At 40.0% G+C, this 257,881-nt stretch overlaps 5 protein-coding genes across 10 annotated transcripts; 4 read left to right on the top strand and 1 right to left on the bottom strand.

The window, feature by feature from the left end:
• Nucleotides 1–3,786: 3,786 nt before the first annotated feature.
• FLVCR1 (FLVCR choline and heme transporter 1) lies at nucleotides 3,787–18,526 on the top strand. Its single transcript, XM_083350806.1, has 10 exons — nucleotides 3,787–5,008; nucleotides 6,757–6,901; nucleotides 8,597–8,737; nucleotides 10,227–10,294; nucleotides 11,238–11,341; nucleotides 12,663–12,773; nucleotides 13,048–13,153; nucleotides 13,777–13,888; nucleotides 15,811–15,878; nucleotides 17,311–18,526. The coding sequence occupies exons 1-10, from the start codon at nucleotides 4,307–4,309 to the stop codon at nucleotides 17,380–17,382; spliced, it is 1,629 nt and encodes a 542-aa protein (XP_083206932.1). The 5' UTR covers nucleotides 3,787–4,306; the 3' UTR covers nucleotides 17,383–18,526.
• Nucleotides 18,527–29,071: 10,545 nt separating this feature from the next.
• VASH2 (vasohibin 2) lies at nucleotides 29,072–66,827 on the top strand. Its single transcript, XM_083379920.1, has 9 exons — nucleotides 29,072–29,158; nucleotides 30,430–30,871; nucleotides 35,552–35,640; nucleotides 38,116–38,172; nucleotides 45,456–45,530; nucleotides 50,060–50,441; nucleotides 54,150–54,265; nucleotides 56,259–56,297; nucleotides 64,101–66,827. The coding sequence occupies exons 2-9, from the start codon at nucleotides 30,596–30,598 to the stop codon at nucleotides 64,171–64,173; spliced, it is 1,107 nt and encodes a 368-aa protein (XP_083236046.1). The 5' UTR covers nucleotides 29,072–29,158; nucleotides 30,430–30,595; the 3' UTR covers nucleotides 64,174–66,827.
• A 5,426-nt stretch (nucleotides 66,828–72,253) lies between these two features.
• ANGEL2 (angel homolog 2) lies at nucleotides 72,254–85,907 on the bottom strand. 5 transcript variants are annotated; one of them, XM_083359266.1, is made up of 10 exons: nucleotides 85,723–85,907; nucleotides 81,392–81,798; nucleotides 79,762–80,018; nucleotides 78,797–78,866; nucleotides 77,777–78,198; nucleotides 76,905–77,031; nucleotides 74,660–74,723; nucleotides 73,902–74,065; nucleotides 73,451–73,524; nucleotides 72,254–72,658 (listed from the first exon to the last, which is right to left on the bottom strand). In XM_083359266.1, the coding sequence occupies exons 2-10, from the start codon at nucleotides 81,789–81,791 to the stop codon at nucleotides 72,629–72,631; spliced, it is 1,608 nt and encodes a 535-aa protein (XP_083215392.1). In that variant the 5' UTR covers nucleotides 81,792–81,798; nucleotides 85,723–85,907; the 3' UTR covers nucleotides 72,254–72,628. The 5 variants fall into 5 exon arrangements, 3 of the variants coding, with proteins under 3 accessions (XP_083215392.1, XP_083215391.1, XP_083215390.1); XR_014492082.1 differs by having other exon boundaries at nucleotides 72,495–72,658; nucleotides 73,451–73,741; XR_014492083.1 differs by lacking the exon at nucleotides 72,254–72,658 and adding an exon at nucleotides 73,657–73,741 and having other exon boundaries at nucleotides 73,468–73,524.
• A 602-nt stretch (nucleotides 85,908–86,509) lies between these two features.
• Nucleotides 86,510–88,283, top strand: KTI12 (KTI12 chromatin associated homolog). The gene has a single exon (XM_083350379.1). The coding sequence runs from the start codon at nucleotides 86,573–86,575 to the stop codon at nucleotides 87,338–87,340; it is 768 nt and encodes a 255-aa protein (XP_083206505.1). The 5' UTR covers nucleotides 86,510–86,572; the 3' UTR covers nucleotides 87,341–88,283.
• Nucleotides 88,284–94,098: 5,815 nt separating this feature from the next.
• Nucleotides 94,099–192,280, top strand: RPS6KC1 (ribosomal protein S6 kinase C1). Of its 2 annotated transcripts, XM_083349501.1 has the most exons (17): nucleotides 94,099–94,283; nucleotides 103,231–103,266; nucleotides 108,819–108,939; nucleotides 115,232–115,347; nucleotides 117,611–117,704; nucleotides 118,776–118,832; nucleotides 120,915–121,277; nucleotides 137,994–138,115; nucleotides 142,967–143,059; nucleotides 152,778–152,825; nucleotides 154,451–154,583; nucleotides 161,893–163,422; nucleotides 163,694–163,783; nucleotides 177,739–177,821; nucleotides 180,006–180,101; nucleotides 188,267–190,960; nucleotides 191,813–192,280. In XM_083349501.1, exons 1-16 carry the CDS (start codon nucleotides 94,179–94,181, stop codon nucleotides 188,375–188,377), a joined length of 3,198 nt encoding a protein of 1,065 aa, XP_083205627.1. In that variant the 5' UTR covers nucleotides 94,099–94,178; the 3' UTR covers nucleotides 188,378–190,960; nucleotides 191,813–192,280. The 2 variants fall into 2 exon arrangements, with proteins under 2 accessions (XP_083205627.1, XP_083205628.1); XM_083349502.1 differs by lacking the exon at nucleotides 163,694–163,783.
• The last annotated feature ends 65,601 nt before the right edge of the window (nucleotides 192,281–257,881 follow it).

The following is a 257,881-nucleotide window of genomic DNA, read 5'->3' as shown; positions in this document are numbered from 1 at the left end:
GATGCCTGTCAACAATGTAATTAATTTTTTCTTTGAGGATTGTTGAAAAAATTGTGCAAGAATAATCTGATCTGGAATATATATTGTATAGACTACTGCTTTAATTCTAGAGACATTGACAGTTATGAGATTTTGATTATAAACCTCTTGCCTGGAAATGCAAGTCTTGACCTTTTTCCTGGTCAAGGAATAAGTGTGATAATTCTGTTTTTTCCCTCTTGCAAAAGAGAATTCACACCACTGTAATTTTTTACATGAGCAAATTATAATAAAAGCTCTTTAACAGTCTTTCATACTCCAACATATTGAAGGACTATAGGGAAATGATCAGACATTAATTTAAAATGTAATTGATTACATTATAAAGTTTAGAGGGGCATTTTTAATACAATAGGTGCAAACCCCTCATCCTCAACTTCAGAAGTTGTAAGGTATCATTTTATAATATAAATCCAATGGCTTAAAATATTTGTGTAATTTTAAGCTATTTTGTGTCTGAGGTTGCCATCTCTGGAACTATAGGCTGTTACAAAAGTACAAAGGACTTGAAAAGTAAAGAACTAAAAAACATGGCTTCTGCCTAGACATGCCAGAAGTAACTAATGCCCCCTTTAGAGATGGAAGTACTTTCAGACTTGCAAGATTCTGTTAACTTTACAATAAAGGTAGAACTAGTACAACTCATTGTGCTTCTTGTTGGATACCTTGCAAGGCCAACATCAATCTTGCCAATCTCAAAGTAGCCCTCCCTTTCACTCTCCAGAAAACTAGGAACTAGTACAACTCATTGTGCTTCTTGTTTGGATACCTTGCAAGGCCAACATCAATCTTGCCAATCTCAAAGTAGCCCTCCCTTTCACTCTCCAGAAAACTAGGAATGCTTTCACCACCCCTCTTCCTTCAGACTTATTTTGTTAACTGATCCCTGTTGGGGGCTCTTCCTCCTGGTCTCTCAAGATCATTATCACATATCCTTGTTACTTATGGTTTTATGGGCAACACTATTGCAGCTTGTTTACTCTAATATTGATTGAAACTACTGATCAACTGTAAGTTAGAAACACTGTAATTACTGGTGCCTCCCCTAGCAACTCATATTAGCATCATGACTACTAGCCATTACAGTAATAATCCCATCCTTCATGAATCTGTCTACTGTCTTTTTAAAGTATAAGCCAGTGTCTTTTATACACCTGGCAGCACTGCATTTAATAGTTTAACCATTTAAACTACAGTATTTACATTATTTAAAGTGTTCAAACTGCTGAAGAATTTTTTGTTGGTCCTCATTATCTAGAGCTCATACTAACTTCAGCTCATTAACCAGTAATTTAACATATTGTACATTGGCCAAGTCGGTTCCCACTATTTGCATAGTTCTATCCATTGAAATAACATTTTTTTACTTTCAGACTTTTGTTCTTTAACAAGAGGAAGTTTGCTTAGAAGTCTTTGATGAGAGATATTAGCCTTTTGAAATACAAATAAACAGTGATTCCTTGATCTTTCTAATCCACATGCTCACTGACACGTACCTATGCTCTGCAGAACTGTAATTTTTGCTGAAATGAAGTTCTCAAGTTTTAATAACTGTTGAGAAATGGCCACTCTTGACTAAGAACCTTAGAAGATTCCAGAAGTGCTTAGCAACTGGCAATTCAAACCACAGCTAAACCAGTACACAGGGATCTAACTATTTTAATCAATTGTTGGTAAGTTGAATTATACGTTGCACAATAAAGCAAATAACCTACCGTATGTTATCACAAGACAGACAAACTTCAGCAGACAAATGAAATAACATCAGGGAGATCATTTGCAACTAGCCAAGAAATGAATATGTATGTCCTGGCAAAATCTTTATTCAGCCATGTCCCTGTGATATTGCCTTTATCTCATTCTTAGCTCATGATTGGAAAAAAAACTTGTCAGTTGCTCTGGTTTTAAATAAGTGTCCCCACCCAAAACAAAACAAAACTAGCAGAAACTCACAGCAGATCAGTTTATGGAATATTCTCAACTGAGCTTTGGGGAAGGGGATCATTCCACTCCTATTGGCTGCTTCAGGCACATCCTTTTCCATAAGTAGTGCACCCACTTCTTTACTGCCATACTTATTTTGCTCCAGATAAGGGGAGCTAACAAAACAACCAGCTGTGGCTGCACCCTGTAGCTCCCTACAGTCTGCCAAACAGCATTTGGTTAGCCTGGGGGAGCCACACAAGCAAAGCTTTCCCACTTGTCATGCAGGTCCTGCAATACCAATACTGCTAACAATAGGGAAACAGGGAGCTGCTGAGTTTTGAGATAGGCAGCTTTCCTGCCTTATTTTTACCACTTCTGCTCTATCTTTGTACAAGTCCTGTACAAAGTAACAGAGGTGTGAATCATCATCTATGAAAACTTGCACATAATTGCTTCTCTGTTCTCCATAGTGTTCCCGTTGGTTGGTGATATTTAGAAAGTGGGAGGGCAATATAGCCAAGGAATTTAACCAATGACTTTACTCTATACACAACATACACCCCAGCTGGCAGGAAAGCAGGACTTTGCTATAGTTTTGGGATCAGCAAATCAGACTGGAACTTATATACGTTTTCTGCCATCTCAAGAACTGATGGCTAGTACTTTAAGGTGACAGTGCAAAAATGCCTTAAGTAGTTGCAATTCTTTAACGTTTAACCTAGTAGAGGTGATTGCATACATTAGTGGTGGTCTCTTATCAATAGATCATAAGAAATTTGCATTGGGTTAATGGATGGCCAATATGTATGTCTACATATAAACACCGACAGAAGAGACTGTGGGGTTCGTGGTGCTCTCTGAGCTCAGCCAACAAACCCCTCTCCTTAGCAGTGACGTTACCTAGCCAGGTAATGAAACGTCTGCAGAAAGCAAGGAAGCTCAGAGAGGTGCAAGAACCCATTCACTATCAATTCCTTCTTACCCCATTGTCTCTACTGAAGGCTATAAAACTGTTTATCGGCTCCTAAAAATGATTCCCAACCCGATGAGCGTTTTCTCAACCTGAAGCATTCCAATCCAGACGTGTTAGTAGCTTTCAGATGCTCTTCTGTGGCGTGCTGTCTCTATAAATCGGACATTCCCTCCCAGTGTCTGCAATACCCTGACCTGGTTTAGATTGCAATTAGAAATTGTAGTCCAACCATTTTTCTCTGATAAATCGGGGGAAGGTGGCTGCAAGAAACAGCTGTTTCTACACGAGGCAAGAGAAGCCTAACCGTAACGTGGGAGAAAACTGGGTGTGGCTCTCCATCAGTCCTTCCCCAATCCAACTATTTATTTATTTTTTATTTTATTTTATCGAATTTATATACCGCCCTTTCCCGATAGAACTACCCTCCTCTTAAATTTTTCAGAAGCAGTTTAGGAACCTTTTTAAAAAGAGCAATCCGCCATCGAAATCTCGGAAGGCTGCTACGAATGAGAGGCGCATCTATAGCTACTCCTGCCGCTCTCCCCCCCCCACCCCAACACCCCACGAGTTCCGTCTGAGGATTAGAAGCACGATGGAGCAATCTGTAAAAGGTGAGTCTCCCAAACCTGGACCAGCTGCCACGCCGATCCTTTCCACGTGGCCGCAGGGCGAACGAGACGCAACCGCTCCCCAACCGCCCCTCCACCGCCCCTCCCCCCCCTCCGGTTCCTTAACCAGGGCCGGGAAACGAGGGAGCGTTTTGGCGCAGGACCCAGCCCCGCCTCATTTCTCCAGGATTGGCGGAGCCGGCGGTAGCGCAAATACCTCTCCGTCCCCCTCATTGGCTTAGAAACCTTTCCTTGGCCCGTCTCCCGATCAAAGAGGAAACGTAAGTGCGCATGCGGAAGCCGGTACCGCATCTTCGCTGACTCCAGGCGCGCGAGCGGAGATTGCGGTTTTTATTCAATCTCTGCCTGGAGTTTCTGGGATGACCGTTGGCGGGCGGGGAGGGGGGGGAGGAGGAGGAGGAGGAGGAGGCCGGGTTGGAGGAAACGAGGCCGGAGCTCAGCCAGTCTCGGGGTTGGAGGCAGAGATGAGAAGTGAGAGCTAAAGGCGAGGCGCGCGGAGGAGAGCGAGCGAAGCATCCCCACGGCGAAGGCCGGGCGGGAAGCGCTTAGCCAGCACCCGAGAAGGCAGGCTGGGAGTGGCCGCCTGCACCCTTGCCTGGGGAGGCGGAAAGAAAACGGGAGGGGGGGGGAAAGCGCGCGCGTAGCTGTTCTGCTTCTGCTTAGACGGGGAGATTCCTAGCCGAGGTCCGCCCGACAGGTAGGCTTGGGCGGGCCGAAGGCCTCGAGTCAGGCAGGGAGAATGGGCGGGGAGGGAACGGAGATGGCCGAGCCCGGGGAAAGCAGCGAGGCCAGCGGCGAGGTTGGGGAGGAAGCCACGGTGCCTGCCTTCCAGTGCAATGGCTACCTGGCCGGCAAAGAGCCGGCCAACGGCGGCAGCTGCTTGCCTTTGGTAACCGAGAAGGATGCGGAGTTTGGAAGGAGCGCCGCTTCCTTGGCGGATCTCGAGAAGTACCCAGAGGCAGAAGCTATGCTGTCTGACTGTACCGTGGGGTTGAAGCTGACCCCTCGGCTTTCCAAACGCAGGATTGTGGTGCTGGCCGTGTTCAGCTGCTATTCGCTAGTAAATGCCTTCCAGTGGATCCAGTACAGTATATTGACCAGTGTCTTCACTGGCTACTATAATGTTACTTATTCTGAAATTGACTGGCTCTCCATGTCGTATATGGTGACGTACATTCCTCTCATATTTCCTGCCACTTGGTTTCTGGACACGAGTGGCCTCCGTCTCACTGCCCTGCTGGGATCGGGACTGAATTGCTTGGGGGCCTGGGTTAAATGTGCCAGCGTCCAGCCAAATCTGTATCTGGTCACCCTGCTGGCTCAGATTGTGTGTTCCATAGCCCAAGTCTTCATTTTGGGGTTGCCCTCCCGCATTGCTTCTGTTTGGTTTGGGCCCAAGGAAGTGTCCACTGCTTGTGCTGTAGCTGTTCTGGGCAATCAGGTGAGTGGAAAAAGGAGAAAGTTTGCTGGAAGAGATGCATGAGATAGGGATGTTGACGGATAACTTTGGTGAGAAAAAATAAAGTATATTTGGATTTAAGAAAAAAAAATCTAGCTTCCGTTCTTAATAGATGAGCACTGATCACACACAACTGTGTTGGCATTGGTGATTGAAGCAATTAACTGGAATAACCAAGGACATTTACAACTGACTAATTAGCCTTCATATATTTAATTCAAATCCTTGCTAATTAGACCTGTACCTTTTGTATGGTGCTCTGATGTCAGTAAGGCATTATAATCTAAGTTTTCATTCTTCAGTGATAGCCTTCTAATGATTACTGAACTAATAATCTAGAAATAGCATATTTAAAAGAAAATATTTTCTGCCATTTTGATATTTCAATATTCAGAGAATCAGCAGTTAGGAAAACATGATTATAAAAAGTATTGTAACATTTGTGCATTCTAAATATAGTTCTTTAATCCAGAAAAATTACGTCATTTAAATAGAACTATTACTGACTGTTGACTTCCTGATGAGAAAGCATTGTTTTTTTCCATTTTCTTTGCTTGTGATAGAAACTTTCAGGTTGATAATTACTAATACTGTTACTAAGTATCACCAAATGTGCTGATAGAAATCCAACAGAAAATATATATTTGGATTTCCTTTCATGCAATCCTTTACTGAACACTCCTGAACAACTATAACAGCCATACCATAGGAGTATTAATTCAACTTTTCAAGAACTGGTTATTGATTAAAAGATAAGGAAGCAGAGAGAATAGACAATTTTCATGTTGAAATGTGCAAATCAGTCTCTGGGATATTTCAATGGGGTGCCTGCTATACTATAATAGAAATGAATAGGAAGGATAATTATTTTATAACGTGACTGCTGTGTATCATAAAAGGAGTAACTGAAATGATTAGGGGATTATATTATTTTTTCTGTTATATGATACCACAATATGTGTGGGTGCGCCAGACCTGTGGAACCGCTTCCCGGTCGAGCTCCGGATGGCCCCCGACCTTCGCTCCTTCCGGCGGGATCTAAAAATTTATTTATTTGAGCAATCCGGCCTGGTTTGATGGGTTTGGGGGTTGGGGTTTTAACATGGTTTTTAATTACTCTATATATTGGGCATAATATTTAATTGTTTTTTAACTTTTGTACTTTGTTTTTAATATTTATTGCCCTGTACACAGCCCTGAGTCCTTCGGGAGAAGGGCGGTATAAAAATTTAATAAATATAAATATATAAATATTTAAAGCTTTTTTTTCTTAAAGGCAGAGAAAGAAGGTTTGTAAAGAGGTGTAAAACATGTATGAAGGAAAATGTGGGCAATAAAGTTTTCTTCCTCTCAGTGTCAGAACTTTCAGTCATTCATTATAAAACAAAAATGCTAAAGAAAACATGTCATGTAATGCATAATTAGATATGGTGATGGTTGCAAATCTAGGTTGTTTTAAAGGGGAATTAGTTGCGGAGAGTTGATCTGTTCATGTCTTTAATTTTTAATGGTTGCACATACTTCCCACTCCCAGAGGCTTAGGTGTGTGTTTAAATAGAAGCTCTTGGGGAGAAACAGTGAATAAAGGCCTTACTGTTTATGATTATGCATTTGAATGCATTTTAGACTGTTGTATGATACAGTGTTGGCTAGATTGGCCCTATCCTAATCTAATAAGTTTTCTATATTTTCAGGTATATTGTAACACAATTTTCTTTTTATTTTAATAGCTAGGCACAGCAATTGGCTTTTTACTGCCTCCAGTTTTAGTTCCAAACACATATGATGACCTGGATCTTATGGGACATAATATCAGCATAATGTTCTATGGCACAGCAGCAGTATCTACTTTCCTCTTTTTTTTAACAGTGGTTGGTATGTAAAACATTTCAGTATAATAATAATTTGCAAAGTGAAGTTGAGTGATTATGAAGAAATCAATGGTTAATACCAATAGTAGTAGGAGTCCTTAGAGCAGTAACCAAAGGGCTGCCTAGATACATGGACATTTTGAACTTATTAGATCTGGATATCTTGACTTTGCAAAAAACCACTTTACTCAGAACTATATACTCAGACGCTACCTTAACAGCTCTTACATCATTGCTTAGGGCTTGCATTGTTAAATTTTTATCAGTCTCAGACTGGGAATCGAATTGAAGATTAACCATAATAATACCAAAACTATATTGATCTATATTATACATAACTTTTTAGTTTATTTTTCCTAGAAATAGCTGTAATTACAAATTATAGCTTACCTGTGAGAAGATAGTAAGGAAACGTATAATGGGATGTCTACATTTTAGGTTAAGAGGACTAAGAAGCAAACTGAAGGAAAAGTAAAAGAAGAATTACCAGAATTGTGCTAAAAACAATGACTAGAAGAAGTTAATATAAACAGGAAAATATTACAGTAACCAAGGAAGGATTGCAAAATCAGACATCCTATGAATATAAGAAATTGCAACACTTGATAAGGAAGGAGGAAATCTCAAGCAAAAAAAAAAGATTGTACCTGACAGTAATGAAGAAAAAAAACTGGTCCTAGCTGCGGAAAGACAGTAGTACTATCAGTAGAAATATAGAATAATATAACAACTATGGTGTGCTGTTCCTTTGCCAAGCTTTGGCAAATTGAGGACAATGAAGTGACACGTTATATTCTCAGGTTTCAAATGATCATTAGAATGCATGGTATGTGAGCATCTGACAATCAAAATTGGAAAAATAAATGACTGTTAAATTCTAGTAAGTAAACTTCTTCATAAAAGGTTGCTTGCTGCAGCTTCTGTCTTTATTATAAAATCTTTTTTGTCTTAAAAGGGTTAAGTTCTACTTTCAAGGAGGGGAGTAGTTCAGTACTCTTTGTTGCCTTTTTTCTCATACTCAAGATGAAGAGGATGACCATGTGCATGAGAGAGTTTTAGGAACCTTAGTTGGAAAAGGAATCTTTGTGGATAAAGATCCTTTGCTCATTACACAGGAAAAAGTGGAATTAGTTCTGTGATACCTACAGATAGTCCTCAATTTACAACCACAATTGAGCCCAAAATTTCAGTTGCTAATTGAGACAGTTGTTAAGTGAGTTTTGCCCCATTTTATGACTGCTTGTTAAATGAATTGCTGCAGTTCTTAATAATATGGTTATTAAGTGACTCTGGCTTCACTATTGATTTTGCTTGTCAGAAGGTCTCAGTAGGTGATCACATGACCCCAGGACACTGCAACCACCATAAATATGGGTCAGTTGCCAAGCAGACGAAATTTGATCACATGACCATGGGGATGCTGCAACAGTCGTGTGAAAAACTCGTCACTTTTTTCAGTGCTGTTGTAACTGGTCATTAAGCTATTGTAAGTCAAGGACTACCTGTACTTCTCCTAACTTACACATCGGCTTTCAGGTTTTATAGTGACTGAAGTTCTAGTTATCCCAGTATCTGCCTTTATGGAAACATGATTATGCTTCCTTATTAGATTGATAATTTATTATATATGAAGGTGCATGTAAAACCATTCCATCAAAGAGAAAATGTTATATATTTAATGTTTTTGTTTTCTTCTTAGTGTTTAAGGAAAAACCAAAATATCCTCCAAGTCAGTCTCAGGCTGTTCTCCTGAATCCATCTCCAAAAGATCACTCCTATAGACAATCAATACTCAATTTGTTCAGGAATGTTCCTTTTATTCTTTTATTGATAAGCTATGGTAAGCATTTATTTAACTTACTTAAAGATGTGTGTACTAAATATTGTATTGTTTTTATAACCTGGCTCTCTTCTTGTACTTATTTATTTCCTAAGAGATATTTGTTAAATTGATATGCCATCTACAGTATTTCCCTATTGAGTTATGTAATTACTTTTATAAATTCTTATATAAAATTTAAATTAATATTCATGATAGAAACATGAAGATTAAATATGCACATATAGTTCATTCTGTTATTCAACTATTATTCAATGTAAACATGTACACTGCTATACATTCTATTCTGAACTTGTATTAATATTGTTGAACCTTACAATTCTGTGGTGTATGTTTCATTGTTCCAAAATAAGATAATGGATTTTGAAATATAATGTCTATAATTACCTAAATATTTCTGGCACTAAAAGACACAAGTAGCAAAATTACTTCCTCTATGACAGGGGTCAGCAACCTGAAACAGTGAAAGAGCCACTCGGAACCGGTTCCCTCACAAAAGGAAAAACTGGGAGCCGCAAAAAATGCGTGCGCATGCGTGTACATGCGCGCATGTGCAGAACAGGGTTTGACTGAAGAGTGGAGACAAGGCGAGATATGCACCTACCCTGCATATTTGAATTGATTGGTTGAACTTTTTTAGTCCCACTTTTTTTTTTTTTTTTGGACTGCACATGGCAGAGGACTGGGAGCTGCAGGAGACGGCTGAAAGAGCCGCGGGTTGCAGACCTGTGCTCTATGATGGTTTGTAGCATTTTCCAAGAAACTTCAATAGGTTGTTGTGATTCTGCCATTCATACGGAGACAGCAGTAGCATTTGCAGCTTAGAACATAATGTAAATTCTGAGGTTTGTCCAGATACCTTTGGGCTTTTGCTGGTGAAGGAGCAAGTGGGCCATAAGAATGATCCATAAATGTGCAATGATGGAGATGTATACAGTCCTCTCGTATGAAAATGGGGGCTGTCACTATTCTGTAGAATTTGGAATATTGTAGTAGATCTTTTGACAGTCATTCCATGCCTTCTCTCTTTTGACCCTGTGATTCATAGCACCCCAGGCAAAGATTTACAGAGGAGCTGGTGGGTAGTGTGAAACTACAGATAACAAAAGTGTTGGGGCATTAGACTCTTGAGCCTAATGCCATGTAGCCATAAGGCCATTTGAAGCCTACTTTTTTCAGTGATGTTTTTTCACAGATTTTGCCTATGACAAAAATGATAAACGGAATTTAGATTTCATGTCTTCTTGTTCACAGCCCTTCCCATAGTTCATTAATTCTTTGGGTACCACCCTTTCAATGTGCTGTGCAGTGCTTCTATGCCAGCCTTAATGGCAAATAGGAGATGAGCCCATGCAGGGCAAAAAGATATTCTGGCCTCCCAGTTTTCATTTCCTTTTCTGGTAACTCAGTCTGCTGAAGGGTAACTTGTTCTTTGTTTTATGAGTTTGGCTTCATTAAATTTCTGTAACAATGGCAATAATTTTTATAGGAATTATGACTGGGGCCTTTTATTCAATCTCAACTCTACTAAACCAAATGATATTGGCTCACTATAAGGTAAGTTTCTATAGAATTTCTTGTTAAACCAAAATCAGTGCCCTGTTTGTTTAATAATAACAATAAAAATAATAAAAATTGGAAGGAACCTTGGAGATCATCTAGTCCAACCCCCTGCTTAGGCAAGAAACTCTATACCATTTCAGACAAATGGCTGTCCAGTCTCTTCTTAAAAACTTCCAGTGTTGGAGCATTCACCACTTCTGGAGGCAGGTTGTTCCACTGATTAATTGTTCTAACTGTCAGGAAATTTCTTCTTAGTTCTAGGTTGCTTCTCTCTTTGGTTAGTTTCCATCCGTTGCTTCTTGTCCTGCCTTCAGGTGCTTTGGAGAATAGCTTGACTCCCTCTTCTTTGTGGTTTTGTCATTGCCAATTCTGATTTGTACAGTAGTTAGGCATATAGGATGTGGGAGATCTGTCATTAGGTAAAAGAATAATAGATTGATACACTATCTGATTATGGATTATTTCATTATCTCAGATAAAAAGAAGGAAGAAATTTGTGAAAGGAACAAAAGATGGGCTTATCAAACAGAATCATAAAAAAAATGAGCATTTCATCTTCAGGTCTTTGAAAGTACTATCTAAAAATGCTGCAGTTTTGTAGATTTAGGTTGCATCTTTCCTTATTTTTTTTATAAATTCTTGTTTTTATCAAAAATTGGTAATAGAATAATCTTTGTTTAGTATTGTATTTCTTTTACAATTGGAAGACATTCCTATTTACATTGCTTGAAAATGGGCTATAAACTAAGCATACATAGTGTCCCAAACTACAATATTTCTTTTATTATTGTTCTTTTATTTATTGGTGTTTGCCTACAGAAATGATTGATATACTTTACTAATTTTTTATAGATGGACTTTTTTTAAAAAAGTGAATTAGTGTGAACTTGCTTATTCATTGCATAATTATGTAATTTCATAATTATATTACATAAAGGGAGAAGAAATAAATGCAGGTAGGATTGGCCTCACACTTGTGGTAGCTGGAATGGTTGGCTCTATTATCTGCGGCTTGTGGCTGGATCATACCAAGACATACAAGTAAGTATATGAATAGGAGTAGCAAATATTTTAATTCATATACAGTAGAGCATAATTCTGTCTTTTGTTAATTAGCCAAGCATGTTTGTGTATGTGCCAGAGAGAATTGTGTTTAACTATTTTTTGGGAAGCTTCTGGCTAAAATTCATAGCTCATTTTTTGTTTTTTGGCAAAGGACCAGAATTTCTTGGTTTAGTTCTAAATGGAATCTCTGGTTTTATCAGTGCCAGAATCTTTGTGCAAAAAAGCATGCAACAGGAGAAATGGAAAAGATGAGAGAAAATTGCTTGATAGTCCCATTGATAATGTCAGAGTTATAGACATTTTGCTACATAGAATATTTTAAAGCATTTTGTCTTAGATGGCAATGGTCTGCGTGTCCTAAAGTCCATACTACATATCTGTACTGCCTGTGTTTCTCCAGGTTGTTATAGTTTTAAAGTAATAAGCACCTTTTGAGTCTTGAAATCTGAGAAAGCTGTTTTCACAAATTTTAAAATAGATGATAAAGTTAGTCCTCAGGTTACAACTTCAATGACTTTTTAAAGTTATGATGGAGTTAAATGAGGTGTGTGTGATGACCAGTCATGAAAGTTGTGGCATTGCAGTGTTCCTACAACCACATAATTGTGATTTGGATGCTTGTTGTCAGCTGGCTTTCATTTATGATGGTTGCAGTATCCCATCACCATTAGTGAGCTTTCCTGCCTGCAAGGTCAATGGGGAAACCAGCAGGTGGTCACTGTTTGCTCCTGCTTTTAGTCCCAGGGTGCCCTTAGGTGGCAGGGCAAGTGATGCCTGCTTAAACTCATGCCAGACTGTAAAATCCCCCTTCCTTACCTGTACTCACACCATGCCTCTATCTCCCATCTGCATTGGAGCTTGTCCATACTCCATACAACTCACTGGCCTGCCAGCCTGCTTGCTAGCTACCTAAAGAAAGGCTTGTTGTGATCAGGACTTGCAATTTCCTGCTGGCTTCCCATTGATTTTGCTTGTTAGAAGCCAGTGAGCAGTTGCAAGCTGTGGTCACATGAGGTCCTTCTTTAACAATCTGCAATCTTCACTTAATGATGGCACAGGGATTGTCAGGATTGCTGTTGCTAAGCAGTGCAATTACACAGTGTCATGCTTTAGGCCACGTCATAAATGTTTACAATAGAAATTCCAGTCCCAATTACTATTGTAATCCAAGGACTACATCTACTCTGTTACGTGGCAAAAGAAAGCAGAGACAGATTGCCACTGAAAATGTACATTTTTATTTAAGCTCTGTGTTACGAAATAATAGCAAAAATAATTTGTGATTTTTTTTCTATAGACAGACTACATTAGTTGTATACATCCTCTCTTTTGTTGGGATGGTCGTATTTACATTCACCTTGAACTGTGGATACCTTATAGTTATATTTGTGACTGCTGGAGTACTTGGGTAAGGATTTTTGCAATAAAATATACTGCAATGCTAATTCAGGAACATTAAATTTATTTTTTGTTATGTGTTTAAACTGGTAAGAAACTGCTAACTTTCTAGTGGGATATGTTTCCATCAGAGGTGGACTTTTGTAACTGGATGTTCAAATTATTGGAGTAAGCTAGAAAATCCATTGTAGGTTGCCCTAACAGTAATAAAAACTGAAGAACAATTAATGTTGATATAAATAGTAGGAATTATTACTAATTTGAACTTTGGCTTTTTATGTCAGTTTCTTTATGACAGGTTATCTGCCTCTTGGTTTTGAATTTGCTGTGGAAATTACATACCCGGAGTCAGAAGGCACCTCATCAGGGCTTTTGAATGCTTCAGCACAGGTAATGAGGAACGTTGTACTAGAGTCTTGGAGTTTTGAGCTCAGATAACTATCACATCAGTAATACTGTTTTGATAAATAGATAAGTAGCAAAGATTAAGGAAACTTTTAGGACTTTTAGAAAGCTTTGCAGATCATAGTGATTATACAGTGCTTTCCTAAACCTTGCAGCATCTCTATTGAAAATATAGAAAATATACATTGTAAAAATTGCATTACAATAATCTCAGAAAAACTCCTTGTCCTTTGCTGAATTTACATTGGCACTGTGGAACAAATAACTTGTGCAGAAATGTAATCGTGGCTACCCAGTCCATTCTAACTATTTTTTTCTCATAGCTCAGTCTATGCTTGGAATCTGAAACAATGCTTTTCTTGAATAAGCTATTTTCCATTGGAATGGCCGGGTAATTCTGGGGTGGGTTTATTTCCCCCCCACAATTAAACAAATTTTCAGGCCATGAGCAGTACATTTTTGAGAACATGCTGTTCCTTTCTGAAAGTAGTGTGTAAACAAAGCCCTACTTATGGGACATAGTAGGAAATAAAACTAGCAGAGTTCAGGCAACTTGAGCAGAACTGGCAGAGTTAAATTCTGAAATATGTTTTTATAAACAATTACAGATATTTGGGATCATCTTTACATTGATTCAAGGGAAGCTTACAACAGATTACAGTGCTCGTGCTGGAAATATTTTTCTCTTTGTGTGGATGTTTATAGGTATCATTTTAACAGGTAACCACTTAACATTGTCTTATGTTTTTGTTCTTAATAGAAAAATAGTGAATATGAAATCTGTCCAAAGGCTCAAGTCATCTTTGTTTATTTGAAACTGTAAAACTCCTTTTATTACCAAAAACATACCACATATCTTAACAAGAATAAAAACACAATGTAACGTAAGAGTAAAACAAATAAAAAAATTAAACATTTTAAATACGTCAACAGCAGAGGAACAGCGGTAGGAAACAAGAATGGTTAAACAGGCTGTGGGCTTTTGCCTATTGTTTTGTTTATAGAGCTTCTCTATTCAGATAGTCCTCGACTTACAAGGATTTGTTTAGTGACCCTTCAAAGTTACAATGGCACTAAAATAAGTGACTTATGACAATTTTTCACATGATCATTGCAGCAACCCTGTGGTCACTTGATCAAAATTCAGAAGTTTGGCAACTGGCATGTATTTATGAAGATTGCAATGTCCAAGGGTTATGTGATCACTTTTTGCGATCTTCTGACAAGCAAAGTCAATGGGGAATTCAAATACACTTAATAATCGTGTTACTAACTTAAGAACCATGTGATTTATTTAAACATTGGTAAGCAAGTCGTAAAATGGAGCAAAATTCACTTAACTGTTTTGTGTGATCATTTTAACCCGGATTAAAGCCTAAACTGAAAAGTTGATTAGCATGTGGGCCAGTCATAAGATTTTCCTCAATAATTTATGAATAGTATCTAAAAATATCTGTAGCGTAGGTGTAGGATGAGGGTGGAGGTTCGTTCTCTGAGCTTTGTGGGTTGGTTTCCGAACATTTCGTTACCTGCTAGGTAACTTCTTCAGCAGAGTTTAGGGATCCCCTAAAGATGTTATCTAGCCTGGTAACGAAACGTTCGGAAACCAACCCACAAGCTCGGAGAACAAACCTCCACCTCACATATGTTATTGTATTGTGATACATTTTAAGAAATATCTAAACTCAGATATTGCTAGGCTCTGAAAAATCATTAAAGGCACAGTTACTCCTAAGCAGTTCCCTTTATTGTTCCCTCATCTATAGACAGAAATCTTGCCCAAATAAAGCAACTACTACCTCATTAAAGATAATACTCCGAGAACTTCTAGGGAGGAGCTATTTTGATTGTCTTTCTCCTAACCAAAATGTCTAAACTTCACTGTCTCTTGGTCCTCTGGGATGTAGCTTCTCCCTTCTGGGAATTCAGATTATATTCCACCACAGATATTTGTTGAATCTGTAGGAATCGTACTGTATCTCAAGGGCAATAAATCAGATTTATTAGTATAATAGAATATAAAAGCCATATTGCTGCATACTTTCAACAAGCTTTGGTCATAATATTACATATCAGATAGATAGCGTTCATTGGAAAGAATAAAGTTATATTGAATAAGAATAAAGCAACTTACTGTGATAATTGCCTTTAAATTGTTTTCTTCTGTGAAGTTAGCAATAATTGATTTTTCACCCAAACTCCAAGAGGATCAAACAGTGGAGGTATCTGGAGTATCTTCTACAAATGAAAAGTTGTGGAGTAGAAAGTATTCTCATCATAACATAAATTCCAGAAAATATTTTCATTTAGTTGTTCAATCACTTTGAATATTTATCTGCATTGCATTTGCTTTCATTGCATTGCACTGGCTGCTGTTCAGTCCTCATGTCACTATAGCCATCACCTCCTCTTCCTGATCTCTAGGTTTGCAATTTTGATTAATGTGTTTTAGTATTTATTCATATAACTATTTCTCCATTCAGAAATAGCTGAAAAACATTGCAATAAAGCAAGTATTAGATATTCTGCAGAAGACTGCTGACATTAATGTGTTGGATTCTGTAGCACAATTAATAAAGCAAACTTAAAAAATTCACTACAGTAAATGTATTTAAATTAATATTTAATACTATTTCTTTTAGCTTTAATTAAATCTGATTTGCGAAGGCACAATATAAATTCAGGGATTGTAACTGTGGACATTAAATCTGTAAGTAATCTTTACATTTATTACTTGATTGTAGGTTTGTTTAACTGAGTATCATTCTATTTTCAGTTCTTTTGAGTAAATTTCAGAAAATATTTTTGTGAAGTTTGCATCTTTATTAGAAGTTTCAGAACCTAATTATTTGCCATTTCTGAAGAATCTTCCAGTTTATCCAATTTTCCCCCCAAATCAGTCTGCAGCATGTGAGGAAGAGGGACCACTGAGAAATTGAAGGAGTGCAAGATAATAGAACTCTATAGAAAGCACTCTCTTCCATCTGAATTGGAACTTAACCAGTATTCCATTTCCTCCTGGAAATTCAGTAGTTGTCATGTTGCATGTTTTAAAATGACATCAACAGTATTGTAATATTTCCTGAAGTTATTTCCTATTCTTTCATGGCTATGTATATATTTAAACTGCAATTACATAATTATTTGTGGGTTATGTCCAATGGGCAAGGGACATAACCCACTAATAATTTCTTACTCCGTTTCTATAATTATTTATATTGGGGTACATAGTTGTCCCCAAAGCCAATAATTATTAGATTGTTTAATTAATGTAGAAAACAGTTGCAAGTAATATGTTTTCAAATTCAGTATGATACATTTATTTTATTTATTTATTTATTTATTTAATTTATATACCGCCCTTCTCCCGGAGGACTCAGGGCGGTGAACAGGGCAATACATAAAAACTAGATACAAAAATTAAAAATTATTAAAACGTGATTAAACAATGCCCATAATAAATTAATACAGATTAAAAATTGAAGTTCATTTATAAAAATCCCACCAATTTATGGAAGGCAAATGTTCATTGGTACATCAAATGAATGTGTATTCATCATTTGTGTACGAATATTAGGTCTAATATGCTAATATTTAAATGGTAAGACATGACTTGGAAATTTCTCAATATAGATGAAAATATGACACATTTGTATTTAATACATATTCCTACCAATTGAACTTTTTACTAATTAATGCTGGTGTGCCTCATGTTCAAAAGGATTTGGACAAAACATAGTACAGTGGAAACTTGGTACTCGACTGCTTTGAAACTTGTCGAACTTGGCACTCAATGCATTTTGACTTGAAAATTTTATCCCAGAATTGTCCTTAGTCTGGTATTTGACGTGCAAGCTAGAATGTGTTGATATCGGTTGCCTCATGACTAATACATTATTCCTTATGGGAAAATTTTGTTTGGTACATGTCATTTTTGGTATTAATTGCACCTCCCCTCCCTGGAGACAATTAACGATGAGTACTAAGGTATCGCTGTATATACTTCCATTCTTCTGAATGCTTCATTGGAATCTAGGGAAAACCCTCCTATTTTTTACTCTGATAATATTCCATGCTAGCTTCTCACTAAATCTGTTTTCTAAATCTTATATGTTCTGAATTGCCTTTTATTTCCTTGACAGATACCCCCTGACAGTCCTGTCGAAGATGAACAAAATAAAACATCAAATAACAAGTCAGAATCAAAAATTTAAAATGGGGAAAAAATACTAGACTCACAATTGGCAGCTTTTATAATAAAAGCAACTTAATGGAGAATCATAAGAACTGTAAGCCTAAAAATTGTGTTGAATGGCAGCAGTTAGCAGTGATTTGAAAACTGGATAAGGCACAGATTTGTATACACTTAATGAACACATGTTAACTTCAAAATGGTAATTTTCAACAAATGTTTTAAGTTTCAGTGATAAAATTCCCAGGAATCTTCCATTTCTTATTTGGAAGTTGTGGACTTTCATAAAATATATTATGCTGTGATAAATTAGAAACTCTTATCAAAAACTGTGCCACTAGCTTATCCACAGTTGGAATTCTCATATAGAATGTGTGTACTGAGCAGTTTGATTAAATATGTGCTTTAACTTGTGCTTTTATTTGAAATGTTCAAAACTGCCCTTCCTATAGGAGGGCATTGTCTTTAGCACAATAGACAGTATAAGAAATTCATTTTTGAATGTGTTATACTGTACATCCTGGATTTTGCCATTTTTTTGGCTTTGAAAGAATTGTGGCTTCTGAAATTTCTTTGTTTTGAAACACAAATAAGAGAATGGTATAAATCCCTGATTTCCAAGAAGTATTTTATATTCTAAGTTATTGAAGATAAAGGCATTCTGATCACAAAACTATATATTCATGGTTCCTGCATTTTTTTTTTACATTCTGAAAATGAAAGTACATCTTTTTGTATTATGTGAGTCATAAGAAAGTATTGCCAGGTCATACAAAGGCAAATGCATGCCATTGTGTTCTTTGCATCAATTTTGTGTATTTGTGAAAAGTAAATGTGGAAAATGATTTCTGGCAAATAAAATATAATAAAATAAGGCAGAGCTCACAATGGATTCCTTACGTTCCTTACGTTTCATTAGTTAGGAATAATTGCTTAACAAAAAGTAGATTTAGATGATGTGGAAAATTGCCAATGCATGTTTTCATCCTATTTATTTGACAGAAGTATAATAATTTTATGTATATATTTAAGAAAAATTACCATACGTTTCTTAAATGTTCTCATCATGTCCTTTGACTTACCTGGAAGTAAATCAAGATAAACCTTTAGATCTTTTTCATGTTTAGAAGAAGGGTGAAAGTGAATAGCTTGCTGCTTTGCTGACCCTACTTTATTTTATTTTTTATTTATTTTAATCCCATTTATATCCCGCCCTTCTCCAAAGACTCAGGGCGGCTTACAATCTAAGGACAAATCAATGTCCCGATGTTCTTGTTTTACAAACAAGTAGGCATGGTACTAATAAGAGTTTTCATTTTCACATGAGGAATAAATGTTGCTTGAAGGCTAACATAGTATGCATACATCTGTGCCTAATAATTTAAAAGGAAAAGCATGATCAAACCACATTTCTATCCTAGAGGTCAGAAAAAAACGCTAAGCCTATCCTTTTCTTTCTTTAAAATGTGTAGGATGTAAAAGTACTTAAATTTGATTAGATCACACCAATATTTGCAAAAATCAGTATTGATCAAAATGGCCAACATATGGTAGCATTAGAAATATTTACTGAAATAATTCCATGATGTTTTCTGCATTCTTCTTTAGTGAGACAAAAGGAACAATAATTCCAAACTCCTCAACCAGTGGTGCCCAATCAGTTCTTTGGAGAGAGGTTTTTCCGCAGACCAAAGGGTGCGTGGTTTTGTGTGCTGCCTGCATCCCGTGGATGAGGCTTTGCTTGTTTGTGTGGCCCGGTTTCTAGCATGCTACAGATCCGGACTGGCTTGGACTCTGACTGGGCGGAATCCGGTGGAGTGGAGAGGGCAGGTCTTGGTCATACCATTTGGGATGAGTTTGACCCTGTGACTTTGGATGATGTGGACAGGATTATGCATAAACTGAGCGCTATAACTTGTTTATTGGACCCATGTCCCTCCTGGCTGGTGTCGGCCGCCGGGGAGGTGACGGGGCCGGCTGCAGGCAGTTGTCAACGCTTCATTGATAGAGGGTGTCTTCCCCTCCGCCTTAAAAGAAGCGGTGGTGAGGCCCCTCCTCAAGAAGCCTGCCCTGGACCCGGCCTCGTTGAATAACTTATCTCCTGTTTCCAACCTTGTGTCGGTTCCTGCAATTCCTGGATGAAGCGGACTATCTGGACCCGTACCAGTCCGGTTTCAGGCCCGGCTACAGCACAGAAATGGCATTGGTTGCACTGGTAGATGATCTCTGGCGGGCCTGGGACAGGGGTTGCTCCTCTGTCCTGGTCCTACTTGACCTCTCAGCGGCTTTTGATACCATCGACCATGGTATCTTGCTGCGACGGCTCGAGGGGTTGGGAGTGGGAGGCACTGTTTTACGGTGGTTCTCCTCCTGCCTCTCGGGCCTCTCGCAGTTTGTATTTGCAGGGGGGCAGAGATCTACCCCGAGGCCCCTTTCTTGTGGGGTGCCTCAGGGGTCGGTTCTCTCCCTCCTCCTGTTTAACATCTATATGAAGCCGCTGGGTGAGATCATTTGTGGCTTTGGGGTGAGGTATCACCAATATGCGAATGATACCCAGCTTTTCATCTCCACCCCAAGCCAACCCAGTGATGCTCTTGACATGATTTCCCGGTGCCTGGAGGCAATGCGGGTCTGGATGAGAACAGGCTCAGGCTTAACCCCTCCAAGACCGAGTGGCTGTGGATACCGGCATCTCGTATTGTCCAACAAGTTCCATCTCTTTTGATGGGGGGGAGGTACTGCCCCCCTCAGAAAGGGCCCGCAACTTGGGTGTCCTCCTGGGTTCACGGCTTAACTTGGAAGATCATCTAACAGCCGTGACCAGGGGGGGCCTTCGCACAGGTTCGCCTAGTGTGCCAGTTGCGCCCCTTTTTGGACCGAGATGCCCTATGCACGGTTTCCCACGCCCTCATCACTTCTCGCCTGGATTGCTGCAATGCTCTCTACATGGGGCTGCCCTTGAAGTGCACCCGGAGGCTTCAACTGGTGCAAAATGCGGCCGCACGGGTGCTTATGGAAGTATCTTGATACTCCCATGTTACACCACTCCTGTGCGAGCTGCATTGGCTTCCGGTTACCCTCTGGGTGCGATTCAAGGTGCTGGTAATAACCTTTAAAACCCTACATGGCTTAGGCCCAGGGTATTTGCGAGACCACCTGCTGCCATTATCAACCTCCCATCGTCCGGTTTGCTCCCACAGAGTTGGCCTCCTCAGAGTGCCGTCAGCCAGGCAATGCTGGCTGGCGACCCCTAGGGGGAGAGCCTTCTCTGTGGGCATGCCAACTCTCTGGAATGAACTGCCTCCGGAGTTGCGGACGGCCCCTGACCTTCAGTCCTTCCGCAGTGACCTGAAGACCTGGTTATTTCAACAAGCGGGTCTGGACTGATTATGGTTTAAATTGGGCTTTTATTGGGTTAAATTGTCATGTATTTATCATATTTATTGTTTAATGTTTTTAATTTTTGTACTTTATGTTTCTTAATTTTTTATTGTTGTGAGCCGCCCTGAGTCCTTAGGGAGAAGGGCGGCATATAAATTTAATCAATCAATCAATAATAAGTACCTGATTTGTGATTACATTTCCAACATCTATAAGTTTTCTTTCTAAGAAGTTGACATTGTCAATTTATAATTACTTTCCCATAAGTTTTGCCATTTCTGTATCCAAAATTCTTTGCCCATGTTATCATTCTTTTATTTGTTCATTTTCCATTTTCAAATTCAATAAAAAGTTATACATTTTCTTAATTAATTTCTCATCAGAGGTTAATAATGTCTGATCAAACAAGGTCTGCTCTTTATAAAATCCATAGAGTTTAACATCTTTGTCATATCTCACTTGCATTTGTAAATATGCCCACGATAGATCAATACCCTAATTTTCCATCTCTTCTTTAGATTTTAAATTCCCTTCAGAGTTTAGAATATCTTTATATGTCCATATTTTCTCAAGACTGACTAAACTTGGATGTACAAATGCTTCCATTGTTGAGAGCCATTCTGAAATTTTCAAGTATATTTTACATTTTATTTTTTCTGTGTTAATAATAATGCATTTCTAATACAGTGGTTTTGAAAATATTTATGAATTTTATTTTTCCCATACCATAAGAAAGCATGTCAACTGAGAAGTCATGTCCCTCCAAGTACAACAACCTTTTATTTCTAAGAGTTATCAATTCTTTTACCCATATTAGTACTGATGCTTTATAATATAAAACTCACTCTGGCAAGCGAAAACCTCCATTTTTCTTAGTTTCTTGTAACATTTTCAATTTAATTCTAACTTTCTTTCCTTGCCAAATAACTTTTAAAATTATTTATTTATTTATTATTTATTAATTTAATTTATATACCGCCCTTCTCCCGAAGGACTCAGGGCGGTGAACAGGGCAATACATAAAAACTAGATACAAAAATTAAAAATTATTAAAAAGTAATTAAACAATGCCCATAATAAATTAATACTAAAAATTGAAGTCCATTTATAAAAATCCCACCCCGTCCCATCAGGCCAGGCCAGCTTGTTTAAAGAGATGGGTTTTAAGATCGCGCCGGAAGGAGCGGAGATCGGGCGCCATCCGGAGCTCGACCGGAAGATGGTTCCATAAATCCGGTGCACCCACAGAGAACGCCCTCCCCCTGGGGGCCACCAGTTGGCATTCTTTGACCGGTGGCACCCTGAGGAGGCCCTCTCTGTGGGAGCGTACTGGGCAGAGGGAAGTTGACGCCGGCTGCAGGTGCTCCCCAAGGTATTCCGGACCCATGCCATGTAGGGCTTTGTAGGTCATTACTAACACCTTGAACCTCACTCGGAAGACAACTGGAAGCCAATGCAGCTCGCGGAGCAAAGGTGTGACATGGGAGTATCGGGAAACTCCCAATACAACTCTCGCGGCTGCATTCTGTACCAGTTGGAGCCTCCGAGTGGTCTTCAAGGGTAGCCCCATGTAGAGAGCGTTGCAGTAGTCAAGACGAGAGGTCACGAGCGCATGAGTGACCGTACGTAAGGCATCTCGGTCTAGATAGGGCCGCAACTGGCGCACCAGGCGAACCTGGGCGAAGGCCCCCCTAGTCACAGCTACTATATGGTCTTCTAGGGAGAGCTGTGAATCTAGGAGGACTCCCAAGTTGCGAGCCCTATCTACAGGAGGTAATAACTCACCCCCCATAGTGAGGGGTGGGATATCCTGAATATCCCGAGATGCCGGTACGCACAGCCACTCAGTCTTGCCAGGGTTGAGTCGAAGCCTGTTCCTCCCCATCCAGACCCGGACCGCCTCCAGGCATCGGGACATCACGTCGAGGGCATCACTGGGGTGGTTTGGGGTCGAAATGAAAAGTTGGGTATCATCAGCATACTGATGATACCCAACTCCAAAACCACGAATGATCTCACCCAGCGGTTTCATGTAGATGTTGAACAGGAGAGGCGAGAGGACCGACCCCTGAGGGACTCCACAAACGAGAGGCCTCGCGGTCGACCTCTGCCCCCCTGCCAACACCGACTGCAAGCGTCCCAGGAGATAGGAGGAGAACCACTGAAGAACCATGCCTCCCACTCCCAATCCCCTGAGACGCCGCAGCAGGATACCATGGTCGATGGTATCGAAAGCCACTGAGAGGTCTAATAGGACTAGGACAGAGGAATATCCCCTGTCCCGAGCCCTCCAGAGATCATTCACCAGCGCGACCAATGCCGTCTCCGTGCTGTACCCGGGCCTGAAGCCCGATTGGTACGGGTCTAGATAATCCGCTTCATCCAGGACCAGAGGGAGCTGATGCGCCACCACACTCTCGACAACCTTCGCAAGAAAGCGAAGGTTGGAGACCGGACGAAAGTTATTCAACACAGCCGGGTCCAAGGCAGGCTTCTTGAGGAGAGGTCTTACCACCGCCTCTTTCAAGGCGGCGGGAAAACTACCCTCTCAAAGAGGCAGATATAACCGCCTGGAACCAGCGTCGTGTCCCCTCCTGGGCTGCATAAACCAGCCAGGAAGGGCACGGGTCCAATAAACGTGGTGGAGCTCAGCCTCCCCATAATCCTGTCCACTTCCTAAATTAGAGAATTTAGGTCATCAAAGAATTTTTTCTCCAGTTTTATAGGTATTTTGAAATAAAAATAATATTTTTAGTAATATATTCATTTTCATCGTAGCAATCAATAGTTGCAGGCTTTTCCATTTTTCCAAGTCATTTTGATTCAGTAATTTTATATAGTTATCTTCTTTTATTGTTGAACATCTTGCTGTCAGGTATATTCCCAAGTATTTAACCTTTTTTTGACCTTTTGTAATTCTATTTTTTCTTTCATTTTTTTTATCTGTAAGATTTTTAACTATCACTTTGGTTTTTTCCTCTGTTTATCTTCAGTCCTGCTATCTCTCAAACTCTTCTATTTTTTCCTAACAATATAGGAATCATTGCTAAAGGTTCCTCTAGAATGAATACCAAGTCATCTGCAAATGCTTGCAATTTATAAGTTCCACCTTTTATTTCTAGTCCTTTAATATGTACCAAACAATAAACAAGAATTCTATCAAAATTTTCATAGAAAAATAGCAGAAATGGAATATCAAAACATTTGCCTAGTAGGGGATTTTAATGCAATAGTAGACGGGACATTAGACTATAAAAGTAACAAAACAGGAAAACAAGGAAGAAAAAGACTACCTAAGACTTTTTAAAACATGATAGAGGAAATTGATGTACAAGATACTTGAACAGAACTTAATCCAGAAAAACTACAGTATACATTTTACTCAATTAGCCATAAATCTTGGTCCAGAATTGACATGACTTGGATGACGCCTGAAGTAAGAACCAATATGGCAGGAGACTGAGATAGAATTAGGCCCTTGGGCAGACCATAATCTTTTAAAAATGTGGAAAGGAATTCAAAAACAAAAACAAAAAACTAAGATGGACTTTGAACCAATCCAGATTAAAAGAGAAAAAATTTATAGAATTAGCAACAAAAAAATGGAGCTCTTTTTTAAAGAAAATAAGGTGGGATGCATGGGATGTATGGGATGCATCCAAAGCATACTTTAGAGAAGGAGTCTCCCAACTCCTGGTCCGTGGACCAGTACCAGGCCATGGCATGCCAACAACCGGTCCTCACAAACAAGCAAAACCCCATCTGTGGGATGCAGGCAGCACACAAAACCATGCACCCTCTGGTCTGCGGAAAAAACCTCTCTCCACGGAACCGGTCCCTGGTGCCGAAAACGTTGGAGACCTCTGCTTTAGAGGTATAGCTATAACATACATGGCGGGGGGAAACCCCAAAAAAAGACAACAATATATATACTGTTAAGGGAAGAATTTAAAAAACTAGAATTAAAATTACAAATATATCCACAAAAGAAAATACTAAAAAGACAAATGGAAGTAATAAAACATAAATTTAATAGAATCAGAAAAATTAGCGCAGCAAATGAAAAGAGCAAAACAAAACTTTTTTGAAAATGCAAACAAACCAGGAAGATGGCTTGCTTACAAACTTAAAAAACAAGAGAAAAAAATGATAATAGATGAAAAGGGCTGTTTACAATTTAAAAATGAAGCAATAAAATGATAAGGAATATTATGAGAAACTCTTATGATATAAAAGAAATTTCATGAGAGAAAATGATTCAATATATGGAAAAAAATAATTTACCAAAAATTCCAGAAAACTTTAAAACTATGTTAAATGAGAAAATAACAAATGATGGAACTGACAAGAGGCTATAAGAAAACAAAAAAAAAGAAAAACAAAAAAACACTTGGACCAGATGGGCTCCGGGCACAGTTGTACAAATGTACATTAAGTGTACTGCTGAAAGATGTGTGTAATGAACTTTTTTTGGAGGCTAAACTCCGAAACACATGTATAGAAGCAAATATTACTTTGATACCAAAAGAGGACTCAGACCTGACACAGATAAAAAGTTACAAACTGATATCATTACTAAGTGTGGACTATAAAATCTTTACTTCAATAATAGTGGTGAGACTGAAAAGATTTCTATCTGAATTTATACATCCAGATCAAAATGGATTTCTACAAATAAAAAATAATTTAAGAGTTATAAAGGACATATTGGAATATTATGAAATACATCCAGGGAAACAATTGGCATTAGTATTTCTAGATGCTCAAAAGGCATTTGATAATGTTTCCTGGCAATTTATGACTCAACAACTAAAAACAATGGACTTGGACAAAACTTTATAAATATAATTACAGCAATATATCACAAACAAACAGCAAAAATGATTGTAAATGGAGATTATACAGAGAATTTCAACATAAGAAAAGGAAAAAGACAAGGATGTCCACTATCTCCATCGTTATTTATTTTAACTTTGGAAGTTTTAAATAGAAATATTAGATAAGACTAAGGCTGATAGTTCTATCTTTTGTCATTAATTTGATTTTTTGTGTAATTTTAATCCCATATTTTTCACTTTATATTGACATTTAAAAAAATGTCTTCCTCAGGATGTATTGCAAGAAATGGCATCTAGGTGATGCTGTGCTGAAATTGGCTTGCAATTGCTTAAAAGTTTTCTTCCCCTTTCTTGTTAGCGATATCTTAGAGCAAGGGTCCTCAACCTTGGCAACTTTAAGACTTGTGGACTTCAACTCCCAGAATTCCTCAGCCAGCAAAGTCCACAAGTCTTAAAGTTGCCAAGGTTGAGGACCCCTGTCTTAGAGTACTAGCAGGAACAGATAAGCAGATAATAGGTCAACAGTTCAACTTAGTTGGTGGTTTCCTGTGGGAAAGATAGTTGGATGACAGTTCAAAATGTTGCCAGCTACTCCATGACCTATGACTTGCTTACCTCTGGAGTAAAAGCAGAACTTAATTTTTTAATGGGTGCCTTTTTCTGCCCTTTGTGTAATAATATGAATTCCATGTTTATATCTAGCAATATCTTTCCTTTTTTCTTAGCGTGAAACCTCCAGTACAGAGCACATTTGTGCATTGAGACCATGGTGAATTACAAACACGTAACAGCTGAATGTCTAGTAGTTTATTCCTGCAAGCAAGTTGGTATTTTACTTATAGCTGTACATAACAACACTATGGAAAATTAAGTTTGTTTAGAGATTGGGTTGTACATTTGCTACTAATCAATTTTATCTTCATACACAGATGTCTTCCCTTCCTTAAAGCTGAACATATTATGGGACTGAAACGTAACATAAAAAGATTTTTAGTGAAAATGAACACTAGTTCAAGTTATTTCTGGAATGTTAGCTCTTCTGAGCTATAGGTGAAAGGATTAGTGCACTTATATTACCAAAAATATGCCTACTAAAAATGCTGAGCACAACAGGATTTACTCTCAAGGTGCTTTAAAAAGAACAAGTTCTAATGCTACCTCCCCCCAAAATATTCCACCTTTCCTTCTTATGGATTAAGATGGCTAGAAAACAGAAGAAGCAGATGATACACAGTATAACTAGAGTTGTAGCTACCACATATAATGCTCTCTCTCCTTTCAGCAGTTCCAAGAAGGCACCATACCCATGTGCACTACTCAGGTGATCCTGAGGACACAGACAAACCCCCAAGTAGCCTCAATGACTCTCTAAAAGAATGCAAATGATCAGCTGGCTGCAAGGAATATAAATCCTTCCATTCCCTACCATCCAGTCAGACCTGAAGAAGCTTCTTGGATGAGAAACGAAATATCTTCAAAGAAAAACAAAGTCCAGTTGACTTGAAAAAGCACCTTTGGGACAACCATGACCCGGATGACTGAGAATCTCCATAGACACACTCTCACACACACTTTCTACACACACATATACTGTGGATATAAAAAGTCCACACACCCTGTTAAAATGCCAGGTTTTTGAGATGTAAAAATAAACCAGACCAAGATAAATCACTTCAGATTCCCCCCCCACATGCACCCCTTTAATATAACATATAAACTATACAATTAAATTGAAGAACAAACTGAAATTGTTTAGAGTGATTGTTATGGAAAGGTCAGATTTCTCTTTATCTTCAGCATTTTAGCAGAGTCCTTAACGTTTTGCACCAAAATTGACTAATATATGGAACTATTCCTAATTCCCTTCACCGTGACTAAAGCCCCAGTTCCAGCTAAAGAAAAGCAGTCCCAAAGTATAATGCTGTTGCTACCATGCTTCATTGCGGGTATTGTGTGCTTTTGGTGATGTGCAGTGCTCTTTTTGCACCAAGCATACTTTTATGGCCCAAAAGTTCAACTTTGGTCTCATCAGACCATAAGACATTTTCCAACATCCCTTTGTCAGACTTGATGTAGGTTTTTACAAAATGTAGCTGGCCTTGGAGGTTCTTCTTTGTAAGAAAAAGCTTATATCGTGCCACCCTACCCCACAGTCCAGATATATTTCTGCAGCGCCTTTAATGTTGCTGTAGGGCCCTTGGTAGCCTCTCGGACTAGCTTTCTTCTTTTTTCATCAATTGTAAGACCATGCCTTCAATGTCCTTGGAAAACCATGGCTTTTGATGTAAGAGGCAAGTGAGTAAATGTCAGAAAGATCCTACTACTGGTAGAGTAGCTAAACTTGAGGTGAGCTTGATCAGACTCACTTTAATTGAGGGCAGGTGTATACTGGCTATTATTTAACATCAGTTTGAACACAGTCATATCCCTATTTATAAGAGGGTATGCACACACTTACCAGTATGCAGCCACATTATTCTAGTATTTTATTTTCCCCCCTTAAAGATTTCAGTTTCTTTTTCAACTCAATTGTACAGCTCATGTTATATTAAAGGTGAAAAACATTTTGAAATAATTTTTCTCGGTCTGATTTTTTTTTTACATCTCAAAAAACAAAACAAAACACAACTGGCATTTTAACAGGGATGTGTTAAAATATCCACTGCATGCAAATCTATGTATATATAAACCATATTTAGAAACTGCTGGTCTCCGAGAGCTACTCCGGAAGCGTACAAGACGTTAAAACAAAAGCTGTATATAAATGCTACATCCGGAGGCGTTTGAAACAAGAATACAGTAATTAAAATTAAAAAGGCGGGAAGAATCTTTAAGGCTCTAACGAGCCCCGTGACAGCCTGCTCCTCTATGGCCCCAAGGGAGTCAGCAGAGCTAGGTCTTCAGGCACTTCCAAAAGGCCGAGAGAGCGCCCCCCCCCCGCTTCATCTCTGGGGGAAGAATATATACTGAAGGATTCAGATGAATTATCCATAAAAGAATAAAGTGGGATATACAATAGTTTACTTAACTATTGATGTACGTCATGGGGTGCAACATCATATATAAATTCTTACTTCCTGAGGAGAGCCCCCTGTCCAAGCTCGTATTGGCAGGGCTGAGGGGTTTGAGATGCTAACCCAGGGGTAGGCAACCTTGGCTCTTTTATGACTCGTGGACTTCAACTCCCAGAATTCCTGAGCCAGCATGGCTGGCTCAGGAATTCTGGGAGTTGAAGTCCACGAGTCATGAAAGAGCCAAGGTTGCCTACCCCTATCCTATGCTAACCGATTAGATTTCCCGGGCTGGCCTTGTTAGCCTGCCGAGCTTCCGACCAATCAGAAGTGTGCAACGCCTCTATGAGCTGCTTCCCGACTCCCTTAAGCCCGCCCCTCTTTGTTGCGGCGCCCAATGGGCGCGCTCCGAATGTCGGCAGCTGCCGGGTAACATGGTTACATGTCAGAGAGTAACATTTGATCATGGAACATGGACTAAGGCGAAGGCGTCCGAGTCAGCTGCAGGAGCAGCATCAGCCGCAGCCGCCTGGAGAGGCTCCGGTGCAATGAATCCTCTGGCGATCGGGTAAGACTAGCGGCCGCGCAGCGGGAACGGGAGAATGGGTGGGGTCCTCCTAGCCGAGAGAGCGATGGAGGGGAGAATTTTTTTTTCCTTGAGAAAAAGAGAAGGCTTGCAGTGGCTGGGCCAGCCAGCCAGCCCACCACCACCACCCCACACAAACACTTGGCTTCGTTTCACACGCGTGTATTCCAGAACCCAAACCGTCCCGCCTGGAGGTTGTCAAAACGATATCGGAAGCGTGCTTGCGTTTTTTTTTTTACAGCAATCCGACCCTGGTTGCTGCACGCCATTGAGCTTTCCAGCTTTCCAGTCTCTGAACAATAAGGAGTAGGGTGATGAACGTGGGAATGCGCACGGAGCTATTGGAATCTCCTCTCAGGACTCTCTCCGTGTATGTGTATATATATATGTGTGTGTGTTTTCTTTTGTGGGTCCCAACCAAAAGCTGAGCCGGGATGTGGCGGCAGTGTCCTCTCTGCGTGGCCGATTCGCATTAAGCGAGGCTCCGATCTTCGAAATCTAAGCGCTAGCCCGCAATAGCGAGGCGTCCCGTTCCTTTTGTGAGACATTTCTCAGACTGAAAAGAGAGGCTTTTTGGCTGGCTGCTGTCGCCCCCTGCTGAGAGGCAGCCTGAGGATTGCTGTAGAAGAGCGAGCTCTTCTAGTATCCTTTTGTTTGGCAAGTGAATAGAGTAAAATGGGGCTTTGAGAAAGGCCCTTCTATCGCTTGCTGTTTCCAGCTGATAACAGGATACCCGGTGGCTGGGTTCACACCACCCGCTTCATCGGGTCAAAGACCTCAGCTGCAAGTCCACAGCGTGCAGCATCCATCCTAAGCTTTGGTTACTATTAACCTTGCTGGGAGTTGGGAGTGGAGTGGCGGCGGGTGGGGGGGGGGGGTTCGAGGCTTGCCGTATTTTGTTCCTGGTAGCATGCAAACCAAACGAGGTTTATGAGGGAGATGGGTGGTTTTAAAATGTTGGTAAATGAAATAAAAAAACACGCTAAGGAGGGAATGTGATCATCCCTGCAAAGTCTCTGAAAATGGATTGTTTTATCTAACCCTGTGTCTTCTCCAACCTGATGCTCTCCATATGTCTTTGATTGCAGTGCTCATCATCCCCAGCCACCCTGGATTGTACCACTACACAGTACTGCCTGGGGATAATAGAAGTTGTAGTTTGGCATGGCTGGAAGGCACTTGGTGGGAAGGTTGAGCTTGGCTGCTTGATGCTGCTGATACCATGTTGTTCTCCACTCCTTGTGTTTTTGTAGATTCTGCTTGTATAAGGAACAAGCTCTCTACCACCTGCTAGCAAGCAATTTCATGCCAGCCTCATTCATTCGGCAGGAGCAGGGGGCAGAATGGAGCAGGCTTGCTTGACGGGACACTGACCAGCGTCTGTCTTCTGTCGGACTGCTGGTTCCTTTAGAGCTCACAATGACTGGCTCCGGCTCCAAAGCTGCTCACAATTCCCACCCCAAGGGAGACAAAGGAGGCCGTTCCAGAAGCTCCCACACTCGGACGCTCAGTACTGCCAACAATGGGGGCTCGGAAGAGGAGGATAAAGATGGAGGAGCAGTATTCCTTGTCAACAAGAGCGGTTTTCCAATTGATGGGCAGACCTGGGAGAGAATGTGGGGACATGTGGCGAAGGTCCACCCTTCGGGCAGAGAGATGGTGGAGGCTATAAGGAGTGCTGCTTTCCTTACAAAAGTAAGTTATGGCTTCCCCCCCCCACCCCGAGTCTTTGTTTTCTACAACCATCTGGCCGAGGTGCATGAAGGTTTCTTTTCTTGTTTATGTGACTATTTCTACTTTTCTACTTTTTACTACTACTACTTTCCGCAGGGGTAGATGGGGTAGATAGGTATTACTGCTAGAACTTATCTTCTCTGCTTCTTTTTGCAAGATAATAATAATAATAATAATAATAATAATAATAATAATAATAATAATAATAATAATAATAACAACAACAATAATAACAATAATAATAACAATAAGTTGGAAGGGACCTTGGAGGTCATCTAGTCCAACCCCCTGCTCAGGCAGGAAACCCTATACCAGTTCAGACAAATGGCTGGCCAGTCTCTTCTTAAAAACTTCCAGTGTTGGAGCATTCACCACTTCTGGAGGCAGGTTGTTCTATAATGGTGTATGCTGGGAATTTTATCAGCAATGGGTTAACTTTGGTGAAACTTGGAAAAAGGCAGAAATAGTCAGACCTGGTTGACTTGGGAAGTAGACTGTGAAGTCAAAAATTATCCCAGAGGATAATTGAGGGCGGGGAGAATAGATCACTGCCAAATTATTACTGAGAAAATTATATAGAAGTGTATATGGAGTTTACTGGTAGTGAGCTCAACTGGGCTTGGAGGGGGGAGCTACCTATAGGAATGAGCTAAATAGAAATAAAAAAGTGTCTAGTAACTACTGAAATCTCGTTCTGGATTCTGAAAGCTATTGACATGTTTCAGATTTCTCTGTTCAGCCTCAAAGGTAGAAAGTTGCCTGAAAAATAACTGAGCCCTACTTATTCAAGATTCAGAATCCTTTTATTTGTGGAGGGCTAATTGTCTCTCAGCCTTGGCTGTACTTGCTTTCATAAACCCTTGAGGCATATAGGAATACAGTGCAACAGCTGCTCATTTTTTCCCCTGGAGGAAATATTTGTAGTTGCAACCAAAAGTGCTAACAGTTAATTGTCACCTGGGCATTTCTATACCAAGGGCTTATTTTGAGCAGCTATTCGCGTTTTGAAAATGTGCAGTCTAGTTCCTTATTGCCAGGAACATTTGTGAAAGTTTGCAGCTCTGTGATAAACAAGATGGAATGAAATCACAAGTGGCACAGCAGCTGAATTTGGCAGGAAAAGCACCACTTTGCTGAGAAGTGTCAAGATGTTGGATTTAACAGGATGGAATTAGAAGCTTATACTAACTTACAAATAGGTGGTTTTCTCACTCTGAACATCTGCATTACTCACCTGTTACACTAGTCACTGCTTCATACCAAGGCAGATTAACTTTGTCTACACCAGGAGTGCACAACTTTGGCACTTTAGAATTGGCAAAGCTACAGTTCTCAACATCTCTTGCCATTGGACAAGCGGGCAAGATTAATGGAGATTTGGCTCAGCAGTATTTATCAGTCAACAGGTTCCTTGCCTCTAGAAACTGTTTATTGCTGCTGGATCTTCAAGGTCCTGTGAGTCATCAAGTTGCTTTCAAATAGATTTTCTCCATGACAATCTATTCCTAACCTACTGAGGTCTTTCAGTTTATTTCTTGATTCTCTAGGGAGAACTAAAGTCCTATTGACTGGGTGTGAGGGCAGGCAGAGTGAGGCAGAGTGACAAATGCAGTGTTATGATGCCAGCCCTGCCCGCCTTCTATATATTTCACAATGCCACTCATATTCAAAATGGTGGAGATTATGGCATTACACTGTTTTCATCATTCTGGCAAAAGCAGGGAGAGCCTGTGGATGTTGCTGAGGTTGAACCTACCCTTTCCAGCGCAAGTTAACACCTAACACCTAATTACTGTGCTTTGGTACTGAACATAAAACAAGTACCAAATTGCAGGGTCTCTGGTATATGTCATCTGAAAGAAAAAGTCATTAGTGACATTTTCTAATTAGAGTATTATGGGGCAAGGTTCTTGCAGCTAGGTTTCCCTTTGGCTATGAAGGGATAAGAATCTGGCTTAAGTAAGTGAAAGCTATCCAAGCAGGTGCTGCCTTTATGTGTCATCTCCTTTCCATTTGCCATCCTGATTCTGTATCACGTGACCTGTGACTGGAGAGTCCTGATGATTGATAAAACAGCTGGCAATCAAAGGATGGAAACACTTGCAATGGATACCCTTCAGAGACAGCATCCCTTCCAGCCACCTGTTCTGTCTGTAAGCCCAAATGCTGAAGAAGAGCCTTGGGTGGGGGTTCTTCATTACTTCCTCTTGTGTCTTAGCAGCTATAGGCAAGGACAGCATTGCTGGGAACAGTCTGCTGGATTATGTTTTCTTCCTGTGGCATTGCTCTGGTGATGGGAACCAGACTTGGAAAATCTTGCTGTGTTATAGGAAGCATATATTATACCAGTGGAGAAACTGACAAGTGGCCAAATCAGGATCTTGGCATTTTTGAAAATTCATTTGTCTGGGCAATAGAAGCATGCTTTTCTCTGCTTTACTTGTAGGAGCAAATTAAAGGGAAAATGGGGGACTCAGTTTATGGATGGCATGTCGTCTTTTTCTTTTAACAAAGTCTCTATTGTAAGCAGCAAGTACAAGAACTGTGATAAAGAGATACAGAATGATGTTGCAGCAAACACAACTAATCTTCTAGTTGCAATACATCTGCTACATGGAGATCTCGAGCAAGACAAAGCCATCTTTGTGAGTCGGTGGATCTGACAATAAGGCCTCACAGCATGGTTGCATGACGGTGGGCTTGTTCATAAAATGGATGTCATGTTGGGCACAACCAGTTTCACAATACCAATTTAATGTAAGGCAAACTGGTGGGATTATTTCTTAGCATCCTTGTCAGCTTCGCAGGATACTCTTACCATGCCAGTTTAGCTTGTTGTCTTTCCTAGGTACCTGGGAACAGGCCACAGGACCATTGGGTTCCAGAGACACTCTTGAAAATGAAGATAATAAGACAGGATGGTTTATACTGCTAAGCTTGTAAGCCACCCTGAGTCTTTGGAGAAGGGTGGGATATAAATGGAATTAAAATAAAATAAATAAATATTATATAATTAATATATTCTAAACCCAATTAAAGCAAGTGGGGTAGGAGAGATCTGTAGAGAGATCCAATGGCCTCAGTAATTCATTTCAGTATTGGCTCTTCAGTGCTTATCCTAAATTAGTGAAGATGGTCTGCTTTTGTTCAGGTTTTGTTTGTGTGATACTTTGTTTTTAAATGTATTAAGCTGCATCTAAGTGATTTATTGTGCTTTTTGCTTAATTGGCAACAACTGCTAATTTTTGGCAGATACCTCTCCCCCCCCATATAGTTGGGGTCTGCAAAAAAGGGACATGAGGGGAATCAGAGAGACACAGGGCAGAACCTATCCACCCTTGAATTAAAAGACTAAGGGAAAATACTGGTCTACTTATAAGCCACGCTGCTGGGATAGTGACTGGCAGTCAGCAAGTACATCTACGTCATTTACATTGATTACTATATGTGACTACTAAAGGAAGAAAGTCACCAGCAACTTTTATCAGTATAAAGCAGACTCTCGATATTTGCCTTTCTTGCCCCACCAGCCAAAGTACTTGTATCGCTGTGATGAATATAATACAGCCGTCCCAACTTGATAATATCCTAGTATATTTGTACCATTCCCATCACCCTCAGCCAATATGGTCAGTGGTGGACCGTGTATCTAGGAATGATGTGAACTGTACTATAACACATCTGAAGGATCATGACATGTATAGCAACGAGTACTGTACATTGAATAGAAAAAGGCTTGCATTATAGTTACACTGATAGTTGCTGTCTACAGCCCATCATTGAGCCAAAAATACTACTGTATGTTTGAAAATGAGAAATATGAGCAAGTCTTCCTGAAAGCCCTCCTGAACAAAGCCTTGTGCAGTGGGAGAAGAGGATTGGATAATAAGGGACAATGCATACAAGAAGCGGAAACACATTGTAAATATTTGGAGGTTAGCATCACATTTAAAGGAACAGGCTTGTCCAGACAGATAAAACTATTAAGCTTTGTATACCTATATGAAATTATGAGTCTGTACAGATACAATCTTAATTATTGTATTTTGCAGATACAATAATTGTTTCTAAGTTGCTCTTTAAAGATTCACTCTTCATTCTTGCCCGATATTTTTATGCCAAAGAAATTGGACTGCTTGCTTCTGCTTTAGATGCTCAACACACTATTTGTTAATAGACAATGTCCCTTTGTTTCTCTTCTCTTGTCAATTGCTAGCACAGAATTATGACATACGAATCTCAGAAGGAGCTTCTTTCTTTAGTTGGATGAACAGCTGTATGGATATTCTGAGGTTTGGAGCCGGGAGGATGTTGAAAGATGGCAAATAGTCTTCTCTGGGTTATGCCTTAATTTGGCAAAGCTGGCTTGAAACTAAAGAAAGACAAATCCTTAGCAAGTTAGGTCTTTTTTTCAGACAATGCTCATGCTGCACATTTGCACACCTACCTGGGAATAAATCCCACTTTGCTCAGTGGGTCTTAATCTGATAAAATACAGGGACAGGATCTCCATTAGCAGAGGTTCATTTTAGCTCTTTCACATTACAGTTCAGCTCTTCTTCTCTATTCAACTAAAACAGTTTTGGCTGTCTCCCTCAAATAATGATCTCTCCCAACTTGTCTCTGTCTCATTTTACGCAGCCTTCTGTGCCGTCGGTGCCAAATTACAAGGCTTCCATGATGATCCCAGACTGGCTTCAGGCAATACAGAATTACATGAAGATGCTGCAGTATCCTTTATTTTTGCTTTTTTTTTTTTTAAAAAAAAAAAGAACTATTAATCTTATTGGTTAAGGAAAATGGGAGAGAGTGGATAATTTAGTAGATAATCAAGAGGACTTGAGGAATAACAAGGAATGAAAAGTGTTGTTGCTGTATTTTCCAACACTTCTGTAGCTTTATGAGATTACTCAAGTGTGAGATGTTGCCCATAGCCTTTGGAATGCCAAGTGGGTAGCTCTAAAAAGCACATAAGAGATTGTAACTGATGCTGGAGATTGAACAGCTATTAGACTTTTTTTTGCGATCATGGTACATAGAATGTCAGACCTCAGGCAGGCAATATCTACCTTTGATGAACCCAACCCTTCCTTCAGGAACTAGATAGCAACAGTGCTAAGGACTCAGTACTGCAAGATAAGTTGCCTTATTGCAGACAAGAAAGAATTCTTATGTATAAAGATAATCTGGCTACAACAGAACACACAGGTTAAGCCCTTTATATATACAAAATAAAGCTTTTAAATTTTAAGCTTTGTTCTTCTGTTCTACTCAGTCAATGGACTATACCTATTGTTTTCTCATACTTGAGATTAGAATGCTCCTACTCCCTATCTGGCCTGAACAGAATTGGTTCCAATCTGATCAGCTTGGCTCTTTGGGGTAACAATGCAGCAGCATCAAGGGCAATATATTGTAGCAGTAGAAATAGGTGATATGTAGTCTTATACCAAGGGACGCGGTGGCTCAGTGGGTTAGGATGCTGAGCTTGTCGATCAGAGGGTCGGCAGTTTGGCGGGTCGAATCCCGAATGCTGCGTAACAGAGTGAGTGCCTGTTACTCGTCCCAGCTTCTGCCAGCCTAGCAGTTCGAAAGCACATAAAAATGCAAGTAGAAAAATAGGGACCACTACGGTGGGAAGGTAACAGCGTTCCGTGCACCTTTGGCCGGCCACATGACCACGGAGACGTCCTTGGACAAGCGCTGGCTCTTTGGCTTTGAAATGGAGATGAGCACGGACCCCTAGAGTTGGAAACGACTAGCACGCATGTGCGGGGGAACCTTTACCTTTACCTTTATTCTTATACCATGAGATGTGGTTGATGAACCAATTCATGGAAGCCATGGGGATCAATGGCTATTAGCCTTGATGCCAGTGTTTCTGTCTCTGAAGGTCATTGCCTGGAGATTTCCGTGGGTAGTAGATTGGGCACTGTGAAAACACGCTGCTGGACTGGATGGGCCAGGGGTCCAATCAGCACGATACTGCTTATATTCTTATGTTTACTGCACTGTTACAGTAATAATACTACAATAATACTTGCAGAAAAGGTTTTAGAATAATGATTAATTGCAAACTAAATACGTCAGCAATGTGATTTGGCTAAGGCAAAGACACTTTTAGGCTGCATAAATACTAGTTTCCAAATCACAGAATGTAATGATTCTACTCTAATTTACTTTCATCAGAACCCTGCTCAAATACCTACTCAAATCCTCAACACCATAATTTAAATAGGATTCTGAGAAGTCGGAACAGATTCAGGAAAAGGCAACAAAGACATGTCAGAAAGCACATTCATGTAGAAAAAGGTCTGTTTGTTCTCATTGCAGAGTGCAAGACACAAAACAGTGGATTTAAGTTATAGGAAGATAGATTTTGAGTATTAGATAAAACTTCTGAACAGTTCAAACCGCAATCTAATTGACTCAGATTGTAGTACCTACTTCATTGGATATAATCAAGGGGAGGCCTAGCAGCCATCTGGCTGAGATGCTTTGATTTGGATTCCAGCTCTGAGCAGAAAGTTGAACTTAATGGCCTAAATAGCCCCTTACGGTATCCACTTTGGATTTAGACTGGAGACAAATTATGATTTTCAATAATTGTAGCAATTTGGATAGCACTTCCAAAGATGCTGTTAGAAAAGCATCTATATGTGAACAAAGCATTCAGAGACAATCTGAGTAACTCTCAAAAGTTTCATAATGCCTTCTGAAAGGTGAAAGGGTTATTTTTTTAGTATTTGCAGGAGTAATACTTTGCTTATAACATTATTCTTTGGAAGGGAAGACATTTTGAATGATTTTATAGCCCTAGATTATTCCTTAGGCCCATCAGGAAGAAAGTTATGGCCAAAAGTCTTAAGTCAAGAACCAAGGTGAAAGAAAATTTTGAAACATACCTTATCAAGGAAGACAATACAACTGAAGCAAAGTACTAGCCCCAAACAGTGTGTGTTTGTGTGTGTGCATTCCATGGATAGTTGCATTTAATACTGAAGATTGTGGTATAAAGGTATGGACAAAGAATGAGTTGGTGGTGCCTAGTGACTGCTTCAAGTGAATTAAATTATTTTTCCTAGTTATATTCAATGGTTTGTATTTCTTGAAAAGATTATGACAAATTCATTTGTTTGAATCTTACACATGTACTGTTACTTTCTTCATTTTGCAATCACTTTGTCTTAATAAATGAAATCCAGATATAACCACACGGGAACTCAGTTCTTCGAAATTAGGAAATCAAGACCTCTAAGTGGGTATGTAACATTGTGCAGAAAGAATGATTTTCTAACTGACTTGTGATTTTTACACAGGGGCTTGCAAACCCAATAACTGGCCCCAACAGATAAAATAGTGCAATGCTTGTTGACAGCATGTATCGCAGACTCTTCTTGAATATTTCATCATCTCTCAAATTACACATCCAACCTGTCTCTATTCTTAGTCTTCAATGATGCATCACCATCAAACCACAAAGACAACAGTTTATGCTCCTTTTGTTGCATGCATTGTCTGCGGTTTTCCTTCTAACTGCACAAGAACTAAGGAAGACTCCATCATCTAATATAAACATAGCTAACCCATGGCCATGTGTGGCCCCAGAAAGGGCAGATCCTAAATTTTAGATCTCTTTTTTCATTTGGAGTGGTAGTGGGTGTGAAAGGCTAAGAATGAAATGAATGCCTTAAAACTTGGGAATTCTTAAAAAAACCCTACAAAGTCCCCCAAATGGGGGGAAATGGTTCTGAAAATGTTACTTCTCTCATTCCTCTGGTGATGTAATAATGACACAACATGCTCCTGCGCCTCTATGGCAGGACAGAAGGGAGAACTGCAGCCCTGTGTGAAAAAAGTTTTCCTGTTTGGGGTCTAGAGGAAAACCTAGGTAGCCTTTCTCAACCTTTCAGATGTTTTGACTGTAACTCCTATAAAACTTGGTCATCGTGTTAACTCCTATAATACTTGGCCATCGTGTTAACTCCTATAATACTTGGCCATCGTGTTAACTCCTATAATACTCAACCATCATGTTAACTCCTATAATACTCAGCCATCATGTTAACACAGAAGACCCCATGTACAGGTATCTGTACTAGAGACATAGAAAACCAATTAATATGGAATCCTGCTATTGGCTTGCCTCATTGGCTGTGGTGGTAGCTTCCCAACATCTTTGATAGACTTGTTTCTCTCGCTTAAGAGCTGTGAAGATGGGACTAGGACAGTGTTTCTCAAACTGGCCAGCATGGCTGGCTTGGGATTTCTGGGAGATGAAGTCCACATATCTTGAAGTTGCCAGGTGGAGAAACACTGGATTAGGATCTTTGTCCACAGTAGGTGTGTATGAGTGTGTGTATTCATTCTGAAAAGAAAGGGAAAAAAAGAAAACAAAGATTATTTGTACAAGCAACATTTGCACAGAAACTTCATGGCTGTCTTCGCTGAAAAATGTACCCATTGTTACTGAATGCTTTGCTTACCCATCTGTGATGAGAAGCATATTAAAGTTTACATGCTGCTTTTTCTATTGACAGTGAAAATGTCCCTGGTACAAACTATCCAACTTGGTCAAAAAGCTTTTTATTATGGTTTGTCGCACAGTCAGTCAGATGTTTAAACTGGATTTGGCATTTTTATTTACCTATCAAGTCATTATGGTTGGTCACAAAGTCAGCCAGCTGTTTAGACTGGAACTGGCATTTTTATCCACTTACTGCGTCTTTCTCAAGGATGTGGGATCAGCAGATGATGTGGTTTGACGTTAAATATATCATTGCAGGATGTACTGTAAAGTTATTCCAAGTAAAGCTGCCTTTTGCAATTGACTGATAGTGATTTTTTTCTGTGCTGATGGTGTTCAAGTGGTACTCTAGTTGTTGTTTTTTTGATATTATTAAAAAAACTTTGTAAAGTGCCCTCCCCTCCTTAAAAATAAATCACATAATGAAATTATTTCACACATAATGAAATGACACAAAATGAAACTATTTCTTTGCTTGCAATTTTCATGTGGAAGAACCAGCAACGCTTAATGACATACAACAGAGATAGCTAGTTTCTTTTCAGTCTTTCGATACTGAGCAGGAAGAGTTTAGCTTTCATTTATCCCACAAATGATAAATGTAAAACTAAATAATTCTTAACTTTAAGAAGGATGATGTAGGATTATTGTAATTAGGAAAGGATAGAAATTTGCAGTCACATTTGAATGAGAACATACACTCTGAATGTATCCTAAAATATGTCCAAGAGAACTCATGCTACTGTCTTGCCCTTGGAAATAATTCAAAGGGTTCTGGGTTCCAATATTTGCAGCCTGTAAGATGTTTTTGCAAATATGGAAGGGTCCTCTTAATGCAGCCCTATATATTTAATAATATAAAGAGCCTTGGTGGAGCAGTGGGCTAATGCCTCCTTAAGTAACACCAGCTGCCTGCAATTAGTGCAGGTTCGAGTCCCACCAGGCTCAAGGTTGACTCAGCCTTCCATCCTTCCGAGGTAGGTAAAATGAGGACCCAGATTGTTGGGGTCAATAAGCTGACTTTGTAATAATGCCGCTTGGGGGGGGGGCAAAAGCCCTAATAAGCAGGCATATACATAGAATAAAGGGACGTGGTGGCTCAGTGGGTTAGGATGCTGAGCTTGTCGATCAGAAGGTCGGCAGTTTGGCAGCTCGAATCCCGAGTGCCGCGTAACAGAGTGAGCGCCTGTTACTCGTCCCAGCTTCTGCCAACCTAGCAGTTCGAAAGCACGTAAAAATGCAAGTAGAAAAATAGGGACCACTACGGTGGGAAGGTAACAGCGTTCCGTGCGCCTTTGGCGTCTAGTCATGCCGGTCACATGACCACGGAGACGTCCTCGGACAAGCGCTGGCTCTTCGGCTTTGAAACGGAGATGAGCACCGGCCCCTAGAGTCGGAAACAACTAGCAGGCATGTGCGGGGGAACCTTTACCTTTACCTTTTATACATAGAATGAAGGCTATTGCTAAGCACATTGATTTGTGCTTTAGATTGTAAGCTGCCCTGAGTCTTCGGAGAAGGGCGGGATATAAATGGGATTAAAATATATATATAGAGAGAGATAAGGATAAGATGACCTGATTCTGCCCCCAAGTAGGTTACCACAAAGGTACAGCAAGAGAAGCATTTATACTTGTATCGGAGGGGAACAAGATGTTAGTTTATTCATTGATTTCTGGGTAGGTTTCTGGTAAGTTTCCATGTACAATTTCAAGTGCCGGACGTAGCTTATAACCCCCTACGTGGCTTAATTCCAGATATCATCAAGACAATTTCTTCCAAGAAAGAATGGCTCATTTGATATGTTTCTCTTAACAAGGATTGTTAAATATCCCCTTTGCTGAGGTTGCTAGGGAGAGGGCCTAGAAATCAAGTTTCTTAGTGGCAGCTCCTTCCCTTTTTCTCCTTCAGAGATTTACTCAATATTCACCTGATACAATTCAGGAAGGCTGTGAAAATGCTCTTGTTTTATCTATAGAGCCTGCAGGAGAGGAGCAAACTGAGCTGGAAGGTGGGGTTAAATGGGATCTTTGTGTTGCTGCAAGACACCTCTGTGAATTCTGGAAAAGTGTGTGTGTATGTATATGTATACATACACACAGAGACATAGATACTACCGTGTTTTCCCGAAAATAAGACCCGGTGTTTTTTGTTGTTTTTTTTACCTCCAAAAGAGGCATTAGCTCTTATTTTGGGGGGGATGTCCCCCACACACCTGTCTTGCCTTACGGCAGCGGCCCGCATGGCCACCACCCTACTTCTGCTACAGCTGCTTTCGCCCACTTGCAGCAGGACAGTACTGCTGCCGTGAAGCTTGGCAGGTGAGCAGGGATCTGCCCCTCGCGTCCCGCTTACCGTGCCATAGGCTTCTGTATTCAGGCCTCTCACGCCGCCCCACTTGTTCTGTGGCTGCTTTTGGCTGCTCACGTGCACCAATGCCGCTGCCATGAGACTTGGCAGATTCCCCCCCCCCCCGATCTGCCCCACGTGGTACCTGCTTTCCAGTTCCATCGTATTTCTCTGCCACTCTGGAACTGGATAGCTTGCCGCACCACCGCCCATATGCCCTCACTTCCCCCAAGCATTTCTTCGATTTCTAGCTCCACTGCGTTTCTCTGTCATGTTTTTCCATCGCCGGATGCAGGGAAACAAAAGTTTGTGCAACTAAAAAGGTTCAATCAGACCTTCCAACCTTGCGAGATCTTTTTGTTTTTGTTTTTGTGAGAAGTTGGAAGGTCTGATTGAAGTTATTTTTTTAGTCCCACAAACTTCTTTTGTTTCCCTGCATGCAGTGGCAGAGAAACGCGATGGAGAAATGCAACGGAGCTGGAAATCAGGTTAGCGAAGAAATGCTTGGGGGAAGTGAGGGCATCTGGGCGGTGGTGTGGCAAGGTCTCCAGCTCTGCAGTGGTGGAGAAATGTGGCGGAGCTGGAAAGCAGGTGGCAAGGCAACCACCCCCCCCCCCCGCCAAGGGCGCCAGGCACTGAATGGGCCCATCTCTCTCCAGCAGCTGCCCAGGCCTGCTGGAGGGAAGGTCGGCATCTACTGAAACGTGGCAGCATTCTGGCTCTAGTGGGGAAACAGCAGCTGGCATGGGTGCTACAGGCAGGACACCTGCTCGCTTCAGCACCCTCCTCAACCCTTGCGGTTCTGGCTGCCACTTTGGTGGCTATGTGGGCAGAGCTGCGAAGAGGGCCAGGTGGCTGAGAGCGCCAGCAGTCTGGCTCGGAAGTGGAGTGAAAGGGAAGAGGCAGGCGGGTGGGCAGGGTCTTAACTGGGGCTTATTTTTGCGGTAGGGCTTATATTTTTAGGGGAACCCGGTAATACGTGTATATATAGACACAGAACTATATATACAAGTATGCGTTTACACAAACATATATATAAAACATATATATATATAAAACATATATATATAACAACCATCCATCATAAAGAGACAGACATTTTGGCTTCTTCCTTTTTGAAGTTTGTATTTAGAGGTTTGTGCGCGCGCACACCCCCCCCCCCCCAGATCTTTTATTACTACACATATTTCAGATCACTTGGATGCCATGGTCAGCTCATGGTTTATCTTGAACCATTTGTTTAGTGATCCCAGGCAGAATATGGAAAGATGTTTGAAAGTAATATATGCATTGTTTGGGGGATTTGGCTGGGGCAGCAATTTTTAGCACAGCAGCCTGTGTGTCTGCATTTTTACAGTTGTATTTCTTTAGTGAGAATTGGAATGGTGGCGAGGCTTACAATTTAAAGTGTATCACATGAATAACATCAGAGAGAGAGGAAGCAGAATGGAATAGAAAACCAGCATGTTAACCTTTAACATACGTACTTAACCTTAGCTCATCTAGAATGTATAAAGGTATTTCAAATGAATGTTGGAAATGTATATGTAAAGAAGGGACTGTTTATCATTTATGGTGGACATGTGGTAAGACAAAAGAAATATTGGAGGAGGATTCTTACATTAATGCAGAAAATTCTTAAAGTGAACGTAAAGATTAAATCAAAAACTTTCCTTCTGGGTATAACAGAAAGAGAACTGGAAAAAAAATTGGTGATGGCTGCAAAATTGCTCTATGCACAAAAGTGGAAGGATGCCTCGATTCCTACCATGGATGAATGGTTACAAAAGCTGATGGAATTAGCAGAGATGGCCAAGTTGACTGTGCTGATAAAAGAAAAGAACACACAAGTACTTTTGATTCCACTTGAAAACCGCTTCTGGACTTTGTGCTCGAGGTGGAAAAAAAATGATGTTATGATTTTGGGTTTTACTGATTAGACTGATTTGCCGATACAGAAATGGTTAGTGCATACTACTACAGAAATGTAAAAAGTTGAGATCTGATTTCAATGTCTGATTTTACTGCAAAAGAGAGAGTCGGAAGTCAAGCCCTTTTATTTCTTCCTCTCCCCTTCTTGACACCTTTTTTGTTTTCCCTTTTTCTAGTGTTGTCCCCTAGTATTTGCTTTTGTATTTTCACTTTTTATGTTATAAATGAATAAAACTAACCTTAGCTGCAGTAAAGTTATGTGCATGAACAGCTTGAACCGAAAACGTCAAGGAAAACAAGGATTTTAAAGCAATTTTAAAGGAAGGTTAAAAATTAAAGTCTGCACATGCTACATAGTTATGATATCATGTATTTTGAGACTAGTGGTCTCTCTGAAAAAAATGCTAATATACTTGTTGCATTTATTTAAATATATATATTTAAAATATATATTTTGGTAGGCTGTGCTCCTTGACATTAGGTCTTCAAGATACCCAGAAAAATGTTGGCACTATTTTAAATGTTACTATTTCCCTTTTAATTTAGAAAAGGATGCTCCGTATTTATCTGTAGGAGTTTTCATGTACTTCTGAAAAAAGGGGATCAATAATGAAAGCTTTTTTAATGGAAGGGCATGAACAAGATTAAGAAGCTGCAGCAGCCAAACTAATTTACCGGTAGTCCTTTTCATAATCTCAGTTCCTTGAATGAAGATATTCTCAGACAAATGTATCCTGTTGCTAGGCAGGTAATTTTTTTTTTTCTGGTGAAAAGAGAAAGAAAACCATGCATTAGGAAAAAAAAATAGGGGAATTGCAAATACTGTAGAAGATAGTGGCTATTTCCAGAATTTTGATAGTGATCTAAACTCTTGGCCAAGTGGTTAACCCAGGGGTAGGCAACCCCGGCTCTTTTATGACTCATGGACTTCAACTCCCAGAATTCCTGAGTCAACTCTGACTCAGGAATTCTGGGAGTTGAAGTCCATGAGTCATAAAAAAGCCGAGGTTGCCTACCCCTGGGTTAACCCAACGAATGGGCATATTCCGATGCACCAACTCCTTTTGCTGCTGCTCCCATGAGGTTTATTTATTTATATATATTTTGTAAGCAGAAATTTCCTATTTGCACAAAATCTGGCAATGAAGAAAAAAGCCAAGAGGCTGATGCATTTGCATAACACCATACTATTTCAGCATGAGGAAGCTGGAAGCTGGAAGCTGGTATGATACACTGTACCTGGCCAAGCTGTCAACTAGTTTGACAACTGCATAATAAAAGATTTATCTGGAAGCGTTCTAAGATTTGGGAAGTTACAATAAAGAATGGAGAGAGGAAATGGTCTGAACAGACTTATCCACTGAAAGGCTTCTTTGTGCTGGACCTCATAATTGTAACTTAAATGATTTTAGATTCTGGATTTAAGATTGCATAAATTTTCAGTGGTAAAATATATTATTTAATTTCCTGTAAAAGGTGATAAATTGGCCCTGCTGCCTTTGGAAGCTGTTCTACTCATTCCAATGAACAGGACCCTGGAATGTTGCCCTGAGATCATCCCCTCCTGGAAGAAGGGCAGAACATAGGAAAGGAAGCTTTCTTCCTAAATAAATGGGGAAGGAGAATTCAATTTCCATATGTAAACAAGGCTACAGAATATGAAAACCATTTTCAGACATACCATAATTAGTTTAAACCATGTTATGTTTAACTTTTTTTTTCTTTATCACTTTTTAGGCTAATGGAATCAGCAAAAGAAATGACCAGGGAGTCTTTGCCAATCAAATGCCTTGAAGCAGTTATCCTAGGGATGTATCCTTTTGTTTTTAATCTCTTTGTCTGATCTTTTAAAATTAAAGAAGCAATAGAATTGCTAGCTTCCTTGGCTGCTTTGTCAACATCAACATTAGGTGAGTCACTTCCCTTCCTTATTAAGCTCAAGGAGTAGCGGGGGAAGAAAATACATTTGAGATTCCTTTTGCAGGATACTTGATCAAAACAAATAATATTGGACTTAAGTGCTGGGTGTATTGGATAAATAAAAGAAAAAGAAAGGAAAAGGGGAAAAGGTGTTACTTGGGATTCTTCTAGAACAGGGGTGTCAAACTGCCGGCCCCTGGGCCAGATGTGTCATGCAGAAGCCGTGCCCACCCCATTGCCGGCAATGGCAACACCGTCCTGATACGTTGTGCGATGTGACGTCGCGAGTTTGATATGTCTGTTCTAGAACAATTCAAGGAGTGCGATTAACCAAAAAAATTACTTTTGTTCTGAAAAAATTATCTGCTCAAACTGAAAGCTAGAGAAATCAAATACAGGTAGTCCTCAATTTACAACAGTACATTTAGTGGCTGTTCAAAGTTACAACGGTACTGAAAAAAGTGACTTATTATGACCATTTTTCACACTTATGACCGTTGCAGCATCCACATGGTCACATGGTCAAAATTCAGATGCTCGGTAAGTGGTTCGTGCTTATGACAGTTGCAATGTGCTGGAGTCATGTGATCAGCTTTTCTGACCTTCTGATAAGTAAATGGTGAATCCAGATTCAATTAACAACCATATTACTAAAGTAACAAATGCAATGATTCACTTAACTGTGGCAGGAAAAACTGTAAAATGGGGCCAATTTAATACATTTTTTCACTTAGCAACATAAATTTTGGACACCATTGTGGTCATAACTCAAGGACTACCTTTATAGATACATTTTCTGAACAACACCAAAGAAGCAAAGTTGAACAAATGCTTAAAATGATTTTGGGTAGGAGTTTTTGCCATATAGTTATGCTTTTAAACAAATATAAAATAAAATTTGGTCTTCCTCAATAGACAATATCAGGGAAAGTTTTGTGTATTATTATTACAAATATGTTTCCAAATTTGGTCACTTCCATATGGGACATTTGTGACAGTTTGGAGTCAGCTCCAGATCCATTCTCACTATCAGAGTCAGTGAATGGAGTCAACATATTACTAAATCTGCTGTGGCTTATATGAAACAACAAAGCTAAATGAAGATTATCTATAGTCTTCTCCAGCATTTCTTTCCTGCATTATATCATTTGAAATTAGTTGATGTGGTGAACAGTTCACAAATGAGATGAGTCTGTTGGCCAAAGGAACAGCTGCTACTTACATTTAGATGCGTTTTAAATTGTTTGTGAAGAAAGCAGAGGAAAATATATAAGTTATCTCCTGTGACAAAGACTTGTGGCTTCAATCTGTTTCTGTGCAAAGTTTTTTATGCAAATTATTCAACATTTGAATATGATTTCTTAAATCCTCACCATTAGGGATTCTCTACAAAAAATTGTATGGTGTTGGATTCAAAAAGATTGATGAACCTTTTTTGATATATGTAGGGTTCTGCACGTTCTGCTTATGGCAAATGTGTAAGATGGTATGAAGAGTTTTGTAAAAGCAGTATACATTGTCACCTCAATGTCCTGGCAACTCCAATGGTAATTGTGTAGTAAGTTCGTTGCGCAGGAGTGGAGACGAAGCAAGTGAGTTCAGCAATGGTCATGCTTATTTGCTTGCAGGATCTGAACTGAGAACTGGGCTGCAGCCTGCAGCAATTTATAGCCTGCCCCCTAGGCAGCAGCCAATAGGTTTAAAGCAACCCATTGCTGCCTTGGGGCAGCCAACAGCAGCACTGGAGACGGGGACTCTGAGTTGCTGGAGAGCCGTTAGCTAGCTCCAGCTTACCATGTGGTGTTACAATTGAGCCCAATACATAACACCCCTCCCCTCTTAGAACAGACAACATCATAGCAACAATTAGCAAAGCAATACAAGTTACACGATTTAACATCATAGCAACAGTTAGGCAAGTTACACAATTTTAACACCAGAATGAATAGGCTTCCAGTATTGTTTCAGTACAGCAACAAGTCAACAGTAATCTGCTAGATAAGTAGGAGGCTTATGTGCCCTTCTGGAACACCTCAGGGTTCCAGTCACTTTCCGGTCTACCAGCTTACCCATCAGGTCAGGCAGACCAGTGTCCCTTAATGCACTTGAGTCAAAAGAATTAGATGCTCTCTGGCTGGCCTCTCCGGGTTGGCCCACCCCAGAGTCAGATTGTTCAGCAGAGTTGGCACAGCAGTTGTTAAAATCTGGTTGGCTTGCTCCGTCAGGGGAGGGGAGAGGCAGCGCACGCCTGGAGGGAAAAGGCATTTCCCCCCCCTACGGTCGGCTAGCCAGACACGCTAGCGGCCACGCGCTCAGTGGATCAGTCCCTGGGCATCGGAGAAGCAGGATCAGAAGATGCAGGAACCAGCTGAGAAGACCTGAAGGATGCCTAAGGTCGGAAGACTGCAAGAGTTCGATATCAAGCGTCTGGAGGGATGGCCATCTTACTTGTCCCAGGTAGAAAACTACCTCCGGGCAAATCAGGTTGCAGAAGATGGGCTGAAGGCTGCCATGCTGCTCTGTGTGTGCGGCCCAGCCACATTCGACCTGGCCGAAAATCTGTTCGCCCCAACGCCGCTGGAGTCAGTCTCCTACGCTGAGCTTAAGAAGAAGCTAGGAGAACATTTTCAGCCAAAGATGTCGGTGATTGCTTGGCATTACAAATTCGAACAGCGAATGCAGCAGCCCGGTGAGACCGCGTCAGAATACATCACGGCCTTGAGGCAGGCCACACACCTGTGTAAATTTGCGGACGTTGAAGAGCGACTGCGAGACCGGCTCATCTGCAGCCTATGAAACCGAATGCTGCAGCAAAGACTTTTTGCTAGACTGAATTTAACCTTCACTGAAGCCCAGGATGAAGTCATGGCAGACAAAGCTGCCGGGTGTGCAGTCCAAACAGTCCAGCCCACCAAAACGACGTGATGTCGCACAACATATTGGGACTGTTTTGCCATTGCCGGCAATGGGGTGGGTGCGGCTTCAGTGTGATGTGTCCGGCCCACGGGCCGGCATTTTGACACCCGTGGTATAAAGATATTTAAAATGAATGTTGTAAATGCAGGGACTTTTAAAGTCTTTTTAAAAAGGGACTTTTTATCATTTATGGTGGACATGTGATAAAGCAAAGAAATATTGGAATAGGATTCATATTCTAATTCAGAAGATTCTTAAAATGAATATAAAAACAAAACCAGAAACTTTTATTTTGGGTTTAATGGAAAAAGACTTGGAATTGTTTTGGGAGCTTTGAAGTTATATATATTGATGTCAGCAAGATTACTTTATACACAAAAACAGAAGGATGCTTCAATCCCCATAATGGTTGCAAAAGCTTTTGGAGTTAGCAGAGATGGCTAAATTTACTGTTTTGATAAAAGAAAAAAAACCACAATTACTTTTTTTTGTACTTGGAAACTGCTTCTGGACTTTGTGCTTGAGGTGGGGAAAAAATGAAACTTTGATTTCGGGTTTTACTGATTAGATAGATCTGTTGTTATAGAAATGGCTAGTTTATACTATTATGTAAAAGTAAAAAGTTGAGGTTTGATGTTACTATCTTATTCAACTGCACCAAAGCCAGTTGGAAGTCAATGCTTTTTCTTTCTTTTTCCCTTCTTTTTTACACTTTTCCCTTTTCCCTCCCCTATTTTTCCTATTGTTTGCTTCTGTATTTTTGTATTTTATATTATAAACTAATAAAAAGGCAATATTTCAAAAGAAATAAAAAGAAATGAAAAGAAGAAAGTACCTTTGGCTTTATAGATGTGGATGAACTGCATCTCCAGTCAGCATTTCCAATGATATGATTGTAGTGAAGCTATTTCTGGAAGTATACAGGTTTCCCAACTCTACAGTGGAAACAGTCTAGTGATTTTGGATGGGTGCAGCTCCATGGCAGTTCGTGGAGACATCACATGCAGAAGATACCAGGATCAGTCTTTGACATATTTAATTAAATGATCTAAGATAATACAGCTAGGGATAGTTTTGCATAAAATTCCCATATGCTAAGTAATATAGAGGCACATTTGGAAATCATTGCTAGAATTTAAATGAAAGTACAAAACATTGTGATGGTCAGAACTGTAATCAGTTCAACAGTAACTGGCTTAATTTGCTGTCCATGTGTTATGGGCAGAAGCAGCCTGAAGATCTTGATATTCCATTCATTATTTTTGAACTGGACTTGAGTAGATTTTGCACAAAATATATCTTCAAGGACTTCTTTCTTTTAAGCAAATGGCCACACTAGAAAGACCTCTTTATCTGTTCTTGGTTGGACAACAAACAGAGGGTTAGATGGAGGAACAATGAGAATCAGTGGAAAAGAGCATCAAATCAGAGGTAGTGACACTGGAAAACATTTTCTATTATTTTGAATCTTTGCTTTGTTGTTGCCTTGACATGGCCCTTGCCAGATACTTAACCAATGGGCAGCCTTCTGTGGAACGATTCCCAATCAGCTTTAAATCCCACTTCTCAGGGAGCAATTTTCATCATGTGGTGCTTGGAATTTATTTCAATGGCCGATATGGATCACTGGGCATGAGCCGAAGGTCAGAGTTGATGGACAAGCCCTTAATCTACCGAACTCTGAGTGACCTCATCTTTGAATTTGAAGAGTCCTATAAAAAGTACTTACACTCGGTTAAAAAAGTGAAGATTGGATTGTATGTCCCTCATGAGCCTCACAGTTTTCAGCCCATCGAATGGAAGCAGTTGGTGCTTAATATGTCAAAGATGGTGCGGACAGAGATAAGGAAGGAGTTGGAGAAATATGCCAGGGACATGAGGATGAAGGTATGTACTGTTTTTGTGACATTTGGAAAGTGGCAGAAGCTTAGTTCTCACAAATAGTTCTTGGTAAGGTGAGCTTAAAGGGACGCGGTGGCTCAGTGGGTTAGGACGCTGAGCTTGTCGATCAGAAGGTCGGCAGTTTGGTGGGTCGAATCCCGAGTGCTGCGTAACAGAGTGAGTGCCTGTTACTTGTCCCAGCTTCTGCCAACCTAGCAGTTCGAAAGCACGTAAAAATGCAAGTAGAAAAATAGGGACCACTAGGGTGGGAAGGTAACAGCGTTCTGTGCGCCTTTGGCGTCTAGTCATGCTGGCCACATGACCATGGAGACGTCCTCGGACAAGCGTTGGCTCTTCGGCTTTGAAACGGAGATGAGCACCGGCCCCTAGAGTTGGAAACGACTAGCACGCGTGTGTGGGGGCACCTTTACCTTTACCTAAGGTGATGAGCTTATGAAAGTTGTAAATGAGACAAGTTCCTGTGTCATTTGGCTGATTTCATCTAAGATCAGTGATGGTAAAAAGCAAATCCAGAATATGGCCTGATCTACAGTACATGGCTACTTTGCTATACTCCCATCCCATCCTGGAGCTGGCAGTACCCTTATTGTATGCCTGGAATAGATCTGTGCTGTTCTGCTGTCCATTCAGCACTCACACACAAGGTCCAAAGGAGGTCAGGCAGTTTTCTTCACTGAAATTCCAGCCCTGACCATTGTCATCCAATATGTAGGGGGGGGAAACCCTCCAGCTGGCTCTGCTTACTCCATGCCTTACATTTTTTTCTCCACTTCCATTGATTCTCACCTGAAATTCTCTTTTTTTCTTTTTAAGAACACTATTGATTGACCAACTGTAACAGCAAAGGGCTTTTTTTTAACCTGTTGGTTGCCCCAGTAAAAGTTGTCCAGATTTATACAACTAGGATGCAGCCAGTAGATAAATACTGCTGAACCGTTGGATTTTGAAACAAGGGTTACCTGTGGGCAACACTTTCAATTGTATGTATATAAGCCCAGCATGGCTTTGTCAGTCTGAAAGCTCCAGCTTTCTGGAGAGAATAATGCCAGATATTTTGACTTTATAACTATTGCTTTCCCATGGAAGATTGTATGTGTGAGATCTGCAGTAGTCCCTGAGTTTGCTCAATTCTTGTTGAGTTATTTTGAGTTTTCCTTTTTATTCATGCTTGATTTTTGCAATCTTAAGAGTACTGTAAAGCTTTGCTTTGTGGTATTGATGGTGCTTCATAGACTAACTTCATTATTAGTCATTCTTGTGTATGGGTATGTATCTAAATTTAATGCTGGAGAAGATTTCTCTGTATAGGTTGATTTCCTCCAATATTTTTATATCTTTGACAGCAAAGCAGTGGTGTTATTGCTTAGATGTCTTACCCTATGCAGTCGTTTCCAACTCTAGGGGCCGGTGCTCATCTCCGTTTCAAAGCCGAAGAGCCAGCGCTTGTCCGAGGACGTCTCCGTGGTCATGTGGCCAGCATGACTAGACGCCAAAGGCGCACGGAACGCTGTTACCTTCCCACCGGAGTGGTCCCTATTTTTCTACTTGCATTTTTATGTGCTTTCGAACTGCTAGGTTGGCAGAAGCTGGGACGAATAACAGGCGCTCACTCTGTTACGCGGCACTTGGGATTCGACCCGCCAAACTGCCGACCTTCTGATCGACAAGCTCAGTGTCCTAACCCACTGAGCCGCCGCGTCCCTTGCAGTATTTAGGTTTCTTCTAATCTACATGTTTATGCTTAGGGGGATCATGCAGTTCCTTGCATATGTCCACTCTTTTCTCTGTTTGGGGTCTAATTCCCTACCATGACCCTGTCTTCCAGCCCATAGAATGCAGACTGTAGCAATTGAGAATGACTTAGGTCAGGGGTAGGCAATCTCGGCTCTTTTATGACTCATGGACTTCAACTCCCAGAATTCCTGAATCAGATATGCTGATTCAGGAATTCTGGGAGTTGAAGTCCATGAGTCATAAAAGAGCTGAGGTTGCCTACCCCTGACTTAGGTGATCAGCTGAGCACATTCACCTTCTTTATAGGCAACTTTTAAATCCAGTGGGTTGTGGGATGGCGGATCTATGTCTAGGTGTGGGTCTACTGTATATGTATATTCTCTTCAAGAATATTTGTTTGCCTAAACAAATTATTCCTTAGTAATTCTATATTATATTTAGCACGTGGCTCCCGTAAATATTTTCTTCTGACAGTCAGCTATTCAATGTAAACTTGAACTTGTGGCTTTGACACTTTACTGAATTTTTGCTTGTATCTCTGGGACAATGATACTGCTGCATACAGATTGTAGATTTAAGTAACAGTCTTTCTAATTCATTGAAGATCAACTTTCTCTAATTTTTACACTTCTGTTCCCAAGTACAAGTAGTTCTTCACTTACAATCTTTCATTTAGTGACTATCCAAAGTTACAATGGCACTAAAAAAGTGACTTGGAACCAGTCCTCACACTTACAACTATTGCAGTATTCCCATGGTCATGTGATTAAAATGTGAGTTTTGGGCCACTGGGATGCATTTATGACAGTTGCAGTGTCCCAGGGGCATGTGACTGCCATTTGCAACAACCTTCCCAGCTGTCTTCTGGCAAGCAATCAGCAGGGAAGCTGAATTTGCTTAACAATCATGTGATTAATTTAACAACAGCAGTGATTTGCTTAACAACCATGGCAAAAAAAGCCATAAAATGGGACACACCTCACTTAAAAACCACAATGCTTAACAACAGAATTTCTGGTTCTGGTTGTGCTCATAAGTCACGGACTACTTATGGAATAATATGGAATAAAAATTATATGAGAAAAATGATTTTTCTAGGAATGATGGATAACTGAGAGGTTATTTTAGGAACAGTTTCCAGGAGAAATATATATTACTGACATCATTTCCCAACATTTTCAGGAGATAATGAAAAGAAATTCCTGGTGGCTCATAGATACTGGGTTTCTATTCCTTTTTTATTTTATTTTCAGTCAATGCTTTGAACATGAAAGATCTCAGGAACAATCCCCTGATGCTTCAAGCTAGACAGGAAAACAGGCACAGAAGCCCTAGACAAGAACTATAACAAGTTATTGTGGGCCAGAGACGGGCAATGTGGTAACCTCAAATTATATGCCCACCAATCTGTGTCAATCTGCAGCCAAAAAAGGTCATCAGCATGAGAATGTAGGAGTGTATTTCAGAAAGCAAGCAAACAAAAAAGATTTGAAGGGGAGCTTTCCCTCCAACATATAAACAATTCTGAGCCATCTAGATCAGGGTTAGGCAACCTTGGCTCTTTTATGACTGGCTCAGGAATTCTGGGAGTTGAAGTCCACGAGTCATAAAAGAGCCAAGGTTGCCTACCCCTGATCTAGACCAACCACTGGACATGATCAAAAGCATGTGTTTTCAACCTTGGCTACTTCAAAATATCTAGAATTCCCCAGCATGCTGGCCAGGAATTCTGGGAATTTAAGTTCAACATGTCTTAAAGCTACTATGGTTGAGAAATCCTGGTCTAAGGATGTTCTCCATGTATCTGTCATAAAACAGTGAAAAACGTAATACAAACTCTACATATTTGTATCAGAGAAGTCATTACATATCTTTTATGACATTAAAATATAAAAGCATAGTGAAAGCCAGCTATTATGAATAAACACATCCTGAAATAAATCATTTTTCTCTTTCAAGATCTTGAAACCTGCAAGTGCCCATTCTCCAGTCAAGCAGAGATCCCGAGGAAAGTCCTTGTCCCCTCGACGAAGACAAGCCAGCCCTCAGAGGCGGACCTGTCGAAGAGACAAATCGTGAGTGTTGCTATTCTGAGTGTATCTGTGACATGATGACACATGGGTAGTATGCTCTAGGACAGGGGTAGGCAACCTAGGCTCTTTTATGACTCGTGAACTTCGACTCCCAGAATTCCTGAGCCAGCTATGCTATGTTGGCTCAGGAATTCTGGGAGTTGAAGTCCACGAGTCTTAAAAGAGCCAAGGTTGCCTACCCCTGCTCTAGGACTCCAGAATCTGTGTTTGCGCTAGGAAATATCAGAGTTCCTTGGAAATCTGCATTTTTTAAAATAATCAAGATCAGTAGTGCTGGAACTGCCTTCTTGGGAGAACAATGTGTTTACCATAATTAATTTTATTTCTTTTATTTTTAGTTTATCTGCCATGATAGAATTCATGCTAGCACATATAGATTTCTCAGATACTTTATGTGTGTATGCACGTATGCTTATTTGTGTATGTATTTCATAGAGATGATAGAGATAGGATAGATGGTTTCTAGATGAAACAGTTTAAGTTATTATAGGGTGCACTTTCTACCAAACCTCCTCTCTATAATCTACAGCTGTGAGAGTGGAAAACTGGGTGGGAGGTAGTTATGTATTTCCTGGAGTGATGTTTGGGCAGTTTGCTGCAGATCAAGAGGGGTTTCTGGCTCTCAGACATTTCTTGCTGCTTCCAGTGTTGAAACGGCTCCATGCACTTAAAAGAAGGTTATATAAACAGGCTGGGGATTATTACAAAGTTTGCTAGTCTATGTAGAAAAGCATCCTTGTGGAAAGAAATTGTTTAAGTTGCCCAGCGAAGACCAAGGGCATCAGTGGCCATGGGTTGTTGACAAATGATTGGAGAGGAAACTGAAAACCCTATTGAGGAGGAATGGAATGAAGTAAACTGGATCCCAAACAGCCATGATCTCCCTCTTGTAACGAGAAACTTACATATTCTCTGATGGCAATAAAATGAAGCTACAGGTTGACAAATCTTAAAGCAGAAGATATTAACAAAGTTGGGAGAATAAACAGAATAAGGGAATCAACCTCCTTGGTGTCTGTTGGGAATAAGGAATGGCGAATAGTATCCAGAAGTATCCAGAAGGCTGGCTGATAGAATGCCGATCACAAGTCTTTCCCTGCTCTACAAAACAGGCTGCTGGAGTTATGAAAGACTGGGCCAAGACTAAGATGGACTTTTGTATGAAAGAATTGTGTATTTGGTCCTCGTGCCGAAAACAAGCCACTCGTGAGCTCAAGAGATCTGCTTCTCTAATTTTAAGAGCACGCTTTCGCAACTCCCAAGAGCTGTTATTTATACCAATCACTTGCTGATGAGTGTTAGGCTTCCAGTAAAAAAGTTAAATTTATAAACAAAAGCTTGGCCATCTTGTTCTAAAATGCACACTTAGTGAGTAGATAAAAATCTGAGAGACCAAGCAAGCTCCAGTGGAAATGGAGTGAATGCTTTGGGTTTTTGGTCAGATTTGCAAGAGCTGCATTTTATTTTTCAGCCCCTTCAACTATAAGATGTGTAGCTTCAATTTCCAGAATTCCCTGAGCTAGCTAGGGAATTTTGGGACTTGAAGTCCACACATCATAAAGTTGATGAGTAGAAAAAGTGGCCTAGAGACCCAGTGATTTCAGAACAAATTATTTAGGAAAGTTATCATCAACCAGGTATCCTCCAGCTAAAATTCCCATTATTCTCAGATAGCATGACCTTTTCCCTGACTGGGGAAGTCCACTTTTAGATTCATCAGCAAACAGATGAATAAGGAAAGTGGTCCCTGAAGACAGAAATGTAGAAATAATGATCAGCCGTAGACTTATTTTTTAATATATTTGCAATGGAAAGTGTAGTTAAATTGCCTAAATAAGTCGACATTAGTGCTGTAATGCTAAGTAATTTTAATGAATCATGCAAAAGAAGGATAACTGAAGAAGAGAATTGTTGAAATGTAGTAGATATTCTAAAGTATATATCTTAGCAGATTTTGCTTTCTCAATCTTTTTAGGCAGAAACTGAGTCCTATTCGGCTATCAGGAGTCTTCAGGTATCAATTGAATATTCTTTCATAGTGATAGTATTCTGAACTTTGGAAATTAGATTAATTATAAGTTAATTGACCACACTTTATTTCTAAATGAAAAATGTCAGATGTGTCTGGAAATTGCAGTGCTGGATTGGATAATACTGATCACAATAATTTCCTTTAAGGATTCTTTTTCTCCCATGAACTCCCCTTTGGACATTATGGGAAATACATGTTTGACTATTACATCTGGCAAATATTTCTTGAGGCATCATCACTGTACTATAGATAAATAGTTATACAGATATCATTGGAATATATTAGGTGAAGGTTTGCATGAAGATTCTTAAATTTCAGCTGGGGTGGGCAAAAGTGTGTCCATGCTGATGGACCTTAGGGCCTGCCAATATTTCTGCAGCCAAACGTTTTCAGGTAAAACCTTTTTTGCAAATAAAAGAATTTAATGGGAACAAGATCTGTTGCAAAGCAAAATGCCATTCCTAGGAATGCCCTAGGATCACATAGATATTCTTTAAAAATGTTAATGGTGAATGGCTATAGTTGGTCCCTTTTGGGAAATGGACCCATCTGTCCAGGGAAAAAAAGAAAAGACAAGAGTAAACTGGTGTGACAGAGAGCAGAGCAGAGGCTATAAAAAAGGCAGGAAGCAATTTCTGTTGTTTGGCTTCTTAAACATCATTCACCATTGGCAGCCAGTGTTGTCAGTAGACAAGCCCTTGTATGGCAGCCATTTTATGTGAATATCCAGAAGACATTTCCTGAATTCCAAATCTGTCCACCAAACCAAATAGAGTGGCCAGTCTCTGGAATAAAACATCAGTGAAAAGTTAATGACAACATCCACAAGAACTCCATGCAAGTTAATGATAACATCCTCTTGAACGATTGTGAACTATTGTGAAGGCTTTTTATTTGTTCCTTAAACAGCCAAACATTTCTCTAAGCTCCTTCTCTAAATATAATTTGGCATTCACAGCAGCTGCTCAGTTAACTGCAGGTTGCTATTTTACACATGGATTCATAGTGTAACATTCTTGGGAGCCACTTGGTTGGAATTCTCCATGTTTAGTGTCTGGATAATTATAGTTATCAGAGGTTACCAATCTCTGTTCAATCTTCTTTCTGCCTTTTTAGGGGGTATTTTCAGCCTCATGTATCTGGGGGCTGTTTCACAGGTGCTAGGATGACACATATGCCTGGGGGGGGATGGTTATCTCTTTGACTAAGTTGTCAGCTGAACAAGCAGCCTCTTTTAGAGTGTAACTGCAGCTTCCCTGTTGTTTGGAATTGTCAATTGGCATCTTGAATTTTTCCAAAAGGCTCTGAATAGACCCTCCCTAGTTTCTTGGGGTGTAAAGGAAATAAGGGAAGAACTGTACTTTCAGACTTGCATGGTTATGTCATCCTAGCTTTACGATAAAATAAAATTAGCTCATCTGGTTGTGATTCCTATCTTGTTGATTCCAATGAGGGTTCTGCAGATTGGATCCTTTAATTTTTTAGCACATTATTTGAAAGGAAGAGATTTGAGTTTCTCTATCAGGACTGAATGCCCACAAGCCATTGGCTTAGAGTGTGTAATGGTCTGTGGGAAAGACTGAGGGATTTGGCAAGGAGACACTGCCAAGGGAAAGATCAGATAAGAGACTGTCAGATTAATAGTGGATGGGGTAAGTGGTTCAGAAGGGACCATTTTCTAGTTTGTTGGGCTGTAAAGAAAATGAGGTGGGTGTATGGAAAATGTACTGTACTGGGATTCCTATCTGGTTTACCCCATGAGGCTGATATCAATCTTGCAAGCACACAGTTACAATCCCTTCTCTTCATCTCCTTTAGAAAGTCTTCCTTGATAGTCTGTTTTAGAGAGAGGGATTATTCTACATGGCCTCCTTGATACTGATCTCATTGGAATCAACAAGATAGGAATCACAACCAGATGAGCTAATTTTATTTTATCATAAAGCTAGGTTGACATAACCATGCAAGTCTGAAAGTACAGTTCTTCCCTTATTTCCTTTACATCCCAAGAAACTAGGGAGGATCTATTCAGAGCCTTTTGCTCTTCCCACTAGCCATTGGTGGGCTGTGCTGTCTCTCGTCCGACTGTTCCCTTAGTAACATCTCTTTGCCCAGTCTCCAAAGGTCTTTCTCACATACTATTACAGAGTATGTGGTTTTCATAATATGGTACTGCTATAATCTGTTAATAGAGATGCAGAACAATAACCCTCTACATATTGCTGATCTATATATGACCCTGGATTTTCATCTCAGCTTAGACAGAGTGATCCAGTTCATTGATGGTTGGAAGCTTCAATGATGTTTCTTTAAACAAATGTCTATTTAAAATTACTTACCGTATATACTTGAGTATAAGCCGACTCGAGTATAAGCCGAGACCCCCAATTTCACCCCCAAAAACTGGAAAAAGTTGGTGACTTGAGTATAAGCCGATCCGCCGTTCTGCAAGCCTCCGCCGCCGGCTGCTTCGTTCCGCAGCGGAAAGAAGCAGGCAGGCTGCTTCGTTCCGCAGTGGAAAGAAGCAGCCTGCTTCGTTCAGGCTGCTTCGTTCCACAGCGGAAAGAAGCAGGCAGGCAGGGGGCGGAGGAACGGAGACCCGGCGACGTTTGGGGAGGTTTGGGCGCCTCTCCAAATATCCCCAAACGTCGCCGGGTCTCCGTTCCTCTGTGCCCTGCCTGCCTGCTTCTTTCCACAGCGGAAAGAAGCAGGCAGGCAGGGGGCGGAGGAACGGAGACCCGGCGACGTTTGGGGAGGTTTGGGCGCCTCTCCAAATATCCCCAAACGTCGCCGGGTCTCCGTTCCTCTGTGCCCTGCCTGCCTGCTTCTTTCCACAGCGGAAAGAAGCAGGCAGGCAGGGGGCGGAGGAACGGAGACCCGGCGACGTTTGGGGAGGTTTGGGCGCCTCTCCAAATATCCCCAAACGTCGCCGGGTCTCCGTTCCTCTGTGCCCTGCCTGCCTGCTTCTTTCCACAGCGGAAAGAAGCAGGCAGGCAGGGGGCGGAGGAACGGAGACCCGGCGACGTTTGGGGAGGTTTGGGCGCCTCTCCAAATATCCCCAAACGTCGCCGGGTCTCCGTTCCTCTGTGCCCTGCCTGCCTGCTTCTTTCCACAGCGGAAAGAAGCAGGCAGGCAGGGGGCGGAGGAACGGAGACCCGGCGACGTTTGGGGAGGTTTGGGCGCCTCTCCAAATATCCCCAAACGTCGCCGGGTCTCCGTTCCTCTGTGCCCTGCCTGCCTGCTTCTTTCCACAGCGGAAAGAAGCAGGCAGGCAGGGGGCGGAGGAACGGAGACCCGGCGACGTTTGGGGAGGTTTGGGCGCCTCTCCAAATATCCCCAAACGTCGCCGGGTCTCCGTTCCTCTGTGCCCTGCCTGCCTGCTTCTTTCCACAGCGGAAAGAAGCAGGCAGGCAGGGGGCGGAGGAACGGAGACCCGGCGACGTTTGGGGAGGTTTGGGCGCCTCTCCAAATATCCCCAAACGTCGCCGGGTCTCCGTTCCTCTGTGCCCTGCCTGCCTGCTTCTTTCCACAGCGGAAAGAAGCAGGCAGGCAGGGGGCAGAGGAACGGAGACCCGGCGACGTTTGGGGAGGTTTGGGCGCCTCTCCAAATATCCCCAAACGTCGCCGGGTCTCCGTTCCTCTGTGCCCTGCCTGCCTGCTTCTTTCCACAGCGGAAAGAAGCAGGCAGGCAGGGGGCGGAGGAACGGAGACCCGGCGACGTTTGGGGAGGTTTGGGCGCCTCTCCAAATATCCCCAAACGTCGCCGGGTCTCCGTTCCTCTGTGCCCTGCCTGCCTGCTTCTTTCCACAGCGGAAAGAAGCAGGCAGGCAGGGGGCAGAGGAACGGAGACCCGGCGACGTTTGGGGAGGTTTGGGCGCCTCTCCAAATATCCCCAAACGTCGCCGGGTCTCCGTTCCTCCGAGCCCTGCCTGCCTGCTTCTTTCCGCTGTGGAAAGAAGCAGGCAGGCAGGGCGCAGAGGAACGGAGACCCGGCTTCGTTTGGGGAGGTTTGGGGAGGTGCGCGCGCACCTCCCCAAACCTCCCCAAACTTCGGCAGGTCTCCGGACGGCGGTGGCTTGGGAGAGGTGAGCGCGATCCCGGAAGCTCCAAAGCCTCGGCCGCGCACAAGTCCTCGGTAAGTTTTTTTGTTGACTGGAGTATAAGCCGAAGTGGAATTTTTCAGCCCAAAAAGTGGGCTGAAAAATTCGGCTTATACTCAAGTATATACGGTACAAATTATGATTCTTAAAATATGGTGCTAGTTTTGATTAATGTGCTGATGCTGAAGAAGAAAAACATTCTTAAAGCATTGGTTATGTATGTGCTTTGATTTGTAGCACATTGACTAAAAAAATTCTTAAATTGTCTTCTGAACTCAGTAAATTTCAAACAGTTTTTAGGAGACAAAAGGTCTTCCAAAGCCACTGAAAGACTGGTGATTATCATTTTTCAGCTGTAATTCAGAATAAACCCCTTACATGCAATAGGATTATTTTAGTAAAGTAAGTAGAGGGTTGCAACTTATATTCCGGAGCAATTCCTTCACCTTCCTCCTCTGCTTGCTGAAGTAACTTCTGCCAAAGGTGCTTTTACTTGTTGTTTATACATTTTTGATTTGAGCAAGGTGAATGTAGCTGCTGAAGTGGCAGGGTATGAAACAAGCCCTCACTTAGTCTACCCCTGGGCTGCACAGTTGGTCTGGCAAGGACTGAATACGCAACTGGGTATACACAGCTGGGGAAACTTCACCTCCTCCATAGCAAGCTGTGATCATTTTTTTTTCAGCCAGCTATGAGATTCGATAAGCTTCTCTCAGGCCCAAAGTTCACATTAGATTTCATTTTACTCAAATACAGCATTACAAGCTACTTTCAGAATGCATGGGGTTGTGTGTGTATGCATGTGTAACGAGCACAGGGTGAGCTGCATTGGTTACCGGTTGTCCTCTGGGTGAGATTTAAGGTGCTGGTACTTACTTTTAAAGCCCTACATGGCTTAGGCCCGGGATATTTGCAAGACCGTCTGCTGCCGGGAACGATCTCCCATCGCCCAGTACGCTCACACAGAGAGGGCCTCCTCAGGGTGCCGTCGGCTAGACAATGTCGGCTGGCGACCCCCAGGGGGAGGGCCTTCTCTGTGGGAGCGCCAGCCCTGTGGAACCAACTTCCCCTTGAGCTCTGGATGGCCCCGGATCTCCGGTCCTTTTGCCGCAGCCTTAAAACACTTCTTTTCCATCAGGCTGACCTGGACTGACGACAGGGATTTTAAAATGTTTTTTAATTTTTAACTTCAATTTATTCTATTGGGGCTGTTAATTTAATTCTTTTTAACTTTTGTATCGTTGTATTTTATTGTTGTTAGCCGCCCTGAGTCCTACGGGAGATAGGGCAGCATATAAGTCCCAATAATAAATAAATAAATAAATAAATACCCTATTTATGTAAATGTGATTAAAAAGTACACACACTAAATCACAAATAACTATAGAATAGAAACTACGGTGCCAGAGATAAATAACATTCTAGTTTAAACTCCAAGTTACAGAAGGGAGCACCTGGTTTTGGTGGCCTTTCTGAAATCCAGCAGAGGAAGGGTATAATTGCAGAAAGCATTTTTCTGCTGACAGAGTAGCAGCAGCAGCAGGGCAACAGTTTCCAAAGTGTCAGGGAGCTGTCCTTCCTGAATTTTAGATGTTAAAAAAAGCTGTAAGATGTTACGGTGCAAAAATCCATTAAATAAACTACTTGGGACATATTTTTGGTTTTGGTGCAGATTCTGGCTCTTATTCTGGCTTTACTTCCTGATTTTAAATCAGGCATTTTTTTTTAAATATTCTGAGATCCGAGAGTAGTTAAAAATAATAGTAACTTGCAATATCAAGTGTTGCTTCAAAAATCTGACAAATCAAATATCACCACATTTCCCAATTTGTTTTAAAATGATAACTTTGTGAGTGCCAGAACAAAAGGCTTTAAATGGATTTATTGAGACGTTGGATGTCAAATAAGATGTTTTCCCCATTTTGGCGGGAAAAATGCTTAACTGAAGGTAACTAGTAAGCAGTAGCTGATCTTGACAAATTAAGCAGGGTTGGACTTAGTTATTTACTTGACTAGGAGATTATCAGGAAATCTCCAGAAAAATCTGTGAAATATCCAGGAAAAAGCAATACCAAACTACTTCTGTGATATTTTAATAAAATTATAGGGCTTATCCATGAAGCCATCAGGAGATGAATTGAAGATTTTACCAACTCTAAAATCCTTGGGAGGCCTCATCTGGTGCCATTTGCTGAAATTAAAATTACAGTCTGTCCAGTGTAGTGTGGGACTGTCCAAAGAAAATGGCTCAAAGGTCTTTCAGTCATTAAAGCTGTGGTTAAAGCTAGTTGGGAAGGATGAAAGTTATACAGGAAGTCCTTGACTTACAACCATAACTAAACCCAAAATTTCCATGCTGAGCAAAACAGTTAAGTGAGCTTATCCCCATTTTGTGACCTTACTTACCACAGTTGTTAAATCACTGTTAAGTTAGTTACATGATTGTAAAGTGAATCTGGCTTCCCATTGATTTTGCTTGTCAGAAGGTTGCAGATGATGTTCACATGGCCCCTGGCACTGCAACCATCATAAATATGAGTCAGTTGCCAAGTGTCCAAATTTTGATTATGTGACCATGCGGATGCTGCAACGATTGTAAATGTGGTAAAATGGTCATAAGTCACTTTTTTCAGTGCTGTTGTAACTTCAAACGGTCACTAAATGCATTGTTGTAAGTCAAGGACTATCCATAGTTCAAACCTTCAAATGGTGAAATGTGGTAGTAGTGGAAGCAGTTCATCTTCATTTTGTAAAGCTGCTGAGGCTGATGTCAATAGTCACACAGATCAGTGGAAACTAATTGCTATGTGTTGCGTGAGGGAGGAAAAGATTAAACGAGTCATGGTGAAATTATCTCTTCATGCAGAGTATCTTGTGTTTAAAAATCCAAGCATGATGGATAATCACAGGCTACAAGGATATCTACTTTGAAGCTTAATTTTCGAGTACTTCTTAATTTTCTTAGAGTATTTTTTGAACAGTTTTTATGTGAAAAACAGGATGTCCACGGTGAGAGGCAAGATGGCAGTGAGAATATCCAGTCAAAGTCCTACCCCTTTTTTACACATACATGTGGCATATAATAAACAAGGGCTAGGGCCTCCATTGATTGAGGCCATTATCTTAACTTTTTCACTCCTACCTGGATGCCTCTGAAAGTGGTTACATTGATCTAAACCAGGAGTAGGCAACCTTGGCTCTTTTATGACTCGTGGACTTCAACTTCCAGAATTCCTGAGCCAATAGCTGGCTTAGGAATTCTGGGAGTTGAAGTCCACGAGTCATAAAAGAGCCAAGGTTGTCTACCCCTCGTTTAGACCAATGTTTTTCAAATGTGGCAATTTTAAGTTGCTAGTTCTGGCTGGGAAATTCTGGGAGTTGAAGTCCACGAGTCATAAAAGAGCCAAGGTTGTCTACCCCTGGTTTAGACCAATGTTTTTCAAATGTGGCAATTTTAAGATGCTAGTTCTGGCTGGGAAATTCTGGGAGTTGAACTCCACACATCTTAAAGTTGTCAAGTTTGAAAAACACTGTTTTAGACTATATGGTTTAGCGAATATTAACATGAATGATGCATTACAGGCAAATCCCTAATATAGATGCAATTGTTGGTAGTGATCCCATTCTGATGTTTCATGTTATTTAGTTCTAAACTTTAAATTTTGTTTCTCTCTCTTGATTTCAGGCCAGCTGTTTTGGACAAAAACGTGGGTGACCTTTCTACGTTGAATGAAGTCGGTTACCAGCTACGCATCTGAGAAAACCAGAGGCCCAACCAGATGGCTTCTGGAGTGTTTCTTGCCGCACTTTACCCTGTGATATGTGGGGGCAGGGGTGGGGAGCTGTGACTATTTATTATGAACATGTAAGGTTTTTATTTATGATCTCACCAAGAAAGTAGGAATCCTAGAAGTGACTATGGTGGTATTTTTGTTTTTTTTTTATTTTTCAGTTCAGGAAGTGGAATCAAGGAAAAGAGAAATTAGAAATCGTCTTCAGCTGTGATAATACTATTACTCTCCATCAAGTTGAAAAATATGTGTGTGTTGGGGATACTAGTGTGGTTTGATTTTCTTTTGGACGGAAATTACTGTTTCTGTGGTGGCTCTCTTTTCTGTTGGCTTGGAGCATCGTGTGTTGTTGTAGGAATTAGGAAAGACAATGCTGGAAGTATTTTTCTCCATGGTATTTAGAAAGGCTGGGAGGGGGGTGGTAAACTGCAGTCAGAAAAAGACATGGCCTGGCATCAACTTTGCTTGTCTGAGTCCCATTGAAAAGAATGAAGTTTGCAACCCTATGATCCCTTTTAGTGGAGCTTGACAAAACAGAAATTGCTGCCGGACCTCATTTAATGTGACATTCAGCAATAAAATATCGAGTTTATGTGATTGGGGTTTCTTTTTATTTCCTTCTTCAAAATATCAACATTACCTCAAGAATCTTTACTACAAATATGCAAAACTAACAGTATTTTGATTTTGTAATGGATTTGTACTGTGTTCCCAGTTTTTTCTGGTAGCAGAGCCCACCCCTTTTGCCTTATGTGCATGTGTACAGTGAAGGAATTTCAAGTATTATGATAAGGAGGTGCCTCTTTAAAAGCACTTAAGTCTTCTGTTTAAGATTGAACAAACTGTGGAAGTTAATTGCCTACCTTAAAAAAATAATCCCTGATTCAATAATGATTTCACAAGAAGCAAATAGCCAATCTTTTGCAGTATTTTTTGTCACATATTCTTAACCTCTATGGTCAAAGCACAAATGGTTCTGGTGTGAATCCATGTGGTCTTGTATACAAAACAAGCCCAGAATCTGCCAGTACTAATCCTGTTCTCTGTACGTTACCAGTGCTTCACATGTATAATAGGCATTTTCCATTTTGCTTTGAGAATAGAAAAAAGGGGGAAACTTTGAATCATGCTGAAGACTAGAGTTCATTGTTTTGTACAGATGACCAATGTAGTAAGTCAGTTTTGTGTTTAATCCTTTAAAACAATACCAGAATCTTAAGAATATACTATTCTTTGTGTTATGCTGATGTCTTGACATCTTCTATCACGATCAAACATTCCACTTGAAGTTATGGTCAGTGTGCTTGGAGAAAACAACCATCTATAGACCTTGAATTCAAATCAAAATGAATAAATAAATCCATGCCCAAAGAAAAGTATCTTCACAATGCAGCAAGGATATGTTATTTTGGATAAAAGATAAATAAACTAGTTTGTTCACTGGGGATGGGGGAAGCTGCTGGATAACTGTGAAGTGATGCAGATCTAACACTAGTTACCATATCTGGATTGCAAAACCTGGATGGCCATCACATGGCTTCAAATTGATGTTCTTTGATGCCATCTAATGGTCATCTAGAATTCTGTAACCCAGATATAATAATCCTATCTTATTATAATCATGTAAATAAGTGAAGAGGCAAGAGCAAAGTAGCTCAACACTAGTTTTGTTACATGTATCCCAAAGCAGTTTTAATTTAATGCAACCAGATTCATTCAAAACATATAACTTCCTATCTAGAGCCTAACCATAATATAAGTTACTAGTATACAAGTTAAGAGATCAGAGTGGTATGTGACTGCATTTCTCAACTAGCAACTCATAGTATCTTCTGGAATCAGCCATTCCTTGTGCCAAAGTAACAGCAATAAGGACAAGTTTTTCTATTATTTCTGTGATGGTTGCTATGAAGACAAAGTGGTGAGCAACTACCATGGAAATAAGTAGGTCTGTGTGAGAATGGTGGGACTTCATATTCATAGACAAAGAAAGCTACATCCAGTGCATGATACTACCCTGCTAAAAGTGAATGGAGGAAAAGAATAGTTTTCATGTAGTAGAAGAGATGGATCTTATATTTCAGCTTTTGAGATTGGGTTCCTGGTAAATTCTAACTTACTGATAACCTAAAGCAATTTCTTAAAGTAAGTTTTTGGAATCAATTGAAGAAAAAAATGCTAATTTAAAAAATAGCATTTTTAATGCCTATCTATTATGAAACCCCAAATGGTGATTTTGCTTTTTTAAATTGATATTTCTTATATATTTGAACTGTTTGAGGCATAATCCTTTATGGAATTCGCTTGCACCAGTTTTCTCAAGATTAATGGGCATGATGCAGGAAAAATATGACCAGATTTTAGCTATCTTTCCAAACCCTTTTCATCCTTTGTCTGCAGGACTATGGTTTTCCTTCTGTACACATACATTCTAGAGCAACATATACCTATCTTTTTTAAAAATCTTAAAAATTGTGAGTTTGGTGACTAAGCTTGTATTGTCATTACTTTGTCAAATGGGATTCTGTTTCAAATATGAAGCATGCATGATTTTTTTCTTTTCTTATCACATGTATGTTTTGTGCAGCATGAAACTTTAATAAAATGTCTTAGAAGACTTTTTTTAAAAAACAGTCTTTGCAAATGTTTTATTTAAGGTAAATATAGCTATAGAGTTTACGGTATATAACTAATGCAAAATGATTCAATAGTGTGTGTGTGTGTGTCTGTATGTCTATCAACTAGAGCTTCATGTGAGGAATTCCATATAGAACGGGTAAGTTTACTAGAAGGTACAGAAAAACAAAGTAAATCTATTTTTTCACACTTAGAATCTAATTTTTCTTCACTTATGAAGAAGTGGCTTTGAGGCTTTCCTATCTTCCCCTTCATTCTCAACAAATCCTCTGTGCCCCTCATTTCTTCCTGGAAACTCGGGATTATTCAGAATTAGGGGAGGGAACGTTGCAGATCTAAACAGCACTTTATTTATTTATTTATTTATTTATTTATTTATTTATTTATTTATTTATTTATTAATGGGATTTATATCCCGCCCTATCTCCCAAAGGACTCAAGGCGGCTAACAACAAAACATATAATAAGTACAGAAATTAAAATAAAAATAAAATTAAAATCATCTGTGCAATAAATTAAAATTAAAAATTAAAAAAAATTAAAAAATTGTAAATATAATTAAAATGCCTGTCAGTCCAGGTCAGCCTGGTGGAATAGGAGTGTTTTGAGGCCGCGGCGAAAGGATTGGAGATTTTGGGCCATCCGAAGCTCAGGGGGGAGCTGATTCCATAGGACTGGCGCTCCCACAGAGAAGGCCCTCCCCCTGGGGGTCGCCAGCTGACATTGCCTAGCTGATGGTACCCTGAGGAGGCCTTCTCTGTGTGAGCGTACTGGGCAATGGGAATTCGTTCCCGGCAGCAGATGGTCCTGCAAGTATCCCAGGCCTAAGCCATGTAGGGCTTTAAAGGTAAGTACCAGCACCTTAAATCTCACCCGGAGGGCAACCGGTAGCCAATGCAGCTCACGCAGGAGGGGTGTAATATGGGAGTATTGGGGTGCTCCCATCACTACCCGTGCAGCTGTACTCTGCACCAGCTGAAGCCTCCGGGTGGTCTTCAAGGGCAGCCCCATGTAGAGAGCATTATAGTAGTCTATACGGGAGGTAACAAGTGCGTGGGTGACTGTACGTAGGGCATCTCGGTCCAGAAAGGGGCGCAATTGGTATATTAGGCGAATCTGGGCAAATGCCCCCCTAGCCACGACTCCAATATGATCTTCAAAACTGAGTCGTGAATCTAGGAGGACGCCCAGATTGCGTGCTCTATCAATGGGAGGTAACATCTCTCCTCCTATAGTCAAAGATGGAACCTCTTGGACTAAACGAGATGACGGTATGTAGAGCCACTCAGTCTTGGCCGGGTTGAGTCGAAGCCTGTTCTTTCCCATCCAAATCTGTACCGCTTCCAGGCAACGGGACATCACATCGAAGGCATCACTGGGTTGGTTCGGGGTGGAGATGAATAGCTGGGTATCATCAGCATATTGATGATATTTCACCCCGAAGCCACGGATGATCTCTCCCAGCGGCTTCATATAGATGTTGAACAGGAGGGGCGAGAGCACTGATCCCTGAGGCACTCCACAACTAAGGGGCCTAGGGCTTGACCTCTGCCCCCCTGCTAACACCGTCTGTGAACAGTCCGAGAGGTAGGAGGAGAACCACTGCAGAACGGTGCCTCCCACTCCCAACCCCTCAAGACGACGCAGTAAGATACCGTGGTCGATGGTATCAAAAGCCGCTGAGAGATCTAATAGGACCAGGACAGAGGAATAACCTCTATCTCGGGCCCGCCAGAGATCATTCACCAGTGCGACCAATGCCATCTCCGTGCTATACCCGGGTCTGAAACCCGATTGGTATGGATCCAGATACTCAGCTTCCTCCAGGATCAAAGGGAGCTGTCGTGCCACCACGCGCTCAACGACCTTCGCAAGAAAGCGAAGGTTGGAGACTGGACGGAAGTTGTTTAAAATAGCTGGATCCAATGCAGGTTTCTTAAGGAGGGGCCTTACCACCGCCTCTTTCAAGGCGGCAGGGAAGTACCCTTCACTCAGTGAGGCATTGATAACTGCTAGGAGCCAGCCTCGTGTAACCTCCCGAGATGCATAGACTAGCCAGGAGGGACACGGGTCCAACAAACATGTGGCGGCACTTAGTTTCCCCATGATCTTGTCCACTTCATCCGGAGTCACAGGATCAAACTCTTCCCAAATGTTCTCGGCCAAATTCATCGTTTTCCTCTTGTCAGATACTGCCCAGTCAGAGTCCAGACCAGCCCAAATCTGAGCAATTTTGTCCACCAGATATTTACTAAATTCCTCAGCCCGTCCATGTAGGGGGTCCTCTCCCGTCCCTTGATTTAAAAGGGAGTGGACCACTCTAAATAGGGCGGCCGGGCGGTTATCTGCGGACGCAATGAGGGTGGTGAAGTAAGCACGCTTTGCCACCCTTATTGCCACAAGATAAGATCTAGAAAAGGATCTTAACTGTGTTCGGTCAGACTTGGACCGACTGGTTCTCCAAATGCTCTCTAGGCCCCTTCTCTGGCGTTTCATCTCCCGCAGGTCCTTGGAGAACCAAGGAGCGAGTCGGGACTTGCGCCGGGTCAGAGGCCGCAAAGGGACAACGCGGTCGAGAGCCTCCGAAGCAGCCTGTTGCCAGGCATTAACTAAGGACTCGACCGGGCTGTGGGAGAGAGAGGTGGGAATCAGTCCAAGCGCCATCTGGAATTTATCTGGGTCCATCAGGCGCCTGGGGCGGAACCATCTGGTCGGTTCCACCTCCTGACAGTGGGGGGTGACATGACGGAGGCCCAACTGCAGGAGATAATGGTCTGTCCATGAAAGGGGTTGCGATGTTGGAGTAACCCCACCCAGTCCATTAAGCCATTGCCCAGAGATAAAAATAAGATCAGGCATGTTTCCTCCCTCCTCCCTCCCAAGAGACATGACCCATCTTTATATAACCTGCAGCTATTTAGACTTTGCTATTTGATGAGGCAAGATCTGACATGTAGGAAGTCACATGCATAGAGGATAGCTCCATAATTCTTGCAACAACATTGCCTTATCTTTGTTACTCCATTTTGTTCCGCTCAAATAAGAATTAATAATATTCAAAGCTATTTGAAAAGGCTACAGCAAAAGTACTTTATTTGAAATGTATACCTTCCATTCAGGGGACACCGTGGCTCAGTGGGTTAGGACGCTGAGCTTGTAGATCAGAAGATCGGCAGTTTGGCGGGTTGAATCCCGAGTGCCGCGTAACACAGTGAGCGCCTGTTACTCGTCCCAGCTTCTGCCAACCTAGCAGTTTGAAAGCACGTAAAAATGCAAGAAGAAAAATAGGGACCACTACAGTGGGAAGGTAACAGAATTCCGTGCGCCTTTGGCGTCTAGTCATGCCGGCCACATGACCACGGAGACGTCCTCGGACAAGCGCTGGCTCTTCGGCTTTGAAACGGAGATGAGCACCGGCCCCTAGAGTCGGAAACGACTAGCACACATGTGCGGGGGAACCTTTACCTTTTTTTTTATAATCCTATAAAAAGGATCAAGAATTTATAGGACTTTCTCCAGGAAAGTGGGAATATGATTCAACATAAACTCTTACAGTACTACCTTGCTGTTTTAAACACTCTTGAAAGACACACAGGGAACATGGATGGGTCATAAAGTAGCATTTTGCAAAAAATGTTTTTTTGTAAAATAGTAAATCTTAAAATGAGAGCCAGTTTGATATAGTGGTTAAGTCACTAGACTAGAAGAAACGAGGAATCTGTGAATCCTAGCCTCACCTTAGGCAAAAAGCTAACTGGGTGATTTGCGGCTAGTTACTCTTTCTCAGCCTAAGGAGGAGGCAATAGCAAAAAAATATTGCCAAGAAAACTGCAAAAATTAGTCCAGGGAGTCATCAGGCACCAAAACTGAGCTGAAGGCGTGCACACACACACACATACACGCTTAAAACCCCCAATTTTATGTACTAAAATTAAAATCCCCAATTTTATGTACTAAAATTTTAAAGCTTCCTTCAAAACAAGACTATAACTGCGCTATTGACGTTCCACACCAACATGTTCATAGGATTGCTTCAGCAGTCAAAATAGTCTTTAAAATTCTACCGTAAGGGTAGGGAGTAAAGTGTAGGTTACAACCCAAAACAGTAACAGCACGAGGGTACATTCAATACAAATAGGTTCTGCTGAAAACATGCTGACTTTTATTAGTGAGCTATACAATCCAAAGCATATTTGCATATGTTACATGTGACATATTAAGCCACTAGCAAGCATCTTCCCCCCCAAGGTGCTTTCAGGGTGCAGAGCGATAATTATATTAGGATGATTAAACTAATGAATTGCATTTCCATCTGTTCAATCAAATCTCTATAGGGAGGAACTGAGTCTGGATTTTATTTTTAATGTAGCAACCTTCATAACAAAGACATCAGGTACATCCTTCTCATTGCTTTATGTATTGAAATGCAGTTAGCTCTGCTCTTTTTAAAAGAAAATATGTAAATATCATCATAATTTGTCGAACTCTTGTTGAGCAGAAATACTGAAGCTTGGCATCTAAGAGCCCACTTTATCACAGAATATGTCAGGAGAACTGCCTTTTTGATAAAGATTTTGTCTAAGACCTCCAGTACTTAGCAATATTTTATTTGTATGTAACTATAAAGGTAAAAGGTAAAGGTTCCCCCGCACATGTGTGCTAGTCGTTTCCGACTCTAGGGGCTGGTGCTCATCTCCATTTCAAAGCTAAAGAGCCAGTGCCTGTCTGAGGACGTCTCCGTGGTCATGTGGCCGGCATGACTAGACGCCAAAGGTGCACGGAACGCTGTTACCTTCCCACCATAGTGGTCCCTATTTTTCTACTTGCATTTTTACGTGCTTTCGAACTGCTAGGTTGGCAGAAGCTGGGATGAGTAACAGGTGCTCACTGTGTTACGCGGCACTCGGGATTCAACCCAAATTGGCGACCTTCTGATCAACAGGCTCAGCGTCCTAACCCACTGAGCCACCGCGTCCCTCTCATGTAACTATAATGCCTTTTAAATGAGCAGAGCTTCCAAAGTTGTCTTCCTACTTTCTAAGAGTGTCCAACAGCTATCTCATTTGCAGGGTTTGTAAACCATCCCTCAAGTGATGTGACCAACAATTGGATTTATGAAACAAGGCCAGGCCGGGATGCTATTATAGTAATGATGTCAATAAAAGTAGTCCCGGTCATATCTGTAACGCTAATTATCCACATAAATGGTGATGGTGTAGTTTGCTGCATTTCCTTATCAAGGAAAGCTGTACCACTTTTGTTCCAACCTGCAAGATCTATGGCTTCTCCATAGACCAAATTAAAGATATCTTGAGATCTGTTTCCATGGAAGAATATAGGGATATGTGTTCTTATATTATTTGCTTTGAAATTTAAAATAAAAAATGTGCTAATAAAACCCCAGCACAGCAATAATATTTTTATTTTATAAAGTAATTTATACCACTTCTGTGAAAACATATACATTTGCATATACATTTTTAAATACAGCACAAATATTTTCATTGATTAAAAAAGAAATGTAAAAGTAGTTTGCTTTTCTTATGTGAGTGATATCGATAATTTACAGCAGATCTTTTAAAAATACCTTCAGTCATTTTTGCTGGATTTGATAAAAATTAAGATGAGAGAAGAAGAGAGGACATCAATTATTTTCATCCAAGTTATTCTTCCAGCCTGAACTTAGCCAGGAGAGGGAGATGGTCAGAGGAATTGCTTTCATTAGGAAGTCCATTGACTCCCCACAGATCTTGCTCAGTTACCAATGACAGTCTACCCAGAAGACTCAGGCCTCCACTGAAAAGAACCTTAGCTCCTAGAATAATAATAATAATAATAATAATAATAATAATAATAATAATAATAATATAATAATAATAATAATAATAATAATAATAATAAGAAGAAGAAGAAGAAGAAGAAGAAGAGGAGGAGGAGGAGGAAAAAGAAGAAAAAGAAAGAAAGAAAGAAAGAAAAGAAAGGAAAAGAAAAGAAAAGAAAGAAAGAGAAAGAAAGAAAGAAAGAAAGAAAGAAAGAAAGAAAGAAAGAAAGAAAGAAAGAAAGAGAAAGAAAGACTTTTCAGATATATACAATGTGAATACAGAAACTGCTTGACAGGCAATTCCATTTCTGGCCAAATCTGGATATATTATGGTGCTATCAATGAGTCTGACATTAGTAAGAACTACCTTTCTTCAATGTGGGCATCCAGATGTGAGGACCTCAATTGCTAGAATTTCTAGCCATATCCTTATTGGCTAAGAATTTTGGCAGTTGGAAAGCTGTACACTTTGAAAATGCCTTGTTAAAGAAGGTTACCTTCTGTTCTGCTAACTACATATGAGAGTGTGTGATAACATGAGAAAGACTTTCTAATGAAAGTGTGATGCACCAGTTGGAATATACACAAACAGCAGCAAAGAGTTTTAGCATGCTTACATTTTAGCACCATTTAGTGAATGATTTCCAGACTTTCTACTGCTAGATTAAATATTTACATAAGTTTTCTGAAGTAGCAAAACCAGGCCATATTTTATGGAACATATTATTTGCTAAAAGATATGAGCATGCAGGATTCATAACATTACTTCAAAGCAAAAACACTCACGATTAAAATAGGACATGGGTGCATTTTTTCAAGCCATAATAATTTCTTCTGTCCCTCTAATGGCAACCTGAGTTCTGCAGAAATCAACAATTTTAGGTGTTCATATCTGCAGCTTAAACTTGAGTGAAATAAATATACGAATCAGCTAGATTTACTTTTGATCACTACCATTCTAAGGATGGAATTTATGCAAAGAGGGAACTCACCACAGCAAAGATAAGGGAAAAAAATGTTACTTGTTGATGGCAAGTTGCAAATATTCATGCTAGGCTAGGATGTGGACTAAGCCATCTGTTGGATGTGGACTAAGCCATCTGTATGTAAACAGACTTTCTTTGATGTTTGTAGGATACTGTAAGCTGTAGGGAACCAAAGATATTACTTTCTACTTGGTTGTGCCATGGGTGAAAATGTACCAAATTGGCCATAGGTCTGGTACAGATTTGGTTACCTGGTTCCTGAGTAACACTGTCCCTTGCTGCAGAATAGAAGATGTAATCTACAGTCATTGCACTTCTGGAGTGGCAGGTTGTTACTTCTGGAACTCCACTGTCATGCAGATAATGAGAATAGACTGAAGACAATTGAAAGCTGTGATGTATATCTGTGGGTAATCTAAAATGGAAGAGGTGATTAAAAACCTGAATATTCCCCATACCACAAACCCACCTTTCTAAATCTACATTATCAACATGTAAAGATAACTATGCAGACACTCAGGAACATAGACTACCTCCCTCTACTCCAGCATTTAAAGGTTCATCTGCTAATCATCTTTTTTTCCACTATCAAGTCATCACAGAATAAACTAACCTAGACTAACCTAGGTTTTATAAGATACATAAGGTTTTATATATCCCTGGGTAGAAATCTGAAATACTTTTAAGTGAAAACCTTCACCATACAGTTTAGTTAGGGTTTAATAAACTTGAAACAGAGAAAGCCTGTCTTTTTAACTCTTCCCTTCACTGCAGTTTTACTCTAATAATATTGACGATACTTACACAATCTCTTAAATCACCCTTGCTAATTAAAGTGAATGAATATGCTACTTTCCCTCCCCTTCCCACAAATTCTTGTCCATGTTTGATGATACTTCTAGGATTGTTTTTGCTTTAATTTAAGCTTGCATTTATAAAAATCCAGCTAAAGCTGGGTACTTCAAGTATTGATAACTGAAAAGCACATTAATAAAAATTGTCGAGTTACCTTTTTGCTACTATTAGGATCTCTTCTGACTGTTCCAAATTTGTGTCTTTAGTCTCTTTGCTCTCTAGAAAAAAAAGACACTGATGATAGGAACCTGACATTAGAATCACTTAGTTTAGTGTACCTATTTGATTGAAAATTCAGGTTTTCAGAACCTCAGGTAGAATTTTTTTTCACATAACTTGCTGCTTGATTATTTTAATTGGAAAGGGTCAGTTTCTATAAAAAAATACTTGTCCTCCATTTGAGTTTTTTTCAGTCTCAAAAAGAACAGCTTCAAGATAGATTAACTATGTACACAGTATTGGGCATGAGCTAACTAACTAACTAACTAACTAACTAACTAACTGTCTATCATCTCTCTCTTTCATAGCTGTCCACCTCACAAGTGCGACTCTTTTGTATATAAAATGTCAGTGATACAGATGCAAGCAATTATGTTGGCTCTTAAAGGTTTTTATAAATATTTTTTGCTGCCAAAATGGCAGGAGTAATAAGATCTGCTGAACTACTTTCATGCTGCACAGAACAGATCTAAATAATCTATGTGTTCCAGAGACAGTAATTTCCAAATATAATTCTTTGGAATAATTCTTATATCGCTACCTTTTAGGGAAATGAATGGCATCTGAATTCAGTCCTGAACACCGGAACATAGGAAGCCACTTCTGTTGCACCTTAAAAACAATCTGCACCTTTAATACACTGCAGCAGAAGCCACCTCTAATCATGATTGTTTAGCACTAAAAGTGAAGTTTCCTGAAGTTCCTGATTAGGCACAGTTGGCATGATCAAGGTCTGATCCATGAAAGTGTGTCTAATGGGGCCTTGAATGTATGTCTTCTCTGCCCTCTGGGACAAAATCCCCCAGATATTTGTTTGCCTCCACCCCAGACATTGTTTAAAAGATCCCTTAAAGGCTGGGTCTTCTCCCATGCCTTGGGCTGGAGTGGGTGTCACTCCCCTTGTGTATTCTATGGCTCTTTTCAGAGATTGGCATTTTTCTTCTGGATGCCTGGGTTTTTTGTTTTGTATTTATAATTGTTTAATGTTGCATGCTATTCAGAGTCACAACAGATTTGGCTGGCCTTAATAAATATAATAAATGGGATGAAATGTGAATGAAATGTTAAGATAAACGTTATGTCGATCTGGTAATGACCTATAAAGCTCTAAATGGCTTGGGTCTGGATTATCTAAGGGAACACCTGCTGCCGGCATCAACTTCCCATTGTCCTGTGTGCTCCCACAGGGAGGGCCTTCTTAGGGTACCGCCGGTCAAGGAATGCCGGTGAGTTATTCCCAGGTGAAGGGCGTTCTCTGTGGGCGCGCCGGCCCTTTGGAACCAACTTCCCACGGAGCTTAGGACTGCCCCCGACCTTCGCTCATTTCGCAGGGACTTGAAAACTTGGTTTTTGAGCTGGCCCAGACTGAGGGGTTTTAATTATTTATTAATGGGGTTTTAGTTTAAATTCAGGGACCTAATTTAATCTTAGTTTTAATCGATTTTAACTTTGTATGTTATGTATTTTTAATTTTTCCCTGTAAACCGCCCTGAGTCCTACGGGAATAGGGCGGTATACAAGTTTAAATAATAAATAAATAATAAATAAATAAATGTGTAAACTGCATTACAAGACTACAGGAAAGCATAAGTATGTGAGTGAGACTGTATAAAAACACATCTATTACTTGCATGTTTCACTAAGCATTATTACAGTTAAAAAACAAGAGCATCTCCAAAATTCACAAAAAATCATTCTTGCCCACCTACTCTGTGGCCCTCAGACCCCCTCAAAATATTAAGTGAGCTCCTGTTCCCCAAACTCTATCCAGTTCTGATCAACCCAATATTTCGCTTCTGCAGCAGTGGCTCTCCAAAGTCTCAGGTAGATTCCCCCCCCCTAATTTCATCTGCTACTTATATAAAAAAAGAATGCATCAAAAATTCATATAGTGGCCTTCAGTAAATAAAGCAGATACTCTATCACAAAGCTACAGATTTAGTGTATATGTTCAGGGACACTCACATAATTTTAAGTGCCTTCATTCCCATCCTTTACAAAAGTTGCTTATACCTACAGTCGAGCACTTGGAATAAGTATCAAAAACGGCAATCCTGGTTCTATTACATTTGCTTTCTCGGCTCCTGTACAAACATTCAGTCTCTAATACTTAACAATCATCTTTGAGAGAAACAGTGTGTTCAGAAAGACACTCCCTGGTCTCCAAAAAAAAAAGGTACCTCTTTCTTGTACTAGGCGTTTCTGCTGTTCCTCATACATGCAGTCCTGAGAAATGCCAAGGCTTTGAGGCCAAATGGGAATGTTAAGTATCCTATTGCCCCTTGGGGACTGTTCCTGGCCAGACACCTTAAAACAAAACAAGATATGTTCTTAGAAATGAGAATGTATGTCTGCTCTCCCAAAACAACCCTTCATGGCTTTTGTGTTCCACCCACTAGAATAACTAGTGTCACATATAAACTTAGCAGGGTTACTATTCATTCTTGGCTATTATTTCAAGATTTTAGAATGTAAAAACGCTTTGTCTATTTCAAAGTATAGCGTAAATAGTCTTAAACTTGTGTTAACACAGCTTTCCTCCAAGAACTCACAACAGCGTTCACACAACTAAGATCTGTAGGCAGGCTTTACTGGGCCAACCCCTTAATACACTGTTGTCATTTTCATGTTCTGCTTTCAAATGATCCATCGTGCATGTCGCCCTCTTAACTGTGGCAGTCCTGTCACAGATCAGGATGAGCTGAGGCACGGTATACAAACTTTAATGTATGCCTGCTTATTCTCCATTCGAGAGAGGAAGACATAGGGGAGGAGGGAGTGACAAGTTCAGAAACATTGGAAGAAACCAATTCCAGGGGCTTTTTAGTCACATACTGTGGGTGAGGGTGGGTGGGTGGAGAGAGGAGAGGTTTCCCATTTTCCCCCCTGAATTTTTCCATTTCATCACAAGGCTTTCAATTCGCGCAGGCCTTAGTGCGATCTTTACTCTTACAGTTGCTTATTGCAAGAAACTAATAATTGTTGCTGACTAATTTTCAGGGACACTAGTTTTGTCTTTGTTTTCACAACAGCTTCACAAAGAGGTACTTACTTTTCCTATTGCCAGACCTTCATAATTCAGCTTCCCTTCTGTCAAGAAATTGTACAGAGGAGAATGAGGGACAGAATTGAAGTCACCACAGATGACAAGGGGACAAAAACACCCATCTTCACGAATGGCAACATTGGTAATTTCTGCCAAGAGCATGGCTAGCTGGGTTAGTTTAATGTCTCCCCGCCTTGGATTATACAGGAGATGTGTATTGGCCACACAGATGGCTGTGGGAGCTTTGTAGGAAAACCGAGGCTGCAGGAGCAGAACCAGGCCCACATTATCTCTATCCAAAAGTGGGATATTGTGACGGAAGAATTCCACAGGATTAGAGGAAAGAAGACTAAATTTGGAGGTCTTGAAGCATATGGCACAGCCATCAGGCTTTCTTCCGGTCCTCATTTTGTATTCACAGTGATAGCCTACAAAAACCAGAAAAGGACAAGTTTCATGATTTCCAAGAACTACAGCATAGAATAAGAGCAAGAATTATGCCTTATGCTAATCTGTAATGCAGTTTACTTTAGGTTTAGAGCACCAGGTGAACCTGCTCATTACAGTTGATTTAACAAAGCAGGGATCAAGAAATCAGGGATTAGCACAATGTGCAAATTCAGCATTTATGATTTAACAAAACATAATTAGGCAAAACAATTTAGCGCCATGATTAGGTAGGAACGATTGGGCAAAATAAAGGTTTCACAATGAGCAACTTCTGAAGAATTAAGGGCATATAAAATAATCCATTATACAGTATATGTTCACATATTTAAAAATCATTTGTTGGTTTGGTAATAGGATTATTTATTAGAGTGGGATAGGAAAGAGAGCAAACCTATTAGTTGCCGCTGTTTTCTTACAAATTGCTCACTTTTCAGTACTGAAACAGGGCTGGGGGTAAATAGAACGCAGGGGTGTAAACTAAGGAAGAGTACTCCATATAGTTTTATAACTAAGTAAATAAGCTCCCTGTTTTTACCATGTAGGGTTTTTTGGTTACATATAACTGAAGTATAGTACCTAGGGCTTCCAAGCTTGGCTTGATCTCTACTACATACTGGTCTTCTTGGACTTCCTGCAAACACAGTACCTGTGGGTAGGGAAGCAAGTGAGCAACAGTGAAAGATCCATGTCATCCCCTAGCATTATTATTTTAGAAGTGATTTGAATTCTAATTAATACAGAAATAAAAAATTAACACAGATAATTTAACATTAAATAAAGGATTGGTGATAAGAATTGGATGCAATCGAAGCAAAGTTAAGAATTTCCAAGTCTTAATGATTTCAGAGAGACAGAGTTAATATATGTATAGCTTTTTCAGCAAAAGCAACAGGATTTTTAGGTGATCATGATGCTATGCAGATTTATGTAAATACTCTTAGGCTCAGGGTAGCTTATAATGCTAAAAGTAACAGATTTTCTGTGAAAGTGTTGGCTTTCTCAATGTTTTTCCACCTGAAAATGACCCATTCCTAAGAAAACATATGTAACATTGTATTGCAAGAAAGTAAATCAAGACTCATGAAGAAAACTTTTGATGTCAGATTTGCCAGAGGTAAGTGTCCTTTGAAACATCATACCTCCTGAGATTAGATTGGCCCTGACCCTACTGGCTTTCTGAAAAGCCTTGGAAGGCCTGGATTTGTTCCTAGACACAGGAGTTGAGAGATTAGTTGGAGGACAATGGGTATTCTTATTTATTGCATTTATTTTTATTCTACTGGTCATTGTAGATTTTATATATTGGTTGTTATTTTATATGGTGTTTTTAACTTTTAAGTCAACAAGGGTCATTATGGCAAGTCAGGGGGGCAGGTAGATCTAAATTAATTGAATAAAAAAGAGTAAATAAATTATATCACATATATGTTCAATTTTATTTAAATTTGTAATATGTCTAATGCACCTGTGTACATTTATTATCAGTAAGAACGATACCATGTATCCATGATCAGTTTTCTTACTGGCAGCTTTCTACTTACATCTGCGTCAAGCTGTTTGATGTCTGCAAGAATGTTGGGAAAGCGATAATTCCAAGCTAGTATTTGCTGCTGGCAATGCTTATAGAGGTGGGGGTTGTATTCTAATAAATCCTGGGAAAGAATGTTGTATGACATTACAGTAAAATCAAATTTTGTCTGTGGGTCTTTATCATCTTGGTTGACCTGCATCTTGTCTCCAACAACTGTTGTTTTTGTATTTTGATGGCAAAAGTATTCCCAATGTCTCTTGATCAAACCTGGCAAAACACAATAAATCAAGGGATGGAAATAAGGTTTAAATAAATATATTTTTGAATTTAATTAGTTATAGATCTTAGTATGTTAATGTAAATCTACTCCAATTTGGATCTATTTACCAGATGCATAGCAGGAACAATGTATAAACAATAATCAAGAAGAAAACTAATGTCAAATTATTTTTTTCTTATTGCATAATACTGCTATTTTCCTTTAACACTGACTCCCACTTACAAATTGTGGGGGCATCTTTGCTCTCAGAAATGTTTATTCATAGCATAGCATAGCATAGCATATCAAGATTACCTAAAAGATTCCTGAGGGTATCTTTAAGAAGAAATTATTTCATTTACTGAGGACCCAAAAAGTGTGCTCTGGGATATCTACATACACCTCTGGTAATTATGAAGTTTTTAAGTATATGAATAAATGCCAGGCAGTGTAGTTGAAGACGAGAGGTACTAAAATCAGTTGATATCCTGTTGTTCCTCCAAAGAACTTACACCGTGCATTGGGCAACAACTTATCTTTTTCAATGTGTCACTCAATGTCTTGGATTAGGGAGCTGTTTACTTAGGTTAATCAGGGACGCTGAGCTTGTCGATCAGAAGGTTGGCAGTTTGGCGGGTCGAATCCCGAGTGCCGCGTAACAGAGTGAGCACCTGTTACTTGTCCCAGCTTCTGCCAACCTAGCAGTTCGAAAGCATGTAAAAATGCAAGTAGAAAAATAGGGACCACTATGGTGGGAAGGTAACAGCGTTCCGTGCACCTTTGGTGTCTAGTCATGCCGGCCACATGACCACGAAGACGTCCTCGGACAAGCGCTGGTTCTTTGGCTTTGAAACAGAGATGAGCACCCCTAGAGTCGGAAACGACTAGCATGCATGTGCGGGGGAACCTTTACCTTACTTAGGTTACTTGTGGGACTGCTGATTCCCACTGATCTCTGCTCATCCCATTAGATCTGGCCGTGGGGATGCTCTGGATTTTTTTTGATGGAGCAATGTCACCTGATGGGTCCCAGGAAGTGTACCTTTCCTCTTAGGTGCACCTGCACCTGCTCTATGAAACAACCTCTCCGCCCCCCTCCCCGAGATGCATATTATCCATCCCAATTTGTCTTTAGGAAGGCTGTGAAGACTTAGTTCTTTGCTCAAGAATGTTAGTTATGGGGTCTCTGGTATATCTGTATGACATTTGTGGAGCTCTTTTCTTGGTTTGGGGGAGGTTTCTGGGATATGTTTTTATTCTGTTTGTCACCCAAAGTTGGGCAATCATAAAAATTAGACAGATTATCCAAATTCTCTATGCTCCAGCTAATTTTCCATATCCTATTAAGACCAACAATCAACATAATAAAATGCCATATTACTTTTTGGTTTTGGAGTGCTTCCTTCTTTAAGCTGAGATGATGATTTTTCATGTAAAGAAGATACATTTATATTTTTTTCAACACTGCAACTAATGTCCTGAACCTCAGTATGTCTTCTTTTTTTAAAAACTGGTTCACAGTCCTCAGATTTCATTTTTGCAGTACGAAAATGAATGGAATAGTTTTGGCAGAGATTGGGAGAAAGCTGCAAGTTCCAGAACAGGGGAAGTCTCCAACTCTCCCCAAAATTCTGAAGGTTCAAGTGTGGGTAGCAAGCCCAAGAATAGTACTCCACACAATTCAGGCACTGAAAAGCTTGAGCATTCTGGAGGTGTCTTTGAAGATGATTCCGGTAAAAGCCCCAATCTCTAACCAGCCTGTGAACATGGCGGGACAGCATGGGATATCTAGAAAAAAAGCAACAGTGGTTAGATTTCTGTAATAGAAAACTTAAGATGGAAAGGAGGAAGAATAAATGGAGAAGGAACAGAGGGAAAAGGTTACAATTACCTAAAAATTTAGACTGGCAACATTTGCACAATGTTTAAGATAGCTGTCCAGAAAAGTGTATAATCATCACTTACTGGCATCAATATTTCAGTAACAGAAAGTATAGGTAAAAGCCAGTTGCTGGGGTCATGAGTGGGAAGATATTTCTGCTTTCATATACTTTTTGTGCTACAGGTACTCTTTGACTTACAACCATTTGTTGTTTGTTTAGGGATTGGTCAAAATTACAACAGCATTGAAAAAAAGTGACTTACTACCAGTTCTTGCACTTTTTTTAAAAATCCCATTTATATCCCGCCCTTCTCCGAAGACTCAGGGCGGCTTACAATTTTAAGCACAAACCAATGTGCTTAGCAATAGCCTTCATTCTATGTATATGCCTGCTTATTAGGGCTCCCCCCCCGCCAGCGGCATTATTACAAAGTCAGCTTATTGCCCCCAACAATCTGGGTCCTCATTTTACCTACCTTGGAAGGATGGAAGGCTGAGTCAACCTTGAGCCTGGTGGGACTCGAACCTGCACTAATTGCAGGCAGCTGGTGTTACTTAAGGAGGCATTAGCCCACTGCTCCACCAAGGCTCTTACTTACAAACACTGCATGATCTTTACAGTCATGTAATCAAAATCCAGCCATTTGGCAACTGGCACATATTTATGATGGTTGAGCATTTCAGGGCCACGTGATTCGCCATTTGCAATTTTTCCAGCCAGCTTCCTACAAGCTAAGTTAATAGAGGAAGCTGGATTTGCTTAACAACACAATTCACTTAACACCTGCAGTGATTCACTTAATAACCATGGCAAAAAAGGTCATAAAATCAGGTACAGGTCACTTAACAAACTCCATGATTAGCAACCAAAATTCCCAATTGTGGTTGTAAGTCGAGGACTACCTGTATCCTGTTTTCTAGTTGGGTGCAGAAGGTACAGAATGCTGGACATTTTGGTCTCCTGCTAGGTTTGTATCAGGTCTTTTCATTTACATTTTGAGTATCTTTTATATTCAAGTTCCTTTTCAGGACTAAAGTACAGTAGACATGATGGTAACGGTATGAATACAGTTTTGCAAATCTTTTTATCTTAATACCACTTCTTTTTTGGCCCTGACGTGATGGGCAAGGCTTTGTGCCAACTACAAGTGTGTGAATAAACAGTTAGTAAGGCCTGATTAAAATTTCTGAAGCTATTCTAAGAATAATGTATGCAACTACTCCTTGCCCCCTTTTGGCAACTTTTTAATCCATAACTAAATGGACGTGTTATTATTTAATAAAAATATTTTTAAAAAGAAATTACATGAACATGAGAACCTGTGAATTGTAATGGTTAAGGAGTTAGATTTGGAGCAGACAGGCCCAGCTTCTAGTCCATTCTCAGTAACTGGACAGTCTTGGGCCAGTTGTTATTTCTCAGCACAACTGATTCACAGAGCTGCTATTTTGAGGACAAATACGAGGATGGAGTACTATGTAAGCTGCCTCAAACTCCTGTACAAAAAGCAGGATATAAATCTAATAAACAGGTTCTATCCAGATCTTCTCTTGCAATGGAACACAAGTTACAAATAAAAATCGGCAGCAAAACCCTTTTTAGTCCTGTTGAACCTTTGCAAATGTCGGAATAGTGATTAAATACATTACAGTCTTTAAAAGTTAATTGCATATTTCTCAAGATTCCTCCATGAGGCAGTCATTCTGAAATTATATTTGTGTTCAGTTTGAAGGGTCTGTAATAATCACCAAAAGTTTTTCAGGAAGCGAAGCTTTTGAAAAAAACTTTTCTTATCCAATGTTATGTGATTTTAACTGTGCCCGAGTGTTTTATAACCAACTCATTTTTTTTAAAAAAAGACTTGGGGTATCCACAAAGTCTTTTATGTCATAAAATAATGTCTTTGTTAAATTCCTTTTAAGATGAAGGTTACACTAAGTATTTCCATATAAATATGATCCAAGCCACAACCTTCATCAAAAGTGTTTTGCTGATTTTTATTTGTATTCAGTGTCTGATGCAACTCGCTGCAGTGTCATCAGCCAACTTTGATGGATTCCAGTTATCTTGATACTATTTTTCCATTGTGGCAATGTTCTGCTGAAACTTTTCACCATATTCATCACTGACTGCACCTAGATTTTTGGAGAAAAAATCCAACTCAATGCAGAAAATGAATCTTCAGCGACATATTACACTTTATGGTCTTGTATGCTGTAAGAGGTTTGTGAACCACTGAATATACAGTAGTTTGGTGCTCTGCAGTTATCAATAAAATTCTCAGTGACATCTTCAAATGCTTTCCAAGTTATTTTCACTGGCCCCATTATCAGATCTTTGAACTACTTGTCATTGATGATGTATCTGATCTGCGAACCAACAAAAATACTTTCCTTAAGCTTGGCATCAGTTATTTTTGGAAACACCTGTCTCAAACAACAAAAACATTCACCTTCCTTGTTCATTATTTTCACAGTTGCCCCTGAAAATTCAGGAGGATCTTCAGCCAATAAAACATACATGCACATTTTAAACCAAAGAATACACTAAGGCAGAAGTTTGTCTACCCCGAGGGTAAAACACCCAGACACAAACAGAGCAATGTGGTACATGCAATGCAATGCAGTGAGCCATGTGCAGATCTGTACACTGGGGAAACAAAACAACCACTTCATAAACGTATGGCACAACTTAGGAGAACAAACCCATCAGCAGTCCGTCTGCATTTAAAAGACAGAGGCCATTTTTTCAAAGACAGCATTTTGGAATGAGAGGACTGCTGATTTGAAAGAGGGGTCAAAGAGACCATCTATGTCAAAATTAAACAGCCCTCTCTCAATAGAGGGGAAGGGATATGATATCATCTATCTCCAGTCTACAACATAGTCCTTTCAGCAGTTCCAAGAAGGCTCCACACCCATTTGCACTATTCAGGTCATCCTGAGGACACAGACAAACCCCCAAGTAGCCTCAACAACTCTGTAAAAGAATGCAAATGACCAGCTGTCTGCCAGGAATATAAATCCTTCTATTCCCCACCACCCAGTCACAGCTGAAGAAGCTTCTGGATTGAGAAGTGAAACATCTTCAAAGAAAAACAAGAAAGTCCAGTTGCCTCTTGAAAAAGCACCTTTGAGATGCCCTAAACTAAGCTTCACAAACAGGATGGCTGGATTGATACAATGTATTAGCCTTCAGCCAAATCACCCCGTTTAAGTCTATGGCTTAAGGTGATGAATTAACCCAGCCTGTATACAGTATAGCAGCGTTTCCCAACCTTAGGAACTTGAAGATGCGTGGACTTCAACTCCCAGAATTCCCCAGCCAGCTATGCTGGCTGGGGAATTCTGGGAGTTGAAGTCCACACATCTTCAAGTTCCTAAGGTTGGGAAACGCTGCAGTATAGGGAAGTGCTGCTTGGTTACTGATTGTCTGTTTCACTATCAATAAAGGAGAATAACTGTTGAAATGAAGGGGTCCTTGGTGCTCTCTGAGCTTGCTTGTTTTCTTGCCGACGTTTCATGACCCAAAATAGGTAATATTGCTAGCACCGATGATGTTACCTACCTAGTTCGGGTCATGAAACGTCTGCAGGAAAACAAGCAAGCTTAAGAGAGCACCAAGGACTCCTTTGTTTCACGATCCTCCACATCCTATCCCGAGCAGGTTATATCAGAAAGGGCCGCTCTTATCCCTCTATCCAGCGTTCTCCGGTGATGCTCGACTACAGTGGCCGTCTTAAGGGAGCGATGTGAGTTGTAGTCCAACATATCCGACGGCACTAGGCTTTGGAGAGTCTGACCTAGGCCACGAGGGTCCAGATCGTTACCTCCGAGTGGGCGACTTCCGCTCTCCGGGTCAGGCCTCTGCTCTCCACCGTCACTCGCCCGAGGGGTCATTTCAGGCCGCCGCCGCTTCTTTCATTTACCGCGCGCGATCAGGACTCGGCCCCTCGCGTGCTCCAAACCGGCGACTCCTCCTCCGGAACAAAGTCCACCTGTTTCTCCGACCCTCTTCCCGACCCCCGCCACGCTTTCGCTTCGGCGCATGGGACTTGTAGTTTTATTTTTTTTTCCCCCACGGGCGTCACTTTCTATCACGTTTCTTATAGAGTCACGAAAAACAAGCTGTTGAGAAACTCTCTTTGGGTTCTTTAAAACCCTCCTAATTTTCTCCCTTTAGGAAACTCAACTGTGCGCTAAAGCAGCCTTTCCCAACCTTAGGAAGTTGAAGATGCGTGGACTTCAACTCCCAGAATTCCCCAGCCAGCTATGCTGGCTGGGGAATTCTGGGAGTTGAAGTCCACGCATCTTCAAGTTCCTAAGGTTGGGAAACGCTGCGCTAAAGATCAAAGAGGTGGCTAGTTTTTAACCCTGAATTCTTTTTTAGACGATTATTTCGTGGCGGGCGGATTGATTCATCGAAGGGTTTACTGTGGAGCCAGGTAGTTCGAACTGGAAACTGCTCTTCGTTATTTTTATCTCTTTCGTATTTCCCGAAATCCAAAATATCGAACTGATTGGCGGGGTGGTGGTGGTGGTGGTGGTTGGGGTGGAACCGGAAGCGGAAAGGGCGCTCGAAAACTCTCTTGGTTAACGGAAACGTCGCTGCCGCCATCTCAGCGTTGGGCGGAAGCAGGAATGGTACGCCGGGAGGTTTCCGCGGGAGAGTGAGGAGCGATGCCGCTGGCCTTGCTGTGCGGGCTGCCGGGCAGCGGCAAGAGCCGGCGCGCCGAAGAGCTGCGCGCCGCTTTGGTCTCTGAAGGCGAACGACGCGTCTTCGTTGTGTCCGAAGCGGATGTGGCCGGAGGCCGGGCTGCCCTGCGAGCGGCGGCCGAACGGCTGCTGAACCAGCGGGACGTGGTGATCGTCGACGCGGGCAGCGAGCTGAAGAGCTTCCGCTACGAGCTCTACTGCCTCAGCAAGCACGCGGGGACCCCGCACTGCCTGGTGCTTTGCCCGGGAGGTGGAGCGCGGCCCGACCGCCCTCCTTTGGAGGTGCCGGACTCGCAGAACCGCTGGGACTGGCCTCTCTTTCTGGCGCCCGAGGACCCCGCCGAGCCCTTGCCGCTGCCCGAGATCCGCGCCGCTCTCTTGGAGCGGCGCCCGCCTCCTCCCAACCAGTCCACGCGTTCCCAGCCGCTCCAAGCCGCCGGCTTCCTTCACCAGCTCGACCGCCTGACCCAAGAGGTGCTGGCCGCCGTCATGGCTGCTCAGAGGGACGGCGCCCAGGCCGGACAGTTCATCCCTGTGGCGGTGGATGGGCTAGCAGGAGGCGGCCGAGAGCCTCCGCGCTTGCTGCTTAACAGGCCGGTCAGCTTGGCTGAACTGAGCCGCCTGCGAAGGCAGTTCCTCAGTTACGCTAAGATGCACCCGGGAGAAGGCGAAGAAAATTTGCCCCAGCTGGGCAGCATGTTTCTTCAGTACCTGAGTCAAAACCTGCAGTGAGCGCAGCAGCTTCCTCTGAGTAGCAGCAGCTTCCTCTGAGTAGCCGTTGCCGGCCCTGCTCCGTGGAGGATGGACTTAGGACGCCTCGTTTAGACTGCTTTTTTGCTATTTAATTATGGATAGGAACTTATCCATTTTTGTCAGTTGCCAAACTTATAGACAGACTGCTTTTCAAAACTATTTGATGAAGAGCGATGAAGGCATTTTTAAAATAATGTTTTTCAGTATACATCTGTCTATATTTGAATTGCAACTGTCATTTTCATACTGTGCTTTGTGTAAGGGAGTTCATTAGTAGATTTCAACATTCATAGTGATTCCCATGAGGTGAATTTGGCAGAAATACAGTGACTGAATTGAAGTTCGTAAATTCAGCTTTCTAATCAAAGATTCAGTGCAATCCTGAAAAGTGTGTTTATCAAATACATTTGGATTAATATGCCTAAAAATAGTTTACATAAAGAACATTACATTGTGCTTATAATATTTGTTTCTCTCTCTGTGATTAAGTTATTAAAGAGAAAGCTGCAAGTCTGGATTGGTCTTCTTGACTGAGAAGGCACACACAAAGCTGCATCCATGACTGCATTTTGCTGGATAAGTCCAGTGTTCAAGTCTGTCAGGATCTTTCTGGATCTTATTTCTAAAGGGTGGGCTATTCCCACCCCCCAATCTTAGTCATTTACTATTGACTAGATTATGTTTTGATGATTTTATAGATTATAAAGAGTTTTTGTGTTGCTTTGTATTTTTTTCTATTTTGCTTAAATCTTTTAGCTTTCTGATTTTTCTTATATTGATTTGAATTTTTATCTTCCCTTTAAAAACTTTTTACAAAATTATATATGTATGTGTGTACATAGCTTCAATATCAGCACTAAATTGGCATTTAGTTCTACTAGGTTTTATAACCTTATTCATGCTATTTTCATGTGCAGAGCTGGCTGTGACACAGTAAAAACAGAACTATGTTAATGTTCACTTCTCAGTAAAGAGAATTGGTCCTTTGGTACATGGCAGTTAAATGAGTGTTAAATATCTTAACAAATTCATATATTACAAACCTTATTGTCATGATGCCACTCCTCATTTAGTTTTAACTGAATGAAGCAGAAGTCACTGAACAATCAAAATAGATTCTATCCTTTTAAAACCAAATACAGTAAGAATGCTCATTAAAATCTATGCAGTACTGTAGTAAAGTTGCCATGGAAATACTGGTTCTATACCTAGAACTTAGAAGCATTGTGGTGATCTCACAATAAAAAATGAGAATCTCAAGTCGTGCAGTTGAGTGTAGTAGACAAATTCCAAGTGTTCTGTACAAGCAGCCTTCAGAGAAAATCATCAGATGTATATTCTGTATTAAATTCGGCAGCAATACAACCACAATGTGACAACATTCTCAAAAAATCATGCCCATTTTCTTACCAAAATTATACATTGCAGTAGTTTTATTTTTTTAAAAAAAATATTTGTTTAAGTTGTACAGTAAAGCCTGCCCAAATTTATAGATTTCAACTGTGCAGATTACAGCATGACAACACATTAATGAAGAAAGGTTTTGATTTGTATTTGGCCCTAGATGTATAATGAACAAGACTCAGAAACTAATGTGGTAACAAATTTGTTAGCTTTTACAATCCTATACTTCTATTTTTATTTATTTTGCCATCATAATGTAACAATTTTCAGAGATCCAGCTGTCAGTAAATTACAGAGGCTATCTTAATTGTATTAATTTTATAATGACTTATATGTACCTTGTGTATGATTCTGCAGCATGTTGTAGAAAATCCACACATGAAACAATATATAGTGAGATGGTATAACACAACAGTTGAGATTAAACAACAATCAGAAGGTTTAAAGTCTTCATTTTCTAATCATGAAGTTATATGTTCTAAAATTGATTTCTTAAAAAATCTGAACAGAAGATTGATTCCATCTTCAGACTGTAATTTCCCAAACATACAGAAAACATCACAAATTATTGCAGTACTTTGAATAATAGAAAAATATGGAGATATGATAAAGCAGGCATGTCATCTTACAAAAAGACTCAGCTGCATTAAAGTGTTGCAGATAAGATATTGTGTTCACATCCCTTTATACTGAAACATATTTTCCAAATCCTGCTTAATTCAGTATTTGTGTATGCAAATAAAGTTCTTATATTGGGTGCTATGTAACAAAATGAAATTCAGTGATGAAAAATGTAAGGTTCTACATTTAGGCAAGAAAAACCAAACGCACAGGTATATATAGATGGTACCTTGCTAAATACCATGTTTCCCTGGAAACAAGACCAGGTCTTTTTTTTTTGCCTCCAAAAGAGGCACCAGGTCTTATTTTCAGGGGATGTCTCTTATACTCACCTCCGGCACCGACAGCCCCGCCCAGCAGCTTCATTCTGCAGCTTCATTCCAGCCTGCAATTTCGTAATTAGGCCTTTCCAGAAGGCCTCTGCAGCCGAGTACAGAGCTATGGATTTAATCCATAGCTCGGTTCTTGGCTGGAGTGGCCTTCTGGAAAGGCCTGTGACTGAGAAATGCAGGCCTGGCTGCAGAAGACCACAGAAGAAGTGGGCCACCGAGGAGAGGCCTGGCTGCAAGGTAAGTGGGTGTGGGGCTCATGGGGCAGCTCCATACCCCTACCCCTGCCCTAGCTTATTTTTAGGTGTATGCCTCACTCCAAAACTAGGGCTTATTTTTGTGGAAGGACTTATATTAGGCCCATACCCCAAAATCAAGCTAGGGCTTACTTTCGGAGCAACATGGTGGTAACTGAGAGGGATCTTGGAGTCCTAGTGGACAATCACTTAAATATGAACCAGGAGTGTGCTGCAGTTGCCAAAAGAGCCAACACAGTGCTAGGCTGCATTAACAGAGGGATAGAATCAAGATCACGTGAAATGTTAATACCACTTTACAATGCCTTGGTAAGGCCACACTTGGAATACTGCATCCAGTTTTGGTTGCCACGATGTAAAAAAGATGTTGAGACTCAAGAAAGTACAGAGAAGAGCAACAAAGATGATTAGAGAACTGGAAGCTAAAACATATAAGAAACGGTTGCTGGAATTGGGTATGTCTACAGGGAGTGCAGAATTATTAGGCAAATGAGTATTTTGACCACATCATCCTCTTTATGCATGTTGTCTTACTCCAAGCTGTATAGGCTCGAAAGCCTACTACCAATTAAGCATATTAGGTGATGTGCATCTCTGTAATGAGAAGGGGTGTGGTCTAATGACATCAACACCCTGTATCAGGTGTGCATAATTATTAGGCAACTTCCTTTCCTTTGGCAAAATGGGTCAAAAGAAGGACTTGACAGGCTCAGAAAAGTAAAAAATAGTGAGATATCTTGCAGAGGGATGCAGCACTCTTAAAATTGGAAAGCTTCTGAAGCGTGATCATCGAACAATCAAGCGTTTCATTCAAAATAGTCAACAGGGTCGCAAGAAGCGTGTGGAGAAACCAAGGCGCAAAATAACTGCCCATGAACTGAGAAAAGTCAAGCGTGCAGCTGCCAAGATGCCACTTGCCACCAGTTTGGCCATATTTCAGAGCTGCAACATCACTGGAGTGCCCAAAAGCACAAGGTGTGCAATACTCAGAGACATGGCCAAGGTAAGAAAGGCTGAAAGACGACCACCACTGAACAAGACACACAAGCTGAAACGTCAAGACTGGGCCAAGAAATATCTCAAGACTGATTTTTCTAAGGTTTTATGGACTGATGAAATGAGAGTGAGTCTTGATGGGCCAGATGGATGGGCCCGTGGCTGGATTGGTAAAGGGCAGAGAGCTCCAGTCCGACTCAGACGCCAGCAAGGTGGAGGTGGAGTACTGGTTTGGGCTGGTATCATCAAAGATGAGCTTGTGGGGCCTTTTCGGGTTGAGGATGGAGTCAAGCTCAACTCCCAGTCCTACTGCCAGTTTCTGGAAGACACCTTCTTCAAGCAGTGGTACAGGAAGAAGTCTGCATCCTTCAAGAAAAACATGATTTTCATGCAGGACAATGCTCCATCACACGCGTCCAAGTACTCCACAGCGTGGCTGGCAAGAAAGGGTATAAAAGAAGGAAATCTAATGACATGGCCTCCTTGTTCACCTGATCTGAACCCCATTGAGAACCTGTGGTCCATCATCAAATGTGAGATTTACAAGGAGGGAAAACAGTACACCTCTCTGAACAGTGTCTGGGAGGCTGTGGTTGCTGCTGCACGCAATGTTGATGGTGAACAGATCAAAACACTGACAGAATCCATGGATGGCAGGCTTTTGAGTGTCCTTGCAAAGAAAGGTGGCTATATTGGTCACTAATTTGTTTTTGTTATGTTTTTGAATGTCAGAAATGTATATTTGTGAATGTTGAGATGTTATATTGGTTTCACTGGTAAAAATAAATAATTGAAATGGGTATATATTTGTTTTTTGTTAAGTTGCCTAATAATTATGCACAGTAATAGTCACCTGCACACACAGATATCCCCCTAAAATAGCTATAACTAAAAACAAACTAAAAACTACTTCCAAAAATATTCAGCTTTGATATTAATGAGTTTTTTGGGTTCATTGAGAACATGGTTGTTGTTCAATAATAAAATTAATCCTCAAAAATACAACTTGCCTAATAATTCTGCACTCCCTGTAGTTTAATGAAGAGAAGGACTAGGGGTCATTATAGCAGTGTTCCAATATCTCGGGTTGCTACAAAGAAGAGGGAGTCAAGCTATTCTCCAAAGCTCCTGAAGGCAGAACAAGAAGCAATGGATGGAAATTAAAGAGAGAAGCAACCTAGAACTAAGAAGAAATTTCCTGACAGAACAATTAATCAGTGGAACAACCTGCCTCCATGAAGTTGTGAATGCTCCAACACTGGAAGTTTTTAAGAGACTGGACAATGGTTTGTCTGAAATGGTATAGCGTTTCCTGCCTGAGTAGAGGGTTGGACTAGAAGACCTCCAAGGTCCCTTTCAACTCTATTATTATTGTTGTTATATGTTTTAGTTACTGTCTGGAAAGGCAGTATATATAATTTATAAATGACATACCGGTATATTCAATATTCAGTGTAACTATGCTTAAACTTTCTATAGTGATATAGTTAATTAGTTGTCATCAAATTCTTTCTGATCTCTGATGATTGTATGAACAAATTCTAAACATTTTAACCTAAATGGAAAAGTCCCCAGCTCTTCCAAAAACCTTTTAGGGATGATCATGATGCTATCCTATATTTTCCCCCTTGTTCTACTTCCTTCAATCTTATTAAACTCGATATTTTCAGTTGTAGGACAATCCTGTCATATAGGAAATAAAAATAGATTTTAACAAGATCCTGTAAATTCCAGAAAGGAATGGTAGTAATTTGGTAATTTGGTAATTTCAATAGTGGATATGTTACAGAGAAATAACTATTTTAAGAAAAACCAGTTAGACCAAAGCAGATCTTTTTAGAATTCTAGTTCTCTAGCTAATTTAAGTAACTATAGGATAAAAAGACCTTGAAGCTAAGAGAACCAATATTTCCTTATGAATCGTATTTCACTATTTGTTCTGTGCAAAAATATTATCGTCTGGAATGTTTGATTTACTGCCAACCAACTTCATCACTCTATACTTAATTAGAAGACCCTGAAGAAAAATAAACAAAATGAACAAGAAGTCCTTTCCTACCTGTCCTGGTTATATTTCTGTATACTCAACATGGTTTGGAAAGTCCACTTCCCCATTATCCAAATTTATCAGTTGTGTTGAACAAAAACCCTTCAGAACTCAAAACTAGGTTACTTTGAAGAGTTGAATTTCTTTTTAATCAGGATCCTCTAGTAATGCCAGGAATTTGGTTGGCTGAATTGGTAGTGGAACATGGTTCCTGGGGAAAATTTTAGCTTATTTTGCATTTCACTGTAGTTTGGTGAATGTAGTTAAACTGACATTCTGGCAATTCTGCCATTATTTCTACAATAGTCCAGCGTTCACCAAAGTTCCCTAATCAGTGCTCATTTCTTATTTTTATATTACCTTATTTCAAGTGTTTTGTATAAAAGTGCAACTTCCTTACACATGCCACTGAAACTATTACCCAATTTGGCATAATCAGTTAAACTGCAATAATATTTTTTTGGTTCAATCTGCATATCTGTCTGGAAATTGCTAGGTGGGTTTAAGAAAAAACCTCTCTCTCACACATACACACAACAAGGACTAGGATGAAAACAAATCTTAACGAGTCCAAACCCCACTGAATTCAACTCTTGAATGCCCTACCAGAACGGTGGGTGATGCCAGACAAAATCGAGCGGTTTTCCATTTTTTTCCATACCAAAAAAGCTCCAGAGTTGTTTATGCCCCCAACATTTATTGCTCGTTTTTAACATCGTAGCGAGGATCCTTCCGGGTCCTTTTATTCGTCTCCAGCCCTTAAGGGCGGGTAAGGAGACGGATCGACCCGCTAGCGCAGGGGTCTTCAAACTTGGCCCTTTTATGACTTGTGGACTTCAACTCCCAGAATTCCTCAGCCAGGCAAGCTGGCTGAGGAATTCTGGGAGTTGAAGTCCACAAGTCATAAAAGGGCCAAGTTTGAATATCCTTGCGCTAGCGGGAAAACGTACCAACAACCCTCGCGGCTGGCTGAATGACTACGAAAGAAATGGTACCGCCACAGTACTTCCGCAGCTGCTCCTGCCTGGAGTCCGGGCCTGACCCGGGAGTGAATCGATTGAGTGACAGCTCTGGGAGGCGGCGCCCACCCGGCGCCGGGGAAGCGGCGGCGGCCTCGGCAGCTCCGGCGGGCCACTGCACCACCAGCAGCCGCGGCGGCCAGGATGATCTCGCCGCGGAATCGAGGCGGGGAGGTGGCCCGATTCTACACGGTCACTGAGCCCCAGCGCCATCCTCGGGGACACACGGTATATAAGGTCACCGCGAGGGTGAGTTGCCTTTGGAGAGGTCAGGAAAGCGAGAGAGGGGCTCTCGCCTCCCCGATGATTTTCGGTGGCCGATCATCGGGGCCGATTTCCCCCCCCCCTCCAGCGCTCCCGAAGCTTGTTCTGGGTTTCCGTGAGGCTGCAGGTGAGATCTTGAGTAGCAAGGCGGGGGCAAGCGCAGCTGTCTGGGACTATGCACCCGTGAGCCCCGCGCGGCACATCCAGGAAACGTGAAGCTGTTTCTTTCGCCCTAGACCAGCGTTTCCCAACCTTAGGAACTTGAAGATGCGTGGACTTCAACTCCCAGAATTCCCCAGCCAGCTATGCTGGCTGGGGAATTCTGGGAGTTGAAGTCCACGCAACTTCAAGTTCCTAAGGTTGGGAAACGCTGCCCTAGACATCTACGCGTGTAATCGAACTGGTCCCTCCTCTGGCATCTTTCCCTGTATCTATTATCCGTAGTCTTTGAAAGCAGCGGGGTTTGGACCTGGGGCTCTTTGCAGTCAGAGGATGCGCTTTGTTACTGAGCTAAGATGTTTCACTTCTTTCCCTCCGCAGATTTTTAGAATCCATCATCCAAGTCTAAGGGAGAAAGAGCACTGGATCTCCATCTCTTTCTGTAAAAATTTCCCTTCGGATAAAATTTACTTGTTGTTTGTATTCTTAAAACTTCCTGGATGATGAGATTCTGCAGTGCCCCTTGATCTCCTATCTCCCTTGGATAAAAAAAATGGAAGAAGCGTGCAGTAATTCACGGCCCACATCTATCCACCCTTCCCTCCTTTGTGGGGTGGGGAAAGAAGAGGAAAGAATATGTGCAGAAGTGATATTGCTTGTCATAGGTAAACCACACTGAATATAACAGGTCTTACTTTTGAGTTAAAGCCACAAAAGATTGTCACAATTGTTGAACGGCAGGTAAAAATGTGTTGGGAGAAGAGCAATCAAAATTTGCACTGTATAAGACTAGATTGGATGGAGCAGCTGTCATCATATGTCCAAATAGGGTGAAAGAACCAGAGCAACAGCCAGTGTATACTTGATTTGTGTTTGCAAAGGGCAGCAGAAGGTTATGGATTGTTCTGGATGTCTACCTTGAAAGACAAAAGGCGATTAAATTGTAAAGCATATGTTTCCTTGAGCTCAGTGCAAGCATCATATTAAGGGAGGAACATTTTGTTCTGTGCACAAATCAAACCAGTCCCATTTATACTTTAAATAGCAGATATTTATTTGGATTCCCAGTCTGGATTAACCCCCCCCACAAAAAAAAAACCCACAAAAACAAAAACTGCTGTGTTAATCACTACACAGATATTTTGAATATTGGTAGAAACACATTGAACTTTACAGGGGATCTTATCTCAGAGAGTAGAACCTCTTTCAGTTTCTAAGCTCTGTCCATAATTAAGAGATATTACCTAAATATTGCATCTTTTAAATATTTTGGACCCTCAGAGGAAAGATCTGTAATTAAAGATCCTTAATGTACCTCTATGTCATATAGCCGCTTAATTTCTCCATCTTTTCTTAGAAAAAGTGCAGACATTCAATAGTGATGACAAAGCAACAGAGAAGTAGCCAAATAACACTGTACCAGGTTAGTTTCTGTTGATGATAAGTGGGAGAGTACTCTCAATACTTTTTTTAAATTTGAGATTTTTTCAGGTAAATAAAAGATCATAGTACCTGAAACAGAAAACTATCTTGAATTGTTTTCATTTACCTGACACCTCTGAGGAGAAAACAAATACTTTGTGCTTTCTTGGAAGAAAGATACAAGCAGCCTTCTCTGTGATTTTAATTCAAGGATATATACCTTGCCTGAACCATCCTGTATTTGTTCTATAGAATACTCCTTTGCAGATGTTAGTGGTAGTAATAATAGCATTGATACAGCATTATAGAATGTCCAGAAAGCTTCACATACGTTCTTTAAAAGAGTCTTCTCCAAATGTACTGGCCTGTAGCTTTCACTACTTCTTAGTATTAACCATGCTGGTTGAGCACAATGAGAAATGAAGTCCAGATTTTCTCAAGCAGGTTTTTCAAATTTTTTCCAGTTGTGAAATCTATTGGTTAAAAAAAATCTTAATTAAGAGGTAAAGCTTTTCAAGGATAGAAATCTGAAAATAAAATGAAACAGGTGCATAATATACTTCATTTACGCAAATTTATATACAGTATTAGAGTTATTTAATATTTTTGCGCTTAGTTTTTTGTGGAATCCCATCAAGTGCTCATGGAACGTCTGGTTCTATGGAACCTGATTTGAAAAACTCTGCCCTTGTTTTCATTCTTGCTCTAGTAATGCTAATTGAAAATCTAACTATATTGCTCTGATCGTGTTTGTTACATGGGGGAAAGATGCCTCATAGAAGACTGCTGCTAGGTGGCAAGCTAGAAATCTGCACTAAAATAACTGGGAGGAAAGAGAAAGCAATGAAAATTTCTACTCCTTCCCAATGATTGTGTTCAGGGTTATATAGTTGAAAAGATGTGGTGTGGAACCTGGGTACGTCTAAACAATTGATAATATATGCCTTTGAGGTTGAAAATGTTCTCCATTCTTAACCAAAGTTGGGTAATTTCAATATGGAGAAGAACAAATTGCAATACTTTTATCGCCATGATTACAAAGTTGGCTTAACTTGATATAATCTTTCTCATGAGTTCTTTGGGTGTTACAAAATAATTTGAAGGCATAGAAGGGGTGAAAACAAGAAAACAGGTTAGCCATATATTTACACAGAGATAGTGCAAATCATGTGTCATAAAACAGTGAAGTGGAACTATTTCGCAGTTGAAAGTTAAATCCTTATAAATATACAGTACGGTAGAAGGCATATAGAATGTATAAATACCTTTACCAGTTACAAAGTACAAAGAAAACAGAAAAAAGGGTTGAATTCTTTTTTCCGACTTGCAGAATCTAATGCACATTGCATCATGCTCTCTTGGCATTACTTGGTTCCTATGTGATTAACGCTTCAAGCTTGCAATGCCGTCGGGAAAAGAAGTCTTACAGGAAAGATGTAACAATATTATCTACACACATACTTCTTACTCTTCAGAGCAGAGCTACTGTAAATAGTGCATTTGATGTTCATCCTTGTGAATTTATAATCATTAATTTAGCATGTACATGAACACTTAATAACAGATTTTAACACTTTTTTACCCAGAAAGAAATTGAGTTTCCATCAGATGTGTACACCCTACTGGTTGTCATGTTCAGCAGTAAATGGGAATCATTATTGGTAGAGTCATTCTAATGATATAGATCAAATAAATCAATAACAAGTAGATGCACAAGTTAATAAATTTTATTATAATAAATAATAAATTATATATATATATATATAATATAATATATATAACATGTAAGTCTCTAATAGTCTTAAAAACTCGAATCTCAGGTACATTCATGCTAAAAGTACAACAAAGTCACTGAGCTCCGGGATAAATATAAAAATAAACTATTTAATACTAATCTTTTGTCGGTCCTCTGCTGACGTCATCAGAGTGAAAGCCGGTGGCTGGAAGGTTTGCTTATATAGCTAGCTGTTTCAACGATCTGCTCATAGAGCACGTAACTGGTCTACCCACCCTTTCTTCTCCCTCCCCCCCCCCGTTGGTCCTATTTTACTCCTAATTGCATCGCATCTACCTGTTTATGTTTGAGCCTTGGCTCTTTCCCTCCCCCCCCCATCTTCATTCCCTCTGTCCGCTCTGCTCACGTGTGGCTGTTCAACGTCATTGCAAGGACTTAGAGCAAATGCAACGAATACCACCCATATACAGGAGGAAGGGGGACAAGAAAGACCCAGGATGCCTATCTGTAGAACAACATGAAATCACAGCAAGTGGAAAGAGGGAGATGCCAACACGACCCACCCGAGAATCGGGAGAGAGACAACAAGCTAACGAGAGCAGGACAATGCACACGACAGGAGGAATGCCACCAGATGCGATCACACAACAACTTACTGACAGCGTGGGATGAGGCAACTTAGAGGATGATCTGGCAATGACATTGAACAGAAACCCTTGAGGAAATGGATTATCTAAACTTGTTTCAATGGAATATCAGGCTGAGATTTAGCTTGGAGATAGCCTTGGTTACCTGTATAGATGACCTGTGGTGTAGCTTGGATAGCTACCATAAAAAGATGCCCCTAATTCCCAATCTCTGGAACTGTGATGCACCAGCTCCAGAGATTGGGAATTAGGGGCATCTTTTTATGGTGGTTCTGTTCCTTCCTTAAGGTGATTCTGGTTGGGGGAGAGAGGTCATTCCCTGAGACACCTCTCTGTGGGGTGCCTTGGAACTTGACTGTCTTTTCTGTCCTACTAAACATCTGCATGGAGTGCATGGAGTTGCTGGTTGACACCATCCACTTATCTGCAGCTCAATATTATAAATACATTTGCTTTATTGGCAACCAACTCCTAGCATTCGAATTCTGATCTATTGCAATTCAAAGACTGTTTTTACATGTACTACCATTAAGCTAAAACTCTTGCATCACCTTTTTGTTTTTAAGATGTTTATATATTGAATTTATCATCTGCTGTAGAATTTTTCCTGGATATCAACACCAGAGTGCCTGAATCCTTCTTTTTCCTGTCTTTTAAAAAATGGTCAATGTTGCCTGTTCTTTAAAATTTTGCCTAGTTTTTGAATAGAAATTCAATATCAGTCTGGCCATGGAGATCTAACTCATTCAAGGTCAGGAGATAATCCTTATTTGTGTTGGATAGAAACTCAACCTGACATTTTGTTCCTTCTGTCTGCTATTCACAAACTGTCTGGTGAAAAACATATCCCCTTTTTGGACTAATAGGAGTAGAGTAGTTCATCTTCTTTAATACTTGCAATTCTTTGGTTGCCTTTATTCAGCAGGCAGGTATTATTAGTATGATTTCTTTTAAAATAGCTTCCATCAACAGAAGTTGTCCTTGAAAAATCATCATTCTGTATATATTTAGAAGTCAGATATTAAATTTAAACTCCACTATTTTCAATGTAAGGGACGCGGTGGCTCAGTGGGTTAGGACGCTGAGCTTGTCGATCAGATGGTCAGCAGTTTGGCAGGTCGAATCCTGAGTGCCGCGTAACAGAGTGAGCGCCTGTTACTCGTCCCAGCTTCTGCCAACCTAGCAGTTCGAAAGCACGTAAAAATGTAAGTAGAAAAATAGGGACCACTACGGTGGGAAGGTAACAGCGTACCGTGTGCCTCTGGCGTCTAGTCATGCCGGCCACATGACCATGGAGACGTCCTCGGACAAGCACTGGCTCTTCGGCTTTGAAACGGAGATGAGCACTGGCCCCTAGAGTTGGAAACGAGCACGCAAGTGCGGGGGAACCTTTACCTTTACCTTATTTCCAATGTAGACAGGAAAAGAGAAAGAATGAATGGCAAATTCATTTATTTATTTAAAACATTTATATAGCTGCCTATCTTATAACTAACTCTGGGCAGTTCCCAATCAGATATACAGATTTATATATAAACTATGTATAGTTTTTATACCAATACAGTATATGGCATTAGTATATGAGGATCCACCTTACACTCTTTCCTTGTCTGTGGCCCTGCTTTTGCTAATATATGACCTAGATGCCCAGAATTAATTTAACTAAATCCAAAAATACTATAAAATTCCTGGAAGCTTGACACTCAGACAAATCAGCCAACAATAGATACATAGAAATAAATCATATTTACACAACATTAAAAAGAGACAATAAAAAAGCTTAGAAGGGAACAAAGCAACCAGAACACATCCTGTCTACCAGCCAACATCCTGATAAGCAGAGATTTAACACCAGGCAAACAATCAAGCAGAAATCAGTGCCTTAATCAAGGAACTACCAAGAAGGAAACTACATAATCTGCTCCCAAACACTGGCAGGACAAGCTACTGTATTTAAACAGAGAACAAACTCCTGTAAGACTAGGAGAAAGATGAAGCAGGAACCAAAGCAAGTGGACGAAAGCCAGGAATCTAAATCTGAAAGATCCCTTTGGGAGGTATTTAAGAAGGAATTAAGTCATGAAGAAAACAAAGGGGAAAAAAAAGTTTGCCTAGTCTTTGGATCCGGACTTGATGTTTTCCCTAGTTGAAAACAATGTGGGTAAGTGTATATGAGTGTGTATTTGTATATCTGCATGTTTGTCTGAGAAAGAGAAAATGTACAATGAAACCAGTAAAGTTTTGATGTTACTTTAAATTCACATAGTCTTTTGTGTATTCCAAAGAGCCTGCTGTGCCTCAGTGCTTGACTGAAAGTGTTTTGAGCATGACCCTAATTGTTTCCTGGCTGCTGAACACAGGGGCTGTGAGTTTGTGACCATAAGATGATCCTGGGAGCATATGTAACATTTTTATTGGTTTTGAGGTGGGAGGCATGGATTTGACCCTCTGAATTTTTTTTTTATTCGAGTGATTAGTTATGCCTTTGTGGAAGTCTGGGTATGATCAATAAATGGATGCTTTGTCACCTGCCTGGGCTCCCAGGTGACAGCTCTGCTGGAGAATCTTGATGGGGAAATGGGTTTGGCAGCCCTGGGATCACCATGGAAGGAACCACACACAGTTGAAATAATTTCACCCCCACCTAGTGTACCTGGGCATAAATGGATAGTAATAACACTGTCAAGTTAAGTCTATATAAATGCTTGATTACTTTTGTCTTCCACTCCCTCCTTTGTTTCCCCACCCCCCTATTGCATAGGGTGACTTTTTACAATGGGAAGGTCACATCCCTCTGCTTTTTTGGTATACCCTCAAGCCTAAAAGACATTACTGCTTTAAAAGATTTTACTAATGAGTCACAGGAGGAAATATTTTTTTTTCCATTTTGGCTCATCTCCAGAACCAAAGCCATGGACAAATCAAAAGAGAGTCAACCTAAACCTTTTAGATGCAACCCACAGGGCTCAATATTTCATTAACTTTGGGGATCACAAATATCCACCGCCCTCCAATTCTCCTGTTTTTATCTGTGGAAAAGTCTACAATATCTGCTGTGCTTCCATCTCTTTATTTTTACCTAAAGGTTTCTTTTTGTTATGTGGGCATTGGGAGGGGAGGGTTTCTGCCATTGGGTGTATGATCTCTGTATATGCCCTGTCTCCTGCACAGGTAAGCCTATCGCCTCAACTTAAATGAGAACTATCATAAACTTGCTATTAGTATTGTTTTCCTTTGTATTAATTTCCTTATTTTTTTCCCCAATGTGCTAAACCTGTTTTTCTGAAATATTTTATGTCTATGCCAATTGGATAGCAAACCTATTGTCAAGAATACATTAAAGAACTTGTAATGCTCTGGGTGATGAGTGAGCCCCATTTGGTGGCATCTCCTGTTTAACTCAATGGCAAAGGGAGGAGCAGGCAGGCACAGCCACACCTCTCTGTGCTTTAATGATTCACCTGTGGAGATGGTAACCAGCATCAAATCCCTGGGTGTGCAGTTAACAAGTAGGCTGGCTTGGTCGCTCAACAGCGAAACACTGGTGAAGCGGGCACAGCAGCGCCTGCATTTTCTGCGTCGCATGAGAAAAGCACATCTTCCTTCCCCTGTCCTTACTGCTTTCTACAGAGGAATGATGGAGAGAATCCTGTCATACAGCAGTACAGTCTGGTTTGGAAGCATCACTGCTTCAGACAGGAAGGCGGTGCAGAGAGTGGTGAGGATGGCTGAAAAGATTATTGTCAGTTCCCTCCCTTCCATCCGGGACATAGCACATAAGCGTTGCTTGAGCAGGGTCCGTAAAATTGCCTGAGACACTACACATCCTCTTCACGACCTGTTTTCCTTGTTACCTTCTGGGAGGAGGCTTCGTGGTATCTGAAGCAGAACATCCAGATTCAGTCACAGTTTTGTTCCATACAGTATTAACCTTCCGTTATGTATTCAAGATTGACAGTGATTAATATTTATATGTTGCTTATATGTAAGGGTGTAAATCTATACATATGTTGTATATAGTATGTTTAAATGTTTGTTATGTGTGTGTACTGTTTGAGAACAAGCAAATAAATTACGTTTTTAATGTGTGCCATTGTGCCCAAAGTAAAAAATGACAGTAAAGGTTATCTGTCTGTCAGTCGTGAGACTAGGCTGAAATTGCCATATCTAAATATGAAGTGTCTAAAGGTTTCATTGAGAAGGCAATTAAGAAGGAAGCTAGTCCTTAGGAAAACAAAGGAAAAATGTGACCTACATCAGACAAAAGAAATTGGGCTTGAGTACATGGAAATCACTTTCCCATTTCCTTCCTTCTTTCCTTCCATCCTTCCTTCCTTCCCTTCTCCTCCTCCTCCTCTCATAAATGAACAAGGACAAAGTAGCTGCGAGTCTTGTGAATCAATAAAGCAAAGACTTTGAGGGATACAAGGGTTTTTAAAGTCTGCCCTAAAGTATTTGAATTGTTTTGGATCCAGGCTTGGCGGCTTCTATCCCAATATCTAGTGCTTGGTAGTCTAGTTGTGAAGGACCTGGAGGGTTTGTGTATATGATGTGAGAAAAAGCAAATGTACATTGTAACCAGTAAAGTTTTGCTGTTATTTTAAATTCACTGGATCACTTGTGAATTCTAAAGAAGCTGTCATGCCTCAGTGTTTGGCTGAAAGTGATCTGAGGTAATTGTTCGATTGTTTCCTGGTTATTGACCAGGGCTGTCAATGTGTGTGTGAGTGAGTGACCATAAATCGGATCTGTGAGTGCATATAACACCCACACTCTCTCACAGTGATGATGTAATCTAATTGGTTAATGAAATGTCTGCAAACACACAACTAAACTCTCAGAGCACCAAGGATTTCACAATAAAGCAGGTTTCCCAGTCCAGTCTGGGTTAACAAGTCTAATTTCATTTGTTATTTTTTATCCTTTTAAAAGCCTTGAAAACTAAAAAGGCCTTGCTTTTGTTTTTCAGATTGTTTCACGAAAAAATCCAGAAGATGTCCAAGAGGTAATGAAGGCTCTTTTGTTTACATTTTTTTGTTACTTTGTCCTTTTAAAAGCATCATTGACTCTTATCAGGAGATATATAAGTCTCAGCATCTGCATGACAATGTCATCATCCCTCTCCCCATTAGAAAGTCCCAGTAGCTGCCTGCAAGTGATAAATATGCATTGTCAAGTTGAGATATACATTTTTAAATAAGTACAGAAATATGATTTGATAGACTGCAGAGTGTCAGGAATCACACAGATTTTAAATGTGATTCAGCCAATTAGAAGATGAGAGGAAAGGAATGCAAAATAGATTTGATAAAGAATGAAGGAAATTTAAGAAAGTTCCTTATTCTAGACCAGGGGTCCTCAACCTTGGCAACTTTAAGACTTATGGATTTCAACGCTCAGTTGGCTGAGGAATTCTGGGAGTTGAAGTCCACAAGTCTTAAAGTTGCCAAGGTTGAGGACCCCTGTTCCAGACCATATTCTGAGATCATTCACTCCAGTATTTGTCTTCTCTGGCGTTAGACCCTCAGGTAGAGGTTATTCTCATCCTCTGTTTCCTGATCTTTTTAACTGACCAGAAGGCATTGATTTTGGCCCCTTTTAATGCAAATATGCAATGTGCTTATTGCTGAACCAGTATGTGTTCCTAAGAATAACGTAAGAAGGGGTTGATAGCAAACAAAGCAGAATGCTCAAGGCAATTATGATAATAACTCTGAAAATGTTCATTAAAAGAACAGAGTTCTGCAGCCCAGAGCAGTTTCTTTGGTTCCATAGCTAAATGTTGGTGAAATTGGTGATATATATTCCTGAGGGCTTTCAGTAGTGGCGGTGGTAGGAGGAGGGAATGGAGAGCTAGAATGTTAATCATATCTCAGATTCTCCCTGAAAGCCCAACAGGTTGACCAGTTCTCTTATCTCTGATGATCATTCTGATCACTGGTCAAATTAAAAAAAATTATGGTGAAAGACCAGCACACTATAGAGATAGTGTTTTGACAGAGAGATTGATTTTGTAGAATACTGAGAAAGTTCAGAAAGTTCTTCTAGGCTTTGGCTCATGAACAAAATGACAAAAATTCCTTCTGCAGTTCTATCTGGGTGGAAGAGAGACTTTCATCCTGTCACGTGAATAATGTGCCCACCAGACAGGTTTCCTGAATTGTCTGGACACATTCTTCAGGTATACAGTTTCAGCAGATGTCACAGAAAAGAGGAAATCAACCTATTCTCCAAAGCAAGTGAGGGTAAGACAAGAAGTAACAGATGGAAACTTATCAAGGAGAGATCAAACCTAGAACTAAGGAGACATTTCCTGACAGTGAGAACAGTTAATCAGTGAAACGGCATGCCTCCAGAAATTGTGATAGCTCCATCACTGGAGGTTTTTAAGAAGACATTGGGTAGCCATTTGCATGGAGTATTATAGGGTCTCCTGCCTGTGCAGGTGGTTGGACTAAAACTTCCAAGGTCCCTTCCAATTCTGTTATTCTGTATTCTAATCTGTATTCCTGTACAGTTGGCTTTGTCAGACACAAAGAATCATGACCGTATATTAAGTTCCATTTAAGAAGAAGATGAGTTGATTAGCAGACAAGGAATTAGAAATCAAGCAAAGGAAGAATTTGGAGTCCATATGAAAAAAGACAGTCAATTTTATTTATTTATTTATTTATTTATTTATTTATTTATTTATTTATTTATTTATATTTTTATACCGCCCTTCTCCCGAAGGACTCAGGGCGGTGTACAGGGCAATAAATACAAAAACAGGATACAAAAGTAATAAGCTTGGATGGAATATGATAAGGCAATCTTATTTTGTTTTTAAATAATATTAAGGGTAGGGAGACCATTAATTGTGTATGTAGTGTGGAGACTGAAAAAATAAAGTCTCTTTTATACACATATATTTTATATGTAGTTTACTTGGTAGTAGTATGGACATAGCATGTATTGCTTCTTATAGGATGACTTCAACTTCTCATTTTAGACTACAGCCTTGGTATTCCTTATCAAACCAGTTTAGCTTCTAATCTTTCTGCTTGCTTGCTTGCTTGCTTGTTTACTTATTTATTTAAAGTGCTTTTATGTAATCAGTCCTTCCAACTCTAAAAATATAATATGTAAAATATTGTCAAAAATATATCAATGCCATAACCTTTAGCCTCTCAAATTAATGTAACTTAGTGGGTTAGGACGCTGAGCTTGTCAGTCAGAAAGTCGGCAGTTTGGCGGGTCGAATCCCGAGTGCCGCGTAACAGAGTGAGCGCCTGTTACTCGTCCCAGCTTCTGCCAACCTAGCAGTTCGAAAGCATGTAATGCAAGTAGAAAAATAGGGACCACTATGGTGGGAAGGTAACAGCGTTCCGTGCGCCTTTGGCGTCTAGTCATGCCGGCCACAAGACCTCAGAGACATCCTCGGACAAGTGCTGGCTCTTCGGCTTTGAAACGGAGATGAGCACCGGCCCCTAAAGTTGGAAACGACTAGCACGCATGTGCGGGGGAACATTTACCTTTACCTTTTATCTGCATTATATAATGCTACTTCATCTAGATTTTTAAAATGATTTGCTTTGTTAGATCTAGTTGGCTCATATATTCATGTTGAATTTGGTAGTGTTTTTAAAAATATATATTCAAAAACACTTAAAACAACTTATTGGCTTGTTATTCAGTGGAGGCATTTCATTTAGCTTGGCAAATATGACAATTGGTTGATATCACCTGATACTGGCAAACAGATAATTTGTAGACTCTGTGTAAGGCCAAAACTGAAACTTATGAAGTCTTCTGCCTGCTTACTTAGTTTAACTTTAAAAAATTTTTTTTTTCATGTTTTCAACTGAAAACAGCACTTCGGTGTTATTATAAAAATATAGCCTAGCCAAAAAGCATTAAATTATCTTATAAATCTATTTGTTCTGGTTATATATGTACATAACAAGTTCTGAGGCTAGGAAAATGTTTTATACAGTAGTAAAATACATGATATACAATCATGCTTTTTTAGCATTTTAACATTTGGAGTTGGAAACAACATCAGAGAATTAGAAGACAGGCAGAATTAGCAACAGAGTTTCTTATTCTTTCTGATCTGTATTTTTATCTGGAAGATTCAGATTAGAGCTGCACACTTCTAAATCTGTACTGAATAAAATCCTTGACCACCGATATCTGGAATAATGTTTAATTTTTAAATGAACTCTAGAAATAATAAAAACAGTTTAATACCAAGTGGTGGACAACAAGGGCACTATGTTAAGATAGAGAAACATTAAAATGTGCAAAATGCTTGTAGAAGGATAATGAGTAGTTGTGGTCTGCTGTTCAGAATAAATATTTGTGAAAAGAAAAGAAAAAGTTGGAAGATTGTACTTCTGTCCACTCTGCTTTAGGGAAGAGAGACTTCAGTACACCAGGGCAATAAGTAGGTTGAATGCAGTAAGAATCAGGTACTTAACACAACATGTAAATAGTAATGTGGGTGCTGAATGAATGTGGATTGAATGCACAAGTGAGTGACCAGAATAAAAAAAATACAGAGTTGTTTTGATCATATACAGGTAGTCCTTGTTTAATGGCCACAATTGGAAGTGGCAACTTAGTCATTAAGCTAAGCAGTCATTAAGTGAAACTGTGACTGTGCTTGTGATCTTATTTCAGTTTTCCTTTGTTTTATAGATATGCAAAAGTTATAAATGGGAGGATTGGTTGTAATGTTATTTTTTATCACCACAATAGCTGAGAATGGTTGTTAAACAGAATTATCTGAATGGGGAAAAAAGAATTGAATGGGGTTAAATTACAAGACAAGTGTAAAAGAAGAGTGATTTAGGCAAGAAGAAGGGGGAGACCAAGAAAGTAAGGGTTTAATGGAGTTGATGAGATGTCCAAGAATAGAGGGATGAGAAATTTAAGGGACAAAATGTAGTGTGTGAAGTGGTGGTAGAAACAAGGATGATTTCAAGGCTAGAAAGGTATGCAGAAGTATAATGAGAGAATGGTGTTGTTGTATACTAATTTTAACCATGATACCTTTCTTTTTCTTATTTCATAACTTTAATTTCTTTGGTTTCCTATTTCCTACTTTTTTCTGCATTCTGTGTTACTTATTCCAAAAGGGTGGGATGGCCAAATATGCATGTGAATTTATGAAATCTGAATAATGTTATCTTTTTAATAACTTGTGTTTGTGCAAATGTATGCATATAATATGGAGTATGTGGGATCTTGGTGCCCCTAACAAGAAAAAGCAACTGGATTTTTGCAACAAATAAATCCATTGGAAAAATGTAAGGATAGGTTGCAGAAAAGGGATAGGGTTATGTAAGTAGCTTTACGAAAGAGAGAGACAGAAAGAGGGAGAGAGAGAGAGAGAGAGAGAGAGACTGAGAATAAATATGCGAATACACAAAGCCAGTACCTTATTTTGTATTATCTATTTTTTTTAAAAAAAGATGGTCTAGGCAGGGGTAGGCAACCTCGGCTCTTTTATGACTCATGGACTTCAACTCCCAGAATTCCTGAGCCAGCTTGGTTGGCTCAGGAATTCTGGGAGTTGAAGTCCATGAGTCATAAAAGAGCCGAGGTTGCCTACCCCTGGTCTAGGAGGTAAATAGTTACAACCCTAATTTAGATTATCTTGGTGAATTTAATAATTATTTGAGTCTTCATCGTTGCTTTCCACTTTTGGACAATTGGTAGAATTTTAATGGATGTTTTAATCATATTTTTTTTAAAAAAAATTCATCAAAGAAGCTACATTCCTTAGTTGAAGACTTACATTGAAGACTTACAGTTGCATGCAAATGTTTAGCTACCCTTGGTATGTTTCAGTGAATGCTTCAATAAACAAAAGCTGCCCAACCTCTAACAGGTAGGAAGTTACACAACATCTTTTTGCAAATATGGATGCATACTTACTGCATAATGGGTGAGCTCCCATTCTTGCTCCCGCTCCCACCAACCTAGCAGTTCCAAAGCATGCAAATGCAAGTAGATAAGTAGGTACCACTTTGGTGAGAAGATAACAGCATTCCGTGTGCTTCGACATATAGTTATGATAGCCACATGACCACAGAAGTGTCTTTGGACAATGCTGGCTCCCTCGGCTAGGAAGACAGCGATGAGCATCGCCCCCTTAAGTCAGACACAACTTTTTTTTTACTATTTCTGTGCAGTTATTCACAGATTTAAAATGGACTGAAACAGAACATTAGAAAGATACCTTAGATGACTACACTGAATTTAAATACATTATTAGGGAAAAATTCAATTAGATTTCTCTCCAATAGTTTATGATCAAAACTGAGTACTAAGCGATTGCTTAGATTAAAATCCTTACTTGATATGTCTTAGTAAATCTGTTCTTCGGGTAGAAAAAGAGAAGGAAGAAAAAATGATATCACAGCAAAATCTAGGTTCATACTGTTAGCTAATATTTTTGGTGACTGTATTGGTTTCTGCTTTTTTATTTTTATAAATGCTTTATTAGAAGGATTAATTGCCTCATGGGTGTGTTTGTTTTCTGTTTTGTTTTCTTTTGTTTTGCTTCAGATAGTCGTTTGGAAGAGATACAGTGACTTTAAGAAATTGCACAAAGAACTCTGGCAGATTCATAAGCACTTACTCAGGCATACAGAATTGTTTCCTCCTTTTGCTAAAGCAATAGTGTTTGGTAAGCATCTTTTAAAAATCATTAAATAATTTGGGAATACATTTTTGTTCACTGTGAAATAGAATAATTGGATTGCCAAGCAATGGCAAACCACGTCTTAAAAATGTTCCCAAGAAAATTGCAGGGACTTGTCCACATTGTTGCCAAGGATCAAAAATCAGACTGACACAGGCACAAAGTAATAATGTATCCTATATGTATTACATATCCATTGTATATCTCATTATAGATTCTAATTACAATTAGAACATCAAGATAACTTGTTACTGCATAAACCTCACTCGTACAGGGTTCCACTCCTGATTCTGGATCTAATTGTGGGCCAGTGTTAATTTATACATAGATCATTTTGCTGGCCATGATCAGTTCCAAATCATAATTTGTCTTGTGTTCATGACATAAATAGAATAAACTGTTGAAAACAAGCAGTTGGGTCAAAGTGAGATGTCTACAGTTATCACAGCTGAAAAAAACATGACTGCCTCTGAAGATAAGCCTGAAGATTAGCCATCCTCTGAGAAGGACTGCTTGACTAGTTAAATTGACTTGTGAACTGTAATGCCTAAGCAGAGGTTGTATTCTTTTGTTTTGTTCTCCCTTCAGCTAATTTTTCCTTGTGTAGCATCTCCATCCACTTTCTCCTTCGTCTTCATTCTCTTCCTGCTGCAGCCACCTTTTCCTTTTGCTCTATCTTCACTCTGTTTTTTTTCTTCTTTTTTGCTGTTTCTATTGGAAGGGGGAAGAAGTGGGGTTTGTGTGCCTGTAAAATGTATTTTGTTGTGGGAGTGATTCTGTGTGGAGAATGAATGGTTACTTCTTTGACATTAATCACCCCAGAAAAATGCAGAATATTTTATTTATTTGCCATACTTATGTAGTTTGTTCTTTTCAAATATTTTCTTATGGCTGAATGATAGAAGAAAACATGCCTTTTAATGTTTATGTTGAATTCCTTCAGTACAATTTCTTATAATTCTTCAGAGACGTCCGTAAGCTCCAATTATGCTCTGCTGATTAAAATTTATTTTAAAAGGATTTTGATCAGTGAAATTATGAGGTAGTACAGGTAATACTGACTTAACAATCACTTTTGGGACTGGCAACTCTGTCATTTCCCCCTGTGGCCAGTAAGTGACTCATTGCAGTAATTATAGTTAGACATCACGTGGCCACAATTTGTGATTTTACTGCTGGCTTCTCTGTTGACGTTGGAAATGGGATATGAAGTACGCAAATGGTGATCATGTGGCCATGGGATGCTACAATGATCACAAATGCTCACTGGTTGCCAAGTGCTCACATTTGCCAAGAGAGTAGGGGTTCCTTTGATTTCCAGTTGGAGGCTGTTCCAAAAGATGTGGGGTGACCACCGATAAGGCACGCCTCTGAGGTCCCATAGGATGGAAACATTTAAGGGAGGGGATCTGGAGTGTATCCAGGAGGTATATCCTTAGGGAGATGCAGTCCCATGTGTAAACTGTTGGATGTCCCAATAGCATATTTTTATTATTTGGATAGAAACTTTTTTTGTTCTTGAATTTTTTGATATTTATAGGCATGCTGATATTGAAAAACGCCTTAAAATACATGTCTGATATAACTTTGGATAAGGTGTCCTCTTCTGAGATGATCAAGTGCTGTTGTTCTTTCTGATAGTGGAAAAATTGAAGAGGGTTCAAACTGTAAACTATTACAGTGCAGTGCTTACAATAGTGCCTAAACCTGTGGGCTCACATGGCCCAGTCTGCTGCCCCCCCGCCCCCCCCCCCCGGGTGAGAGCAGAGGCTGAATGGGAGAAGTGTGCCCTGCTCAGCTTCACTGACTCACTGAGGCTGCCTGCACAGGACACCCGATTCACTTTTGGTGTGTCGGGCAGCCTCGGTGAGTCTGAAGGAGTATGAGACCATGTTCCCAAAGGCTTCTCTTCTCTCTTGCATGAGTGGAACTGCGCGGCCTGGTTCCCCTCTCCCCTCCCCAGCCGAGCCGCCAAGCCACAAAGGTTGGGGACCGCTGGCTTAGAACATTCAATTGGGATTAGAGAGACTCTGCATGAAATGTCGATTTGCTCAAGAAGTTGACTGGCTGAGTTTTTACCTGTCATTGTCTTTCAGCTTAACTTGCCTTTTGGGATTGTTGTGAGATAGTGTAAATGTGTGTGTGTGTGTGCATAGTTTCCATGTTTTTCAAGAGATATTCATGCACACACTACACTGAGTTCCTTGGAAGAAGAGATGGTGGTAAATGTAATGGATAAATGTTGGGTAATAAAAGGAGGACATTCATGTCTGTCTCTTCATTGTCATCCCATGCCGATATGCTGAGATTGGCTCCATGATTCAATCATTGAAATATGTAATCTTTCTGAAAGGACAACAGTTCCCTCAGTTTTATAATGCAGTGGTGATTGTCTTCATTCTTGATCCTAATTTTATTCATATCTCTCCTTTTTTTAAAAAAATGCACACCTCTAAAAAGCAAAAAATAATTTTTTTTTCCTGGATAGGATTTGATAGTTGTTCTGATGGCAGTGGTGCTGTATAATAATTCTTGGATAAAGTAAAAATGTCTTCATTTGATTTCTGGTGACTGAGTTCTTGTAGTTTTCTTGGCAGTATTATGGAATAGATTTGCCATTACTTTTTCTGGAATGTTTTTCAGCTTCAACTTCTGAGTCTCACCTGCCAACTGGAATTCTCAGGCAGCTTCCATTTACCTCACCAAGGCTGATTTTGCTTACCTTCTGTGATCAGCCATAATCTAGTAATAATGCCTTTTCTTGAGGCACTGTTCTTGGGTACACAGCCAGACATTCAGCATAATTTATCTACTTCAAGAAGCCATTGTATCATGGATGCAATGGTAAAGTCAAACATTTACGAAGCTGAATATTGAGTAAATGCGAAACATCAAGCAGCTTTAAAACCATTTCAGATACATGGCTGTCTAGTCTTTTCTTAAAAACCTCCAGTGATGAAGCCCCTACAACTTTTGAAGGAAAGTTGTTCCACTGGTTAATTGTCCTCACTGTTAGGAAGTTTCTCCTTAATTCTAGGTTGTAGTGTCATCTTATTTTACAATTGGTCCAAACCATAGTTAACAATGCCCAAACTGAACTGGTAATCCAATATTGGACACAATAAAAATAGATGTAGTCAAGGTAGTCAAGTCAAGGTTGTTTATTTAAAATATGTATATACTGTCTTTTCCTGGCTTTGTTCAAGGCAATTAACAAAAGTGAAATAAACTGATAAAATAGTAGTAAAACACTAAAGTAGCAAAACAAAAAAGAAATAAATACAGTGAGTCTTTAAACGGGTCTTCAAACTTGGCCCTTTTATGACTTGTGGACTTCAACTCCCAGAATTCCTCAGCCAGGCATGCTGGCTGAGGAATTCTGGGAGTTGAAGTCCACAAGTCATAAAAGGGCCAAGTTTGAAGACCCCTGCTTTAAAAGAACAATGTAATGAAGTAGAGTGTGCTAAGCTATAGTGTAGCTGATTTGAGCTTCATAAGATGTGTGAACCCAACCAATTGTGGCTTACATACCTTATCTCGATCTCTGTGTCAAGTTTGATTAAAAATGATTTTTAGTTTCAAAGCCTTCCTGTGAAAACACACTTTAATAACCAGCAAAATGAGAAGGACAAGAGACAACTTCCTTTGGATAGTGTTTTAGAGTCAGCATTTACAAAGACAGAGTAAAAAACAAACCAAGGGACAGATAAAACAATGTAATTGAACTCTTGCTTCCTGCCTCTTTTTAAATGAACATTGCATTTGCCAGGCTAGCTGATCTTCCCTTTTTGAGGTGGCTCAGTGGGTTAGGACGCTGAACTTGTCGATCGGAAGGTCAGCAGTTTGGCGGGTCGAATCCCGAGTGCCGCGTAACAGAGTGAGCGCCTGTTATTCGTCCCAGCTTCTGTCAACCTAGCAGTTCGAAAGCACGTAAAAATGCAAGTAGAAAAATAGGGACCACTACGGTGGGAAGGTAACAGCGTTCCGTGCGCCTTTGGCGTCTAGTCATGCCGGCCACATGACCACGGAGACGTCCTCGGACAAGCGCTGGCTCTTCGGCTATGAAACGGAGATGAGCACCGGCCCCTAGAGTCGGAAACGACTACCACGCATGTGCGGGGGAACCTTTACCTTTACCTTTTATAGGAGAGAAGGAAATCAGCTGCCAATAGACTGATGAAGACCAGCCTGCTTTTCCCTTTTGCTTCACTCATTGGATAAAGCAGCTGGATGAATTGGCCTTTATCACTGCCCAGCTGAAATGACATTCTCTCTCTCTTAAATAGAAATATTGCCAGAAAACATCAGATTTGACCAGTCTGTTAAGTGTCTAGTTTAGCACCCGTTGAAGCACCAAGTAACATTTAAAGGTCCTAAGTCAGGGGTGTCAAACTCAATTTAATTGAGGGCTGCATCAGCATTGTGGTTGCCCTCAAGGGGCCGGGTGGGTATGGCCAGGGTGGGCGTGGCTGGAGTGTGTATGGTCTATTGGGTGGGCATGGCCAGCTCTACATCGTTGGCATCAAGGGTGCCTATGGGGGCCTGGGCAGGAGTGGGACATATCTGAGGGTCTCTGGCAGAAGGAGGGTCTCTGAGCCAGGGCCAAGGCAGTGGGGGCCGTTCCCTCACTGTTTCCAGGATGGCTTCGCGGGCCACATGAAACCACTTTGCAGGCCGGATCCGGCCCCCGGGCCTTGTGTTTGACATGTCTGTCCTAAGTCATTTGGGACACAATACAGTCCATGCCTCTCTCCCTGTGATAAAAGCCCTCTTACAAAACTCACATCTTGGCTACTTTTCTAACTGAAGAAAATGAAGTGACATATATTCTCTGCCAGTGCACAGTTTTTTTTAATACCCTGCCAACTGTCCCATTGGTAAATGCAGCAAAAGAAACTCCTCTGACATTATTTTACCAAGAGTATAACTTTACTGATAATTCCATATAGGCATAGAAGTTGCTCAGCTAGTACTAAAGTTTTCGCACGAAAGCCAGCATAGGTAAAATCCCCTTTTTCCCCTGGACCTCCCCATGGTTCATTGTCCACCGATCAGTTGTATTCATTTTGTTATGGGAACATTCTGAACAGCGCCGAGTTTTCCCAGCGTTTGACCTTGGGGTGCTGGAACTGTCCCAGATTGCATTGGCTCATTTTTTACTCTGAGCATACTAGTCCACATTAAAAATGAAATTTTGTTGCCTGCTCTCAAAAGAAAGTATACATCTACCCATACACATACATAACACACAATACACATGCTATAGACACACACACACACACACACACACACACACACACACACACACACACACACACGACTGAATCTGGATGTTCTGCTTCGGATACCACGAAGCCTCCCAGAAGGTAACAAAGAAAACAGGTCATGAAGAGAATGTGTGGCATCCCACACAATTCTGTGGACCTTGCTCAAGGATTGCTTATATGCTTGATCAGTGCAGATTATTGATGTCACTTCCACCAATTTTAAAACCATGCTCGTCTTCTTCCAATCCACCTTCCCTTAATTCGACATATTAATGTAATACGAATAATTATTTTCCCTTATTCTGCAGATAGGTTGATTAAATAAGGTGAGAGTATGCAGCCTTGTTGCACTCTTTTGCCAACCTGGACCCAGTCTGTATCATCATGCTTTATCTGTATTATGGCTTCCTGAATCCCACGTGTCCTTTTTTTTGGGGGGGGGTTCCATTGATAATACAATGATGGAATAGTCTTTTTCTGATGAAAGTTGTAATCCTTCTGCACTCCCCATTGAATCTAAAGAGAACAGACCTTTGGGAGGAAGGAAGAAAACTTGCTTTTTTAATTCCAGTAGCAAGACTGTCCTGTGTGTGGTGTTCAGTGAAGAAAAATTCAAAATCCAAGTCTTTGTTTTTAGTATAAACCAAATAACTGAAGTCTGCAACCATAAGGGATTAAGGTTGACAAGGGCACAGTACAGAGTAGATATCTATAATGTGACTAGCTCTATCTCATTTATTGTTTGATATTGATGGTATATATTTAGTGTTTTATTGGCTAATCAATGTGTTCTCATAAAAGGGAGCTTTACATTCCATTAGGGCTGCCAAATTATATATATCATTAATAGACGGTAAAACATTCTGGAACAGTTGAGCTCAAATATTTGACCCTGTCTCCTGAAGCAGTTGTGTGACTTCATAGATGCAAGGCTTTTTTTTCCTCATAAAGTTTTTTTGTCAGAAAAAAATGATTTGTTTCTCATAATGTTGATTTTGTTCATGTTTCAGGGCGATTTGAAGAAGGTGTGATTGAAGAGAGAAGACAGTGTGCAGAAGATTTGCTTCAGTTTTCTGCCAACATCCCCGTGCTCTACAATAGCAAGCAGCTTGAAGATTTCTTTAAGGTTAATCTTTCTCAGCTAGCCCATCTAATACATTATTTCATTTCACTGTGTGAGTGAAATACTTGTTCATAGTGCTATTGCTCTGTAAAAATCAGTATAGATGCAGTTTACCATAAATCTCAGGAAAACATAAGCAATCTCTGTGTATTATTACATTTGCTGAAAGGCAGCTAGCTGTCCATAGCCTCAATTTCCTATCTACACAGTGAAGTTGCAAATGATGAGATCTCAGGATTGGTCTAAGGTTGAAACAGATTCTCTATAGTATGCCAATCAATCAATCAATCAATCAATCAATCAGTCAGGCTAAATTAGTAGTTACTATTGCAAATCATTCTCTATATATGATATAAAACAAAAAGGTACTTTATTAGAATGAAGAGCACCCAGAGAATTTTGTTGTGAAACAAATGAATAAAGTACCATATAGATTATAGTAGCTTCTGCTTTGCTACTGTTTTCTGCCTTAAATACGCTATTGGTACACATTGGAAGGAAAGAAAGTGTCTAATAGTTAGCAATCAGATTAGTAACTGCACACTGCTGATGTTCTATTAAGTGGTCTCTTCAGCAAACGGCAATGATGTGAGTGTGGCAATGCACATGCAATAAAGTGATTAAATCACGATAATGTGAAAATGTAAATTGTGTCTTTCTGTAACATTAAGCACATGTCATTTGTTTCTCCTTAGTCTTCCCTGCAGACACCCAAACGCCTACATAATAGGCATATACCGCCAGATACGGCTGCAAACATCCAGGAATCACTAAAATGGCAGCAAAGCATAAAAGTATTCTGTAACTCTTTGCTATTATTTATAGCCATGCAGATTTTTGCAGCCCAGATCTCATCCATTTGGCATTCGCTACCTTCACACTGTGAAGTGTGCTGAGGGAAGCTTGTTTCTGTGTATCCAGTATTTCTTCTGTGAGTTCTTAGGGAGCCAAGCACGGAGAACCCAGGCTTTGCCTAGGCCAGGGGTAGGCAACCTCGGCTCTTTTATGACTCATGGACTTCAACTCCCAGAATTCCTGAGCCAGCTGGCTCAGGAATTCTGGGAGTTGAAGTCCATGAGTCATAAAAGAGCAGAGGTTGCCTACCCCTGGCCTAGGCACTAAACAGATCCAGAGTTGCATAAGCTCAGCTGTATCATATACATTCCAATTGTGTTGGGAAGCCAAAATATCTTTTCTATGAACCTGACTGAGAAACCACAACCTTTGTGTGACTGGTAAACATTATGTTTATGGCAGGTTTACAGTCGGGTTAATTATGATATATAATTTATAATTATGGTGTAACAATTAAATCGGTACAACAAGAATAAGGCTGCTAAGCTGATATAAAAACCAGCAGAGATATTTTTTAAAGAGGAACCATTTTAGTTTGAGAGGTATCAAACTAAAACGTGGTGAAAGTTAATTTAAGATAAGATAGCTTTCTTTTGTTTCTAGCAGCTGGGGCAGGGGATATGGTGGGTTATGAACTATTTGATGTATCCATGCAGATTGGAAATTGATGTATCCATGCAGATAAGGAAATTCTAATCCTCTTTGAGGAATTTTGTGTATAGCTAGAATGTCTCTCGGGTTTAAAAATCTCTTTTATCCTAAAAGCTAATATTGCTGTTTTAAAATAATATCTTCTTGAAAACAGATGACAGTGTTCAATATCATTTTTCTAGGATGGAAATATATGTCAGCTGGAACATGTTGCAAATCAGTTAATTTGATTTAGGAATACTTTTGATATTTATTGACTATTCTGTCTTTCAGTGTATACTTAGATTGAATCTGGAAAAAATATAAAACTAGTCTTTACCAACTTGGGATATGGATTTCAACTTCCAGAATTGGAGGTTTTTAAGAAGAGACTGGACAGCCATTTGCCTGAAATGGTATAGGGTTTCCTGCCTGAGCAGGGGGTTGGACTAGATGACCTCCAAGGTCCCTTCCAACAACTACTACTTCTTCTTCTTCTTCTTCTTCTTCTTCTTCTTCTTCTTCTTCTTCTTCTTCTTCTTCTTCTTCTTCTTCTTCTTCTTCTTCTTCTTCTTCTTCTTATTATTATTATTATTATTATTATTATTATTATTATTATTTCTCAACTGTACTTGTTTCTGGCCAAGTTGGGGAACAGTGTTTTAGATCATATTGCTATTTTTTGTGTAACTTGTTCCCTCTGGGTTAAAGTTACATTGATTCATAGGGAAAAATAGCTGCATATATATATATATATATATTGTTTTCTGTCTGTTTTAAGGATGGAGAGGTGCATGATGGATCTGAATTGATTGGTCCTGCAGAACCTCTGGTGGACTCTCTGACAGACAGTTTATCTACCTGCAGTTCTGAAGGTTGGCTCTCTTTTCTTTTTGTAATCTAGTTCCAGGTTTTTAAAACTGTAGTTTCTTGAAAAACACACACATAGTAATCTTACTTTTGGGAAAGGCAGTTGAGGAATTTTATATGGTATTCTTTGGGCACTTGATCTCCTCGATGCGCTGAAATTGAAACAATCCTGATTTAGTATAGTATGCAATTGTTTTCTTGGCTTTTGAGTGGCATGCTGGACACCTATTTCTCCAAAATAGGATTCAATCTAAATTGGAATTTTATCTATTTTGATATATTGTTTCTTTATTTTTCCCCCCTAGGTGACCAGTGGACAGAAAGAAGGGATCTGTAAGAAGAAAACAATAAAATATGTCAATACTTTTCAGTCATGCCTTAACATTTCCCATCTTTCTGTCACATTCAAATTAGATTTCGTAGCAACTTCTTATGGCCTCTTAATCTTCATCTCCTCTAGATGGCAGCATTATATTTAAATTCTAATTTTCTCGATTGTGCAAGTGGTACATTTTTCCTGCTTTGGTTTTCTCTCTTATGCAGAAACCATGATCGAATAATACCTATTGTAGCAATAACTGTTCAGATAATTTCTAATCTAATGTTCTGACTGTGAACTATGAAATCCTTTTTATGATCAGTTTTTTGGTGTATTTCTAGATCATCCAATAGCCAGTGCCCTTTAGGGAGATTCACCCAATGAGGTTTCAGGTGTAAAATTCACAAATGTGGTAGAACATAATATAAAATCTTAAAAGAATTAGAGACCAGATGAAAACAAGAACACCAGGGGAAAATGCAGGTCAGTTACCTGAACGCTTTTATGGAGTTGTGGTGCATCTTCAATACAGGCTGTTGGTCAGGTTAGTTGGGGATCCTACATATTTGAAGGGTGAATGATTGAGAGAAGCTGACTCAGGCTTTTAAAATAAAACAGTTAATATTTTTCTAGATCACATTTACCCAACAAACTGTGCCCTTCCCCCATCATTTTTTTAGAATTTCCAACTGCAGTGAGTCTGTCCTATTTCAAACTTATGCGTAATTAAAATTGGTATTCATTTTTGTTTCTACAGCTCGGAAGGATATTGGTGTCCTTGATGAAGTGACACTTAGCCAGACAGAATATGGAGGTAAGAAAGAATGGAGTAAATTGAGCAGTTTTAGATTAATTGTTTATTTAATTTCAAAAAAAGAGGTCACCCATAATGCACCGACCCCTTTAGGGTGGACTCCACTTGCATCATGCAGTTTTGAACGTTACCAGATTCCAAGCTCAATAGGGCTTTTTAAGGAGCACCAACACAATGGATTGCATTTGGATCTTATTGATAATCAAGGCAGCTCCCGCAGTAACAGTATCACATGGAGAACAAGGCAGAACCCATCGACATACAGGCTAATAATTTCTGAATAGTCCTCAAGGGCAGCCCCATGTAAAGCAAACTGTAGCAACATAGATGAGAGTTACAAGGGCATGAATGACCACAAATAATTGATCCTGATTTGTTGCAGTTTCAGAGAGAGAGTGAGCAAGCTGCTATAACCTGAGACATTTTATGTGCAAAACATTGGCCTTTCTGTTAAACTATTGCTCATCTCTTCCAGCTTAAGATCACCAAATGTATTTTTGGCAGAAGTAAGACTTGAACTGGAGGATTATCAGATTTTTGACTTCAGTCTCAAGCTGTGCCACTTCACTGGTTCTTTTGATCTGATTTATGCATGATGCTCATCTGGTTTGCACTTTCAGTATGAGAATTTTTGGAATGCTCTAATATTACACCAGTTCTACTCTATAGCAATACAATAAGTTGTCCACTGAATATGAATTGATATACAAATCAGCATCTTATTCAAATCCTCAATGCCATTTTGAATGTATTCCACTGATTTATTTACAAATGAGCTGTAAATAGCTCTAAACAGGAATGAAAATTATAAATCTCCAAGCAATGGTGACTATTTTAGTGTTATTCACCTGCTTGCTACATTTTATCTTCTTGGTTAAAAAAGATGAGTTATTAAATGTCGTTATGTACTTTGAGAAAATTATGTTACTCAACAACCTAGGAGCCAAATCTCTTGGAGAAACATTGAAGAAGAAGAAATATGAGGTATGGGTTGGTTCAACACTCTGGTATACAGTATTATCAAAACAACCTGGACAGCTAATATAGATAGATAAAGTATATTTGTACCAACTGTACTTTAATTGTTCAGAAAGAAATTGTAATAAAACAAATCTAGCACTCCTTTATGAGGAAATATTACACTGAGACCTATCCCAAAGGTGCTGTTCAAAAGTCAACTGGATTTTCTTGGTTTATTTTCTCTTGAATATGTTTCATTTCTCATCCAAGAAGCTTCTTCAATTCAAGGGAACACCCCTCCCCTTCCAAGAAAGTTCAGTTGCCTTTTGAACAGTGCCTTTGGGACAACCATGACCTGGGTGATTAAGAACCTTCATAGATATTTACACTGAGACTTATTAGATTAGGTTAAAAAAGGATTCATCAGAAAATGTATACTCTGCATGGAAATGGATAAAGAAGATAGTATTCCTTTCCCATTGAATTGGAACTTGGATTCATCCAATAAATCCAATGTCAGGAGGTTTGGGACAGATAAAAAAAAGCATTTCCTCACATGGAACTATAGAAGTTGCATCCCAAGTTTTTTTTATATAATAATCACTGACCTAGAATGATTTGGAAGGAAATTAAATAAATTCTAACAGGAAAAATTGTGGCTGATTAAAAGACATGCTGCCTGTATATTACCTCTACCTCTGGAGCCATACGTTTCTCAAAATTAATTGCTGGGCAGCTTGAGTGACGGTCTCCAGTGGGCTGTTCTTGAGCCAAAGTATGAATTAAAAATTCAACTAGATTGACTTTTAGTTTAACCTGGCAGAGTACTTGTTTATTTACTCACCAGTGGAATAGGTTGTTATAAATTGTATGATCTTCATCAACATTCTTCATCATCATTAGCGTTTATGATACACTTTACTGAGGGCTCAAAGTACATCACATCTATTATCCTAATCACCACGTAAAAGAAAGACCACTCTCTTTTTCAGAGGCAGTGATCTGTGGCTAAAATAGTTAATACCTTTCATGGATACTTCTTTTACTTACCTTCTAAATCAAGACTTTCCAGTAGGGCTTCTTTAGAGGATTAATGCTCTCCATCTTTTTGTTTCCCTACAGGTTTATCCAGTGACAGTGACTTGATTTCCTTGACCATTGATGCAGATTCTCTTGTTGAGTTAGATGATGGAATGGCATCTAACCAGGATTCCCCCAGCACATCGCTTGGTCTCAGCTTTGCTGCTGAACATCCAGTATTGTCATCTGCCATTTTAGATCAGGAATGGACCAAATCTGAGAATGAGAGGGAGAGCCGGGGTTTATTCACTGGGAGCTTGAAGGCCAAGCTTGGCAGAAGAGATTACTTGGACAAAGCTGGAGAACTGATAAAGCTGGCCTTGAAGAAGGAGGAAGAGGAAGATTATGAAGCTGCGTTTGGCTTTTACAGAAAAGGAGTTGATTTGCTTTTAGAAGGAGTTCAAGGTATGATCTCATTTATTTTAACACTTATTTTAGTTTACTTAAGCCTTTATCCTCTCTGCAGCAAGTTTGAATTGTAATTAAATAATTGGATATTAAAGGAAATAGAAAACCAATCCTGGGGCCATTTTATATTTCTTTCTTTATTGAAATAGAAAAGCTTATAAAGAACAGAAATTGTACTTATAGGCTTACAGTCCAAAAGTCAGCATGCAAAAGGAAAAGAGAAAGCAAGTAAGGCATTAAAAGGAGGTTTCTTAGTTACAAAATTTAACAGGTTGAAGTTCAGACTTCTCCCTCTGTTAAGTTTGGCAGTACCGGCTGATAGGGGAAAAAAGTGGTCTCTACTTAGAGTGAAATAATCCCTGATTGCTGTTTGCTCTGAGGCAGGTTTAGCAGATGAGGCTTCTGATAGAATTAATTTTCCCCCCAAATCAGTCCTGTGACTTTTGCTAGCAGCAAGGAACTTCCGACCCACAAGTTTAACTACCATAACTTCAATAGGTAAAATTCTAGCTCCCCGAGTGCCACGTAACAGAGTGAGCGCCTGTTACTCGTCCCAGCTTCTGCCAACCAAGCAGTTCGAAAGCACGTAAAAATGCAAGTAGAAAAATAGGGACCACTACGGTGGGAAGGTAACAGCGTTCCGTGCGCCTTTGGAGTCTAGTCATGCCGGCCACATGACCACGGAGATGTCCTCGGACAAGCGCTGGCTCTTCGGCTTTGAAACGGAGATGAGCACCGGCCCCTAGAGTCGGAAACGACTAGCATGCACGTGCGGGGGAACCTTTACCTTTACCTTTAAAAACTCTTGCTCACATATGATTCAGCAGGAACTTTATTTTCTGCATTTGGGTATTACAATGAGAGTTTCAATTTCCAATTTTATTTAACCACAACTTAGCAATAGTATAGGAGCGTATAGTATTGTTTCTTTTTGGTTTGTAGAAAAAAAACCACCCCCACCTTATAAATCATAAGTTGAAGTCACTTTATTTCATATAATGATTATTTCACCTGATGAAGAACAAATCTCCAGTATGAATAATCAGAAATAGAAGTAAAGCTTAAGATAAGAAGTGCACAACCTAGACAAGAGGCAAGCTACATCGTTCCCAGCATATAAAGTAAGATTTATTATGACACAATGTAAAGAACCCTTTCTTGAAGTTCTAATCCGAGCCCACATGGGGGTGCTCAAGGCAAAGTCTTCTATTTTTCTCTAGGGGATAAGAGAATCCATTCCACTGAATATGAATTGATAACTGAAAGGTAATATTTTTGGGTGTCTCAAGTTTCTCAACAAACTAATTGTGCAAAAATAGTTCCCATCTACCAGCAGAAAGAGAGCGGAAGAGCTATCCAACTACATAAAGTTATGAACCAGTATAATAAAAGTGATAGGAGATGCTTTAATGCTTTTTTTAAAGGCTAGTAAGGTTAACATCGTAGAAACATCTAAGGGCATATTGTTCCAGAGGACATATTTGTATTTGCTCATATTCTGGAAGTGTATAGTAACAGTATATTCAATTTGTTGATACTACCTAGGAAAATACTATGCTATACTAACAGTCGTCCTCTTACTTGTTTGCCCTGTGTGATTGTAGGGCCTGCTTTTTTAAGACTGTTCTCACCTAGATTTTGCGGTGAAGCTATTAATCCATGACATAATGAGAGGGTTTGTTTATCAGTTGCTTATTGCAGAGCTTGGCATTGATTTAAACTGAGAGGAAATGGCTGGATCAAGGTCAACTTGATTCTGTAGCTTGCTTCCATGCCCAAGGGGGTACTAGAACTTGAATCTTTCCAGTCCTACTCCAGTATCTAATCCGTTCTAGCTTTTGTAACATTGTGTAGCAGTGTCCCAAAAATGCCTTTTCAAGAGGCAATTGGACTTTCTTGGTTTTTTTTGAGGACATTTCACTTCTCATCCAAGAAGCTTCTTCAGCTCCGCCTGAATGGTGAGGAATGGAAGGATTTACTGTATATTCCTTGCAGACAGCTGGTCATTTGCATTCTTTTAGAGAGTCGTTGACGCCACTTGGAGGTTTGTCTGTATCCTCAGGGTCACCTAAGTAGTACAAATGGGTGTGGAGCCTTTTTGTAACTGCTGCCAGGACTGTGTTGTGGAACTGCCTTCTGCAGGATGTTTTCTGCCTTGTGTACCTTCACTGTTGAACACAGGGGCAGGCTGTTGGGGATAAGCCTGTGTTGTCTGCATCTCAAACTGAAGTGCAAATGGTTCCTGTAGATTTTCTGGAAATCCATTCATACTCTTTCACTATTTGAAGGGTGTTCATTCCAAAGTGCATAGCTAAATGGAGATTCTCAGTCATCCAGATCATGGTTGTCTCAAAGGTGCTTTTTCAAGAGGAAAATGGACTTTCTTGTTTTTCTTGGAAGGTGTTTTGCTTCTCATCCAAGAAGCTTCTTCAGCTTTGACTGGAGGGTGAGAATCTCCATAGACCTTATGTAGCAATATAATTACAATTAATAATGCTGCCTTAATAATGAGTCCTTCGGGAGAAGGGCGGTATATAAATATTATTAAATAAATAAATTAAATAAATAAATAATAATGAGGGCTAACATAGTGTGTTAGTTATAGTGTGTATCTGGATTGGAGATTCCCTGTTCAAGTCCACTGTCAGCTGAGAAATCTCACTGGGTGACTTTGCGTCAGTAATTTTCTTATTTCAGCTTTTTCCCAGAGTTGTACTAAAAACTGGAAGAAGAGCTGAGACCTCAAGTGACTTTCTCCATTCTTGTTGCCTTTTGTTGTGAGAAAACTACCTTCTGATACCTCTCTCCTGCATCTTTTAAAAATTCTTCCCCCCCCCCCCCAGTCTCTCCTTTTAAATTCTAGCCGTGATGCTATTTTACAGTTCAGCCTAATTTGGGAATCGCAAGCATTACATAGAACTGTGTGCTGATGTCTTTAAAAAGAAATAGGGTGTAATTTTCTACTAAAGACACAAATACAAATACTAGCTATTGCCACATGGTGGCATGAAGCATGTACAATAGGTATATCACAAACTTTATCTGATATCTAGTGAGCATAAAATACTCCCTATCCTCCCTCTCCTTGTTTTTTTTTACAATGTGTCATATTTTAACATGTCATGTTGTTTCACTTTGCTGGGCATAGTCTACACCAGGGGTAGGCAACCTTGGCTCTTTTATGACTCGTGGACTTCAACTCCCAGAATTCCTGAACCAGCATGGCTCAGCATGGAAAGCTCTCCCTTTCCCCTCAGCGTGGCTGGCTCAGGAATTCTGGGAGTTGAAGTCCATCAGTCATAAAAGAGCCAAGGTTGCCTACCCCTGGTTTAGTGTATAGGCCAAGGTACCTGTTTCTCACCCTCTTATACAGGCAGCAGTGAAAGAATGTGAGGGGAATCGCTACTACTATAGGTAGCCCTTGACTTACAACAGTTCATTTAGTGACCGTTCAAAGTTACCACAGCACTTTGGAAAAGTGACTTATGACCGTTTTTCACACTTAATGACCATTGCAGCATCCCCAGGGGGTCACTTGATCATAATTTGGACCCTTAGCCACCGGCTCATATTTATGATGGTTTCAGCGTCCCAAAGCCACGTCATCACCTTTTGCCACCTTCTGACGAGCAAAGTCAATGTGGAAGCCAGATTCACGTAACAACTGCAGTGTTGTTATGCGGCAAGAAAGGTCATAAAATGGGGCAAAACTCACTTAACGAAATGTCTTGCTTGGCAACAGAAATGTTGGACTCAATTGTGGTCCTAAGTTGAGAGTTGAAGTCCACAAGTCATCAAGGGGCCGTCATACCCCACCTCTGGCCCACTGGCTGTACCCCTTTCTGTACTGGTTTGGGGGGCCCTCCCCTGCCCCCCTTTGTTCTGCAACCTTCACTGTTTTCTGCAGGCTTGTTCACGCTCATGAAGAAGGATCGCACAACCACTGGTGTTAAAAGAATTAATCGGGGATTTATTGAAGTATCAAAGGTGGTTAAAAGGCAGACATAGATATTTACATATATATTAACTTTCGGGCATGGGGGAAAGAGTCTTGGGCTGCAGAGGAATAAGCCCCTCTATACACATCCCAACCCCCAGTTACATATTAATTATTATATTTTTCCTTTTTTTTAATCTCCCCTTCTTCCAAGACACAAACAATATAAAATAAAAACTGCAAGCCGGAGACGGACACAGAATCACAGGGTTGGTTTCTTCTTCTGTTTTGTTTGCATGTTTTCTCCCCAGACAAGAAACAAAGGGGAAGGGGTGGGGAGGGGGAGATTTGCAAGAGGACGGCAGGGAAGAGGGGAGGGGTGGGCATTTACTGGCACAAATGAGAAAAGTCGGCAAAACTGGAAGGAATCATCGGGAATCACCAGGCATAGGGACTGTTGTCAGTAGTTGAGAGGATGTGTTGGAAATGCCCCTTGGAGGGTTCAGGGCAAAGCAGTGGAAGAGGGCAGAGGAGCAGGGGGTTGGACTAGATGACCTCCAAGGTCCCTTCCAACTTACTACTACTACTACCACCACTACTACTACTACTACTTCTTCTTCTGCTAAGTTTGTAAGCCGCCCTGAGTCTTTGGAGAAGGGCGGGATATAAATGGAATTAAAATTAAAATTAAATTAAAATTAATTCTTCTTCTTCTTCTTCTTCTTCTTCTTCTTCTTCTTCTTCTTCTTCTTCTTTTTCTTTTTCTTCTTCTTATTCTCTTCCTTCTTCTTCTTCTTCTTCTTCTTCTTCTTCTTCTTCTTCTTCTTCTTCTTCTTATTATTATTATTATTATTATTATTATTATTATTATTATTATGAGCAGCAGTTGCCTTGGGAATGGTGAGATAGGAAATGCGTTCCAGTGGGAAGTTCCCAAAAATTCAGCTATTCCAGGCGGGTATTTTTTTTAGATCCATAGCAATCCGGTGCAATTGTCCCTAGGGCAAAACAGACGTTTTTTAACAGTGGCTCCTGAACCCGTTTTCTACCACAGCTGCGTCTCAAAAAGTGAAGTTCATTGAAACAGGATCAAATCCTGGGGCTGAGGGGGTCTCTACGTTCTGGTTCTGGTTTGTTTGTTGGTTGGTTTTAGTTTTGTTTCATTTTGCAGAGCGGCAAAGATTATTAGTAGCTTTCTTGTAAGGAATATCTTGGATATTTGTGGCAGCCAAATGTAAACACAAGTGTCTTTACCACTCAAAATTCAGGGGAGAAATATGTCCTGATCACTCCTTTCTTTAAAGACTGCTTTGTAGAGTTTCTGGTAAAAAATATCAGATTTATTTGGGAGTGTTGTGAGGAAAATCAGTCAGTGATTGAGATTAACAGAGATTTTGAAGTCTGTATATTGTATTTTGTAATAAAATTTTATTTAAAAAAAGAAAACAGCAAGAATGTATACAGGTAATATTTTCATGAAGGAGAATGATTTGATGAAACAAAACAATGCACATCTGTGGCCAAAGTAAATGTGCTGCATGCACATTTATTAAAGGAGGCCAGCTGTGATCAGCATTTCCTCATCACATAACAACACTGCCCGTTGATAGACTCCTGTGTTTTTATTTTCCTCTCTTTGTATAAAACATTCTTTCAATAACATTTTGCGCCTAGTCCAACAAGAGAAACAGAAAAGCAAAGAAGTACGGTATTTCCTTGAGTTGTAACCTTTCAACAAGGCCTGTGCTCTACCAGGAAATCATGGTCATGAAGCTAGCTAGTTGAAGATTGTCAGAACTGTCTCTCAGGACCCAAGAAATTTACTCTGAGTTATTTGAAAACCATAACTATGTTTTGTAGATGTTGCTTACTCTCCCTTGTCACTTTTTCACTTATAAGCATTTCCAAGAAAAGTGATTGGTCTTTCACTTCAGGGTGAAATGCATCATATATGAAGCTTTGGTTGGAGTCTGAGAAGCTGTTGTCTGAATCCTAACCTCTTCACCCAAATTCTTCTCATTAGGGATGCTCTAGAAAAAAGGAGCTATGTGTATTGGTAAAATTAGTAAGAAGGTTCAGTCTGATTAATTTCTTTTTATTTTGTCATGACAATAATTCTGTTCTGTTCCTTTAATATATCAGATGTGTCCTAATTTTAAATCATAGGAAGTGTGTGTATGTGTGTGTGTGTGTGATATGGACTAGGTGATATGATAGCAGTTTTCCAATAATTGAGGGGCTGTCACAGAGACGAGTGGGTCAACCTATTCTCCAAAGCACTTGAGGGCAACCCAAGAAGTCACTGATGGAAGCTTAACAAAGAGAAAGAAAAAAAGAAAGCTGTCTATAGAGTGGCCTCACAGCGAGATAGGCAACAAATAAATTTAACAAACAAACAAGAGAGATCCAACCTACAGTAGCACTAAGGTGAAATTTCCTGTCAGTGAGAACAATCAATCAGTAGAACAGCTTGCCTCCAGAAATTGTGGGTATTCCGTCACTGGAGGTTTTTAAGAAGAGATTGGAGAGCCACTTATCTGGAATAGTATAGGGTCTCCTGCCTGAGCAGGGTTTGCACTAGAAGACCTCCAAGGCCCTTTCCAAATCTGTTATTCTGTGTTGTGTATTTTAGCACAAAGTTACACATGCTACAATCTTAAATGCATAAACATAATTTTCAAGCTAAGACCAAAGTTTATTTTGTCTTCTTCCATGAGTATATAGATGTCTTTGGAATGCTCCCAAGGATGCCAGAAATGCAAGATTCACAAGACTGACGTTAATACATTTTACAAATAAATAAATTCAGAGAGGAACTATCCTGGGAGATTTATGAGGTTATCTCGAAGGAAGCAAAGAAAGAAAAATCTAATTCAGACAGATGGATGGATGGATGGAAAACTTTTTGTACATTCCTATATCAATAGATAGAAAGGGACGTGGTGGCTCAGTGGGTTAGGACGTTGAGCTTGTCAATCAGATGGTCGGCAGTTTGGCGGGTCAAATGCCGAGTGCCGCGTAGCAGAATGAGCATCTGTTACTCGTCCCAGCTTTTGCCAACCTAGCAGTTCAAAAGCACGTAAAATGCAAGTAGAAAAATAGGGACCACTACGGTGGGAAGGTAACAGCGTTCCATGCGCCTTTGGTGTCTAGTCATGCCGGCCACATGACCACGGAGACGTCCTCGGACAAGCGCTGGCTCTTCGGCTTTGAAACGGAGATGAGCACCGGTCCCTAGAGTTGGAAATGACTAGCACACATGTGCGGGGGAACCTTTACCTTTACCTTTATATCAATAGAAGTTTATGATTATTTTCAAAATACTTCTGCTTAAAACTTCAGTATCAAAACACTTTTCCCTTTATAAGTTAGAATGTTAAGATCTACCAAAGAATTATTATCTGCATCCTCCCATTGGGAATAGTACATTTTATGGGGACGTAGCAGGATTTCTTGGCTGAAGCACCCCAATTATGGAACGCTCCCCCTGCTCAGAAATCAAAGTGTTGGTTTGGCAAGGCCTAGCTTTTCATCTGGAGTTTTGCATTTTGCTGACAGAAAGGTTAAAGTTTAATCAAGGACACACAGTAATCCTTCAGGCTAGTGCAGGGCTCCTCAACCTTGGCAACTTTAAGATTTGTGGACTTCAACTCCCAGAATTCCTCAGTCAGCTTTGAAGACTTGTGGAGTTGAAGTCCACAAGTCTTAAAGTTGCCAAGGTTGAGGACCCCTGGGCTAGTGAAAGAACCTAGTTTTGGTGTTCCCAGAATCTATGCTGCTTCTGGCTCTCTTTCTCTTTTTTTTGATTCTGTAATAGGAGTGGGGAGCCTTTGTGCTACATGTACGTGCTGCATGTATCTTTCTTGGCTCCACTCAGATTTGGCAGCAACATGAGAAAATTTTCAGCAATGTTGTGTTTTGGGGTTTGTTTCTTGTTTCCGGAACCAAGTGGAGAGTAATTATGTGAACTGTATTTAAATAATTTAATTTTAATTAAGCTTAAATTCAATATTTCAGCAGGAGTACAGTCTCTAGCACGGTATTAAAAAGGTAATGTGATGTCTCCTCCCTCAAAAGTCCCCCTCCCAAACTAGCAGGTAAATGAAATTCTGGTGTGCAGTACTCAAAGTTAATTAGCTAACATAATTTTTAGCATCAAATCTTATTCAGGCCTCTGTGTTTCTACAGAATGGTTTTCTAGATGCCTGCATGCCTCCTTCAAACTGATGCCATGAATCAACCGTCACCAACTTGATGCCTTCAATGTATTTGGATGTCACCTCCCCCCCTCCCCCAATGCTTACCCATGCTGTCTAAGAATTCTGGAGATTAAAATCCTAGCACATCCAGAGGGCATCAGAATAGGGAAGACTGCTATAAAACATCCTGGATTCTGGCTGACATTTGCTACACCAGTTGTAGAGAAGGACATGATCTAGACCATCTGTAAAACTGATGCTGGAGTTTATTAATATGAAAAGCAGCCTAAGGTTGGTACGCCCCTCCAGGCCCATTTATTGCCTTCTGATTTAGCAAATACCCTTTTTGTTAATTGATTCTTTCTAGTAAGTCCTCAAATGAACTGTGCATCAGATCAATCTGTCCCTACTTTTATAGATGGGTTGGAAAGGAAGCCAGAAGCCAGAAGCAGACTTTGAAAATTCTTTCCAATGAAAGAAATACCGTTGGTATTTTCTTACTATTTTCTAAAGAGTAAAGCTGTCTGTGTGGATGTTTTTTAATTTATTTTTATTTATTTATCAATTGCCTTGTGTATTGTCATGCAAACCTAGGAGGCAAATGTTTTTATTAAAAGATCGGAAGACCCTTGCTTCCCACAGAGCATTCTAGGGTACATCCACTCTACGGATTACAGTTATGGCTTGTGAAGCGCACACATGATTTTCTTGCAATAGGTCTCCTTTTATTTCTTACATAAAAGTGCTTTGCATCAAGCTGTATCTAGGTGGTAACTATAGTTATTTAAAGTGGTCGTAGAAGAGGAGGAAAAAACCACAGGCTTTGCAGATACAAATAAATAAATAAAATAAAATAAAAAAATCAGGCACTGCAATATCTTCCAGGAAATGTGTAATGCAAATATTTTTCCTGCAGTCCCTGAATTGAATGTGCATTCCCTCTTCAAGCTGGTTTCCCAGGATCAGGCGTCTGCTAGGTTCCACTTTGTTGTCTAACAAGTTCCTCTTACGCTACTCCGTTTCTTGGCCATCTTTTCTGAACTGGGCTGAAAGCTCTTCTTCCAGAACAGAATGCAAAGGGGACGGGAATCTTTTCCACTCTTCTCACTTGTTCTCTGCTGCTGTGATTGGGGTCTGGCTGAGCAGCCTTGGAACATGGCTTTGAAAATAACCTTCTCCTGTTTACCCCAGAACTTGTGCTGGAAGTAGAAGAGGTTTGACACATTTTAATTTTTTTTAAAAATCAAAATCAAAATAGAGAAGCTATTTCTGAGGAGGGCTTTTCTTTCTGTTGATTAAAATCCCAGGGACTGAAATTCAACAAAAACTGCAGGCAGCCTTTATAAATTTATCTCATGCCAGTTTAACGGTGTTTGTTAAATAACAGTCCACGTAAGAAAGCCTTATGGTTTCAGAAAGCTAATTTTACTTGTATCTTGACAGATGCGAAATGAAAGGAAGAAGCCCCTGTGACACACATTTCCTGATCTGGGTTATGGCCACTCACCAATTAGCCACACACAGAAATCACTTTCAACCAAACATGGAAACACATTAGGTTGTTGTGGAATACATGGAGATCCAATGAATTTAAAAGTAGCTGCAAAACATTACTGGTCATAATGAACATTTGCGTGCTATCCGTCTCTGTCTCTCTCTTCCACACACACACAGGCACATCCCTGTTTACCTAGTTTCTTCTCAACTGAGCTGCCAAGCTCTAGTTAGGGCAGGGGTTCTTAACCTTTTTACCACTAGTCCTCTTGTTAATAAACACTTCCCCTAAAAATCCAGTACCAAAATGAACAATGAAAACAATACAAAGAAGTTTTGGGAAAGGTGGATTGCAGGAACTGTGTATGTCTAGTCTACCAAATAGAAGGACTGAGGGAGACACGATAGCAGTCTTTCAATATTTGAGAGGCTGTCACAAAATACAGATGGTTGACTTATTCTCCAAAGCACCAGTGGGCAGGATAAGAAGCAACAGATGGAAACTTATCAAAGAGATCCAACCTACAACTCAGAAATTTTCTTAGTGAGAAGTGAGAAGAGTTAATCAGTGAAATGAGTTGCTTCCAGAAATTGTGGCTGCTCCAACACTGGAGATTTTAAAGAAGAGATTGGACCGGAATTTGTCCGGAATGGTATAGAGTTTCCTGCTTGGGCAAGGGTTTGGACTAGAAGACCTCCAAGGCTCTTTCAGTTATTCTGTATTCTGTATACAGTAACAATGTAACTCAAAGCTTCTTCCTGGGTCTCTATTTGCACCTCCCCAAGGAAGGGGAAACCCTGAGTAAGGGTGACAGAAGCCATCAAGTGCTGGATTCAGAATAACTCAAGAGAGTGGGTAGGCTTCAAGACTTGAAGCAACCTCTACAGGAGAATGTCAAAGAAGTCAAAGCTACCATTGGTTTCTACTTGACCTCTGAGCGCAGTTCAACATGCTGGTTATCTTCTATAAAGCTATATATGGCGTGGTTGTTCAGTTGCTAAGTCACGTCTGACTCTTGGCAACCCCTTGGACCATAGCACATCAGTCTCCCCTGCCCTCCATTTTTCTCCTGGAGTTTGCCCAAATTCATGTTCATTGCACTGATGACACTATCTGATCATCTCATCCTCTGCCGTCCCCTTCTCCTTCAGTCTTTCCCAGTGTCAGGGTATTTTTCAATGAGTTCTTTCTTCTCAATAGGTGACCAGTATTTGACTTTCGGCATTACTATCTGTCCTTCTTAAAAACAGCCAGGATTGATTTCCTTTAGGATTGACTCATTTAATCTTCTTGCAGTCGAAGAGACTCTCAAGAGTCTTCTCCAGCACCACAATTCAAAAACATCAAGGCTTCCTTATGGTCCAACTTTCAGAGCCATACATTACTACTGGGAAAAATATAGCTTTGGCTATACAGACCTTAGTTAGCAAGGTCATGTCTCTGCTTTTTAATATACTGTCTACATTTGCCATAGTATATAGAAGGGTAGGCAACCTTGGCTCGTTAATGACTCGTGGACTTCAACTCCCAGAATTCCTGAGCCAGCCATGCTGAGCAATGCTGGCTCAGGAATTCTGGGAGTTGAAGTCCACGAGTCATAAAAGAGCCAAGGTTGCCTACCCCTGGTATATGGCATGACACCAGGCTGTATCAAGGACTACTTTACTAAATATGGTTCTGCCCCTCCTGTCCCACCAAACGGAGAAGGCCTGCTTGAAGTCCCACCCCCATAGCAAGGATGTGGACCAGAAGAAAGGCCTCTTCAGTAATGGCCTCCATCTAATGGGGATATACTTTGCTGTTGTTCCCTTGACATTTGAAAGGCACAAAGACATTTCAGTGAGCATAATTTTATAATTTTTGTCTCTGTTTTTAATTTATAATGTTATGTTATTATATATAAATCATATCATAAAATTATATTATAATCTTGTCCATGGCCTAAAGTGTTTTAGATTGGAAAGGTAAGGTAAAAATAAAATATAAAATAAAATAAAATAAAATAAAATAAAATAAAATAAAATAAAATAAAATAAAAAAGTTAAAATGTTTTGTGTCATCTGCTTAGAGAAACAACAATCCCCAGCACTTTATTATCTCATTGACACTTATTGATGATCAAATTAACCTTGGTCCCTCCTGAATTAATGAACTTCTGCACTGAGGATTCCTGGCCCCATACTTGCCATTGTTGAGCCCTGAAGCTTCTGCTGTGAAATTAACAAGCAGAGACCTTCGCTGATAAAACAAACAGTTTTTCCGATTTTCCATTGGCTTTGAAGCCTACTGAGGAAAGTCATTTGACACATACAGACCCAAAAAAATAAAATCAAATCTCATTTAGGTTTCAATTGTCTTGTCGCTTTTTTTTTGCTGGCTGTATAATCATTTTAAAAATTAATAGCTCTATTGGTAGGATGAAGGTGCAAAGCATTAAATTGACAGTGGTTGTAAAATATATATTAACAATTCTAAGTAAGTGAGCATTTCATATTTAGGTTTACGCATCTCTTAAATTTTTTAAGCTACTCCATAAATAATATATTACGGACCAAGTATATGAATGTGACAAGAATGCATTGTTGACGTATATTGTCTGACAACCTAAAGCTATATTGCCAGATAAAATATCATAATGGATATTCATTAGTTTCTCTAAAAGTGGAACTACTCTTAGCTTGTTGAGCTTCATATATGGTGAGCATGTCCTTGTGTTAGATTATTATTTTTCTGAGTTGTATGAGTGGTACACTATATCAGGGTGGGTGATCTGCACCTACAAGAACCACACTTAACCCCGTCTTGCAACCTTCAAAGTATTCTCAATTTGGGGGGGGGTGAAATTTAGGAGCAAGAATGCTCATATTTGGTGGTTTTTTCCTATGTTTTGCTAAAATAATATGCAAATAAGTGAATTAATTCCTTGTTTGCTCCGTAAACTTACCTTTTCATCAGATGGGCTCCACATTTCAGTCCCTCTCCCGGTGAGTCCAAAGCATTCTTGCCTTTGCTGCTGATAGCACTTGGGGCCTGATTTTAATAAGCAGCTGTAGAAAGTTTGCTTGCTCCACTTTACAAATTTAGTAAGTACCATAAATTTGGGGTTTAATGACATAACTTTTTATTCTATATTTTAATTTAGTTGCTCTAAATAGTTAACTAGCTAAACTAATTTTATACATTGGTATTAATTTTCTGTAATGTCTACCGTATGCTGTGTTCAGTTTGGTTAAAAATCAACATATCTTTATATAAAACAATGGGAATTTAAGACATGATGCTATGTCTTAATTTAATTCTCCCCTCCTTTTTCATTGGTGGATTTTATTAATAATATTAATGTTGTTACTATTCATAATTGATTTAATGGTAATAATGTTAATCCCCAGTAAATGTCACCAGAACAAATCTAGACAAACTTTAGATTTGCACGTTCTCCCTACCTTCTTCAATACAGCAACAAGCCAAACAATTCCATAACCTTTATTTTATATTTCAGATTAATTGCAGCTTGCTGTGCTTTCTGACCTTGGAGGAACAATATAACTCTTAACTTGGATAAATGGAAAGAAGCCAACTTCATTTAAGAGTTTATGACTTTGTTTTATTTTGATTAACCATAATTACAATCAACCATAGCTTACAGTTTGGACAACAAGCTAAACTAGAGATAAACTAAAAGACACATGAGCCACATGAGAAGTATATTCATTAAGTAAAAGAAGACAGAGCTATGAATTCAATGTTTTTGTTTTTCATGACATAGACTGGCATTTGATAACTTCAGGCGTGATGGTGGTTACCCATTTAGACAATTTTAAAGGAGAATTGGACAGATTCATGGAGGATCAGTTTAATAGTGGCTACTAGGCTTAATGACTATGATTTCAGAATCCTAGGCAGCAAGCCTGGAAAACCAGGTGCTGGGGAAAAAACATGGAAGGGGATTATAACTTTTCTGTATCTCTTTGTAAGTTTCTCAGATACCCCTGGTTGGGTCCATTCTGGACTAGACATGACTTTGGCCTAGTCCACAAGACCCTTCTTATATTTTTAGAAATGGCAATTAGCCCCAGATATTCAGAATACTTTTGCTATTATCATTGCACGTATTCACCGATACCCACTGAGAAGACTGTGGGGCCCTTTCACACTTGAAACTGGCTCAAGTGCCAGGGAAGCAGCCTATATTTATCTTTTCCACGCTGCGAGCGTACTAACATAGTTGCAGCAAATATAAGCCCACTCAGCTGCTGATGCAAATAAAAGAAAATGCTCTCCCCTCCCCCCCTTTTTTAAACATACAGAATGATTTGCAATGGAAGCAGCAAATAATTAAAAATGGCTAGAAGCCTATATGTGTTGCTTGGTAGCAGTATAGTTATTTTTCATCTTTTCTTTTTTAATATTCTGTTTGCAGGAATGGTGAACAGAGCATCTAAAATAACCACTTTCACATTGCAACAAACACATCATCATTTGCTTAAAAAGAGTTATAATTACAGTTGACGAAGCATGCCCACCATAAAAATGCATTAGTTTAGCTTGACACATTAATTACCTGTTTTTGCAGATGTTTTTATATATTGTTGTGCGAACAGATTACAAAATAATTACAGGAAAGTCATATGGAAAACAAGCTAAGGGGGTGGTTTCTCGCCTAAATATTTTCATTCATGTGAATTTGTGCGAAGCACAGCTGCAGTATAGCAAATGGGGAGAGAGAGAGAGAGAGAGAGAAGCAGGAGGAATCTCGAAGTGTTTTTATTTGAAGGTCTCTGTCATCAGCATTATCACACTTTATATATTTCTTCAGAGGAGGATCTTTTAAAAAAATAAAAATAAATCAACATTACCTTATTTATAAAAGTCTGATTCAGGTAAAAACCCTCTGATCCTCATCAAATGAAACACAAATATCTGCTGGTATCAAGGAAGACATCTAAATAGAAAATGAATATTTTGTTTGAAGAAAGATGACCTTGCTTGATTGTGTTATAAAGACTAATTAAAAGCTTTAATATACCTAACATATATTCCTGATGTTTTTTAATATATTTTTTTTAAAAAATCAAAAAGCATAAAAATCTCAAGGATTATTCAGAAGTAATGTGACTTCATGCTCTGTTGAAAATCTCAGGACACATGAAGGCAATGAGAACTCGACTATTTAAGAATCATTAATTGCAACTTTGGCATTTAATTTTTTAGCAATACAGTTAGAGGTATTATTTTTTTTAGCAGGGATGTTATTTCAGGGCCAAACATTGATTGTTATAAATAATTGATATTGTAATTCTTTCATTTAAGGAGAAACAAGACATAACTGAAAAATAACACATTAAAAATATTTACATTATGAGATATTAAGTAATTACCGGTAATTATATTATATAACATTCAACCCATGTAATAGTAAAATGAAAATCTAAAATTTGGCATATCTGAAAATTTTAAGACAATTCTAAGTCCAGTGAGTGAGTATCTGAGAATAATAGGAGGAACAAAAGAGGATAGAAATTCACTAATTTGGTACTGTCATAACCTATTAAACATTATATAGCTAATCCCTAGATTGTGTAGTGTCTTTTTTGTTTCTTTCTGGGTATATGAGTGTCTAGGAGTTTTAAGATAAAAAATAAGTGTGCCATAGGAATTTGAAGGTTTAAGCCTCCCATTACAACATCATAAAATCCTAAAAAAATGAGAATATACTTTTTATTGGCCATATCTATGTGAGGAAGGAGGTGCTTCACCCCCCTGCTCCCTGCTAGGCAGCTAAGTTTTGTGAAAATTTGTTCTTGTATAGGAGTGTGTGTTTGCTGTGATTGATTTTATATATTACAGGCAAGATTTTATGAAAACAATGGGAAAACATTATCTCATGGGGATATGTTTGTACTGACATTGGAATAGAGAGGAAAATAAATTGCAGTAGCTCAAGGCAAGACCCCCCACTCTCCAATGCTTTTGGAAGAGTGTGAAGGCTTGGCTCTGTTGACTTGCATGGGGATCTCAGAGGAACACACAATCTTGGGGTTGGTTAATGCCTTGAGAGTCCTCCCCCTGCCCTTTTAACTTTGATTATTCTATCCTTATTTTAATGGCCTCCTTTTATTGAAATACAGGTAGTCCTTGACTTACGATCACAATCGAGCCACAAATTTTTGTTGTTAAGTGAGACATTTGTTAAGGGAATTTTGCTCCATTTTACAACCTTCCTTGCCACAGTTGTTAAGTGAATCACTGCAGTTGTTAAATTAGTAATACGGTTGTTAAGTGAATGTAGTTTTCCCATTGACTTTGCTTGTCAGAAGATTGCAAAAGGTGATCACTTGACACTGGGACACTACAACAATCATAAATGTGAGTCAGTTTGCAAGCATCTTAATTATGATCGGGATCATGGGGATGCTGCAACAATGTTAAAAACAGTCGTAAGTCAATTTTTTCAGTGCTGTTGTAACTTTGAACAGTCACTAAATGAACTGTTGTAAGTCAAGGATTACTTGTAATGGAATTTTACATATTTTTTATATAAAATTTAAAGACATATATCAAATTTACATCTCTGTGAGATGTGAGCAATCTGACAGATCTGAGTGAGATGGGCAGTTTCAAAATTTAAACAGGATCTAGGATTGGAAGGACTACACATTACCGTGGATCATATTAGGGAATCTGTAGAACAGTTATATGGAAAAAAGTGAAGGCTGGGATAAGTAGATCTTACATGTTTGGAGTGGAGGGTGAAAGAGTTTCCATAAACTTTTTGTGAAATAGGATTCTGTTACAGAAAAAATGGGTTCAGTAGCATTGTTCTGTGTTTTTGATGTTCAGACATTGTCATAGACGTTTGCACATGGGTGTCTAGTGATATAATATCTTAACTATAGTAGCCAATTTTTGATGAACATCCTGTGGTAGCCATTTGGTGATAGGAGCAACAATGCATTTAAATTTCTATTGTGATTACTTTTCCAGAAAAAAGATTTGTGTCTTGAAATTTCTTGGACTATAACTGAAAAAGAAATTGTTGCAGAGTGTTCAGGCTTATAAATATATTCCTTTATGGTACACAGGAGAATCAAGTCCAACTCGTCGTGAAGCAGTGAAGAGGAAGACTTCAGAATATCTGATGAGAGCAGAAAAAATTTCCAGTCTTTACTGTAGACCCTCATCAGAAGATGCCTCAGTACTTGGCGTAGGTTTTTTTTTATTTCTAAAATACTTTAATTTTTTGTATTTATGTACACATATGTACATATGTTGTGTCTATTTCACAACTGATTGAATTTCTTTATGATTAACAGTACCAAAAAATATAAATGTGATAACAAATAAATATAGTTTATGCTAGATAAATAAATGTATATCATCAGAGTTGGTAATTGGTGGTTAGAGAAAACTGCTTATAAAGTTAGATGGCTGTTTAACTGTCAAGCCACGAAGCACGCGGGCATTCCATCCACCCTTCCCCCCCTCACAGATGGCCATCATATTTCTAATTGTGTCATATTGGCCGGTGCTCACCTCAATCTTGACATACCACTTCCCCCGCCCGTCTCGCTCGCCAGCTGCATTCCTCCTGCTGCGCGCGGCTGCTCAGTGTTGTTGCTGGATCTTCCCCCCTCCCCCCTTTCTCCCCCCCATTGTCTTGTCCGGCGTTCTCGTCAGATTGGCATGCAGTCACGTCCGGTAGAGATCCTCTCGTCGCGCGTCCTGTCTCGATTGTCTTGGTCTGAAGTACTTCCTTCGATACTGCAAAAGGGTGTGTTAATGTCCCCCTTACTTTACTCACTATGCCCTCTTGCCTTTCTGTGAGTAAATGCCCTGAATTTTTAGAATTTCTATTCCTGTGGTGCAGAGGTGATAAGAAGTTCACTTGTTTTGCCGCCCTGCACAGCTGTTCCTCCGTAGCTCCTCCAACGCCTCTTTTTCTGACTGACTAATGAACATACCTCGATACTGCAACGAGACACCGGCCTGAATCTAACGTGCAGCCCATTGACTTTGCTGCCTTAGAGTCTACCATCCATCATGTCAAGGCCCATGATGAAATCAAGAACTCCATCAGGCAGCGTGTAACAGGGCTTCTCATTAACCACAGACAATGTCATATACTATCGACAACAGAAAAAGAGGTGTTGGAGGAGCTACGGAGGGACAACTTGATCATCATCCTGCCAACTGACAAAGGCAGAGCAACCATAGTTATGGACAGGCCTGAGTATGACTCCAAGATTCATGCCTTTCTTAACGACGAGGGCGCGTATCGGATCGTCAATAAAGACCCGATGATGTCACTCAAAAATCAGCTTAGCAAGGCAGCAGACAAACTTAGGAGACAAGGTAAAATCCATGAGGAAGATCTGAAAGCAATTCAACCCAAGGACTACCCAAAATCTACAAACAAGGGGTTCCTGCTACGACCCATTGTGTTGTTTAGGGGCACCCCAATTTTTGGTCTGGCTAGATGGCTGAGTAGACAACTCCAGCACATAGTTGAGGACAATGCAACCACAATAAAGTCCTCAGAGGATTTCCTGGAAAGATTGTAACCGCTAAGGGTGGAAGATGATGAAATTATGATATCTTTTGATGTGACATCTCTGTTCACCTCCATCCCACAAAACTTGCTAGTCTCCGTGATAAGTGACTTATAACAACATGAAAAACCACGACATCACAAGGCACCTAACACAGAAGATCTCATCCAACTGGTGAATTTGTGCTTTAAAATGTACTTCACATATCAGGGCACTATATACGTACAAACTAAAGGCACACCTATGGGATCCCCCATCTTGGGGATCATTGCAGAGTCAGTTTGTCAAAACAAAAAATGCTGCATTCAGAATGCAAACAGTGCAGAAATACATTATTTGAGATAAAGTGAAATGATAGTGAGGTCAGATTTGGAGAAAAAGCAGATTGGGAACATTGAAGAAGAGAAGGTGTCCTGTGGTGTTTTTTTTATAAAAAAAAACTCCTTTAAAAGAAAGAGATAGCACTAATACGGCATTTGTAGTATTGGAATTGCTGTATTTGTTCTTGAACTCCAAGCCTAAGAGCTTTTTGACAAATCTTTTCTTTACCTCAGTAACAGCAACAATAATAAAATAATAAAATGAACTTCCCTGGGACCTTTTTGTTCATACTCTGGGAATCTTTTCTACAGCTCTGGTGTGATTGTTGATGATTGCACTGGTGTAGTAGAAATGTTAAAAATTCAGATTCCCACTTGGATCACAAAATGGCCACAGAGTCCTTGGTTTTACTTTAAACAATCCTGATAATATTCAAGGCAGATCTTCAGTGGAGATAGAGGAATGGTGCAGTGTTGAGCATACAGAGGAATAATCTATTGAACTGGACAGCAATTACTCTGTTTTTTAAGCCTGTTTTAATACAGAGGAAAAAAACTGGGGGAAATCTCTTCTGTAATAGAAGTCTTCATGTAAGCTTTGAAGGATTCCTCGGTTCCCCCTCCTATTGTGGACTACTTAATTTTAACTTAATTTGTAGATATGCATAGGTGAAGGGGGACCCAGCCATAGCAGAGACTGAAGTTAAAATTCCCTTAGAGTTCTTTCCAGCATTATAATACTGATCTGCTTAATGAAAGACAAATTTCTTTATATGACAGTGAATTCTATGTGCAAATTTGCGTAATTACCAGAGGTAATCTGTCTATTTTGTCACTACTATGTGTGACCTGAAGGAGATTCCACCTATTTATGCAGAATTGTGTAGTGAAAGAATCCAGGATATAAAAAGGATGGATGTGAGAGGCCCAGGCTCAAATAATAATTTTGGTGTAGATCCTAGCTTCAGCCTTGCATTTTCAAAATCCAGTTTTCCCAGTATCCCTTTTTGCATACTCTGGGATAAATTGAACCAAGTGCAAGCTGGAATAAAGTGGAAAAGGTACGTGTTTGAAATTTACCAAAAGCAATCTATAGCAAATTTGGGGCATTCTTATTCCCAATACTACATAGGTTAGTTTTGGCAATCCAGCCAGAGTGGAACAAACTTCTTGCAGTGCCTATCAGTGTTTATTAAGTGAAAAAGTTAGGGAAAAAAAGAGAAAACTATAGCAGTGTTTTTCTGTCTTTTAAAACATCTCAAGTCCTAGCCATTACTGCTGTATAACAGGATGGAATAAGGAAAACTAGTGGAGAAGTAACCTTTTTTTCTTCTAATTCTTTCAGTAATTCTACCTGGGTAATAAAATAGGCTAAAGGCCTATATTCATTCATTCCATTCCATTCCATTCCATTCCATTCCATTCCATTCTTACCCCCCTCCCCTCGAAGTTGCTCCTGAAGATTTGTGAAAATGTTAAGATTTCATCAAGCTATTTCTTCTTCTTTTAACTCGCAGACTAATATAGTTCAGCCTTTAGACTGTCCTCCATATAAGAATTCATACTTTGCTTTTAAGCTGCCATATCAGAAGGAATGTTGCTATTGTAATTAATTTCATATTTACAGGCAGCCTTACTTTATATTAGTTTTCTTCATCCAGATTTTACCTCATTTTCTCATGAAATATAATGCTGTGTTCAGAATGGCTTGTGATAGTAGGACAAAAATAGAGTAATTTAAGTATGAAAAACATCAAACCTAGGTTTTCTCTGATAATTGCCCTGAATTAGAAAATACTTGTAAAGCATATTATCTGCCTTAAACATAATTTTAAGAATTGTAAACAGTTCTATATTAGATTAGATTAGATTAGATTAGATTTATTGAATTTATATGCCGCCCTTCTCCCTAAGGACTCAGGGCGGCTCACAACAAAAAAATTAAGAAACATGGAATACAAAATTTAAAAAAGAATTAAACAATAAATGTAATAGATACATGACAATTTGGCTCAATAAAAGCCAAATTTAAAAAACATAATCAGTCCAGACCTGCTTGTTGGAATAACCAAGTCTTCAGGTCACGGCGGAAAGACCGAAGGTCAGGGGCCGTCCGCAGCTCCAGAGGCAGTTCATTCCAGAGGGTCGGCGCGCCCACAGAGAAGGCTCTTCCCCTGGGGGTTGCCAGACGGCATTGCCTGGCCGACGGTACCCTGAGGAGGCCGACTCTGTGGGAGCGAACCGGGTGATGGGAGGTTGCAAATTAATAACAGAGTTCTGCTATACAAAATAAAATAACACAAGTCTTTCTGTGATTTCACTGGAGAAGTTCCCTAGTGTGTTCCCTCAATACTATACCTAGATTTAGGACACGTAATAAACTCTTGCGACTTAATGAGAGTCTGCAAATTCTTGCCTACAGAAGTTAACTGGAAACTGGTTAACTTATGTAGAGGACCGAGATGGCAGAACCCGGAAGTGCAAAGTGGCCTATTCCATTTCAGATTGCAGTTTTGAGTGGCATGTATTGCCATCAGGTTGGTGATTATAAAGATGATAGGCAACTGAAGATGACAAGGAGAATGAATGCTTCCATGTAGACGAGGAAAATGATTAATATTCAGTTGTGTGTCTTTATTTATGGGTCATTTGTTGTATTCTTAGTGTAATACATTCCTTGAAATTCTGTAGTAATCTCATCAAGGTTGAAAACTTTTTAAAAAAATAAATTTATTCATTTAGCAACAAAACGTATTTGTCCTCAAGCTTTCTTTCAAGTGAAGGCATCGCACACAATATTATTTATGAATATGCTTTATTTTATGGCTCCATTTCTGTTCCTTTATAATTTGAGTAATTAATGTGTATGAATAAGGTCTCCAGCATTGTACCCAAGTTTTCCTGCTTGCATAAAGTACTAGGGAACTCTGTGAATTGTGAATATTTAAAAAACATTAATATTCCTTTTTACCCTATATGCATTTTCATCTCTTTGCAAATTATTTACTATCAACTTATTTTTTTCCCCCTCTTTGCATTAAGGACAAACAGAAAACTTCTTTCATCTGCCTTCCCTCTGATTTATGATAAATTTAGTTTCCTTCAGCCTGGCATTTTGCTTCAGCAGGCAACCTTCCTTCAAGTACCACCCTGATTGATGTTGTAATCTTTGATATCTTCCATTAGCCTCCAGGATCACTAAGTTCAAGGCCTTCTTGGAACCTAAGGAGCCCTGCCGAGGAACTGAAGGCCTTTCGAGTCCTTGGGGTGATTGACAAGGTAATTCTTCAGTGTCTCTTCAAGAGTTCAGTCATAAATCGACTGCATGCTGACATTCTGTCTTTGAAGCTGCTGTTCTTAAGGATATGAAACAAAGGAGGAAAATGACTCTGAATGCATCTGCACTTTAAAATAACAAAAGTAGAAGGAAAAGGAAGGCTTTTATCTAAGCAATTCATGTAAGGTCATGCAAAATATATTTGAGTAAAAGAATTATGTTTGGTTCCATTCTGTGAGAAGGGCCTTGTTTTTTTTAAAAAAAGAATTGCTCTGCGCGCTTTCAGAAAGTTGCCAAGATGGTACCAGGGGACAAACAACTTTGAAACTTGGCAAATTCGACAGCCATAACTCAAAAACTGAGTTCAAATACCAGCAAAGTTTTTCTTCAGCATTGTTTATTACATTTTTGTTAGAGCCAATTATTTATTCTTTTTTCTAGATCTGCTGGTTCTTCTTTCCTCAAATCTCCCAGTGATACAAATAATGAATGAGATTTGGCTAACTGAAATACCTAAAATAAAGCTGCTATGAGTTTGGTCTAGTGCAGGGGTACCTCAGCTCTTTTATGACTCATGGACTTCAACTGCCAGAATTCCTGAGTCAGCTGACTCAGGAATTCTGGCAGTTGAAGTCCATGAGTCATAAAAGAGCCGAGGTTGCCTACCCGTGGTCTAGTGGTTAAAGCACCAGGTTAGAAACCAGCAGACTGTGAGACTTGTCTTTGACATGAAAGCCACGAAAGCCACCTGGGTGACTTTGGGCCAGTCATTTTCTTTCAGCCTATGAAACAACCACCACAGTCACCATCTTGGCTTATTTATAAAAATAATAAAGGCAAGATATGAAAGTCTAAAAATGGTTGTTGATGTTTAATGATGCTAGATATTGTATTATCAAATGAAACTGGGTTAATAGGTTATAAAGAAAGATACTGATGGCAAATAGTTGGTATAGCCAACATTTTGAGCTAAATGTTGAAAATCCTTGGTTCCAGTGTCAATTCATTCAAAGCTTTTATTAGTATTTGATAGACAATTAGACCTTAGGATTGTTTGAATTCTTGAAATAGATTTGCAAAATTCCTAGGACAAATATAAACAACAACAACAACAACAACAATAATAATAGGTTGGAAGGGACCTTGGAGGTCATCTAGTCCAACCCTGAAGCAGCTACAAGGACTTTAAAGTTTTTTTTGATGATGATGATAATGATGATGATGATGGAAGGGACCTTGGAGATCATCTAGACTAACCCTCTCCTCAGACAGGAAACCCTATACCATTTCAGACAAATGGCTATCCAGGCTCTTCTTAAAAACTTCCATTCACTGCTTCTGGAGGCAGGTTGTTCCACTGGTTAATTGTTCTAACTGTCAGGAAGTTTCTCCTTAGTTCTAGGTTGCTTCTCTCCTTGATTAGTTTCCATCTGTTGCTTCTTGTCCTGCCTTCAAGTGCTTTGGAAATAGCTTGACTCCCTCTTCTTTGTGGCACTTAGATATTGGAACACTGCTATCATGTCACCCCTAGTCCTTCTCTTCATTAAACTAGACATACCCAATTCCAGCAACCGTTCCTTATATGTTTTAGCCTCCAGTCGTCTAATCATATGGAAGATACTATAGCAATATTAAAGTATAGAAAACCAAGGAATAAATATACAATGTTTATGTGTTCCTATGATTTTCCGTGAGTTCCTTGAGAGAGTTAAAATGCCTTTTAAAGGCTGTTGTAGAAAAATATATTTAGTTGGATACTAAACATTGTTAGTCTTCTTAAAAATATACGTCCCATGGTATGTGAACTAGTATCAGAGACTAAATTCTAGTGGAAGCTGAAGTTGGTACACATTTGCTAGAAGTGAGAAGTGAGCAGGATGGATTAGAGTGACTAGGATAGAACCAACCACTTTACAGTATATTTGTTTTTTTCTTGTTAAAGTGAAAAAATAAAAATGCAGCAGGCCTATGGGATTTTGGCTGACTCAAGGTAATCCTTGTAGCAAATGGGCTAATCAAATCAGGAATGGCCAATTGGTTACTGAAGGTGAACCAGTTTAATCTAAACTGTAGCAAATTTATTATATTATAATCTATATGTGGCAAATAGGAAGGGCTTTCCAGTTTGGGTATGTATGTGGATCTGAGAGAGTAAGTCTGCCTTTTATGTTAAAACTGGTTTTAGATTTATGACGGTGGCCATAATGTCCATGAAAAGAATGATTTGTGTGGCAACAATTTATATATAGCCAAGTGTCTGGGGGAATAAGATGTCCCTCAGAATAAATGGATACATACCTCTACTATTGTTTATATTACATTTCTGCACTGTTATCCTTGTGATTAATTATCATATTAATCAATCATTGTCTATAGGCCAGTAGCACTCAACCTTTTGTGGGGCCTTGAGCTGTACCTGACCACTGAATAGCATGCAAGGGCTATAGTCCAAAACTGGCACCACCAGGGTTGGTGGAGGCAGGAGAAAAGTGAGGTTTGATTTTAATATTGTATACGAAATATGTTTAGTATGATCACTTGTTATAAATATAGCAATTTCCCCTTTCTTCTGTTATAGTCATTTTACAATTTGATAGAAATCTCTGGATCAGTGTTTCTCAACCTTGGCAATGTGAAGATGTGTGAACCTTAACAATTAGTGATTAGGGAATTCTGGGAGTTGAAGGTCACACTGCTTCAAGCTGCCAAGGTTGAGAAATGCTGGTCCAGAGTGGAAGTTGCACTAGGTTTGCACCTTTGTTACAGGTGGTTTAGAACCCCAGAATCTAGACTGTTTAAAAAATTAAAATAGCTGAAGCCATTATGTCCAATTAAGACATCCTTTAAAACATAAAGATGGAATTGTGCTCATTTTTAAAAATCTTAATAAGGTCCCATGACTTAGTAACAAGGGCTTACACTTGTATTTAGAATTTCTTTCACTAAGAATTGGATAAAGCTCACCCAGTGCTGTAAAGCTTGTCAATGCAATAGCTGAAAAGCAGTTAACAAGCAACTTCCAAAGTGATTAGAAAAGGACGTAGGCAAACTCAGTATCCTTTTGAAGGTACCAATTGTAGTTTGAGCAAGATTTTCATTTTCTCATCTCCTAGAGTGCTAAACTCACCAGACACCACCGTGTTGCGGTCTCCTCGTGACAATTAATTGTATGGAGCACTTGTGGATAATCTCAGGTCCTCTCCTTGTCTGGAGAGGCTTTACAGAGAGTCTATTGGCTCTTCATTCTGGTGTGTTCATTGGGGCCATCTTCAGTTTGCCATTTTTTCCACAACTTTTCAAGTTCCTCACCATCCTGTGGAAAGAAAAAGAAGCCATCCCCCCCCCAAAAAAATCAGTCTGTTGTTTAAGTAGCAACTTTTCTTTCCTAGCCAGGAGCCTGTTCTTCCTAGCCAAATGCAACACTGATAATTTAAAACTAAAAAGAACCTTTCCATAATTTGAAAGAGGAATTGGAAAAAGTTATCTTCTGGGAAAAAAACAAGGAAACAACACAGGGTAGTGTGGTGAGATGATAAAGCAGTTGCCCCAATTAGTAGGCCCGTTCAGTTTACTTTAACAACCTGTGGAGATGGAAGCTTTTATTCTAGATTCTTAATTCATCCAGTTATGTCCTTGTGACCTTGGCAAGGAGTTGAATAAGGTGACTAATGGCTCGCCATATTCTTTGCTTCTGGTGGCTTGCCTGTTGCCTGCCTCTGGGCCTATGGCTCCCCTTCTGCCAACTTCTGTATTCCTTCGGCCTCTAATCTTGGCACTTTGATGCATATGTTCTGAAGGTGGCCACCATGACTTGGGGTGGCAGCAGATGGTAACCCTTCAGGCTTCCACCAGCTATGCGGGTGTTAAGTTGGAAACTTTGCTTTTGATGAAGAGTCAGCAGTGCATATGAAAGAGCTCTTGCTGCAGAAGTATCTTTTAATTAAAAAATTAGCATACTGAAACAGTTGCTAATGTTTATGTGTTTAAAGGCATCTAAAACCAACTATTTTCTTTAGGCTAAAGATTGATTATTTACCAACATTTTGCTCCCCTATTTTTTCTTTTTCCCCCAGTGCATTTATTTATAAACATTTTTTTTTCTTTATAGCAGATTGAACTGCTGGATCCCAATCAAAACACTCAAAAATTTATGTGTAATTTTGTGAAGTGGGATAAAAGTAATGTTGACTTCACCTCTCCCCACATAAGCCCTATGTAGGGAAACAAGGTTGCAATCTGTGTAATACTTAACTGACAACAAATTCAGTGGGAATAACTGTGGCGTAAACTACTATGTAACTGCACATTTGTGTTTCCTATTAGCATGTATCTTTGCTCATCAGGACTAGAATCACAGTATGTTTAAGTTTTGAAATTCAGAAACTAAAGAACTCTTCATCTTTTTGGAGCCTTCCCTTCTTTTAAACTTACTCAGTGCTCTCATATATTCTGTTCCATATATATAGCAATTTGTCCTAATTTACATACATTTTTGTACCTTTAATATGGCTCTTGGAAACTGAAAGTACTGTCAAAGCACAAAGACTCCTTTGAAGGGGCTTATGTGGTGTTTCTAGTTGTTTAAAAAAACATGATCTGCATATTTGTCTTTAATGCATTTTTCAGGCATTTGCTGTCATTATTTTGAAAAATAGTAGACAGGTACTACTTTGGCTTTAATATCATTTAAAATGAGCTAGAGGAAACTGGACCCATTTGGACCCATTTGCTTTGCATTTTAAAAAAAATATCAGACGGGTTGTAGCATCTTCATTTAAAAGAATCTGTTATTTTATAATGTGAAAGATGTTTGCCCAAGATTGTGGAGAGTTACTCACAGAAAGAGTAGGCATTAATAGAACGGATGGACAAATTGTTTGTCCTGATGTAAAGAAACTTCCTCTGTCATTATTTTGATACATGTAGCACTATAATAGATAAAGAATCTGTGCCATCCAGATGTTGTAAGTCTGTAGTTACTTTGGTTGTGCATGCTGGGTGGATGGATGGGAATTCAGAGTGCAAAATCTTGGGGGTAGGGGGAGAGCTACAGATTTTCCACTGCTGGAATATGTGTGAAGACACCTAATAATACATGTAAAAATATGTTTTACACTTCTTTGGTAAAGAGTGTATTCATTCATTAAAAAATGAAATAAGGAAAAGATGAGCAATCTACTCAGTTCACTTTTTCTCATTTGCTTTCTCTCACAAGGGCATCTTGTTGGCATCCTATTTTTTTACAACGTGGCATCAACTGTCACAGAGAAATTGTATCAAACCATAGATTGGCAAACCTACCATAAAGGGTAATTCCACATTTGACGAGAATAGAAGTGTGAGCTACACTCAAGGTTATTCATAGAGATTCTGAAGCAACTAAGAAAAATTATCCTGATATACGGTAGTTTATGATCTGTTTGTGAGTGATTCTTGCTTAGACAACATATTCAATTAAAGCTTTGCTGCACAGTAGGTAACTGTAGATAAACAAATATGTGGAATTAAAAGAAGCTTTCTTTTAATTGTAACCATCCCAATAACAATATGCTTATCAAAGGTAATTATTTCATATTGGCTTGGTTATAGCAGTTGTTTTATCCTGAAATGAAAGTTTGCGTTGGGTGCTTTTGATTGGGAAGACGGTCATATCAAATTAGTTCAAATTAGATTTTTGTCTTTAGAAAGGTGATCAAAGCCATGAGCAGTGTTATTAAATTGTGTGTTCTACCCTATAAATGATCCAGCCCTCTTGAGGGTTAAAGAAGTGATTATTCTGTCCTTTATGCTGATGGCTTCACTACCGATTAGCCTAGTGTTGGTTTTTTTGTTTTGTTTAAATGCTTGGCTCCTTGTGATCTTTTGTGTATGCAATGATAATATTAATGCAGAGTCGTAAGCCCATTCATTAAGAAATGACTCTAAAATGAGGTTGCTTCGTGTAAATTTGGAGAGCTGCAGATGCTGTGTACAGACGTTTCTTCATGCTATTAGCCTTATGGCTAATAATTTCCAAGTGGCTAAAGCTCTTGTTAGCAAGAGTGCTGGGGTGTTAAGAATGACTCTATAAATAACTTTAAGAAGGGAAGTTGAAGGTGCTTCTTTTTAAAGACTATTGTTAACTAAATATTATTGCCAAACAGATGGAAAGCATTCACCAGCCTGATGTTTTTACTCTAATTATATTATCTCCAGTCCTGTACGGCTCAGTTGAAGAGGTGTATCCAGGGGCCAATTTATAATCATTTAACCAACACCTGTTTGGGAAAAATTGACAGTCAAAGGGCACATTAAAAAAAAATCACATATGTTCTTGTATTTACTACCTCAATGTGAATGTTAGCTAGCTGCAAATAAACTTGGTTGAAAAGACAAAGTCCCTAGAAAAATTGACACATCATTTTTAACCATTTTTATCTATTTTAATTTGGCATGTCTTCCACCCCACATGTCTTGTGGCTAAAGCGGGAATCTACAACTCAGTTGTCTTCTTATGATTTATCCCATCAGTTCCTAGTCCATTTTTAAATTGCCCTTATATACTTGATGGACATTTCCCAACTTATGACATAACACATGTTTGAAGCATGCTTATGGACATGCTTAAATTCTTATTTATATAGGCAGCATTATTACTGAAATATTTCTTAATTCTCTCTCTATATATATGTGTGTTTCCACACACGTGTGTGCATTTCTCACCTGTGTATGTATACATATATTGGTTTGAAGATCAGATAAGCCTTTACCACCCTACTAAGTGTGAATACACAAGAGCTGCTCTGTAAGTGAGATGGGCTGTTTACTCAGAAAATACAAGCCCAGGTGAGATTTTGTCAGTCCTTGGTCCTGTTCCACACTATGTTTCACCTCTGAACTAGTCAAACATCCTTAGCCATGTTTTGGCAACAGACTGTAACCAGATCAGAAATCACTTCTTTATTGGCCACACCGAGGTAGTACTGTTAGGGGTACTGTACTTCCTGGAGCAGCGTGATAGGCTCTTCTCTATTGGCTACACAGAGGCAGCACTAGGAGCAGCTTGGTCATGGTAGCCAATCAGGGTTTTGAAAGAAATTAGGGATACAAGATCTGGGCTGCAAAACTCTAATGCAGTATTTACTGTACTATATTTCTTTACTGCCACCTAGTGGTTGAATGGATTTTTGCAGATCATATATATTAACCTTTAGAGATTAATTGTGGGCCGCCAGGTATCAGAGGGAATTCTGTAATCAAATAGCTAGCTCTGGTTTGGGTTATATTCAATCCCTTGGAACTAGTTGAGTGGGTTAATATATTCCTTTTTGGTGTTCCTGCAACACATAACCAACCACTCTTATTGATCCAATAAAATATGTTGTGGGAGCAGAATCAAGACAAGAAGCTAACTGGGTGACCTTTGGTTAGTCACTTTTTCCCAACTCCAAAACTGGCAGCTGCAGAACAGACCCTTTTGTGTTGTGCATTGATGGCTTCACTGTGTGAACTAGGCAAGTGCAGCACAAAAAGTGTATCCCACAATTAAGCAGGGCAAATGCTCAAAAGAAAAACAATGCTGGCTTACTTGCCAAAATAACTCTAGGTGGTGTTTAAAGATAAAATAACAATTTAAAATAGCAAATATAAACCATCCACTCTGGGAAGCAATAATGCAAACGATACACATCAGCAGGGTTATAAATCGTCTTCATACGGGGATTGTTGATAAAAGCTAGATCTTAATAGCTTTTCTAAATGTCCACATGGTCAGAACCATAAGGACTTTGGGGGTGGGGGGAATGTTGTTCTAGAGGACAAGAATAGCCTCAGGAAAAGCCCATTTCCAAGGTCCTGCAAGATGGCATTGCTTTGCTCATGTGATTGGAGCATGATGATCCTGCCAGTAGACAGCAAAAACAATCATAGTCCTGCTAGTATCTAGGCCCCAAGATGGGAAGAGGTCTTTAGGGACAGTGTTCCTCAACCTTAGCAACTTTCAGATATATAGACCTCAACTTGCCGAATTCCCAGTCACCAACGCTTAGAATGAAGTTCACACATCTGAAAGTTGCCAAGTTTGAAAAATACTCCTCTAGGAGATAACCAATGCATTGAATTACATCTGAAACCCAACTAGTAGCTAGTACAGCTCATGCAGTAAAGGGATCAGATGAATGAAATGAGATATACCCATGTAAGTACTTGCCTTTTGCATTCAGGACTATTTAAAGCAGGTGTGTGCAACCCCATGGCCCATGGTCTGCCTGTGGCCCTGGATAGCTAGTAATGCAGCCCCACAAGGTTGTAAAGATTGCAGCTATATTATATATTTTATATATAGCCCAAGACAATTCATCTTCACTCAGTTCAGTGCAGGCAAGCCAAAAGGTTGGACACCCATGTTTAAAGCTTCCGCATGGTCTTACAGGGGAGCCCCATGTAAAGCATATTGCATGTAGTAGCTCAAATGAAAGCTATCTAAAGTGCAAATTGACCATGAATAAAAAGGTAAAAGGTAAAGGTTCCCCCGCACATGCGTGCTAGCCGTTTCCGACTCTAGGGGCCGGTGCTCATCTCCGTTTCAAAGCCGAAGAGCCAGTGCTTGTCCAAGGACGTCTCTGTGGTCATGTGGCCAGCATGACTAGACGCCAAAGGCGCACGGAGTGCTGTTACCTTTCCACCGTAGTGGTCCCTATTTTTCTACTTGCATTTTTACGTGCTTTCGAACTGCTAGGTTGGCAGAAGCTGGGACGAGTAACAGACGCTCACTCTGTTACGCGGCACTCGGGATTCGACCCGCCAAACTGCCGACCTTCTGATCGATAAGCTCAGCGTCCTAACCCACTGAGCCACCGCGTCCCTACTGACCATGAATAGGTCTTCCCAAATGATAAGCAAGCATAAATGTAGCAGACATATCTGCAAAAAACCTTGGAGGCTTCCACTTGCTCACTGTTTTTCTAAGAATGAGTCTGAAGTCTATTCCTCCTCAGCCAGACTCCATTAGATTCCAGGCACTGGGACAGGATTTTGACTAACAAGCATGGTTAGTTCTTGACCATGAATCAATCCAAGCTGTTCTAGAGACAAGTAAGTTGACAGTTCTCACTGCATCTTGTTTACATTCAGTATAAGAAACTTCAGTGCTGTTTGCTGTGCCTTACAGAACAGTACATGCAACTTAAGTTCTGCTGCGGTATGTTTGCTGGATCCAAAAACAGGAATAGCAAACATTTGGGGCTTTCATGCATTTTTTTAAAAAATCAACTATGCTTACGAGATTTGTCAGTGAACTGTTCTTGGAACTGCATAAATTTGCAGATGAAAATAATTTTGAAAGTAAAAAAAAAACTTTATTATTTTCATGTCACCTTTTTGTTTTTCAATAATGTAGCAAACCTGCTATTGTGTGAGATTACAAGGATGGCCATGCCCTTTTCTGCCTGCCATTTTTAATGCCTATAAGTATTTCATTTAAAATAATTAATTGCTTAAAATATGCTTCTGCTAATTATAGATTTTAATTGACACTTACTGATTTTAAATAATCTGTCTACTTGATTTATTTATTAAGTATTGCAGCTATCATATCTTAAAAAAAAGAAATTAATTGATATGTGTATTCCGCCTGTTGGGTCCATCTTAGAGACTTATATTTCTGATCATTAGAGAGGAAATATTAATATTGATAACTGAAAAATTCTGACAGATTGGATTAATTTCAGTTCTTCCATTTAGGTTTTGCTTGTAATGGATACTAGGACACAACAGACATATATACTGAAGGTAAGTCATTATTTTTCCTAAATCATTCACTTTGCCAATGGTGACTTGTTTCCCACTGCTTACAGTTTAGTCCAGAAAATCCAGAATGCAGAATGTCATCAGTCAGGTTTGTGGAGTTTGTTTTTCATCTGTTAATCTTCAGTGGCAAGCTACAGAACTAATAAATGGCTTCTGCTGTTAGCAACACTTATTTCTGCTTTGACCATCAAAGGAAAGGGAATTGTTACAGTCAGTGTCCCATGGCATAGTTTGCATTTTCTTCACTGAAGTATTTAGGTCAGTTCAATAGCGGAAGTAGTAAATATTGATATTAAAGTAATGCTTCACTCTCTCCCAGCACTTGTACTGCTTAGTTTGCCACTATTCATGTTTATGCTGAATGGAAGAGAATAATTCAGGGGCCACTACTGTACTTATTTATTCGGTTTTGTATATAGCTGTTGTTTCCCTTTGTTTCCCTAGCCCACCTTTTTTTGCTTGTGTGATTCAGTTTTGCTAAATCTGAATCTTTCTTAGTATTCCTCACTGTTGGCCATGTTGGCTGAGATTACTACAAGTTGTGGGGACTACAATATCTGGGAGATCACTCCCCATCTATAGGATACTCCACAAAGCTTTCCCCTTCCTGATGCCTTTGCCAAAACCTTGGGGCCTCCACTGCTTTAGAGTTTTCTATTACTATTCATCTAATATTTTTCCACTTGAAGAAGCCTTTGTTTAATTTGCAAATTTGGAAGCAGCATGAAGATGACAAGGCCAGCCACAAACAATGTATGAGATGAGAGAATGACAATCCCGCGTCTCTTTCTCCATTTCCTAATATCATCTAATAAAGCTGAATGAGCACGGTTAGGTCACTAAACAAAGCGGCGGGTTAGCTGGAACATTTGCATAGTAGTAATGCATATTTTTTGTTTTATTGCATTGTTTTATTACATTCCTCCTCTTGACATTGCCAAGAGATGAAGAGAATCAGGGCTGGGTTTTTTTTTCTCCCCCCCCCCAGCAATAGCCGGAGGTCATGTGAAAACTAATTGTGACTAATTCAACCACATTTTATTTATCAGGAGTGCTTTTTTCATAAGTTTTTTTTTCCTTTTTCTATGTGCCATCTTTAAAAATCTATAACACCTTCAGGGAACAAATCACATTACCAGTCTATCTTCCCTTTGACCCAATGGAAATGTATGCATACCCGACTCTTATCAAATTGAAGGTGGGGCAAGACTTGCCTTTTGACTGTGAATGGATTTAACAGTTTGCTTTGATCCTTAAAGCTCAGCCCCTGCCCTCCCTGCCTCTCCCCCCAAGAGATATCTGGGGGAAAAAAGGTCATAGAGAAATAACTGAGTGTCATTCTGATGACTTGGTTTGTGAGAGATTCTAATGAAAACATTGACCCATGTAATTGATTTTAATGGCAGCTTTGTGCCATCTTCTGTTCTCTGGATGTGCGCCAGATGCCATCAGCAGGGCCTCAGGGGACTGAGGGGCACAGAGCAGCAGATGAGTGGTTTCTCTGAAGCCTGGAGTAACTTGGATAGATTAGTTTGGTTGATAAGCACAGAGCGCAGCACGCTCCAAAGGCAACTGAGGGTACAACTGACCTTTCTGTTCTCTGTCAGGGTCTAAGAAAAAGTAGCGAATGCAGCAGGAAGAGAAAGACCATCATCCCCCGCAGTGTGCCCAACATGGTGGCTTTGCACAAGTACATCATCTCAGAGGAATCGGTCTTCCTTGTGCTGCACCACGCAAAAGGTTAGTCTGTGGATTCAGATGAGCCGTGGGAAGGGGGGAGACGGTAGGGGAGAGAGAAGGCCTCTGCTTCTTCAAGGGATGCCATCAAGATGCTAGAAGTCTTCTGAACCAAAGTTTTGGGGATTACCTTGAACACTGCGGCAAAGGGTGCTGAGGCATACATGCTCTTTGTTATGTTACATTATTGGTTTTTTTTATATAATTTACATCCCATTAAAGTTCTTGTAGCTCCACTGTTCAGCAGAGCAGCTGCTTTCCCCTTGGGATCTAAAGCTTTCAGGTTAAGCAGACCAAACTCTTCCTTAAGGTGCTTTCTGAGTAAAACAGTGAGGTAAATATTTATCCCCTGCAGCGATAGGCGGATCTGTTTATTCTGTTTGCGAATCCTTTCTGCTTCAACTAACAATTCCATACGATGCTCTTAGAACAAGTGATAACTGTAGAGAAATTGTCTTTAAAAAGGAGCCTTTATCTGGCTGAGAGTCTTGGTTGTTGCTGCAGCGGTCCTGATCCAGATGGTGAAGGATGTTTGTGTGGCTTCTGTACGTGTCAGGCAGAAACTCCACTGCTGTCTGTGAATGCATATTGCCAAATCCATAGATCCAGGCTGTACAGAAGGGGCAGGAATGGTTTCCTCTAAGGTGCTGTTTTCTTCAGTGAGACCTATGGGTCACACATCTACATTGCAAGCATGTTCAAAGAGTTGGAAATTCTATTGTGGAGCTTCAGACTAACCAAATCAGGTTTCGGTGAACCAGAATCATTTCTCAAGAAAAGGTGAGAAGCTCTCCAGGTCTTGCTTGCGCTGAAGTAAACAATATGAATTAAAGAGAGAAGCATATTCATTGTCACCGATTCCTTTTTGATGCCCCCACCCCCAATGGATGCTGCTGGTTTATTTTTTTAATAAAACAATTGTTATTTTGTAAGAATAACCTGCCTAGCTGGGCTCAGTGAGAATATTACGACAAATCCCTTGGCCTAGGCCAGGGGTCGGCAACCTCGGCTCTTTTATGACTCGTGGACTTCAACTCCCAGAATTCCTGAGCCAGCATAGCTGGCTCAGGAATTCTGGGAGTTGAAGTCCACGAGTCATAAAAGAGCCGAGGTTGCCGACCCCTGGCCTAGGCCCTAGGTCATATAAACATGATTTACCTATAGTCAAAAAACCCAAAACATAACATGTTTTTTTTAACAGTCACATGTTAAAAAAATCAACGTGAATGGAGTTAAGCCTACTGTTGGCTAGTAACAGCTTCAGGACTGATCTCCAGTGCTATTTCTAACTTTGAGAACTATGTTTACACGATACAGTTGACTCACGCAAGTAGCCACCTAATGTAAATACAGTGGTGAATTGGTGGCAGATGCTCAGAATCTAACAGGCCTCCAGTTATCTCAGAGGTTTTTGAGAGGCTGCCTTTTATTTTTAAAAATGCCTTTGTTTAACAACCATAGTGGCCCAGTTAGGATGTGCATTGGAACCTGCCTGTTTCTTTAGCATTAGCATGCAGTAATGTGACGCCTCATGTTACTTATGTCACTGCAACTAAAGCCAATATTTAAATGTTTAAGGTACCATCTTACCATGGTGAGCTTTACCTCCACACTTATTTAAGCTCCAGTTACATGTCAAACAACTATAGATTAATTCTTTCTACTTTCATGCATCCCTCAGTCTTCCCACAATTGCCGAATGTATCCGTTCAGTCTAAATATTAAGTTGGATTTCTAGGATCTAAAAGGTTAACAGTGCCATTGAAAAGTAATGAAAAGTTTTCCTCTTTTTCCAAGCATTAGCGCTGAATCCAGTACAAGCTTCCTCCACATTACAGTGTAGTAAATAGTTTGTTAAAGGTGAGAACATTCATAAAGCATCTGTTAGTTTTGTCACAAAGCACTTGGCAAGACATTTTGAAGCTTCACTACTACTTAGTGGCATCAGTGCCAGAAATGGTAAAAACAGATGCTTCAAAGAGAGTCTTGAGGGACATTGAGGGAAGATTTTGATGGAGATCAAACTTAAACTTGAATGGCTGCTGGGAAGTGTCACCTCTTTTTCAGCATAAATGTGTTAAAATTCATATTCATCTGGAACGTGCACAAGAAACTTCAAAATGATGATGTTTCCCGTTAATGAACACTAACTCTATAGCAGGCAATGTTTAGTAGCCCTCCTCCCTGAACCCTAATGGTCATATGTTGCCCTAAGAACAGAAAACAGAGAACTATTCCCTATTTTAATTTTGTCAATGCTGTAACTGATGAGTATTTAAATTCTGAGTCAGGAAGGGTAGCCCAACTTCTTTTTTTTGGTTCCCAGAAGGCACCTCTGTTTATGTTACTTAAACATGGCAGCAAGGTCATTTTAACATAAACAGTACAGTAAGGATGTTAAACTTCCACATAGGCTTCACACAGCTGTTCTATCAAAAAGCAGCCACCAATAGTACTACCTTCAAATTTCCTCATAGTCATTAAAAAGTGCTTTGTCATTCCCCTGTTCTTGTAACCTACAGTGCCCCAAAAAGTTTGCTCACTTTCCCAACCCCAGAATAGTTGAAGCAATCGTTGTGCAGAGTTTGCCTCCATCAGAATTTGGCCAACTTTTGTTTTGGTGTGTCAGGCTTTATATAACATGGTCTGTGTGCCAATCAGATTTCTGTTTATGTAGTGATGTTGGACATAATGGCACTGGCCTGGGCCATTCCATGTTTTTATCAATAATTTGGATGAAAGAGTTGTGATGCTTAGAAAGTTTGAAGATGACATAAGATTGGGAGGGATAGCTAATACTTTAGATCAGGTGTTGGCAAACGTTTTGTAAAGAGCCAGCTCCTGCCCCATCTCTGTAGATACAACTGGCTGGTCTTTAGGCATAGCACCATTGGATGGTTCAGGACCACCATCTGATTGGCTGCTGCTGTTTCCCAGAATGCTACACCTCTACTCCTTGGGCCTGCTCATCACCTTGGCAGTTGAGACCGAGGCTCAACCCTGGCAATTAGTTGCCCACCAATTCATCCACCCACCCACCCACCCACCCATCTTACTCATGGGTTGGAATATCCCATACTTTGCATACCTGGGACCTCATGTATTATCACAAAACAACACTAGATTAAGATCCAGGGTTTGGAGGATGAAAGTGCCAAAAAGCATCAGCCTCTGTTATTCATTTGTAAATAGAAATCAAATTGGTAATCTTCACAGATGGGTTGTGATGGTGAAATTAAATAAAGGAAACGGAGAACCACATGTTAAGAAGCATGCCTCAAATTGATTCTTGGTAGAAATTTTATTATAAAGGAATACAAATATTTGAAAGGTAAGGTTGCAGACTTATGGAAACTTCTTTGAATCAATTGATTTTCCCCTCTCCAAATATGGGTAATTTTACATGATAATGGATGGCCAATAATCAGATACATTGGCAAATGCATTTACTACTTAATCTTAGCTACAGCAGTATAAGATGAAAAAGATTATTAGTCTGTCATTTGTAAAGACTTAATGATATACCGAGATGGAAATATTGCTCCTCTGTGAACTAAATTGGACATTTGGAAAAAAAATAACATTGTTGATTCCCGCTTTCAACTTGCACAATGATTAAAAAAGATTTCTTGGCATATTTGCATTTCATTGCTATTCTGTGCACACATACATGAAAGAATAGTTAAATTTAAATGATTATTGAAATGATTATTCGTGGTTTACATCAGTGGTCCCCAACCTTTCCAGCTCTGTGTAATGACGGTGGCGGCAGTGGAGGGGGCGGGGAGGGAGGAAATGGTTTTGCTTGTGTGCCACTTGCACAACTGCAGCCTTGCGGGCTCATGCACTCACCCACTGCTTGCATGGCCTGGTTCCCAATGGGCCAAGGACTGGCACTGAGCCACAGACTGGGGACCCTTGGTTTACATCAAGGTATGTACCATATACTAGTGAAGGTTTCTTTTATTTAAAACAGACATGTCAAACACAAGGCCCGGGGGCCAGATCTGGCCCGCGAAGTGGTTTCATGTGGCCCGCGAAGCCATCCTGGAAACAGTGAGGGAAAGGCCCCCACTGCCTTGGCCCTGGCCCAGAGACCCTCCTCCTGCCAGAGACCCTCAGATCTGTCCCACTCCTGCCCAGGCCCCCATAGGCACCCTTGATGCAAACGTAGAGCTGGCCACGCCCACCCAGTAGGCCATATGCACTCTAGCCACGCCCACCCAGTAGGCCACACCCACTCTAGCTACACCCACCCAGTAGGCCATGCCCACCCTGGCCATACCCACCCGGCCCATTGAGGGCAACCGCAATGCTGATGCGGCCCTCAATGAAATTGAGTTTGACACCCCTGATTTAAAAGGTTAATGTTTGCAAATAGTTGTATGAGCACCTTCTCAAACTTTGGAGGGTGCTGGTAAAATAATGGCAAGGTTTCAGAAAGCATCTCAAACCTGGAGCTTAGAAATATACACACATACACATATACATGGGCAATACATACACATATTTGTGCTTTCTAGTCAGTGTTGACTCCTGGCAACTGCCTGGTTTAGTCCCTGAAGTTTTTCTGGCAGCATTTGCAGAAGTGGTTTGCTAAAGCCTTCTTTCTAGAGCTGAGAGAGAGAGAGAGTGACTCACCCAAGGTCACCCAGCTGACTTCATGCCTAGGGTGGGGTTAATATTCGTGATCTAGTGCAGGGGTGTCAAACTTGCAACGTCACGTGACATGTCGCAATGCATCACAACTTTTTTCCCATTGCCAGCAATGGGGTGGGCGCAGTTTTGGGCATGACGCATTTGGCCCATAGGCCAGCAGTTTGACACCCCTAATCTAGTGGTTTCTAGCCTGTTACCTTAACCACTACAGCAAAGTGATACTCAGTAGAAATACATTTATAATGATAATAATGTATCAAGCACAATCACTTTATGGGACTAAACATACTTCCCTTACCTCCAGGAACTTAAAACCTAATTTTAGGTTGGGTGGGACAGTAAAAAAGATTGCTATTTTAAAAAGGGAGTATGGAAAGAAAAGGCCAGAATAAACAACAGCTGGATAAAAACAGATGTAATTACAAGTAGAACTTTGTTATCTACTGGTGTAAGTCTCATAGCTCAGTTGTAAACAAATTTTACATTCTGATGGCCCTAGCTTTAAGCCCTAGCATTTCCAATGAAAAGCTTTAACATTTCCAGTTAAAAACTAGCAGGTAATAAGGAAAATCTGTTCTACAAAGCTAGCGAGCCAAAGCCAGCTGTAATAGATAATATTGAACTACATGACAATTAAGGCAATTTTAAGGCTCTTTTATTATTGTACCATAAGAATTCCAGAAGAGCTGGGTTTTAAAGACAACCGCCACCATTTTAGGCTCATTCTGTATGTAAAAGCAGAGTGCTACATTTTGTGGACTTTGGGTCTTATCCAGTCAGCTTTTCTTATGTCTTAGTGCTTAAAATCTATTTGATAAATATGTGTGACTGCATCTGTGAGCTGAAAGAAGTTCAGATGAAATGGAGTTCATGTCTAATTTAATGCTTTTAGCCATTTTTTAAAATCCCATTTATATCCCGCCCTTCTCTGAAGACTCAGGGCAGCTTACAATCTAAAGCACAACGTGCTTAGCAATAGCCTTCATTCTATGTATATGCCTGCTTATTAGGGCTTTCGCCCCCCCACCCCCCCCCCCGAGTGGCATTTTTACAAAGTCAGCTTATTGCCCCCAACAATCTGGGTCCTCATTTTACCTACCTCGGAAGGATGGAAGGCTGAGTCAACCTTGAGCCTGGTGGGACTCGAACCTGCACTAATTGAAGGCAGCTGGTGTTACTTAAGGAGGCATTATCCCACTGCTCCACCAAGGCTCTTATTTTTATGGGTTTTTTTTAGTTTTGTATGCTGCCCAGGATGCATTGGAGTTGGGTGGCCAATACATTTAAATACATGTTACATTTTTAATTTCAGTAATTTATGAGCAAAAAGGAAGGCTCCCATTGGCTTCCATTTTGAGTTCAAGCTCATAGTTTACTTAAAATATATGGTAGATCTAAACTGAGGCGATAGTCAGCTGATCTATGGCCTCAGGATATTGACAGGTATTTGCAGCAATGTGATTGATAAACTATATTTAGTGATCTTTATTGGTTATGGATGTTCTTCCTGCCATGGAGTGTATATATGAATGTGATACAGAGATGAGGGGATTGAAACTGGACAATGGAGGATTATTCTTCTTTTTTATGACTGGGGGAGGGCTAGAGAGAGAGAAAAAAGCAGCAAGATCCCCACAAAATTGTTATTTTTATGGGTCAGCCATCCAGTCATCCAGATGTCCAGACTGGATTTGGCATTTTTATCTACCTATCCAGTCCTTCCCAGGAGCCTGAGATAGGGAGATGTGGTTTGATGGTGTTAAAGGTATCATGCAGGATATAAGCTGTTCCAAGTAAAGCTGCCTTTTTGCAATTAACCATGGTGATTTTGTCAATGCTAATGATGTTCAAGTGGTGTTCCAGATGTTTTGAGGTTGCACCCAAAGCATTTATTACTATCGGTACTATCTTTTTTTGCCATAGTCATTCTATGTCTATTTGCAGGGTTTCTATTTTGTGATTTTCTCCACTTTTTTTCTATTCTACTGTGCTACCTCCAGGTACTGCCACATCCACTGTCCGGATCTTTTTGTCTTGTCAACAGTTGTTATGTCTGGGATGTTATGTGGTAGATGCTTGTTTTTTTAAAATTTTAAAATCTAAGATCATTTTACCTTCTTCATTTTCTATTACTTTATTATTACTATGTACACAAGAATGAAATCACAGCTGCCTAACCTTTAGCAGATGTTGGCCTTCATGTGTTGAGTTCTTCGTAAGATTTTAGGAGATTGTAATTGATCATCATAATATATATATTGGATGGACATTTTGTCAAGTCGGCAGTTTTTCTAAGTGCCCAGATTTTCTAAGATCTTGATTTGGGTATTCTGAATACTTTTCAAGCTGGTAGATGTGAAATGCATACTTTGTGTTACTTCCTGACTTTTTTTCCTGAGGTTCTTCTGTTACTTTCATTGTAAACCATTTAGAATGTTTAAATATCACTGCTGTTGCAAATGATGGATGGTATAAAAATGCAGAAATATCAGATTAATGCTATTGTAATGCTAGCACCTAATTGCATTCTGTTAGTGGATAAGAGTGGATACCATCTTCCACCAGTGTTAATACTTCTTATAATTGCACCATCTGCCATAGTTAGGCATTAATGAAATGCAACTAACTTTGGTTACTTTCTTCTTTCTTACAGGAGGCAAACTTTGGTCTTACATTAGTAAATTCTTGAACAGGAGCTGCGAAGAAAGCTTTGAAGCCCCTAAATCCAGAAAATCCAGCTGTACCAAAATACATTTGCATCAGGCAAGTCCTAGTCCTCAGGATATCAGCAGTAGCCTTGGCTCCAGAAGAAGTAATGGGGACAATGTATTAAAGGTTTTACCACTGCCGAACAGTCTCACGCCAAGTTTTCAAGACAGTAGTAGTAACCAAGAAGAAGATCAGGAAAGTTCTCCTAAATGGATTGACTCCGGATCTAGTTCAGAAGAGGAATGTACCACAAGTTATCTAACATTATGCAATGAATACAGTCAAGAAAAAATTGACCCTGGTTCATTAAATGAGGAGTCTGTCCTGAAACCAGATGATAATGTTCTCATTACCAATGAGCAAAGAGGACTCAAAGTACAAGATGAAGCTGCCTCTGGGAACTTGGAATCTGCGTTCACATGTCAGGAAATGAAAGAGTTTGCTGACGATGTGGATCCAGAAGCTGCCAGTCCTACTATGATGTCAGAATCATTAAATAAATCCAAGAACAGCCCCATGGAACTTTTCAGAATTGATAGCAAAGATAGCACCAGTGACCTTCTGGGGATTGATTTTGGAGATAAACTTCATAACTTAAAATCAGAATCTTTCAAACCGTTTTTTCCTACATTAGACCAGGATAAGAGCCTAGAAGCCATTGAAAACAGGTTAGGATTTGCATCTCAGGATACTATCAGCAGGGGTTCTAATGACTCTGTGCCTGTGATATCATTTAAGGATGTAGCCTTGGATGAGGTCGGTAGTATTGATGAAGGAAGACCTGACCTTTTGGTCAACTTGCCAGGCATTATGGAGCAAACGAAAGAGGCTTCAGTGGATAGATCAACAAAACCGATGGTACAGAATGGAGACATCTTGGAAAGTAAACTTTTGGAAACTCCTGATGTCTTGCAATTGAATAACAGTGCAGAACAAAGCAGAGTGCTTGAGCAGAAGGTAGAGCATCTGAGGGAAGAAAAATCACAAGGACTATGCAAAGACAATCAGGAAGCAGTTAGGGCATTCCATACAGCTGATACTGACTCAGTTGGTTTTGGGAACAGGGTGGCCTTTCAAGGACTTGCAGAAGCATCATCATCATTAGATATTTTCAGCATAAAGGACAATGTTAGGGTTGCCGGTGCACAAGGAGAAGTTACGGAAGACAGCTTAGATGAAGCTGTGTTGCTGTTTTCTGATCCTACTGAAGAAAACTGTCAAGAGGGAACAGTTCCCTCTTTGCCCCACAAAGCAGAAAGCCAAGAGTTGGGTGTGAGGAGCAGAGGAGAGAATGAAATACATCATTTTTTTCAGGACTTGGATGAGAGATTAGCACTAACCTCCAGATTTTGCCTCCCTGAAGGCTGTGTTCAAAGATGGGCAGCTGAAATGGTTGTAGCCCTGGATGCCTTGCATCGAGAAGGAATTGTGTGCCGCGATTTGAACCCAAACAACATCTTATTGAATGATCGAGGTCAGGAACTTTTGCAAATGCATTTCTTTTTATTCGCTGTTGCTCCCAATTAACGGAGAAGGCGTTTTATCTTGTAATTAGTATCTTCATTTCCTGTCTAGAGCTTCATTATCAGTGCAGCAAATTCACCCCCAGTAATAGCTTCTAGTACTTAATGATGCCATTATTCTTAATGATACTGTTTTTAGCTACAAAAGGAGTAATTACAGTTCACTTCTGCATAAAATGGAAGGGAAAAATGTTTTGATTTCTCCTGTCGTTTTGTTTTTAGGACACATTCAGCTAACGTATTTTAGCAGGTGGAGTGAGGTTGAAGATTCCTGTGACAACGATGCCATAGAGAGAATGTACTGTGCTCCAGGTTAGAGCAATAACCTCAAATGGTTCACTTGGAAAACAGATTAGCAGCTTTCATTTTCTCATGGAACTATCATCCCATTCCACCCTTTGTCTGTTTCTTGGGAATACAGGCTGTTCAGTATCTGCTAACATCTTTATATGCTATTTTGCAATATGATATATTAAACATATGAAGAATGGTTGTAGGAATTGGGTATGTCTAGTTTAATAAAAAGGACTACATGATAGCAGTGTTCCAATATCTCAGGGGCTGCCACAAGGAAGAGAGAGTCAATCTATTATCCAAAGCACCTGAAAGCAGGACAAGAAGCAATGGATGGAAACTAACTAACCAACCTAGAACTAAGGAGAAATTTCCTGACAGTTAGAACAATTAATCAGTGGAACGAGTTGCCCCCAGAAGTTGTGAATGCTGTAGTACTGGAATTTTTTAAGAAAAAAATTGGACAACCATTTGTCTGAAATGGTATAGGGTTTACTGCTTGAGCAGCAGGTTGGACTAGAAGATCTCCAAGGTCCCTTCCCAACTCTGTTATTCTGAATTCTCCAGCCAGCCATGCCAGTGGGGTAATTCTGGGAGTTGAAGTCTTGAATTCTTAAAGTTGCTAAGGTTGAGAAACACTGGTTTAGAAGAATTCACAAATAAATAATAAAGTTAGATGTAATAGTTATGCCTAAATATTTATGAAATCTGCTTAAGTATACAGAGTTTTTGAAACTTTTTATTGTTAAAATGAAGAAGGGTTTGTTATCATAGTTTGTAGAGGTTTTCCTTTGCAGGTACATATTATGGCATCTTCCCCAGGAAAATATTCAGTAAATTTTAATCTAACTGTGGCTATACATCTACTATGAATATAAATATTGAATGGACAAATAAAATGGGTGTCCCAGCAAGTGATGCATAGGTAGCATATTTTAATCAGCTTTAATGTTAGTGACAGCAATTAGGTTTTATATTAAGTAAAAGTGTCTGACCAGAACTGATTACAAGAAAGAGTAGATAAGGTATCCCTCAGATTGAATGTGATTCCTGGAAACTATATGTTTCAAAAAGCATACTAGTTTAATCTATAGCCCTATGATTCCTTTGTGGTCACCCAATCCAAATATGATTTAGATCCAATTCTCTTGTTTTTGAGTTTAGTTAAGGCCACTGAGATCTGCCACTTGCTTTGACTCAGCAGAGTGAATTAGTTATATAGTGATTTCACTTCTAAAGATTTCAGAAGAAATGAGGTGCAACAGATTAGCCTGGACCAAACCCAGGATAAACAGAATATAACTATAAATTATTTGGGCTTCAAAGGACTAGTGCAGTTTCTTAAAGTATTTTTATTTATGGTGATATTATGGAGGAAATCCCTGTGGTATCAAAGTCCTATTTTTGATTAAGATTCTTAATCTGTCTCTTGCATTGTACTGTTTTAGATTGTAGAAGGCAGGAAGAATCTCATACAGCTAACTGTACCTCAGTACAAAAAGCTGTCTTTTCATAGAATACTACATGAAAGGTAGATTTTTTCTTTGCATAGAGAAACTTTTTATTCCTAAAATGTCCTCAAAGCCCTGATTTTACTGAGAATAAAACTTTTTCCTGGAAGGGGTACAAGTGCCCAGTTGTGGAATAGTCTATAATAATCTGTCTGCAGCCAAACCTACCATCGGAAGCTTCTTGACTGATAACAAGTCTTTGAAGAATTAAGTGGGGTGTTTTATTTGCTGTATCATAATGTTTGAATGCTTGTTTCTGAGAAGATTTGTGAGTAAGATCTATGAACTATTCTCTATAATTTTAATAATTACTTCAAGTAAGAATATTTTTAGAGGTCATTTTAAGACCATTGTCCCCAAATCTTTGCTGAATAATTTTGCTGATTTTTCTCTTATTGGCTTCTTGTTCACTTCCAAGCCCAGGACAAAATAATCTTGAGTCTCGATAGACTGAAGGACTACTTTCTTTTTTTGAGAATTCATCACTAATTGGGTGATCTAGATCAGGATGTAGGCCTTTGCTTCCCTGGGAGGCTTAATTGATTTAACAAAACTTTCTGGTAAAATTTTATTAAGTAAAATTAATGAATAAGTAAAATTCAGTTGCTTTTATTTTTTATCAAATTGTTTGAATTCTGCTGTAAAACTGAGTCGATGCACACTTCTCAGTTCATTTGCAGATTGGAATATTTCAGTTATTCAGATTTTTAAATTATATACATTTGCAATGCAGTACTTTATTTAAATATCTATAAAATGTAATTATATCTCATTAGGCATTTTAATAAATGTTATATATATATATAATTAAAAGTATGCCTGAATACATGAAAAATACACATGACCAGGAGGATGTTGAACCATCCATCTTAATTTTCTTGTCGTCGTCTAATTAGTAGAAATTGATGTTAATTTGTTGTTTCTTATTTTGCTGCTTATCTTTTTTTAAAAAAAAACTTTATTAACTGTGTATGTTTTTGGGTGAGTGAGGCCACTGAATTCTTAGTTTTGTAAAAGTAAGGTAATTTGTCTAAGATTAAAATTATCCAATAGAAATAAATCAATACTGCAGCAATTAAGATTCCGAGTACCTTAAAATCCCATAAATTAAAGAAGTCAGACCGAGGAAGTATGTAATTTCATTTCTCTCTTAGAGGTCTGTTGAAATAGCCAAGTTTTGACTGCTTTCCTAAATCCCAATAAAGTTGCTATGAATTGACTCTCCAGGGGAATGCTATTTTAGAGATGGAGATGGAGACAATGATGAGGGAATATTCATTATTTTAAGTAATATTTATTATTTTAAATATTACAGTGTATAGATATACACCTTAATATAGATATACAGTATATAACTTAAAATTAATTGTGAGAAAATACTCTGTCACTTTCTAGATAGTCACAAATGTCAAAAGAAATCTGGATATGTTATTGTATACTTAGATTTAGTAGATTTTACAACAAATCCTATTTTTAATGTGGTATTTTGGAATTTTCACCACATGCTATAGAAGACATAATCAACAAACCTTCTACTTGCAATATTGGACAAAGTTAAAATGATGTGGAATAGGGACACAAGCCTGTGACTTTCATATGTTGTTGAATTACAACTTCCAGCTGCCCCACTCAACATGCTCTGTGATGAGGATACTGAGAGTTGTAGCTCAGCAAACATTTAGAGACAAGTTCCTCACTTTCTGAGGTAGGATCAAGAGCTATTAAACAAGGTGTTCTTCTCTCTTCTATCAGCCAAAGCTTTGTAAATCTGTATATTTCACCTGATGGACTTTGAAATAATAAGGAAAAAAGACTAATAATGCTTACTCTGATTATTCATAGTTGTGGCACAAGATACAGCCCTGTATCTATTGCTGACCTCACTTCCATGGCATAGTCTAATAGTGATGTCTCTCCATAGATTCTCTTGAAAAGGCAGAATCCTGTGCTGGATTAGAGAACTATTATTTGAATTCTTGACAAGGAATGTAGTATAATAATACTTTATGACCAGAATCACTTGTTGAGTTACGTGACTATAGAAATCAAACGTCGTTTTCCTGACACCAATGCAGGGATTTGCTATTCCTTTTTGAATTTTCAGGCTAGTTTTCTATAGCCCAGCAACTTCAGGTGCTAGTCAAGTCAGACCCTGTTCAGTGTTAACAGCCAAGGTTGGCTTGGTGCTGTCACCGGATCAACAACCCCCAGGTGTGATAGGAATAAGAAAATATATATTCATTTTCTTACATTAAATGTACAGGAATGTTTGTCACCTTGCTTATTTTTTCCATCACAAACAACCATTGTCCAAAATATGAATGGGAAAACATAAGCTTTACTCTAAAAGAGATGGGCATATTTTAGAGTTTCTGGAGTTAATTGCAGTTATGCACCCAAATGTCATATAAGTAGCAAAACAGTATGAATGATCATGCTGGGATATTGGGGAGTGATTCTTTTCCAGCTTTCCCCAACCTGGTATTCCTCAGCGTACCTGAAGATCAGCAATTAGGGCAAGATTGGATTATTTCAAGTCAAAAAAAAGAGATCATGAAGCCAGTAAGGTCACACAAAAAAAGAATGATGCTTCTGTTATTTTTTCATTTGTATCAAGCAGGGAACTTTTCTACTGGAACCAAGTATTGTTTTGCAAAGACACACAGTGTTCCATGATACATTGATTAGAATATAGGAAAAAAGGCCAGATCTATATGCTTCTCTTATCACTGTCAAGACTATGCAGAATGGAAAGGTTGTTAGGAAAGACCTTGCCCCTAGTAATACTAACACAAAATATACCAACCCAGTTGTAACCCTCTTCACAACAACTGCTTTTGTTTTTGATAAACGATTAGATAGAAAAGTACCAGTAATTTTTCACGATTTTAAATGAATCTTTTTCATTCAAAAGACCTTTTGAATCTTTTAAAAAGACTAGACATTTACAAAGCACAGCTTGATTTGTTCCTTTTAGATACAGTATAGGTAGTCCTCGACTTAATGATCACGATTGACCCCAAAGTTTCTGTTGCTAAGCGAGACAGTTCTTAAGTAGGTTTTGCCCCACCTTATGACTTTTTCTTGCCACGGTTGTTAAGTAAAACACTGTACAGTTGTTAAGTGAATCTGGCTTCCCCATTGACTTGGTCAGAAGGTCGCAAAAGGGGATCACATCAACCTGGGTCATTGCAACTGTTTTGAACATGAACCAGTTGCCAAGGATCTAAATTTTGATCATGTGACCATGGGGATGTTGCAATGGTCATAAGTGTGAAAACGGTCATAAGTCAGTTTTTCAGTACTGTTGTAACTTTGAACGATCACTAAATGAATGATTATAAGTTGAGGACTATCTGTAGTTAAAATGGACACTGTGTCAAGATAAGGTGTATCTTCCATTATCACATGTGGCTTCTCCACATGTCATCTTAAGAACATTCAAAACACTTGGCCAAAGATTACTGGAGACAGAAATATTAAAAGGAAAGAGATCTTGCTTTAGTATAACAAAAGTCTTAAAAGACAGGCAAATACCTGAGAAAAGCATCTTTTTCCTTAGTGGGCAGTGTTTTTTCCCCAATACAAATCTATGTGTTGGAGTATAATGCTTAGATGCTCTGTCTTATCATGTCCCTAATGCTATTTTTTTTAAATGACACTCTGAAGAAAGCATGTTGTTTTTCTAACTGCAGAGGGAAAACTAATATAGTCTTGTTGCACTCCAATTCATTTTAAATATATATTCTAAAAATACACCTTTGGAAGATCATCTTCTGGCAAATAGAACAAATTCTCCCCTTGTCAGAATAGAGCCACATGCTGCTCAGAATATTCTTAAGATGATTTGAATTTGAAGAGCACCCCATTTAGTCTTTTCTGACCCTGCTATTCTCCACTTGTAAATTGCCACCTCCAACGGATGTTCACATTTGTATTTCTGAAATTCTGTCTGGTGATAAGAGTAGGAGCAATTAAAAATGGAACAGGTTGCACGGAAAGAATTAAACCCCTGAAGCTGAAAGCTAGTGCTTGGATTAGAAAACCTCCATCATGACCACCACCATACATTTGTCCTAAAATATCTACTTTGGTTTTGAAGGAATTTTTTGCCAAGGGAGAGTTCTCAAGGTTGGCCAGTAGGTGGCAACCTACCATTAACTGTTGTCTATGATCAGACTCAGCTAGGAGTTTTGTATAATATGAGAGAACTATAGATAAAGAAGAAGCTGTGTTATAATTAATTATAATTGTACTCAACTGCTTTTTCAGCAGTGCAAGTTGCCGAGTATTTTAGTATTAAACTGATGCAAATCGGATTTTTCCAGGCTTGCTTTAGAAATTGTTAGTTTAAAAGAAAAGTTCCCAGAACTCCTGATGAAGAGATAATGTTCTTGTGATAGAAAATTGTCTGTGTTTGAATGAAATGTAAAGAAAAAAGGTCCTTGGGCTCTCAAAGAATCCAATCAAGTTCTGGGAGAATCTAAAGGTTCTGTGGGATATAGTTTGAAAATACAAATGACTGTCATGCTATTTCCAAAACATAATGCTCTTACCCACCCAAAGGTCAGAATTCATGAATTCAGAGAACGATGATCACAATTATTAAAATCCTTAATAATAATAAATAAAAAAGTTTGTACAATATACTGTAATAAAAGCAAAACACATCTGTTCCAATGAAGCCGAATGTCTAAGGAGAAATGTATAAATACAGTTGGGTGAATATGTTAAGAAGGCAAGTTGTTAAAACATGGAGTCTCATGCTGCTCTTACTTCTTGGTGCTGAGAGTTTTCTTATTCTTTGCAGTAGTGGTCAAAAATATGGAGTAGAAAGCAGGAAGAATGAAGTGTAGAAGAGGCTGCCATTTTCTTCCATTAGTAATCAAATGCACAAAGGAGATGAGGAAAAAGAAAGGCAGAAGCTTTAGTTAGGCCCAAATAATTAGAGATGGATGCCACTGGAGGTTGTAGACTGTAGAAAAATAACTACTTCCAGAAATGTAAAATTGGGAAGCACATCTTTTGCACATGGACATTTTAATTCCCAAGTACTTCAAGTAGAGCTAGGAAAGATAACTGCTATCTGAAAGTTAGAGTCATGGCTATAGATGGATAGATGCTCTTATTTGCTATAAGCACTTCCTAAATAGCAAACTTCTTACCAGTTCACAATATTTCTTAGCCCATTAGATGTCCAAATTGCTCAATGTCCCTTCATGTCATTAAAAACATTTTCTTTTTTTTAAAAAAAAAATAACGTAGACAAATCTTAGGGTAAAGATTAAAAGTAAGGTTATTCCCAACTCATAATGCAAATGTTTCGCTTCTGTTGAAACATCCTTTTGCTCCTAGCATCCCCTGGGAATCTTATCACATATTTGTGCTAAAAAAACATTAACCACCTGCCCTGTGCTTTGTAATATCAGCAACCAACCTTTTTATCTTTTGGTTAATGTGCCTTGGTATTTTGAAAGGGGGAGGAGGGGGAGCAGGGATAGCAGAGGGAAAAATTCCAGTAACAGATTTGATTTGCAGGGACAAAAATTTTGAGCAAATGCCAAACTAGCAGGGGGGCCATTATTCTGTCTAAAAATAAGTTTGAAAAAAGAAACATACAGACACAAACCTTTTAAATCAACATGTTTTGGTCTAATTGAGGAGAAAACAAGAAAGATTCAGTTTGAAATTCAAATGATCACCTTCTGTTATGGACATTTTTTCCCTTGCCAAATTTATGATCCTAGATTTTAAAGAATTACTGCCGCTGAAATGAGGAAAACGTAAGTTATATACGGTAGTTCACAATCTGAAATGTATAAAGTAGGTATTAAAGAGAATGTGTAAAAATTAGCCATAACGTTTTTTAAACTGCAGAAGGTAAGAATTGCATAAGGAATATGAATTGATTAATAGAATAATTTCATTCATTGTTTACTGTCATCAATGTATGAATGTACAACATTATGCAAAATTCCATGCTGTTTATTCAAAGATTACGGTAAACTACTTGGTGTTCTATAAAGGTTTTCAACTATAACTTCCACCATACCATGCTATTGGTCATGGAAGCTTTATGTGGAAGATATCAGTTATGCATCTCTGGTTTATTCTGATTGGCAAAACAGTCCAAGGTTTCAAGCCTTTTGTATTTGCCACCTAATCCTTTTAGATTAGGATTGCCAATGTAATCATTTCACATTGCATGATACCTGAAATTTCAATTTCACGAATTAACAGTGAGTCTTCCAATTTCATTATCAAACATCTCCAGTTCTAGCTGATTTTTCCGACCTGCCCCTGCCATTTGACTGAAAAAAATGTGAATATCTGCAGTTTGCTTCCACAAATGCACAGTGGTGGAATAGTTTTTTCAGATCAGGTAATTCCGCCCCCCCCCAAAAAAAAATATGCTTATAAACTGATCCATCTTGCCAATATCAGTCTCTGGCCCTCTGAAAGCTCTTGAAGAACATTTTGATAAAAATATTTAAGACTTGTTATTGTTGAGCAACAGCCTTGCCTGTCTCATTATCACACATTATTTCATTTTGTGCATTTGAATATTTCTGAGAAAAAGGCATTGTAGGAAAAAAATAACCATAAGGAATAAGGCAGCTTTTTGAAGCACTGAAGCTTTCTGTGATACTTGGAGTCCCCAAAGATCGATTGTGAATGCAGAGTTCTAATCTTCCATGATCTCAATGAATAAGCAAATTAATTTGTTTGAAAAAGTTTGAAAAAAAATATGATCAACAGAATACCCCTTATGGTTATCTCCAAGATAACAAGAGTAAAGTTCAGCCTATACTTTGTCAGTGAAACCCATAATTCTCAAAGGAATCTCTTCCATTAGACCATGCGATCTGAAAATTATTCTGTGTACATATTGGGTGTGTATGGGAGAAAATTAGTTCCTTGTCCATATAATTGGAAAAGAAGTAAGATTAGGGGTGATTATTTTCCATACTTGACTGAACTAAACAACTTGTCTACTCTATATTAGTAGATAGCTTAGAGAAAGTTTAAGATTAAACTTTGCCTTGGAGGTAGCTAACATGAAGAAAAACCCTTTCCATTTTCTTAAAGCAAATGAAGATTTTTTTTATTTCACAGTATAAAAGTTTATTTTAAATGAAATGCGTAAATATTGCCTTGATTCTTTAAAGAAAACCCAATCTGAAGGTTACTATAAACCCTTTAATGGCTAGAACTAAGTGTTCAAAAGATCATCATCATCATCATCATCATCATCATCATCATCATCATCATCATCATCTTAGCCATTGTCTATCCACTGCAGGATGAAGGCCTCTTCCCCATGTTTCCAACCAATATGGTCCAGAGCTTTCCTTTGCCAATTGGGCCTGCAATACTTGCTGATGTCGTTGATCCATCTTGTTTTAGGTCTCTTGTGGATGCTTTTTATCAAGTGGGGTCCATTCCATGACTGCCTTGGTCCACCTGCCATCAGTTATTCTTGCTATCTGACCAGCCCATTTCCTTTTCGATTCTTTTACTCTCTTAATGATATTGTATACTTTTGTTTGTTCTATAATCCAGGTCCAGGTCTTTCTGTGGCATGTATCTTTCCATGGCTGTATCTTTCCGTGGCTTGTATCTTTCTCTTTGCGCCATGTATTTTGCCCAAGAAAGAAAAAGAAGCCTTAAGAAACATGGTTTGTTGGAGACAGTTTAAACTGTGTTGTGATAAATGCCTTATGACAATTTTGGTATGATAAGATAGTAAAGTAAGCTCCCAAGTTGGAAATCATAGAGCAAGGATAGCATGCATAGAACCTATAATGAACAAACCTATTAGGATTGTAGACACAGAAAAAGCAGAAATCCTAATAATGGATTCTGTAAGAGCTTGTGCTAATGTATCTTAATATCCAGTCTGGTTCTCCTGAGCAAAACAAAACAAAAACATTACCCAGTGGCTTTTTGTAAGAACCAGAACAGTTTTCTGATATCAAATTGCAGGTAGTTTTGTGACAATGATGATTTCTCAATTGCATGAAAAGTGTTGTCTCTGTTATTATAACGTTAGTTTTGAAGAAAAGAGGAGAAAGTTGGAAGTGCATGAAGTTAGGTGTTGCTTGAATTAGGATTCTTGCGCATGTGCATGCTTGGCCACAAAAATATCAGAATAGAAATATCATTTTAGTCTCTTAAATAAAGAGGTGAGATTGACAGGCAGAAACCATTTTTGTTAGTAGAGATTCTGAAGAAGAATGCATTTCCTTAGTTTTAACATTTATTTTAATGCATAAGGTTCAAATTTAGTGTCCATCTTTTCTGACAAAAAAAAGGGAAGATGTAAATCCTGGAACAAAATTAACAGGAAGATTGTTGTAGATGGGACGAAAGATTTCTTTGGTATATATTTTGTATACTTTTGTGCTTTTTCTCAGTGAAGTACTCTTGTAAAAGGTGAATGAACAATTGATTATGCTGTGAATATATCAGAATATATGAATTGATATATTGCATAAATATGATTCTTTCATAAGGAGCAGAAGGAGAAGATTGAGAACTAGTTAAGAAAGAACTATTGCTCAGTGGCTAAAATTCATATTCTGGGTGTTGTGCTTCTGGCATCTCCAGAATGGTTGGGAAAAATGCCTGTTTGAAAAATGTACTGTCAGTTAGTGGTAGTCTATTCTTATGACTTGCCATTTTATTTTATTTTATTTTATTTTATTTTATTTTATTTTATTTTATTTTATTTTATTTTATTTTATTATTTTATTTTATTTTATTTTATTTTATTATTTTATTTTATTATTTTATTTTATTTTATTATTTTATTTTATTATTTTATTTTATTTTATTTTATTTTATTATTTTATTTTATTATTTTATTTTATTTTATTTTATTTTATTTTGTTATTTTATTTTATTTTATTTTATTTTATTATTTTATTATTTTATTTTATTATTTTATTATTTTATTTTATTTTATTTTATTTTATTTTTTTATTTTATTTTATTTTATTTTTTTATCCCAACTTTATTACTTTATACATAACTGAAGGTGATGGGTATGCTTGATACTCCTTCCTATTTTCCCCATAATAACAATTCTATGAAGTGGGTTGGATAAAAGGACTAGCCCAGTTAGCCAGCAGGCTTTCATACCTAAAGTGGGACTAGAGCTCCCAGTCTCTTGGTTTCTAGGCCAGCACTTTAACTACTACACAAAATTGGCTCTGTATATATATATTAAAAAATCTTCATATAGTGCCAGTTGATACAAATGCAGATATCCTGAAATTCTCTTCTGAACGATCCATACATAAGTAAGGCAGAGAACTGTTAGAAATACAGTAATAGAAAAGCAAATGGTTGCTTGGGTTTATGGCTACCATTTTTTATTATATAAATGTCTTAGCTGATATGAATGAAATGGCTTCATTATTGAGATCTGGCATTTGAGTAAGATTTATTGCAATATTAAAACTTTTTGATGGTTGGAAGGGGGAGAGCTTTTTCACTATGCAGAATTACATTAGTTGGTTGGGCTTCAAATGTATTTTGCAATCTATGTTTTTTTATTTTTGTCTATGATATATTACTGAGAGTAAAGGTTGCTTTATTGATGTGATATACAAAGGTTATTATATCAATATATTGCAGAGAAAATGCAAGGAAAGGAGAGTGCAGAGGAAATATTATCTGAAGCTTTTTCCAATAAGTGGCACCATGGTGTTCTGAAGTGGGTATCTCCATCCCACTCACTGTGGAGACAGGGCTAAAAAGGTGAGGGCTGTTTTGTCTCAATTTTTCTCAGCCATTCACCTCAGCAGTGCCAATGGCCAGCAATGTAATTTTGTGCACATCTGACTCAGATGCCTTCTTTCAGACTAGTCACAAAGGGAAGAGGAAAAACTGTTCTTGGATGAGGGAAAGGATCAGCATCCAGACCCCAAATCTACCAGACCATTTAAAAAAGTAGAAGTCCCATAATTATTCAGGAAAGTCAACAGTATCATAGGCCTGAAAGATCCATAACCACTCATGGCTGTTTATTCTCTGATGGCGGAGACTCTCTGTGTTCATAAACTCTCCATCTAAAAAGACCTGGAGGCAACATGAGTAAAAGCAAAAAGTTACCTAATCAGGTGTGTAGACATTAGGCATTTTAACATTAGCCTTTAGGGTTAGGTTTACTAACACATACATGGGGCAACTTAGGTAAACAAAAGCTTCCTAATTTTTAAAATAGTTTTTTAAACAATGGATGTATCTGGATGTATGATTGCTGCAAGTTTAGAGGTGTTCCTCATAACTATGCCGTAAAATCTTAGGCATAACTGCATAGACCTACCTAATATTAACATTCATAATGAAGTATAGTGAAGAGATACAAAATCATGGCTTAAAATGGATTTACAAGTTGTGCCTTGTGGGTAATTAAAGTTGTATTACACCTGTTTTGCTGGTGGTGGTGGTAGAAACATTTTTAGCAGCTTCCTTGCCCCTGTGGGTGTTCTGCATGTGAGACAAGAGATATTTTCTTCCTATACTAATTTCATTCAATTTTATAAAAATAGCTTCTTTAAATTTTATTTACAAATTACTTTAATTTTAATGAAGTGGCTGACATTTTACAAAATTAACAAATGTTAAATTGCTTTGCATTTTAATTAATTCTGTGGGTACAATCTAATGGTTAATCCAATTCATACAGTAAACCATAAGTACTTAACCAGGGTATTGAGCAAAAAAGGGGATTTGCTATGAACTTCAACATTTCCTAATGCTTTTTATTAAATCAATACATTACTTCAACAGAATAACAATGTTGGAAGGGACCTTGGAGGCCTTCTAGCCCAAACCCTTGCTCTAGTCCAAATCCCATACTTTGATTATGGTCAGGCCTTGTTAATATGATCTACATGTATAAAAGGTTCTAGCAATAAAACAAGTGCTACGTTTGTTGGTTTGAGAACTAATATCAGAGAAAGAATATTGTATATTTCTGTTACCATTGGGTCTTGGGAGTATGGAAGTTATATCATCGTTATATACCTTTATATACCATCTTTATATACTTTGGCATGCCCATGAGCTTTCAAACCCAAATTCCTCAGCGTGCCTGGCTGAGGAATTCTGGGAGTTGAAGTCCACATGTCATAAAAGGGCCAAGTTTGAAGACCCCTGCTTTAAAGCTTCACAACTCTAAATACGCTAAGAATACAGAGTTGCTTGCAAAGCCTTTCCTGCTATCTTCAATCATAGGTGCATCATAGAGAAAGATCTATCACATCATGGAAGCTCCTACAATTCAGCCCCTGTGCTGTATCAGCACCCAAAAGTTCAGTGTGCAAAGGTTTTGCCCAGAAATCCCAATCCTCATCACTTTCTTTGCCAGAAAATTTGGAAGAAATCCATTACAATAGCCATGATTTTTTATTTATTGTCTACCCCACCCTAAAAACAACAGCACTTAAAGGCTATCATTATAGTGCTACATCCACTGTATGCTACATTGCTGAGAGATAATTGGTTTCTCAAGGCTACTCAGTGAATTATATGATCTTGTCCTTTCACTAAAATAGGAGGTATGGCTGCCTTTTTTTGACTTGGAGACCACCAGATGTAAATGCCCAGAAAAACAGCTTGCCTAATTCCTAAGAGGGCACCAGTTTGGGGACAATTGCTTTAGAACAGGGATAGGCAACCTTGGCTCTTTTATGACTCGTGGACTTCAACTCCCAGAATTCCTGAGCCAGCCATGCTGAGCTGGCTCAGGAATTCTGGGAGTTGAAGTCCACGAGTCATAAAAGAGCCAAGGTTGCCTACCCATGCTCTAGAAGCAGATTCCTGTTTCCTACATGAAGAGGAGATGTATCTCCTTTCAGAATGGAAATGGCAGGTGCTGACTGTGGAATTCCTTCCCTGAATTCACCAAAATGAATGCGCTTTCAGCTAAATACCTACCTGTGTGGGCTTGACAGAAATTGCTGTGCCTGTTATGAAGTTTCTATTGTCACCACTGTGATCTTGTTTTACGTTTTGTCCTTTTGTATGTTGTTATTAGTGTGTTTTATTTTTCTTTGGAATTACTAGGAATTGTTTTAATTCAGCCAATTAGATTGCTCCTCTAGCCAAGTGAGGGTAGTGATAGTGAGTGGAAGCATGCATCATACTTGTAACAACTATTTCTGGAAAAAGCCACAGTGATTGGCTACAGGTTTTATGAACCACAATAGCTGGTTCATGCAGCATGTTAAACTTAAACTGTTTATGGTTTAGCATGATGGGTGAACTCAGCAGCTGTATTGTGTTTGGAAGATAAACATTTGACAGTCCTGATTGCTGTGGCAAACTGGTATGTCTAGTAACATCACTCTAGATAATTGGGGAAAGATGTTCTGTTATGGTCTGAGTCATCTTGCAAATGGAAGTTTAAAAGGTTTTTTGATGTTTTAACTGTGCTTACCTTTCATTCAGAAGTTGGTGTTGTTTTTGAAGAAACAGAGGCCTGCGACTGGTGGAGTTTGGGTGCCCTTCTCTTTGAGCTCCTTACTGGAATGGTAGGGTGTACCTTTAAAGAAAAAGTATGCCATGTTCTGAAATTCCACAGAAAATTGGGGAATTAGTTCTAGGCTGTAAATATCCAAAGGCAGCTAAGAGGTGCAGCTAAGATGTTTTGTTCACATCTAGGGGATGTCAGGATTTTTGCAGCCTAGAGAGCATTAATAATATCATAGTATATAAATAACAAAAATATAGGATAGGAACTTTCATATTGTAAGAAAAAAACCAGGAACTATGGAAGATACTATTTTTTTATTAATTTATGTATTTATTTCCTGCCTTTATTATTTTTACAAATAACTCAAGGTAATGAGTAATTTGTAAAACATCTTGTCCTATTTTGCTCACAACAACAATTCTGTGAGGTGGGTTGGACTGAGAGAGTGATTGGCCCAAAGTTGTTCAACTAGCTTTCATGGCTAAGGTGGTACTTGAACTCATGGTCTCCTACTTTCTAGCCTGGCGCCTTAACTACTAGACCAAGCTGGTACTCTACCACATACAACATTTGTTGAATAAACTACAGATGTCCAGGCTCTTACAATGTGCTAAGCCATAAACAGTGGTCTATACCACTAGTAGTTCACAAAGTATTTTAAACTGAAACTGAACATATTATGACTTAGCATGGTGATGAACCCAGACATATATTTTTCTTACAAGGAAAAAATAGTGTTTTATTTTATTATGATGCTGTCAATAGGGCATGCTATTGGGGCTCAGAGTACATAATGTGTTTCTGGGGCCAAAAATATGGATGGAAAAGAAGTATTCCCTTTGAAATGTAACACTGAGGAACAAGAAGTAATTAACAATGAATGCAGGTTGCTGGGGTACACTGTGGAAGTGAATTCATGAAAAAGATGTATCTTATTTCATTGTTCCTCATTTGAATAGAACAGAATTTAAATGTTTTGTATTTGGCCCATCTTTATAGATCTTATAAGACTTCAGGAAGATATAGTAAGATGCAAAGGGATTTTTTTTAAAAAAACAACATTTACTTGGCATACCTGTTTGGTTCAACTTAGGACCATACTTTGTATTCAACAAATCAATCTTTTCCCCCAATTACATCCTCCTTCCCCCTGGTGAAAGGGTTAAATTATGTAGGAAGAAGGCATGTCTTTTTGTTGGAAGGAGGGGCCCATTGGCTTCTTCCCCTCTGCTTCTTCTGAAAGAAAATGATGTTCCCTAAAGCAGGGGTCCCCAACCTCTGGGCTGCAGCTCACTAGTGGGCCATTAGCTATTTGCAACTGGGCCATGGAAATGGCAGGTGAGCATGCACACGTGCATCCCCATTTGTGTGAGTGGCAGCCACATGTGCTTGCCGCTTGCACAAATGGAGCTGCACACCATGCATGTGCTAGGCAACCACTCATGCAGAACCAACCCTTCCCCCCCTTGTCGGCTGCAAAGCAGGAAAGGTTGGGAAACTGTGTTCTAAAGTAGGGGTGTCCAATCTTGGTAACTTTTAAGTCTTGTGGACTTCAACTCCCAGAATTCCCCAGCCAGCATGGCTGGCTGGGGGATTCTGGAAGTTGAAGTCCACAAGTTTTAAAGATGCCAAGGTTGGATACCCCACTCCTAACATGTTTCTGAATATCTCCTCTTGCTAGTCTTGGTGTATGTTGAAATACAATTTCCACTATCCCTAAAGCTGATGAGAATTTGGGTGGGTTATGTCTGTATAAAAGAACATAATTAGGTTGGGTAACCTGCCTGAGAAATGGAGCAGAGGTCTGTACCTCCTTGATCCTCATTCCCCCACTCACATTTTGAGATTCCATTATTGTTAGAGCTTTTCACAGAGGTCATAATTACCTGTTTGAATTGTGTACCTTAGCTTGCACCTCCATTTTTTTTCCATCTCACAACAGGAATGAGATTTTAGGCTTGCATAGTGAATATTCAAAAGGTGAAGCTCCCAAACCAATGCAAATCTGCACTGTTCTGTTCTGCTGATAATCAGTTCTATTACACCTGATTAACTAGCTCACCTAGTTGAATTACAACGTCTTTCATTTCCAGTAAGCAATATCAGTCACTTTCTGGTTAAGAGTTATGGAAATATTAACATAGATTGAGGAGGATTACTTTTTGAATATAGTAACATGCATCTTCATTCTTTATCATAACATGAACTTTAATATGATGCATTTCTTGATGGTTTGCCATAGAATCTCTTGGAGTGCCACCCAGCAGGAATAAATACTCATACCTGTTTAAACTTACCTGATCACATTTCAGAAGAAGCCAGATCCCTCCTTCAACAGGTAAATTCTTGATGAATGTGTACAAATGTTGTACTCCTTGCTACGGCTAAAGTCAGATTAACATATGCCATATATTTTACTGAATATATAAAAATGTAATGGATTTTTTTTCACTTAGTGGAATTGACAACCCCTTATCACCTTACACTGTTAATAAAATTAGCTTTGTTCTTTTTATACTTGATGTTGTAAAAGGTTTCCTATCTTTCCTATTTATCTTTGGAAGCTTTTATAAAGGATTTGGGAATAATGTTTAAATTCAGCATCTGAAAATGTGCTAATAGGATTGTGGTTTATCTTAGTGTCCCCAGTAGCTACATCTTCTTAGTAAAATTCTGCTTAATATGTAAACAAGTAAAGAAACTAAACTATTAATGCGTAGGGTAGAAATGTCTTACAGTTACACAATTATAAAAAATAGGAGCTATTTTGTCAGGAAAAGGTGAACGAACACTGGACTTAATTATTTAATTTTGGAAAGGAGAAAAGGAATGATTGAGCAGTATATAAGACCTATCCATCTGTTGTCACCAAATATAGCTTGGGCACCAAACTGCTGCAGAAATCCATTGATTTATCCTTAATTATCTCTCCTGACATAGACGATTTGGGAGTAAAGGTATATTTTTAATATTAAAGTTAGCATAATATATTAGGATTTAGAAACATACTAAAACTTGGTTAGTTTAACAAACTTTGATGATGGAGCCAAACTGATTTAGATATGTCCTCTTGTTTGAATGTTATGGTTCTTATGTTTTTAAAAACTGTTACTATTGTGTGGTTATTTTTATTGTTTTAATCTATTTATGTAGATAGGATTATAAACCATTTATAGTCAGTATTCAGTGGGAGTAGTAGAAATTTACTTACTAGAATAAATAAATAAGAATTAAAAGTGTACGTGTGCTGTTAAGACCACAATGACTTCATCTAGTTACTAGGCTCATAGAACAGGGGATATTTTATACGCTACCTCAGAAAGGAGACTGAAAATGAATGGAAATTTACCATTGGCATCTTTGGGAGTTTATTAAAGCAATACATAGCAACTTGCACTTTATGCCAGACCGCTTGTTGTTTTCCCTCCTCCCCCAGGTTCAAGGTTACCCATGTCCAAAAGGAAGTGTTTCATCTCTGGGCTGCATGTGGCTGACTTTACAGTTGAAGAGTCTGCTCCATTGGCTAGTAAATCAATTTTCTTTTGTGTGTCTTTCTAAGGAAACTACCATTCATTTTTGAGGAAGCTTTGTCAGGAAAAGGAAAAAGGGGCTCTTGGCATAGCTAGTCATTTGTCATTATGACTTTCCTTTTCCACCTCCTCGCAGGTTGCTTGGGTCAGCCCATCACAGAATGTCTAGGAGAGGAACAGTGTGCAGATACATGCCAAATGTGTCCCATGACATGGATTTCAGAATCACTGACCTCACTGAAAAAATAACACCCCACCCCGATCTAGCCAGCTAGAAGCTACGTACTTCAGAGCCATTATTATTATTATTATTGTTATTCCTTATTTTGATTACCTGAAGATACACGTGAAATTCTGGAGGCTCTCTTAATTGACATCAAATTTCTCGAAAGCTGCCCCACTTAGCATAATAACCAGTCTCTTTTTGAACTATGCAGCTTTAATGCAGCTTATTTTGCATTTTCTTTCTCATATTAAAACTTTTTTTTCCTTGTAACAGGGAAAGCCTTCAGAACATAAATGTCTTTGTACTTAACTTTTCCACCTGGTATCAGTTGTTATATTTTCCAGAAGACGGCCGAGTGGCTGTTTTCTGACTGCTTATCTACTAACTCATGTATATTCACAAAGAAGGCTTGTTTTGTTATCTGAGTTATTTTACTAAGTGAGGTTAGAGCAATTTTAAGTGGCAGAGCCAACTTAAGATGTGCAAATGAATACATTTTATGGGGAAATTTCTCACTTTGATTATTAGATGTATGCATATGAAGGCATGCGCCCAAAATAATACCAGAGACAACTGCATTATGCTAGTTCCCTTTAAAGGAAACTTAGAAATGAAATTATTCTTTTGAACTGCTTATGTGACAGACTCATAAGAAGGAAGAAATGTAAACTTCAGTTCCTTTATCCTTTGTAAATATTTTTATGCTTTGCTGGTTACTTCCTTTCAAACATTTTCCATCAGAAGTTGCAGATAAGAAGAGTTCACTTCACTTTCTATGTATATATTCATCTCCCTTTTGACTTTATTGTGGATTTTATTTTATTTTTTTTAAAAAAACTACTTAGTATTATTACTACTAATAATCAATCGTACTGTTTCTTTACATTTCATTTGTGAGACTTTAGCTGCCAAAGCTCCTTGGGCCTCTTTGAAGACTTTTTTTAGATAAATATTTTAATTGTCTGAAAAGCATCAGCTCATCTTACTTTCCTCTGTCTGATCTGATCACATTGGTTTCCACTGAAACCCTATACTGGGGCTATCCATCAAGTTATATTTTTATCTTTTTTCATATGATTTAAACAAATATTTCTTGCATGTAGGGCAAATTGGGATATATTCTGTGACATACCTTCATTGTATATTGAGACTCCTGGCAACTGCCTGGATGTAGTCCCTGCAGTTTTCTTGGCAGGATTTCAGAAGTGCTTTGCCATTGCCTCCTTCCTAGGGGTGAGAGAGAATGACTGGCCCAAGGACACCCAGATGGCTTTGTGCCTAAAGTAGGGCCAGAACTCACAGTCTCCTGGTTTCTAGCCTGATGTCTTAAACACTGGGTGTCTCACACACCTTCATTAAAATCAGGTGAAAGGAAATTTAGTTTTCATCTAAACTAAGCGGAGACGGTCGATCTTTTTTCATTGTATTTCTTGTAGGCTGATAAATATAAGAGGCAGCATAAAAGATAATACCTCTGAAAATGACCCCAGGGTGTTTTAATACAACAGATATTTGCTGATATATTCTTTTTCTTCCTCTTATTCTGCATTTACCAACCCCTAAGTGGAATGTTCAAGATTATTTCAGAAACAGCTAATGCTTAAAGGAGCTGATATTGATAGAAAATGAACGACAATTAACTGCCATTAATAAGTCTTGCATATAATGTAATAGCTTCTTTTAGATGTCTTCCTAAAGGTAAAAGGTAAAGGTTCCCCCGCACATGTGTGCTAGTCGTTTCCGACTCTAGGGGCCGGTGCTCATCTCTGTTTCAAAGCCGAAGAGCCAGCGCTTGTCCGAGGACGTCTCCGTGGTCATGTGGCCGGCATGACTAGATGCCAAAGGCGCACGGAACGCTGTTACCTTCCCATCGTAGTGGTCCCTATTTTTCTACTTGCATTTTTACGTGCTTTCGAACTGCTAGGTTGGCAGAAGCTGGGACGAGTAACAGGCACTTACTCTGTTAGGCGGCACTTGGGATTCGACCCGCCAAACTGCCAACCTTCTGATCGACAAGCTCAGCGTCCTAACCCACTGAGCCACCGCGTCCCTATAGATGTCTTCCTAGCCTCCCCCAAATATTGGGAAATAATGTAAAGGTGTTCATCGATCAGCAGGCTAGTCTTCTGGGATAAAAACGGTGTTGTGGGAGAAGCTGGCAAAAGAAGACCAAGGCTAGATTCAGCTGGGAAGCAGTAGAGGGGAAAAAAAGCAGAAGAAACTCTCAGATATATCCATATGGGAGAGGTCATTGACAACAGCTTGAAATCCTGCTCTTCTAACTCCACCTTCCTCCTCCTTCATCTTGATTCGGAGCAGAACCTATGCAGTTCACTCTGTGTTTCCTGGTGCACCTACGCAGAGAAAGCCACACGAAGAAGAGGATAAACGTACACTTAAATAGATGCAACATGTTACTTATAAAATTAAAAATAGATGCCTCCTATGTATCTTTTTAGTAAAGAATTCCAGAAGCTATGCTCTACCTTCCTCAGTACATTTACATAAGTAGCCCACCTTTTATCTGAAATACTTTAATTCTGCATGGTTTCATGAGCTATGACAAGTAGTCTTTTCGTATTTCATTTTTATTACATATTTACTCGGATAAATTAATGTGTTCTCCGTTAGCCTAAAAACCTTATACTTCAGTAGTCTAGGCCTTGCAAGCAATGTGCAAAATTCCAGTGCAGCTTAAGTTTCACATGTCTATGGAGATTCTCAGCCATCCAGGTCATAGTTGTCCCAAAGGTGCTTTTTTTCATGAGGCAACTGGACGTTCTTGTTTTTCTTAAAGATGTTTCGCTTCTCAGCCAAGAAGCTTCTTCAGGTCTGACTGGATGGTGGGGAATGGCAGGATTTATACTCCTTGCAGACACCTGGTCATTTGCATTCTTTTAGCAAGTCATTGAAGCCCCTGGAGGCTTATCTGTGTCGTCAGGGTCACCTTAGTAGTTCATATGGGTTTGGAGCCTTCTTGGAAGTGTTGAAAGGACTGTGTTGTACATTGGAGATAAATGATGTCGTATCCTCCCCCCCCTCTGTTGAGAGAGTGCTGTTGAATTTTGACATAGATGGTCTCCTTGAACCCTCTTTCAAACCAGCTGTCCTCTTTGTCCAGAATGTGGACTTTTCTGTCTTCGAAAGAGTGGCCTTTGTCTTTTAAATGCAGATGGACTGCTGAGTCTTGTCCTGATGGGTTTGTTCTCCTATGTTGTGCCATGCTTGAGTTTCACATTTAATCAAGTTTACTAAAAACAAATCTGAATATGATGAGAAAGCCACAAGCATAAAGTTACGTACTGGTCTGCTTAAATATGTAATAGATGACCACATATACTGTAATCATGTTTAGAGATTGGATAATATACAGATATTGTAAAATTAATAAGTCAGTATAGGTAGTCCTTGACTTAAAACCATTGGTTTAATGACAAAGTTATGATGGCCTTGGACTTTTGACCTGTACTCCCAGTTAAGGTGATTGCAGCAGCCCCAAAGTCATCACAATTTGGGGGCTTGGCAATTGGCTCACATTTATGATTGGTTGCACCATCTGCAGTCACATAATCACAATTTGCAACCTAGGCAGTTGCTTAGGGAAAGTGAAAAATAGCAAGGATATAGCCAGTCCTTTCTTGTCAAATCATCTTGCAAATTTGTTACACTGTTTACAGAAGTCTATGGAATATTCTTTATTGGCAATTAAATATACACACAGCTTCTGATAACAAATTCAAGATAAGTTGTAATTGTAAATCTTTCATTAAAATAACATGAAGCATATTATAAACTCAAAGGTTTCTGTGTAGAAAATACTTGAGCTTACAAAAAAGTCTGGAGAGATACTTTACTCTTTACACTCCTACCATCAGGTACGAGATATAGGAGTATAGCCAGCCGTACCAACAGGCTGAAGAACAGCTTTTATCCATGGGCTGTTAGGCTTTTGAATGGGATATAATTTTATCAACTTTATGCATGATTGACTTGTGAGGCGGTGTGTTGTGCAATTAGCTCACATGGTGTAATAAGATGGACGGTTTGTGTCACTGTAAGTTGAGAGTGGGGGCACGAAGGGAGGCTCAGCCAATCTCAATGTATACATGCTTGTACTTTGACAATAAAGGTTCATTCTAATTTTGTATCTCAAGTTCAGGAAGATTCAAGAATAGTCCTTTTCTGATCTAAAATAACAATCCAACAAAAACATAGTAGTCAGAGTCACAGGTAGGAGATTCAAGCATAAGGTTGCCTCAGATAGCCATCTCTAGAAACCATCTCTGTCAGTTTAATCAACTGGTTCAGTCAATGCTTCTTTCTTTCAAGCAGAACACTTGACTTCCTCTGCTGTCTCTTAATCTGCAAGATGTTGCTTGGCTTGGGACCTTGACTGCATTTTTAATCAGCTCACTTAGGTGATCTCAGGGGCGCTCTGTTTGGCCAATTCTTGTGGCAGGCTGAGGTTTATACTGCAAGCTCTTCAGCTTATGAATCTGAAGATTTGGACTGATCCTTAATGTCAGATTATACTTAGGGTATGTGATTCTTCAAAAGATATGATTTATGAATCTAGAATTTTCTTACATCAACTTATCCATCTTGACAGGTTAGAAAGGGTTCAGTAAAGAGTAAGCTTGACAGAATAGAAAAACTGATAGTGCTTTGTATGAATATGATATTGACAAAAGTAAATAGGTGATTGGGTACTGATATTTTCAAATATTTTAACAGGTTAGGGTTAGGGTTATGGAAGATTGGGCTGGTGTGGCCAAGGTGGATGTGGTCACCTCAGTGTCGCTCATGGGGACACCTCGGGGACCACCTGCTGCCGGCGTCGACTCCCCTCCGCCCTGTGCGTTCCCACAGAGAGGGCCTCCTCAGGGTGCCTCCAGTCAGAGAATGTCGGCTGGTGGCCCCCAGGGGGAGGGCCTTCTCTGTGGGCGCCCCGGCTCTGTGGAATCAACTGCCGGTTGAGCTCCGGATGGCACCGGATCTCCGCTCCTTCCGGCGCGGGTTAAAGACCCATTTATTTGAACAAGCTGGCCTGGCCTGATGGGGAGTTACTTAGGGTTTTAATATTTGTATATATTTTTTTATTGTTTTTACTTTGGGCAATAATTTAATTCTTTTTTAACTTTTGTACTTTTGTAGTTTTATGATATGCCCTGTTCACCGCCCTGAGTCCCTCGGGAGAAGGGCGGTATAAAAATTTAATAAAACCTAAACCTAAACCTAAACCTGTGGGGGGTGGGCAGGGTTGGGGGAGATCCAGGGGTTCTCCGGTAGGAGTGGCGGTAGGCAGGAGGCTCATCCTGCGGGATAAGGGGAGGCTGGGTGGGGATGCCTTTGCCATGGGGCAAGGCAAGGGCTGGGGCGGCTGCTGCCTGACACCGTCGGCCCTCGCACACAGAAGCCAGTGAGCACATAGGGGCCAACGGTGTCCATCAGTAGCCACAGCCTGCCTCGACCGGCACACTCTGGGGCTCTGCAGTGCATCGCCAGCAGTTCAAAGAAGCCACCTCTGAGATGGATGGTTGGCCGACAGCTGAGGAGGCGATGCAGTGGGTCATGCCTGGGAAAAGGAGAGCATGTGAGGCCAGGAGGGACGGGGTGGGGGTGGGGAGGGAAACCAGCCATGCTGGGATGCATCAGCCACATGGGACCTTGGCAAGTTAGCATGTGGCTGGTTGAAGAGGGACAGTTGCCACCTCTGAGGCATGGCGCAGGTGCCCACAGAGAGGGTTCTGAGTGCTGCCTCTGGTACCCATGCCGTAGGTTCTCCACCACTGCTATATATAGTGGCTATCAGGGATATAATTGCCTTAAACTATGTATGCTTCCTAGGTGAGGGCATTTGTAGCAATACATAGGCTTTGTTAAGTTCTTTAGGAGAAGAGTGCTCTGAGAATGAAATAAATAAATCCAATTACATTTCAATAATAGAATCAGTTGCTTCAGTTTACTATCTTGACCTCTGCCAGATGTTTCAAGGATTGTTATTCATGTTTGTTGTACAATTATGATAATTTACACTTGCCTATAGCCCTGGCATTACTTACCCTCATGTAAGCAAGGGAAATCAACCATAATGTCAGGCTACAGTTGGTACTTATTTATAAAACCTGTAAAAGAGAACTAGTTTTGAAGAAACAGAATTTAACACTACAAAATTTTATGTTTTTTGCTTTTGTCTTTCAGTCTCAAAACAGACAGATATTTAAGTTGATCAGTTACTACCAGTGTAGCATGGAAACCATTTCAATATGGTTGATCATATGCTGCTGTGTTCAATCTACAGGGTCTCCATAGAATGGCTGGTGATATGATTAGTTCCAAGATTAGCATTTGCAGAATGCTGTGGAAGATGGAAGAGAACATGTTCTAAAATATACCAAATTCATCCTCCTAATCCACATTTCCAAAGTAACTGATATGTAAAAAACAAGTCCCGACAAACAGGCTGTTATTTTACAATAGTAATGTAGTAATGATAAATGACTTAGAGAAAAGAGGATGGCCAACAATACGATAAAACTAGGGCTGTAACTATGAGAGGCCTCTCTCCTGATCTTTTCCCATTTTTTTTAATGTGCTAGTGTTTTTAAATAGCCATATGGAAGAAAAGTTGTTTATTATAAATATTATTGCAATTTAGCCATTAAATTCCAGAGGATACAATCCTCCCTGCTGATGAGCTATAACAAGAAAAGCTTGGGGTTGATTGGTCTGTTCTTTTCTTTTCAGCTTTTGCAATTCAATTCTTTGGAACGTCTTGGCGCTGGAATTGCTGGAGTTGAAGACATCAAAGCACACCCTTTTTTTGCCACCATTGATTGGACCGAATTAGCTAAGTGAAAAACTGTACAAGTTGTCTATGCTTAGGCTGCAGACTTCTAACAGACAATGCTCTTGGCTTGCTGCCATCATGAAGACTTCAGGTGTTTCCAGACCAGGATGAATAAATTGGAAATTGGAATCCAAACACCAAATGAAATGTTTAAGCTTGATTGGGCAAAAGAAAGGCGTGGTTTATACCTGTACGGACTGACTTCAATTCTTCTTTTGAGCTGGGATCACGTGCAGCGCTAATTGCAGGGCATTACTAAGTGGTTGCCATTGCATGCCATGTATTTCCTTACCCACATTTCAAATCATGGGAATCTGGATGGAAAAGTAGCCCTGTGTCTGAAGTCACATCTAGCTCTGGTGTTAGTGGGGAGTTATGCAAATAATAATGCACTCCTTGTATTTTGTTTCATTTTAAATGATGATGAGTTGTGGAATTTCTGTTGTACATTCCAGTGTCTATTATCTATGCCAGCTGAATATAGCCCCCATTTTATACTTTGGTAGCCTTGGCAGAGTTGAATTTAAGTAGACTGGAGAACAGGGAGAAAAATAACTTAACAATAACATATGCTAAATAAAATATTATGGTGCTTCTGCAAAACTTGACATTTAATATGTCTAGTTTGGAGAGGGGGATGGCAGGAGAATGAAAGCTAGCATCATGCAATGTAATTCCAAAATGGTTAAGTGTCATATCTTAAAATGTAAACTAGATATTGCTATTTTGTGCTTGTTGGTTGCAATGCAATGTTTGTTTTAAAGCACTAATTTTAACCTCAAATTTTAAATCACTACAAGATTAAAAATCTTTCATCTAGAGATAATGATTATTTTAGTAATTTAAATGGACTGAGAAAATAGAATGCAGAAAAACGTATGGCTGGATGGATATAAGGAAAGCTGCATTTATTGTATGGAAATTCATGTTTTCATATAGCTAATATTTTTATGGTAGGCAGTTTTTCTTTTTTCTTTCTTTTTTTGCTTACGTGGAAAATGTTCCAGTTTGCAGAATTCCAGTTACGTGTACATGTGTTTTTATTTGCTTGTGTGAATTCTGAACATGTTTTATCTTCTCAATTTCACTATAACTTTGTTTCTTCATTTACAGTAGAAACAGTACATTATTTTATGTGTTTTACCATTGTGAGTCCCTCCTAAGGAGGAGTCTGCAAACAACTGCTCTGAGAAAATTTGAGAGTTTTATATTAAAGTGCACTATCAGAAAGATTATTTGGAAACCTTTCACAAGCACTGGTGCTTTGCAATTGGAATTCCATTGTATGTGCCATGAACAGGGCCAACTGAAAAGGGATGGGTGAGATGTCTACAAGGGAATGGTTGTGCTTTTCATGAATATTGCTTTTTTAAACAGATTTGCCAAGAAGCTGTTTCAGAAGTCTCCTGACTCCTGATAAAATTAGAATAATGGTGATTTGGCTATTGGTCCTTAATCTGTTGATAATTTTGTTAAATGGAAACACAGACTCCAAAAATTGAGAATAAGACAACCTAATGTTAATATTTACTTAAAATAAAGACTCGTTCTTTTAAAAGGTCAGTGTGTTAGTACATGTAAAAATCTTCTGTAATAACTACTTTAGGATGGGTCATTAAGATATTAAGCTCTAAAAGCATATATTAAAAAACCAGACAAACATGTGCCTTGTTACTTCCTTAAATTCATCTTAACACACTGGCGAGCCTTCCCTCTATTTGCATCTGAGGCTATGCCTTTCTCACTATTTATTGCTTATGAGCAGTCTACATGGCTCTGAAGTACTTCCCAGGGTGCTTAACATGGGTTACCTGCCAAGAAATTTGAGGAAGACTGCTGTTTCTGGATTACAGGAGAAAGAGTGAAATTTTTACTCTTCAGCTATAGAAATGAAGAGATTTTTGCTTAAAATGAGGGCTAAGTCCCCCAAATTTAAGAAGAGTTAAACCCTTTCCAGGAATATTCATCAAGCTGGCAATTCCTTATGGAACATATAGCAAAAAGAATCAGATGATCTGAAAGTTATAGACACCAGTATTCTTTTATCTGTCTAAGTGTGTTGTAGATCACTAGGGTGCCTATAGGCTATTGTGTAGTACAGACTCTGTCTGTTTGTTTCTCTTAGTTTTATCTGGAGACCAAAGGGTAAATTTCTTTGGTAAGGAAATATTTAGGCTTTTTAGTAATTCCTGCTGTTCATCCTAGTTCACGCTGGAAGCTAAGATTTTTACAGGCCATCGCTATGTGCATCTGACAGGCTACATCTGTTGGATGCTAGAACTGGTGCTACTATAAAGTGGAAAAAGGAAAAGACTTCATTGATCCAAAGGAAATCTGGAAGCTCTGTTTGGTTCCTTTTGAAATTATCCTGCTCCTGTTTTCCCCCACCTCCACCCCTTGTGATAAAAACACAAACCACGGGACTGTAATAACACTGTAGGCTGTAACCAGGTCACCGAAAGAATTACTATTATGGAGGGCTATCTGATATTACATCATTCTCCAAAACTTCATTTGAACAAAACTCTTCCACTGCTACATAACAGGAACTCCCTCAGGTGAGCTGCGGCAACAACTTCCTGTGCTGAGAGGTGAGGAAATTTCTGAAGCTGAGAGAAATGCAAAGCTTCCTTCCAGCAGTGGCCGTGTGGTGGTTTTAGAAGAGAAGAAAACTTCCAGTTGTGACCATGAACCTTTAGCCATTTTTTATTGTTAAGAGTTTTGAGTCTTTCTAGGACAGTCTTCTCTCCAGCAGTATGTTGGGAATTGCAATCCCAAAGCAAGTAGAAGGAGTGAGCCATTGGTTTGCTCTTGCCTGGATTTCATCTAAATATTCATATATATATATATATATATATATATATATATATATATATATATATATATATATATATATGTGTGTGTGTGTGTGTGTGTGTGTGTGTGTGTGTGTGTGTGTGTGTGTATGTATGTATATATATGTATATATACATACATATATATACATATATATACATATACATACATATACATATACATACATATACACACACACACACACACACACACACACACACACACACACACATATATATATATATATATATATATATATATATATATATATATATATATATATATATATAGTGTAAATTACTAACAAAGAATTAAAGGGAAACTGAAATGCATTTCTGACTCATTAGTCGTCATCAGCCAGCCATACCCTTCTGAGATTCGAACCATGGGCTGATTGCATATGAGGCAGTGTTATTTGCCTCTAAGCCACAAGGTCTCTCTCGCTCTGTTAGCTTTTTTTCTGCAAGGGAAGATAAAGAGTTAACATTTGAAACATATATATATATATATATATATATATATCCTTCTAGCAGAGATTTTAAGAGTACTATACATGTCAGTTCTGAATCAGATAATTAACCATTTTTTCCTTTCCCTCTAAAAAACAGAATAAATGAATGAAGACAAATGACCGAGATGGCAGAGGGGAGAATAGCACCATATCCAAAGATGTGCTATGTGCTGGGGAAACTGATGGCTGTTTGCTGACTCCTGAAACCTGCTCTGGAAGATGGGATACCCTTAGAACAAAGGCAGGGAATATAGTAGGGTGAAAAGAGGTCCATTTCTTAGCATCAGATATTGCCTGATGTCTGTCTTCATGGGGGTCTCAACTGGTAACGCACCAGTGGGATTTCTAAACAAAATTTCTAGAAACTAAAACTGAAAAGAATGTTCTGTTGGGAAAAGTTGAGGGAGAGGGTAACATGTATAACTTTTCAGTAAATTTTAATTATGATGTAAAATATTTCTAGTGTGATAACTTTAGTGGGATAGTCTGAGGAAGTGTCAATGTGAAGTGTACGCATAAAGTTTATTCCACAGTCATCTGAATTGGTGGTTTAAATTTGGAGTTACATTTTTTTATCAGAAGCAGTTTTTAATAATAATAATAATAATAATTTTATTTATATACCGCCCTTCTCCCGAAGGACTCAGGGCGGTGAACAGGGCAGATATATAAAAAATACAAAAATACAAAAGTTAAAAGAAAATTAAACATGCCCAACTAAAAACAATAAATACATATATTAAAAATGACAATAAAAACCCAACCCATTCCCCATCAGGCCAGGCCGGCTTGTTCAAATAAGAGTGTCTTCAGATCGCGACGGAAGGAGCGAAGGTCGGGCGCCATCCGGAGCTCAACCGGCAACTGATTCCATAGCTCCGGGGCGCCCACAGAGAAGGACCTCCCCCTGGGGGCCACCAATCGACATTCTCTGATCGGTGGCACCCTGAGGAGGCCCTCTCTGTGGGAGCGCACAGGGCGGAGGGAAGTTGATGCTTGCTTTTCATAGTAGAAGGTTGGGGAAATGTAGGCCTATGGAGCTTATGCAGCCCATCAATTACAGAATATAGTACAAAGAAGGGCATTTTAGAAGACCAACACCCTCCTCTCCTAGCCTCCTCAATTTTCCTTGTCTTCAGAGGAAAGCAAGAATTATTCCAGGATTTTTCCACTTTGGTATTGGCAGTGGAATAGAGGTAGTCTCATTCTTCTTTCGTAGAATGGCTATATTGAAGCCTTTTATCTGTGTGAAAAGGTAGACTGGAAATGCACAGAAATAGAGACTGTATCCCTCCACTAAAAATAACACTTACTCCATTCCTTTCTTTCACTGTGAAAAGGAAAATCTAATTTTCATATTTATTTTACTGAAGTATAAATGTTGTGATGATCCAAGGTATCCCCCATATATGTATCAAAAATACAATGTTAATAGTGTACTTATTTTCACAAGTGAAAGTAAAGCAGAATTCGTGCAAAACAGGGAGAGATCCATAGGTTCACAGAACGCCTATACCGTAGTAGAGGAATATTTCCCAATGCTTTTGTGTAAGAGCTAAGCAAAACCCACCAAAGAACTAAGTAAGAGCACTCCTCTTAGTCAAGATGAAATTTCAATGATCTAAAAAAAATTATATCTTTGAGTTTTGGGACTCATTTGAGAGATGCCCCCTATCCCTAACGTTTAGTAAGTTAGTTAGTTAGTTCATTCATTCAATTTCTATAGCCACCCATCTCAGTCAATGACTCTAGGTGACTTACTTTTTTGCAAAACTACTGAAAATCTTTGGAAGAAAAACCCCAAGGACACAGTCAAGAAAAAGAGAAGACTGATCAGGAATCTGTCATTGAATACTCATTAATTCAATTTTTTTAATTCCATTTTTTTAAAAATTCCATTTTTATATTAGCATTTGGAAGGAGGGAATGGAAAAATGCATGGCTTGAGGAAGACAGTGGGGTGCAGTATCTTATAAAAAGGGCCCGGATAGGATCCTTGAATAGCAGTACTGAATGTCATGCACTCCCAACATACATTTTTATAATTTTCTCTTCCAAGAAGGTAGGGGATAAGGGCTGAAGGCAATGGAAGATTTTGTTGGGAAGCATGAAGAAAATGAGCATTCTGAGGGAGGATAAAGGAACCTGGAAGACTTATGCAATGCCCCAACGTGTCAAGGTGAACTTCAATTTTTCATGAGAACAAATAACCTGAATCACTGTTTCACCAGCTGATAGTAGATACATTATTTTTTTATTATTCCTCATCCCATCATTATATAGTGAAAACAGAACTGAAAATAGTTCCTTAAAACAAGGGCTAAAATATCTGGCCTACAAAAATCCAGACAACCCCGTACATGGCTGCAAAGATATTTTCTGTATCTTGTTAGTGCTGTCCAGTGTTCATAGTTTTGCAATCTCTATAGAGTAATCCTACTAAAAGTGAAGACCTAACCTAGTGAATACTACTGTCAGGTAGAAAAATAACCTATAATCAGAAAGGGTTGTTGTTTCTGATGCCAGCAAATAATATTTATTCCCTCCCACTGTCGAAAGAAAGAAGGAAGGAAGCCATGCAGTCACATAATTATAGATATACTTAATTATTTGCTGGAAGAGGATTCTAATCCTTTCTATCTGTATCACACACTGGATTCAAATCCCCTCACACCCCCATTAAAGAGGGGAATTCAATCCAGCATATGATACAAATAGATCATAATAGCAGTCTGTAGACAGTCTATGGCACAGGACTGCAACCCGCGGCTCTTTCAGCCGTCTCCTGCGGCTCCTGGTCCTCTGCCATGTGCAGTCCAAAAAAAAAAAAAAGTGGGACTAAAAAAGTTCAATCAATTCAAATATGCAGGGTAGGTGCATATCTTGCCTTGGCTCTACTCTTCAGTCAAACCCTGTTCTGCGCATGTGCGTGCATGCGCACATATTTTTTGCGGCTCCCAGTTTTCCCTTTTGTGAGGGAACCGGTTCTGAGTGGCTCTTTCACTGTTTGAGGTTGCTGACCCCTGGTCTATGGTTATCTCCCACCTGGCAATTCTAAAGTGAGGCAGCCTTCCTTCCCAAGACCCCACGTTGAATCTAAATCAAAGGTAATCTGTGGCTGATTTTATTATAAGAAAACAATATTTTCAATTACAGAAGGGTAAACTCTTCTGAATGAAGCGAGTCTGTGCTCACAACTAAGCCTTCTCTGGAGTCCCAACCTTTGGATCAGGCTGAAAAACACTGCTTGAGGCCCTCATTTGAGTGCGTGTTTCCCAAGAAGCGCCACGTGTGCTCCAGGATCCTTTGCCTAAGTGACTAAAATTAGGTCTGCAAGGCATATTTGCAAATAACTCTCCCAACACATGATAAAGCATTTAAGAAGTCCGGGCAAAGAAAATCTGGAGGGCAGCTACTGTCATAAAATGGACCTCACCATCAAATTCATGTGAGATGTAGACTAAAGAGATGTAGACTAAACAAGAGCCAAAGGCATGGGAAGTATTACCAATTGCAATTTCTTGTAACTGTCGTGTCATTTGTTTTCTCAAGGACACTGAAGGGGAAGCTGAAGAAACAGCAACTTCCTCTTTGATAAGATTTATGATAGCGATTTAAGTAATAAAATGAGTACTTATTTGCTTTCGAAGCCCTCAGTGCCTTGTGAAAAGAAGTTCAAATATCAGTTGAATCCTGCTGTTTAGATGGAGCTGGTGGAGAATATTTAATCAGGAAATGCTTGTAATCTAAGTGAGAAACATTTTAGGCTCATTTTCTCACAAGTCTCAAGTATGTACATTTCCAAGAGAAGAAAGCAAGCAACAAAATGCAATACAACCTATCAATCTCAGAATCTGAAGTACACTAATACTTAACAGCCTAAATCCTTTCACATACTGTAGGAGTGGGAGGGGGGAACTCTGCTTCCCCAAAAAGCAGCTTTTCTTCCACCTCCTACAAATGCCCAAGATGATCACCTTCTCTGCTGCTTGGCAACAGATGGAAACCGTGGGAGAAGTTCAAAAGAGTGAAATGTATCTTGATGACACTTCGTATCAACTCGGTACACAGGATAAACTGGATGCACTAAAGCAAACGTAACTAGGCTAAAAGCTTAGCCAAGCCTCAGTGCTGAGTACGTGTACATTTGCAGAGAAAAACAGAATGGTATCTTTCCCCGTAGTTGAACTTTTAAATGTCCATGCCATGCAATGGCCACACTGCTTGGGAATTAAAGGAATGTTAGACCTGCATGGAGAGTCCCTAGTTAACCTTAGCTAATTTCTGGTTAACTTATGAATGGGAGACCAGCAGGAACTCCTAAGACTGTAAAAAGTATAAACTAGACTGAGAATTCAAAAAGACCTTTCAGAGAAAGGCAATGATACGCCATTTCTGCACTGTTGTTATGAACAAAACATCCATATGGCCACTAGTACCTGAACTCATTTTGAGGGAGTCTCTCCTTTTGTACCCCAACACACCCAAGAGTTCTGAAAGTGGGAAAGAGGCCAAAGCCAGCTCTCTGGCAAATATTTTGGTAGCAAGATAAGCACCTGAAACCACAGCTCTCAGGGTAGCTGTGGGTAAGAACTCAAAAGAACAGGAATTAGTTTCGATACAAGACAGAATATAACCAGAGACTCTCTTCTGAAAGCCAGGAGGTTAAAATGAGGTCGAGAAATTATTTTGTGCAGTGCAAGAGGAGTTGTGCCCCTGTGTCCTTGCTGCTGGACAAGCAACTGCTGCTGCAAAACAGAGGAGACAGAAACTTGTTTCAGAGGACCAGGTTCTGCTACTGGGTGACACTTAAGGCAGTGCTCCAGCTGTTGGGGACCACAGGCAAAAAATTCTCCACTGACAGCTGTACCTCTGTCTTCTTGGCAAGCATAATGCCCAGTGAGAATTAAGGCGCTTCTGCTTGTGAGATGATATAGCCTTATATTGGGCATCCATTGAAAGATGCAGAGGAGGGACAATCACCCTGATTCTTTTGCAGCTGTAAACCCCAGATCCTGGGTTTGGCTGATCTGGGAAAAGCCCTTCTGGGGGAAATAAACCACATTGGCCAGCTGGCAAATGATCTGGCTAGGGAAGCTGAAAACTGAATTAGGGGAGGGCTGGCCAAGAAAACAACAGATGTCGTGATGGTCAGAGGCTCTTTCAAAAAACCGGCAATGCAAAACCTCTTTCTAATTTGACTGGGGGTTAATAAGCGGCGTATTTCTGAATAGTCTTGCCTTGGCACCATGAAAAATTCTGAGCAATTTTCTTCCCCAAATATGATGGAAAGGCAAATTAATTGAATTATAGGCGCTAATATGCAGAAAACTGTTTAGCTCATCATTTTATCTAGCAAGGTTTCATAGAGTAAGGGCAAAAAGCTGCCCTTGTGAAAACCATTTATATTTCTGTTTCTCATTTATAAATTATTGTATCCATTGCTTTATACTTCTTATCAGTACATTCCTGATCATATTATGTCTTCAAATATGTTCTATAACTAAATATTTATGCCTCTCTTGGGGGGGGGGGAAGACATCATCATGAAACTTTCTGCAGAGCCTCCAAATTAAAATCAATGACAAGAAAAGAAGACAGATTTATTTGCCTATTCCTCTGAGTTTTGATTGTCACATGTTCTCTTTATAAGATGTGACACTGGATCAGTTCTCCTTTTGAGGCTACATTGAGGCTACATACAGATTGGATTTTATACTGCAATACCTTGGTTAGCTTAACCGTGGTAGTTGAACATCCCAACAATTGGGTTGATGCTTCATGATAAGCCATAGACAAAAAACCCCACTAAAACATCATTTAGAAGGAAGATGCTAAAATAGCCGAATTTTTCATTTTTCTACTTCTGCACATGGAAATGTCAGAACGCCTGAGGTTTAGAGTATTTGGGCAGGAACCTATGCAGAAATTGGTTCCCTAGGATCATAAGTGTTTGCCCACTTCCCTAGGAGTCAGATGGGAGACAACTGACTTACGCTTAACCTTTCTATTAAGGCAAATGTTTCAATTACTGGCCAAATACAGGGAAATGCTTCACCCCTAGAACTTCTGACAGCTTAGAGGAAGTCATTTTATATTCCATGTAACCTCTGAAATAGTAAAATAAGAGACCAAAGCGATTTCTGAATGTGTTCAAAAAATGGCTCTCCATGGACTAAACTGAAGAACTGAATTATTCATTTCAGATTTTTAATCAGAAGAGGCCCATTTTAATTTGTAAAGACAATAATTATCTCCATTTCTATTTTATTCTCAAAATGACCTAGTGAGAGAAGTTTATTGGCCCATGGTCATCCAGGTTCAATTAAAAAAACCCAACTTGGATAAATAAATAAGGCTTTTGTTATTTTCTTTAAGCTGCATTGATGGCTCCTGATAATAATAATAAAGTTGGAGGTCATCTAGTCTAACCCCCTGCACAGGCAAAGCACCTGAAGGCAGGACAAGAAGCAACGGATGAAAATTAATCAAGGAGAGAAGCAAACTCAAATTAAGGAGAAACTTCCTGACAGTTAGAACAATTAACCAGTGGAACAACCTGCCTCCAGAAGCGGTGAATGCTCCAACACTGGAAGTTTTAAAGAAGAGACTGAACAGCCATTTGTCTGAAATGGTATAGGGTTTCCTGCCTGAGCAGGGGCTTGGACTGGATGACCTCCAAGTTCCCTTCCAACATCATCATCATCATCATCATCATCATCATCATCATCATCATCATCATCATCATTATTATTATTATTATTATTATTATTATTATTATTATTATTATTATTATTATTATTATTATTAGGCTGAGGTCACCTGGTTAAAAATAACAGAGAAAAGCCACTTTAACTTTACTTTAGAAGCCAATGCTAAGGGAATTGTTATCTATTGCCAGGAAGTATAAATATGACAGCCATTAGAAACAAATGCCTTTTCCTTGAAACAGGCAGTTATATTTATTTGGATGTGCTATACATTCATTGAACTCCACCGAGTTTACATCCTTCACTGTATGTTTAGGATTGCATCCTGAAGATCACATAACAGAGCCTGATGCCTGCTCCTCCCTTCTTGACAGAGCAATACTACCAGTAGAAGAGAATAAACATGGCCTCAACTTTGAAGACATGTAGTTTATGAAGATCAGCTGTGGTAAATGAATGCTTCTGATTTCTGAAGAGTTGCCAGTTTGGCCCCCTGTTTGTTTTTCATGGACACTGTTAGACGTTATAGACGAGGAAAGAAAAAAATAGGGGGATGTATAAGTCAGTCCCAGGGAGGTTGTCTTTAGGTGATTTCTCCTTCTCACCTTTTTTATTTTCTTTCTTTGTCTTTTGTCTCCTTCTGCAGCCTGGATCAGAATCCCCAGCCAAACCAGGGAGAACAGGCTTGATATTCCAGATCCCAGATGCCAATATGTGGCGGCATCTGGTTCATTGGCAGGCATCACAGACAGTTGTGCTGGCTGCTTTTGAGCCTGTCATGTGGCTTATTTTGCTGTTAGGCACACTGATTCTTTGAGACTGTGGTCCCTGACTGAGGGAACAAAGAAAAGAACGGGGCAGGGGGAAATGCATGTATTAAAGATGCAAGTTACAAGCTCAGGTGATGATTGTCAAATGCTTTACCTGTATTTGCTCTCCTGGATGTTTCATCGTGATGTTTCTTTTGCAACCTTCTCTTATTGTGCAATTACAGTTTTCGGGCGCCTTAAGGGATAGAACTCCTTGAAAGAAAAGTACAGATGTTTTAAAAGCCAGGAATAGAATTCTTACCTTAGGGGGGCAGATATATGTGGTTTCTACCAACTTGCTTTAGGAATGAGAAAAATCCATTGAGTAACAACAACAGCAATAACAACAATATGATGGTGGTGGTGATGATGATGATACAGACATAAAAGCAGCTTGTTCATATATTCAGAGAGGGATGAGATTGTGGTAACAAGAGATAAATCTTTTGTTGGATGACATACACTTTTCCCTTGAAACAGTGGCATTTAAATTTCTATGACCCAGCTGGATCCAAAGAAGGTACTTATGAAAATTGGGGATGGAGTTTTATGGCACAAATCAGAAATGCCATAGCTTTAGGGGCTTTCTGATGGAAAGGTGGGGGGGTACTTTTCCTTTGCTTTGTTCAAGTCTTGGCTGCTTAAAGAGATGCTCTGAACAATAACATGGCAAGGACTACTGAGGGACAATTTTAAGGTTATTTGCAGGAAGCTAGGAAAGAGAAAATGAATTTATTGAACAGATTTTTGAGAGGGAAAGAGAGTTCTTACTCTATTACTGCCAAGTGTTGGATATTTGTTTACAGAATAAAAACAGTTTTACTCTTTATCCCTGCAGATTATATTACTGCTACTCCAGGTTATATTCAGTAGTGCAGTATCAATAATAGATTCAAAAATCAGTGCACTTTTTTCCAGAATATATTTATTCTTCCATCATTAATCCCCAGAAAAAAAAAATCTTCCGAGGTAGAACAGGGGCTTCCTGGTTAAGTTGCCCACAACATCAGAAGATTACTGAGTGGATAATGTCATTATAAATGCAGTCACAAGAGGGCACCTGGGTTAATTTTAGTTGAATGATATTAAAGATTTTCTGAATCTGTTCTGTTCGTGTTAAAATAATATACTTGTTCGCCATATCAATCACTTCCTCCTGTTTTAATATAATGCAGACTCCACAATCAACCCCACTAGGAATTGTAGTGGTGCCAACATATCTGCAGAGCATAAAGTTAGGAAAGTTGGATTAGTATCTGAGCCGTGGTGGTGCAGTGGTTAGAATGCAGTACTGCAGGCTACTTGTTCTGCCTGCCGGCTGCCTGGAATTTGGCAGTTCAATCCTCATCACCTCAAGGTTGTCTCAGTCTTCCATCCTTCCTAAATCAGTAAAATGAGGACCCAGATTGTTGGGGGCAATATGCTGACTCTGTACAACCAGTTAGAGAGGGCTGGAATGCACTGTGAAATGGTATATAAGTCTAAGTGCTATTGCTATTGTTATCTCTGTCTAATGGCTTTCAAAGTTTGGAGTGAGAAAGCAAGGAAATTGGATTTAAATTTTATGAAAGAAAAAAAGCAATGAGCACAAATTTTTGAGCTGCACCTCCTGTTTATGATATACAAAATACATTAAACCTAACTGTTCACAAAGCATACAAAGATTAGTTGGCATAAACTGATATCCAAATAAATCCTTGAAGAATGGTTTTATATATTTATTTATGTATGGAATAGAATAGAATAGAATAGAATAGAATAGAATAGAATAGAATAGAATAGAATAGAGTAGAGTAGAGTAGAGTAGAGTAGAGTAGAGTAGAGTAGAGTACAGTAGAGCAGAGCAGAGCAGAGCAGAGCAGAGCAGAGCAGAGCAGAGTAGAGTAGAATAGAATAGAAATTCTTTATTGGCCAAGTGTGATCAGACACACCAGGAATTTATCTCTGGTGCATAAGCTCACAGTGTACATATAAACAGCAAATAATAGGCCATGGGTCATAATCAGATTTACAGTCATTAACCATAAGTTACAAACAACAATAGATAAATCATAAGAAATCAGTAGGAGAAGATAGTAGGAAAGATAAGAAGATGAGAAAAGACAAGAAATGAGACTGTGCTGTGGGAATTAAGCAATTAATTTATTTGAGGTGGTAATATTGCTAAGCACATTGATTTGTGCTTTAAATTGTAAGCCGCCCTGAGTCTTCGGAGAAGGGCGGGATATAAATGGGATTAAAACAAAACAAAACAAAAACAAAAAACTGATATTACAAGGATTTGTGGGAGAAATGGCAGAAAAATATTCTGCAGGAGACATCAGACTAGATGAATCAATGGCTCTACTGAACATAATTTAGCTCATTGACATTGGGAAGCAATGGGAAAGGATTCACCTAATTATTTAGCTCCTACTATGCAAAGTTCCTATGGCATTTAATCACTGTACTTAATTGTTTATGCTTGTGTGTAGGGGTCTATGTAAAAGAAAGAGATTGAACATTGAGTCCACAGCAAACTTTCTTTGGAGTTTTCAAAACACAAATCAACTTTAACAGTTGGCAGGCTCGGTACTGTCCATGTGAGATAAGCTTGCCAGAGTAGGGAATGACCCTTTCAAAAGTTCCACCCACTACAGTACAGGGGTCCACGTGAGCCATTTTGTCTGTTTTGGTTTAGGGTTTTTTTTGGCACCGTGCATGGAATTTCTGGACTGTCTCGTGGCCATAATTCCAGGACTGGCTTGGTGACCTCCCCTACCATTCAGAGCAGCATCAGCTGCAATGCAAGCAGACACTCTTTCTCCCTCTGTCACATTGTTGGCACAGTCTTTGGAAATGTAGTATCTAAAATTAAAGATTTGTATCCGTTTTGGAAAAATCAAACTGACCTTTCTCACTTAAATGAAGAGAGGGTGGTGATGAGGAAAGACTTGGCTCAGACCAGAGCAATTAGGAAAAATACAATTTGGAGCAGGCAGTACAGGGTAGTCTTACATGGTAGTCTTTTTCTGAATGCAAGTTAAGGTTCTAACTTCTTGAAACAAGCTGTTTATCAATCAAGTACCTGTTGATCTTGCTTTTCTTCCAAAGATGAAAACTCCATTTCATCTTTAATGCAGCTTTCTGAGATAGTTCAGCATGAGAGAAGAAGGCCAAAAGTCTATCAGTTTATACAGTAGCCCCATAAAAATTCACACCCTAAATATGTCTATATCAGAGATATATCAACTCAGTGATGTCTGGGTGATGTTCTAAATTGCTAACATAGAGATATTCTGTAACGGAGGAGAAGAGAAATATTTATCCTGCCTGTTCTGTCCATACAAGATATAAGAGCCTTGGTGGAGCAGAGGGCTAATGCCTCCTTAAGTAACACCAGCTGCCTGCAATTAGTGCAGGTTCGCGTCCCACCAGGCTCAAGGTTGACTCAGCCTTCCATCCTTCTGAGGTAGGTAAAATGAGGACCCAGATTGTTGGGGGCAATTAAGCTGACTTTGTAATAATGCTGCTTGGGGTGTGTGTGAAAGCCCTAATAGGCAGGCATATACATAGAATGAAGGCTACTGCTAAGCTTGTAAGCCGCCCTGAGTCTTTGGAGAAGGGCGGGATATAAATGGAATTAAAAATACCAAGCCCAATATTATAAACCATCATCTTCTTGGTTTTGCTTGCTTTTAAAAAAAACTGAATGACTTTTATTATTATAACCAAGTGTTAGCGTGGAAATTGCTCAAAATGTCTTGATCATTTTAGTTGTCCCTTTAGCAACTTTTTAGCTCTGAAATACTGTTTTTGAGTGCTTGAGTATTGTGGGAATCAAATGTATGCATTTATATTTGCTCCCCTCAACTTAGGTGGGATTGATAGAAAGATGCTGAATAAAACAGATCCGAAGCAGTGTTGGGAAATTGAAACTTTCTTGCTTACCTTGCTGGAATAGTTCTTTCAGTGATTCTAGCAGAGTTTACCATGCCATCTCTGTTTCTTTTTTAAAATGTTATGTAAATTGGCTTGATTGCTAGTGGAAGGGCAGGATATTAATCTTATACATTCAATTTTAAAATATTAAAGGTCAAGGCTAGCTACCAGAGAAGGTTGCAAAAATTTCAAATGCCACTAGATAGCGGTAAAGAGTTAGAGTCATCTGCACTACATGCTGCTATCTAGTGGACATTTGGATTTTTGCTGACCAAATATGGTAGTCCTGGTATATAACAATCTGATTGCCACGAGAGAGATAATGGAAAGATGACCCAAATATTCTAGAAGACTTCGTGCTGAAGTGGATGCCAGCTTTTCATGGGTTTCTTTCTCTCAAATCGAATTATATTATACTTTATCCACTGTTTTTGGTTTGCTCATGATTTTTTTTTCTGTTTTAGAAGCACAAACTTATTTATGTCAATCAGACATCAAAGGGAAGCTTATGGTCACAAAATACCGTACACAGCCATTTACTATGCATTTAATTTAGAATTTATTGTTATCTTTGCTCCAGTAAGGTTGGGTCTCAAGCAAGATGAAGCAGGAATTTCCCGCCTCTCATTCACTTCTGCTGGCTGGGTTCCCGTTACTGAGGAACACTGTAACTTTCCAGGAACCCAGCAGCAGTGGACAGTGTTTGGATATTGTAGTTACAAGTGCCACATCAACATTTCAGAAATAAGGCAGATGTGTATCACAGTATCTGTACTGGAAAAAAAATCCATAACGTTTTGTGTTAGAATTTGAATTTTTTTTTAAAAAAAGGAAGGACAATGCAACTTTCTATCTATCTGTTGCCTTCAAGGCAGCTACTGTAGGTGGTCTAGATCAAGTTATGGTAAATTCTTGCCATAGTGGATCTCAGAGTAATGGCCTTCAGATACAATGAAAACATTTACATTTAGATGGCATCCTAAAATAACAGACCTGTCCTCCCCCCCTCCAAAAAAAAAAAAGAAAAAGAAAAAAGAGATGCATGTGTATTTCTTATCTGAGTTTAAGGTTGGGGAAAGGGAGAAGGAAAGTTCTGGGAAGATCAATTGATTGAGCCAGCAAGTAGGTGGGTGGCAGGAAATAGGTTGAGTTAAACTAAGGAGAAACTTCCTGAGAGTTAGAACAATTAACCAGTGGAATAAACCTTCCTCCAGAAGCTGTGAATGCTCCAACACTGGAAGTTTTTAAGAAGACACTGGACAGCCATTTGTCTGAAATGGTGCAGGGTTTCCTGGCTGAAGCAGGGGGTTGGACTAGATCAGGGCTTTTCAACATTTTCACCCATTGTACCACTTTTAGGATATGGCAACATCCGAGTACTACCAGTTGACTAGCAAGGTGTCAAAAACTTGATGACCAAAAAAAAAAAGGAAAAAAGTGATGAAGTACAGGTAGTCCTCGACTTACAACAGTTCGCTTAGTGACTGTTCGAAGTTACAATGGCACTGAAAAAAGTGCCCCCCAAGCCACAGCCGAGCAAGACACCTGCCTGCCTGCCTGTCAGTGCTCTTCCTCTTGTCTGAGGTTTTCATTGTTGTGAGCATTTCTGTTGAGGATTGGCAGTGGGGGGTGTTTGGTTTTTATTCCCCCCATCTGCTGGGCGGTTGCAGCACGTTTTGGTCACTTCACATGACCCTGGGACACTGTGACCATCATAAATATGAATCAGTTGCCAAGCATCTGAATGTAAATCACAAGACCCTGGAGATGCTGCAACATTCCAGCTGATCGGTGCTTCTGGGCTCAGAAGCGCCAGGATCAGTTGGAGCCTGGTGCTGATCCTGGTGCTTCCGCTGAGCCCTGACAGCCCTGCAGCTCCAGCCATCTCTCATTCAGGCTTGTGCGGTGCTGCCACCGGTTCAGCTCAATCCCCTCCCCCGCTACTACTTTTCTAGGATGGTCATGTACCACCTGCCAGGTGCCAATGTACCACAGGTGGTACCCATACCACTGGTTGAAGAGCCCTGGACTAGATTAATAATAATAATAATAATAATAATAATAATAATAATAATAATAATAAACCTTTATTGTCAAAGTACAACATGTGTACATTGAGATTAGCTGAGCCTCCCCCTGTGCTCCCCCCCAACACACAGTGACAACAAACCCTCCATCTTACCATACCATGTGAACCACCTACACCACACACTGGCCTCCCAAGTCAGTTCTGCATACATTCACAGAGATTATATCTCATTTAAAAGCCTAACAGCCCACAGATAAAAGCTATTTTTCAGCCTGTTGGTACGGCTGGCTATACTCCTATATCTCCTACCGGATGGTAGGAGAGTAAAGAGATACCGTCCAGGGTGTGAGTCATCCCTGAGAATCTTCCTCACTCTTCCAAGGCAACGAGCCCTGGCGATGTTATCCAGTGGTGTCAGGGGACAGCCCACAATGTCTTGTGCTGTGCTCACTACCCTCTGTAATACTTTCCTGTCCGCAGCTGTCAGACCAGCATACCAAACCACAATACCATACGAGAGGACGCTTTCTATAGTAGACCGGTAAAAGAGGGTCATTAGCTGTTGTTCTACCCTGTTCTTCCGCAAGACCCTGAGAAAGTGAAGCCTCTGTTGGGCCTTTCTAGCCACCTGGGTTGTGTTAACTTTCCAGGTCAGATCTTCACAGATGACCTCCAAGGTCCCTTCCAACTATATTATTATTATTATTATTATTATTATTATTATTATTATTATTATTATTATTATTATTATTATTATTATTATTAATCCTTTCTCCCACCCTGGTGCGTATCACATCCTTACTGGCAGTCAAAGCAGGTGAAGAAAGAAGAGCAACGCTCGAGGTTTAGAAGGCTGACTTTGTGAGTGCTTGGCTTCCTCAAAGAAAGGGAGAGTATTTTCTTTGTAGGTGATTCCCAGAGAAAAAAGAAGAGTGTATGTGTGTATGCACATTTGTGTGGTGGGTGGATTTTAGGATTTAATGGAGTTTGAGGATTAATGGATATCATTCACAACAAATGATTTATGAAACTGAGAGTTTACCTGTATTTGAAATTTATAAATAATTACAACGAACACAAGACTTTAAGTTAATGATTGGGTCATGCATCATGTGAAGCCAGAAGCTTAAGTTGCATGCAGAAGGTATTTTGTTCCATCCCAAGACTTAGGACCAACTTTGATCTCAACACTGGCATCTTTGGAGGAGGGGTGGAGATCAGGGAAGCAAGCATGGAACTGCTGATAAATGCAACATGACAGTGTGATTGAAATGAAGCAAATCACTGTTATGCAGATTCCAGACTCCTTTACATAATGACCTCGTTGTTGACAGTTTGGTGCCAATGAGCCTTTTTAAGGACAGTCATAGTTCTGAGATACTCTGCTAGTCTGTGTAGGCAATTCTGTGCTGGATAAAGGACCTTCCATAAAGCATGTTCTGTCATATTCAGTCATATGCTGCAGAGCAACTTTGACCTGGTTCACACTTTCCACTAAAAGCATAATATGGTCTTTCTTGTTTGTGCCTTTCTTGTATGTGACTTCCTGCCAATTGTAGCTCATTTAACAAAGTTGAATGTGTACATACTGTATGATGGTGGTGGTGGTGGTGATGATGGTAGAGGGGTGGGTTAGAAAACAAATTCAAGAGGGCAAGTGTGATGTTAAAAGGGGGTAGATTTCAATCTGGGCCCAGGCAATATATCTTCTATAAGAGTTCAAAGGCAGCGTTGTGCTTGTTAGAGATCACTGTTCTGCTATTGTCTCTGGTCCAAAAGGTTTTAGAAAAGCTATTGTAAAATATCATGAAATCTGTGCAAAAGAAAACTTTATGACAATATCTTATGATTAGCAAGTTAGATTAGTATTAGTAGGATTAAGATTTGATTAGTAAAAAGATTGCCTTCTCATAAGTGGATAAACATGTATTTTGAAATCAACCCTTAAAAGCCAGAATGATACTTTTCCAATTACTCAATTGGAAATTCCAATTACTCAGTTCTTAACAATTCCCCACACTCCATATATCCAGAGTTCCTCAAAAACAATCAAATCCCACATTTTTAGAATATAATTCAGCATATTTAACAATAAGAGTTTTCCTCTTAAATCTATTTATATATAAAAAAAATATTGTTGCAAAAGAATGCTAATCACTCACAAAAGCAAATCATATCAGTCAACCAGCCCTCACGTTTTGTTACATTGTTACATTTGCTAACAGAGAAAATCTGATATCCAGCCTTTCAATTTTCATTGTTTGGGTTATCTAAGAAACTTGAAATAGAATCTTCTGATGAATCAATTTCAGTCATAAGTCTGATAAGATCAATCTAACATTTTAAAGCCTTGCAACCCTTGAGCTCTCATTGTCAGACATTCCGGTTCTTTAATCTTTACATCATAAAAATAAGCAATTGTAACTTTAAAAATATTGTTTAATTTTTGATATAAATTGTTTTTGTTTCAGAAATGTACACCGTCAGAAGAAAAAGCATCTTGGATTTCTCTGAGGCAGTTAAAACACATAGTCCATATTGAGCTGTCAAGTCTTGCTTCAGTGAATGATACTGCCAGCTTTGTGAATTAAGTTGAAAGAAATCCTTAAAATAATCATTACAAAATAATTGACATGAAATCATTATTTCAGACCCAGCTTATACTTTCTAATAGAATGTTTTGCCATCTACCTTTAAAGTTGAATTATTCTGTAAAGTTTAATAGGAACTTCTTCTCCTTCTGGAGGATGTTCCATCTTATCCCTGGTTATCTTTGCCCCTTTTCTAGACAAGTGGATTCAGTTCCAGGTGTGACTGGACTGCTGGCACCATCTTCTTTATTTTTGAAAAATAAAAGGACCCAGTTACCATGAATTCTGTGGGCACTCTGGTGTTCCCATGCTGAATGTTAAATTGAGCCAAACCTCTCCTCTCCTCTCTGCTGATGATAAACATTTTTTGCTTCCTTTTCCTTCTGATGACTCAAAAGTTTACAGGTTTTTTTTATATTAAAGAGTTTTACAAAAACAGAATTTTACAATATATCCCCAAATCCCTCCCACCCCAAACCCCCCAACTTCCCAGAGCTAAATACAGGATTATAGTTACAATAATCATATTCTAAATAAAAATTATGCATAATATACAATTAACCAAATTCATAATGTGCTTTAACTCCCCTTTAACATAACTACAAACAAAGTACCAATAACAATATCCCACTAAAATCTACTCATAAGCTAAATGGAACTTTTTAGTCCCATATTTGTTCTGAATATAATTTATCCATCTCCTCCAAACTGAAATATATCTTTCCTGTGAATGATCTTTCAAATAAGCAGAAATCTTAGACATTTCTGCAAGATTCGAAACTTTAAACACCCATTCTTCTATAGTGGGCAAACTATCCTTCTTCCAATATTGTCCCACCAGTAACCGTGCTGCTGTTATCATATTCAACATCAAATTAGTTTATTTAACATCACAATCTACAACAATACCCAATAAAAATAATTGCGGAGAAAACTTTATTTTTCTCTTAAAAATCTTTTGAATGTTCCACCAAATTTTGATCCAAAAAGCTTTTATGTTTCTACAAGTCCACCACATGTGAAAATAGGTAGCTTCTGAACTACCACATCTCCAACATTTAGACTGTAAATTAGGATACATGTTGGACAACTTCTTGGGATCCAGATGCCATCTATAAAACATTTTATAAAAATTTTCTCTTAAGTTTTGAGCCTGAGTAAATTTAACATTTCTGACCCAAATTATCTCCCAGGTGTCCAACGAGATTGGTTCCTGAATATTTTGTGCCCACTTTATCATACAGTCTTTAACCAATTCCGCTTCCGAATCAATTCAATTAAAGCATTATATATCCTCTTTATATGTGCACAATTTAAATCTCTAATTTGTTTTACTAAATTTTGATCTGTAATTGTGATGCCAACCTTTTGATCTAACTTCCACCTAGCTTTCAATTGGGTATATTGAAACCAAGAGTAACTTATATTTTCTTGTCTTAACTCCTCTAATGATTTAAGTTGCCAATCATTCCCTTGCAATCTAAGTAATTCCTTGTAGGAAACCATATCCATACTCACTCCCATAGATACAGGTTTTCTGTTATGAAGGAGCCAGTGACCTGAAGCAAGGTCACTGGCAATGCAGAAAAATCAAAATAATGAAGAATAATAACAGAATTCTCATTGCTGTTAGCAACAGAAACCTAGTGATCCAGTCAAGGAAAATGTCAGGTGCTTTTCCCACCTATCAACTGCTCAACTTGATCAGCTGACCAATAAGATGAGCTCACTATCTCCCAGCTGCAATGATAGCAATCCACAGTCTATTCCAGGGGTAGGCAAGCTTGGCTCTTTTATGACTCGTGGACTTCAACTCCCAGAATTCCTGAGCCAGGAAGTTGAAGTCCACGAGTCATAAAAGAGCCAAGCTTGCCTACCCATGATCTATTCCCAGAGGGCCAGCAGATCAGGCTGATTAGCTGACTGGTGGGAAAAACACCTGATTATCTTCCCCATCACCACCACTGGGAATAGTGGTGGCCTTTTCTGTGGCTTCTGACCTGTCTGCAGCCCAAAGGTCAATGCTTACACCTTGTATCACAAATTCTCAGAAACCCTGGGCAGTTTATCAGCAAAACAAGCCCCACAGAAAAAAGAAAGAGACTAAAATAATGCAACAGTAAACACAAGGCAAAAAGATGACAAAAACCAGGCAACAATGAGAAGCAGGCCCACACTATCCAGAAAGGGGGTGGGGTTCAGTTGCTCTTGGCAAAGTTTTGATTGAAAAAAAAACAAGTCTGCAAGACCCTCTAAAAAACCAGCAGGGTGGGAACCACCCACTTCATGGGGGCAACTTCATTCCAGAGGGTGAGCAATGAGACAAGGCACAATTCTGGGGTCCCAATCGATGGCAGTGTTTAACTGAAGGATTTTGGAGCATGCCAACCCTGCCAGATCCAATTGGCTGGGCAGATATTATAAGGAGGGAAGGAGGCAGTCAGTCCCTCAGGTAACTAGACCCTAGGCCAGTGATGGCAAATCCTTTAGAGATCTAGTGCCCAAACTGCAACCCAAAACCCACTTATTTATTGCCAGGTGCTGGGTGGGTGTGGCTGACTGGGTGGGCATGGCCACAGTGGCCACAGCCGACGGAGTGGCCAGGGTGACATGGCCATCTCGATGATGGTCATGAGTAGGGATGCCTGTGGGGGCTGGGCAGGGTTGGGGGAGATCCAGGGGGTCTTTAGCAGCTGGGGTGGTGGGCTGGAGGCTTTTCCTGCAGGGTGAGGCAGGGCAAGGTGTGGGGGGTGCCAATTGCCATGTGGCAAGGCATGGCAAGGCAGGGGCTGGGACAGCTGCTGCCTGACACCATCGGCCCCTGCACACAGAGGCCAGCAAGCGCTTGGGGGCAGACGGTGTCTGCCAGCAGTCACAGCCTGCTGGCTGTCCTACATCATGGAGAGCCCCATTGGCATGGGCAGAGATGGCCCCGGGAAGGCCGGAAGGAAGCCCTTGCCCAGCCTGGGCCCCATCTGCTTGATGGCTCAGATGGGGACAGCAGCTACTGCTGCTCCAACCGGCCAACCACACAGGGAAGCAGGAGGAGGTGGAGGGACAGCCAGGGATCTGGAGCTGCCTTGGCTGCTTGCTGGCAGCCCGACAAGAAAGTGGATCTTGTGCACCAGCTGCCCCTCCTGTGGCCTGTGGCCAGTTCACCATGATGCAGGACAGCCAGCAGGCTGTGGCTGCTGATGGACACCGTCGGCCCCCATGCGCTCACTGGCCTCTGTGTGCAAGGGCCGATGGTGTCAGGCAGCAGATCTAGAAGCGAAGCTGTGCCACCCATCTTCGTGCTGGTGGGGGCAGCAGTGGTGGTAGGGGAAGGCAGGAGCTGGCATATGCCCACCTTTTGCTGCTGCCGCCCCACATCATCCCGTGTGCGCCTCCAGGATGTGCGTGTGGGACAATGTGGGGTGGCAGCAGGGAGGGGTGGGTGTGTGCCACAGCTCACCTTCTCCCACTGCTGCCCCCAACAGTGTGATACTGGGTAGCACAGCTTCACTTCTAGATCTGCTTCTGGCCAGGCCTGGCGATGCAGGGATCACTGCTGCTGCCTGCTGCCCAGCCCCACACATTGCCCAGGTGCGACTGTCCCATGAGGCTGGGCAGCAGGTGTGCAAGATCTGCCGCTTCATCGGGCTGCTGAGGTGGGGCCGGCTGCAGCCAGCGAACAGCCGAGACAGCTCCAGACACCTGGCTGCCCCTCCTCCACCTCCTGCTTTCCTGTGTGGTTGGCCGGTCAAGGGGCTCAGAACAACAGGAGGAGCAGCAGCCACCCCCCCATCAGAGCCACCATATAGACAGGACCCACACCAGGTGAGAGCTCCTTTCCAGCCATCCCAGGGCTGTCTCCACCCACGCCAATGGGGTTGCACTGTGGAAGGGAGATGGCAGCTCTGATTCCCCCCTGCCAGCCGCCCTCCCAGCCCCCTGCCTGGTGCCCCTTCTATGCAATCCTATGTGACCGCAGTGTGGATGAGAGGCTTGGCCAGTGGGGGGGGGCAGCTTTTCTTTGTGGCTTCCCCCCCAGCCAGACCCCCTCGCCTTCCCCCAGCCAGGATCTGATGACCCCCCCATCCTCCTGCACCCACCCCAGTCCGAGACTCTTGCACCCCCCCATATCCTTTTGCCCTCTCCTCCCAGCTGGGACCTCCAGAAATTCTGCAACCAGGAGCTCCTGCCCCCACCCCAGTTGAACCCCCAAGCAGCCCAGCCCGACCAAGGCAGAGGGAAGGCGAGGCAGAGAACCTGTTGTTAAATGATTTGAAACCCACCACTGGTCACTTCAAAAGACTGCTCACTCACTCTCCCACCAGCTCTTGCAGCTGTTCTTGGACTCCGCATGCATGGAGAGGGGGAGGGGAGCAGCCCGGCCCTGCATCTCTCTGTCTGTGGCAATGACGCACGTGCCAACAGAAGTGGGTCTGCGTGCCACCTGTGGCATGCGTGCCATAGGTTTACCACCACGACCCTAGGCCCTGTAGAGCTTTATAGGTCAGAACCAGCACCTTGAATCTGACCTGTATGTAAACTGGCAACCGGTACACCTCACAAAGCTGGGGAGCCCCATGGCCATACCAAAACCTGCCTGTATTCTTGATCATTTGAAGCTTTTGGATGAACTTCAAGGACCACCCTATATAGACTGTGTTGCAGGAGCCAAGCTGTGAGGAGACCAGGGTGTAAGTGTCTGTAAAGAATTGTGATTATTTATTTTATCTTTATCCCATGCTAGGTCTAAGGAATATAACTGCTGCTTGGCAATGTGAAACATGCTTATTTCATTCCCTGGAAACTCCACTTTAAGAAGTTTGGAAGTAGCATTGGTAGAGGTGGTTCCTGTGGAAGAAGCCCCCAATTGACCCTGAGTTTGAGTAGCCAAGATCAAGTGGGGGAAGCAATGACTTGAGCCCTGCAGTTTCATCAGTGCCTTGCAATTTGCTTCCGAAGTTCCAGTTAGGGGATGGAGGTTCACTCCCAAGAGATTTCTTTCTTTTTCTTTTTTTCAAGTTTGCTTCAGGTTGCGGTGTTTTGAACCCACCACTTTCCCCCCCATGTTTGACAGACATGACAGCCTGTCCTCATTATTATGGAAAATATAGGGTTGGCAGTAATTACTATCTGAATATGAATGGGTGCAGAAGTGGGCACTGCCAGCACTGGCCTTTCTTTGACAAGGCATAACTTTCTTCTGAATTTCAGTGTTAATTAATGCTTATTTTAAAAAGCCACTTTAATTGGCAGTAAACACCTCAACTTTTTGTACTCATTAAAATGCAGCCATTGATGTGTGATGGATTTTTTTTAAAGCTTAATTAACTTTTCTTTCTGTATATATAACCTATAATAATGACAAACATTCAAAACTGCCTCCCCTCCCTCCAGGATTGGGCCACTTCAAGAAAAACTGCAGAAGCAGAAAAAGCATCCCAACTTGGTTAGGATCAAATGCCATTTGGGAGATTAGCAAGGAGCATTATGCCGATGCTACGTGAAACATTATTGGATCATACGTGACCTCTGCATAGGTGATACCTGCCACAGCATGCTTTGGAAAGGAGACCTCCAAATTTCAAAGCATAACATGGTTGCACATTTGAATTATGGCACCAGGTGTTAGAAGCTACCTAACAACATTAAATCACTGACAACTCTGGGAAACAGAAATTGAGGTGAAGAGGAAATGGCTCCTTCAGTTACCCCAGAAGGTGAATCTGCAACCCTTGAGTTTGGATGAGCCTCTGTCAAGACATTACTGCCAAAAGATAATTCTTAATTTGATAGATGGGGAAACTTTTACACTCATAGGACATGGCTATTCATCTGGCAGTAAGTCATAGTTACCTTAACCACCATTTGTGAAGTAAGCTACACCCCAGAATTAAGCCATAAGCCGTGATCAACCAGACCAATAGCTGGGTTCACACAATGCCTAAGCCAAAAATAAATAAGACACAGGTTAATATAATATTTGAACCCAGCCCCTGAATAATCATGTGATTTATCTTTAATAAATCCAATAAGATGCAAAAGGAGTGAGGGCATACTTTTCAGAGAATGTGGGCATGAGCCTGCAATGGCTACTTTGTAGATTTTTCCAGGTTGTATAAGCATAGAGCAGACTTACATGGGAATTGTTAATAAAGTCATTTAGCTATATTTATACATGCATGTTGAAACAAGCTGGGAAAAGCCTTGAGATTCTGATGCTCTTTCCATTTTTTTTTGTTGTTAGCTGTGAAGTCGTGTCCGACCCATCGCAACCCCATGGACAACGTTCCTCCAGGTCCTCCTGTCCTCTACCATCTTCTGGAGTCCATTTAAGCTCACACCTACTGCTTCATTGACTCCATCCAGCCACCTCATTCTCTGTCGTCCCATTCTTCACTTGCCCTCAATCTTTCCCAGCATTAGGCTCTTCTCCAGTAAGTCCTTCCTTCTCATTAGGTGGTCAAAGTATTTGAGTTTCAACTTCAGGATCTGGCCTTCTAAAGAGCAGTCAGGGTTGATCTCCTCTAGGACTCACCGGTTTGATCGCCTTGCAGTCCAAGGCACTCGCAGGAGTCTTCAAAGGATTCAATTCTTTGGCGCTCAGCCTTTCTTATGGTCCAACTTTCACTGCCATACATTGCAACTGGGAAGACTATAGCCTTGACTATACGCACTTTTGTTGACAGGGTGATGTCTCTGCTTTTTAGTGTGCTGTCTAGATTTGCCATTGCTTTCCTCCCCAGGAGCAAGCACCTTTTAATTTCTTGGCTACAGTCCCCATCTGCAGTGATTTTGGAGCCAAGGAAAATAAAATCTGTCACTACCTCCATTTCTTCCCCATCTATTTGCCAAGAATTGAGAGGGCCGGATGCCATGATCTTGGTTTTGTTAATGTTAAGTTTCAATCCAACTTTTGCACTCTCCTTCTTCACCCGCAACAAGAGGTTCTTTAGTTCTTCTTCACTTTCTGCCATTAGAGTGGTATCATCTGCATATCTTAGGTTGTTGATATTTCTCCTGGCAATCTTAATTCCAACTTTTGATTCATCTAGCACTGCCTTTCTCATGATGTGGTCTGCATATAGGTTAAATAGGCAGGGTGAAAGTATACAACCTTGCCGGACTCCTTTCCCAATTTTGAACCAATCAGTGGTTCCATGTCCAGTTCTCACTGTTGCTTCTTGATCCGCATATAGGTTTCTCAAGAGACAAATAAGATGGTCTGGTACTCCCATCTCTATAAGGACTTGCCACATTTTGTTGTGATCCACACAATCAAATGCTTTAGCATAGTCAATGAAGCAGAAGTAGATGTTTTTCTGGAACTCCCTAGCTTCCTCCAGGATCCAGCGTATGTTGCCAATATGATCTCTAGTTCCTCTGCCTCTTTGAAATCCTGCCTGTACTTTGGTAGTTCTGGATCCACATACTGCTGGAGTCTAGCGTGTAGGATTTTAAGCACAACTTTACTAGCATGTGAAATGAGTGCAATGGTGTGATAGTTTGAACATTCTTTGGCACTGCCTTTCTTTGGAATTGGAATGTAAACTGTTCTTTTCCAATCCTGTGGCCACTGTTGAGTTTTCCAAATTTGCTGGCAAATTGAGTGTAGCACTTTTACTGCATCATCTTTTAAGATTTTGAATAGCTCAGCTGGAATACTGTCACCTCCACTAGCTTTGTTGTTGCTCAGCTTTTCTAAGGCCCACTTCACTTCACATTCTAGGATATCTGGCTCGAGGTCAGTGACCACCCCATTATGGTTATCAGGGACGTTAAGCTCATTCTTGTATAGTTCTTCTGTGTAATTTTGCCACCTCTTCTTAATGTCTTCTGCCTCTGTTAGGTCCCTGCCATTTTGGTCCTTTATCATGCCCATTTTTGCATGAAATGTTCCCTTCATCTCTCCAATTTTCTGGAAGAGATCTCTGGTCCTCCCTATTCTTTTTCTTCTATTTCTTTGCACTGTTCATTTAAGAAGGCATTCTTATCTGTTCTAGCTATTCTCTGGAATTCTGTATTCAATTGGGTGTATCTTTCTTTTTCTCCCTTGCCTTTTGCTTCCCTCCTTTCCTCAGCTATTTGCAAAGCTTCCTCAGACAGCCATTTTGCTTTCTTGCATTTCTTTTTCTTTGGGATGGTTTTGGTTGCTACCTGTTGTACAATGTTGTGAACCTCTGTCCATAGTTCTTCAGGCACTCTGTCTATCAGATCTAATTCCTTAAATCTATTTGTCACCTCTACTGTATATTCAACAGGGATATGATTTAATTCATACCTGACTGGCCTAGCATTTTTCCCTAATTTCTTTAATTTAAGCCTAAACTTTGCAACAAGAAGCTCATGGTCTGAGCCACAGTCAGCTCCTGGTCTTGTTTTTACTGACTGTATAGAGCTTCTCCATCTTTGGCTGCAGAGCATATAGTCAATCTGATTTCTGTGTTGACCGTCTGGTGATGTCCATGTGTAAAGCTGTCTTTTGGGTTGTTGGAAAAGAGTGTTTGCTATCACCATTGTATTCTCTTGACAAAATTCTATCAGCCTATGCCCTGCTTCATTTTGCACTCTAAGGCCAAACTTGCCTGTTATTCTGGTTATCTTTTGGCTTCCTACTTTAGCATTCCAATCCCCCATGATGACAAGGACATCATTTTATGTTGTTAGTTCTATAAGATGCTGTAGGGCTTCATAGAACCAGTCAATTTCATCTTCTTCAGCACTGGTGGTTGGGGCATAGACTTGGATTACTGTGATATTGAATGGTTTGCCTTGGATTCGAACTGAGATCATTCTGTCATTTTGGGGATTGTATCCCAGTATTGCTTATCCTACTCTTTTATTGACTATGAAGGCTACTCCATTTCTTCTGAGGGATTTTTGCCCACAGTAGTATACCTGATTCCTAAGATGTCGATGTTCAGTCTTGTCATCTCTTGTTTGACCACGTCCAGCTTGCCTTGATTCATGGATCTTACATTCCAGGTTTCTATGGAGAAAAAATCTTTACAGCATCGGACTTTCCTTTCACCACCAGATGCATCCACAGCTGAGTGTCCTTTCGGCTTTGGCCCAGTCACTTCATTCTTTCTGGCGCTACTAGTACTAGCTCTCTGCTCTTCCCCAGTAGCATATTGGACACCTTCTGACCTGAGGGGCTCATCTTCCAGCGTCATATCTTTTTGCTTTTTGGTACTGTCCATAGGGTTTTCATGGCAAAGATACTGGAGTGGTTTGCCATTTCCTTCTCCAGTGGATCACTTTTTGTCAGAACTCTCTGCTATGACCTTTCCATCTTGGGTGGCCCTGCATGGCATAGCTCATAGCTTCATTGAATTACGCAAGCCCCTTCGCCATGACAAGGCAGTAATCCATGAAGGGGGCTCTTTCCATTAAATGTGTGTTAATTTAAATTACATTTTGCTTTGGTTTTCTATATGTGTCCTCTGAGTATGCACCATTTGCACTCTTTGGGTTGAGAAGCTGCCAATCAGGGCTACTCCTGTAAAAGGGTATATTTCTCACAAGACAATAGGATCAGTAATATGAGCCCGATCACTGTCTGGCTGGACCAAATTGCTAGTTTCCCAATTCTAATGGCAGTGGGAAACAGCAACCTATTTTGCAGTGTTCCAGTGGCTCATGGGGAAAAAAGGTCAAGGTTTCCTAGAACTCTAAATTGCCCATTCCTTATATAGAGCAAAACTGAACCAGCAATTCAATATTGCTTCATCATTGGCAAAAGGACAGGCGTAGCAGCTAAGCTTAACATAGGTTGATGATGGGCTTTGCTATGAGGTCTTGTCAAGGAAGTCATATATCCAGGCCCAGAATAATTTGGGTTAACTGTTATCCCTTACTTGAATGTAAGCATTAGCACTTGTGCAGTAATATCTGTGTCCTGAAGTTGAATCTAATTGGCTTAAAACACTTTTACTTTCTGATACTATGCCTTTTGTGACTGAAGAGGCACCACACTGAAGTCTCGATTAAAGAGCTCATCTCCATGTCCAGTAACCACAGCATGAAGATGATCTGCTCATTGCTTTCAGAATGCCATGACATACACCCTATCCATAGCCCAGTGAGGATCAACTTATTTTTGTCTTTAATGTTCCAATTTAAAAGTAGTGTGTTGCTGTCCTCTTCATACAAATTGAGAGAACCCCTGGATACTTTGTAGGACCATTGATCAATGACAGGGTCAATTAGGTGGTAAGAGTTAGCAGATGACCAGCTCCCATTGGCCATTTTAGGCTGCTGCAGACATACCCTCTTGTCTCCAATCCCTGTATTGTCTTCTATGGCATTCTTCTTTTTAGTAATAGGAATAGGAATATTAATAGGAAAGTTGAGTTCTTTCAATCCATAGTCTTTCCCATATCTGACAGGTCCCCAGTTGCTCAGAGCAGTGCCATGGTGCTGGAAAAAGAACAAATAAAATGCAGCTCTAAAATGCCAAAGGCAGACCAGACACTGATCACACAGAAATACTCTATGGGATAGGAGACCTGATGTATAAAGAGCTGTAGTAGGAAAGACATGAGAGCAGGAGGCGTCAGTAGTTTATATGTAAGCTCTCTGGTGTCATTGGTTAAATCAGGGAATTGGAATCTTGGGTAAGACAGACCTTTCAAAAGTGATGGATGCTCTGCATGTGTAGGGTAGGTGTGTTTGTGTTGGGGGGGGAAGCCATGACATATGTACAACCCATATCTTTAAAGACATTTACCAAGCTACTTTTAAACAGAGTTTACTTTTTTCTTAAAGCGTGATAAACCCATGTATGAAAAAAACTTTCTGAAAACAGCTGACGGGCGTAGTGGTGACGTTGGTACTGAGATGAAGTAGGAAGGAGCTCTCCCACTATACCTCATTTCCATATTTTTCTCTCTGTTATTTTTTAGAATTATTTTAGATACATGTTTAGTGCTCTTCAGAAATAGCAGTAAATCTATGTTTAGAAAATACTTGACAATACCAGATCAGTCCTGGGAGGGCTGTGTGCAGTGGTGGGATTCAAATATGTGAACAACCAGTTCTCTGTGTGGATGCCACTTCCGGAAATCCATTCTGGGCCTGGGTAACAAAAAATTAGCTTCCGGTTCTGCTGAAGTGGTAAGAATCAGCTGAATCCCACCACTGGCTGTGTGGTTAAGCAGGATCTTTCATGTTCTTCACTATGCCATCCCAACAGCATCTGTCAGTGGTTCACTTTTCATTTCTCCTATTCCCTCTTGAAACTCTGTTAGGTGGGTTGGCAGGAGAATCTTCAAAATGGCCAGGAGGTCACCTGCTTTCCAACAAAGCTAATTCATTCCACAGATCAACTATTTAGGTACTGTGTTTCACAAAAGACTAAACCTATCAGTCTAACTATCTATTGAAACCTGCTACTACCTCCAGTCCCAGCTGACTCCAGAGGAGCAATGGGTGGGTGCCTTTCCAGACTGGTAACATATGGTGAAACAGGAAATATCATTGAGGGAATTCATCAATTGCTTTCCTTAACATGTCCCAATTGGATTCCTCTAATAATGAACTTATAGTTCCATATGTGCCAACTACCCCAAATCAGTGGTGGGATTCAGCTGGTTCACACCAGTTCGGCAGAACTGGTAGGTAATTTTTTGTTGCCCAGGCCCAGAATGGACTTCCAGAAGCAGTATCCACACAGAGAACCGGTTGTTCACATATTTGAATCCCACCACTGCCCCAGATGCTTGCCCATCAATGAACTGTGGGCACGTGATGTGATAACATTTGTTGAAATTAAAAAGGTCTAGCCTACTGTAAATAATCTTCGGCTCCACAATACAAGAGAAATGAGATATAAGTGGATTAAATAAACAAATGTTTAAATTAAAATCCTTAGTGGTATTTATGTTACCTGCTCAGCAAGTTTAGATCCAAAAATTTAGGTTCATGTTTTGTTGGGCTAGACAGAGATTCCATTAAGCTAACTGGTTATTTCACTTGTTTGCCACGTATTCAGATGCTCATGCATTTCTGCATTTACTCAGTTGGATGACAAGAAAAGAAGACACTGATGAGGTGCAAATGCCTGCAGAAATTTCTATGGATGCCTTTGAGGAATTTTAAAATGTCTTACAATATTTAAACTGAGTATATCTCCCTTGTTTTTCTTTCCCTGTTACCTTTTTTCATCTATTGTCTCTTTCAGGGATTTGGTCTTAAATCCAAGATTGTTTCTTTTCAGATGCACATGTCTATGGAGATTCTCAGTCATCCAGGTCATGGTTGTCCCAAAGGTGCTTTTTCAAGAGGCAACTGGACTTTCTTGTTTTTCTTTGAAGACTTTTAGGTTCTCATCCAAGAAACTTCTTCAGCTCTGACTGGATGGAATATAAACCCTTCCATTCCCCACATCCAGTCAGAGCTGAAGAAGCTTCTTGGATGAGAAGCGAAACATCTTCAAAGAAAAACAAGAAAATCCAGTTATCTCTTGAAAAAACACCTTTGGTTTTTCATATGCATATGCATAATATTAACAAAACTTTTAGCATTATAACCTTTCTTTCTTCCAAGAGCAATATAGCCTACTTTATTTAAAAGTATTTTGTAGCAAGGGAGAGAGATCAGATAACTTTTGTCTTGCTCTATATCCATTCAGCAGGGTATACTATTTCTACTGAGTACCTTGAATTGAATTTATGTAAAATGATCAAAATGGGAACTTGCCACCTAGAACTCTGATAAATGGTTTGCAAAAAGCTACATCACCACTAGATATAAAGACTTTGTTAAAGATCAGGTTCTTTGCTCCTTTCTTTGCCTTTTGTCTTGTTCCTTACATATTAAAAGGGTTTTTTTTTGTTATCTTTGGTATTTGTTACAAGTCTTAGTTCATTTTTAGGCTTAGCCATCCTGACTCCATCCCTGCAGATTTGGGCTATTTGCTAGTAGTTACATATGCCTGTTTCCATTTTGTATACTATTCCTTCTTATCCCTCAGTTTGTCAAAGAGCTCTTTGTGATCAAGCTTGTCTCATCTGTGTCTTTTATTTTTCTTTCTCTATGGTACTATTTTAGTTTAGGCCTTTATATCTTATAGATATAAAAGAGACATTTTGAAACGCAATGTTTAAAATACATTCTGATTTATTTTTTTAAGCCAGGAATTATATTATAGCTTCTGGAAATGGATAGCTCTCTCTCTCTCTCTCTCTCTCTCTCTCTCTCTCTCTCTCTCTCTCTCTCTCTCTCTCTCTCTCTCTCTCTCTCTCTCTCTTGGTCTGAGAGATATAGAACAGGTAAATTCATATTAAGGTTCATAAAGAATAAATACCTGCATCATCTGCATCCTGGACTTTTTTAACAGCTTTGGTTGGTACACTTGATTCTATGTAAATAAAACAGTATTAGTCTTACTATGTAGAATAGATTATTGTAGCACAGGTTTTTTTGAAGACTGAATGTAGCAGTTTTGGTACTTTGCTCATGTGACTTGATGGTTCATTTTTATCTACCATCAAGTTTCACGCTAATGTGGGTCCTTCTCTGATCTTCTTTTCAAGGATGTCTTCATACAAGAGTCATCCTGGGAGTAGAAATACTTTCCATGCAGGAAGTGGTCCTTAGCCTTCTGTGGTCTTTAGTTTATCAATTGACACTATGACCTCTACAGTCAGTATTTCATTTATTCATTTTTCCCCTCTTTCGTTTCCTATCACAATTGCTTCCTAGAAGGTTGGATTGTGTTTCTGTCAATGTTAGACTCATCACTATATCTCACCGCCAGCCTATATGGAGGAATTTGCTTTTCCTATTCTGATGGACATAAATCTGTGCATTCATTGTGCAATTCTGCAAAGTGCTTGGCTAAGAGAAGTAACCATGTATAAATCAATATCCATACCTTGATTCACAACTGCTCTTGTTCCCCAAAATATGTCAGTGTCTATTACATACGACTGAAGTCTGCATTAATAATGGAATAAGTTAAGTCAACGGTCACCTTGGCCTGCCTGGGGCTACCTTGTTTGTCTTCTCGCAGTTTACATCTTGTCATTATCCTAGACTGACACCATTCAGGACAAGGACTGAAAGTATTTATGAAAATTTTCTACGAGCAAGGTAACTTTAATGTCACAGGAACCCCTTTTGACCCAAAACCTTGGATTAGTGCCCTTTGCCCTCAGCATACTGCAAACAGTAGCAAGAATCTGGATACAGAATTTGCTTAGAGCTCAGCCTGTTATTATATTCTCTGTATAGATTATGTTTGAATGTATGCCATCAACTCATGATTTCACAAGAAAAGTCCTTTGCAATATATACAATAAGGAGAATTGCTTCTAATATCTCTTGCGAGAATTCATCCACATTAGTGCATGCGATTCCATGTATAGTTTTTTTTAAAGGAATTTTGTAAGAACACTTTAAAAATACATCTGAAACAGAAAGGATGGCAATGAGCTAGCTTGTCCTTATTTTCTTATTTTGTAGTCAAATTTGTGTTCTGAAGACCAAGAAGTGCCAGATCTATGGTAACGTTTCTTGATACCCCAAATGGCCACATTGACAAAATACTTGACATTTTTTATTCTTTCCCTCATCCACTCATATTCTCTACTCTTCTTAAATCTGAAATTATTATGTCTGAGTCTGGATCATTCTTCTTGTTTTATTGGGCCAGGCCTCTTTGCAACCACATTCTCAGCTTAAATTTGCTTTCTATTGGCTCAGTGTGGTTTTGAACAGGCCATTGCTGCTGCTCTGTAATTACATCACACCAAAGAACCAATGGTTCTTGTATACTTGAAGAAATAACATTTGCTATGCTTGAAGAAAATTGTATACTTATTAAGCATAAAAGATTGATTTCTATGTATTCGCCACATGTTATTTATTTTATTACATTTATATACCGCCCTTTCCCTGAGGACTCAGGGCGGTTTACAGGGAATTAAAAACCAACAATACAAAAGTTAAAACCAGTTTAAAAAAGATTAAACTTAACCCTGTGCAAATAAAACCCCAGTTAAAATAGATTAATCCTCAGCCTGGGCCAGAGAGCTTAAAGAGCCAGGTCTTCAGGCCCTGGCGGAATGAATGGTCAGTGAAGTACAATCATGACGGCAGTCAGGCAGATCATATCCAGACCTGAAAATTTTTTTAGAACAAAAACCAATAGTGTGGGAGATAAATGAATTTCTTTTTCAGACATTCCACCAACTAAAAGCTAGGACAGTTCCAATTCAACATATCTGGGGTGGAAATCCGAGGTTGCAAAAACTGATGCAGGTGAATGTGCAAAACATTATGTACAGGCATTCAGAATAAGGTATTCCACTGGAGAACTATTCTGGACTGGAGCAGCATCTGCAGGTGTTTCTCAAAAGAGGGAAATAGTGGTTTAGAAAAGCAAAACACTGACCCTATGCTACCCCTCTTAGGCACAAACAGGCTGTCGTAATATTTAGCCGATGTTGAATTTTCCTTCTAATGCAAAATGAAGGAGATTTGGCCACTTTTCTCAAATTTCTCCTGTGATTGAGAGATGACAAGCCTAGTAACTACAATATCCCACAGCTCTGGCGATTCAAGGATATGATGACTGGGTAATAATGCCCAATTTTACACACTTCAGATCCATTAGTAGCAATTACCTTCCCTGAGGTGTTTTGAGTTAGTTTTAGTGTGGCATTCTTGCAGTTGGTGGATAATGAGAGTCATAATGTATACAGCATTTTCAAGTCTCTCTGTTTTTAGCTGCAATAATGTCATTAGGATGCCTATTGAACAAATGTGTTTCAGAGTCAAAGTTAAGATTTTTGTTAACAACTCTCTGCCCCTGCCCTGTCACCTCACCATGTTGTTTTACGACGACTAGGCTTTTCTTTCCAAAAGCAAATTTTACAGACTGAGATATGTGGGTTTTTTCTATTTGTTTCTTATTGGACAAAATTGCATGCCCACCCAAAGGGCATTTGATTTTTATTTGAAACTGCACTATTAAGCAGGAGAAAAGACATTTTATTTAAAATGAAGAAACTGAACTGACATGTTAGACAAATGGTTCATGTGAGTTTCATCCTAAATGGCAAAACTAGTTTGCTTTGCATGGAACCACAAATTGTACTAAGAAATGAGGCATCTCCTACTAGGTACTGAATTCAATTTACTCTCATTAATGACACAACCACAAAAATATGGCTATTGCTAGATTATTCCCCAAATCTATGTAGTTTGCTATCCTTCCCAGATGCTTCTCGGAAGACCTACAACAGAAGCACAAGACAGAGTGGCCATTAATTCTACTTTACAGTTGTCTATCCAAAGGGCAAATGGTCTATTTGAAGGCATTTTTCTATTTGAAAACTGTCCAACTCCTTCTGATTAAACAATGGCAATCTATAAGAAGAAAGAGTCAAGGGCCTTTGATATTTCTTACATTTAGCATCAGCAGGTTATTTCATCAAAGACTTTTTAATATGAGAAGTATTATATTTTTAATGTAATTTGCAGTAATTATTACTATATTCTTCAATTTGCATTACTTCATATTCAATTGTCACGTATCTCTTTATCCTCTCTTTTGATAGTGCATTTAATGTTCTTTGGCAATGCTGTAAGTGGTCATCCTTTAATCAGTCTCTAACAGGTGTATCTCCACAACTGAGTTACCCTATAGTTAGTAGGATGTGCAGTTTTTAATAAATTTATCCTCTACAGTATTAACACATTTAATCCTTTTTGATAAACCATTGATTGCTAATTATAATCACATCTGGTATTGTAATACTGATGATTATGCACAGTTTGGTGGATGTGACTAATAACGCAGACATTGATTGATTCCAATAATTTATATCCCCTATTTGGATTTATCAATATAAGCTATCAAGGAACAACAAAACAGTAGTAAGTTAATTGAAAGCCCAAAGAGCGGAGAGCATTCTATACAGGTCACTAGTGTGCACATTAGAATTTAAAGAGTATTTTATCAGCAGGAAATGTTTGCCATGAAAGGTTTATCCATTCACAAAACTGCTAACTCAGGGTAGTAGTTACCAGTTACAAAATGTTAGAGGTTGGCTCTGTTTTGCAGAGTAACAGCTTTACATTTTTGTAAAATTTAAAAAGAAAAAAAACCTGAACAGTTTTTAAAGCTAAAAAAAAAAGAATCCTGAGAAATCCCAAAGGAGATTTCTATGGATACATTAATACTTGGAGAAACCAAAGGCAATCACATGGCCATCAAGGCTAATAACCATTGATCTCCATGATTTTCATGAAATGGTCCAACCCATTCTTGAAGCCAGCATTGTATCTTCTGGTTGCAAATGAATAATGTACTGTGTTAAAAAAATACTTTTGTTTTACCTGTTTCTTCCAGAATTCAATTTCAGGGGTTACAATTGCTTCTTGTTTTTTGGGGAAGAGGAAATAGCTTCTCCTTGTTCACTTTATCCACACCTTGTATAATTCTGTCCATCTCAATCATGTTCCCTCTCATTTGCTTCCTTTCTAAATTAAACAGCCCAAAATATCTCAGCTTTCCAACCTCTTGATCATGTTAGTTGCCTCCTCTCTAGCTCCACTAGCTCCACTGAGCAGAACCACACATAATAGGTCAGATGTCAAATCACTGCTATACATAAAGGCATTATGATATTGACACTTCTGTTTTCAGTACCATTTCTTGTTCCCAACCAGGGGTGGTGATGGCGCTGGATGGTTCAGCTCTTAAAGATGCTGAACTTGTCAGCTGGAAACAGTCCAAGTTCAAGAGCCAAGTACTGTGCAATGGGGCGAGCACCCATTACTTGCCCCAGCTCCTGCCCACTTAGCAATTTGAAAGGATACAAATTGTTGTTGTTGTTAGCTGCGAAATCGTGTCCGACCCATCGCGACCCTATGGACAACATTCCTCCAGGCCTTCCTGTCCTCTACCATTTTCTGGAGTCCATTTAAGCTCACGCCTACTGCTTCAGTGACTCCATCCAGCCACCTCATTCTCTGTCGTCCCCTTCTTCTCTTACCCTCAACCTTTCCCAGCATGAGGCTCTTCTCCAGTGAGTCCCTCCTTCTCATTAGGTGGCCAAAGTATTTGAGTTTTAGCTTCAGGATCTGGCCTTCTAAAGAGCATACAAATACCAATAGATAAATATATACCACTTTGGTGGGAAGGTAACAGTGTTCTGTGCCCCTTGGCATATAGTCATGCTGACCACATGAGCATGGAAGTGTCTTCAGATAATGTTGGCTCCCTCAGCTAAGATACAGAGATGAGCACTGCCCCCCTAGAGTCAGACATGACTGAACAGGGGAAACCTTTACATTTATTATCCCTAACATGTGTTTTTGCCTCCTTGAGTTACCTGTAAAAATAATAAAGGTAGAATATAAATAATTAAAGTAAAATAAGTAAATAAACATGCCGTTGGATTCCCCTCCCCCTTACAGCAGATATACACTGTGTCAATACTGTCACTGAACTGTTTATCATTAGTCCAAAAATCTTGTTTTTCATTGCACTTTGCTAATTCTGATCCCATTAGCATGAGACCTTAGAAAGAACCTTATCCCACCCTTGTTGAAAATATCCATTTACAATTCCAACTCTGTGTTTTGTATTATTCAATCCATTGCTTATTCATAAAAGGACCTATTCTTTTATACTATGGTTAAATTTATGAGAAGCCTTTTATGAGGATCCATTCCTTTAAAATCTGAGCAAGTTAATATGGGATAAGAAAAAAGTCAAACTTCTTCAGTAACTTAACTGGCCATGGAAACAGCCTGGGAGCCAGTTCAGGTATCCCATGCAGACTCAAAATTCATATAGCCAGTGGTGGGATTCAAATATGTGAACAACCGGTTCTCTGTGTGGATGTTGCTTCTGGAAGTCCGTTCTGGGCCTGGGCAACAAAAAATTAGCTACCGGTTCTGCCAAAGTGGTGCAAACCGGCTGAATTCCACCACTGCATATAGCCATATTCCAGTGAACACAATAACAGCTACAGTCTGGTCCAGTTGAAGAGATTGATACAGCTCAATGGAGATTGCACTGCAAGAGTTCAATCCAGACATGATCAAGGCAAGTATCACCTTACTAGGTCTAGTTGTTCCTGTCATGGTTCCGACAGATGAAACTCTTCAAAAGAACTTCGAGGCATTGTTTACCTTAAAGAAACTTTTATTCGAGAAACATGGCCTCAATCATTTTCGGAGCCACCATGAAACGAATGAACTCCCAGTGATCATCTATTTCTAAGTGTAGGGGTTCAGTTAATTGTATGATTAAAGTTCTTCCCATTAGGAAACCATCAGCTTGCTCAAACCTCACGGGTTTGGAGAGCAGTCTTGCTCATATGCCCATTTTCAGGGCAAATGACAAGCTAATAATGCACCGGGAGCATCCAGAGTCCACTAGTACTTTCAAATCTACCTGTGCCCCCGTCTTAGGGATTATGAGTTTGGCAGGTAGTGAAAAAGGTAGAACGTGTCGACTCACCATTGGGTTGTTCTCTCCTTCATTGTCACTGTCGTAGGAGGGTAGAGTCACAGCAGGTCCAACTTGGGTCTTGGCACTCTCCTGCGTGGGGGATGTGACTTGGGCAACAGGTTTCTGTGTGATCCAGTTTTATTTCTTTTTCACCGGCTGCTGGGTTGGTTTCTTTCTTGCTGGTGGTCCTGGTCTACTCTGCTGTTGAGGGTAAGGGACTGGGCAACTCGCTGCTCGATGTCCCTGTTGTCCACATCTGAAGCACTCCATCAGTGGGCCTGCAGGTGGCTTGGGATTTTCAGTAGCTGCAGCAGTTGGAGGCTTTTGGGGTGGTGGTGGCTGTCATTTGGGTTGATCTGGCCTTGGCTCGGCTTCTTGTGGAGGTTGCTTTTATAGTGGGCAAACTGGACATCCAGTCTTACTGCTGCCTGGTACCATTATTGCAACTGATTAGGTACTGCTCGATAGACACAAGCCTGGGAGAGGTGGTTGTCAAGTCCCTCTTTGAAGTGATGGACTAGGGATTGCTCAGGCCACCTCTCTATTTGGTCGGCTATCTTGTGAAACTCTCGTACATATTCCAGTGCAGTCCTGTCAACTTGTCTTATCTTGTGGACTTGCTCCTCTGCTTTAAGGGCAATGGATGGGTCCTTGAATCTTGCTGTCAGTCCTAGGAAGAAAAGATGAGGGTCCCCCAACTTGGGTGCTTGCTCATTGTATAAATTGTTCAGCCACTTGGATGCTTCCCCTTCCAAGCTGGATGCAACCACGTCGACCATAGCGGCTGGGTTCAGGTAGAAATAGGTGCAGTGGTTCAAGTGAGAATGCACCTGGTTGAGGAAAAAGATCAGCTTTTTTGGGTGTCCATTGAAGGTTGCTCTAAGAGGTGGCACCATCAGTGGTTGCTGTGGTCCCCAGGGAGCCTGCATTCCTAATGGTTGCTGGGCCCCCATGGCAGCTGCTGCATCCCCAGTTGCTGCAGGCCTCCCAGCAGTTGTTGCACATTTGGGGGCTGTTGCCACCTCCACAGCTGTTGCTGCATTGCTGATGGCTGTGGCATCCCCACTTGCTGTATGACCCCCAATGGTCTCAGCAGCTGCTGAAATGGCACCCCCATTGCTACAGGCCTTCCAGTGGTTGCTGCATGTTCAGAGATGGTGGCCAGCCCCACTACTGCTGTTGTACTCCCAGTGGTTGCTGACCCCCTGGTGGCTGCATTGTCCCTGGTTGCCGCAAGGCCCCCTCTGCTGCTGCACATTTGGGGGCTGCGGTCACCCCCAGTTTGGTTGCTGCACCTCCAGCAACTGCTGGCCTCCCATCTGTGGGGTCTGTGACATCCCCCATTGCTGTATGGGCTCCGGACTGGGTGGATGGTAAGCATGTCAATCCGGGTTTCAGCTGTCCCGGTGATGGCTCAGACTCTGATCTAGCTGGCGGTGATCTGGGCTTTTGGAGGGGTGATGACTGGAGCTGTCTCTCCACATGGGGCTGTAAGCCATGGTAGATGGCTTTGAGGACGGGGAAGCTGCTTGACCTGCACAGGTGGGGCTGGGGCTTCCCTTTGGCATGAGTTGGTGGTTGCGTCACCGATCATCGTGCTCGCTCGCGTATGGAGAATGGGAGAGCTGTTCTCCATTTTTAATCTCTAGCTCCTCAAATCTTTCCATCAACTTCTCCACTCATTGACTATGGACTGTGGACAGGTACTTCAACTCACCCGAGTCCTCGGTGATAGTCAATTTTGTGGTTCTCCACTGGTCCAGGGAATGCGACTTGTGGGAAGCCTCTCCTTGCAGCTCGACCTCATCCACCTTCAAAGCACTTGATTGTGGGAAGGCCGATTCAAGGTGTCTAGAGTCTCCACTGGGTAAGGTTCTTTCCAACGACTAGATCAGCTGTCCTCAAGGCTTGGGTCTTGCCCCCATCTGAGAGACCTGAAAAAGTTCTTTCTGCACTAGTGTGCTGGCCTGCGTTCCCTCCTCTGAGGTAGCAGCCACTGCCAGGGTGCTGGTTTCAGGCGCTCCTTCCTTCTCCATATTGAGATCTTCCCTGAATCTTTGTTGGTCTATCCCTCAATTCTAGGGACACCAACTGAGGCTTGGGACCCCAAGATAGTTACGTAAAAATTGGAGTTTTTGGTTTAATGCCATGGTTCTGATAGATGAAACACTTCAAAAGAAGTTTGAGGCATTGTTTACCTTAAAGAATCTTTTATTCGAGAAACAAAGTATCAGCACTACATAGTCGAAATCAGAACTAATTTCTCCTTCCCTGGATACAAAGTATCAAAGCCAATTCCCCCCTCCAATAAATCACATTCCCCAATTAGCTTGAAATGCAGACTTTCTCCCCAGCTCTCCAGCCCACCAAAACTCTTATCAACTTTGGGCCCAATGACCTTGGCTTCCCATGGCTGAGTTATTATTGTTATGACTAGCTGGACTCTCATCCACCTTCACCCTCCCAGCATCAAGTAACTCTAGAAGCAATAGATTAAAATGTCTCCACTTCCGTCTGTTGTCAAAGCAAGAATATCCAATGTTATCAAGCGTTGACAGTTCCATAAACAGGGGCAGTTGGTGCTCTTTCTATTGGACATCAGGAGTATTTCTCAATAATGAATTTTGCATTTCAAGAAGAGTATGATGGAAGGGGAAAATTACTAAATATATAGTGAATAAAAATATTAATTCTAATTAATTTAATTGTAGCAAATTGTATTTCATTTCAGTTGAATAAACATTAGATTTAAATTAATGTAGTTTTTGTTTCAATCCCATTTTTTTGTTTGTCTCCCGTCACTTTTTTCAGCATATGGTGTACAGTACTCAAAGACCAAATAGAGACAAGCAGTCTAACAGATTAACCATCCATCCATCCATCCATCCATCCATCCATCCATCCAACCATCCATCCATCCATCCATCCATCCATCCATTCATTCATTCTTGCTTTTTTAACATTTATTTATTTAGGGACTGGATAGATTTTTAGGCTTCAAATATAGCTTATGTTTAATAGAAAGATGAATACTATTGATTTACTTTAGTTGGCTGTCATAAGGTATGAAACTAAAAAACCTGTTAAATTTTTTTGACCTGAATTGCTTGATAAAAGCAGTAATATATGGAAGGGGTACTGGGCCAGTCAGCATCTGAAATTGAGGGAAATATGGACAAAGTTTTTCGTGTAAATTCATGGATTGCAAGACAGAGGAAGTTACCCAGAGATGTGGTGGTCTATTTTACAAAGAGAGTAATTAGAGATGAAGTCATTCAAGCTGCTTATGATACTAATTTGGTAGTGGCTGAGCAAGAAGTTTTGGTTTTAAAAGAGATCCCTCCGAAGATCCTAAGGAGAAGGAAAGATTTTGCATTTCTAGTACAGGAACTTAAGAAACGTGATATTAAGTTTAGATGGGAGATTCCAGTTGGGTTGGTGGCGACGCACGAAGGTAAAAGACATTGTTTGGTTACTGTGGCTCAGGCACGTGATTTTTATAGTAATGTGTTAAAAGCAACCCCCCTATCATTTTTGGAAGCTGCAAAAGGATACGGTGTGGGAAAGCTTCAAGATGTTGCAGATAGACAGACAGAGGACAATGGTGTTGGAGGGGATCAAGCCACAGTCTCATCGGTTGCTGCAGGAGGCCAGAAGATGACGTGTGCCGCCCTAAGAAGAGCGAGATGAGAGCAAGAGCAAGACCAGCAGAAAGTTATGGAATCTTCAAAGTGTGCTTACAGTGAAGATGTGGGAGGAGAGCAGTCTAAAGAAGTTTTGGGGGTCATGACAGAGGTGCTCCAAAAGTTTTGGGGCGTTAAGATTGCTGATTAAATTTTTAGATTAGAATGTCAATGGAGTAAAATTATTATAGAGGACAAAGAAAGTTTTTTTTTCTTTTTTAATATTTTACACAATTTAAGATTGATGTTATTTGCTTGCTAGAAAAGTATATTAGGGTTATGGATTTAAAGTATGTGTTGAACTAAGAATGGGTATGTAAGCTCCTAATTAACAACAAGTTGTCTTAGAGATTGCCTAATTTTTTTTTTATATACTCTTTTTATTTGAACTTTTATTTGAACTTAAGGATGATTTGGAACTGCGAGACATTTGGCGTGATACATGCAAGAACTATTTTTGATTATAGCTTAGTTTGGTCGGAGATTATTAAGATTAATAGAGATAAGCACTTTTGGCGCGTAACTGAGAATTTGTTTGGAAATTAGAGAAAGGTGGTAGAATGCAAATAGCAGGTGAAAGTTTTTTTTTTCTCTTTTCCTTTTTTTTGAAATTAATATGAATAAGGACTGGGATTAAGAAAATTTATTTTGAGTAAAGATCTTTTTCTGTTTTCCTCTTTTTCTTTTCTACTTTATTTGTAATATTAATATTGTTTGTACTCATTTTATATGAGCTAGAGAGAGATAGAATTTATAGTTTATTGTTGATAACATCGGGGTGTTTATGTTTGTTTTTTGATTTTATGCCCTGTATTTAGCTCTGGGAAGTCGGGGGGGGGGGAGGAGGGAGTGGGGGAGAGGGATAGGGGTGGGGGAGGGGGGGATTAAAGTCAAAATGTATTGTAAAACTTTTTAAATAAAAAAAGCAGTAATATATGATACACTAAGGCAGGGGTCTTCAAACTTGGCCCTTTTATGACTTGTGGACTTCAACTCCCAGAATTCCTCAGCCAGCTTTGCTGGCTGAGGAATTCTGGGAGTTGAAGTCCACAAGTCATAAAAGGGCCAAGTTTGAAGACCCCTGCACTAAGGTATACATATGTCAGTACATTGCTCATCAGTGTTTAGCTGAGCTTAATAAATATCAGAATATACTTTGCTATGGATCTGAGTGGATATCATCATCAATCATTTTATTATTTAGTACTTAACTGTGTCATTTATGCTAGATTTTGCTTTCTAAACACATGTTTTCGTGAAAAGGGCAACAATTATGCCTAGTCAATATTTATGTATTCCTGAATTTTACTGGTCTTTCAGTCAATAATTTGTATTTCACATTTTTAAATTAAATCTATATTTATCACAGCAGAAGATGTTTCTGATATGAGGATGGCAACCATACATAAACGTATGTTCTGCAATTTTAACATGAAAAGGGAAATTTGCAGATAGCAATAAGCATTTCCTTTTTTCCTATATATACTGCTCAAAAAAATAAAGGGAACACAAGATAAGACATCCTACTATTAAATACAGTACATTGTGTTGTTTAAGTGTTCCCTTTATTTTTTGAGCAGTATATTTTTTTTATTTTGAGGATAGCAGTTTAAAATTGCCCATCCAAATGACTATTTTTTCCCCTCAATTTTTTAATAGAATAAATAGTTGAAGGCTGGTATATGTACAGTATCTATTATTCCTGACTCATATTTTATATTATTCATTTATCCTTAGATACCATTTGTTTGCTATGCCAGGAATAAGGCAGTTTTTTGTAGAGATATATGAAATGTTTAACCTGCCTAATAACAGAATTATTATGAGGACAAAGACAAAAAATAAAGAATAAAAGACAAAAGAAAAATAATAATTAAAAACTGCCCTAGGTTGGTTGGAACTCTTAAAGGGTTCATGTTTATGAATGAATGACCACAGCCAAAATGTAAAAGTAGGTGGTATTAAAACTTTTATTTTTAGTTTACTATGCAGTATTAAGACAGGAAACTCCCAGAATTTTTTTTACTCTAAAGCAGTGTTTTTCAAATTTGGCAATTTTAAGATGGATAGACTTCAACTTCCAGCATTCTGGAATGCTGGTTGGGGAATTCTGGGGATATATCTTAAAGTTGCCAAGTTTGAAAAAAAACATGATTCTGAACTCTTATTTGCCTTAGAATGGTGTTTCTCAACCTTGACAACTTTAAGATGTATGGACTTCAACTCCCAGAATCCTGGGAGTTGAAGTTAGGTATTCTGGGAGTTGCAGTCCACACATCTTAAAGTTGTCAAGGTTGAGAAACAGTGTCCTAGAACATTACTTTTATGGTGAAATGAGGATGGGAGAAATAATACATATCACCCTGAATGTTATAAATAATAATATAAACAGGACTGAATATGTGCCTTAGTCCCAGATACTGAGAATTTAATGGTATAGAAAGACTGGCTAGGTATAACTTTCTGCCTTGTGTATCCCTATGATATCTTTTTGAGAAGGGAAATTCACTGAAAGTAAAAGTTCATCATTGCTAAATACTAGGTCTCACCACAGGAGGGGGTTTATTCAAATGCAATATTGTAAATTAAGAGAAAGGGCATGCTGATTTCAAGAACATCAAACTCAGATTTCTGAAGTATGAACCCAGTGCTCAATCCATTAAATGAAATGACTCTCCCCCCTCTCTTATTTAAAAGTGCTTAAACTGTATTTCAAAAATTCTACAAAAAGGGGCAATGAAAAAGGTTTTGCTGCTGTGCTTTTGAACTCAATACAGATGGAAAAGTGAAAAAGGTTGAGCGTTTTTTCTTTTGTTTTTGCTAACCCACTGAATCCCTTGCTGAAACCGATGCCTTGATGTTCCAATAGGGCTGATGCTTTCACTTGGTCACCTGAGGGAATCCACTTATAACTCTATTACCTGGCAAATTAGCAGAGTGATTCAGTCAGGTGTATTTATCATGAAGAGAACGGAACATAATTAATACACTGCATTGAATGCAAATTGCACCCACAGCACTTATCTCATTTTCAATTAGCATAAATGTTATAGCACTGCAGGCTTGTTATGGTTTTACCACGAGCTGGGTAATTAATTTCTGTGAGCGACATATCAGACATCTGATAATGTCGTTTATTAATAAATGTCACCCCAGGTATCTGTTAGGAGCGGTAAATAAATTAAATGTTCACTTGTCTGCCCTGTGCAAATCTCTCCTTACACTTCATCGCGTCTTTCCCTCTGTTTGTTTACCAGCCAAAATAACTGCAGAGATTACAGCTGAAAACAAAAGAGATTGGACTAGCTGTTAAATGTGGAGTTGCCTTTTTCTGCTGGTCGAGGTCCTCTGGTTGCATCCTAACAGGTAAAACTTTTTGGTGGAAGAAAAGTACCGTGAGAGAGGAATAGTTTGCATGTTGAATACCTGCATGCTATGCAGCTATTCAAGGTATTGAAGAAAGCTGGTTTGATATAGTGGCTAAAGTGCTGACTTAAAAATCAGGCGACAGTAAGTTGGAGGCCTCCATTAGGCATGAAAGTTGGTGGGATGACTTTGGGCCAATTACTGTGTCTCAACCTAAGCTACCTCATTAGATTGTCATTGTGGAAATAAAATTAGGTGGGACCACTTTGACTGAAGGTAACATACAATCAAGAGGTTGGAAGGGTCTGTTTCTTAACAATATCCTTGAATGCTTTCCAGGCAATTTTCTCTGGCCTCACTAACAGATCTTCAAACCACTTGTCACTGATAAAGTATCTGATCTGTGGACCATCAAAAATGCCTTCTTTAATCTTGGCATCAGTTATTCTTGCAAATAACAAAAACTTCCCCCTCCTTTTTCATAACTTTCACTTTATTATTATTATTTTTAATCTGTCTGAGTTTTATGTGTGCGGAGGCAAAAATATTTTTGTTTGGTCAACAAGTGGTTCATGTGCCATGTTTTTCTGTCTTGGAACAAAATTATTTCAGAGTGTCCATCTCTTTTTAATGCAATGTGACTCTCTTGCATGGTTGTCCCATTTTCATATGTAACAACAGTACTTGGTATAACTAGGCTGCATTCCAAGCAGCAGAGCCACTATTCTTAGATCTTGGTACTTGGTATACTGGATGCCCTTCAACAATTCCATGTTTTCATATGTTTCTTTCGTGAATGCAGCATAGACAACAGGTACTGAAAGATGTACTTCACTATTGTGTAAAACAGAAGATTTCTATAAATCTATAGGTTGTTTTTGTGTTTGCAGCCAAAAATCTATAAGATACAAAAGTGTTCAGGAAGCAAAATCTTTGCTGTCCAGAGGAACCTTGTGGTTTTTTGAGAGTCCCATAAAAATGTTTGAAAAGCCCAGATAGTGGCAAGCTGGAGAGAATTAAGGAATTATATATCCATAAGTTGCTTGATGCATTTGAATTGCAGATCTATTGCTTCTATCATAAGCAGTATTAGATTTGTTGTAAGTTTAAACATTCCATTAGGCATTCTTGAGTGTTTTTAAAGGCAGTTATTATGATTAGCTGCTTCAAAAGTCAGTGCAGGACAATCAATTGCAGTATAAATAAATGCATCATATGGGCAGCAAAGAATGTTGGATAGTTCTGGTAAAATGTAATTATTTTCTAGCCTCTTTTGTGTGACCTCTGTTATTCCCCAATATGTGCTGGTATATCATCTGGGAAATACATATGGTATGGTATGTTTGATTGCAGCAATTTGTTATTATATTATCACAAGATTTTGAAAGAATATTTGAGTATATCTCAGGAAGGGGGAAAATAAGAGTGTCACTAAAGGCCAGAGTTATTATGCTGCTCTGCAGACATGAAAAACTTTCTCTAAGACAGGGGTTGGTAACCGGAAAAAGCAAAAGAGCCATTCGGAACCGGTTCCATCACACACACAAAAAAGTGGGAGCCGCAAAAAGTGCGCGCGTGTGCGTCCACACACACGCATGTGCAAAAAACAAAATGTTTTGCGCATGCGCAAAATGGGAGGCACCTGCGTGGCGACGGGTCTCCCTGGTGACAGGTGCTGGGTTGCGGCGCCGCCTTCAGCCCGGGCGCTGCCAGAGACACCCCCGGGACCTCCAAACCACTGCCCGTTCGGGGAGGTGCGCGTGCAGCTCTGCAAACCTTTGGAGAGGTGCGTGCACACCTCCACCCAAATGGGCAGCGGCACCACCCGTTTGTAGATGTGCTGCTGCTGGTTTGGAAAGCTGCCGTGGCTCGTTTGCAAAGTTACTGCCTTCGGAGGAAGGCAGCAGCCTGCAAACAGGCCGCGGCAGCTTTCCAAAAGGGCGGTGCTTTGGAAAGCTGCTGTGGCCCGTTTGCAGAGCTGCCACCTTTGGAGGAAGGCGGCAGCTCTGCAAACGGGCTGCGGCAGCTTTCCAAATGGGCGGTGCCACTGCCCGTTCAGAGAGGTGCGCGCGCAGGTCTCCAAAGGTTTGGAGGTTAGTCTGGGGAAGATTGAAGTAGGGTGCTTAGTTTACAGGCAGCAATTGATCTACTCCAGCTTTCTGCAATCTGGTGTCCTCTAGATGCACACACACACACACACACACACACATATATATACTGCTCAGCCCAGGTTCGAATCTCAGATAAAGGGTATGACTGACTGATGAGAACATAAAGAGTTCAAAATGGCCATATCAGCCTCCCAAAATTCTTTATTAGCAATTTGAATAATTTACACACACACACACACACACACACACACACACACACACACACACACACATATATATATGTATATATATTTTAAGGTAAAGGTAAAGGTTCCCCTGCACATGCGTGCTAGTCGTTTCCGACTCTAGGGGCTGGTGCTCATCTCCGTTTCAAAGCCGAAGAGCCAGCGCTTGTCCAAGGATGTCTCCGTGGTCATGTGGCCGGCATGACTAGACGCCAAAGGCACACGGAATGCTGTTACCTTCCCACTGTAGTGTTCCCTATTTTTCTACTTGCATTTTTATGTGCTTTCGAACTGCTAGGTTGGCAGAAGCTGGGATGAGTAACAGGCTCTCTCTCTCTTTGTTAGCTGAGAAGCAAGGGAGATATGTGTTAACAAAGAGAGAGAGAGAGAGAGAGAGAGAGAGAGAGAGAGAGAGAGAGAGAGAGAGAGAGAGAGAGAGAGAGACTGTGGCCTAGGGGTTAAAACAACTGCTTAAGATGCAGTCGGCCCAGGTTCGAATCTCAGAAGGGTATGGCTGACTGATGAGAACAAATAAGTTTGAAATGATCATATCGGTCTCCCTTTATTCTTTGTTAGCAAGCCAACACATATATATGTGTGTATGTGTATATATATATGTATGTATATATATATATATATATATATATATATATATATATATATATATATATATATATATATATGTGTGTGTGTGTGTGTGTGTGTGTGTGTATGTGTGTGTGTGTATGTATATGTATATATGTGTGTATATATGTATATAGATGATATAGATATAGATATAGATATAGATATAGATAGATATAGATATAGATATATAAAGGTAAAGGTTCTCCTGCACATGCATGCTAGTCATTTCCGACTCTAGGGGCCTGTGCTCATCTCTGTTTCAAAGCCGAAGAGCCAGCGCTTGTCTGAGGACGTCTCTGTGGTCATGTGGCCAGCATGACTAGACGCCAAAGGCACACAGAACGCTGTTACCTTCCCACCGTAGTGGTCCCTATTTTTCTACTTGCATTTTTACGTGCTTTCGAACTGCTAGGTTGGCAGAAGCTGTATATAGCTTTGTCTGGGGCAAGAATGGGAGCTCACCTTGTCACATGGATTCGGGTTTCTAGATGTACTTGACTATAATTTCCAGAATTCCAAGTCAACAGAGCATCACCTGGAAAAAAAGTGGACCAGACTTTATGGAAAAATATAGTCCTGCATTTTATTCATTGCTAACAACCTTGTTCAAGGTCCAAAAAGAGGCTAAGGCAGACAAACTCTGGCTGCTGAGGAATTCGTTCTCATATGCATCTTCCAAACTGATCTCAAAAGTGGTATAGCAACATATATGCACCTTGCATGTGGTCCTGGACAGCTAATAATGCAGCTCCATGACTGTACGCTTTTAACATTATTATGTGATTTTTTTAAATGATATTTTTCATGGTACTCAAGTGTGGACTACATAGGCAGCAAGAGAACACTGTGTAGGGGAGGGTGCATTGCAGTGCTAACTTCACTTACTGCCTCCTCAAGACACAACTGAATCAAAACCCACATGTATTAGGTGTTATATGCACTTCTGCAACCTGGCATGTCAAACACAACAATTACTAATAATATATGTGTTATGTACTGGGCTCTTGAGGAATACCACGTGGGTTGCTGGAGCAGCTAACGGCTCTCCAGCAACCGAGACTACAAGTCTCCTGTGCTGCAATTGGCTATCTGCAGGCCGCAATGGTTGATTCAAACCTATTGGCTGCCGCCTAGGGGCTAGACTATATATTGTGACTAGTTGCAGCCATTTCCCCAGTATAGTTTCTGCACAAAATAAACTATGAGTTACCTTGTACTCAGCTACGCGACTTCATTCCTGTGCCAAAGAACCTGCTATTTAACAGTGGCGATGAGGATGGGATCCTGCTTCACTGATTAAAGAGTTGAAGTCTACGAGGGAAAAGCAGTGCACGCTGGAGGGAAAAGGCATTTCCTCCCCCTCAAGGTTGGCTAGCAAGCTACACTAGCAACCTCCACTCAGTGGACTCATTCCCTGAGCCTGGAAGCAGGATCCGGAAGAATGCAGGAACCAGCAAAAAGAATGCCGAAGGTCAGAAAACTGTGAGAATTCGACGTGAAACACCCGGAGGAATGGCCATCATATTTATCACAAGTAGAAAACTACCTCAGGGCCAATCAGATTGCGGAAGAAGGACTGAAGGCCACTACGCTACGCTGTGCGTGCAGCTCAGCAACCTTTGATTTGGCCGAGAACCTTTTTGCGCCGACACCGATTGAAGCAGTCTCCTACATAGACCTCAAAAAGAAGCTAACCGGACATTTCCAGCCCAAGATGTCTGAAATGGCTTGGCGGTTCAAGTTTGACCAAACAGTGCAGCAACCGAGTGAATCAGCTTCAGAGTTCATAGCGGGCCTGAGGCAGGCCGCACGCCTTTGCAAATTTTCAAATTTAGAAGAGCGACTACGAGACTGGCTCATCTGCGGCCTACGGGACAGAACGCTTCAGCAGAGACTCTTTGCTAGGCCAAATTTAATGTTTTCTGAAACATAAGATGAGGTGATGGCCGACAAAGCTGCCGGGCGTGCAGTTCAAACAGTACAGCCCGCCAAATTGACAAAGTTTGAAGAAATGGTCCACCGTGAGGATGCCAAATGCACCAAAGAATCTTCCGAGGAAGAAGAACCTGAAATCAACCGACTCCAAAAGCACCCCAACGCGGAACACTGCAACAGCCAGCAGTGAGAGGACAGTTACAAGGCAGTTCTCTTACTGAGATGTAAGGGGTGCGGCGGCAACCATTTTTGCGCCAACTGCAGATTTTGATCAGCCATGTGCAGAGCTTGCAGAAGGGCAGGCCACATCGCAGTGGTTTGCAGAGCTCGCCAGAGAGACCGGCCACCCAAACACCAGTTGGAAGAACCGACTAGGAGAGGTACTGGGGCCCAGGGTCCAGTTAGTGTAGGGTTTTTCAGAAGCTGTAGAAGCGTATGCCGCACCGGGGCTCGACGCCCCCTCAAAATAATTGCACTCTAAATAAAGCCCTCAAGCAACACACTTACCCAGTCCCAGTGGTCAACCATATTTTAGCCTCCTTGCAAGGGGGTACTATTTTTGCTAAACTTGATTTAGCACAGGCCTATCAGCAATTGTCAGTTGATGAGGCCACAGCCGTGGCTCAAATAATCGTGACTCACAAGGGGGCTTTCAAAGTTAAACGCTTACAGTTTGGAGTCAGTGTTGCACTGGGTATTTTTCAGGGAATCATGGAGTGTACACTCAAGGGTATTCAGGGCATCTGGTCTTTTTTTGATGATGTTCTTTTTTTATTGAAAAGTTTTACAGTATATTTTTTAAAAAGAAAAACTCCCTTCCTCCCCCTCCCCTCCCCCAACCCTCCCCTCCCCTCCCCTCTCCCCAACTTCCCAGAGCTGAATACAGGGTATAAACGTACAAACCTAAGCTAAAATATGCTAACAAACAAAAATAAAACATTAAATTCTATTGCACTTTAACTCTCCGTAAATATAACCATATTACTAACAAATAACAAATAACTAATAATACATCATATAAAACCACTACTTATTCAAATGCTAAATGAAACTTTTTAGTCCCATATTTATTCTGAATATATTCGATCCATCTTCTCCATTCCACAATATATCTCTGTTGCGATTGTTCTTTCAAATATGCTGAAATCTTTGCCATTTCCGCCACGTTAGAAACTTTAAAAGTCCACTCTTCTATAGTAGGCAGTTCCTCCTTCTTCCAGTATTGCGCTACTAAAAGTCTTGCTGCCGTAATTAAATTCAACATCAATTTAGTATCTATAACAGTAAAATCTGTAATAATACCCAACAAAAACAACTGTGGAGAAAACCTTATCTTTTTCTTAAATATCTTTTGCATGTTCCACCAAATTTTAATCCAAAAAGCTTTGACTTTTTTGCAAGTCCACCATATATGATAATACGTTGCAATTTTGATGATGTTCTTATTGCAAGGGAATCCCCAGAAGTGTTGGCCAGTAGGCTCAGGGCTGTCTTGCAGAGGCTTCGTGAAGCAGGCCTCAAATTTAAAAAGAACAAGTGTAGTATTGGGGTTTCTTCAACATAATTCCTGGGTTTCCAAATTGATGCTAACGGCATTCACCCCGCTGATTCTAAAGTGAAGGCCATTAAAATGGCTCCTAGGCCCAAATCAAAAGGAGAGCTACAAGCATTCTTGGGCCTCCTAAACGTCTATCACACATTTCTACCTCATAAGGCAGCAATAGCAGAGCCCCCCCCACAGGCTTCTAGATAAGAAAGCTCCATGGAAATGGACTAACTTACATGAAAAAAGTTTCCAGGACTTAAAAGCACTATTGTCAGAAAAGTCTACTGTAACTCACTACAAAGAGTCTAAACCTGTATGTCTTGCATGTGGTGCATCTCCCTATGGGGTGGGGGCAGTCTTAAGCCACATAGAAAAAAAAATGGGAAACAGGTTCCTATAGCATTTTACTCAAGGACATTGTCCTCTGCTGAGTGCAACTATGCTCAGATTGACAAAGAGGCCCTAGCCATCATTGCTGGAATAAAAAAAATTCATGACTATGTAGGCTATGTAGGCAGGGATTTCATGACATACACTGACCACAAACCTCTGTTGGGACTTTTCACAACAGACAAACAAACCCCCCATATACTATCTCCAAGAATGCTGAGATGGTCTATTTTCCTATCTGCATACAATTTTAAATTAATTCACAAACCGGGCAAGGAAATGGGCCATGCTGATGGCCTCAGCAGACTACCACTGCCACAAATGGATCCAGCTCCAGCTCCAGTTGCTAGAATATTGTCCATACAGGACATACCTGAATTTCCCCTCCATGCAGGGGACATTGCTGCTGAAACTGCCACAGATAAAATACTTAGTAGAGCGTTGTCATGGGTATACATGGACTGGTTGGATAAAAGTCCAGGCTCAGAATTTCAGAGCTATTTTGTCAGGAGGCATGAGTTATCTGCCCATAAAGGGTCCATTTTATGGGGAAACAGAGTCATAATTCCCACTTCCCTAAGAGACAGGGTTTTACAATCATTACATGAAGGCCATCCAGACATTGTCAGAATGAAAGCTTTAGCTAGAAGCTACCTCTGGTGGCCTGGCCTTGATAAGGCCATTGAGGCTCAAGTCCATGGTTGTTATACATGCCAGCAATCTAGGCCTGAAATGCCACAGGCTCCAGTTCACAGGTGGGAGGAAATGCACACTCACTTGTCTAGGGTTCACATAGACTGCACTTGGCCCTTTCAGGGACAGCTCTTCCTTATAGTAGTGGATAGCCATTCCAAATGGCTGGAAGTAATTCCAGTTCCTAACATGACCACTGCTAGGACCATCCAGGTGCTGATAAAACTCTTTGCCACACATGGGTTGCTAGATGTCTTAGTTTCAGACAATGGGGCCCAATTCACTGCTGCTGAATTTCAGGCCTTCCTTAGAGCTAATCTCATCAGACATGCAACGTCTGTGCCTTTTCATCCATCTTCTAATGGTCAAGCTGAATACATGGTGAGGACAACAAAGGAAGCACTCAAGCACATTGTCACAGGTGACTGGCATCACAGATTGGCAGATTTTTTACTCTGCCAGCATTCTACGCCCTGCACTGCTACAGGCAAAAGTCCTGCAGTACTACGTTGGGGGAGGCGTTTGATCACTAAACTGGACAGGTTGCATCCAGATAGAGTGGCAGCAAAAGCCTCTTGACCAAAACCCCTGAGGGGGCTGCACATGGGTGATTGGATTTGGGTCAGGAACTATGGTCATGGGAATCTGTGGGTTCCTGGTCAAATTACCAAGGCATCTGGACCCCTATCTTATGAAGTGGGGTTGGAGGGAGGGCGAGTTGTCAGATGACACATTGATCAGCTCAGGAAACAGTTTCCAGAACAGTCACTAAGTGAGGACTGCATCATAAGTCCCTCCTAAGGTCCTCAAACTTGCGGCCAAGCCAGTCCTCACATAGACTATCAGGACTTTTCCTTCTTAACTGAGGTGGAACCGGAAGGAGAACTGGGGAGTCTTGGAATGCAACATGGATCCCCTGAAGGAGCAAGCCAACCAAACGTAAGCAACCACTGTGCCCACTCTGCTGAACAGTCTGACTCTGGGGTGGGAACCTGGAGAGCCCAGCCAGAGTGCATCGAATCCCCTTGACTCAGGAGCACAAAGGGACATAAGTCTATCCAGCCCACTGGGTAAGCTGGTAGACCACAAAGTGATGGGAACTCCGAGACGTTCCTCTAGGGCACACAAGCCTCCTTCATATCTTGCAGATTACATTGTAAAATAAAGAGCTATATATTGTTGTAATTCCTGTTGCCACTACACTACAGAAACTAGTGCTATGATGTAACTGTCTAAAAATGCCAATTTTGAAGCCTATACATTGAGACGTTGTTTAATAACATTGTAACCTACATTGTTTTCTTTCTTTTTATTATTATTATCACTTTTACTTTAGTGTGTTTGGATAATGAGTCTTGACAATTGTTGAGACTAATTGGTGTTATGGTCTATTCTAAGAGGGGAGGGGTGTTATGTACTGGGCTCTCGAGGAATACCACGTGGGTTGCTGGAGCAGCTAACGGCTCTCCAGCAACTGAGACTACAAGTCTCCTGTGCTGCAATTGGCTATCTGCAGGCGGCAATGGTTGATTCAAACTAGCCGCCTAGGGGCTAGTTGCAGCCATTTCCCCAGTACAGTTTCTGCACGAAATAAACTATGAGTTACCTTGTACTCAGCTATGCGTCTTCATTCCTGTGCCAAAGAACCCGCTATTTAACAATATGTGTGATAATATGATATGTTTGTGCCCGTGAAATCAGGTTCTTATTGTTATTAACCCAGTAAAAACATGCTAGGTATTTGTAGTGGGAAGCAGGCAAGCAGACATAAATGGTAAGCTTATAAGAGTGGTAAATACTTCTTTATCTCAAGCAACAGTGATTGATATCAGGAAAGAGGCAGCCAAGCAGTTTTTCCTGGACAGAATCCCTGTATCAGAATATCCAGACTCGCTTTGATACCATTAATTATTGTATGGTATTTTATTGGACTAGCTCTGCTGAATTTGAGTTGGAATCATGATGTTATAATAGTTCCAGAATTGTCATTCGAGGACTCCACTGAAAATTTTCTGTTTTACCATAAATCTATTGAGTTATGGACTTCTGTGGGTTTTCAGTCTGTCCCCTTTTATTTTTACAAAGCCACTGAATGAGATAATTAAGAAATTTTGAGTTGGTAATGTTCAGCTCTATTTCTACCTGGTCTACTGCATTTGCTGAACTGCTATTTGGGTACTATCAGTAAAATGAACGTGGAGATTTCTGGGGCTTAGTTTTTCATAGATCTGGGAACTGGGTAGACAGCCTGTCCTAGAGAAAATTGTACATTCTTTACTCTCTTTCTATTGGAAATAGTCTTGGAAGTTAAAGTGACCCTAGTTGCTCAGATTGAACAACTTGTTTCTGAACAAGTATAGTAATTTGGTTATTGTTGGTAAGTTTCTTATATTGATGATTGCAAGAGGGCTGCCTTTAAAGGTAATTTAGGAACTACTGCTAGTGATGTTAGCAGGTAGATTTACCATTGGCAAAATAGAGAAAACATAAAATTGAAAGATTACAGTATATTTCTAGAAGGAAAGTTGAAGACCCGATGCTTACATGAAATAAAAGAATATAAAGTAAACTTTACCTAGGAAACAACTTTGTAATAGAAAACCATGATCGTTATTTTACAGTAGTTCCACTCCTTCCTCAACATGTAAGCTCAGTCTCTAGTGCAGGCATGTCAAACTTGCAATGGCATGTGACGTCACATGACGTATCGTGACATTTCCCCCATTGCTGGCAATGGGGTGGGTGCGGTTTTGTTGTGATGCATCCGGCCCGCAGGCCAGCAGTTTGCCATGCCTGCTCTAGTGGAATGAAATGAGAGGTTGGCTTAGTGACCTCTGACTTATGGGGTGCCATAGGATTTAGTAGAGGGAAAGTAGAAAATGTAAATATCCAGGTTCAGGCCAAGGCAAATTGAAGGAGTGTATCTGTGTTCACTTAGGGATATAATGGTTTCCTGGTTCTGTCTAAACCAGGGTTGCTAGGATTCAGCTTGGAAGTCTGTTTGAAAGGCAACCCTGACAGATCTATGTCTGTGGAGCTTGCTGTGGTCAAAATTGGATCTCTTAGTGGAAAGGCACCTTAATTTTTTAATTTTAAAATATTTAAATATAGTAAGGAGAAATGCACTTGTATATTAGTTTTTTAAGAGGAGCAGAGAATAATAACTATAGATTGATCCAATACAGTAAGTAAATCCCCAGAAAGTTTTACTTATTAATGCAATAATTTAAATTATCCATTTCCATGGAGGAGTTGAGGAGGTTTACAATTAGAAAATAACAACAAAGCCAAGAAGAGTGATATTTTCATAAAATCTAATTTAACTAAGGCAGTCCTTAGTACCATCGTATGTCCCATAGAACACTAAAGTTCAAAGTGTATTAGGAAGATGGGATATTCCTTAAGTTAGGAAGCAGGGGACAGTCACTGATCATAGTGTTGATTGCCCAGCCAGCTTATCTCCATAAGGTGGGGATTTCAACAAACTTTCTCACAAAGATCTGGGTGGGAAAAAGGGTTTTATGGGTTCCTAGGTAGAAAGCTATATAGAATTTTAAAGTAATAATCAGCACTTTGAATTGGACACCAACTGTTAGCAATGCAGTGAATGTATAGGCCCTGCTAAATATGCTACTCCCAGTTAGCTTATTCTGGCCAGTTGAAGCTACTGAGCCATCTTCCAAAGCAGCCCCATATAGTGGATGTCACAGTTGGCCTATTTGCCTTGTCTGTAAAATGAAGTATATCTTCTTCTTTTTGCCTTGTCTGTAAAATGAAGTATATCATCTCTTTCTCCTTCTCCTTCTCCTTCTCCTTCTCCTTCTCCTTCTCCTTCTCCTTCTCCTTCTCCTTCTCCTTCTCCTTCTCCTTCTCCTTCTCCTTCTCCTCCTCCTCCTCCTCCTCCTCCTCCTCCTTCTCCTTCTCCTTCTCCTTCTCCTTCTCCTTCTCCTTCTCCTCCTTCTCCTTCTCCTCCTCCTCCTCCTCCTCCTCCTCCTCCTCCTCCTCCTCCTCCTCCTCCTCCTCCTCCTCCTTCTCCTCCTCCTCCTCCTCCTCCTCCTCCTCCTCCTCCTCCTCCTCCTCCTCCTCCTCCTCCTCCTCCTCCTCCTCCTTCTTCTTCTTCTTCTTCTTCTTCTTCTTCTTCTTCTTCTTCTTCTTCTTCTTCTTCTTCTTCTTCTTCTTCTTCTTCTTCCATATCCGTTATTGGACATTGGCGATCATGTTGGCGATCCTATTTTTATCAGCTGCTGCACGAAAAAGTGCTGCTGAGTTTTGTCCAAACCAGTCCTTAGATTTTGAAGCATTGATGTTCTTCTTCTGCCTGGACCTCGTTTGCCTTCAATCTTTCCCCGGAGGATTAAATGGAGTATGCCATATTTTTCTGGATGTTGCATCACATGTCCAAAATATTCTAACTTTCATTTTTTAATTGTTTTGATGATTTCCCTTGGCTTTCCCAGGTGGCTTACCACCTCCTCATTTCTGATCTTGTCAACCCAGCTTATATGTAACAGCTGCCTGTAAATCCACATTTCAAATACTTCTAGTCTCTTCAGGTGGCCTTCTGTCAGAGCAGGATAGAAAAAATATAACATCTGACAAGCCTGATTTTCAATCTTAGGCTTATATCACAACTGCAGAAGACCTTTTTCATTTTGAAAAATGCTGTTTGAGCTTTCTCTGTAGAAAGCAAAGGGAGGACTACTACACTATATATTTCCTTGGAAAATCATGTTAATGGCAGCAAAACCTAACAATGGCCCCAAGTACGGGCGCCCCTTAAATGGGGCAGGGGTGCTAAGAATCTCCCGGTCTGTTAGAAGCATGATAAACCCAAAACTATGAATTGGTACGTGGAATCTGATAAGTATATCTAGATTACTGATATTCATGAAATTAATCTTAAAACCCCTGACGGTTGTGACTAGGAGAATTTTGAGTCCCAAATATAACCTAAAAGAGACATCAATTTTTGTCATGAGAAGTGTTCGAATTCTGTGAACATTTTAGTTATTGTAGGAAGGGTCTGTATTTTATCTATATTTAACTAATTGTATTCTAATACTACAAGGAAGGAAACAAATTTTCCTTAGTAAGCAATTGGAACATAATAAAGGTTACCTGTTTGTTTGTCAACAGGATAAAATAAAAAATAGTACAAGAAGGAAAAAAACTCTTTGGAGACATAAGTCAAAGGCAAGCAAATATGTATTTAATTAAAGCAAACATAAAAATTAAAGTTACATGTTGAATCAATAAACAGGATTTTTTTTACATGCATTTTGAACAAGACAGATCAGAATCTTGTGTGATGAAGACATAACGTGTCATAATAATTAGAAACACAGACAAAGGAACGGCTCATCAAGATGCAAATGTATGCAGTTCTGGTGATTCAGATGAGGCAGATTTCTACCTCCTTTTTTTTGCTTGATTCATCTTCATTGCTAATCATCTGAAGGCTGCCAAATGTTCACTGACACTAATGTATTATAGGTCAAGAGAGGCAGGTCTTCACCTATTACCCCCACAAACAATATGCTTTCCTTCCCTGTTTCCTCTTCAGGATTTCCAGCAATTACTGCCAGATGCAATCAGACTCCTTGAATAGGAGCAACTGGGGCTTGTTTGTGGCTTGGATTCATTAGAATCAGGAGGAAGAAGAAAGGAATAAATTACTTAATTGCACAAAAAAGTTGCAGCCAAAGTGTTGGTGAGAGAAGCTGATTGTGTGGATGTGTATGAGACTACTCTTGGAATGGAGGATCTTAGAATAGCTGGTAGTTTGGCCCGGCAGATTCAGACAGACTTGGGTGTCCTCCAAAACAGATGGCTCCACATACCATCTATTCTTCCCTTTGTCAGGTTTTACCATTTATTTGATCTTGCTCGTCTATGAAGCTGGTTGTATTAGATGTAACACAAATATGCATTCAGATCATACCCATTTACTCCTGCCTCCCAACTTTCATTCTTTATCTGTCTCTCTTTTTGTTTTTTGATGAGATGATCAAGTTGAACAAAGCCCTTGTTGTCTTCTTCCTGAATGGCAGCAGAAAGAAAATGTGACTATCACAGCCCATGCATGCAGACATTTTCCCATATGTTTTTAGTACAGTTCTTCTTCCTCATTTTCCTCCTCGTCCTACAAACAAATTCAACAAATGTTCCTAGGACTCCCATGAAAATTAACAATTGTATCCACCTCTGATAATTTCCCCCCCCTCTCAGGTACCCTCTATCAAGATCTTTCTCTGATATTTTCTCCGATATTCTTTTCATGTTCTAGGCCATGTGTGATACCTGTGGGTGGTCTTGAGATCTTATTAACACATATGTACAAATGCATATCGCTCTGTGAAATTATCATTGGAAATAATTAAGTTTTATAGTTCATTTATAAATAAAATTTCTTAGCACCCTTTATTTTTTTAAAGATTTTCTACGACTTTATTAAAAAAGATAAGTATTAAAGGCAATAGCAGAAATCCTCACTTTGTCAATTATCACAGACAAAACAACAAACCCTAATTTCTTAAGGACAGAAAACTGACCTTTTACTACAAAGCTGAAGAGAACCTTAGGGTTTGTTTTTGATTGTTATTGTGGACTGTAGCAATATGAGGTTAGGTTAGGACTGCAGTTTCCTCTCTCTTCATTGATGCAATTAAATTTAAAATAGTAAGTTGAACCCTGAAATTGGCAAACATAGATAAGTATTTGTAGCTATAACTAGAAGCTTCTGTGACAAAGATAAACATTCCTTTTGAAGAATACTTGGGGAGCTCTAGAGCAAGGTGTCCTCCATAGGTCTCTCCACTAATCCCCCCAATTTCCTTCCTGTTCTTCATATGGGACAGATCTCCATTGATGACTAGAGATAAAAGGAAGACAAGTGCCTGTCTGCTCTTTTCCCAACTGGGATAGAGGGACAGAAAAGATGAGAAGGTAAAAATGGCAAAATGGCAAGAGAAGCAGCCACATGGCTAAGTCCTTCTGGTAGTCATCAGAGGAGCCTGCTGAAGTATGAGTCTCAGCTGGTACTCAGCGATGCCAACTTCTGGCTCTCTCCTTACAATCAGAAAAACAGTCTGCTCTAATCCAGTACTGGAATATGTTCTCTATTATGAAAGTATAAACTTCATATCTCAGGGTTCCTTAGGATGTTAATGCTTGATGTTCAGATTTTTAAAATAACTACTGGGTCTTAGGCTACACACATCACTGAATTTTATCTTGTTGCTTAGAAGGATCACAAACATTTAATAGTACATTTTTCCCCCTGTAATATATGTTTGTTTAAAAGTCATTTAATGGTTACAATAGAAGATCGTATGTTTGACAGTTCTTTGACAGCTGATAGCTCCACATGCGGCTACCGCTGACAGCTACTGATAACAGCTGCGAGCTGACAGCTCCACACACGGTCGGCCGGGATTGGCCAAGAACGGAAGCGGCGGGAAAATCCTCGGACTGGGATTGGCCAGGAGCTCGCCAGCGGGACTATATAAGGTTTTTTTTAAACGTGCTTACTTTGTTCCTGCTGAGATGAATAAACAGCTGTTAGCACCCTAGTCTGCTGTCCTCTTTTGACTGGGAACCCGCCGTAAGACACTACATCTGGCAACGAAGGTGGTACTGCTTCACGGAGCTAAGATATGGAGCGAAGTCACGAGCTGACTGTCACTGAGCTGAAGTCACTGGGGAAAATAACCCCACAGGACCCGTGAAGCAGTAGTCACCAGGACAGCATGACATCGTTGGGACAGATAAGAGAATTTGACATCAAATACCCCGAGTGATGGGAATCGCACCTGGGGCAGGTAGAAGGGTACCTTCTATTCAACAAAATAACTGAAGACCATCTAAAGGCCGCAGCGTTACTATGCCTCAGCGGACCTGCCATCTATGACGTCGCCACCGGCCTCTGTAATCCAGATCCAGTCAACACCATCCCTTATGTGGTCCTGACTCACATGCTAAACAAACCCTTCATACCAGCTTGCTCAGAGCTATACTGGTGACTGCGGTTCACCCAGCGAACTCAACGGCCAGGAGAAGCCGCAACAGACTTTGTTGCGGCTGTAAGACACACCGCTCGCTGGTGCTCGCTGATCCTGGAAGACAGGATCCGGGACCAGATCATCTTGGGACTTCTCGACAAGTGGCTTCAAAGGAAAATAGTCACCAAACCAACCATGAGCCTCACCAAGGTTGTCAGTGAAATCCGGGCGTACAAAATGACTCACGAGGAAACCCAAGACCAGCCTACCAATGGACCCAACAGGTCAATCCACCATAATAATTCAGCAGACAATGAAGAAGAAATTACAGACCCCGACATCGGAATTGACGTGATCCAACCAAACTACAGAACACCTGTGGCACAGCGTGGTGCCGCGAAGGGACCAAGCAAACCTCAGATGTCTACCTATCAAAACCCCTGCATGGCAAACACCGGTCTGAGATGCGCCAGCTGCGGAGCAGCCCATCCACGGGCATCCTGCAAGTTCAGGAATGCCAAATGCCACGAGTGCGGCAAGACCGGGCACATCCGCACCATCTGTCGCAGCCGGAACTGAGGGAACATCAATGACATGGATTCAGCCCTACCAGGTAAGACGAACCCCTATACCCCATGCACAGAGCCCCCCTGGCCCTTAGTACAGACTACAAACTGGCAGGGAAAACGAGATAGCTGTTTAAATGTTCACCAGCTGCTGAGGCCCAAAATAAGAATCAAAGTCGATTTGCAGGGAATCCCTTGTGAAATGGAGGTGGACTCAGGCTCCTCGGTCTCCATAATTTCTATGGAGACCTACAATACAATCTGTAGCCTCAGCAAACAGAGAATCCCCCTTAAACCCACTCAAATGAGATCAGCTGACTTCCAACAGGCCCCAGTTAAGCTTAAAGGAATAGCCACCTTAAACATTAGTTTCAGAGGATTCCAGGGCCCACTGGAAGCTTTAGTCACACAGGGGAAGGGGGCTAGTTTAGTGGGACTTAACTGGTTCTAGGCCTTGGGTATTTGGTTAGGGGGAGTCCATCTTACACAGGCCAAAAGCCTCGAATCCATCTGCAAACAATTTGCAGACGTATTCGATGGCTCCCTGGGAAGGTACACAGGGCCCCCAATCTCCCTAAAATTAAAACCTGATGTTCTCCTGGTAAGAATTAAGGCCAGAAGAGTTCCATTCACCCTCAAACAAAAAATTGAGGACAAACTGGAATGCTTAGTAAAACTAGGGGTGCTAGAACCCGTGGAAGGAGGAACCTGGGAGACCCCTATTGTCACTCCCGTGAAACCTAACGGTGAGGTGCGTGTTTGCGCTGACTATAAGGACATCCTTAACTGCACCCTGAACCCGCATGCTTACCCTGTTCCTTTGGTGAAGCACGTCCTCTCGGCCATTCAGTCCGGCGCCATCTTCTCCAAGCTAGATCTCGCGCATGCTTACTTGCAGCTCCTTGTTACCAGGGAGACGGCTGGCGTGCAAATGATAGTTACACACCGCGGGGCTTTCAAAGTTCACAGGCTGCAGTTTGGCATTTCAGCCGCACCTGGGATCTTCCAGGAAATCATGGAGCGAACTTTGAAAGGCATTCCAGGGGTGTGTCCTTACTTCGATGACATCCCAATAGCTTGGGGAAATGAAGAGGCACTGGCAGAGAGGCTGCGAACAGTACTTAGCAGATTTCGTGCCGCTGGGCTAAAACTAAAAAAGGAAAAATGTTCAATTGGGGTAACTTCAACAGAATTCCTGGGCTACAAGATTGATGCACAAGGAATCCATCCAACGGAATCCAAGGTGCAAGCTATTAAAAAGGCTCCAACTCCAAAAAATAAAGCAGAGCTGCAAGCTTTCTTGGGGCTCTTAAACTTTTATCATACCTTCCTTCCCAAGAAAGCAGCTAGAGCAGAGCCCTTACATAGACTACTGAATAAGAATGCCCCTTGGGAGTGGACATTACTCCACGAAAACTGTTTCAGGGACCTAAAAGAGCTACTATCCAACAATTCAACTATCACCCATTATAATAAACACAAACCAATTTGTATCGCATGTGACGCCTCCCCTTATGGGGTTGGCACCGTGCTCAGCCATTTAGAGGAAGGAGGGGTCCAGAAACCAATTGCATATTACTCAAGGACATTATCAAAGGCAGAGAGAAATTATGCCCAAATCGATAAAGAGGCGTTAGCCATTGTTGCAGGGGTTAAAAAATTCCACGATTACTTATACGGCAGGGAATTCACCATCTTTACAGATCACAAGCCCTTGCTGGGACTCTTTACCATGAACAAACAAACCCCTTAAATCCTGTCCCCGAGGGTTCTGTGCTGGTCCATATTCTTATCAGCTTATTCATTCAAACTACTTCACATGTGTCATGCTGATGGACTGAGCAGACTGCCTTTAGCAGATATTGACCCAGACCCTGCCCCAGGGGGACAGATCTTGGCCATCGAAGAATTGCCAGATTGCCCTCTGCAGGTGAAGGACATAGCTTCAGCAACAACCACAGACAGACTCCTCAGTAAAGTACTGATGTGTGTAACCTCCGGCTGGCAGGGCCATAGCCCAGGGCCTGAATTCCAGGCCTATTTTAATAGGAGAAATGAACTATCCACTCACCAAGGGTGCATCTTATGGGGAAGCAGAGTAGTTATCCCCGAAAAACACAGGCCCAGAGCCCTCCTAGCCCTGCATGAGGGCCACCCTGGCATGGTAAAAGTGAAGGCCTTAGCATGCAGCTACCTTTGGTGGCCAGGGTTAGATAAAAACATAGAGGAGCATGTTGCCGGATGTCAACCATGTCAGCAATCCAGACCAGAGCCACCTCACACACCCCTACATAAGTGGGAATCAGCTCACAAACCCTGGTCAAAGATCCACATCAATTTTGCTGGACCCTTCCAGGGACAACTGTTCCTCATCATAGTTGACAGCTATTCTAGGTGGCTAGAGGTCATCCCGGTTAGAAGCCTAACCACAGCTAGCATAGTACAAGTGCTTAGGGGGCTCTTCGCTACACACGGTCTCCCTGATATAATAGTTTCAGACAATGGACCACAATTCACTTCTGCTGATTTCCAGATTTTCACCAGGGCCAACTTAATTAAACACATCACCTCGGCTCCCTTCCGGCCATCCACTAATGGCCTGGCTGAAGTCATGGTCCGAACAACCAAAGACGCCTTACGATGCATCGTTTCCAGTGACTGGCACCAACCTTTAGCTCAGTTCCTTTTGGCCCAGCATTTTACCCCTTGCACAGCCACTGGCAAGAGCTCAGCATAATTATGCTGGGGCTGCCGCCTAGTCACCAGACTGGACAGGCTGCACCCAGACAGGGTGGCAGCAGAAACAGAACTGCCAACCCCTCCCAGACAATTCAACATAGGGGACCATGTGTGGGCCAGGAATTTTGGACTTGGGAGCAAATGGCTTCCCAGGGTGGTCATTCTTCACACAGGGCCAATCTCATATCTTATTGAAGGGGAAGGGGGCCGTCAAATAAGATGCCACATTAACCAGCTTAGGAAAAGGGGACCAAGTAACCTGCCCCCAGCACCTGAAGAACAACCAGCCTCAGGAGAACCAATCAGCCTCAACCCCAACACTTGGGAGGAACCTGGAAACCTCCCAGACCCGGGAGAACCCTCTGGTTTTGAGGGAAAACCCAGGGCTTCCCAAAATCTCCAGAGCTGCGAGGACTCCATGGCCAGGAATCTCCTACCTCCTACATCATCATCTACCCGGGGAGGCCCAGCCGACAATCCCCCCAGACACTCCGTCAGAGCTAAAAGACCACCTGCCTATTTGAAAGACTATGTGTGGCCCGGAGGCCAATGAGGCCGGTTAAGAAGACCACCGAGCAACAAGACGTTGAAAAATGTTAACTGTTTAATTGTTGGGGGGGAAGGGATGTAATATATGTTCGTTTAAAAGTCATTTAATGGTTACAATAGAAGATAGTATGTTTGACAGTTCTTTGACAGCTGACAGCTCCACACACGGCTACCGCTGACAGCTACTGATAACAGCTGCGAGCTGACAGCTCCACACGCAGTCGGCCGGGATTGGCCAAGAACGGAAGCGGCGGGAAAATCCTCGGACTGGGATTGGCCAGGAGCTCGCCAGCGGGACTATATAAGGGTTTTTTTTAAACGCGCTTACTTTGTTCCTGTTGAGATGAATAAACAGCTGTTAGCACCCCAGTCTGCTGTCCTCTTTTGACTGGGAGCCCGCCGTAAGACACTACACCCCCTGTTTCAAAAAGTCATACTGTGTCTTCTTTCAGAGTTTTTTTTTCAAAGCTGGAATTTGTATTCCTCAGGGAGAAGGGCGGCATATAAATTTAATAATAATTTAATAATAATCCTTTACCTTTTAGGAACCTGCTTTAATTTTGAGGAAAATGTCCTCACAGATTCAATTACCCATGGATCTATTGGCCAACAATAAGACCCAAATATATTTATATAATTTTAATAAAAAGTTTTCTATTCCAGTCAATAACCCTTGCAGCTGACTCTAAATGTATTAATTGGCTAAATGTTTTTATCAGTGTTTCCTGGAGTCACATAGAAGTCTCTTTGTATTATCTACAAGAGGTCCAGGCAGGAAAATGCACTTTCAAAGTTTGAGTGGCTGTTGATTGGTCCCTGGGGTTTTCCTTACCAAAGAGCGTGACTGCATTGCAGGGAGAGAATATCCATGTTCCCCTCCTTTCACACTTGTATAATGGCACAGATGGGATTGCCAGGCTGAAGAATAGCAGGTGGGCTTTAACACAAGGCAGTTTTACTTTTATTATTGAGCAGAAAATGTTATGTGGCTCTGACTCCAGTGTTCATCAAGTGTTGCGGGTCCCCACATTTAATAAGAATGTTGTTGGTGTAGCCAGATATGATTTCAGTGGTAATATTCCAAGTCCTTAACTACTGTGTGATAGATATAATTGAAAACAAGTAGAAGGATGCTAGTTCAGTCATACAGGAGGTACAGAACTTTGCATGCTGAAGGCCGCACAGTACATGTGATAAGAAAGACCTCCGGAAGCCAACTGCTAGTCAAAATAGACCAAATTGGAATAGATGACTTAATATAAGACATTTCTTACATAGTAAATGAGTTCACACAAGGAATAATATGTTGCCGTATGAATAATATGTCAGAATTTATGCTGGAGTATTCAGAAACCATACTGAAGGTTTATGTTTTTAAGGGTCACGGAATATGCATCAATTATATAGTTCTTTAAAATTGGACTGCATATTTCCAAACTGGTTTCAAACTTACCGGCATAAAATGAATTCCTGAATTCTCTTTGCACTGTTAAATGAGTGAAGGATTACATTACGGGAAACATTGTAATGATGAGGTAACAAAAAAAAAGTTAAAAGGTTTTTTTATATATACATGGATGCTGCTAGTTGTGGACAGTAGACATTGTCTCACTAGTCTCAGAAGATTCCTCAGGAACTTATGTTGATGGGTGAACCTATTACTTCTTTTGTTTTGACATAGTTAATGCTTCCTGTTATCATGAATCTTCTCTTCGGCTGTATTTTCCTGCTGAAGTTTTATCTCCCAGATGTCCAGTGGTTGACTATTTTGGTAACTCTTAGTGTACATGCAGTCAAAGAATATTTGTTCCACAGTTCACCTATTTTATCTCAATTATTATGAAATAGATTGCTGTTTATTGAATGAACTTATGTATCAGCTAGGCTGATTAGTTAGGAATATAATATCTTTGAATACAGCTTGTCAGGTGAATTCAACAGTTTAAAGGCAAGTATGTTATTTCCCCCTATGCCCTAAATGAATCATTTGATTTTTACTAAAGAAGGAGCCCCATTACATTCAATGGTGCTTCCTTTGCAACAGAATGAAAGAGGGGGCTATTTTTAATCATTCCCTCACATGGAGTGAGGTATTAAGTATCCACAGCGTTTTCATGATGTATATTTGATTGCTAAAATAAAGGAGCAGGAGCATTAAAATAAGGAGCAGAGGCTCTCTTGATATAAAATAATCTATGCAGGGAGAATCATCCCACTAACCATTTTGTTTCTAGGGTCCTTGGTGACCTGTCTGTTTTCATTCCAGCTATTTTTGGCAGGCTACCATGTTAGATTTCCCAGTATGAAAGGAGCTTTGAAATTACATTTCAACTGATCTTTGATATCATTACAACAATGTTACCTTTTACTGAATTTCATGCCCTCCATCATATATCTAATCCTGTACCAGAACTGATCAACAATTGATTTCCAGTGCAATAACACAGGAAGGCCTAAAGGCTGTATTTTAATGCATTGCTTATCCGATCATAAAAATATAGTTTGGGAGACCTCTGATGAAACATATTCCATGACACACCTATCAAATTCTAGGAAACCTGCCTTTATTAATAGCTGTTGCCGCTGATAGTATCATCATGATGAAATGGATGTTTCCACCACATCTCTGATTGTAAATACAATCTAGTCAAAGTGGTAGCAGTTCATTGTTATTTTATGAAACAAGTGCTTAAAGATATCATAGACATTATTATTCTACACTAAACCTATACAACTTGCAACCCACCAGCTGAACAGAAGCCACTATCCAGGCACTGTGAACTGGCACTTGAAATTGTTGTTGTTGTTGTTGTTGTTGTTGTTACTGTTAGTCCCAGGTGGATCATACTAGAATTCTTATAAAGAGTTATTAAAATGACACTTGACTCAATAAATTGAATTCAGTTTATATTGATTTAAGTGTTATATCATATTGTACTTAGGTAAGAGACGCCTCCAACTTTACTTTTTGAGGGAGACTTATCTGATTGCCAACACATGCATATGAGAATCGAATTGTTTGAGATCCTTGCGAATAATTTTGGGACTGTGTGGCATAGTCCATTTTTATTTTAGAGTTAGAAACAATGCTAAGTGGTGCTGGTATAGCCATTTCTCATGATATTGTGTGGATGCTTTCTAAAAAAACCCCTCTGTCTCATGGTTTTATTTTTCTTGGGTTAATGGTTTCCCAGTCTTGCCCCCCTCCCCAGTTAGTGCTACTATTTCCTCTTGAACTGTACATCCAATAAAAGTTGATATCATCACCAGAACGTTGCAGTGATGTACAGTTATTAACATATAATGATGGCATGAAGTTCTGAGGGCAAATAAAATAACTGGAAAGAAAAAGGAACAGGTGATAGGAAGGCAACTTCGCAGACTAGAAAAGAATATAGGTGAAAAAATGGTTTCCAAAAAGATGTAGTTTCAGTTTATTTTTAAATCTTTCTCTTCTCACTTTTTCTTTTGCTCCCCATTCCTTTTTTAGAATTATGAGGAAAAAAATAACTAGAGAAGAAAAAAAATATTTTGTGGGATATTTTGTCCCATATTCTGTGAAGCTGTGCAAGACTTTAGGGGAGCAGGTAGATTAAACCGAGGGGTACTCCATTCTAGTGCAAAAAAGGCAAAGTTATAGGAATACTGAGAAGGAAGAAAGAAGATCAAATGAACTTTAGCTGGAAAAGTCAGGGTTTTCAGAGCTACATCCAGAGTTAGAATACAAGACAGAAACCTAAACAAAATTTTAAAAAAGGAAATCTTGCCTTCCTCATGTTCCATGGCGGAAGTCTTTTAAATCCATAGACGGCAGAAAACACACCATTTGCTTCCACACTTATCCAATGCCTCTTTTTTCTCAGTTCTCAGTCCAGCAACATCCACTGAGTCTAAGCTATTGTTTATTGCAAAGCAATTGACTGCCAGTTGGAGACCACACAAAATACTCTTGAAAGGGCATTCACACCTGACATCAGGTGTGATGATGTTTTATTGGAATTTTGGATCCCCTTTCCAATGGCTTTTTTGGGGGGCGGGCGGGGAGGGCAAGGCCTGAACATTAGTGGGAAATATCACCTTACTTTTGATGGCTTGCTGCTGACTGTTAGTGGTAGGATTTCAAAGGACTCAGGAGGATCTAAAAGGGTACATATGCATAGCCACCCAGAGTTGCCTTGAACTGTGAGATGGACGGCATATAAATTTAATAAA

This window comes from Vipera ursinii, assembly GCF_947247035.1.
Source record: "Vipera ursinii genome assembly, chromosome: 1".
NCBI classification, from domain to species: domain Eukaryota; kingdom Metazoa; phylum Chordata; class Lepidosauria; order Squamata; family Viperidae; genus Vipera; species Vipera ursinii.
Note: the sequence above shows the minus strand (reverse complement) of the source record. Positions and strands in the feature narration are given on the sequence as shown.

Coding starts and splice junctions, on each gene's coding strand:
- FLVCR1 (XM_083350806.1), top strand. CDS start 4,307: ATGGGCGGGGAGGGAACGGAGATGGCCGAGCCCGGGGAAAGCAGCGAG. Junction 8,738..10,226: donor TCTTTTATTGATAAGCTATG/GTAAGCATTTAT, acceptor TAATTTTTATAG/GAATTATGACTGGGGCCTTT. Junction 11,342..12,662: donor GATCATACCAAGACATACAA/GTAAGTATATGA, acceptor TTTTTTCTATAG/ACAGACTACATTAGTTGTAT.
- VASH2 (XM_083379920.1), top strand. CDS start 30,596: ATGACTGGCTCCGGCTCCAAAGCTGCTCACAATTCCCACCCCAAGGGA. Junction 30,872..35,551: donor GTGCTGCTTTCCTTACAAAA/GTAAGTTATGGC, acceptor CATTTTACGCAG/CCTTCTGTGCCGTCGGTGCC. Junction 38,173..45,455: donor AAATCAAGACCTCTAAGTGG/GTATGTAACATT, acceptor ATCACTTTTTAG/GCTAATGGAATCAGCAAAAG.
- ANGEL2 (XM_083359265.1), bottom strand. CDS start 81,791: ATGCTGTCCCGCCATGTTCACAGGCTGGTTAGAGATTGGGGCTTTTAC. Junction 77,032..77,776: donor AAGGTCTGGCAATAGGAAAA/GTAAGTACCTCT, acceptor TTTTGTTTTAAG/GTGTCTGGCCAGGAACAGTC. Junction 72,659..73,901: donor CAGTGTTACTCAGGAACCAG/GTAACCAAATCT, acceptor TTATTATTCTAG/GAGCTAAGGTTCTTTTCAGT.
- KTI12 (XM_083350379.1), top strand. CDS start 86,573: ATGCCGCTGGCCTTGCTGTGCGGGCTGCCGGGCAGCGGCAAGAGCCGG.
- RPS6KC1 (XM_083349501.1), top strand. CDS start 94,179: ATGATCTCGCCGCGGAATCGAGGCGGGGAGGTGGCCCGATTCTACACG. Junction 177,822..180,005: donor TTGAGCTCCTTACTGGAATG/GTAGGGTGTACC, acceptor GGTTTGCCATAG/AATCTCTTGGAGTGCCACCC. Junction 180,102..188,266: donor CCAGATCCCTCCTTCAACAG/GTAAATTCTTGA, acceptor TTTTCTTTTCAG/CTTTTGCAATTCAATTCTTT.